Below are 288,358 nucleotides of genomic sequence, written 5' to 3'. Positions count from 1 at the left end.
TGCGCTGTTTACTGCACCTTTGATTCAGAGCAGTAAAGCATCTAGACGCCATAGGACGTGATCAAAGCTACATGCCATAAATGGCACAGAAATGCAGATGAAGAACTGCCGCAGGATACCTTACCTGGCTTCCTTTTTCGACTTCGTTTTCGGCGATGGCCCCTCCGTATCGCTGGACAGTTGTGCTTGAGGCTGTTTCACATGGTTTTATATTCACCCATACTGCTCACGATACTACACCACATCACATAGTAATGCTATTACATAGCCGCAGACAAACCACTGGACGGTCGCATAAACGCTGGTAACATCTTGCTACGATGTCAAACCAACAAGCGCGTGCAACTTGTTCGTTGTACGAGAGTTGTCCATGCCAACGGAAAATTGAAACTGCGTTTAAGGTTTCTGCCGATGTGGCCGCCTCGCAGTGACTTAGAAACAGGTCATAGTTACGGTATTAATATCAATATTTTAGAGTTGTTGCTTGCGCCACTGTATCACTGTACCAGAGTAGCTGCCGTCCAGCCATATCATGGCATGTTGTACCGTAATATATAGGAACACGTTTACGGACAACCTAACCCTACGCAATCCATAAAGTCACCTGAAATCTGAAACAGTACACGAGAGCAAGAAAAAGTGTCTCAAATGTGCCACTTCCTAGTGTAAAGCGAAAACTACGCACTAATATAGCTTGCATAAGCTAACGAGAGATGGCACCGTGTGCCGCGGAATGCCTTTCATACTACGTGTATATAAATTTATTGTTTACTTTTGTTATTATTCTTATAATTATTTATTATTTTATTTATTTGATTTATTAAGCTAGGACGCCAATAAGGGGTCCACCCGGTACAAAGGCTGATTAGCCACATATCAGGAAGTCTCACCCATTTTGATTTATTAGCAGCCCTTGAAGCCCTCATTACGTCTGTCATGTCACCCCTGGTGGATTATGCACACAGTCCAGGCTCTTTACTACTTAGCTTCCAGTTGATGATACGGGCAGAAATAGCGATGCTGGAGCCTTGTGGAATCCCTTCTTGAGAAAACTTTCCGTAACTTATTAAGCAGATTGATATCATATTGCTATCTCTGTATGTTGATCTCTTATCTGTACGTATTTTGCGGTGTAAGCCACCGTCTCTAACCTCTATATGTCTCTAATCTATCACTACATCTGCACTTGTCTAGATATATTTATATATTAATTCTAGGTCTGTTAAGAACGCAAGAAGAAAGAAACATACGTACCATTGTGCTTGTGGTTGCAAATGTATGTCAAGGCGAAAGAAAATTGATGTGCGCAAGAAAGAGCAGACGACATAGAGATTTACCAAGGAGAATGTTCACAACACTTTTATTTATCTTTCAAGCAGTGTGCGATTCGAACTTAGCCATGAAAGCATTGAAAGCGTCTACATCAGTCTACGCAATACTTAGAAATCTTTAAATTGCCGAATTTAACCATAGCATCCTTGAGGAAATGGAGGCGATTAACAAACAGCCTCAGCTGAGGAACAGTCCGATGTACAAACAGCTGACACAACGAGCTACACTAAGAAAAGATCCACGCTGCCCCACCTTGAAAAACATGCTGACCAGAGGTCTGACAATGTGTGGCGTCTGTGATATCAATAAATTCTGTAAGGTTCCACGGTCCAATGACGTTGCCTTTAGCAGCTCATGTATTTAACAGTAACAATTTGTGTAGATGTGAAGAGAAAATACACAGCGCGGACAGCATGGCACTTCAAAGCGGATCCTTAGGCACATCCATAGAAGACTCGTACACTGGATAAATTACGAGCACGGTTGCTTGCACCGCGACCAGTTTTATTGTGAATGTGAAAAATGATTGACGGGGGTTAGTGACGCGCAAGGGCCAGAGATGGACAAAGAGCGCCATAGAAGCGATAATAAGTTGTCAATGGCAGGATGAATTGCTAGTGGTAGATGTAGCAGGGCTGTATAATGGCCTAAAACTTGTCGCTAAAAGCACGTAGTGTAATAACATTACAATCACGGCAATGACTGACGTCAGTGTTATGAACGAAATGGGAGTAAAGCACACAAATGGGTACAACCCCGAGTGTCAAAAATGGGTGTATTTGCCATGCCCAGAAAGTTCGTTGGCGAGGGTAAACACCCACCCCTTTCCCACTTATCCACATTGTGCACTTTTGTGATGGCGTCTAGAAGTTCTGAATTTGGCATGAGCGTCATGAAAACAAACAGAGACCACGTACGAAGCCCTCACTTCCAACAAGATTGCATGAAAGAAACATGCCCGATATCAAGCCAAGGGATACTACAAACGAGCACTTCGACCTTTCCCATCACAAGATGATTATACAACAAATCCGATCAATGGGTGAAACAAACACTCCAAGGTCAGCCCACCGGTCAGAGCCAAATAAACAAGTTCTTTAACAGATTCCAAAAGCGGATGTCAATCAAAATAAACTATCACTCCGGACGTCATACCACCGCGATCGCCAGCCCAGAAATCGCGATCGCCAGCACAGCGGGAGCTTCACGACGAGAGACTTCCCGTCCTGTCACTTATATCATCAACGTGTTTGCGGACAGAATTAGAAATTATGTGTGTGCGAGAACTTGTATGAAACCCTTGTTTATGACAAGAAAACGGTTTAAGAATTTCTTTAAGTGAGTGAAAGAACCGCACTAAAGTAAACTCTTCAGCAAACCCAAATAGGTGCTTCGAACGCTTCTACACAATGACATTTCAAAAGAAATCATTCAATGGTTGATATAACCACCCCAAGTTCAAACCTCGGGCAAAAAAGCCAAACGTTCTCATACCGATACTGCACGACGAATCATGTGCAAATCAGTTCAGCGAATGAAACGCAGCGAATGAAACGAATGAAACGGGAATAAGCCAAATGGGCTTCTACCGATACGAGAGAACGAATCGTAAGCAAATCAGTTCAGTGAACGAAAAGTCCCGAGTTCAAACCTCGGGAATAAGCCAAATGGGCTTCTACCGATACAAGAGAACGAATCGTAAGCAAATCAGTTCAGTGAACGAAAAGTCCCGAGTTCAAACCTCGGGAATAAGCCAAATGGGCTTCTACCGATACGAGAGAACGAATCGTAAGCAAATCAGTTCAGTGAACGAAAATTCCCGAGTTCAAACCTCGGGAATAAGCCAAATGGGCTTCTACCGATACAAGAGAACGAATCGTAAGCAAATCAGTTCAGTGAACGAAAAGTCCCGAGTTCAAACCTCGGGAATAAGCCAAATGGGCTTCTACCGATACGAGAGAACGAATCGTAAGCAAATCAGTTCAGTGAAAGAAAAGCCCCGAGTTCAAACCTCGGGAATAAGCCAAATGGGCTTCTACCGATACGAGAGAACGAATCGTAAGCAAATCAGTTCAGTGAACGAAAAGCCCCGAGTTCAAACCTCGGGAATAAGCCAAATGGGCTTCTACCGATACAAGAAAACGAATCGTAAGCAAATCAGTTCAGTGAACGAAAAGTCCCGAGTTCAAACCTCGGGAATAAGCCAAATGGGCTTCTACCGATACGAGAGAACGAATCGTAAGCAAATCAGTTCAGTGAAAGAAAAGCCCCGAGTTCAAACCTCGGGAATAAGCCAAATGGGCTTCTACCGATACAAGAGAACGAATCGTAAGCAAATCAGTTCAGTGAACGAAAAGTCCCGAGTTCAAACCTCGGGAATAAGCCAAATGGGCTTCTACCGATACGAGAGAACGAATCGTAAGCAAATCAGTTCAGTGAACGAAAAGTCCCGAGTTCAAACCTCGGGAATAAGCCAAGTGGGCTTCTACCGATACGAGAGAACGAATCGTGTGCAAATCAGTTCAGTGAACGAAAAGCCCCGAGTTCAAACCTCGGGAATAAGCCAAATGGGCTTCTACCGATACGAGAGAACGAATCGTAAGCAAATCAGTTCAGTGAACGAAAAGTCCCGAGTTCAAACCTCGGGAATAAGCCAAATGGGCTTCTACCGATACGAGAGAACGAATCGTAAGCAAATCAGTTCAGTGAACGAAAAGCCCCGAGTTCAAACCTCGGGAATAAGCCAAATGGGCTTCTACCGATACGAGAGAACGAATCGTAAGCAAATCAGTTCAGTGAACGAAAAGTCCCGAGTTCAAACCTCGGGAATAAGCCAAATGGGCTTCTACCGATACGAGAGAACGAATCGTAAGCAAATCAGTTCAGTGAACGAAAAGTCCCGAGTTCAAACCTCGGGAATAAGCCAAATGGGCTTCTACCGATACGAGAGAACGAATCGTAAGCAAATCAGTTCAGTGAACGAAAAGTCCCGAGTTCAAACCTCGGGAATAAGCCAAATGGGCTTCTACCGATACGAGAGAACGAATCGTAAGCAAATCAGTTCAGTGAACGAAAAGTCCCGAGTTCAAACCTCGGGAATAAGCCAAATGGGCTTCTACCGATACGAGAGAACGAATCGTAAGCAAATCAGTTCAGTGAACGAAAAGTCCCGAGTTCAAACCTCGGGAATAAGCCAAATGGGCTTCTACCGATACGAGAGAACGAATCGTAAGCAAATCAGTTCAGTGAACGAAAAGTCCCGAGTTCAAACCACGGGAATAAGCCAAATGGGCTTCTACCGATACGAGAGAACGAATCGTAAGCAAATCAGTTCAGTGAACGAAAAGTCCCGAGTTCAAACCTCGGGAATAAGCCAAATGCGCTTCTACCGATACGAGAGAACGAATCGTAAACAAATCAGTTCAGTGAACGAAAAGTCCCGAGTTCAAACCTCGGGAATAAGCCAAATGGGCTTCTACCGATACGAGAGAACGAATCGTAAGCAAATCAGTTCAGTGAACGAAAAGTCCCGAGTTCAAACCTCGGGAATAAGCCAAATGGGCTTCTACCGATACGAGAGAACGAATCGTAAGCAAATCAGTTCAGTGAACGAAAAGCCCCGAGTTCAAACCTCGGGAATAAGCCAAATGGGCTTCTACCGATACGAGAGAACGAATCGTAAGCAAATCAGTTCAGTGAACGAAAAGTCCCGAGTTCAAACCACGGGAATAAGCCAAATGGGCTTCTACCGATACGAGAGAACGAATCGTAAGCAAATCAGTTCAGTGAACGAAAAGTCCCGAGTTCAAACCTCGGGAATAAGCCAAATGGGCTTCTACCGATACGAGAGAACGAATCGTAAGCAAATCAGTTCAGTGAACGAAAAGTCCCGAGTTCAAACCTCGGGAATAAGCCAAATGGGCTTCTACCGATACGAGAGAACGAATCGTAAGCAAATCAGTTCAGTGAACGAAAAGTCCCGAGTTCAAACCACGGGAATAAGCCAAATGGGCTTCTACCGATACGAGAGAACGAATCGTAAACAAATCAGTTCAGTGAACGAAAAGTCCCGAGTTCAAACCTCGGGAATAAGCCAAATGGGCTTCTACCGATACGAGAGAACGAATCGTAAGCAAATCAGTTCAGTGAACGAAAAGTCCCTGAGTTCAAACCACGGGAATAAGCCAAATGGGCTTCTACCGATACGAGAGAACGAATCGTAAGCAAATCAGTTCAGTGAACGAAAAGTCCCGAGTTCAAACCTCGGGAATAAGCCAAATGGGCTTCTACCGATACGAGAGAACGAATCGTAAACAAATCAGTTCAGTGAACGAAAAGTCCCGAGTTCAAACCTCGGGAATAAGCCAAATGGGCTTCTACCGATACGAGAGAACGAATCGTAAGCAAATCAGTTCAGTGAACGAAAAGTCCCGAGTTCAAACCACGGGAATAAGCCAAATGGGCTTCTACCGATACGAGAGAACGAATCGTAAACAAATCAGTTCAGTGAACGAAAAGTCCCGAGTTCAACCTCGGGAATAAGCCAAATGGGCTTCTACCGATACGAGAGAACGAATCGTAAGCAAATCAGCTCAGTGAACGAAAAGTCCCGAGTTCAAACCTCGGGAATAAGCCAAATGGGCTTCTACCGATACGAGAGAACGAATCGTAAGCAAATCAGTTCAGTGAACGAAAAGTCCCGAGTTCAAACCTCGGGAATAAGCCAAATGGGCTTCTACCGATACGAGAGAACGAATCGTAAGCAAATCAGTTCAGTGAACGAAAAGTCCCGAGTTCAAACCTCGGGAATAAGCCAAATGGGCTTCTACCGATACGAGAGAATGAATCGTAAGCAAATCAGTTCAGTGAACGAAAAGTCCCGAGTTCAAACCTCGGGAATAAGCCAAATGGGCTTCTACCGATACGAGAGAACGAATCGTAAGCAAATCAGTTCAGTGGACTTTTCAAACCTCGGGAATAAGCCAAATGGGCTTCTACCGATACGAGAGAACGAATCGTAAGCAAATCAGTTCAGTGAACGAAAAGCCCCGAGTTCAAACCTCGGGAATAAGCCAAATGGGCTTCTACCGATACGAGAGAACGAATCGTAAGCAAATCAGTTCAGTGAACGAAAAGCCCCGAGTTCAAACCTCGAGAATAAGCCAAATGGGCTTCTACCGATACGAGAGAACGAATCGTAAGCAAATCAGTTCAGTGAACGAAAAGCCCCGAGTTCAAACCTCGGGAATAAGCCAAATGGGCTTCTACCGATACGAGAGAACGAATCGTAAGCAAATCAGTTCAGTGAACGAAAAGCCCCGAGTTCAAACCTCGGGAATAAGCCAAATGGGCTTCTACCGATAGGAGAGAACGAATCGTAAGCAAATCAGTTCAGTGAACGAAAAGCCCCGAGTTCAAACCTCGGGAATAAGCCAAATGGGCTTCTACCGATACGAGAGAACGAATCGTAAGCAAATCAGTTCAGTGAACGAAAAGTCCCGAGTTCAAACCTCGGGAATAAGCCAAATGGGCTTCTACCGATAGGAGAGAACGAATCGTAAGCAAATCAGTTCAGTGAACGAAAAGTCCCGAGTTCAAACCTCGGGAATAAGCCAAATGGGCTTCTACCGATACGAGAGAACGAATCGTAAGCAAATCAGTTCAGTGAATGAAACGCCGCGAATTCAAACCTCGGGAATAAACCAAATGGGCTTCTAGCGATACGGCACGGCAGTTCAATGAATGAAATGCCCCGAGTTGAAAGCTCGGGCACAAAGACAAAGTAGCTTTACCGATACGACGAATTCTGCGCAAAGTAATTAATACCCCGAGTTCAAACCACCGTAGAAAGCCAAACTGGCTTCTACAGACACATGAATTATGTGCAGATCAATTCAATGAATGAAGAGCCCCGAGATCAACCTTCGGGACAAAGCCAAGCGGGCTTCCACTGATGAAAATCGATGAAACAGTTTTGAACAAATCAGTTCAATGAATAAGACACCTCGACATCAACCTTAGGGCGGCCAAGTAAGTGCAACTGTATGGACGATAGCGAACAGTCACGTGGGCGCTGCATCCACAACCAGTACGCCCTACTGCAAAAGCTTGAATAGTTCTCAAAGATACTCCACAATTTGCCATTGAACCATGAATGGGTTATGGTCGTTACCAGGGACACTGAGTAGGAAAATCACAATGTGGGATGAACTGCAGTGGAACGCAAGTTCGACCTATTCACAACCCAACAAAACGACCAGAAATGAGCAGCGAACTTAAGTGGATGTGAGCAAATCAAAGTACTGCTTCCAACAGGCGCTAGCACCATTATTGTAATGCTACAAAAGCGCCCAATGCAAATAAATGTCCTTACCCTCACCGCCGAACATTAACAGATCATCTCATGAATGACAGGTGCTTGACAGGAGCCCGTAACTCGACTATTTTTTTTTTTTCACTCTTCGGTTTCGTATTTTGCAACTGCTAGATGCGTCTGTGGGCTGGGCAAAACGCAACTCTCAACATAAGGCAGCTTGCTACACGAAACTATTGACATATCCTTTCCTGCATGGGCTACAGCAGAAAAAAGTGCACCACAACATCCGGTACATAATGGAGCAACGACGACTACAGTCTTTCTGGAGAACACCCACACGCAGCGAAGACAGCGCAGGCCACCAACAAAGTCTTAGAAACGTACGAAGACATGCTGATCCTGAATCCACGGCAAAACGATCAGGCTGGATGTAGTCGCTCTTGGGGAGACGCCACGGACGTTGCTGATGTCAAGACCGGGCTGGTCCACTGTCCCGTAGTGTGCCACAAGCAAGGACACAGGTTGGGAGCCTGAAACGACATACGAGACGCACGTTCGTATAATTCTCGTAATCCGCAGACACATAGCCGCACTATCATTTCTACGTAAAGATGAATAGAAATTAAGAGGGTATGTCGCTGAGACAATGTTTGTGCGAGTGGAAGTGTCTTCGTCAAGGCAGCAAATAGACGAAGGCAAATTCGCGTGCTGAAACGTAGGCAGCAGCGACATTCCCCAAGTTGCCAGTTCCGCTTATAATATACGGATTTGGGTTTTAGATTTTACAGTCACTGGTCGCCTTTATTAAGGAGGAGAGGGGTTATTCGCGCTTTTTATGTTTTAGTGGTCCCTACCAAACGTTTTAAATGTTGCATCTGTAGGCATACACGCACGAACGTACACAAAAGATGGTTTAATGACTTCGAAAAGAACTTTCGGTGTCCCAGGCAATACTGCTCACGACTGTAAATAAAGTTCATACATACAGTAGATAGTACAGCAGAGATTTAATTCCATTAGCAAAACGAAGGCAAGCAATAAACGATATACGGATTAAAATTAGGCCGAATGACTAAGCAGCAGGACTGAGCGATGCTGAATTCTGTTGAAAAGAGTTCGCAAAAAAAAAAAGAATTGAACAAATTTGTGCATACGAACAGAGGTTTAACCCTCGGACCATGTTTTGACGGAACGACCTAGTTGAGTCTAAGGATACAATCCTCCGGACGAATGCCGAACGTTTAACAATAAACGAAGGGCATGAATTTTACCCTGGTAGCCTCGCAACTATCCAAAAAACGTTCAAGATTAGCCAATGAGAGCATAGGTAGGGGAATCTAAGCATTTACAATAGATATTTAAAAACGGAGATGATAGTCTTCGCACTTGAATTTCATCGACATCGGCTGCTGTGTGCAGACTCCAAGGCGAGGAGTAGGGCAAAGTTACGAGGCTCGCGTCTCAAGGTCGGGGGACGATAAAAATAATGAAGGCTTCTCCCACCTTTAACAAAGGTAGCAGCAATGTCCCGTCCACATGGATGACGCCATCCGCGAAGCAGTGCAAAGGTGGCAAAAGTTCGGCCATGAGACGAGTGATGCCTAGGAGACCGTCACGGGTAGCAATGGAAGACAGACGCGGGAAAGCTGCAAATATAAACGACGGCATCGTTAAGCGCATGCAAACGTAGCCACAGTAATAGTTATGGGAATGTGACACCTACCAACACAATTTCAATAGCAGCAGCAGTGAGCAATCTCCCTGGACGACGCCATCAGCGAATCAGTGCAACGGTAGCAATAAGTTCGGCCATGCGACGAGATATGCGCAGAGGACCTCAGGAACGTGTGCATATAACCAGTCTGCAGGAGCCAGCTCCATGTCGTTGTCACGGGTAGCAATGGAAGTCAGACACGGGGAGGCTGCAACGATAACCGGTTGAATTGTTAAGCACAGGTAAACACAGCCGCAGTAAGAGTTATGTGAATGTGACACCTACCAAGAGAACTCCAATAGTAGCAGCAATGTGCAGTCTCCCTGGACGATGCCATCAGTGAAGCAGAGCAAGGTAGGCGATAAGTTTGGTCATGCGACGAGTGATGCCTAAGGGGACCTCAGCAACACGTGCATTAGAACCAGTCTGCAGGGGCCAGTTCCATGTCCTTGTCACGGGTAGCGATGGAAGACAGACGCGGGAAAGCTGCAAGAACAAACGACGGAATTGTTAAGCAGATGTAAACGCAGCCGCAGTAAGAGTTATGTGAACGACACCTACCAGCAGAACTGCAAGAGTAGCAGCAATATGCCCGCTGCCCGGATGACGCCATTAGCGAGGCAGAGCAAAAGTGGCAAAAAGCTCAGTCTTGCGACGAATGGTGCCCAAGGGGACCTCAGGAACGCAGGCATTAGAACCGATCTGCAGGAGCCAGCTCCATTTCTTATATCAGGTAGCAATGGTAGACAGACTCGGCAAAGCTGCAATGAGTAGTGCATGGCGCTTATTGCAGCCCCTCGTGCAGACAGGAGAATCGGTGATTGAATATGGGAGTGATGCCGACACAGCCACAGGAGGAGTAGTGTTCAACGCAATCTCCACCATGGAGTAGGGCTGGACAGTCTTCGATGCACAGCTCCTTCAGGAACGGGCCATCTGCAGGCGTTTGCGTATCTGAAGACGTGCAAAAGCAGCTTGTTAAACAATAGAAATTAAAAGACGCATCCGCTCACCACGTACTGAGTAGTTAGTGTGCTGCACTCCACACATGGACTCGCAGAAGGTCGGCGGGACCCTTAAAAGGAACGCCTGGAAATAGAACTCAAAACTGCATAGTAAGCGTAGCACCCTGAATCAAAAGGTCCGCGATAAACACAGCAACCACGAACAGCAGAATAATTGCGATGAAATCGTGCTTTAGGGCGAACACTGCATTTTCCAGCACGGATAAATCAAACGCTGGCGAGGTTATTCCGGATGCCGTTTGCTTCCGCGAAAGCACATTTCGCTCGAGCGCACTACCTGGCGCGGGCTACTCGACACGAAATAGTGGTCGCTTCGCAAAGTCATTCGGAACGGGTTCAATGTCCCTGACGAAATCGAAAGAGGACTCCTGTCATATCCTGCCTACCGTATTCGCTAAGGCTGAAGCTATATGCGGTACGCCCCCCACCCGTACCCCGTCCTCTTAGATTCCGTCACGGAGAAGAACCGATATAGCTGCAACAGCCGGACACCGAAACTGGTGGCTCTGATTAGACACAAGTAACTCCATCCTCGCCAGCCTGGAATGCCACTGTCATCTCACGTGCAATGTTGCGACGAAACTCGCCAAAATGATGGATTCACGAGTTTGTACTCTGATGATTGCAGCGGGGAGACGTCGATGTATGGCAGCCCGCAGGGACAATGCACCTGAAACGTTAAAAAAAGCTCTTTAGAAGTACGAACGCAGGAACCACTGGTGTACTCACCGTGACGAGGTTCGCACGCGTACGAGGGCCGTGTTCGAAGAACTCGACCAAAGCGGGCGGCGCGTCCAACGAAGTGAGCGAGGTGCGTACCACAGTAGCGGGCAAACAGACTGCCCACACACACACATGAAAGGCAACAAGGTTGACGACCACTCACATTGGCTGCAGGCGGAAGCGCTGACCTGCAACCTGAAGTTCCGCAGCACTAACAAAGCTATCGAGCTAACGAGGCAATTCCGAATGCCGTTTGCTTCCCCGAAACCACATTTCGCTTAACAGAAAACCACATCTCGCTACTACTCGTATCGCGCGCGAACTCACGAAATAGTGGCCGAGGTCGCAACGTCATCCGAAGCGGGCAAATGTCCCTGACGAAATCGAAAGAGGACGGCTATCAAGCTATCCTGCCTAGTGTTAGCTACCTGCCTAACCGTGAGCTATACCTAAAGCTATATGCGTCGCCATAGCAGCGACGCGGTCCGCCCTCTCCAATTCCGTCACGGCGAACACCCGATATGTGGCCGCAGCAAGCCCAGAAAAAAAAAGTCCGGCTTAATTTTACAACGCAACTAACCTTGCACAATTTTTTCGAGCGTAACCATGACGCCTGGCGAGTGCCAATTCGAGATACTCAACTGACAGTTACACTAAGCTGCGTACCACCCTCGCGAGCTCGGAGACTCCCTATCTTACTTGTTGACCGATGACCAAGCACTCCGTGAAGAGGGGTGGCTGCGCTGGTCCTCGGAGGTCCGCGATGAATTGGAGTCCTTTGTCCAGGCGACGCCGACGGTTGGTGAACGCGCACAACGAAAAACGAGTCCACGGCAGGCATGACTTGCAACTTGTAAGTTCGAGCTCTCCGGCTTCACCGGAGAGCCATTAACGTTAGGCCTAAGGTAACGTCATTGAACGTGCCAAGGTTTGGAGGAATTTGCCGAGCGTCGCATGTATTCCTGGAGCTCGCATGGACGGCAAAATTGTCGAGCAGGAGGAACTTCAGGGCAGAAATAAAATGTCCGTGGCGAGTCGGTAGCCACTCTAGCACATGTCGAGCAGCCTCTGGTACCAACCGGAACAGACTGTCCGCGGCGGTTTCAGAAGGCCTGCCAGGCACGAAAGTTTCTCGAAATGTTCCTCACATTTTGAACGTCCGGAGGTTGAAACCAGTTCTTGTAGAGTCCGTGTAGAAGACGCACGTCAACAGCGTAGCCTGTCAGTACGCGAGTACGACAGCAATGCGATGCAGAGCTGAGCAGACAGACACGGCAACCACCAACGTCGAGAGAAGAAAGTAAAATGGCGGTCCTAGAACACGGAAACACGCTCCCTGACCACGGCGATCTCGATCCCATGCTACATGGCGCATGCGTCGATGTGCCCGGAAAATTTTCTTCATTCGCGCATTGGGCAGTCTTGCCTTACGTCACTGGGTCGCACGCCACCGCGATGGTGTTATCACCGCGATCAGCGCGACTGGCGATGTAGAGAAGAAAATCTAAAGAAAAAAAAAAAAGACGCGTCATCATGCTGCTGCCGAACATGGAAAAGCTTGCCGCGTCTTTTTCGGCAGCAACTGCGTAGTTAGCGCTGGCGCCTTAGTTTTAGAGGTTTAAAACGCGAATGTTCACAAAAATGATACATTAACGCATGATTTAGAAGTACAATCCATACGTTGCCCATTACTATGAGCACTTACGCGCAAAAAGTGTGCTTCTGGTATCCGTGAAAGAAAATACATTGTGGAATGTATTGCTGCAAGACCGCCTTCGCACTCGCGATGGCACTCCGGCCACGAGTGTTGCCGCACGTTCCGAGTTAATTAAATTATTAATCTTTTACGTACGATGATCCGCTTATGAGGCACGCCGGCAGTGGCTGGGTCCGGATATATTTTGTGCGCGTATTCGAAGAAAGGAGCAACGCTAGTAAACGAGACGAATGCAGGAGGACAAATAGAGGCACTGCAAGGAGAACAACTAAGTTTTATTAAGTTTTCAGATGAATGCTTACTACGGAACAATCTGTAAAAAAGTAATAATAAATACGGACTGCTTAACGACGCTTACAGACCAGAACCTATCCGAACCCGGTGATCTCACACCTCATTTACCCAGACTTATGCAAGACAGATAAATGCAAGAACTGTGGTTCTTGAGCCACTTCGAAGCACATACTATGGGAATGTCGAGGATAACGAACAATACTGGGGACGCAACCTTTAGCGATCGCCTCCGCGCGCGATGGGAGACTGTGTTGCACAGCTCTGCCCTTGAGGATCAACTTCGGACTGTCCAGCGGGCCGAGGAAGCCGCCAGGACTCAAGAACTCCTGGCGGTCACCTTGGCGGGACCTTTTGCCCATCCCACAACCTCGCAGGACCTTCCATTAGAGTTATTTGTATGTTTATGTATGCTTATCTCGTAGACTCGGGTGCGATTCCCGGCCAAGGCGGCTGCATTTCATTTCGATGGCGGCGAAATGCAAGCACACCCATGCACTTTTATTTAGTTGCCCGCTAAGGTGGTCAGAATCAATTCATAGTGCTCCACTATGTCGATCCTCAAAAACACATCGTTGTTTCGATACGCGAAAGCCTTGAATTACAAATAAGAGGTAGGGATACGCGATATCAAATGGTGTCCTGTGGCGTGTTGCATACTTACGAGATATCTTCTTTTTTTTTTTGTAACGATAGTGACTGCACGCTGATACAATTAGCTCCTTCTTTCGTAATACCGAAATGCTTCGAGGACCTCACGCTGGTGTTGTTCTACGTGTCAGCCTAACGCTGTGCAATCAGCAAGCAAGGGTCCGCAGTTCCGCTTCTTGCATTGTGCAGTCCTTCCAGTTCAGTAGTTTACCGGGACTAGTTCCACGCGCTACTGAAGTACATCGGCACTTTAGGTTAATCTTCTCGCCCATTAATACGTATGCGAACACATCGTGGTAATAATAATATCTCAGTTTTCATTTGCCACTACCACGACATGATTACGAGGGACGCCGCAGTGGAGGGCCGCGGAAATTTTGGCTATCTGGTGTTCTTTAACATGCACTGACATCGCACATTAACGGTCATCTAGCATTTCGCCTCCACCGAAATGCGACCGACGCGGCCGGGATCGAACCAGCGACCATCGGGTGAACATCCACGCACCGTAACCACTATACCACCGAGACGGACAAACACGTCGCTGGCGTCAACATGGCTTACCGCGTGGCTGACGAGGATTTGCCGTCCATTATGTGCATCTGCACTACGCATGCCGTGACATTTTCGCAGCTTGCGTGAATTGCAACTTTCGCGATCGTACTGCAATATCGTGGATTTGCTGGCGATGTAATACAACGGAGTGCAGAAGTGGTATAAAATATTTTATTGGCTATGACACCCAAGTCCAGTGGGTGGGACCCTCAGTCCAGGAGCCCACTGGCGATTGCGGCACGCCGAGCTTGGTTGAGTAGGGCCCATTGGTCATTCCACACTCTGCGCAGAGGGAATAAACAATGAAGATTATAGTTAATGGAGGCTCGCTGTATGTTGGAGCGTGTTAACTGGTATTCAAACTTCGGAAACACATTGTGTCAGCGGGGAAGTTTCAAAGGGAGCGTAGACAACAAGGATGGATTGCTGGTCTGCTTGGAAATTCATGAAAATTACAAAGACATGTAAGTGTTGTCAGGCGGCGATCGTGTTGTCGCCTATTTGTCTTTTGATTATAGATTACACGAGCCAACGTTACCGTAGTGTTTCTTTCGAGTACCGCATTACGCGCGTGGCATGCAGTGCGTGTGACATATTCAAACGAGAACGCAGGGGAAGGCCTACCTCATGTAGAAATGACGGTACCGACTTGGGAAACGATATCATCAAAGAGCAGACACCTATATTAAAACTGTGGGCCTCATCCGTTCTTAGACTCGAATTTATTCTAGACCTCCACTCACTCAATCAATCAATCAATCAATCAATCAATCAATCAATCAATCAATCAATCAATCAATCGGTCGGTCGGTCGGTCAGTCGGTCCCTTACCACAGAACCGCGGCTATTCTAAACACATGCAGTCGATCGGTCGGTCGGTGGGTCTCGGTTAACCACCGGACATAGTGTATTATTATTATCGAATGGAGTATAGAAGCATATTTAAAGCATACGCGCGTATCTTCAGAACTTCTCACGAAGCAAAGCAGCATCTGCGCGCCCTCGTAACGACCGCAATACATGCAGCCGCGGGACCGCTGAACTTTGAAGGGAGAAAGCGCCTCTGTTTAGCGGCTATACAAGAGGTCGATACGGCCGTTCACCGGTGAAGCTTGAGCGGCAACCGTGTGAGCGTAGAGCATCAGTGGTTGCTCCGGACCGCGGAACAGAGAAGCCCTGAAAAGCCTCGGCGTAGCTAACTCCTGTGGTAACGTCACCCTGGCATGCGGCCCCGGAGTTTCCCACGAAACTGTTGAAATGTTAGCGTGCCATGATAAACAGCGCCAAACACTCGCCACTGTCTTGGAGTGGCCCGAGTCCGCCGCGGTGGAACAGTATTCGCAATGCCCACGAACTATAGGTGGCGCGCCGTGCTTTCAAGATGGCGCCAGGAGGAGGGTCAACCCGTTTGTTAGCATGGGAACAGATAGGACGCAGGGGCGTAGCCAGAAATTTTTTTCGGGGGGGGGGGGGGGTTCAACCATACTTTATGTATGTTCGTGCGTGCGTTTGTATGTGTGCGTGCCTATATACGCAAGCAAAACTGAAAAATTTCGCGGGGGGGTTTGAACCCCCCCAACGTACCTTGGCTACGCCCCTGATAGGACGTGCGGACGTACGGCCGTGCCACTTTCACCGGATGAAGTCATGAGCTGCGCTTGAAATGGATATGAGACCAAAATACTTTCCCAAACCAGGGAAAGTTAAGTACACGCCACCTAATTATTTGCTGCGGTGTGAAAGGTTATATTTCAGCTCCGTTACCGTGCATAACGATGCTTTGCGAAATCCTGTGCGTGCTACATAAAACTGCATGAACTAGAATTGACGTATAAGCTGAACGGCACTCCGAGGTAGTACGTGCCGAGCCTGCCTGACAGATTTGCTTTCGCCAGCGAGTAGCTCCGTCGCTGCAGCACGGGACCACACGTTTAACGTGGTGATGGTTTGCAAACATAATACGCCGTCGTCATTACTTGCGCAGTCGGGAACGCGGAGTTACGTCTACAACGGAACACGAGCATTTATCATCCCATTCATTAGCGCTTGTGTCACACCCATGCTGAGACTCTAGCCGTGTGCAATTCACTTCACTCGCACGTTGCAGGTTCTATCAGCACGATCGAAACATGAATATCGAAAAGAATGCACACGTATGGTTTTTGCAACGTCGAAGTTAGCCGAGAGGCTTGGATTGTGGCCGTGACTGTGCACGTTCCATCGCTCTAACCATTTCGCTTCGCTAGTCGAGCTCGAGCGTGTTGGCGGCAAGCGGCGCTCCATAATATCCACAATAATTGTGATACATGCAACGCACAAGAGGAACTATGCTTTTATTTTGACCTCGCTCAAGGATATTATACATTATATACAATCAAAGTGACTTACGAGCGTGAAAGAACGTTAACGCACGAGGGGACGTGCAGTGCAACTCGCTCCTCGTGAGTTAGCAGCTGATCGTTCATCGTCGCTATCACTCTCGGTGCTTTCACAGTCTTCTACGTCCAGTGAAAAGTCCTCGTCGTCAAGATGGTTTCTTTCAACATCACTGCTGAAAGCAATCTGAAGAATTTCCTCCGCCGAACGACTTCGACCACTTCGCGTCACCACGTTTACAATGTCTGGGCGCGAAGAACACTCTGCTCTCAGACCGGTCAACAAGCAAATCGCTTGCAGTGTGCTGCCACCTATCAACAAACGTACAAAAACAAGCGGCGCAGCGGTGGCCATGAAACCCAACACACTGGCGAAGGACGGCGTGGAAAGCGTTCGCTCCACGAAGGGCGTCGAGCAGACGCGTCCTCGAATGATTGAAACGTCGCTCGCACGATTCGTAACAGCGCTTTGCTGACAAAGGATAGAGGCCCTATTTTAATGTATCCCCAACTTGAGATCGCTCAGTTATACAAGAGCACATCGCGAGCCCGCGCAACCTCCCGCGTACAGTGTTATGGGACTCATGCACTACAAGAAACACTGACCAATGCTATATGCAAGTAAAACAGGGTGAGCTTCAACTGAATATGTCAGACGATAACATTTAACTAACCTACGTGGCTACTGAAAGCCTCGCGAAGCTGATAGTATGTGTACGCTCTGGGCTAGCATTGAAAGCGCGAGTTTCTACGTATTTTCACGAAAACTTCGCGTCTCGCAAGAACGAATCAGATTTCTCGTGTCACGGAGGGCCCGGTTTGTTCACTGATGCAGGGAACATGCAAAGTCGTAGTGTTCCTTTCTTGCCAACGCGTTAACACTGAGGCTAGCACAGCCGAACAAGGGAGCGACTGCGTAGTGCTGCCATTTTGTCGTCTACTAACCCTCCTCGAGAGGACGCTCCTGAATTCCGCTTGGCGGCGCGACAGTCTATGGGCATTGCGAATATAGTTAGGGGGCTGGGCTGCTAACCCGAAGATCGCGGGTTCGATCCCGGTCACGGCGGTCACATTTCGATGGAGGCGAAATGCTAGAGGCCCGTGTACTTAGATTTAGGTGCACGTTAAAGAACCCCAGGTGCTCTAAATTTCCGGAGCCCTCACAACAGCGTGCCTCATAATCATCTCGAGGTTTATTATTATTATTATTATTATTATTATTATTATTATTATTATTATTATTATTATTATTATTATTATTATTATTATTATTATTATTATTATTATTATTATTAGTGATTATTACTATTGCGTTGACATGGCGAGAGGCCTTTTACGGAAGAAGGGATCCTACTAGCCTGGCATCACAGCTCATCAGCCCAGAAAGCCACACGAACCCTTCTGGAACGCGTAAAAGTGATTGCCTTATGTTTTCGTCTGTACCTACGCTGCACTATGCATGTGGAATGTGAATTGTCGGAACTCAAGCTTTCTCTCTCTCTCTCACTTTTCTACTGATTCATTGCCCTCCTCCCCTGCATACGGTAGGAAACTGAAATACGTCTGCCTGACCTCCCTGCATTTCCTTCATTTGCCCTGCCTTCAATTTCTCTGGTGCGTGGATGTACACATGGCGCAATCACTGACAAAAAAGAATCACGAACGAGTGACACTGGGCGTATTTTATATTACGCAACGTATACTTCTTCTGGCCACGGGCTGAAACTGCGATTTCACGGCCTCTCTTTTCTTTTCTCGGAAAGGAATGCCTTTCGGGTTCGAGATATGCCAATTATGCGCCGACGTCGTTCTTCGAAGAACTTCAAATAACGCCATGCGGGAACGAAAACAACAACAACAACAACAACAATGACGGCAACAATGAAAAAACAAAAAGAAAACAGTTGGCGATCCGTTTCGTTTCACTAAGTAGCTGGCAATGCGTATACAGATAGCCAATGGTTACAATGAATCGTAACGGCAGTTTGGCAATATTAGTGGGCACGCCGGCGCGCTGGCATTTGCTTTCACGCTTTGGCACAGAAATGTCGCGCAGCTGCGAAACATTTCCGGGATAATTAGTTGCTAGCCGCTATTAATTGCGGCTAATCTTGAGCGCGATATCAGTATTACGAGTACATTAGCCATGTAGCAGGCGTACGAGTCATTGCGTATGCATATAGAATAACACTAAGTACGGGCATAAAATGGCTCGCTTCCTGGTGTTTACGTACGAAAGACATGTACTAAAAATAATAGTAAATAGAAAACAAAGAAAAGAAGTGAGGAGGTAAAGGGAATACACTCAGATGTCAAGATAGGGAGAGTATGCGGCGCTATGCTTACGTTATATGTATATTGTGCGGAGACCAACCAGTTCGATTGGGAGGCCCGAGAACCGCTGCGGCGGCCATGTGGTAGAACGTCCGCCTCCAATGCGGTTGGTATTGGGTTGGATTCCCAGGGCTCCCTTCCCCGTCTTCCACATTTCATTTCCTAACACCCCCTGCCCCCCCCCCCCCCCGCACCGCTGCACTCCTGCCCCCCCCCCCCCCTTTAACTTCACCGTGCTCCTTTGTGGGCTGTAAAATCAGCGGCATTCGTAACCTCCAACCATTACATAGGCACTGTAGTCATGTGTGGATTCCCGCACAGGGGAGATAGAAAAGGGTGGGGGTGAGGCTGGGGGGAAGGGGGGTGTAGCGAACGTAGCTGTATAACGCGTCTGCTTTCTAATCCACATAGTTCCAGTAAAGTTCATGGCAGCGCCAGCAGGGACCGAACCTCCTTAGCGGCGGTCCCTACCGGCTGTATGTTGTCTTTTCGTCCACACTAATACATTTATATCATCTGCGCTACAGTTAAACGACTACAAATAATGTCCTTACGATGGTCTAGAGGTTATGGCGCTCAACTGCTAATCCGTAGGTCGCGGGATCGAATCCCGGCCGTGGCGGCTGCATTTTCGATGGAGGCTAAAATGTTTGGGGCAGGTGTACTTAGATTTAGGTGCACGTTAAAGAAACCCCAGATGATCGAAATTGCCGGAGCCCTCCACTACGGCGTCTCTTATAATCATATCGTGGTTTTGGGACGTTAAACCCCATGTATTATTATTATTATTATTATTATTATTATTATTATTATTATTATTATTATTATTATTATGACACCTTCCTTTGATTTACTGGTTAGTTAAATCTAGTAGTGTTTAGGTGCTAACGGTGTCTCCTGTGGCGAATCACCATGGTGGCTCGGTGGCTCACTCGCTATTTTACGTGAAAGCCGCACAACAACAAGCATTGGGATTTAAAAATAGACAGCTCTCGCGGCTGTGAAAGTGATCTTCAAGAATGCTCCCAATGATCAGCGGGGCGAAGTGATCCTCCGGCACCGCTGCCGAAGAGGGCAGGGAAGGGATCTGGCTTGCCAAGGCTACACGGGGCGAGTGGCAAGGGTTTGAAGCTCGCCACCTCGCATCATGGTTTTGCACCACTACAAGTTCTTGTTTTTCTCAGCTCGTAATGAACCGATATGAAAAAAAAGAAATTCGGCAGGTCCCATGTACCGTGGGAGTCGATGTTATGCGAAGCATGCGGCGGGAAGGTGACTGTGGCGTAATTTTTTTTTTTTACTGAGCGAAACGTTACAAAATGACGCTAAAGGTTTCTATAAATCTTATACACACACATATATGTTGAAGAGCCGCATATGTGTTATACAACCAGTTTACAGTTGGGTAACGCTGCCGACGGCAACGTGGGTATTACCAACACCAGAAGCCGCAAGCTGAAGTGCTTATACTTGTCCCTTATGATGAAGAACGCACGCACGTTTCACGAAACCATGTGCATGTGTGGAAGAGGTTCTTGACAGTTCTTGAACAAGGTCATCATCATCGTGATCAGTGAGCACCAGCAGCTGGTCATGACTTGTTATCGGATGTGGTCCTGATCGCGGTGACGAGGGGTCCATGTGTAGTGAAGTATGAGGTATGGTGCAGCTGTTGGAAATCGTGGATGCCTCGGTCATTTCGTCGACAAATTGTCTGTCGATAGAGCCCGCGGCATGTCGGAATCTGAAGTCACCGTTCTCGTTGGTGAGGTATGGGCCGTCCAGGCTGATAGGCCTGGATAGTGCTACGTAAACCAACATCGGTGGATAGCGCTTGTCGTATTCGTAGACTACCTGGACGTATGAGGCCTACGTAGCCTAGTCTACAAAGCGGCTGTCAATCAATCTGTCATCATCCTCGGTCAGCATGAAGCCATCGCCCAGCCTCGTAAGAAATGAAGAGGACACTGCGTCGTTCTGGCTGACTAAGTGCACTTTACGATGCGATGATGTGAGTATCATACGTAACATTCGTAAATATATTCCTCCAGGGTAGAGTAATGCTTTAATATAGCTTGCCATATCTAGGAATACAAATTGAATGTATATTAGGCTGCTATAAAAGCGGAGCCAACACCGGAGACGTTAATCTGATATGACGCCTGTATCGTATAGGAGTACATATGTAGTGTTTATTCAGCACCAGACAGCCAGCACCAGAAGCACAATTGACCTTGCACTGGCATTACGCCTGCGCAGGCCGTTTTTCCAAACCAGTTTATAGATCTGGTGTGGCTCTGCGGTAGAATACCTGATTGCCACGCGGAATGCTTGGGTTCGATTCCTGCTGGGATCCTAATCTTCATTCTTTCCATTCTTCGGGTCAACACTGCCGATGTCGGTTTTTCTTAACGCTCTCGCATTTAAGTTATCAATGTCTGTTCTCTACGTTCCTGGGTAAATCTAAATTGTTAATTACCCGTGGCACATACCCGTACACCGTGGCCTGTGATAAACGGGTATGTGCCACACGTGTCTAGACGAAAGGGTTTGACGACGTGCGCGACGTGACTTTTGCGTTATTCATGTCATATTCGTCAAATCCTCTTACCCTCCCATGCCAATTTTGGTCTACGCAAAGTTAATGAGGCGATCATGATAGTACCCAGACGTAGGCGGCTGAATAGATAGATAGATAGACAGATAGATACGTAGGTAGAAACGCTCAAAGTGCCAAAGGTTCGTTAAGAAATGCTTCGCATTTAAAATTCTTGCGGCATAATGCTATTCGTTCGGCCCACAACAACTTCCAGCTTCTAACTAAAATTTTCTATGTGGCCTGGTGACGGGGCCCTTTACAAACAATTGTTATAGCGCGAACTCAGGACAAGGACAATAGGACACGGAAGTTCGCGCTATAACAATCGTTGTGACCTACCAACTAGCCCAAGCCGCCACCCTTTAAAAAAATCACAGCATATCCACGCAGTGAATGATGATGAAGGAGCTTGCTCCAGAGGTTAAATCCGGTAAACCGTGAATCCTCTGTACATCTTCTCAAGCACCATTATATAAAGAAGTGACACGAGAGTTGTTGTGGTGTGATTGTATTTACACAATATATACACAATGTTTATACTTTACATATCGATGCACTATATACACAAATTTACATATTGATGCAGTATATACATTTTGTTCAAGAGCTTCAGATTGGTCGAGATTGTGGTGAGGTTGTTGTCAAACCACAAGCGGTCGCATAACTTGCAGCTGTGACCGAAACTGCCGTCTAGGAAATCGCGCTTAAAGCGAGAATCGGCGCCACCAACCTCAAGTAGCGACCGCTTCAGGCGCTTGGCCGCTGCATCACACGCCCCTGCCGATTCGAGGCCCGCTTGTCGACGCTTCCGCGCTGCTTCTGCTTCGCGGGCTCTCAGCTCGGGGTCCGCTTGTCTTTGCGCCCTCTTCGCTGCGGCCTCGCCGGCCCGTGCCATCTCCGGGTCCGCTTGTCGACGAGCCCGTTTAGCTTCGGCATCGCGAGCCCTCGCTGCTGCCGCCACCTCGGTGCTGGTAGTGGCTTGTGCTTGCTGTCGGCGCTGGCGTCTCTCTTTGGCCTCGCGAGCTCTCACCGCAAGGTCTTTACGGCGAGCCCGCGCTGCTGCTACATTGCGAACCCTCCGCGCTGCTGCCTTGGCTTCTTCGGGTTCATGATGAGTAGGGCTAGCAAAGTGCACTGACAGAGGCGTAGCCAGAAATTTTTTTCGGGGGGGGGGGGGGGTTCAACCATACTTTATGCATGTTCGTGCGTGCGTTTGTATGTGTGCGTGTATATATACGCAAGCAAAATTGAAAAATTTCGGGGGGGGGGGGTCTGAACCCCCCCAACCCCCCCCCCCCTTGGCTACGCCCCTGTGCACTGAGTGATGTCCGGCGAAAGAGAAAGGAAGCGCGCCAAGAGCAAGCGCTATCTAAGGCGCGTGCTCTGCCGAGAGCACGCGCCGAGGGTCGCGCACGAATCAAAGGCGCTTGTGCCGAGCGGAGCACACGACCTTGAATAAACGGAGAGCACAGCTGCGTACACGGCAGCAGGGACGAGAAGCAAACCCACAAGAAAGGGAGCATATGTTCATCGGAGAACACTGCGGTTCCATTGCTGCCGATGGAGCCAAATCCAAAAGGCCACATCTACCTTAAGGCATCCTGAAAAGCCCCCGTGCCAGATCTGGTTTTATTTCAGAATTGGGGTGCCTATCCAAAATATGTTTACCCGTGTCGTGCACATATAAAACCTACTGCAAAAAAACAAAGTTTTCATTTTATCTTTTAAGCAAGTGACAAGCTAAAGAAAATGTTTGGTATGATGCCTTTTAAATGTCTGCTACGAATTCGTCCCTGAACAAGGGGCAGGGTCTACCAAAAGAAGCGCCGATAGTCAAACCAATGAATGAATAATTGAAAAAAAATTACACCATCTCCCACTAAAGGGAACCATGTGGGGATGCGAAGCAGCGGGGAGATGGTTCGCTTGAGCGGGAGATAGTGTAATTTTAGGGGCGAAGCTCCTTAAAGCGGCACCCGTTCGTCCCTCGTAGTGCGTAACCAGTCGTAACGCTAGTACCAGATCTTGACCTCCTAGGTGGTGCGGGTGGGAGATTTTTCCTGAGCGTTGTTGAACAATAAAAAATTCGCAGCGTGCGCGTTTACTAAAAGCCGAATTCTTCTGTCTCTCATTCCCCATTAGCAGCCATTGGCATGTTCCAGTAGGAAACGTTAGTAGAAGTAGAAGTGTAAGTGTTAGCTAAAAGCCGACTTCTTCTGTCTCTCATTCCCATTAGCAGCCATTGTTTACCTCCAAGGTAGTGCCTGGTGAGATTTCTCCTGTGCGTGATTAAACAATAAAAATTTTGTTCAAAACGCCGTTGATTGATGAAATAAACCAACGAAAGACGCTAGATGTTTCTAAAGCAAAACGAAAAGACGCCAGCTGCTTAATGAAAGACGCCAGATGTTTTCTAAAGCAATGGTTTTCTAAACAATGAAAATTCACAGTGTACATGTAAAATTAAAGTGAGCTGCAAGTCGTCATAACTCTCATCGAACCTTTAGTATAAACGCGCCCGATCTCACGTCGGTGATGATGTACTGGGCAAAATTCACGGGAGATTCACGGTTTACCGATGAACCTCTGCAGCTTCGCCCACTCATCATCATTCACTCCGTGGTTATGCTGTGATTTTTTTAGGAGCTGGCACGCCAGGTTCTTAAGCTGGGGCGAAGTCCCGCGCCGTAAGCTGCATCCATCCATTCAAAGCGTCGTGGAACGCGAAGAGGAACGCTACGCGCGTCGTGTCTTCCCTCTGGCCTGGCCGTTAATTCTCACAGGGCGAGCGGGGAACGCGGTCGAGAGGCGTGCGAGAGGGAGGGTAGTAGGAGAGGAGAGAGAGGGGGAGGGGACTCGCATGCGCTGGCGCTCATCGCGGCGTGGCGCAGGAGAGAATGAGGCGCGTGAGAGGGGGGAGCGTAGGAGAGAAGGGGAGGGGGAGGAGGTTTTGCATGCGCAGTAAGGGTGGTCACGCCGCTTACCACCGGATTGAACTCCGCCATAAGCTGCTTCGCATCTAAAAATTGGGGCAGCTACGTACAGACAGGAAAGGCGGGAGCTGGTGGCGTTCCCCTCCTCCTCAACCGTACTTCCCTTTCCCACCCCTTGCTATACTCACTTACGGCCTGCTCTTCGGGTCTAGTTCCCACCTTTCACCACCGCTAGTTGTGGCGCTGCGGCCCAACCCTCGCCAGTTGAGCTACAGCACGGCCGGGGTAGAGGAAAGGCGCGCGCTCACTTGCCGCTCTTCTAACCCTGCCCTGGCTACAGGTGATACTTCTCCGTGCTAATTTACATGGGCGTCTTCAAACATAAGAGATTCCTTCCCCCTTCTGAATTTCCTGCCTAATAGGGTCCAGCAGCGTAACATTATATTCGTGAAGCGCCGAATCATAAACGTTTGAAAAAGACATTTTAACGCGAGGCACACGAAGAAAAAATATGCGAATTTATTGTTTCGAATAGCTTTTATTGAATAATACATGCTGCACTTCAAACATTCACTTTATCAAATTTCAGTACGAAGGTAAAAAAATAAAAACACAATAGGCATTACTACGTAAACAAGCAACTCGCAGAAGGATCTTTTTTTCTTTTTTGCTTTCTCGTCGAGAAAGGAAAGTGTTCATTTGGTCACAATCTGATTAATTTTCTGGACGGTTTGTGTGCATAATTGGAGGGCTTCTCTTGTGAGTCGGTGATTTTCTTCGTGTGGTTGATGAGAAGTATTCTCATGAATTTTTCGGCAATTAGAGCTGCGGACCGTTTTGCGTGGCTGTCGTCAACACACTCTGGACAGTTTAGTACTGGCGCGCGTTCGAGCCGACGCTCGACGAGTAGCTAAAGAACTTCCAGCGTATTCGTTCTTGGCAGATGCGTTGCCACGCGGTCAAACAAATTAATTAAATTGTTCAAAAGAGCAAGAAACTCTGGCCTTGGATAGCATAGCCCGCTCTTGTCTTGGCCTTGCAACAGTACGTACAAAGGATTGTCTTTGTTGCATGTTGTGACTAGGATTTCACAGGATCCGCAACCAAAATCTGTTATTAACTTGGCAATGTAGCCGCTATGACAAACCCGAGTAAGTCACCGACCTTGGTGTAGGGGCATGACATTGCGTTAGGTCTTCCAGCTCGTCGTGAAACTTTTCAGACAGTGTGGCTGCCACTTGCTCAGCATCAACATCGGGCGTTTCGGCTTCTTTTGGGCATAATGACTTAGCCTTCACAATCCGATCAAGGGCAGCCGTAACGGCTCTGGCGTCCAATTGGTCATTGCCGCCACACATTTGTCGAATTCGCCCAAACAGTGCCTCAATCGGATCGCTATTTAGTTTCTTAGTCAGCACGTAACTGACGCCTTCTTGAAGCAAGAAGCGTGTAGTTTCCACAGTGGATTGCGTGGTGAATAGCAACGCTTGAAAGGTCTCTTCTGTGAGAGCGCCGTTGCCTGAGGCGAGTGAACACGACTGTACATTCTTTATGTACACAGTGAACTTGTTTTCAAGCCACAGCAAACGATGATCGCGTGGACTGCAAATCGGCGCCTTGTAACCACTTCCAGCACAGGAAGTATCATGAATATCAAACCATTCCTTTATGGTTTCCATGAAACGAATGGTAGCATCCGTGTCTTTGAAATCATGCAGGTCCCTGTCTCCACGGTAATTCTCCTGCAGATGTTGTACCGCCGCACACACCTGTGGCGAAAACACTTGGACAGCACGCAGCACATTTTGCTTTTCAAGATTCGTCGGATACACATGTTTCCGTGTTAGGTTGCGAGCAAGTTTCACAGTCATCGACTTCTGATACTCGTACAATTTCTGTACATATGTACCACTTATAACGTCGCAGCCATCCGTGAGCTGCCTTTCGAGGAACTGGCTTCGGATATTTTTGATCACATGGCACGGGTCAAAGCTAAGGAAGATTACCCGGTCAGGGTCATGCGGGTGCGTGATAACCGTGCGCAAGGAGCCATTGCCCATGTGTTTGAACATCGTGGTGTTTGCCGAGTAGTTGTCGGTTACAATACGAACGATGTTGAAACCACACGACTCGACTGCGGCGATCACTTCTTTTGTCCATTCGAAAAGGTCTTTCCCACTCAGCTGCTTGGTGAAATAATATGAGCAAGGTATCTTATATTGACTGTTTGTGCCACACAGAACAAAGCACAAAACCCTGTTTGCCAAAATACCCTGCGTGTTCGACGCGCTGCTGTCGGGTCTGTCCTTAAAACCAAATACGGCATCTCCTTTTCTGTCATAGATGCATTTTGGCTTAATGCTTGCTTCATCAACAATTAATGATGCCATATGCTGCCTGCTGCTCAGAAGTGACGCTTCGTGAACCAGTCTTGTTCGCATTGCAGCACTCATTCCAGAGGAGGTTGGGCTGGGGCCCATGTATTTTTGGAGGGTGCATTTTGCTGGTAAGTTTAGGAGCCCTGACGTTCGAGCATGGTCGTATCCCTTCGGCGAGATAAATCTCCATATCACACATTCTCGAATTACTTCTTCAGGGTACGTCAGATGCTGCATGCTTCCCGTATCGTTCAATTTGGTGAATTGCCTTTTTGTGTCCATTCTGCGAGTCCGCCTCGATTTTTCTCACCGAAGCAAGATGTTTGCTTTCGCGATAGAATGCACTGTGCTGCTCTTCCTTGACGAGTTTTTCTAGTAAGTTCTGACCCTTGGAACGGTGGTATGACACTTGAGAGCGAAGCCTCGAGATAGTGGAGAGGTACCGGCTTGCACATTGGTGATCGTTGTTCGTGGTTTGCGTGTTCATGCTTTTGGTGTCTTCGTGGCATTCGACAGACACATTGTCTTCCACAGGCAGCGATTCAAGCGGCTGGGCTTTCCGCTTGATTTGCTATGGAGGAGGTACAACAGCCCGAGGAGCAGGTTCCTTGCGAGGCTTTTTTGCAGGAGGCATCATGTACGCCGGATAGCCTTGGAAAACTGTGGGCACAGCGCCAGGCAAAAGTTTCTTTATGCGGCACCCGGAAGCGTAGTCAGTCGGAAGGAAGTGCTGGCTACACACGACCGTTGACGGCGACTTATCGTTGATAGTTAAATCCTTCCTAGCAATGTTCCTTTGCCATTTGGCGCACAAATCTCCGTCACTCGGAAATTGGTGAAATGAAACACCTGGGCTTTTCCCAGGGCGCGAGCGGCAAAAGGGCACGCAGCAGTACACCATTTCGATGCCGGCCAGTCCACGTGTACCAGTTTAACCCGATGCACCCTGAAAATATTATAACGACGCAATCAGAAATCGATTGAGAAAATTATGCAACTGAAGCGCACAAGTATACTTACTTGGTGAAATATAGCAGCGAATGTATTCATTGGTATCGGTGATATTCCACGGCAGATCCAAAACACGTACGGCAAGCGTGGTCGGTTCACTCGGCCAGAGGCGAGACGTCGACTGAGAAAGAGGAGGGTTGGGAGAGTAGAGGGTTGGTTCGAAGCGCCCCCACTCGGCGACAGCTGCAACGAGCTGTGAAGAATTTGCCCTATTGTTCCCTCCTTGGGTGCGCAGGCCGTAAGGAAGTGCACGCGTGCCCCACTGTAGTCCGGCCGTGCTATACTATACTATATATGGTTGTGCTAGTCGGTATCGTGTTACATTAGTTCTGCTTATCGATCGGAATGGATTGCCCGATGAAGTCCAAATCGGCCAAGTAGTGCTAATCTGATTTCCTCGGTTAGTCATCGATCAGTAGTGATTGACTATCAATTGGCTATCGATCGGTATTACACGAGTATCCAAGCTCAAACGAGCATACCGTGTATGTCGTGGTATTTTCAATGAATATCGGGTATTGATTGGTCATCGAACAGTATTGATTGATTATCAATTGGATATCGATCGGCATTACACGAGTATCTAAGCTCAAACGAGCATATCCATGCGTGTCCCGTCAATTTCTTTGAATTATTGGGTATTGATTGGCTATCGAACAGCGTTGATTGACTATCGATTGGCTATGGATCTGTACATGTAAATCCAATCTCAAGCGAAGTCATGCATTTCGTGACATTTTGCGAAATATTAGATATTTATTGGTTATCTATCAGTATCGATTGCGTGTCGATTGGCCATCGATCGATGTTGAACGTTTATCCAAGCTTAAAGGGTCCTTCCAACACTATTCAACCCCCCATTTTTTACTTGCGGGTTGCGTAGACTGATGGCTGGGGATAATTTTAGCATAAGTTTAAGCACCGATATCAAATTATTTAGTATTTTAATCACGCGTTGAAGTCGCTACATCGCTGCTGACCGCATCAGCGCGTAGTGGCGCTTGCCAGAACTATTGCGGGCGGAAATGACGAAGATGGGCGCTGGCCTATGATTGGATAAATGTAACGTTAGAAGTAATAACGGCGTTGCATCAAAGTTGAGATTACTATTGTGTTTCGTTTTTCTTTTCTCTGCTTTTTCAATGAACTCCAAATAGCCGCCGTCGCAACAAAAAATATCACTACAACCACAAAGTACGACAGAGGCGCCGGTTGCCATTTCGCCTCTGGTTGCTCTGGCTTTATTTTTATTTTTTTTTTGCCTGCGCCGGTCGGATGTCCATATGAAACGCTTGCCCCTCTTCCTTCTTTTTGCGTCTGTACGTTTGCGAGCTGCCTCTTTCCGCATGTGCGGTAGGCTCATGATTGTTGTTGAAACGGTGCAAGTAATCCTCTTCGTTGAATTGTTGTCGCTGCACACTTGTAACTCGTCGGGCTGCTCACCGAACAACCCGCGTAGGGGCGACCGTGTTTAACCGCCCATGCCGCTCCACAAATTCCCTTCTCAAAATGAGAAGAGGGAATGACATGGAATGTCGTTGTAAGGAACAGCAGACAAAGCCTCCCCAGCCTCGCTACGAAGCAGTCGCGCCCACTCAAGTTCTGACAAGCCAGGAGGAACCACGTTTGTTACTATGGCAACGACGTCAACAATACGTTGGAAAGGAGAAGCAACAATGGTGTGCGAGCTTCCCCTACGTAAGAGCTTTCAGCCCATTTCATTGGAGCGCCATCCGACGTCACAGCAGAGAGTGAAATGTGGTCACCTGACCCCGCGAAAATCGAGTTGAGGGCAGGCATTTTTTTTTCTTGTATTTTGAATTTTCTAAATTTAATAACTCAGTACTGCGTGCCGCTATCGCTGCCGTTCTTGCTGCACTAGTTCGTCCGTACTTCAGTCTACGCAATCCACGAGTAAAAAATGGGGGGTTGAAGAGTGTTAGAGGGCCCCTTTAAGTGAGCATAGGCATGCGTTTCGCGGCATTTTCATAAGTAATCGTGTATTCATTTGTTATCGAGCAGTATTGACTGGCTCGCTTTTACATATCGATCGGTATTAAACGTGCGTCCAAGCTCGAGCGAGCATAGCCACGCGTTTCCCGCGCTTTTGGCACGACGACACAAGCAGGTATGGGTTGCCATGGCGACGCGAATTGACGTCATCGCTCGGCGAGGTTTTTCAAGTCCACGGATCACACCTTACGCCCGGTTTTGAATAAAGGTCCACGCAGGATCTCCTTTGGGAGTTTCGCAAACAGGTCACAGGTTCTTGGAGTTTTCGAAGTGATGCGTAAGCGTATAGCTTTGTTCTTGTTGTAGATTTTTAGGGGCGAACCTCCTTAGGGTGTGCGTCGTTCCCTCCTCGGTAGTAGTAGTATGTATGCAGCCAGCTCTAGTTTAATGAATTGCTCACTAGATAGCGTTTCGTGTATTTCTTAGAGCTTTAGTTTAATGAATTGCTCACTAGATGGCGTTAAACTCTCACCCCGCCCGCCGGAGGCCACTACTCTCCCTCAGGCACTGGCCCTGGCGGACAGGAATGCAAAAACCGTTGCCACCACAAAGACAAGGCTTCAACAGTGGTGGAAGTGGTGCCAGAAGTGAACTCTTTCGTGCCTTCGTTCTTTTTTTTCTTTCTTTTTGTCGTTCTTTTTCTTTCCTTTTTTTTTTCTTCATACCCAGGCTAGAACACACCATATGTGTCCACCCGCTACAAAGGGCAAAGCCACAAATCATCATCATCATCATCATCATCATCATCAGAGTTGCTGTTTAAAGATGACAGATGGCGCTTGTATAATGCGAATGGCGCATGTCATTGGATGCCTGCGATCGTAAAAGGCGCTCGCTCTTGGCGCGCTTTCTCTTTCACCCGGGAGCTGACACTTTCCCTGCATTTCACCGATCACAAAGCGGTGATAATGAAGGGACCACGTAAACCAACAGTACAATAAAAGTTTGATGTTTAATATATACACGGTGTTTCACACTCTTTATATGATGTACTGGGCGAAATTCACGGAAGAGTTTCACGGTTTACCGATGATTCTCTCCGGAGCTTCGTCCCACTCATCATCATTCACCCCGTGGATATGCTGTGATTTTTATTGTATGTTGCAGCTTTCCCTAGAACGTTGTCTTCGGGCGGCATCGGCATGGCGTCTTCCACCGTCTTCCTAGCGTTCGCCAGCGTCTGGAACGGCCCCTGCACCCGCATCGCGCCACCGCCGTGACTTTGACATGAAATGTTCGCTATGCATAAGTCTTCCTTACCTTTAAAATCCTCCATGTCGGCTTTACATCTTGTCCTCGAGAGCGCTGTTATTTCACTGCCACGAAATCTAACCAAGCCTTCAAATGAAGTGCTGTTCTCTTTATTACATATATCTCTATAAACCGCCATCATTACGCGCGTGACGACGCCGTCGTACCCTCTTTGGTGCCCTTTCATTTACACCAATACTCTAAACGTCTTTCGCTTATCTCGATCTCCGACCACTTGACAATGGCATCAGCTTTAAGCCACAAAGCATCCGAATTGAAGCTACACAAACATTTACGCTCCGGGATGGGTATTCCGTTCTTGGTATTCCATTACAATGCCACCCCCGGATTTCCTTTTTTCTTAAAGCCAAGCTGTCTTAGTCTACCCTGTGACGTCGTCGTCGTCGTAGTAGTAGTAGTAGTAGTAGTAGTAGTAGTAGTAGTAGTAGTAGTAGTAGTAGTAGTAGTAGTAGTAGTAGTAGTAGTAGGCGTCACGCAGGTCACATGACAAGAGGGGGAGGGAATAAAGACAAATGAAACGATGATGATGATGCTAACTGATAATAATGACGATGACGATTATGCACGTGATCTCGCTAGCCAATCGCATACACTCGCGTACTTAAGCTTCGCTGTCCTATACGGTTCTCACGACGGGGAAATGGCTGTGTTTTTTTTTTTTTTCGCAGCAGAGACGTGCCTTATCGCGCTGCGAATATTTTTTCCAGCAGTATGTTTTCATATTCAGGCGGTCAGTTTGCGCGCCTCTCGTTTGCATATATCTCGTTCCCGCTCACGCAGGCTAGCCGTTGCATCTACAGCGTCCTGCTGCAGCTGCTGATGTGGTCCTTCCACGTGGTGCCCAAGGCGGTCACCGGACTGCTGCCGCTGGTGGACGGACCACTGCTGGGCATCATGACCACCGGCAGCATCGCGCCCGAGTACCTGTCGGTTCGTATCCATGCGTGAAGTAACGTGACGATACAATTGGTGGAGCGGGATATGTTGTCCCAAACCTGAAGCATGCAGCCGCCCTTTTACTCGACTAATCGAATAAGATTAACATCTTAGGAAACTGTGTTTGTAATTGTATTCGCCTCTCAAATTTTCACTTGGTTCCCGCTCGCAGGGTCTCTGTGGTATGCACGGCCGAGAAATACACGAAACTTCGTGTATATATTAGTGCCTCATTTCCGTCCATGATCAGCGACAAGTCTGTCTATATACGTGAGCATGGCCAGAGCTAATCGCGTTCCGATAATTTTGTGAGAAGACTCTGGCCCAACGTTTCGAGGCCAATGCGGCCTCTTCATCAGGAAGTTACTGTCCGGTAGTCAACAAAGCTGGCGTCTTTTTAAGCAATTGTATGCTTTCCTCGGTCTCTCTTTTCGCTGCCGCTGTCAATGCGTTGCCTTCTCCACTGATTTTGAAGGTCGTGTACGTCGTTTCAACGTACGTGCGTCGTTTCAACGCAGAACGAAGTGCTCTCGCAGTTTACAGTGAGAAGCTGGACCATCGCATAAACTTCGACGGCGCCCGGGTCATTGAAACAGGTGTTAGTCGCACAAAAAGGTTACAGTTACAATCAGTAAAGGAAGATAACTTTGAGGGCTCGTTTCTTTGTTTGACACAACCTAATGAAAACCAGCAGATAATCAAGCCAAAGAAGGTATAGGGGATGTTAATTGTACTGTTTTAAGTGTACTGTAGTAATTGTGATCCAGGTGTGAAGAAAGTAAAGTGGACGGAAAGACAACATGCCGCCGGCGGGGACCAAACCTGCAACCTTCGGATGACGCGCCCGATGCTTTTAGCGTTTGAGCTACGGCGGTGGTCGTAGCTACGGCGGCCCGACCGCCGCTGTAGCTCAATTGGTAAAATCATGTGTGTAATCCGAAGGTTGCAAGTTCGGTCCCTGCCGGCGGCATGTTATCTTTTCGTCCACTTTACTTTCTTCATAAGAAAGAGGGGAGGAGTGCACGCAACTGTCTCTCAGTGAGGACACCTTAACCGAAACACTCGCGGGGGATGGGAATGAAGGAGAGAGCGTGGGCGTAGTATAAAGGAAGAAAAAAAAGAGAGAAAAGGCAAAAAAGGAAACAGTAAAATAAAAAAAAATAGGAGAAAGGTTGTAACTCGCGAAGAGGCTGGAGATGCGCTAGTTCACCGTGTCGAGCGGCTAGAAAAGACGCACGATCAGGTTCGCGTCCTCCAGGAAGGAGACTAGGGCTGTAAGGGCAGCACGGCGGCGATCCTCGTGGCCGGTGGGATACAGGAAGTCCTGCAGGGTCGCACAGGGCAGTCCGACGAGGCGGTACTCCGTGACGAGCCGCTTCCGTTCGTCATCAAGTGCAGGACACTCACAGAACAGATGGTTCACTGTTTCCACCGCACCGCAATCGACGCAGTTCGGTGCAGCCGCGCGGAGACGACGTTCCGCGGGCCACACAGAACCGGTCCTCAGAGCGAGGAGGAGGGCGCGATCGCGGCGGGTGAAACCAGATGCAGGAAGAGGGGGCGGGCGGTGTCCAGCGGCGATCAGCGCGTCAAGATGCTCGCGCGCTAACTCTCGACGAAAGTTGATGCGCGCAGAGTCAAAGGACGTGGCGTAATCCGTCAGCGGGGTCGCGGCGCAGTGCAAAGTATTGACAGCGGCGGCGGGAAGGACACAACCGCTAAAAAAAAATTGGCCGTGTATCTGCGTGCTTCGCTGCAAATGTCGTCTAAAGACGATAGAAGAGGCGCTGCGTAAGATATGGACGCCATCTGGCAATACGTCGGGAAACAAATGTGCTGTGTTGCGGGCTGGTAGTCCCGGCGCAGCAGCAGGCGAAGAACGGCGGTGACCAACGCGACCGGCGGGGACGCCAGCCAGCCCGAACACGCGGTTTGGCGCGAAGCGCCGAAACAGAAGAAACGTCCGCACTCAACGAGTACTCTCCACACACTCTTTTATTTACACGTCGCCTGGGTAAAACAGGAATGCCAGAGCGGCGCCCCATGGCATTCGTACAGTCAACCGAAAACGAAACACAACAATGAGCTCGTGCAGAGGGCACGGAGGAAGACAAGTTTCAGCGCAGTCGCATTTTCAGCGCAGCTTAAGAAACAAGGGTCTCTAGAATTACGTATCTATGTATTTTCTATTAAATGAACACACCACCTAATACTTACCTAGTGATGTTGCGCCTGAGATATGCGTAATGTTTGCTTTTTGATCAACAATGTACACAAGTATGAACCTAGTCAGCCGTTCAAGATGGCTGGCCCTTAGGCAAGTGGTTCAACTTTGGCCGGGTTACGGAATCGAGTGACGTGCCGACAAACAGAAAGACAGACCAAAATTTCTGCGTTTAAGTTCCCCAAGGAAGACTATCGTTTTTAAAAAAAAATCACAGCATATCCACGGAGTGAATGATGATGAATGGGCGAAGCTGCGGAGGTTCATCGGTAAACCGTGAATCTTCCGTGAATTCTGCCCAGTGCATCATCACCGACGTGAGATCGGGCGCGTTTATACTAAAGGTTCGATGAGTTATGACGACTTGCAGCTCACTTTAATTTTACATGTACGCTGTGAATTTTCATTGTTTAGAAAACCATCGCTTTAGAAAACATCTGGCGTCTTTCGTTAAGCAGCTGGCGACTTTTCGTTTTGCTTTAGAAACATCTGGCGTCCTTTCGTTTTGCTTTTAGAAAACATCTGGCGTCTTTCGGTGGTTTATTTCATCAATCAACGGCGTTTTGAACAAAATTTTTATTGTTTAATCACGCACAGGAGAAATCTCACCAGGCACTACCTTGGAGGTAAACAATGGCTGCTAATGGGAATGAGACACAGAAGAAGTCGGCTTTTAGCTAACACTTACACTTCTACTTCTACTAACGTTTCCTACTGGAACATGCCAATGGCTGCTAATGGGGAATGAGAGACAGAAGAATTAGGCTTTTAGTTAACGCGCACGCTGCGAATTTTTTATTGTTCAACAACGCACAGGAAAAATCTCCCACCGGCGCAACCTTGGAGGTCAATATCTGGTACTAGCGTTACGACTGGTTACGCACTACGACTACGACAACTACGAGGGACGAACGGGTGCCGCTTTAAGGAGCTTCGCCCCCAAAAACGCTAGCTTTGGTATTTGCCGGACAGACTAGCTTTGGTACCCGCTGATGAAGAGGCCGAATTGGCCCCGAAACGCAAGGCCAGTTTTTCGATTAAACGCTAACAAACTAAACTTGGCGAGAGCGCCTTTTTTATCTTCACTTGTTATAATTTTACACAGCCAGACAGAGTTCCTTTCAGACGTGTGACTAGAAAAATTATTACATCATAACGTTTACCTCCCAAACGCGAGCTCTCTCCCTTACACTCGCATTTTTGTCAGAAGAAAACCGCCTTGCATTGTGTCACTGGTTTGATCTTGAAAACCTGAACTTCTTAGAATGTTTTGCTTCATATCTTGTATCAGTTCTGCAGCCACATACAGTCATTCAGAGAAAAACAATGAACTTTTATTCTTGGAAAGCACATAAGCTTAGAGTGGACGGCAGCTGGCACTCATCTCTTGTACAGCAAAGGTCAGGCGCACAACGATACTGTAGGTGGAGTTTGTGCACAAGTTCCACCAACAAAATGCAGTCTACTGTATTAAAGATTCACAGCTGCTACTATTATAGCACCGGTCGCGCAACCATTTGCGACTGGCGACCAAAAAGCGACTCAAGGCGACCGACGTTCGCACCTGCTTGCGACCGCCACGCAGAATTCACGTCTTCTAGCATATAGCTCGCATTGCCATTGCCACGTACAACAAGGTGACGTCCTGTTCCTGCGCATGTGATTGGTTCATAGGTTTGCGAGTGCTGTCGCGCGACTGAAAAAAAATCACAGCATATCCACGGGGTGAATGATGATGAGTGGGGCGAAGCTACGGAGGGAATCATCTGTAAACCGTGAAACTCTTCCGTGAAATGCGCCCAGTACATAATATAAAGAGTGTGAAACATCGTGTATATATTAAACATCAAACTTTTATTGTACTGTTGGTTTACGTGGTCCCTTCATTATCACTTGTGATCGGTGAAATGCAAGGAAGAAGTCCGCTCCCGAGCGAAAGAGCGCCAAGAGCGACCGCATTCCCCGCTCGCCCTGTGCGAATTAAAGGCAAGGCTAGAGGGAAGACAGGACGCGCGTTCCACGACGCGAGGTCGGTAGCATGCCCAAAGAAAGCCAACGGAACGCGATCGTGCAAGTGCTCCGGCTTCGCATCGCCTCATGGTTCCATTTAGCGTCCCAAAACCAAATATATTGCTCAAGGTGTGCCTTGCGTTTTTCGTAGAAATAATTTCTTTATCATGTACATTAAGACGAAAAGTTGAAAGCTCACTAGAGTGTATCGCCCGCAAAGTATGTCTTTTAGTGTGATTTAACTTTCGTACGGCAGGGTCCTCGCGCCGGTGCCGGTCCACCTCGCCCGTTGACGATCGGGCGAGGTGGCTACATACAACTACTAATACTACACTTTAAGAAAAACATCTGGCGTTCTTTCGTTCTGCTTTTACAAAACATCTGGCGTCTTTCGTTGGTTTATTTCATCAATCAACGGCGTTTTGAACAAAATTTTTATTGTTTAATCACGCACAGGAGAAATCTCACCAGGCACTACCTTGGAGGTAAACAATGGCTGCTAATGGGAATGAGAGACAGAAGAAGTCGGCTTTTAGCTAACACTTACACTTCTACTTCTACTAACGTTTCCTACTGGAACATGCCAATGGCTGCTAATGGGGAATGAGAGACAGAAGAATTCGGCTTTTAGTTAACGCGCACGCTGCGAATTTTTTATTGTTCAACAACGCACAGGAGAAATCTCCCACCGGCACCACCTTGGAGGTCAAAGCGTAAGACTTGTTACGCACTACTACGATGACGACGACTACGAGGGACGAACGGGTGCCGCCTTAAGGAGCTTCGCCCCTAAAAAATGAGCAGCGAGCGACTGAGCCAAAGCACTCATTTGGCGACCAGTCGCTTTGCGACTGACTTGGTCGCGCGACCGGTGCTTGCCGCAGGTGTGAACGGAGCCTCTAGGCTGTCACCGGGTATACATTGTACTGCATGAAAATAGCGCACGCTATTTTAGCATTACTTCCTAGATGCTTTGTGGACAAGATGTCTCACAGGCCATGTGCCTTACACTGCTTTCTAATAACCCCGGAAGGAACCCGTGCTCAGCCTGGCACTGACGCTGATGCTTCTGTCGGCCGTGGAGCAAGGAACGGACCTCGTTCCCAGACTGAGCTTGACACTGTGCGCCCGCTTCGGACTCCGGCGCCGGGCGCCCTTCGCGTTCGTCTGCTGCCTGGCATTCCTGGGCGCCACGATAGCTTCGGGCGCCGCGTTGGCCCTACCGCTCATGTGGATCACCGACCGGGTCCTGGAGTTTCTGCACGTCGAGCAGCTGGACCGACCATTTCTTCTACAGGTGAGGAACATTTACGATGACTTCCGACGACGACGCTTATAGTCGATTACAAGCGAGCAATAAGTAGAAGCTCCGCCCCTACAAGCGCACCTGTCATTCATCTGTGCGAGAGAGTCGTTCTTGGTGGTTTTCGTTCCAACTATATGTACCTTTAGGTGGTAGCATGTGTACCTTTAAGTGGCCTGTCGTCCATCCATGGATCTCATGTGGCGTGATCACGCTCACAGTAAAGCGCTCAATGCAGGCCCATGACAAGGCTAGCAGTGCTAAAACCTGGTTAAAATGAACGAACAAGGTCTAAAATAATATAATTAAAAGAAAAAGTCTAGCCAGCTCCACTTCGCAAACACTGTCAAAACAGCCAAGCTTATGCCTGTCATTCATCAGGCTATATCGTACCTCGATGTTTTTCAAGTCTTCCCTTCGCTGGCGCTTAGCTTCGGCCTCCCTTGCTCGAACATCGCGGTTGGCTCGGTGACGACATGCCCGTTCTCGTGCCAGCTCTCGCTGACGCTCACGTCGGGTGGCTTCTCCATCGGGAGAACGAGAAACGTTCGCCATTCTGAAAGCGCAAACTCCATGAACACTGACACTGACACACTATATTACACTCCACTGTGTCTCAGCGTCACCCCATCTTGGCGCGTTTCTCGAAGGTACACCCCTCGACATCCTCCGCCCTCGCATCTCGCACGGGCTCGCCTCTCGCAGCGCGGCGCAGCCCTCCCCTTCCTAGCGAGCCTGACTCTCGCCACACTGCAAGGCCACGTGATCACTTCCACGCCGACCCCGGACATCAACTAAGAACAGCTTCGCTGTTAAAACCAAGAATTAATCACAATAATTAACTTAAAATCGGTAAAAACGTTTCGGAAACATTCGGCTGACTCCGGCGCCGCGCATAAGAGGGCGTCACCGTCTCGCAGAGCGCACGTATTCTCCTCTCACCGTCTTCAACTGCGCTACGTCTGAAGGGGGAAACAATCTGACGGAAATCGCTGCGGACAACACGTATCTCAACTGCCGGTACAAGCAGGAAGTCGATAAAGCGCAGCAAAAAGTAGCGCACATGTCGCACACCGAGTTTGCGAATCTCCCTAATAAGATTCTGCTCGTCCCGGGGAAAGCCTACATGCTTACGTCAAACATTGGCGTCATCGACTCTTTGGTAAATCGAACAGTGGGAACTCTAAGAACGGGAGTCGCTGGGTGCCCGTGCTACGCACTTCCTCAGGTTTCGCAGTAGTGGAGCTGCTATACGTTTTTTTTCGCTACTAATGTAAATACTACGCATATTATGAATTAAGAGTTCTTCGTCCCTTGTTAAAATCTTACGTTTGGATGAGCAGTGATGTCAGAATCTTTGCTGAAATTTGCCAGGAAGCTCAAGTTTTTGACCGAAAGGTAGTGACAAAAACACGCACCTTTATGGGAAAGGGCGGTACCTAAAACATGAGAGGTGCGTGACGTCATGTAATGAATCTTTATGCAAATTTTCTCTAGGTGGGAGAGCGACGGCTGTGGGCGGAGTTTGCACATATTATTAGGTTGTAACCGACTATAGACCATTTCGCTGTTTACAAACAAAGCTGCTGGACGACTTCCGGTTTTGTGCGCCGGAGTAGCCGAGTAGCGTTGGCGAGGAACAAAAGCCTTAGCGAGTAACCGGCACATTTTCAACACTTTTCTCCCTGTGTCTGGCCAAATATTTTATAAAATATTTTACTGAGCTGCACACACAACATTATAAGAGTTAGTCCTTCACTTTCAGCGCCTTCTTTTTACCTGAAAGCGGAAAAAGAGTCTTTCCTTACTCTGGCACAACTTCAAAAGCATGCTTTCTGCTTCGGTGTTAGAGAGTGATAATTGAAGTGACCGGAAGTTCCTTGGGTGCAACACCTGCTGCGGCTATGGCAATCTTGAAACCGACCGAAAAGGCGAATAATGACGCGCGAGTTTTGCCGTATTAGGGGCGAAGTTCCTTAAGGCGGCACCCGTTCGTCCCTCGTAGTCGTAGTCGTAGTCGTAGTAGTCGTAGTGCGTAACCAGTCTTACGCTTTGACCTCCAAGGTGGTGCCGGTGGGAGATTTTTCTTGTGCGTTGTTGAACAATAAAAAATTCGCAGCGTTAGCTAAAAGCCGACTTCTTCTGTCTCTCATTCCCATTAGCAGCCATTCTTTACCTCCAAGGTGGTGCCTGGTGAAATTTCTCCTGAGCGTGATTAAACAATAAAAATTTTGTTCAAAACGCCGTTGATTGATGAAATAAACCAACGAAAGACGCCAGATGTTTTGTAAAAGCAAAACGAAAGAACGCCAGATGTTTCTAAAGCAAAACGAAAAGACGCCAGCTGCTTAACGAAAGACGCCAGATGTTTTCTAAAGCAATGGTTTTCTAAACAATGAAAATTCACAGCGTACATGTAAAATTAAAGTGAGCTGCAAGTCGTCATAACTCATCGAACCTTTAGTATAAACGCGCCCGATCTCACGTCGGTGATGATGTACTGGGCAGAATTCACGGAAGATTCACGGTTTACCGATGAACCTCCGCATCTTCGCCCACTCATCATCATTCACTCCGTGGATATGCTGTGATTTTTCGGGTGGCTATTCGCTAGGGTTATCCGCAGGCGTAAAATGCACTTCCGACATCAGCAACTGCTGTGTGGGCAAGGTACCACACTTTACGCTTCCCTCGTACTCGTTCGGGCAAGCGGTCTTGTGGCTGCTACGAAGAAAGAACGTAGAAAACTCGATGGTTGCTTTGAAGTTGAATGTTTTAAGAGAAGATAGCCAACACAAGCTGACACTGCGGGCTGAATCCGCTTTGTTCCCATCCCCAATCGGCTGAGGAAGACGTATTTTAGAGACGTCAACAGGAGGTTTAATAATAGCCCTCCTTACATAATTGACCTTTTGTTGTCTTTTTTCTGTGACAATGTCTGTGCCCTGTAGTCTTTCGGAGCATTTACGGCAACTGGGTGATAGCGTTTCCCGTCGTGGATTTCATTTGCAAACCGTCTCTCTGCTTCATTTTAAGTGGTAAATTTGACATAAGTCCCCACCCATTACAAGCGTAATCTAACTATTTCGTACGTGCTACATAAGCGTCGTTTTCGTGTCAGAAATATCAACTGGAGATAAAACGGCCTGCAACATTTTTTTTTCTTTTCCTTTCTGCCCAGACGCCCAGTTCCGACCGAAGGACATCAAAACGGTCTTTGGACAGCTTGACCTCGCGTAATGTCCGCGACGCCGAGACTCTCCTCACGCAGCTCGCCACGGTATGAACGGGTGTTATTATTTACGAACTGCTAATTTAGGGTTACTACCACACTCACGATGCAACCATGTGGTGGCAACGGCTTTGTAGCGAAGGTTTTCACAGTGCTGCGGCGGAAACCGTTGGTGCTCAGTATCAGATGCCAACCACAGGACAGCCAGCAAGAAAGTCGGCGTCTGATCGACCGTATGTGACATAGACGAATGGAGGCTGGATGCCACTGACTCTAGAGCAGGCGCTGAACGCAGGAACATGCGGGTTGCAAAAACTTGACGAAGCTCTAATTTAGTGAAGTCTGTGAAAATAATAGTGTAAAGCGTAGAAACTACGTCAGATATAGCAAAGTGCGTGTGGCTTTCGGCTTACGTTTAATGCAGGGGCAAAGAAGACCACTGCAACTTCTGGAAGGATGTCTCAGAGTATGTATGAAGTCGCAGTTTTATGCGTGAGGTGACACAAAATGGAATGCATCTACTAAGATCGCTGCTGTTGGCGATGGTGATGTACTTGTTTATTTAGCCCGTAGTGACGCCTGTATAGACGTAGGCTTACGGCTTTGCGGGGTTCAGGTACATCAGAGAACGAGAACACGTATCGTCATGAGCAATTGATCTGGCTGTTGACGCATCGAAATGTATGCTGTTGGGGTTTATCACTGCATCAGTATGGATGTTCCTGGCGTTTCGAGCCAATCCGAGAGACCACAGCAGCCTTATAATACTTATTAGCTTAACTCAGCCTCTAAACGAAAGAACTTGATTACCTGTTTTATGTACAGATATCTCCGGGATAGTGTTTCTTTACGGGCCTGTTTTTAGATGCGAAGCAGCTCTTTGACTAGCCTGTGTAACACTGTCCCTCCGTCCGCACAAACGCGAGGCAACGCGCTTCCCTCGGCGCAGGTGTTGGAGCGGTGCCAAGTAGGTCACGCCGCAGCTGGGCGTTGACGTCACGCTCCCCTCGCACGCTTCCCTCGCAGGTGCGCGCGTACGTCACTCTCTCCCTCACCCGCCGGAGCTCCCGCGGCTGCCGGCCCCAACGCCCGCTCGCCTCCCGTGTCTGCGTTTCAAACAAACGTTTACACCAGTAAACGCTACACCGAGTTTCGCTTCAAACGAATCTTCCAGCGATCACCGCAGCACCCGCGTTAGCGCCGTTCAACCCGTGACGCCACCCGTGCTCAACGCTGCTGCTTCGCATCCCATCAGGGTTCCCTTCGGGGAGATGGTCCAATTTTTTTCCCATTTGTTCAGTTTGCTTATGTGCCTGTACTTATGTGTGTTTTCCGAAATAAACTTTCAGCTGCAAATTAGGGATTTGTCTGTATTCCCTCGCTTGTCCTTCGTTCATTTCTCGCGCTGTCAATATCGTGAGCCTTATTATACGATCTGACCTGACAAGAAGGATGTCGTTGTTCAGAGCGAATCTAGCACAACAGCAGCGCTGCCGGCCAATATAGATTTACTAAATGAATTTTGATGTTTTAAGCCGATCAGGCAAAGAAATGAGTCTTATGGGCCAATCAGAGATACGATAGCTATTGGTGTTTTGTTCCAAAAAGGGAGGCTATACCAGTCCTTATTCAGAGCTCGGCGAATTCGACAATATAGGTGAAATTATAGTATTCAGAACAGCATAAGCACCGTGTGATGATAAGGAAGAAGGAGGCGAGTGGGGAGCAGCAAAGACGTCATGCTCTTTCTTTCTTGGTTTGTTTTTTCTGAATTAACGTCACATCCTTTTGATCCTCTGTTTTAAAACAGGAAATCGCCGCGTTTTCCTTTCTTATTTTTTCTAGTAATTATGTGTTCGCTGTGCTGTCTGTATTCTAATTGGGTCTCCTCGGCGCCCTGCGTAGTTCGCACTTCTAAAATGTTTCTGTGCTTAGGTCATGACGAGGATGGAGCAGCGTATACCGCCACCACGCCGACGCAAAAGCAGCCTTGCCGCACCAGCTGCGGCCAAAGTCAGCGCGGTTCGCCCGGATGTGCCCACCTCGTCTCGGACCGGCAACCGCGATAGCAAGCCTCCGAAGTCCAGCAGCAACGCTGACACTGCAGCTGGCGGATACGTACGCGCGTTCTGTGATCTTAATGATAAAAAATTGGGGTAACCAAGGTTGTAACGTAAAGTTAAAAGTGAGCTAGCCCACTTTGGTAATGCGCCTTAAATAGGCTGGCAGAAATTTCAATACTTGGGTTCGTCAAGGGGGACCTTGTGATGACGCACCCTTAGTTTTAAGATGTCAGACATCGGAAGGGACGTATGCTATCCTATTGAAATGTGGACCAGCTGATTTGGAACACCGCAGCTATTGATTCCTTCAAATTTTGCCACTGTGTTTTCATGTGCCAGCAGTTATCTTGACTGTTCAGTGAGATAACGTTAAAGAAACGATAATTAGTTCCACTGGAAGCTAACTGTAGAAACCTACGGTCCTTATTCCGTGAGGATACAAAGGAGGCACTCAAAAATCTCGTTGAATGAAACGGCTTTCACAATGCTAACGATTGAACTTAAGTGGTCTGCGTAAAATTCCGAACACATTGGTTTGTCGCTTGAACTTTATTCAACTTGCTTTGACAGCGTAGCTGCTTAAGCTGTCAGTAACCTGCGCTCCGTCATAAAAAAGTTATCATCATGAACCGGCACGCGCTCTCTTCACTCTCTTTAGAGGGAAGCTGTTTGAGCTATCGATAACTTGTGCTCCGTCGTGCAAAACTCCTGGTGTGGGTAGACGCCCCAAGAATTGGGCAAGCCCCACCACCTTGTACAGCAGGTGCGAGTGTCAAACGAAAACTAACACGTGAAAAGGAGAGAGAAACAAAGAGATAGAAAGAAAGGAAGAAAAAATAAAGAGAAGTAAATGGAATAAAGACGCGAAAAGGTAAAAAGACAGAAAAGAAACAAACAAAGAGAGAAAGAACCAGAGAGCTAGAAAGAGATAGAAAGAAAGAGGAAGCGATAAGTAGAGAGAGAGAGAGAAATATAGAAAGAGGGAGAATGAAATAGATAGAGTGAGAAAGAAAGAAATATAAAGAAACAGATACAAAAAAGAGATACAAGAAACAGAGAGAAAGAAAGAGAAGGAGGAAGAAAGAGTGAAATAGAAAAAGGAAGGCCGCCAGCTCCGCTCCTCCTTGAGGCTTGGCCCCACTAGTGCGAAGTTGGCATAATTTTTTTTTTTTTTTTGCAATTTATGCAATGCTGATACGATAGCTTTCTACATGGTGCGCCTGCAGATCCTGAAGAAAGTGACGGTGCCCGTAGTGCTCAACCTAAGCGACTATTCGCCCCAAGGGTTGACCTCATGGGCAGCGACGCTGATGGGTAACACGGGCAAGCCAGCAGAGCATAGCGCTGCCACCTCCTCACCACAGGAACAAGACGACACCATGGCCTCCATACGCCGCACCGGCGGCGCGCCGATCGGCGGGTCAATTAAAGCACTTCAGTGAGCTTCATTTCGGCATTACTGTGAGCGTTGCGAGGACCGCTTTTCTGCCGAAGCATTGCCACTCAACGTCAGGGTGAACGCTTAGCACGTGAGCTGTAGACTTCGAGTGAAGAAATGAGTATGAGTTAGTGGGGAATTCATGAATTACTCTGTCGGGGAGTCGGTGAAAACTCTTGCTTAGCGAGTGAAACCTTATATTTTCGTCAGCGATCCGTTATGAGTGAGTGAGTGAGTGAGTGAGTGAGTGAGTGAGTGAGTGAGTGAGTGAGTGAGTGAGTGAGTGAGTGAGTGAGTGAGTGAGTGAGTGAGTGAGTGAGTGAGTGAGTGAGTGAGTGAGTGAGTGAGTGAGTGAGTGAGTGAGTGAGTGAGTGAGTGAGTGAGTGAGTGAGTGAGTGAGTGACGGGAGGGAGCGTAACACCACTGCTGTTTTAGAATACCCAAAGTCCTGCACCATTCTCATTGCTATTGACTATTACTGAATGCCATATCGATGCGTGCCCGAGAGTTCCAGTATAACTAATTGCTCAGATCTAACTGGCGCATATTATGCTCACTAGCTGGGTTCTCGATGGCCATAGTTTAACTGAACAAATAGACGGTGATTAGAACATTTTTCCTCGTACCACACTTTGGCCGCTACTGGCCCCTTTCGTTTTCTTTTTTTAGCTATTTCAGTGAGCTTCTCTTGTCTTATGAATAAAGAAAGGCTCGAAAATAACCCAGAACCACCAATCCTGTAACTGCGACATTCATTCAGGGGTTTAGTTATATCTTAGTTCAGGTTAAGGCGAAGTAGTGGAGATGAGAAGCTGGGTCGTTGGCAGTGCACAGTTGAAACTAACAGGTATTCTATCAGGCTAACCTTGTGCTGTGCCAAGGAGAAAAGAAATATAACTACACGTTAAATTCATAATAGGACACGATCCCGGCGTCAAATGGTTCCGTGTCATTTGGAAATTGTCTTCGTTGTTCGACCGAGCAGGGTAGGGGTGGTCGCGCAGACCTTCTGTTGAGGCCTTTTTCTCGTGTGCAGCTTGTGTTATCACGTTTCTTCGTCCCGTCGGTTTGCGCGCTGTATTTTAACACGAAAGTGTTTTATGCCGGGGTCCACCACGGCTTCACTGACGCATTTCCGTCACGGATATGACGATGAAAATATAAAGACTAGCATATGGCAAAGAAAAAACGGAAAGAAAGAGTTCCATCACCTGGAATCGAACTCGCGACCTTTCGATCCCCAGCGCGCAGCGCGAAACGACTCCGCCACAAACGGCACGTTTTTCGTCATAATAACGGCGTGCTATTTATATACACCATTTGCCAGTGTCGGTACTCAGAGATCAGGGTACATCAGCGTGTTTTCGTTATCACGAGCGAGATGGCGCGAAGGGCTCGAAGAGCGCGCTTTAAATATCGTCAACCCCCGCGTTGAGATGAGCGTGTGCCTCTACAGGGCGTGGTCGCTCCTGCGCGCGCGCTTATCTTGTACGTCTTGCGCTCTCACCGCAAGTTTGCGTTCAAGTTACAGAGAGCACGAAGGTCATTTCGCTCACCGCAGCGGCCGCTTTTGCGAAAGGAGCGCGCTGCTCACAAACAAATAAGTTACAACTGTGACAGTTCGCGCCCATCCTGTGTATACTTGTGCGTTCGTTTCGTGCGTCCTCCTTTGTATTTGACCAGCGCGCTTTAACTGTCGAACTGTGACAGTTGTTAGTTCGCGCTCATCCTGTGTATGTTCGTTCCGTGCGTCCTTTCTGCTTGAGCAACGCGTTGGAAGTTTCGAGCTGCTTTCCGTTCTTCGCGTGACATTAAACTTGTCGCTATAGCATTCATTCCTTCGCCCTCGGGGCGAAGAAAAGCACAACAAACGCTCAACTACGTCTGTGAAGACACGATTTACTTTCGTGTTATACCGATTCCTATGATAGAGGGATCAACCATGTTTTTTTTTCTTTCTATAATGCATTACCGACTCGTCCAACTTGCAGTCTTGAGTTTCTTTTCCATTGTACATTCAGGAGGATAACAATACCGATGTGACCACAACTCTGCCAATTTTCTTTTTTTTTTTAATTTAAGGTTTAGCTTGATTGTCATGCCGTGCCTTGTCTTCATGGCGTTTTCTACTAGTGCTTGCTAGACACAATGAAAATTTCGCGTGAATTCAGCGACTTCTACAGTCTGACTGTTTACCGAAGAACCTTCTCTTATACCAGAGGAGTGCCGTGTCCAGCCGAGAATACCGTGACGGCTGGAAGACCCATAAAGGACCAGAGCGGGCGCGGTTCGGCACCGAGGCGCCCTTCCCTGACTTCGTCCTGCAAGGGTCTGCAGCAGCGGCAAACCAATAGACGCCGCTCGATCGTCGACTTCAAGAAGACCGACGTCGTCGTTGCGAGCCACTCCGCGTAAGCGAAACGGGATTCTATAGGTGGCCCTGTTTTTAGCCTTGTACTTGAACACATTGTATGTGACGGCGCAGCCCCCCCCCCCCCATCCCTTCCAATTCTCAGTATGCATCGGAAGGCAATTCGAAATGTCTTTTTACAAAAATTGCCAAAATTAAAGTATGGATTCCTAACGGCAATAAAACAATCTGCTTAATTTATACACTAAAACGTAAGGCTTTTCTTATGCCCACTATTGAACGAAACACAAGACCAAGTAATGGAACGAAAAAAAACAGCGCGTGAAGACAGGGATGGACGGGGACACACATACAGCGCTTGTGTGTGTCGCCCTCTGTCTCTCTCTTCTCGCGCTGTTTTTCGTCTCAATGCGCATCAAGATCAACTAGCCCACCAACCAGCATTAACAAGCAATGGAGCGGCACACCAACCACTCCTAATCTGTGTTTCGTTCAGTTGCGCTATACTTAGTTCCAGGCCAAATTCAAAACAGATTTCTACGTCCAAATGTGCGCTTCGATATTGAGCTACTGTATCTTAAGAACCATGTCCACCTGAAGTGAATTTGCATGAAGAGGCCGATGCCCTGGTCCACTTGAATACATCTGGACATCCAACTTTTCTCTAGAGCTTTAACTCTAGAGAAAATACTTTAACAAAAACGATCAAAAGACGTGCAAGGATGCAGTAAATTAACTCATATGAAAATTCGTGAACCCAGGGTATCGCTGGAGCCGACGTTTCGACAAGCGGACTTGTCTTCTTCAAGGCTTCCTTGAAGCCTTAAAGAAGACAAGTCCTTTTGTCGAAACGTCAGCTCCAGCGATACCCCGGGTTCACGAATTTTTCATCTCTTCAAGCTTCGGCCATCTTCACCCGAACTCCTGCCTTTTTTTTTGGGCTATCTCATATGGTTACGTAACAATCCTGTTGTTGAGAGCCTTTGTAGCTCTGTTTGAGCGCGTGATCCCGAAGCTCGAACTCATTGTGTGCGCTCGGTTGCCGTCCTTGTTCGGTTAACGCGTCTGTCTAAGATAATTGTTCCCACACGCGACACGCGGGGGCTACACGTAGGAGCGATGCGACACCCCAGAACGCCACCATCGCGGCCATCACCGACGCTGGCTCTCCCAATCGAGAGCCTGGGACTCTCGCCACGGTGAACACGTTCGCGCCTCCCGTGCGCAAGCCTCCTTGGGCGCAGCGCCTGATGATCGAAGCGGAGATAGGTTCCTCCAGGGGGCGCAAGAGCAGCAGCCTCGACTCGCTCTGCTCCTCACTGGCGCACGCCTCCAGCATTGGTGAGTCCGCGCCATATAATTATTAATTGTTGGGGTTCTACGTCCCAAAACCACGCTATTAATATGAGAGACGCCACCAGTGGTTCTTAAACGTGCACCTAGATCTAAGCGCATGGGCGTCTAGCATTTTGCCTCCGTGGAAATGCGGCCGCCGTGGCCAAGATTCGATCCCTCGACCTTCGGGTCAGCAGTCGAGCACCATAACCACTAGAGAACCACGGCGGGTATCGTCAATTTCAGAGGGTGTTGAGAGATTGCAGCAAGACAGCAGACGTGGTCTCGGACACTTTCTACATATCCAGGCATCGCGCCAGCGAAACTAGATCTCCGTAATGACCACAGTGATCAGTCGACAGAACGACTCATGAAACAGACCGGCTGCGTCATTGCACATAATAAGCATCATGTTTAGACGACACCTAAACCATGGTAGAAGCACTGACATAGCGTACGTACGCTTCCCTCTTCTGTGTGCAGGTCAGTACAAAGCAATGCTGGACATTCAGCGTCGCAAAGAAGCGATAGGCAGGTAAGAGTATCGAGGAAGCATCTAGCATGTGTACGGCGAACGAGTGTTGACGCATAACAGTTATGTTGTCAAACGGTTGTGCTGTCATCGTCTCCGTCATTGTCACACTTCAGTCGTGTTGCTAATGCCCATTCGATTTCTACATTCTAAAAAAGTTATTCGCTTAGGTGAATGAAGAAATAAATAAAGCGAAAAAGATGATGATGTTCGGCATTATGATGATGTTCGAGATGATGACAACAATAAATGGTGTTAGTGATGATGATTATGGGGAGGGGATAGGGATGCCTGAAATGAGACTACGCTGTCTCATTCTACCCTCACATACACTCGCGCGCTTACATCTTCCGATGGTTTTCACGGCGTGGAACTGGTTGAATATTTTAATTCTTGCTTTTGCAGGAAGCACGTGGCGATCCGAAGCGCGTTTCTCCTGTCCGTCGCCATAGTGACAGCCTTGGGCAACATCGTCAATGTCGCTCGTCTTCCCTCGCGGAAGATGTTGGCCATACTGCCGACCAGGTGATTTACGTAAAGACCATGGTAAAATGTTCCTCGCTCGCGCTCGCAATGCAGTTCTTTATTCGAGAAGTCGCCGTCACGAACGGTGACGTCGCAACAAGCTTCACTACCGATTATCACTTCCTCGGCTGAGCGACAGCAGCGACATATCTTCCCCAGCGACCTTCGTACGAAACCGTACGGTTCTGCGCTCGTCCGTACGGTTTCGTACGAAGGTCGCTGGGGAAGATATGTCGCTGCTGTCGCTCAGCCGAGGAAGTGATAATCGGTAGTGAAGCTTGTTGTGACGTCACGGTTCGTGACGGCGACTTCTCGAATAAAGAACTGCATTGCGTTCCAGAAAAAGAATGCGGAATCAACACAGCAAGATCCAAGTGCTGCTTCTGCGCTGAAACGGCTGAAATACGAGACAATGCTTTACGATATCTGTTAAATGGGCACTAAAGTGAAACAATGAATTTTTGCTCTGAGAATCCTAATGTCATTAATTTCACCATCATTTGTCTCTTATTAGAAGAGAAAATCAAGGTCAAAGGTTCATTTTTAAATTTCGCGCCGAAAGCACCGACGTGATGTCACTTTAAAATGCATTTTTCTTATTTTTGTGTCATGGGCCCAACGAAATTTCCTGAAACTTGGTATGTTAAGTCTATGGCCCCCTCACAGGACAATGTGCTTCATTTTTAACGATTGAGGAACTACGTAGGATCTAGAAGACGCCGTCGAAACCTGAGGTCGCTACGTTTGGTGCGGGAATTTCAAGGTGGCGTGACCTCCCGTATTTTCTTTGTGGGCGTTTTCTCGCTTGCCAAGCGTCTTCTCCCGGCAAGCTTCGTGATGCTGGAATTGTGAAAGAATGATTTACAAATATAAGAAAAATCGTTTTTCTCTTTCGTCTCCCTTTATATTCAAGGAGAGAATGAGGAGGAATAAACTTCTATCGTTCGAATCGGTATAGTCCCGCTTCTACCCTATAGGTGGGAGGTCTCCTCAATCCAGGAACCCTCTGGCCTTCGCTGCCTCCTTGGCCCTGGCGACAAGCCGTCGTTGTTGGTCCAGGTTCTCTGAGGCGAGCTTGACCTCCCACGTTTCGAGGCCTTCGCTTTCTTGTCTGGCGCTACAGGCATTCGGCGAAGGTGATGTATGTCTGTTTATATTGCACGGGCACGCGAGGATCAGGTGGGCCAAGGTGTCAGGTACTCCGCAAATTGGACACAGATATTCGTGTAACGTTGGGTAGAGTCTCTGCATTAGTACACCGTGGATTTAGGTGTTGCTCTGTAGTCCTCTCACTATGGTGCTGAGGCTCTTTGCTGAGCTTTGGATGTGGTGGCGGGTATTTTCTGCGTTCCAGCATTTGATGTTGAAGTATCGAAGAGTAGGTGATGGGTACGAACTCAGCCTCCGCGGACGCAGGCCTGGCGTCTGGAGAGTGGGAGGAGATAGCCCGGTAGGCGTGATTGCGGGCCGCAGCGTGTGCCGCCTCGTCCCCCCCCCTCCCCCCAGCCCCTCGTGCCTGCAGGAACCCATGTCACACATGTGTACGGCGTCGGAGTGCTTCGGCGCTTCAATATTTGAGTGTTTGGGCAGACACACGACCTTTGGTATAGTTTCGCATGAGCGCTTGTCAACCTGTAAAGACGACAGCTGCGTCCAAGCACGTGGTGGCTGCTAGCGCGATTGCTGCCACTTCTGCTGTTTTTTGGGTTTCTGGCGCGCACTTCTTCTGAAGCTCTCGAAGGAGGTTCTCCTCTGATCCGGCGTAGTTGTGTACGAGGCTGCAGAGGTTCTGTCGCTACTGAGACCTTGTAGGGATGTTGTCGAGGAGAGCGCGAAGCAGAAAAAAAAAAAGACTTGATTAACTTCTAACCGACGTAATGTCAAGTGTAAACCGACGCTCTGGTATTGGAGCGAGATCGGGAGTAATATCAGTATTCTTTTTTTATTTGTTCACCAACGTAATTACTCCCGAATAGATGTAAACAAAAAGATTGCTTACCGGTCTGTACACTCTAAGAAAAAAGAAAGAGTATGTGTACTCTTTTTGGTGGTTCCGGGCTTGCCACGTATATGACTCTCTTTGAAGAGACACGTTAACTCTCTTTTGGGTGTAAAAGTGAAATATTAATTTCTTTTTCTCTTTCCGGTCCCACGACTCTGCGACTAAAGTACGATCTCCTAACTCAGTTCACTTGTCTCTTTAAAGAGAGGTATTACATGACAAGTCAGGAGTCGCGAAACAGAGTCAAAGCACTCTTTTTTTTTTTCTTAGAGTGTAAGCTGCAATAAAGTCGCTCTTCGGTGCACTTTGATATGTACAACGAACTTGCCCAAGCATGTAAGTGACTTTCACACTCCTTCGCCACCTGCGTCATAGCAGCACGGACGAAACGTTGCTGTCGGCTGGTTCAGTGGGAACGCTACAGTGGATGCTCGTCGCCGTTCCCGGCTCCCTGGCAGCTTTTCTCATCTGCTGCTGCTACTTCTACGCCTGGAACCTGTCGCAGTAGTAAGACACTCGAACAGCTTCCTGCGAGTGATTAACTGCGCAGTGCGGACGTCTGGGAGTAGTGTCGCAATACTTGTAAGCGTTGTACTACTACGACGACAGTGATTAGATTAGGTTATGTTACGTTAGGTTAGAGTAGATTATGTGAGGTCAGATTAGGTTAGGTTAGGTCAACTTAGGTCAGGTTGAGTGAGATTACGTTAATGGCCTCGATATGTATCATTCGAAAGTTGAAACATGTACAACGCTGCGTATATACCACTGATTCTTACGGTTTCAAATTTTGCTCTAAACCTTCTTCACTGTGTATAGGCGTTCGCTTTGTCAAGAAAAAAAAAACTGAACCCACAGGAGAGAACTGTGAATGAAAGTTGTGATTCTGGGCGTGTTTGTACGTCATGATCACGTGCAATGCAGAGCTTGCATGGTATAAGGCCTCTTAGTCGAATTTCTGTACTGTCTTCCTCGTGTAATGTGACAGCAGCAACAGCAAAGATGATGAAACCTACAGGACGACATAATAGTTACAAGCTGCGAAGCATGGCCATCCGCGAGAGGCTGTGCTCGAGACTACGCTTTTCAAACAGACGGTGATTTGGAGGACACCGTTAAGTATAAGAATCAGTGCTCTATGATTGATAACAAAAGGGGACCGAAAAGCTGCAGTTTATGGCATAGGGCCGCCATTATGGTCGGGGCGTAAGTTGCATGGCGTTGTTTTGCCGATTGATGTTGTGAAGATGAACCGCTGATACAGTCGCTGTCATATAAACAACCCTTACGCGTGCAGCGAGCCCAACGATCCGGAGGAGAACGGTGTCGTGCAGATGGCGGCCAGGACACGACTGAAACTTCTGAACACGCCTATGTAAGTTTCCACGGTCAAAGCGTGGCCTCCACGATCAGCCCCGGCAGCGCGCTGCCGGAGCTAATCGCGGAGGCCATGGTCAACGTCAACGATTGCTGCTTTTGGAAAAACTTCCGGTGCGCTTTTATTCTGGAATGCGAGTGTATACGGGCTGAGTGACGAGTGATTGCGCGTCGTTTCACGGGCAACAGCACTTCGGGCATTTTCTAGGCGTTAGATAACTCTAGCTGCTTCGCAAGAACGGTCAGACAGACGAGAGAAAATGCGGGACTACACTACAAGCAGGGATTCAACGGAGTACTTTATATGATGATGATGATGGATAGATTTTGCACTACGGAACCATGGGATGTGTGGATAGGACGATAAAAATAACTCACCGTCGTTATTTTCAAGTCGCGCCGTTCTCCGGCGCATAATGAAGATGGTGACTCATCAACGCCCCGCCGTCTGGCCATGCAAATAAGGAAGCGTCCCAACGAGTTTTCGATCAGGAACGCGGGCTCTAGGTTATTCATTTGTTTTCATACTTGGAAGGGTAGCGATAGTAGACACGGACTAGAGGAAGACACACGGACACACAGACGGAAGCGCTCAGACACACAGACGGAAGCGATGTGTCAGCACACCGTCGATAGTGTTGTCAGAAAAAGAAATTATGTTCCTCAATTCGTCACTGCGCTGAAATTGTCACGTGGCCATAAAAGCGATGTATATATGTAGGGCGGATTTTCAATAAAAAACCAGTTGCTAGAGCGCTTCCGTCTGTGTGTCCGTGTGTCTTCCTCTAGTCCGTGTCTACTAGCGCTACCCTTCCAAGTATGAATTTCCAACTCGCCCAAGAAACAGCACTCCTAAGTTATTCATTTGGTTTGTGCAAAACACAGTAAAGCTTACGGTGGCTGTATTCATTAAATAGCTTTCTTGTTCTCCCTTTTTTTTACAGACCTGGGAAAATCAGGCAACAGCGATGGTGAGCGAATGTACCGCCTTACATATCTTGTTTCTTGGCCACGGTGTTAGAATACCTAACCTAACCTATTCTAACACCGTGTTCTTGGCTAAAGCATACGTATACATGCTGCGGGGAATGCGCTATACAGGCATAACCCGAAACTGATGAACAACAAGCAGTAAATTTTTTTTTCGCTCTTATATCTAAGCCTCGAAAGTTCTATGGCGACAACTGTAGGTGTTACAACCGTAAATCGTTTGTCAAGTTTTCCCGGATGTCAAACTATGGTCAAAGACACTTGTCCAGAGCGCACACCCCACGTGACGGCATATAGCTGAATTCTATTTTTTTTTTCTGTGCAGGAGGCAGAAGCATTACGTCAGCTGCGCTGCATCAACGTACCTTATGCTCTTCGTCGTATCTGTGCTGTCCGACTTTCTCGCCGTGTGAGTAACAGCGTTTCAGAAGCACACTGGTGAGGGACCACACACCGAAGCCTGCAAGCGCACACGACGCGATTTACGGCACACCTGTTGTCACAACTGCCGTTTCTCGTCCGGCTACGTTGCCTCACCAATGAAATCCTACACTCTAAGAAACAAAGTCCTTCGACTCTTTTGTGAGCCCTCACTTACCTATGTGTGGCTCTCTGATATACAGAGACGCGTGAACTCTTAGATCATTATACTTTCGTCGGAGAGTCGTGGGACCACAAAGACAGTTAACGTGCCTCTTTAAAGATAGTCATATACGCGGCAAGCCAGCACTCACCGAAAGGAGTCACACATACTCTTTGTTTTCTTAGAGCAGGGGTCTCAAACACGCGGCCCGCGGCTGCACGCGGAATAAAGATTTGTGACTTCGCTAAATAGTACTCGCATTATTTTCTCGCCTATTGCAACTACTAGTGCTTTGTTCGGGTAAGCTACAGAAACGGAGCTGGCCTCAAGCATTTCTTGTCCGTGAGGCACCCCATGCGGTCAATATGAGTCCTGACGTCAAATAAATCTCCTTCAGGAATGACCCATATATACGATATAGGAAAGGCGTTCTTTGAAATGGCAAGGTCAGATGACATTTAGTTCAAAATACCCCCCCCCCCCGCTCCCTCCATCTTCGCTGTCCCGGCCCTTGCGCCGAATGAATTTCGTTCATGCGGCCCGCTGGCTGATGTGAATTTGAGACCCGGCCCTGTCTTAGAGTGATAGCAGAAGTAGTCTAAGGCGTTAGTGTTCTATACCAGTCTGTAATAGCGTTTCCGAAACCTAAACCGCAATCAGTGTTTGTACCGGTGTTGTCTCTCGCCGTTCACGTGAACTGAAGCGCAACGGAGTAATAAATTTCAGTTGGAAGTCAGCGCTAGTCCTCGTCGGTTACTCGTCCTTGTGTGCTTCACGCGCTGTTCACGTCGCTTACGTTATTGCTGCTTAGAGCATCCCAAGAAGCACGCTGAGTAAGGCCGACATGGGGGGCCCAAGGCAGACTAGACGCTTCAGGCGCCCGACAAGGGCGCCCAGCTGCGTATGAAGAATTTGAGGCTCTGTTTACACCTGATACCGTATTTTGTCGCGTACAACCTGCCCCTGCATATAACTTCACAACCCCAACTACAAACCGCGGGAAAAAAAAAAGATTGTGTATTGCCATGGAGGCATCTTCTTTACATTATCGCGAGGTAGTGACGTGAAGCTTACTTGCGAACCAAAATTCGCACCGCAAATACAATAATTTCACTAAAAGTTGTATATTGAATTATCCGATATATCAAAATCATTCCCGCTTTTTTTTTTCTTGCGAGTTCGATATATGCAGATTCGACTGTACTGGGACAGCTGCGTGCAGCTCTCCCGTTTAGTAGAGTAGAAAATATCCTAAGTTGCTTACAGTTTTTCTTAACACGCCCTGCATGGCTAAGGAGAATCCACATCTAGACGGTTTCTTCGGGTAAGCTGCGTACAAATCTACACAAGTACACTACGTATTTCACTCCAAACCGCTCACTTTTTGTTCTGAACACATCGCTCTCGCAGCCAGCTCAGTTTCCTGGCCGTGCTGAACCTGGTGGCGGCGTCGCTCTATCAGCTGACGTCACGCCCGCCCAGAGGCCTCGCGCCTGACGGAAGGTTTGTGGCCCCGCCTTGGGACGTAGTGCTCATCGCCGGCGGTGCACAGGCCGTCTCCCGGTTCACCGCGGTACGTATAATATATCCCGTGGGTAGACCCCTTGATGCCTAAACACCATTTCTTGTTCCCACGTGCGTGGTAAGGATGAGGCGAACCGGACAAGTCCGCCATGCAGAGTAGGCACTTCTTCACCTTACGCGCCATAAAGCATTGTAACAGCGTCACCTATAAGAAAATTGCCCTTAGGTCCTTCCGAAGATACATCACAGCGAAAGCCCTTTCACCTTCCACGCACCATCGTTGAACCCTTCCTCGAATGTTTTCCTTGACCTTTATTGAGCCCTTACTTCAATCTTCCTTCTCCTCTTCCTTGAATCTTGCACCATCACACGTGCGTCGCTTGAAGGTTCACAGTGCTTCATGGTCGACAGTTTTTAAGCGGATCATTACTGTTATCGATTTGTCTCACGGCGCGAGCCGCGTTTGACGTGCTGTCCCGCTTAGAGTTTACGAAGAACAAAAAGTTTGTGATGATTATGATGAGGATGCAAGGGTGTTTTATGAAGTTTGACGAGCTATGGCCAGTTATGGCCAAAGCGCGCCAAGACGCGGTGTAATGTGAACGCAATGGTATCGTATATGACAATGGGTAAGTTCATGCTGTTTAGGTGCATAAAACAATGAGCGCTATAAGTGTTTAAAAATAACCGACATGAAATCGTGAAAGTTACTTTAACGTAACTTCTCGGCGTGCTAATACACTCAGAGATTGCCGCCACGATGACGTTAGTGCGAAGTTTGCATCCATAAAGAGCGTGCGTGCCGGGCGGGCGCAGGAGTGTGACGTGCTTGCCGCCCTGGTGCGGAGCGTGAGCGAGCACTTCTGTCAGCAGCGGTCGCCCCTGATGAATCAGGCTCTGTTCTGCTTGGCCATCTGCCTGCTCGCCGAGGTCAGCACGGCGGACGTGATCGCCGAAGCTCTTCTTCCTCTGGCTCCCACCGTCGTGAGAGACACCGCTTTCTCTTCGTCAGTATGGTGATAGGCGACGTCGCGCATGATTATACAAGCTCATGTTCTCTCGATAGACTGTACCGATGTTTCGCAGTGTTAGCCTTAGTGAATCCTTGAGATGCAACGCATCTTGGAAACGACACCCGCTTTGTGGAACTATCTCAGCTGCCCTCCTCTAGCGAGGCCAAACTCCATAAAATGAACTTCCAAAAGTACGGCCGAGATAACTTTGTGCCCATTAAGTTTCTTCTGAGTGGACAGGTTCTACTGTCCACTGCAACGACTGCTGTTTAGTCCTGTCTTAGTATACTGTGTCACCGATACAAAAGGAGCCGTCGAAACCAGCCCTATATCTAGAAACACCAAGAACGACGGTCGGTCGATCCGGCAACGCCAGGTTTAAAAAAGTGTCACCCCGAGCCACTGTCTTGTGATAGACGGCGCAAACCCATTCCTGAGCGTATAAATATTCGTAAAAGCTGCATTATTTCGCTGTATCTGGCTCAATAGAAGCATTGTTTTAGCATGTCACTAAAAGCATCGACGGCTGGAACTATACCAACAGGACGACGCTGAAAGTGAGGTTGAAATTCTTATCTACAGACAGGGCATGTTCTATAGAAAGTGCTAGTCGAGAACATGTTCGCGTTGCCCGTGCTTCTTCCACTATGACAATATTTACCGCCAATATCGCGCTCTTGACGAAGTGCACCCGTACCGCTGCATTGCCAAACCAACTGAATCCACAACACGCAGGCGTCAAGCACGGGCAAGAAGGCGCAGTTCTTCGCATTGCCCTTCGCGTTGTGCGCCTCGACCAATCTGGTGCTCCCCATGTCGCTGCCCATCGTCTTCGTGCACGGCTTCAAGAAACTCGATCTTACGCAACTGGTACGGCCGAGTCGCTCGGTTGAAGTGTGATTGGTTTCTGGCTTACACTCAGTTAAAGACAAGCACCGTAGCATCGCCATACAGCACCACCACAGCATCACCGTAGCACCACCATAGCATTGGTGAGACTGCGGTAATAATATGGTTGGTTTGGCGTATGGGGTTCAAAGGAGCCCTGAAACTTAGTGAAAGAACACGTTCGACTAACAGCAAACACTCTGTGAACAGTTCAGCGAAATTTTGTCGTCGTGCGCGTCACGTGCAGTTTACAAGCGGAGCGCGAAGTCGCCGGTATCTCAAGTGCCCTCTCTTTGTACAGAGGCCCCGTCCTCACTCAACTCGGTGGGCGGGGCGCCAGGTGTATGTCGTCAAACAGCAGATTGCTGCTATTGGCTAATAGCTGACATAAATCATGAGCGATGTTTGGATCAGATGTGCTTATTGCCACAGGGTGTCGCCACGTGCCGGCGCCGCGCTCTATATAGTGTGCTAAAATTACACAGTAGCTACACTAGCCCACAAAGAAATCACAACGGGAAAGAACGACCGTATTTCATGACGCGCGCTGACGTAGCTTCTCTCCCCCGGGTCATCCCTCCCTGTGTAGCCTCCAGCGCGCTCGTCGGGCCAGCAGAGGAAGTAGAGCACTGCACGGGCCGTGATTTTCGGCCCGGGCCCGGCCCGGGCCCGGACCTCGTTCAAGTTTACCCGCCCGAGCCCGGCCCGGTGATTCAATACGCGACCCGAGCCCGGCCCGAACCCGAGAAAAAATTTCGCCTACCCGGCCCGGCCCGGCCCGACGGCAGATCAGGCCCGACAGAGGCCCGAGAGCCAATAATATAGGTGGTGTTGCCAGAACGTAGAATCTACAGCAAGGTGTTTTAAGTAGCAAATATCTACTCTTTGTTGGCGAATATTTCGCTAACAATTCTACTTTAACCTACGGTAATTTCGTGTAAAAAGGCGCTCACGGTGGAAAGAGTTGAGTGGAAATACTGGGTACAATGAACGTTTGTTCGGCAATGGTATACTATAACTTTTTTTTTCTTGCTAATGCAATACGGATCACCAAGAGCGTTTTGTAGCAGATATTGTAGCACGGAAAGTGATTTGCAGCATGAGTTCAGTTTCAATAAGAATTGCAATAAAAAGAGAGGAGACAGAGAACACAACACCTTATTGCGCTCTTTACTGAAACATAAAACATGCTCTAACGACAAAGCCAATCGAGCACCCTTTCGGATATGTAACACCTGTCTTCAGCATGGCAGCACCTTGCCACAGCAAGATGGAGGAAGAAAGCCAAGTTTATTACCTTGCTGTATGTACACTAATCTAGATAAAAAGAACAAACCATGTGCACCACGTGTACTTTTAGAAATACGTATAGGCAGCCGAAAAGACGAAAAAATATTTGTGGTAGCATTCTTTTCATATATCATATATATTTCATATATCACCAGGGCTATATAGAGTCCACAAGTCTTTTGTGGCATATTTTATAGTTTATTTCTTCACGTGTTATTGTTCAAAAAATCAAACTATCTAGAGATTCCGGCTTTAAGCACGCCGTCCACCGTTGTATCACATATCCTGTCGCGCTAAAGTTTCTTGCACTGCATGCGCTAGCCGCAGGGGTGCACATCTGCCTTGCGAAATGTGAAGGCGTCGGCAGTCGTTCTTAACTTCCACCACTGGAGCAAATTTAGGATGTCTTTGTGGACATCTGCAGAATGAATGTAGCTGTGCAGCTTATCCCTTCATTTCTATCGTTCCCGAACGTCGTCACACTCTTCAGTATCACTTATAAAACTCCTCTTTGAGCGCCTCTGCTTGCAGTTTTCAGCAGTGTATGTTATGCACGGCTTGCCCTGCGCTCTTCTTTTCTTCCGTATCATAATACTCTATGCCTTCCTAAGATGTTGTACTGGTAGAAGGTGACCACTACACTACGCGGGTAGGACTGGCAAGAGGTGGACGAAGCTATTTCGATCTACGTATTTTTGGTGTTCGTTACAGTCTGGTAATGAAGGCGCGAGTAAGCTTCTCGACGCTTACTCATTGGATGCCTATGGTTCGAGGTGAAGGGACATCACCCGGCACGGAATTCGTAATTGTCTTTTTTCAAGCCTGATATTTCGTCAAGCGAATATATTGCGCCTCACGCCTTATGCTGTTTGAACCTATGCCATTCCTGCACATTCCAACACCGGTGTTGTGGCAGTGTCATATAGTTCTCACGCTATACCTGTATAGCGCAGGGGACCCAAATACGCGGCCCGTGGGCCTCTCCCTAAAGGCCCGCGGCCCGCACATGACTGTCTTCGTCCGAATTTTTTATTTTCTTTATAAGTATGTACTTAATTAAGCTACACAGCCATGAGAAGTCTGAAGCTTTTTTGTTGTGAGGCAACCCCTGCGGCCACCATGTGTTGATACCTAACCGTGAAACAAAACTCTATATTTCAAAATCGGCGTCCTGATTTTAGTCATGTTGAACATAGGTATTGATATGTTGTTGGAATTCTGCCGCCAAATACCCTTCAGAAACGACCTATATGTGACATATGGGAAAGCTCTTCTTTTAAATGGCAACGTTAGCTGACATTTGGTACGACCTAGCTCCTCTAACGTCCCCCCCCCCTCCCCCGCGCTTTTAAGCTGCGTTACTGTCCTGGCCCTTGCCGGAGTAAATTTTAGTGAATGCGGCCCATTAGCTGAGGTGGGTTTGAGACACCTGATATAGCGAAAAAAGGCGAAAGTTCAAATATTAACTAAATTGGGCACACCAAGCAGGCTGTGCACGTCCATATCGCGTCACATGACCACTCAGGGCCGTGACGAAGCCGCGGAAAAAGAATGTCTATGTATAGGAATTCTATGTAACGAGATTGTGTGCAGTCCTTTCGTTTTAGTGGAGGGCTGGAAGCTTCAAAAATGTTTCCTCGCTATAGAGCTGTATAATCGCTTTTGCGATAAGTTACAGGTGTATATTTATTATATCACATTTATTACTGTGATTACAGAATAACATTTGGGATATAAAATCATAACGAATGCAAATAAAGCACGGAATAACGACATGTTAATTATATAACGCCTGGTATATCTTCTTTTAACTCGCCCGTTTAAGATAAATAAAGTAGCCCCATATGCAAGCAGCAAAATAAGTTCAGTACTTGTCTCTAATTAAATTTTTCTAAGCAGCTTGCCCCACATAAAAAAGCGTTTTTTTTTTCGAGAGAAAATGTGAAACATATATGTACGTATGCACAACGTATGTGGAACAAACATGAAGGGGCACTAGAAAGAAAAAACAATTTCTCTGTTATCAGTAAATTACTCTTTAGCAATTCCTAAATCACCACGATTCGCCGGGACAAGAGTCTTGGTAAGTGAGAAAACGCGCAAAAAGGTAAATGCGGGTGGCGACGCCCGCTTTAAGTTCGCGTAGCAGACATCGTGACATCTTATATTCTGACGGCGTCTAACGGGGTCTACGTAGTTCCTAATCACTAAAAATGAAGTACGTTGACCTCTGAGGGGGCCATAGACTTAACATACCAAGTCTCAGCAAATTTTATAGAGCCAATGTCCCCAAATACGACAAATACAGTTTGAAATCCGTGGCGTCAGGCTCGGGTATTTCGGCGCGAAATTTAAAAAAATAGAATTTTGACCTTGATTTTTTCGTCTGATAATAAAATTACCATGGTGAAATGTATGACATTCGAGTTCTTAGACGTCACTTTATCAGTCTAAACCGATTCAGTGCTTCACTATAGTGTTCATTTAAGAACCCAGCAAAGTCCAAGCCCGGCCCGACCCGAGCCCGCGACCTCAAACCCGGGCCCGGCCCTAAGCCCGGAGCTTCAGGCCCGAGCCCGGCCCGGGCCCGCCGGGAGAACTACTTTACCCGGCCCGGCCCGGCCCACGGGCCGGGCCGGGCCCGGGTTTTCGGGTAGGCCCGAGCCCGTGCAGTGCTCTAAGAGGAAGTGCTGAAGTGCTGAAGTAACCGTGAGGAAGTGCTGAAGTAACCGCTGAGCCGCCGCTGCGTCTGCGGTAATAACGTAACTACTGACGCACAACTCACGACCAAATATGGGGATTAGATATAGACTGTCGTCTTTGCATTCTCGCGAGATTGCCCATGAGATAAGTGCACTAATACAAAAGTTCGTATGAATGACCATGGCGTTAATTCGGGCTATAGTTGGCCAGCCAGTCAGGAAACTGCAACAGCGGTAAACCAGATGCAACGACATACAAAGTAAGCGGTGTAGTTGCCTTGTCTGTCGCTGTTTTTAACGCTACTGAAACTGCTACTGCATGAGTGACATAAATGTAGGTTCCACAATGCTATAACAATGTTGGCATTGACGTATTCATTCAATAACTAACGTTGTGAAACCTACGGTATGCCGAGTCCGATTTGATTCTGATGTGTGATATTGACAAAGCGATATATTAGGCTCGAGTCTCCAAGAAACGCTGCCCTTTGGCACCACTGGAAGGCTCAGCGTCAACCAAAACGGTTTTGCATTGTACACCATCAGACAACTGAATTTCGCTATCGCACTTCTTCTCTATAGCCAAAAAGATAATAATGATAATAAAGAGAGAACGAGTCTATATGCATCTTCGCTCTCATTTTGCAGCTAATGGTGGGCATGACGATCAAGGTGGTGCTGATAGCCAGCGTCCTGCTGTTCACGAGCACCACGGGTCCGCTGCTTCCCGCGTTGGCCAATGCGGTCGATGTGCACACACTTACGTCGAAGTCGACCACCGCTATGCCGGCTGTCAATTACTCGTTTCTTTCCTACTGATATTTTTGTCTTCATCATGCAATAATATGCGCACCTCCCCTATTCTGGAGAAACTTTATGTATAATCGCTGAGCACACCATTGCTCAACTGTATGTTCAATTAAATGTTGCGAAATAATCGCGAGCTGACCATTTCGAACTTGTAGCACTTCATCAGCAGACACGCATATCGCGAACCACTGACATTCAAACGGATCTCTGCTGCTTCGTGACTCAGCGCTCGACCGACCCGCCGAGCCGACACTCCAGAAGCTCGAGACCTGGCGCATGCACCCTCCGGTTTCGTATACCAAGAAATCGTATAGCATTACAAGTTATAATTACGGATGGGTTTCGATGCCGCCATATTGGGGCTGTTAACCTAGCCGTTTTGTATAGTTAAATAACTAAATGAACTGTGCTACGGTAGACGCATACGCATGAAAACGGTTGAGTTGGTGCATTCGACGCTTCATGACCTTGTAGATTCACGTCGTGAGATACAAAAATAAGCCCAATGTGGCGGCGCCCGTGTGTCTTACGTAATGTCGTCTATAAACCGCAGAACGTACTCTCTCGCACACAAGTCACTACCCAGAGTACAGGGGCGTTTATTCCGAGCTCTAGTGGTCGGTACTTGCCCCACCTAAATAAAAATCACCTCGCATCGCAGCCCGTACACCTAACACTCCCCGCAATGAAACTTCTGCGGAGAAACTGGGTCACTTCAACCTGCGGTAATAGGGGGCTGACAGCCGGTTAACAACCCCTCCCTCTCAAGCACTCAGCACACCAACGAGCCTTGGAGGACAGCCTTGGCCAAATCCGACGTCGGTGGTCAGTTGCGGCTGTTCGCAACGACTCGTTGCGAATAAGCACCTGGAATAAGTAGGTCTCTATTCCAAGCTTCTATTGCAAAATAATCGTTTATTCTCCCTTTTCTCGTTCTCTCGCGAAAACACCTAACCGCTCGGTGAACTCGCCTGCAATTCCAAACAAGTTTTTTTTTCTTTAAAAAAAATTAGGGCAGCATTGCACTGTGGTGGTGTGAGGATTGAGGAAGCAGCGGAACTGGTGGAATTGCCCTCCTCCTTTCCCGCCTCCTCACCCTCACTTTCCTTTCCCACTCCTTGCTATACTATACTATACCATACTATACTATGCTATACTATAATATACTATACTATACCATACTATACCATATTAATGAGAACTAACAGACAATAATGCCAAGGAAAGTATAGGAGATGTTATGTGTAATAATTGGAATATAAATTTGAAGAAAGTAAAGTGGACGAAAAGATAACTTGCCGCCGGCAGGGACCATCTTATTTCCTTCATTCATAGCAAGGGTCTCGTTCTGGCAGACATGATGCCTTCAGGTAGTATGCGCGGGATTATTGGTCAGCTGCCAGCTCGTGAAAAGATCACGTGCTACGTGACGCCAAAAAAAAAAGGCAGAAAAAGAGTGTTCCACACTCGCCGCCATGGCTGCGATCGGCGCTGACTAACAATCCTAGGTTCAAATGGACATATATACCCCATAAAGTGGACGGGGGGATGACCGCCGCCGTAGCTCAGTGGTAGAGCATCGGACGCGTTATTCGAAGGTCGCAGGTTCGGTCTTGGTGTCATACTAACGAAAATTTTGGAAGCGATCACTTCATGCTCGAGATCGTGATAAAAGAGCCCACGAGGCAACGTACACGGCCGGCTAAGGTGATAGACTGGGACCTTTGTCGCGCACACAGGAAGGAGCAGGACGCGCCTCCCACCATTACGAACATCAACGCATGGACAACCGAAATTGTCAAACAAGTGGCGGACGCCACGCAAACGGTCGACGTGGAAGACACAGTCCCTTACTGCGACCGTTACTACGCCCATCTCTGGAAGCGCAAGAAGTCGCTCGAGGCCCTGCTGTCCACTCGAAAATGGGACCGCGATATCCGCCGTCGGCTGGCACGCGCCCACACAAACATAGAGAACTATGCAATCGAACTCACCCGGCAGAGCTGGTACAACATTTGTTGCCAAATGAACAAGACCCTTAACACTCGAAATACGTGGAGCCTACTCAGACATCTGCTGGAACCAGCTGGAGGAAAGCTCCAAGCACGCCAACAGCTAGAGCGAATCTTCCACTTGTATCCTGGCACGCCAGATGAGCTCAAACAAGAGCTAATTGACACCTACATTCGGCCCGAGCCGGCAACCAGCCTCCCCTTTTATCAGGGTTCGGACAATCCTACCTTAGACGCTCCGATCACTTTAGCTGAAGTCCGAGCAGAACTTAATCGCCTTAAGACCAACTCAGCAGCAGGCCCCGACCGCATTTCTAACACAATGCTTAGGAATCTAGACGACGCCTCTATTCATGCCCTCACCGACTACCTTCAAGAATGCTGGGCCAGCGGTACCATTCCGAAAGAATGGAAGTGCGCCGATCTAGTCTTTATTTCTAAGCCGGGAAAACCACCCACCCTGGCCAACCTCCGCCACATTTCTATCACTTCCTGTGTGGGGAAGTTGATGGAACGCGTGATCCAGACTAGACTCCTTCGCTACCTCGAAGACAACCACCTCCTACCAGACACGATGTTCGGCTTTCGCCCTCATCTAGCAGCGCCGGACGTTATGCTTCTTCTTCATCACCAGGTCGTCATGCAACGCACCCTTGACACAAAAGTCATTGTTGGTCTCGATGTTGCCAAGGCTTTCGACAACGTCCTCCACGAAGCGATTCTTCGACAACTACAGACCCTTGGCGTCGGACATCGTACGTATGCATACGTGCGAGACTTTCTCACCGACCGAAAAATAAAACTGGGCGTCGGCACGGCAAATTCCTGCATCGTCTCTCCTGGCAACCGCGGCACACCACAAGGCTCCGTTCTGTCACCGCTGCTTTTTAACGTCGCACTGATAGGACTACCTAAGCTTCTGGCTGACATCCCCAACTTACACCACAGCCTGTATGCTGACGATCTGACTCTTTGGATCACGCAGGGCAGCGACGGCCAGATCGAAGAGGCTTTCCAGACCGCCATCGATCGTGTCGGTGGGTACCTCGATACAGTTGGCCTTAGCTGTTCGGCGACTAAGTCAGAGTACATCATCATCCCGTCCCCAGGACGACGTGCACCAAAGGTACTTCCTGAGATGAACCTCCAGGTCCAAGGTAACCCCATCCCTCGAACGGATCACATCAGGATTCTAGGCCTGCACTTACAGGCAAACGGCAGCAATACTATTTCGCTCCAACGCATCGACCAGTCGGTTGTACAGATCGGACGCCTTCTCAAGCGAGTCTCCAACAAACACCGAGGTATGCGAGAGTCCAACCTCCTGCGCCTCGTCCAAGCCTTCATCTGCTCCCGCATCACCTACTCTGCACCTTACCTACGTCTCACCCGCGCCGAAAGCGAACGGCTAGAGACGACACTTCGTAAAGCATACAAAACGGCCCTGAGTCTTCCCATGTCCACAGCCACTCACAAGCTTATGGCTCTCGGCATCACCAACACAGTGAGCGAGCTTATTGAAGCTACCCTCACCGCCCAATATGAGCGGCTGTCACTCACACACGCCGGCCGAGCGATACTGCAGCAAATTGGGATCTCACCAACGAGGGCGGCCCCCAACTATGCAGACCTCACACCAGAATATCGTCGAAGTCTCTGCATCCCTCCCATTCCCAAGCGGATGCATCCGGAACACCACGCCGAGAGACGGGCCGACCGGGCACGTCAGTTCGAGAAGCGCTTCAGCGGACGTCCGGACGTCACGTATACGGACGCCTCTTACCACCCCTCGAAGCCAGCGATGGTGGCAGTGGCCCTCGCCCCCTACCGTAGCTGGCACACAGCATGCAGCATTCGCAAAACAGAAACGGTCACCGCAGCAGAAGAGGTTGCCATCGCGCTTGCGCTAGCTGACCCTACTACCAAAGTTGTCATCAGTGACTCTCAACAAGCCATACGCAACTACGATGCCGGCCGCATCTGCCGCCAGGCATTACACATTATAATTTCTGCTCCCCCCTCTTCTACATCCCGTTTACTCCTTTGGGCTCCAGCCCACGAGTCGTTGAGCGGAAACGCCCAGGTGCACACACTCGCCCGAGATCTTAGCTGCCGAGCCGAGTGTAGGGTTCACCGCGCCGCTTCCCCTGATACAACTATGCCGCGTGACTCACTACTCACCACTTATACGGACATCCTCCAGTATTACCGACTCGGAAGATGCGTATACCCCCCTGCACACCACGATCTAACAAGACGTGAGGCCGTCCAATGGCGCAAACTACAGACAGGCAGCTTCCCACACCCCCTCTTATACAGCAGAATCTTTCCGGAACGGATAGCGCCAAGGTGCAAACATTGCTCATATCCGGCGACACTCACACATATGGTGTGGACGTGCACGCACTACAACACAGACAACACAAACACTCCAGAGTCGTGGGAGTCCCTCTTGCGTACCTCCGAGCCAGAAGACCAACGCCGGCTCATCCAGCGCGCGGTGGAGGCTGCGGTATCCCAAGGGATCCCCGCCGACCTCCTCTGAAATAGCGCAACCAGTCTTCGTACTGGTCCCCTCTTTATTATTTTTTTTGTTTGTTCTGGGAGCAATAAAGATACCACCACCACCACCAGGTTCGGTCCCTGCCGGCGGCAAGTTATCTTTTCGTCTACTTTACTTTCTTCACATTTATATTCCAATTATTACACATAACATCTCCTATACTTTCCTTGGCATTATTGTGTGTTAGTTCTCATTAATATTGTGTCTAACAAAGAAAAACGAGCCCTTAAAAGCCATCTTATTTCCTTCATACTATACCATACCATACTATACTATACTATACTAGACTATACTATACTATACTATGCTATGCTGTACCCTCTCACATTCTCCTTTCCCTCCTCCTCGCCATCACTTCCCTTTCCCACCCCTTGCTGTACAATACTGTACACGGCTATGCTTGCTCTTTCCCTTTTCTATCTCTTATGTGTCTGTCTATATCTTTGTTTCTCTATCTCTTCTCTTCCCTTTCTTTCGCCAAGCATCGTACGTAAGGCTAGGGTAAGCGCGAGGAAGCATTTTCTAGTATTCGAGTTATTCATCAATTATTCATTGGCTATCGATTCGTTATCTCAACGTATCGTTCATGCGTTTCTTTGGTCAGGCTAAGCTCATCCAAGCATTACCTGTAATGTATATATTGTTTATTGATCGATTGATCGATTGATTAGGTATTGAATGGCTATCGATTGCTAAGCACATACAAGCGTATTTTAGAATTTATCGGTTATTGATCGATTATCAATTAGCTAATGATTATTTATCAATTGGCTATCACTAGGCATCGATGGCTATGATACGGGCTGCTTGGCACATATCCGCTTTCAGTGGCACATACCCGCAGAGTTTTTGCGAACGCCACTCGCCACTGTGGTCTAGCGGTTAAGGTGCTCGACTGCTGACCCGAACGAAGGCCGCGGGAGCGAGTCCCGGCCGCGGCGGCCGCATTTTCGATGAACGCGAAAATGCTTGAGGCCCGTGTACGCAGATGTAGGTGCACGTTGAAGAACACCAGGTGGCCTAACTTCCGGAGCCCTCCACTACGGTGTCCCTCAATCATATCTTGGCTTGGGGACGTTAAACCCCAACAATTATATTATTTTGCGAACTCTGCTCGCAGAACGAAAAAATTGAACAACTCCGCTGTCAGCTATGCCATTTCTGCATCGATTTTCAACAATTTTTACTTAAGGCAGCTAACTACTGGGTACACGGCGAGTGGCCTCCATGACCACGCCGAAACGACAGCGGTCTTTTGGACGTTATACGTTACGTGCATATACTTCCCCGGTTAATTATGTTGAGGGGAACAGGTTCACAGAATTTAAGGTTAGGCACGTAAGGCTAAAAATAATTTTTACAGGGTATACAGCTCCTCCACCACAGATATTAATATATAGATATTATACAGCTCCAGTCCACCACAGGTATTAAAGTTCTGGACAAGCCTACGCACAGAATGTTAAATTACAGCAGAACACGCATCATAGCGAATTTATATAAACTTAGCCACGGTGCGATTATAAAAAAATAATGAAAAGGCCGAATCCCTTCGGGATACTGAATACGCCAGCATGTCAGAAGTACAGTATTTACAAAGTACGGTATGGACAAATCCATCGATCGACCAAGCCACGGCCACGCGCAGCAAAGGAAGCGATAACACGTGCGGGGCGCAACACGCAGTACTTACAAAAGTTCTGGGCAAGCCTGGGCACAACATGTCGGCTCGTCAAGCCAAATTTATCACTGCAGAACACGCACGTTGTGAGGCGCAACGAATTCATATCGAATGCATATATAAACTAAAAGCTATGGCGCGAGTATCATATCTATATATATGAAAGGCCAAGGCCCTTCGGTATAACACACACACCAGTATGTCAATAGCCGGATATTAGACTAGGGCTACTTGGTGCTCAACGTGGTTAACCAGCAGTCTACGTGTCACCTTTTCTTGCCCCCTTTGGTTTTTCACAACGCAAGCTGCCCTCGTGCTAGGACGGATCCTCGGACGACGTCTGAACAGCGTTTGTCGAACGGTTACGAAAAAATCGTACGTCAACCCCCCTGCCCCCCCCACCCCCCTACCCGACCTAAAATAACGTAAAGCAGAGACTTCTGAATGTAGTAATAGCGCGAGCGTATTATAGTACAAAGGTAAGAAAAAAAACGCACGAATAAAAAATAGTGGGTCGCAGCAAAAAAGAAAAAAAGGCAAGTTAAATGAAATGGCACATAGCCCACACGCAGAAAGGACGACTTCAAGCAGCCCATCGCGGTCAGTGGCGTGTGGGACCACCGTCCCTCGAGCCTTCGGATCCGCCAGCGATGGACTTCTTGCGCGGCTCCTTGCTGCCGCCTCTGGCGCCGCCAGCCATGGACGTCTTGCGCAACGTCTTCTCACCCGTGGCGCCCTCCGCTAGCGACTTTTCCAGCGCCCTGGACGACGACCCGATCGCGCCACTGGATCCCGAAGCGACCAAGCGCGCGGGTCTATGCACTTCGGACGCGTCCGATCGCACCTTGTCCGGGGCCAACGAGGATTTCCTTGTGGTGTTGCCGCCAACCCCATCCCTAGCTTGGACGGGTACGGCAAGCGAAGACCTCCGGTTGTCCTTGGAAACCCCCAAGGTGGTGTTAGGGGCCTCTTTCTCGGTGACGGTGACGTCGGTGGTGAAGGGGCGCAGATTGCCGGCGTGTTTCGCCCCGGCCGTGTTATCGCTTCCCGTGCTGCCCGTCCCCATGGCATGGTCGATCGGCGGATTCCGTAGCTGCGACGTCGGCGGGCGCTTGACGAAACATTGGAACACGTCGAAGCGATCGGACAGCAGGCCGCGACGGAAGAGCGTGGTGGCCGCGAACGAGCCAATGAGGAGCGTGCACAGCCCGAGAGCCATGCACAGCAGGCGAAACGGGAACCGCTGGCCCTTCTCGGGGTCGTACAGGGGCAGGCGCACCACGACGGGCACGTTCATGGACGGCTCGCCGCACAGGCACCGGAAGACGCCGCCCACGACGAAAGCTGCGCGGAAGCGAGGCCCGTGATGGCATGGACTACAACACGCGTTCTTTTTGCCCTCACTCCCACAGCCCCTTCGAGCATGTCCCAAGATGTCGTTTCGTATAGTTTCGGTAGATTTCATGCTGAGACACCGATCGCATAACTACACTCTTAATCATGTCCTGCTTTGAGTTCTAGATATAGACAGAAAGCTAGACCATTTTCGTCTGGTTTCCTGGCTATGCAGCCAACACTTTACCCGGGATCCGATTAAGAGTGTACCACCGACTTCGAAATCCGGACGATATTGGCGGACTGTGATGTACTGACAGCACAATGCTGACACGGTGATTCGTTATTGTGCAGGTATGTTATAAATGACAACGCACATTGTATCCGTTCAAATAACCGTTTCTTGCTGCTGCTCTATGGCCCACAAACCGTTGTATCCCTATATGTTTCCATTTAGGCTCAGCTTGTGTACTGTGTGAGTTGCCTGTGCTTGAGTGGAGACCACAGGTCGGCAAAATATGTGGGGCTCAGTCAGACACACTCACGAAATATATTTTGTCCTTAGAGCTCACTCGGATTCAGACTCGCCAAATTTTCCTCAACCGGACTCACTCGGAGTCAGACTCACTGAAATTTTTCTCAGCTGGACTCACTCGGACTCAAACTCACCAAAATAATACTCACTCGGACTCACTCACATTCAGACTCACGACTCTATCTGAGTCTGAGTGAGTCTGAGTTAGTCAACTCATGAGTCCGTTAGCGTACAATTGGCTTTTTCGGCCATGGTGTCAATGCTCTTTAACACCAATATCTTGCATAATTCGTGCTCTACTTAGCGCCTTTTGATCTCGTACCTTCAAATACGAGTTATTAGTGGTTGCAATCCAGTAAGGACATTTTTATTGAAAGAGGTGCCTCACGCGAGATATTTTTATCAAGAACTACCTGTGAAAGAGTTCGCGGAGGGGGGGGGGGTCAATCTGCTCCCCCCCACTCTCCTTAACTCACGCCGATAAATATTGAGCTGGCGTATGAACGCTAGTGCTTTGAAGTATGTGTGAGTCGACGAGAGTATAACCGTGAGCCGACATAAGGCTGATAGTAATGCTGAAGTTGTGTACATAGAACCATAGGTCGGCACAAAGGTGTGGAGCTCCCTCAGACTCACTCAAGAGATATATTTTGCGCTTAGCGCTCACTCGGACTCAGACTCACCAAAATTTGCCTCAACTGGACTCACTGGTATTCAGAATCACTGATTTTTCTCAACCAGACTCACTTGGACTCAAGCTCACCAAATATTACTCACCCGTACTCGCTCAGAATCAGACTCACGGCTCCATCTGAGTCTTGAGTGAGTCTGAGTGAGTCGACTCACGAGTGAGTTTGCCGACCTATGATGGAGACGCTGAGCTAAACCCTGCGCCAAGGGGTAGAAAGGGTACTTCTACTAGTAATTCCGCCACTGGCTCTGTATAGAGTATCTATGCTGTTACCGAGCGGTGATGTGTGCGGTGCCGATAGTGTTGTGGCATCCATCAATAGTGAACATTCCGCTTCTGCCATGTTTTCCAGTCTGCTCGCTGGACAAAATAAAATAGCACAGGTTATTGCCGAACATCGTTCTTCAGTGAATTCGCGCTTCGAGGCTGTTGAGTCGCGTCTTAATGTTCTGGAGTCGTCCAGAGCCGCGTCTAGCGCACCTAAAAAAAATGGTTGACGATTTAAAAAGCTCAGTTTGTTCTCTTAATAAGAAAGTGATTACGCTCACGGCTCAGAACGATGACCTAGAAAATAGACTGCGCCGTAATAAATTGATTTTTCACGGAATTTCAGAATCTCCAGATGATGATAGGGCATTGACCAACGTCGTTTCAAAATTTTTTCACGGAAACGCTGAGCATGGCTAGCTCACAAATCGAAAGGTGCCATAGGTTAGATAGACGTGACACAGGCCGCACCCGCCCTATAATTTTGAAACCGATGGATTTTCGTGAGAAAGCTCATATTAAAAACGCATCTAAGCTGAAGGGCTCCGATGAACGCATATCTGAAGACTATTCGGACAACGTACGTTTTACCAGAAGAAAGCTATGGGAGGCAACCAGAACCAATCGCAACAGCGGCTCTTCCGTGCGCATAGTTTACGACCACGTGTTTATTAATAACATACGCTACAACTGGGACTTAGTATTTCTGACGATTAGTATTTCTGAAGATGTCGATATTTTAACTAAATTTTTCAGTGATCTTGTTACAATGTGCCTCACGCGTTTTGTGCCGTTAAAAACAAAAAAGACGAATTCATAACTGCCTTGGATCACACAGGAAATTTTGCACCTGTCGCGACGACTTGGGAGTTTGCGGCGTGCTAAACGCAATGGTGATGCTGTTGTTGCTGCACAATTATTGCTCTAAAGTAGGAACTTCGAAGCAAAACTAATGCTGCTCGTGATTTTTGCTTTCAAGGTACACTTCCGGGTTTGCTCAGAAATATTCCACGTAAATTTTGGCGGTCTGTCCTACCAATGAAATCAACCACTGAAACATTTGAAATAAATGACACAGTTACAGGTGATACTGCTCTGATTTCAAATGCCTTTATTGATTACTTTAAATGTTTTTAAACTTGATAACTTCGTTGTTCCTCCTTTAAGAGCACAGACTCGTAGTTCTATTGACGACATTGTTGTTTCAAACCAGGGTGTGCTGAATCTCCTTTTAAAACTCGATCCGAAGAAGAAATGTAGTCCTGATAATATAGACAATGCATTCCTCATTAGATACTCCTTATGAAGTAGTCCATATTTAACCATTATCTTTCAGAACTCCCTCTCGACTTCTGTTGTCCCTATAGCATGGAAATCGGCTAAAATTCTTCCGTTATTCAAATCTGGGAACAAGCAGTCCTTATTGAACTACAGACCCATCTCTATCACACCCTATTTTTGTAAAATACTCGAACACGAAATTTTCGAACATATAGAATTTTTAGACTGCAATAACGTTTTATCTGGTGCCCAGCATGGTTTTCGATGCTGGTTTCGTACCATAACCCAGCTCAATGAATTCACTCATGGCATCATCCAGGCCCTTGATGCAGGTGATGAAATTGACGCGATATTCATAGATTTTTCCAAAGCTTTCGACACTGTGTCACATTACAAACTCTTAAAAAAGCTCACTGTTATTCTTAAAAGCGAAACATTAGTAAAGTGGATTTCTTCATTCCTATCCAATAGGTCTCAGTGCGAACTCTTCAGCTCTTCTCATTTCTCCACTTCCACTGTAACGTGTGGCGTCCCCCAAGGTTCAATATTAGGCCCACTCCTCTTTCTAAATTTCATTAATGATCTGCCAAGTAATATTCCTGTTAAAATCCACATGTATGCTGACGATTGTGTTTTGTATCATACGATTAAAGGTCCTCATGATCAGATCATCTTTAACGATTCATTTCCATCATTTCAATCATGGTGTGTGACACTTGGCAAATGCAAATCAACTTCCGGAAAACGGTACCCGTGTCATTCACCAAGCGTTCTTCCGCCTCTCCGTTTACCTATTCGTTCAATGGTTGCCCTCTCGGAAATGTTTCACAATACAAATATCTAGGTCTCCTTTTCACTCAGGATTTATCTTGGTCTCATCACATCGGACTCGTGTGCAACCGTGCTCTTAGAAAGTTTGGCTGCCTGCAACGCACATTACGTTCAGCACCTCTCAGCATTCGACTCCTCACTTATAAAACTCTGGTTCGTCCAATAGTGGGATATGGATCTGTTGTGTGGAACCCAAACAAAATTTCTGATATCAACAAAATAGAATCTGTAGAGAAGAAAGCTGTACGCTTCATTTATCGTCGCTTTGACAGGTATTTTTCACCTAGTTCCCATCTTCCTATTCTTCAGCTTACCAGTCTCTCTCCTCGTCGTCACGTTGAATGTTTGAAGTTTCTTTATACCTTAATTAACTCCCCACGATTCCCTCTACTCAGCAAATACATCGCACCCGCTAGACCAATAACCACCCGAAATTACCATGAGTTGAACATGTCTACTTTTATCCATCGTGCGGTGGCATTTAAATATAGTTTTTTTTTGCTTATTCTATTGAATTGTGGAATGCTCTGCCTGGTTATGTTCAATGTTCATCACTCGAAGACTTCTTGTTGTATATTACTAATCACTGATGTTCAGCGCACTTTGTTGTGCTCTTTTATGTATTGTATTCGCCCATTCCTGCGATAGGTCTTCGGGGCTGCAGTATGCTGAAATAAATAAATAAATAAATAAATAAATAAATAAATAAATAATAAATAAATTAATAAATAAATAAATACTTGGGTGAATCGTGCGGTTTGCAGGAGACTTTCCGCAGGGTCATACGACAGATGTCACGTGAAGATTCGTTTCCAGCACTCGTTAGCCTCGGCCCCCGGCTATTGTTGGTTTGTGTCGGCTGAATGAAGGCTATTGTCGGATATGTAGTGCCGGCTAATGACGGTTAAACGATGGCTTATGCCGGTGAGGTAGAGAGGCGGGTGAGTTGTAATTGATGCATATTGTAAAAAAAGTCAGCGGAAACAAGACGGAACACAAGAAAGCAAGGACACAGTACGAGCGCTGTCCTGTGCTTGTACTGTCTTTCCTTTCTTGTGTTCCGTGTTGTTTGCCCTGACTTGTCCGCGCTGACGTCTAAATGTCGTGTACAATAGCTTTGCTCTGTGGTTGCTCACTGTCTCCGAAAGAACTCGTTCCGGAATTATGTCCGATACCCGAACGAATCATACGTCAGATAACCTGCCGGCGGCAAGTTATCTTTTCGTCCACTTTACTTTCTTCACATTTATATCCCAATTACTAGAAATAACATCCCCTGATGTACTTTCCTTGGTATTATTGTCTGTTACGTCACATTAATATTGCGTCCAACAAAGAAAAACGAGCCCTTATAAAGTCACCTTCTTTCCTTTACCAATATATTGTAATACCCTAAGACAAATCCGATGTTTGTCAATTATCGCAATATTGTTTGCCTCCAGCTAGAACTGTGCAGCGCCAGAACGCTTCAAGTGCGCCACCAGTGTGATGGAGGAACCCTGTAAGCTGTGCAGCTTGTTGCTTAGTTACGCTTGGTATGCACTCTTAGGTATGCACTCTTTCACTGTGCAGCCGAAGAGGCCAAATAATATAGCTCACCCAAGACTGAGCCGTACGCGTTGGTCTCCTTGAAGTAAAACACGCACAGGAGTTGCGGGAAGAGTAGAACGTAGACGATGTCCGAGCACAGCGTCCACAGGTCGAACACGGAATTCACCGAGAGTGCCATGTAGACGGACAGCGAGCCCAAGGTGCAGATCATGATGCGCAGCGTGATCACAACCTCCAATTCCGAGGCCTGGGCGCGAGCATCGAAAGGTCAAACATGGTGAAACGATGCAACCTTTCCTCCCCCTCCCCCCCGCTTTCCTCCCACTGGAGAACCCTGTGGACGCCTATCGAAGAAGGTATTGGGGTACTGTATAGGGGACTGATGTGTTCGGACATAGTGAAATTCTTGGCTCTTCAAGGGACAACCAAGAGAAAAGCGATTTTCCTCGTATTAGTAACTCACTCTTTCTCGACACCAAAAACCCTACGCTTTCTGCGTGAAGACGCTTGGTCAGCGACAACGCGAAAAAAGAAAGTGCGGGTGGCGTCGCCACCTTGAAGTCCTCGCACCAGTCGCCGTGACGTCATAGATTGTGACGGCGTCCGCTAGGGCCTAGGTATGGTTCCCAATCGGTAAAAATGAAGTACAATGTCTTCTGAGGAAACCACAGACTTAACATCCCATGCTTAGAGAAATTTTGTTGGAACAATGTGGCCAAAATACGAAATCCCTGACGTCGCCACCAGATATTTCGTTGGGACATTTAAAGGTGAAACTTTTGACATTGGATACCTCGTGTGCTAATAAAGCTATGGTGGTGAAATTAATGACACTAGAGTTTCCAGATTATAAGTTTTCAGTCTAAACTAAGTTATTGTTTAGTGTCCCTTTAACGCCTCCGGTGGGCACGACCCCTGACTAAGCCTATCGCGTTTGCTCACAGCAGGCCGTAGAAGCACTTGGTAGACGTTCCTGGTGATCATTGTTGAGGCGCTGAGCATGGAGGAGTCGGCCGACGACATGACGGCGGCCGCGATGCTGACTAGGCCGAAAATGGCGGTTATGCCCGAAGTCAGGTACAGGATTGTGAAAGGCAGCACTCGCGGACTGTCCTCCTCGTTCAGCTGGTACGAATACGGGTAGCCAGCAATCGTAAAGTCTGAAAAGCGCGTGACAATACGTAAGGGGACATTAAAGAGAGAGAGAGCAAACGGATTTTTTTTTTTCATATTATAGTCGGTTGCAACCTAAAGATAGGTGTAGGCTCCGCCCACAGCCGTCGTTTTCCCACCGAGAAAAAAATTTGCATTTGCATTTAAAGAAAGGCTCGTTCACAGAGAGATAGAGACATCCAGCGGGCGTGCTATTCCCTTGCTCTTTAGCGGTACATGTTACCATGGCGACGAATCATGCAGCCTAACGCTGTGGCAATGCGGCCGCGGCGACCATCGTTTGTTTCCATGGAAACTTCTTGATGCTTATCGGTGCGGCCCCAACATCGCGCCTGCGCGCACGCACACGAGATCAAGAGTTATGTAGCTTGAATCGTAGATGTCAATCAATCAATCAATCAATCAATCAATCAATCAATCAATCAATCAATCAATCAATCAATCAATCAATCAATCAATCAATCAATCAATCGATTGATTGACGTCTAAAGAATACAACAAAAAATTTGTTATAAAAACAAAAAAAAAAGATTTTGTATTTCGGGACAGATCGAAGATCATTTATTTATTTATTTATTTATTTATTTATTTATTTATTTATTTATTTATTTATTTATTTATTTATTTATTTTCCGCGGCAGCAAGCGCACCGCTTGTCTACGCCGTCTTAGTTGTGGCATATGACAAATAACGCCGGTAATATGAACGTTTACTCTTGGCTTAAATATTGCGCCGATACTCGTGATTCGAAACGCGTTCTCATTTGTCATCCCGTTAAGAAACCGGGGGGCACGGACACGCATGTGATCAGACGAGCATTCGGGTGAGAAGGAAAACGGGTGTCGCACTCGTATGTTTGGCGGTAACTCCGATGATGACGGGCGGCACAGCGAGGAATATGCATCCAATGGCCGCCATGAACGAAAGGATCTTGGCCTCCGTCACGGTTTGGCAGGAAAGCACGCGCTGGAAGTAGACCTGCGTGGAAAGAACAAGCCCGTGAGCCGTTATCGGCTAAACAGATAAGGACACAAACTACAGATTCCTTTATCAGAACACTTCGAATCTCAGCTTCACTTTCTTATCAATACGTTTACCATAAGTTGAGCTCCCGCAAGGTTTATTTTGACTCAGGAAGCCCTAAAAGCCCAAGCGATTCATTCACCAACAAAATTCGTTACGTCTAAAGAATACAACAAGGAATTTGTTATAAAAACAAATATAAGAGTTTTGTATTTGGAGATGCACTCCAACAGTATAATGTCAGATGTTTGTCCCGCGATGATACAATATTGTTTTGACGTTAGGAACGTTCCGCCATTTGGAAAAAAAAGTCGAAGTGGTGAAAATAGATTACGCCACAGGCGACCTGTTTGTGCTGTCAACACAAAGATTGACAGTTATTTCATAACAAGAACAGATCAGATTGATGAGAGCGCTCTTTCTGCAGATGCAGAGGATCTAGCGTTTATCCATTATTTCCTGACAAGTTTATTTTATTGCGGCACGAAATGTATACGTAACACGCTGCCCTATACCTGCCACGGGATTCCTCCAAGCGCCGTCATGAGGAAAAAGTCCAGGAGCACAGTGATCTTATCGCTGGAGATGGTGCCGATCCAGTCAGTGTACTGGGCATCCAGGGTGCCCACCGCCCTGTGGGACACGCACGAAGGCACGCACGCCCACTGCGCGCGCAGCATGCAAAAGAGGAGACGATGAATACGCCTGATCTCCGCGTAACACATCATGCGGTGCTCGGCTCCGGGCGTGCAGCACGTTGTGCCTACACTAGAACAGAAAGCTGTGCTTCAGTGAATGCAAACAACGTTTTGGCGGATGCTAGCCGAGTCGAAGGGGGAGAGAGTCTCTTTGGACAGTAGCTCTCCCCTCCTGGTGGCATGGTAACAAGACAGTTCAATTTCTTCTAACTTCTTCTAAGTGACGAACAGCTCGAGAATTCCTTTCGTAAAACGCTCCATAACGGCGCCTTGCATCTTCCACTGTGCAACCAAAGCTTGCAGTTTTTGTCTGGTGATGCGCCAAAATATTAATGGCCGACCAAATCTCGATGCATGGTATACTCTCTCAGGAGAATTTCAACAAACCGGGATACGGTTTACGAGTAGTCAAGATCGGCATAACATTTTTATACGTGATCTTTGTTTTTCTCTGTAGTATATAAATATATACTATAGAGAAAAACAAGGGTATAGCTAATCAGACATGGTTCATCATTTCACCTTTTCTCCCCAATATTTCTCTAGAGCATGAGATACAGGACACATTATGAAAAACAATATAAATAACGGGGTTTTACGTGCCATAACTGCGATATGATTATGAGGCACGCCTTAGTGGAGGGCTACGGAAATTTCGATAATCTGGTCTTCTTTAACGTTCACTGACATCGCACATACAAGGGCCTCTAGCGTTTCGCCTCCATCGGCCGGGATCTAAACCGCGACTTTTGAGTCAGCTGCCAAGCATCGTAACCACTGTACCACCGTAGCGGACTATGAAAAACAAGGCGACATACGGCCGTAGATAACGACTATGTTTTACGCCTGAAGGCTATCTTTCGGTCTCCTCTTGAAATTCGTCCCGACTAGTCTTCATGCTGCAGCACTCAAATATGCGGCCACGCTTTTCCTACGCAGTCTGTTGTTTGCGGGTTGGTCTCACTAGCAGCTGCTCCCCATGCTCACCAGAAGTACAGCGGTGGTGACGACCTGCAAGGCATCCGTGTACGTGACCGAGAAGAGGCCGCCCAGCGAGGTGTACAAGAAAATTATCGAACCGGAGATGATGATGAAGTACGAAGCGTCAACCCTTATTATCACGCTCGCCGTGTCACCTGCACGCAAGACGTATATGCATGAACCGATGTATATACGAGCCTGATTCCCTTGCGTCTCTCTGTTCGTATGTGCCTTTTAGTATATATATAAAAGACGCCAAGACAAAAGAGTAGCAAACAGCCACGCTGTAGCTGGTCTTGCAAAGCTGAAGTGGGCAAGAAGACACACACACAGACAGAAATGAAAACGCAGGTCTTCGTTTACGGCCTTCGTGTGCCCTTTCGTAGCGTCAATACTCTTCACAAGAGCAAGACAATCCAAGCATCATATCTAACTGATTGATATTAGTACACCTTCGTGAGTGCCAAGGAAGACTAGAAATAACAGTAACAAGAGAGTGTTCGTTCAGCACCTCTTGCACGCTTAACATGGTTACAAGCCTCATGGGCTTGTATGGCAGCGCTTGCACTAGAGAACTATGGTTGGCTGATGTGCTGGCGCAAATAGCGGCACTCTCCACTGCACCAGGGTTGTGACAACGTGTGTTTGCTGGAACGATGTTTTGGTTGAGCCTGCTGTTTCATAGGCGGTTGTCTGAAGTGTGTTGCATAAACGGCAATTGTACTTCCACGTATTGAGTTCGCCATCTGAGAAGATCGAACGCAGTGTCTTAACCACCTCTTATAGCCGGTGATACTCCAGTAATCAGAATTCTCCACCGTGCAATGCCGCAGCCACTAAAACACTACGCGGCGAATGCGTACTGCACTTGCCCAGAGCCGCTAGAATGGCAGCCGTCCAGAAGATCTCGCCCAGGACGGCCGGCACGCAGAACAGCAGTCCCGACCAGCGGCCATAGTGCGACTGGAACGGGTCCAGCATCGTCACCGAATTTGTCAGCCGCATCTTGGTCGCGAAAAAGGCTCCGCCTGCACGCACAGACGAGACGACGGAGTCTCTAGAACCGCGAACACGCTTCGCGCCCATGGTGTGCCAATTACCTTACGACCCTGGCACGACGGAATTACAGAACTACAAGCTCGTAGAACAGATTCCTCATGTCCCGGATATGTATATGTATATATATAAAAAGACATAAAGAAAAATAAAGTAGAAGAAAAAAATTCTGAAGCATCCAACCGGGGTTTCGAACCATCGACCCCTCACTCCCCAGCCCGCTGCATTAGACAACTCAACCATGCCCCATGCATGCGCCGGCGAAATAACGGCGAGCTATTTATATGCACCATTTACCGCTGGTGGTAAGCAAATCTCGGAGGAGACTGAGCGTGTTTTCTATCACGCAACGCTCCTAATTTTCTTTCAGTTTGAATACTGCTCTTGAGACGCGCACGACAATGTGGCCCTTTTCTGTACCCACTCGTGATGTGGAAGGAAAAAAAAGACAAACAACACCGGGCACATCTTACATCAGACGCCCCCGAGTGGCAGGAGACGCAGGGGGTCACTCCACGCGCCGCAATTTAAAAGAAAAAGAAATATCTAAGAGCATCTGATTCTCCATTGTCGACACTTCCAGCGCGTTGCTCAAGCACAAAGATGTAACAACTGCGACAGTTGTTAGTTCACGCTTGCCCTGTGCATGCCTGTGCGTTCCTTTTGGGTGTCGTTTTTTGTGCTTCAGCGGCGCGTTTCAAGTATCGAGCTGTTTCTCGTTCATCGTGCGACATTCCAATTTCTTGCTACCGCATTCATTGCTTCGCCCTTGCGGCGAAACTGGCTTTTTGCCATCAATAAGAACATTGCAATGCCGCGCGGTGTGACCTGTTCGTTTAAGTAGGACGATCATCTTGGACTTACCGAGAACCAAGCTCATCGCGTAGCCAATCGGAGCGTGGCAGTTGATAATGCCGTAGTTGTAGACTGCCTCGGCGGTGCCATTCAGATAGCCGCCTCCAACCCAAGTTGCTGAAAGATCAAGAAGTATATTGCAACGTTCGGATTAGTCTTCCAACCACAGAAACAACTTTAACAATTTCATATGCGCAAGTGTACAGAGCCCCCTCCCACTCTCCTCCCCGTTTCCGAAATCGACGATATTAGGGAGTTTTCGAATAGGGGCCCCATAAGTTTGGGGCTCCAAAGCCTTTTGCTTGTGCTCGCTTTGGGTCAAGCAGGAGCTAAGAGTTTTCGAATAGGGTTTGCGGTGCTTTGGACACTCCCCCAAATCTGGGACACTAGTCTTGGCCAAAAGCCGTCGCTTCAATGGGCCGTCATGCAGGCACGTAGCCAGGATTTTTTATCGGGGGGGGGGGGGGGGCCAAGGCCTAATTATTCGAAAGAAAGTCTTTTCATGGTAAAAAGAGAAAAAGTTGCCCGGGAATATAAAAGGCTGGACGAATTTCGGGAAAAAAATGTTGCCCGCCCCCCCCCCCCCCCGCCCCCTTGCCTACGTGCCTGCCGTCATGTTTGTTTGACGCAAAGCTTTAGGGGCAGGTTTTGGGGCTCCAGCTAAATTTGAGAAATAGCGTCCCCAACGCAAAACCCAAACGCTGTTTGGGTCTCGCGCACGCGCAGTGGCCTCGACGCTATTTCTTTGCGGCCTCAAAACGATCGGGGCCCCTATTCGAAAATTCCCGATTAAGTCGGAGGCCACGACAAAAGGGAGCGCCAGAAGAAGAGGGGTGCCTATGCTGAGCGGGGGAGCACACGCCATAAGGGGGAGGAGGAGGGGTAGGGAAGAATCAACGTGATAGAAGAATCATACGTCATATAAAGAAATGCAGCAGAAGCTCCCCCACTGGAAAATTAGCACACAGTACGTAAGCACTATTTGGAATTCCATTATTTAACAAACATGTTGCAACAGTGACTATTCATTAGTGATTACCCGCAGAAATTAGCCGTGATTAGGCGTAATTTAGCCAATACCCGATGTTGTGGTGTTGCAGCAACTGTACTCTGCAGCTTCTTGCGGCACTACGACATCGCTAGTTTGCTACCCTTGTGTAGGGTAGCGAAATTGGTTCGGTTCCTGTTAAGCCCTCTATCTCTCTCCACATTAGACAACATGCGTTCGCGCGTTTCCTTTCTTTCACTGCTTTAACTCCGCCCCCCTCTCTCGCATGGGACGGTTGAGGTGTCCCCCTCGACGGGACACAGTTACTATCCCGTGCGTTTCTCTTCCTCTCTATGAAATAAATCTTCCTGCGGACCGTAGCTTGTTGCCTTACGGCCGCATGGTTTTCGAGAGAAGTAGCCATACAATGCTAACGCATAACGGTGAGATCTCGTTTACCCACCGGTCATTGAAGCGATGCCGAGGAACAAGGGCAAATCCCGGTTGGCGACGAACAGCCTGAGCTGAAAGTCATCATCGTTCTTGCGCTTGGTAGATACGTGGAAGCCGTGCGGGCCGATCGCGGAGGTGTGTGCCGCGAGCACCTTGCGACCTCCCCAGACGCCGACGATCATGACTGCGAAATAGTACATGATTATGAACAACAGCGCCGTTATGTTCACCGCCGCCATCGCGTCTCTCCTGGCCTGAGTACGGCCGATCGGGACCGCCACGCGCCACGGGCTGCACGCGAAAGCTCGCGAAGCGACGATGCTGATGATCGTGATGCTCATCCTTGCTTGCAGATTCCATATTTTAAGCTAACCTAACCTAACCCTAACCTAACCCAAAACAGATCTATAGCTGAAGGTAAGGACTGCGCAGCGTGCGATGGAACTGGAAAGGATTGGCGCGAAGTTAGACGTTAGAAAACAACAGATAATAATAATAATAATAATAATAATAATAATAATAATAATAATAATAATAATAATAATAATAATAATAATAATAATAATAATAATAATAATAATAATAATAATCATACTTGCTGGGGTTTTAAGTCCCATACCACAATATTATTACGAGAGAAGCCGTAGTGAGGGCTCCTGAAATTTCGATCACCTGGGGTTCTTTAACGTGCGCCTAAATCTAAGCACACGGGCCTTTATCATTTTGCTTCCATCGAAATGCGGCCGCCGCGGCCGGGATTCGAACCTGAGACCTTCGGGTCAGAAGTCGAGTAGAAGACACCAAATTGGAGCAGAAGAAAAACAGGGGTAAATCATTTTTAAAATTTTACTAATATACACTAAGACGGTTTGATAATTTGAGGACGTATTTCCATCAAATTTTAAACTCCTGCCCTCTAAATATTTGACTGGCATCTTAGAAGAGTGCCCCTTACAATTAAGAATACAATTATGTAATCGCCACTGATGCATCTATGAGTGATGAGAAAACAGGTGTGGAAATTTATGTACAGTCATTATCTTGGTCATATTCATTACGCCTCTAATATTATACACCCGTACTTGAAGCGGAAATAATTGCAATTGTTTTAGCCCTTCGAAAACTTTCAGTAAATCACTCGGCAGCTGTTAATTCCCCATCCTTATGTTCATCATTCACTTCATCTTCAGATAGTGTTCAGAAACAATCAGAAGCACTGCCTACATATACGATCTTTGGCGTATTAAGAATGGGCAGAGTCTAAGGGCAGAGTCGAATACATACAGGGCGGCCACACGGGTCATCGTGAATGGAGTCCGTACAGATAGTTTTTATGCACTTACGTAAACATGACTATGAGACATGTTCATTGACAACACAATACTGTGAAGAGGATAAACATTATAACCATTATAAACAGCTCATTGAACTTGCGTCCTTAAAAAATATGGCAGATCCCACGCACTGTGGGAATCGATGTAATGCGAAGCAGCCGGCGGAGAGCTGCTACATCGCCTTGTTTGTCTTTGAGACAAGTGAAGTCATTCATGCCATGGCATCTAGTTCACTATATATCGCATGTTTGACATGCATGCATGCATATACAATCCGGTATATGCCATGCTACTGAAACGTATATTCTGGCATATACAATGCATAACCTGTCATTTATGTTCATGACGCACTAGTGTCATACCACACCAGTTTTGGTATATATCCAGTTAACAAAACGGCCGGAAGCACCCTATGACAGTGTCATGTAAATCATGTCGTACATGACGTGCATGTCGTGATATTCATGTCACCATACAGTCCCGTCGCGCCATACAAATTTTGGTGTATATCAAGAGAGCGAAATGGCTCCCGAGGGCACTATGAGCGTAGCATGTAAATCATGTCGTACATGACTTGCATTCATGATTTTCAAGTTTCCACCTCTCATTTACGTTCATCATGCAGTCGCGTTGCGCAATACCAGTTTTGATGCATATCACGCGAGTGAAACGGCTGCGATCGGACAATGAGCGTGGCATGTAAGCCATGTCGTACATGACTTGCATGTCACGATTTTCACGTTGCCACCTCTGATTAACGTTCATCATACAGTCTCGTCACGCCATACCGATCTCGGCGTATATCAAGCGAGCGAAATGGCCGCGAGGGCAGCATGAGCGTGGCATGTAAATCATGTCGTACACGACTAGCATATCATGATTTTCACGTTACCACCTCTGATTTACGTTCATCATACAGTCTCGTCGCGCAATAGCGCAATACCAATTTTGGTGCATACCAAGCCAGCGAAATGGCCGCCAGGGTACCATGAGCGTGGCATGTAAATCATGTCGTACATGACTTGCATATCATGATTTTCATGTTACGATGTGTCAGTTACGTTCGTCATACAGAAATGTCTCACCATACCAGTTTTGGTAGGTGTCCATTCATTTAAACGGCCACGAGCGCCTCGAGACCATGTAATGTAAATCATGCTGTACATGGCATGGTTTTCATGATTTGCACATTAGGACCTGTCAATTGTGTTCGTCATACACTATTGTCACGCCATACTAATTTTGGTATACATCAAATTAACGAAACGGCCGCAAGAGCCCCAAGACCGTGGCATGTAAATCATGCTGTTTATGACATGCATATTATGATTTTCATGTTATGACCTGTCATTTATGTTCTAATACGGTCATGTTATGTCATACCAATTTTGATATGCATCACATTAACGAAAAGGCCAGGAGAGCTCAAAGTCGTGGGCGGCTAGATAGATAGATAGATAGATAGATAGATAGATAGATAGATAGATAGATAGATAGATAGATAGATAGATAGATAGATAGATAGATAGATAGATAGATAGATAGATAGATAGATAGATAGATAGATAGATAGATAGATAGATAGATAGATAGATAGATAGATAGATAGATAGATAGATAGATAGATAGATAGATAGATAGATAGATAGATAGAGAAGTCGCAGAAGTTCGCCAAGAAATGCTTCGCATTTAAAAATCACGTAACGCTCACTACCCGTCTTTTACTGCGCCGTTATGTCTTAATGTTTACCTTTACATTAACCTCCGGCTTCTTCCGTAGTGGTCAATAAAGTTTCCGTTCTTCTTCTTCTTCCGTAGTGGTTACGGAGCCAATCCCCCGTAATGGGTAGCAGCCAAGAATCAAGATACGAGCAAGCGATTAAGGCGACAGCTCGGCTCGGCGATGGCGCCACAGGGAAGGAGATGAACGAAAGGTCATCGTCATCATTTTCACCTTCATTCGAAACTGGACGGAAGTGATCGCAGCACGCGCAGGAGCAAGCAGCCATGCCGACAGGCAGCGTCTCGCCAAGCTTTTATGAGTGGACATTGCCCGTTCCCCGTGATCGGTGGGACCCCCAGAACCCGAAGTTGGAGCTAGCGGCGAGGCCTTACGTCCACGTTGAGAATGTCTTACGCTACACATTTCGTGACAAGGTGAGGCAGTTGGCGAAGAAACGTGGGCTGTATAGCTGATCATTCGAACGCGCGTGCATCATGGCAGCGCGGAAGATAAAAGCAAGAGACGCATATCGTCAGGGCAGCGTATGTCTTCTATGTACAGTCGCGTTCAATATGACTTGCAACACGGGAACGCGTGGCCTTACGAGTTCAAAGACTGGCGCATGGTGGAAGCCGCGATCTATATAGTTCCCTGCGAGTGTCTTACTTTCCTGGCCCCATCTAACTCGCTGCCGTCATCGTCTTCTTTCCCCTTGCCTTGCTATTCAGTCGATTGCTCTAACTGACCACCGATTGTCTGTACTACGCATACGTGGCCGGACCACGTCAATCCATTTTTTTTTTTCGCTTAATGTCAACTGGAATATCGCTTAATCCCTGTTTGTTCTCCGACCCAATGTGTTGCCTTCCGATGCTACGCCTCTCATTCTCCGTTCCAATGCGCGTGGCGCGGTCATAGGCACCCGTCACTGACCAGAGGGCGCGATTGAGCTCTTATCGAACGCCTAAGTGTTGAGGGCACCAGCCGGCAGGGATACCAAGGAAAATGAAACGCTCGCTGGACACATCGACACGCTCAAGTGTCTCCCTTTTGGGCGCCTCTTTTAACGAACGCTTCCTACGTGCGTTCGTAATCGTCTCAGGGATGTTGCCACCGCCTTCAATGCAGCACAAACGCGTTTAGAACGCGCTCTTTACAGGCTGTGCCAAGGCAGCACAAACGTTACAAACGCGTTTCAAGCGCACTGCATTGAGGCGGTGGCAAGTCACGTTCAATTCAAGGAGCGTTTCTGAACATGGAGGATGCGGAGGATAGACACTCGATTTTGCTGCGTCTACTCGCTAGGCTCTGTTTTCTGGCGCTACTATCGTATCTCGGAAACTGCATTGCCGGGTTCCTATTATGCGCGGCGCGGTCATGGCTTCCACCAGCCCTTATTTCCATAACTAAACGCTGTTCTCTCACTTGAGTATGATCCCAAATAAGAAAATATCATTTAGTCGTTGAAATAAAAGCAAGATGAAGCAATGCGCAATCTGTGAACTCGTGAGGCCAGGCGCTCCCGTGTTGCAAGTCATATTGTCTGCTGTTTTGCTGCGTCTCTAAAGCCCTTGGTGGCTGCCGACGTTTTCTTAAGGCAAAAGTTATAGCGTACTCAATAATATATTATTCTAGTACACTATAGCAAAAGTCTTAGATGTCTCATCAAGCGCCAAAGTTGACCGTCGGCATCAACGCGAGGGATCCAAAAAATCATCATCGCGTGATGCCGTCACAGATGCCAAAATTCGCGATTTCACCGTCACGTCGCTATGGCTTCACATAACACAACGTCACATGCTGACGTCATCACACAATCACACAACATCGTTGCTTGATCAAAAGGTGGGCCAATCCCGGAGGCAGTTAAAAATCACGTTAGGTGGAGAAAGCTTTCGGAGGGGGCCGGAGCAGGACCAGTACATCGACTGAGAAGAAAAAAAAAGAGGTGGTTTTCGCCTTTGAGTCGTCTTAGGCAACTGCATGAGGGACCCTTGTGAGTTTTTCTACGGCATTCACGCATAAGGTGTAGGTTGCGCATAACAGTCGTTCAGTTCTGCTATCCCATTAAAAGACCTCTGTTGTTGAAACCATATATTCCCCACCGTGCAGGGATTCCTACTTCAGGCGTTCACCCACCAGTCGTATCCGGAGACATCTCGCATCGTCCCGGGCTACATGCGGCCTATGGACTTCCTGGGCGACGCCTTGCTGAAGGAAATGCTGACCGTCCAGCTGTACGGGACAATCTCTCCGCTCACACCGAAGGCGCTGCACGAGACCCGCAAACGGCTCGAGTGCAACCGCTTCTTTGGTTACGTGGTGGTCAGCAACGGGATGCACAGGCTGATCCGGTCGCATTCCCCCGAGCTCAGCGAACGCATCGTTCAGTACGTCAAAAAACTGGGGAATGGGGTGAGTTAGACCGTCCGCACTATAAAAACAAAACGCGTGTTTTGGTCTTTTTTTATCCCACGGCTATAAACAGCAATGACGGCGACGAATGGCAAGATGTGATTAAAATCTTAAACCGAGAAAGTATAAAAGTGGAGCTAGAAACGAATATGCTGAAGGCAGAGGTAATGTTTAATAGCCCGGCGAAAGAAAAAGATTTCACGACTGGCAACCCACCTTTGAAGTTTGTGCACGTATACGCAAAGGGCAACTACTAATAGGGCGGCCTACTCATGAAAAGAAAGTAATCGAAAACTAAGGATTGGCTGGAGCGTATGCAGCAGGCGTTCGCAAATCGTGGCAGGCGACTCTCCCTAAAGAGAACAGTACACAATCGTCGCAAACTGGCACTTACTATAACACATGGAGCTGAAACTCGGAGGATAACGAAGACACTCAAGCAAAAGTTAATGACCGCGCCACGCGCATTGGAACGGAGAATGAGAGGCGTAGCATCGGAAGGCAACACATTGGGTCGGAGAACAAACAGGGATTAGGCGATATTCCAGTTGACATTAAGCGAAAAAAAATGGATTGACGTGGTCCGGCCACGTATGCGTAGTACAGACAATCGGTGGTCAGTTAGAGCAATCGACTGAATAGCAAGGCAAGGGGAAAGAAGCCGATGACGGCAGCGAGTTAGATGGGGCCAGGAAAGTAAGACACTCGCAGGGAACTATATAGATCGCGCAAGATAAAGTCAATTGGAGATCAATGAGAGGCCTTCGTCCTGCAGTGAACTGCGAGAGTGACGTTGACGATGGAAGATGATGACAGTGGTAGTCGTCACTTGGCTTGCTAACGTACAGTAGCATAGCTGTCCATGTGTATTCACGTGTACCCTAATTTTGTATAACTGTCCCCCTGCTCTAAGGAGTATCCGGGATTCAGGATTCCTGCTCCTCCAAAGCCCTTGGCAGACATCTTCGAGGCCCTGGCCTCAGCAGTCTACTTGGACTCGGACCAGAGCAAGTCAACCGTGTTTCGTTCTTTCTTTCCGCTGCTGCGATCCCAGTTCAACGCTGAGCTAGAGAAAACTGCTGCCGTAGCCGAGAGGAATGACAGTTCACACATCAACGACAGCGAATCGTCCGAAGATTAAAGCGGACGTCCATAGGGCCCGCGCACATTGTGGACGAGACAGCGGCAGACTGAATTCGCATTTTTGTTATGTCCGGATTATCTTATGTATATTTCCTGTGAAAATAAAGAGAAAAAATTTATCATTTGTGAGCATATATTTCGTTCAGTAAAGAAAAAAATAACAGCATATCCACGAAGCGAATGATGGCGAGTGGGCGAAGCTCCGGGGGATCATTAACCGTGAATCCCCCCGTACTTTTGCCCACTCGATCACGCAAAGATGTGACAACACGTGTGTACAGTATATACAAAGTTGTTTATTATTCACACTGCGTGTATGGTGTTGAGATGTGGGCGGCGTTTTCCTTTCATTATGACCGCCTTATGACCGGTGAAATGTAAAGCCAAAGGTTCTTGTATGGGATCCAACCTGAAATTTGAGAAGACGAGGTCAATGCAAGTCCCTCTGATCGAACCTGAAGGAAGTGCGGAGCTGGGCAGCCTTCTTTGTTTCTCTTCCGTTTTCTCTTTCTTTCCTCCTCTCTTTTTCCCTTTTCGTTTTTTTTTCTCTTTACTTATCTTTATTTCTATTTTTGTTCCTATTTTTTTAATTCTCTCTATTTCTCGTTTGCTTCCTCTTTTTCAATTTTATATGTGATTTCATATGTGGCTACGATCATCATCAAGGCGCTCGAAGAACAAGAGGAAGAAGACTTCTCTTTGGCGCGAGTGCGAGCGCTTCCAGTACTAGCGTGGCCACAACGGCGCGACAACGGAGAAGGATCGACCCTAAGGAGCTTCGACCCTAAAACTTCGACCCTAGCTTGCACTAAGCCGCGCAAGGCTTCACACAGCGAAACTGGACAATTCTAAAGACTAATCTGGTTGCTTCTAAATTTTAAAGGAGTACTGACATGAATTTTAAAATTTTTCGGGTTGTGGCTCTAAATGAAAGCACGGGTGTCGAGAACCCTAAAAAGAGTGTCGTGGTGCCTGGGGATGCATTGCATATATTTTTAATACCGCTTCTTTCAACCAGCCGTTTCGGTTTCGAGAGGGCGGCTTCATAGTGACGTGTCAAGTCTGCCCGTGACGTCACGGGCAGACTGCAACCCACGAAATATGCACCTGCTGTCCTTTGCTGTCAGTCGAACGTGGTTCATGATGAGTGAACTGTCGTCCAGTGCCTCCGGCAGCGATTTCTGTGATTTAGGCTGCATGCAGAACCCAGACTTCGCAAATCAAGTGAGCTGACTTGAAACGTCATAGGGCTCTCCATGCGGTGAAGCTGCCTTGCAGATGCTGGGGGATGAAAACTTTAAAATCAAGCTTAAATATTTATACGTGTTTCCCGGATGCGGTGTGGGGAAAGCGTTAACACTACATGCCAAGGAAACCAAAAAACGTCCGTTTTGCTGCACTTCAAAATCGTGTCAGTACTCCTTTAGACAGGTGATGAGGGTTCTTTATAGGTTGCTTCTCGGTCGTTACGAGACATTAGCTAGGTGATGCTAGTTTTTTTTTTTTTCTACGTTGATTCTCAGCGCAGAGAGGCTCGAATTGAACCACAGACAGTCACAGAAACGACACGGATTTGTCGTGTCTGTGAATTATGTCCCGAAATGTGTCGATATTGTATTTGTATATATGCACGCACATATACAAACACACGCACAATCATACATGAAGTATGGCTATACTTTATGTATGACACTAACAATAACGCCTTGGCGCTATTGTCTGTTAGTTCTCATAATATTGTGTACACCATCTCCCGCTAAAGGAAACCATGTGTGGATGCGAAGCAGTGCCGCTCGACGTTGACGCTTCGATTCGGCTTCGCGTTGCCGCGCCGCCTTGAGATCCGCCGTTCGATGTTTTGATTCGGCTTCCCGAGCCCGGAGTTCAGGGTCCGCTTGCCGCCGTTCACGTTTCCTTACGGCTTCGCGAGCCCGAAGTTCGGAATCGCCACGTCACCGCTCCCGTTTCGCGGCAGCGGCCCGAGCTCTCATCGCGGCGCTGCACAGGAGAGAGAATGAGGTGCGCGCTCTCCGTCGTTTTCACAGTTTTCATACCGCGGAACTACCGTGGCGCCCCCAGCGGAGTATGCAGGGCCCGTATTCTCAAACTATCGCAAAAGGCGATAGTATCGCGTTTGGTGACGTAGAATTTGATGCGTTCAATAAGTAAAAAAAAACTTGCCTGTGACGTCATTGTTGCAACTGGCCGTTGGTAGTACGAATGTCTCACAACACGGGAGTGAGCGCACTGTACGAGCGCAGAGCAACCCGAGTACGGCGTTTTCGAGCGTGTGCTGCTGCTTCTACGCAGTAGCCAGGCTTGGCCGGCTTGGCTGTGGCTACTTGAAGTGTAAGACGTGTTGAAAGTGCTTTCAACGTTTTTTTGTTCAATTATTTAATGCACAGTATAATATTTAAAGAATGCAACTTTGCGTAAAACGTATTTTCGTTGAGCGTTTAACACGGCGTACTCGGAGAGTTCAGCTGTAGCGTGCCGCCGCAGCGACATCGTCTCAAGATCTCAACATGTTACCGGCTCGCGATAAGCCACGCCAGCAACGCACGGTTCATGCTCCTGGGACGTTCAAACCACGAAAAAACACGCGCTGGCAAAGAACGAGTGCTGATAACACCCGAAGGTAATGCGCGATGAAAGCTTCAGCGTAAAAAATGCTGCGTATATCCACCGAGGATTGAATACTAGAAGCTACCGCCTACGTCACTGAAATGCTAGACTTCACCACGAACCGACGGTTAACGGTGCCTTCGCTTATTGCAAATATGTCGCGAGCACCGTCGAGCACCATGACGCAAAATTGACGTCGGCGGAATTACCAGATGGCGCCCTAACTTTTCCGGTTTGCTCAATAGCCAATCAGCGCGCACCAAAGGCGATACTTTTGCGATTGTCGCCTTTTGGGAATACGGGTCCAGCTGTCACACCACTTGTCGTGCGCGCCGCTCCGTAGAGTAGATGATTCCTAGAGGAGAGAGGGGGGAGTGTAGGACAGGAGAGAAGGGGGGAGGGGACGCGCATGCGCAGTGGGGGGTGGACGCCGCGGGAAGAAGGGAGGGACAAAGCCCCGCCATAAGCTGCTTCGCATCTAAAATGAGCCCATTCGGCGATTTGTAGCGCATTGGCGATGCCATCAAACTACGTTTTTTGCGCGACGCCATGCTTCGAAAAAAGACGGGACGGTGCCTCATCGCCGCTAAAAACAAACACAAACTTGCTCCAAAAATGGACAACTATGTCCATCTAGCGGAAAATATATCAAGCAAACAGCAAACATTATATAATGTGCTGCTATCTGTGAGGCATTGTGAGAAACATGTCTCGACTACAGGAGAGCGCAGCTGGTTTGTTCAATTAAAACTAGATGGCGCCACTGCACCGTGGCCGTCCCCCTGCCGTGGCCGTCTCCATGGCCATCCCCTTGCCGTGGCCTTTGGCAGCGCTGCTCAATGTCTCCATCCGCGTCGCGTCGTCTGCTCGGCGCTCCCATAGCGTCTGTGCGCACGCGAGTAAAAGCGTGCAGACGGCAGCGCCGGAAAAGTAAACATGGCGGCACCTGTGGATGTAGTTTCCTTCCTCTCGAATTTATGACGTCGTCGTGATAAGGGACATAACTTTTCCCTTTAACAAAGCCCACGGCATCATTAATGATCATCATCAACAACTAATATCCTCTAGCGGGCCCGGGCCGGGCCTGGTCATGAACACGCGCGTCCAGGATAAGTTTAGTAATGAACGCCTGGGCCCGGGCCGTACTCGGGCTGGGTTCGGTCATGTACGCCCGGGCCCGGCCTGGGCCCGCGCAGTGCTCTAGTACAAAGGCATGCTCGTTGCCGCCGATGTGACGATCTTCTCATTTTCACCACAATCAGAAAAATTTTTCCGAGCGGTAGACTGTCCCTTTAATGAATATGCGTCCACGCCTACGTTAAATGGGCGCTCGACAGTAGATGGTAGCAGCAGTCCGCCGCTGTGACAAAAGAACATCGGGGCGAGCTCGCGGGGAAAGTGGCGCCTATGAGACGAAGGAGAGTTATGTGAAACTGTAATCGTGACGCCTCACGTTACCGAAAATTAACGTAAGTACGTTACCCGTTACAGTTGAATAGTAACGAGTACGTTACTAAGTTACCGAAAAAAGTAACGTGTTACCGGTAACGCCGTTACATGTAAGACTTTGTAAATTGACATTTGAAAGTTGATTCCCATTTTAATGAAACTGATTGCGGATGTATTTCTGACCTAAAAATTACAAATATCGTATTCTTCAATTTTTCAGTTTTCATTCGAGCCTAATAAAATTGATCGTCGGTACATATTTGATTAAAAAGGTAAGCCAAAAAGGTAAGGTGATCGGGTCAATTTGTAGGATTGATCACCCTTCTTACGAAGAGTCCATTGTGGCTCTGAGACTTTCAAATAGCGGAGGCTGGTAATTTTCGCGGAGTTATGAAATATGACAAATTGCACCGGCTAAAATGGAACTGAAATGCCGAAGAGCGCGCCTGCCATACTAATTCCGAGACGTCCCGAATGAACGACCGTAGTAAAATCAACCATCGATTTACTTTGCTTCACGACTGTGCGGGCTGCGCTTCCCATTGTAGCACGCTAGGCGCACGTACGCTAACGAATGTAGAGCACCACTGCAATCGTTGTCAGAGACAGCGACGTCATTCTTGTCGTCTGCTAGGGTATGGCAGTTGCGCTCAGAGGCATTTCGGTTTCACCGGTGAAACTGTTCGAATTCCCTTACTCTGCGAAGACTACCATGCAGGGGCCGCTTTTAAGAGCGTAGCTGTTTAAACTCGAGGGTCGCTACGAGGTGTTGACAAAAACTACCATCATCATTAACGGCCTGCCACAGCTACGCCTAGAGCGTGCGACACTCGGTTGCGCCGCTCTCCTCTTCGTCTGCTTCGCTCCCCGAACACGTGCACCCGGCGCGCTCTCTCCCGCTGCGCCGATTTGTCCGACGTGGGCTGCAATAACTCGGATGGACGAAAGAACGAGTACAGAGAGCGAGAGAAGGAAGGAGATAGAAAGAAAGAAAAGTAAACAAAAAGAAGGGAAGAAAGAGGAAAAAAAAACGATAAGACAAAGAAAGAGACAGAAGACAGATAGAAACACACAAAAAAGAGAAAAAAAAACAGAAAGCAAGACAGAAAGAGGAAGAAAGAGAGAGGGAAAGAAAGGGAAGAAAGCGAAAAAAGATAGAAAGAGCGAGAAAGAAATCGATAAAGAAAGAAATAGAGACAAGAAAGGAATACAACAAACAGAGAGGAAGACAGAGAAAAAAAGAGGAACAAGGAAGGCCACCCAGCTCTGCTCTTCCTTCAGGCTTGGCACCACTAGTTTGAAGCTGCCATGATTTTTTTTTTCTTTTTTGAAATCTCAAAGCAGCAATGGGCTATCCACAGGAAAAGCTTCAATTCTCCCACTGGACCGGACCAACTGTCTCCTCTAATTAGAATGTAAATTACATCAACTTTTTTGTAATTAGCAGTGTAGTTATGTCTCCACATATCTTAAGATGTCTGCCACCACAGAATAAGTAATTATGAAGGCAGTAAGCAGATATGTATTCATTTATTTAAAAGCACCTTAGAGGCCCCTGGGGAGCACTGAGTAAGGGGGCATCATAGAACAAATGATACACATATTTAGCTTACTGTTAAGGATTTGCGGACTACATTCCTTGAAACACCCAGCATATACACATACGCATTGTGAAAACTGTGTTTGGGGGGGAGGGGAGTGAATAGATAATGAATCAAAAGCCCTCTCTAGAACACGTAAAGCCAACATGGAGCATTGCACATATCAGGAAATTCTGGGTTTTGTGAAAATTTAATGCAAAACCCGAGTCTCTATGATTGCAGGATGGGCCTTTCATGGGCCTTAGATGACTGGGGGGGTGCAGGGGCGTTCCCCTTCCCCCTTGCCGCCCTGCGCACATGCCTCTGTGTACAGATGAACATAAGACACATGAACACAATTTTTTATTGTAGCAGCGTAATCATTAGATCATACGCTCAGTTGAAGGAAAGGGCCACCTATTAACAATTCGAACCTGCTAGGTTTCATCAATGCCTGGAACATCCGTGTCATCATCATCAAAAGAATCAGGCACCTCGGGCACATCAGTGGTCTCCTGTGACAGGACTTGGATGATGGCAGCAAGAAGCCGTCGCTGGTTGGACGACATGGTCCCGGCCTTCAGCCCAGGCGCAGTGATTTTCTTTTCGAGGATGCGATCAAACTCCTGCCGCAAGTCCTATATGCATAATGTTTGCAGAAATATAAAAAAGAGACAGAAAATTACTTCCAGCAAAGGCTCCTACAAATCTTTAACTGAAATGTCTCTTTTTTTTATTGCGATAGCAATTATATGGACAGTCTCGGCTGGATTTTGCCGCCGCCGCCGTCATGCACCGCATATGTATAAGTATGTATATATATATAAAAGCCCCAAAGAAAAATAATTCAGAAAAATGCTTCCGAAGCGCGGAATCGAACCAGGGACCTCTTGCTCCACAGCGAGTGGCGCTATCCACTACGCCACGAAACGCAGATCCTCCACGTAGCTAACGGCGAGCGTTATATACACACCCTTTACCGCTGGACGGACTCAGAGACGGCAGGCGATAATAAGCGTTTCTTCATTACCAGCGAGATCGCGCGAGGAGCGCGACAGGCACATTTAAAAGTCGTCGGCGAGCTCGCTCACTTCTTATATTTGCACAGCGAGAACCTTGCCCTTCCGCTGTCTGCTCGCGCGGTTTTCTCGTGGTGAGGGGAAGAGGAATGTTTCAAGCTTTCACCGTGATGTCCGCGCTCATGTTACGGAGCGTACGAAAGTCACTCGAGCTGAGGGACGGCGCTAAACGAACAAACAGAAGATGAGCGCGAACTATCAAGTGTCACAGCTCGACACTTGAAGCACGCTAGTTTCCTTCGCTGCTTCGGCCGCCTCTGCAACAGGAGCGCTGTTCAAAGCTGAGAGTATCCATTGGCGAGCCTCACTTCGTATAGCATTCATTTCTTGCTATCGCATTCATTGCTTCGCCCTTGCGGCGAAACTGTGACTTTTTTCATTTCCTGCACATTAACCTACCTTTCTTGGGGATGACTAGGAAATCAACAAAAATACATTACAAGAACTGAAATTTGGCCGAGTTTGTAAGAATTCATAATGAACAAGTAGAGCAAAACACAGGAACACAAGAATGAACAGGAATATTGGGCGAGCACGAACAACAAACTAAAGTTTATTCTCAGAAATCCACACCTATTTAACAATCAACGATGATCGAAAAAGTACGACATCACACATGACCACCTCACCCCTCCCTCAAAACGATAAAATACAACACGCAAGAACACCTTAGTTGGCCCCTTAAACCAAAATTAACAAGAAAATGCGACGCAGTTAATAACTTCAAACTTTAGTTTGAAGTTATTGCTTGTCTTGTTTTCCTGCTCCTTATTGTGTCCCTGCCTTTTGCACTACTTGTTCAATAAGAAATATCTTTTCCATTATTCAACTTAAGCTAATCACTGAAAAGTGTCAGAAAACTGCCAGAGATCCAGGATTCAATGTACCTGAACTGTGATACTCGTATATAGCAAACCACCGACTGATCCGATCAAGCGTGACCCACCCAGGCGCTCATCTGTTGATGTCGATTGATGTTGAACAGAAACTGTAGTTACCACCAAATCAACGCTCAATGATTCAAAGAATAAGTTTTAGACGTATCATCGTGCCTATTTCTGGTTTTATTGATGTAAAAAAGATCTGATGAATTTCAGACGTTTAGTATAAACCTTGAATTGCACATACTTTTTTTAAACCTGTTCGATGCCATACAGCATAATATACCTCTGTGAAATTAGTATAAGCATGCAGCCTGTTTCACGCAGACACTGTAAAATCGATTGACAGAAAGTTGCCCATTAGCCATCATTCATAGATATGAGGTTAATCGCTTTTCACGCTTACACTCCTGACTACTTATCTCAACGTTTTGCCAAAGGACCACAGAAATCCCATAAACACGAAATAAACAGACCTGCTAGCCCCAAGACTATTTTCACTTTCATGACTCTTGTTAAAGTAATGGTCGTGCCACACGATCCACAAGAATCCACATTAAGCATATCTCGTAACGAAACTGTTGTCAAAATAAAAATTGCAACAACTTTTCAATAACAATGGATTGTACTGCAACTTCACCAGTCTTCGGTTCATCGCAAAGCACACACCTGGACTAGCTTTGCAAGATTATAGTCGCAATGAATGGTGATCCAATCATCAAGAGTGATGGTGTCGCCACTGTGCCTGAAAAAGCCTCCAAAGAGCAGCAGTGGAATGGGATAGACTGGAGTGATGTCGTGCAGGTACGTCTGGAAAAAGAAAAACATGGACGAAAATTTACGATGTGCCCACACAATCTGCAAGTTTGTCGACTTAACACTCTAATTTCAATGGCCTACAAAAGAACAAGACGTATAGCAGCATTAAAAAACAAAACAAACCATTTTGTAGAGCACAGAATACTCTATCAATAACACAGAGAGCACTGCCAATGCATTTTCTTTCACACACAAACTTTTCCCTTAAAAAAAAAAAGCCAGGACTTCAGGGCCAACCCAATATGCTTGACATCCTCAGTCTGTAGGTGAACTTTCGCAAATTGCCATAGAAGTGCTGAGAAAAGCACTATTACACTATTACATTCTTACTACAGTACTCGTAGCATTTATGCAAATACACAAGGTTCGCAACTATCGAGGGGTGTGCAAATAGTGAATCTTAGAACCGAATCAAATAGCGATAATACCGAATCAATATGAATCGAATACTATTAGAATATGTTTTTAATAGTAAGCCAAGCATTTTTAAAGCAGCCCTAGAATGGTAATGTAACCAATTTTGAAACAGCCCAAGAATTCCACTACATTTCGCTTGAAACAAATATTCACAAGCTTTAACAAAGGAACATTGCTATTACTTTTAACTGATAAAAAAAAACCACAACTATGTAAACTGAGGCAAGCTCATATAAAGCAGCAACTAGTGCCTTAGAAATATTTTGTAAATGCAGGTTGAAATACAGCACTAACTACAATATTCAAGGTGGCACTTTGTTAACAGCTTTTAAATCAAATTTAAATAAAATATTAGACAATATCCATGAGTCAACATCATCATGAAGGTAATGATGAAGATAGTGAATGGATGACTCTGTCGCTTCGGCAACACAGGAGTTTTAAAAGCGCCTTCATCCTGTAATCAATAAAGCGTCAATAGTCCCGTAAAACCTTGGGCTGCATGCATCTTGATCATTTGATGATTAAAACAAGCAATGTTACCCATCCATGTTCCAACGTTTCGTTCCTTTGAGGTCTTTTCATCGGTGCTTGTTACTCGAAAAATATTCGGTATTTTTAATATACACTATTCGATTTGGTATTCGAAATTTTCGAATATTTGTGCACCCCTAAACTATCCCAAGACTTTGGCATCAAAAAATTACATACAGAGCCATAACTGTGCTGCACATTTTTTGTCCTGTTTGTGCAACAAAAGTGATAGTGATGATAAGCAGTGTTTTCTCAGGTGTGAAAATTAGCAACATATCAAACACTTTCATACACACCTGTTATTTTAAATATACAGGGCGTCCCAGCTATCACGCAGCACGATTGAAAAACGGAGGAACGTCGTTACGCGAAGCACACCTAGTGCATATTGTTCCCAGTATACTGTAGTAGCCACTACTAAGTTTGTCATTAACGAAGCTTAGTCAATTAGTCCTAATTATGTTTCTAACTCGACAGGTACTCACCTAATCATTAAAATGTCAATGAGGCATATGTAGACATGCTAAAATGACATCTAACTGCACTATTTTCAGCAATGTACTAATTACGTGCTCATTGTTTCTGGCTGATAAAGAAAGCCTGCATGAAAATAACATGTGACCACGCTCCCACCCGCAAGAGGTGGGAGCGTAGTCCCGACTTGCTACCTCACAGTGAGCCTGTTGGCGCTGCTTCCTGATGCGCGCTGCAGTCAAGTTACGTGTCAATTTTCAGATTTCGCGGGCTTTGTTTGTTAGCCAAAAAAAGCAAACATGCAATTAGTACGTTGTTGAAAATAGTGCAGTTAGATGTCATATTGAACATGCCTACATAGACAGTTTAATGATTAGGAGAGTATTTGTCGAGTTAGAAACATAATTAGGACTACTCAACTAAACCTTATTAACGAAAAAATCTGTAGTGGCTACTACAGTATACTGGGAACAATATGCACTAGAGATGCTTCGCGCAATGACGTTCCTCTTTCTTAAATCCTGCTGCATGATAGCTGGGACACCCTATGCCGTTGCTGCTTTTGCTACATGTGCACTAAGGTCAAATGAGAAAACACATAACGTGCCATAGAAAGCCAAATTTTGAAAACATGTGTCACTGTGAATGCATGTGCTCTTTCAATGGGCACACATGAGCACAAAGTGCTTTAGAAAACCCAAATCTGATCCATCACAGCTAGTACGGCTACCTGAGGCAAATTAATGGTATATATTGTTGGTATGTTAGCGGCAGGGTTGCCAATGGTGGCTACTTTTCGCCAAATTGGCGAATTTGAGAGGCCCGTGGCGACCTAAAATTATGAATGGCGACATGGCGAATTTTTGGCGATTTTCGGCTTATGCATCATAAGCTCAGTGTCTTCCCAACGAATGAGCGGCAGCATTCTCTGTATTTTTCTCTGTTTTAGACAACAAGTAGAATTCGCACATAACGTGACATTCGGTATGTCCGTCCTGTAACTCGTGCTCGTGTGTGTATCTCCTCAATTCATCTAGATGCAGGAAGTACTGGAGCGTCCCTTAGCGACATTCTAGCAAAATGTAAGTCAGCGGATTGTTTTGCGTGCCGCGAGGCGGTGGTGTTTGACTATACGTTTATGGCTTCAGGTGATTTAGGCTTCCCTAAAGTTCCGTTTCTGAAGGGGCTAGACGACGGGTTGGCCGCGTGTTCGGACCATTTGTTCCGCCAAAGCTCCAATTGTTCTGAATAGCTTGGCGACTTATTCACTGTTGCAGTACCCCCTAATTCAGCTCGTAAAAACTGTTTTGGAATAGCGAAGAGAGGCGGATACGCGTCTGTTTGTGCAATAAAAATTATATTCAGCAATTTTCCACTGCTCTCGGTGAGCATGTCCAACGAAAACAATTGCTATATAACATTTTACATTGTCTACCAGTTCATTTACAACGCATCGATTGACGCGTGTAGATATAAGTGACTATAAGAAAGAGTCGGTGGCGTCCGGTATCATATTAGTTCACACTGAAAAGGTATGACCGGTTCCTATAAAACGTCTGTCATGTTACCTTCAATAAACCTTTCAATCCTTTTAATTCGTATAAGGGTATACGTAAAAGCTGTCTACAAACAACGCATTCACGGTTTGCGGCCAAGGTTTACCACAATTTTACCTTTGAAACGAGCGGACAGGGAAGGAAGGTTTCATTCATTCACCCTTGCGCCGCAACGCACATCTTGTGGCTAGTCGGAGAACCAGGAGAACCAGCACCAAGCGCTCCCATGGTGAAGCGGGCGATGCGACCAGCATTGAGAAACGTCAATATAATTTAAAGGTTTTTGATGGTACGGGGCTATACATAAGTGTAAATTTTTATTACAAGTATGCCGCACATATCTAGAATGGCGATTTTTTTGGCGAAATTTGTAAAAAGATGGCGACTTTTGGCGACTTTTTGCTCGTGGTTTGGCGACATTTACTCGAAAGTCAGTGGCAACCCTGGTTAGCGGTGGCATTTTAAGACGAGGGCACACACTACCATGCAACAGTTACAGGGTACTTACCCTTGTAGATCGGATTTTGGTGTAGTACACAAACCACTGAGTGTCAAAGCCCGCTGCGCCAACGTTTACAGACTTTGGGTGTAGTGATGTCTTTGCATCGGTCTTTGTGGAGCACCTCATGAGTCTGTAAAAGCAAAAAGTGTAACACTCAAATTTTGCAGGGTATTAAACAAAAGCGTAAAATTCTGTTCAGACAAACTTGGCAGGTACTCAGGCCACAGAGAAAGCCAAGAAAATTTCGACAAGTGGATACACATCACAAAGGATTAGTCCTTTCTTTTATGCAAAACAATTTATGTGGTCAGAGAAAAGAAAAGAATGAAAGGGAACTGTGTTGGTTTATCTGTATCGTAATAATAGTATTCACACAGTGCCGGCGGTTTCACCCTGCATAAATAACTCGAAAAGAAAGAATACACTGGCTGCTTGCTTGAGCATTACATGCTCAAGCAAGCAGCTTGAGCATTACATACTATCACCATTCTCACATACCCAACCATAGGTATCTAACAGATAAGTATTTACACGTTTAATAACCTTACAGTGAGCGAAAAAGTCAAGAAAACAAAATTTTCAAAAGCTTTACTCACCTTTTACTTCTGGCAAAAATGCCTTTAGCAACATTTGGGTACAGGCCAGCACAGATGACAGCTTGCAAGACTTTCAAGTTGTCTGCACAAAAACCGACACATTCAGGTCATGCCCAGATTTCATGTGGACAGTACAACAAAACTCAGCGATTACTTTAATCCTTAAACAACTTTTTATTTAGAAAGGTAGTATGACTGAACTATTTCAAACCATGAAGATTTATACACAGAACCCATGTGATATACAGGTTGTCTGAACAGGCAGTTGAGCCTAAGAACTACCGCTTCAAATGACAAGCTTGCAGCAGTGCAATAAACAGCTACAGCTCTGCCAATGAAGGTACACAAGGTACACCACAAGTGCCATATAGACTCATGCGTAGGGGGCCTCGTTTTTTTTTTTCTCGAGATTTGATGCGTTGCAGCTGTTGCATAGGACCACGCCATTCAGTCTGATTTTCCCAACCGTGTGTATGAAGTGCATCGTAATCACAAACTCTTGAATAACGTCACAAATTCTCAGAATAACCCACACAATGCAATTGTAAACCGTTCTCAAAAGCAACAAGGAGACCTGAATGTCAGTACTTTGGATAAGGCACACCACTGTTGCTGAAACCACTAAAGATGCAAGTTTGACTAAGTAAGGAAAACCCGAGATCACAGTCCATGGAACGAATGCCTTGCTTTGATCTATGTCCATGTTGATTCACTTTAGGCAGACTCTAAAATCATTGTCCTTAGTCATGTCTTTGTTTGGTAAGGCAAACGACCCTGTCCTACCACAGAGTGCAGATAGCTCTTAAGGGGAGACGTGGGTCTTGAAAAGTGTGTTTTTAATAATTGGGTGAACAGAATGAAATTTAATACATTTATTCAGTTTTTTCTGCAGATTCCAAATCTGTGAGTAGATTTTTCATAGCTGCATTAGAACAAAAGATATGCTGTTTCTACAACGTTTTCTAGCACATTTCTTACGGGGATTTTAGGCAACTTCTTTTCGTCAAACACAAAAGCAAAGTATGTGGCAAGAATGCCAGAAAGCTGATCTAGCCGATGATGCTATTTATTTTCTTATAATATTGCGTACCAAATGATAACTCTCAATAATCATAAAGTGTATGAAGCAAAAATTTTTCGCTCATATTTGCCTGCAATTATTTTGCATTCGAAGTTTGATGAAAACAATAAAATTAGCATCATCGGCTAGACGAGCTCTCTGGCAGTCTTGCCACATACTTGTTCTTGTGTTTGACAAAGCAAAGTTGCCAAAAAGTACCGTAAGAAATATGCTCTCAGAAATCTCATATTTTTTGTTCTAATGCAGATAATAAAAATCTACTTGAAGATTTGGAATCTGCAGAAAAATCTGAATAAGTGTACTAACTTTCATTCAGCTAACCTAAGTAATAAAAAAACTTTTTTCAAGACCCACGTCTCCCCTTAACAGATATTATCATAGATCTTTATCAACATTGCAAAAGGTAGCAAGTGTTCTTAGAGTGTTCATTCAATATGCAGTAGACTCCCAGTAAACGGAAATATCTTTTAAATGGCATTGCTGCTTAAATGGAACAACTTCCTTTAGTATGATTGGTTTCATACATCATTTCTGCAACTCTGTTTATCTACTCTGTTTATCTATCAGTAAATGGAACTCCTGTTAAATGGAACACATTTCCCTGGTCCCTTCAGGTTCCGTTTAACGAGAGTCGACTGTATTTTCTAAATTTTGCCATTGGTGGTCAAGCATAGTGAACCTTTTAAATGACACCTTCAATACTTTCAGTTTTGAGGAGGTTATTCAACCCCATTTACGCTCAAACCGAAAAAGCAGAGTGGTTCAGTGGGTTATCATACCAGAATTTTGGTTGAACTCTCGGGCTTTGATGTTCTTTGAGTTGATGAAGTTCAGCTCCTGCAGGTACTCGGCAAACTGTTGTCGCATGTTCGAAAGCATCTGAAAAAGAAGATGCTCATGAGGATGCATTAATTTTAAACGCTTCATCGAAATGAAAGAGAAATACCAGCACAAAACAATGTTACAAGGAAAAAAAAAGAACATTGTGGTGATTAGTCTAACAAAGACCTCGATCTCATTTGCACATGATGAATATGCTGCAACACCAACTATCACACAAATGCGTCCAACAAACCCAATGTTGGCATTTTCCTGCTGAGAAACAAGATCGCTCATCCCAGACGTATCGCAGTGATAGTCCTTCATGTTTGTCGCTGCTTTGCATATAACTTCATTTGGTTTACAATTTCCCTAATATACACGAAACAGATGTAGAGGTGACGGCTCAAGCATCATTTTGCTTAGATCACAAAGTACCCCGGCGCGACCAAATTTGACATTTACTCTCTAGTCACAGAGTTTCTTATTCTTTGCAAAAAAAAAGCTGCCTTAATGCTGAGTGTGGTTCCGAGACACTTCCTCGAAGCTGGACAGTGAAGTTCTGCCTCCCATGAGCTCTTACTTCATTGTGAACACATTTGTACAGCTTTTTGCAGTGTTGCGGTATACATACATATACTGCAATATTTAAAATGAATAAAACGCACAATACTTACCTTGAGTGTGTTCCACGAAAGGAAATTTGCATAGCAGAAATCATTGCCATTGCGATGCTTCACTGCTTCTTCCCACTGCTGCAAAGAGAAAAGAAAGCAAGAAGATAATAATGTTAGCAGTTTGGACATTCACAGAGAAGCCATTGTGCTGTGCCATGCACATGTGCTTTTCTGCACACAATAACAAGTACTACAGACATAACAGAGGTATTGCAAGCAAGGTACTCACAGAAAAAACGTTGACGAGCATTATGTGGTCACTCTTGCTGTCTCCAGCGAACTGCTTCTTTACTTTATCCACAAGCTTCTCTTTTCCCTGTTGAGGAGACAAAAATTTTAATCCAGATATGTTGTGTTAAAGCTCAGGTGTCACGAAAGTTAACACTTGAACCTGTAAGGAATACCTACCTTGGTGACAACAATACGGTCCAAATGGATTAACCTGCATTAGTCCGTTTGTATTGTATTGTACGTCATTTGTCAATTGATGTACCAGCTGCTCATAGCTAGTCACACATGTTTACAGTTCGGCCGGACAGCAGGTTTTACAGCAGAGCTGTTATGGTCGAGCTTTCCCGTGTGTCGTAGATAGAAAATTATCATCATCATGAACCGGCACGAGCTCTATCTATGCCCAAACATTCTGTACGGATAATTAACGAGAAGCTGAAACGTGTGGCCCCACTGTTTATCACTGGTTTAATCCTGACGGTTCATTTAAGTCTCGCTCAACTATTGGTTATGTCTGTATAGAAATCTTAATCGGTGTTTGCCGCCAGTGTGTTGCCTTGTTAATTTTTAGTGGACCAGTGCGGCGAGTAGTGAGATTTGCTCAATTTCTGCAGCACATACGCGCTATAGGAGTTTTACAGCAGAGCTGTAATGGTTGAGGTTTGCTGCGCGTCGTAGATAGAAAATTATCAGTATCATGAACCAGCAAGCTCTATCACCGCCCAAGCATTCTGTATAGATTGTGAACAAGCAAAGCTGAAACGTGCACACCAGCTCTGCTGTGACTCAGTCTAGCACGACTTCGTGCAAGCTGCGCTAATTTTTTTTCCTAAGGGGACAGGGTACGACTTCGAGATGGTGATTCTGACTGCATGGATGCTTACAATCAATAACAACACAGTAGACTCTCAGTAAACGGAAATCTCTAAAACGGAACTGCTGCTTAAACAGAACGACTGCCTCTAATGTGATTAGTTTCATACTTGTATTCTGCACCCCTGCTCCTCTCTCAATAATCGGAACTCCTGTTATACGGAACACGCTTTGCTGGTCCCTTCAAGCTCCGTCTAAAAAGAGCTTACTGTAATAATGACAGTAATTTCGTTTGTGTCCCAGTCGGCATTTAATGACATATGTCTTTTCCAAACAAGGGCCACTGACATTCAAGCATGCCGCTTTGATTCTGTGTCAGCACCAACACAAATAATTTCTTGAGGTGTATGGAGACAGAAATATGCCACTCTGTGTCAGTTTCAGCGATGAAAAAAAAAAAAATCATAGTGTATGCAGCCTGCATCTGCATGTGTTGAAATAGTGAAGCGCCAGTACTTAATATGGCCAACATCAGGCGCGACTAATAAAACAAAATGATGTGAACAAAAAGCAAAAATGAAATTTTTGCCTCGCAGGTTGGCGGGGATAGGCAAGTCTGACATCTGCGCAAGCTTTTCTCGTGGCAAGTTTCTTTTATGTTCTGGCAGGCTCTGTTCAATGAACATAAACCCTTTCCTGTCACTCCAGAGCAGAAGAGCACTAACAGATAGGAAGGAAGACTTCACAAGTTTGTCCTGTGTCGTACACTGATGCTGCACGCAGAACTCTCAAGTTGAGGTGTGGGTTAGTACATCCTGACGTCCCCACTAGATCTGCACAGGTTCACAGGTTCGGTACATTCAACAGGTGCCTACTGCATTCTTGACTTGGTTAGTAGTGGTGCAGAGGTCACTAAACATTGGAGCCAGGAAAAGCATGCCCTAGCTGTACATTTCAGAGCAATCACTTGACACATTGCAAAAATCTGCAAGTTGGCTTTTGTGCAAGAATATTTTCCACACGGAAACTCTCGTCCACAGACTGCTTTCCAGCGAAGGTGCGCAAGCACCATAAAGGCTTTTCAAAAATTAGTGCGGGAATGTCACGCCTTATCGCAAGCTCTACAGTGTACAGGGAGAAAAGGAGAAACATTAAAACTGTTCGGGTTTTACAACCCTAAACCAGGATATGATCATGAGAAACACATTAGGGGAGGGCTCCGGAAATCTAAGTAGATGGGCGTCTAGCGTATTGCCTCCATCGAAATGCAGCCACTGCAGCTAGGATTCGATCCTGCCATTTTTGGGTCAGCAGAGAAGGGACAAACAAAAGAAAGGAAAGGCAAGGATGAGTGCTGAATGGAGAAAAACAGTTTGCTCTTCTAGTCTGTGTGGTCGAGGTTGTTTGTTTGGAGAACATACTTGCTCACGCATGCACATTAACTATTTTGCAAATTGTCATTTGGAGGAGTAAGTGTTTTTTCAGTCACACTCAAAGCCCGAAAGTGAGACTGCACAATGTGTCTCTTAATGCTGTGAGCTGTACTTGGTATAAACCAAGCTAAAGTGTGTCCAGCACTGAATTTCGACCGTACAAATGCAAGCTTATTTCACTGGGGGCAAAAAAACTATGCCAGTCACCAGTCTTCTCGGCTAAGTGCACTTCAGCTGCTTCGTAAGACAAGGAGCACTTTCAACTCACCAGTGGCACCATAAAGGCATCCTTAAAGCTCAAACTTGCGGCCACCGTGAGGATGGGGTCGAGGCAAGAGAAGATGGACGCCATGATGATCATCTTGCCCGTCTGAGGATCCAAGGGCAGCTTGGCCAAGTGGTAGCCCAGAGGAGTCAGAGTTTCATCTTCATTCAAGGCTTTCTGCATAAGCATCAACATGAGTGTGAGTTATTACCATTCATTCAATGTGGAATGAACTTTGAAAAATGACTACTGCAATGGCTAACTATGAACATCTAACTTCTCTCGCTCCCTGCAACATGAAAAGGTGGGAACAAGTTCATGGATTATGGATTCTGCAAATTTTGTCGGTGTCTAGGTGTACAGCCGGAAACACATTCTCCCACTCATTCTCTTGCACACAGTGCTTTGGGCTACATCTGTGCTGAGTTATTTTTTGTTGTTGTTGCAAATATTGTCCATGAAACGTTGCCCCCACTGTAGTATACAGGCAGACCAGAATGAAATACAAGATGTGATGAAGCAAAGGTTCGAATCAGTATTCACCTTCGATGTTTGATATCTTAAAATTGTGACCTACTGTCTTCGTACAACCAGATAAACAGAACCTCACATGAAAACACCACATCTTTAAATTTACTTCCTCAGTTAAGGAAGTGCGTTACATCATTTGCCCTAACTTAACTTTTCAAGGTTCATATTTCTCAACTGCTGACTATGCTGATTCTCTCATACTACACTAAAAGAATACATACTTTAATATAGTAGAAATGTTATTAAATACTAATGGAGAGATAATACCCAAGGTAAACAGGCATATGTAAAAAACTAAGTAAGTAATTAATTAAGAAATGTGTACTTGCCAGTGTAATCAAAAACTGAAGAGAAAGATGCAGTGCCTCAGAAGAAGGAGGATTTATTGCCTTTTGGAGAAAAGCTTCTGCACTTCCGAGCTTCAGTATCTGAAATAAATAAATAAATAAATAAATAAATAAATAAATGCAAGAATAGGGACACAAAAATCATGTGGCATGCTGAAAACGTATAGAACTGACTGTGCGGAAATTTTTTTAAAACCCAAAAATTTTAAATGACTGATGTATTCGAGAAATTTTCTATAACACCCATTTCTGGCTTTTTTCTTTGCCAGCGAGATCCTGGATTGAGGGTCTCCCCAGCAACCCAAGTGTGCAAATAAAGTGCATTTCTCTGTCTCTCTTTCCATATATTAAAGAAGGGCTATATTAACGAAGTAAGATGCGCAAGTTAAATTGATGTTAAGTCTACTACTCAATTGTGTATTCACCAAAGAGGCTAGAGTCACTATGTATGATTGAAACCCGCTGTGTGATTTGCACAACAAAATGAAAATTTTGCAGTTACTTGGCAGGATGAGACATCATGTATAAGTCCGCTATGTTATTAAACAGTCAGAACATTCAAGAGATAGGGTATATGGAGTGATGCAAAGGCGACTAACTTTTGAACAGATTGCCGAGGAAGGCGCGAGTTGTGCGGCAAAGCCGGCACGTCAGGGGCAACAAGTCCAAGCATAGCCTCCGCGATCGGTACCAAAATGATCGATGTGCGTAGCTTTTGCTTTAAAATAGGTAATGTTCCATAGAATGGCCTGAAACTACTATAAAAACTAAAGAAGGCAGAACAACTTTATTTTGATCCGAGATCAGGGTTAAAGAGGGAAAGACGTTCGATAACTGTCACGATGATGACAATGATGATGATAGGCGGCTCTCACTAGCGCCCCCAAGGGAGCGAAACCGAACAGCATTCCAAAATGGCTCCTCCGGCGAAAGGCGAGCTCACCGATGCCGAGAAAGACCTCTACAAAGCGATCCAGGCCGGCGATGTCGCCGAGGCGCGAACGCTCGTGAACCGCGTGCGTATCGACTGCCTCGACGAGCACGGGATGACGCCGCTACAACACGCCGCGTACCGCGGCAACCACGACCTCTGCAAGCTGTTCCTCGAGTGCGGCGCCGACGTCAACTCGCACTACCACGACTCCGGCTACACGGCGCTCATGTTCGCGGGCCTGGCCGGACGCGCCGACGTCGTAAGCCTTCTGCTCGAGCACGGCGCCTCCACGACCGCCGTCAACTCTCTCGGCCGGACGGCGGCGCAGATGGCGGCGTTCGTGAGTAACCACGACGTGGTGGCCATCATCAACAACTTCTTGCCCCGCGAGGAACTGGAATACTACGCACGGCCCCAGGGACTCGAGAAGGAGCCCAAGTTGCCGGCGTCGCTGGTAGCGCCCCTGTACCAGCTCATCGTACGCACCAACATCCACCCCGTGCGAGTCGCGCTCTACCTGCAACAAAAGCGCGAGCTGCTCGATGAGTCGTCCAAGGTGGAGCGCGTACTGAACCTGCTCTGCGAGAAGCAGATGAAGGCCACCAGCGCGGAGCCCAACGAAATGCTGGCGCTCAAGTTTCACCACCTGGCCTTCCTCATCAGGACGTGTTCCAAGTTCGTACGCGACCGCGCCGCGACGGCTGGCGGCAGCAACGCCGAAGGCGACAAGTCCAACAAGAAGGCGTCGTCGTCGGGCCTTCTCGAGCCTCTCATCAAGACGTGGTTGCGCGGGCGGGACGAAGATGACTTCCCCGTGGTTCTCGAAAAGCTGTTGCGCCAGTCCGTGCGCGAATTTCCCTACCACGAGTGTTCCATTCTCCAGCAGCTGGTGCACACGCTCTCCGGTGTCGAGGTGAAACAAGTCTTCTAGTTTTATTCGAAGCGCCCACGCGGTGTTGCTAGTCTGTCGGTTGTTATCGCCGTTGTACCTTAAGAGTTGTTGCCGGCCAGTTAGTTTCGCTACGAGTTCTGCAAGTCAACAATGCGCCGCTGTTAACCGTTGTCGACTCGCATAAGTCGGGAAGTGCTGCGCCTGCTGCTTTTTCTTTCACGTGCAGCTACCACGGCTCGCTTTGGGCAGCGTTCATGCCTTTGTGGTTGGCAGGTTTGAAACTTTCAGCTTCAGTTGTCCCTATATGGGGGCTCCTTCCTTTACTTTCCCCTTTTTGCTGCGTTGTCGTAGTGCAAGTCAGTAGTGCATTAAAAGCCTTAAGGATATGTGTCAAATGAACGGCTAGTTGGTTCATGATCATTGTGGCAGAACAGTGCAAAAAACTGGACGAAGAGCACGCAAGGCACGGCGCTGACTATCAAGTGGTATCTGAAAGGCAGAGAAACTAATTGATAACGCTGTGTCCTGTGTGCTCTTCGTCACATTTTCTGCGCTGTTCTGCCACAAAGTGTCAAAGAAAGTTCCTATAAAGAAGGAACTTTCATACACTCCCAATTAGATTTAATCGCTTGGCAACCACATGCCCTGTGCTAACAATTAATACAATCTTCCCCTCCTGCACAGGTTGGCAATGAGCCAAGTGCCATCTCCATTTTGGCCGAGGCGGTGCGCGGCCAGAAGGGTTTCGACCAGGGAGCCTCGTGCACGGCCTGCGGCGAGCCCCAAGCTGACAAGCGCTGCTCCGCCTGCAAGTCCGTGCAGTACTGTGGAGCACCCTGCCAGAAATTGCACTGGTTCACACACAAGCGTCACTGTGCTCGTCTCGCCGAGGAATACAAGAAGGCTCTTGCCGAGAAAGAGGCCCAAGAAGAGAAAGAGTCGACGACGACGGAGCAGACTACCGAGGAATCGTCCAATGGCCGCCCCGACGAGTCCAACGACACCCAGTCAACCAGTGAATGTACGAGTGCCACGCCCATAGAGACTGCTTGAGAGAGACCAACTGTGTTTGTTGAATGAGAGATTGTTGGACGCTCCCACTGTTTTTTTCCAGCAAAGGATCGGGAGAAAGCTTGGTATGGTGATGTGCACTGGCTGCAAGTTGCAGAGGCTTGAAATAACCCCTTGCAATGCATTTGACTGTAGAAGGCCGAACAGTGTCCCCTTTTCAGCCCTTGCACAAAATGTTGTAGTGCTTAATTTTAAGTGTTCGTCTGGGCAGCTGTCTTTTATTTGCAGGTGCCTCCTACAAAACCTTGCCGCCGCGAATGTTGCGATTTCTTAAATATATTCAAGCCAGCACTACGAGCCAATTATGTTTTACAGTTTTGGAGAAGCGGGATTGATGCCACAACGTTTTACGTGGAATTATACTGGATGCCCAATGTAGCTAGTTTATGAACAGGAATTTTGAACCTGTTAAAACCTCTGGATCCTGTTTTTCCATGCCACTATTTCAAATCCACCCTGCTTATATTGAAAACTTCTTGATCACTGCTTTCAAAGGCCCAGAACACGGAAAAACTCGGTGAGGTACACAACATCCATTAAAACCATGCATGGTAGCAGGCAGCCGAGTGTTCATTTCTACAAAGGCCAGTGTTTCTAGTCAGATGATGTGAAGCTTTCTGTAATCATTTCCCAAACCACTACAGTTGTTAAGGTCCACAATTTCAGAGTGTCATTTTAATTTGTTAGTGATCTACTACTAGTTTGTGTTCTCCTCTGTGTGTACCAAGGTCCTGGGCTAAAGAGAAAAGAGCGTTTTTCGCACTTGCCTGGGCATTATTTAATGAAGCCTCAACTACTCAGCACCGCGATGCTGAATAAGTGTCTACCTAAATAAATGTATATGACTGTTGCTTGAATAGTCTCCTTTAGATGTCAGCGGTTTGTTGTCACTCAATGTGATATCGCAAATGAGTTTCGAACTTTGGTAAACATTAATGTCATGGTCATGTTTGCTTGAATCAGCCCGCCTATGCTGCAGTATAATTTTTACATCTCAGTACAACATAGTCAAGAACATATCTTATAAGTTCACTTTGGAAGGATCATAATGCAAGAGCTGGCAACAAAGAGTACGAAAAGAATTGAAAATTCACAAGTTCCTTCTCCCCTGCATGCACCAAACAGCCATGTTATGGAAAGTTATGAATGCCTTCATGCAAAATATGAACAGAAAGTAACATATTGATTCCAAACTTGAGATACTGTGGCACATTTTCACAGTGCATCCAGTATTTTAACTACTGGCGAATATCATTGCAGAAACACTGTAGAGGAAGCAAATTTCCTCCCCCACTTATTTTCATTCGTAATGGCTTGTTTGACAGAAATGTTGATAATCTGACATACCTCCTATGCAAAGAGGTTATGTTCTTTTCTCAATACTGTAACAGGTAGCATGAAACATGACGACAAAAATTACTTGGATTTCATAACATTGCTAGGGATTTTTCAGAATAAGTGTGCGAGTTTTTATGCCACTTGAGGATGGCGCATGGAGGCAGTGTTCTTAAAAGAACTTATCGATGCATATTTTCAAACTTCTACAGACTCTACCATAAAATCGCGAGCAAGCGCCCCCCTCCCTTTTTCGGGAGATTTGAAATACGCACCAACGACCGATCAAGCGCCCCCCCTGCCCTCTCGACATTTTCGCTGTTTAATTCACTCTTTTTATTTGCCTGACGAGGGCAAATAATGACAGTGAATGCATGCGTATTCAATGAAGCATTCAATTGGAAGCACGTGCGGCTCTTTTGCTCCCATCTTGAATTTTGATCTGAGACTGAGGAAAAGTCCCCCCACGGTATCTTGTCTGATTATCTCTCACCGTAGGGGGAGCGCTTGCTCGGGATTTTACGGTACCACTTGCTTCTCACATGTAAAAGACTCACGTTTAGCTAGCACATATAACAGTTTGAAAACACCCGTAGATGTATTGTAAAGGAACTGAAAAGAGTGCTGCTTGTGGTTCTTCGGTCTGCTCTAGGCTGCGGCAGCCTCACTAATCGCAGCGATAGAGTACATTACGATGTGCTTGTGACAGCACGAGTCGGTCGTGACTCGCTTTGAGGAAGTTAGTGCCGTCGTTGACGATCCTCATGCCCTCCCTAATGCGGTTCTAATGTCCTTACCTTGATCTTCAGAATGAGTGTTTCCAGCCTGGTCCGGAGCATCTCTGGCAGCTGGTAGGCCTCCAGCTGAGACTCTCTCCAGGTAGTGTACAGCCGGTAGCACACGCCGGGCTGCACTCTGGTAACAGGAAATGAACCAAATGTTGGCTTCAGTTTGTTCGAGATATAGAGTTAAAGTAAAACCAAAAATGCACCAATATTCAAGTGCCACGAAAATTCCATTGTTATAACCAGGTTGTATGGGAAATAAAGGGGTGGGAAGGTGAGGAGTCTTTAGACAGGAGGGTTCTTCAAAAACGCCTATTTTCGCAAACTTTCCACGATGTGTCCACTCGTCCTTTAAACGTAAAATGTTGCACAGAGGCTCCTCTGTATCTATACTAAAAAATACGCATTTTATGCAATTTAATATAGTGTTACATTTGGCCTTTCAGTATCAGGTGCACATATGGTTCTGCTTCTCTTTTCTCTTAAATTTTAGAATCCTGTATGTCAGTTTGACATCATGGACTTCAAAGCAACCTTTTCTTCGGGCTGTTACAACTTGGCAAGAGTCACTGAAGCTTGCCAAGTTCAGTCTCTGGCTCTTTTACAGACAATGCAATCCATCTTCACCAATAAGATGTTAATTAACTCAAGCACATGCAGTCGAAGTCCATGATGTAATAGCGAGCTGGTGTGGGCAGCCCTAGGTGACACCGCCACCTCACTTTTGCATTTGCATGTTTGAAGGGTTACCTATACTCTTCAAATGCTTCAGGAGCAGCTTTCTTGTGCGGTAGGACAATTTACTGGTAAAGCTCAAATAATTTTTCATCTTGTGTGTGCTGAACATCTTCCATTTCCACCGCTTTATTTGCATGTGAACTGAAGAGGCCACACAGGCCTTAGGATATTCTTATAATGTTACAAGGGTGTGTTGACAACACAGTTAGGACAACGTTTGAGCAAAACCTCTCAAGAAACGCAAAATTTCACCACCTGTGCCATCTGAGAATGATTTTAGCTTCAACACCAAAGGCTTTAAAAAAAATAAAGCAACAGTGCTAGGAGACAGACACTTCAACGTGCACTACCAATAGCTTCGTTCCATACCTCCCTGCTCGTCCTTTGCGCTGTTGAGCATTCGCCCTTGACACCCACTCGGCATTCAGGGTAGCAAGATTTTTGTCCACATCGAAGTTGGTCATCTTGATTTTTCCGCAGTCGATCACGTACACAACATCATTGATGGTGATGCTGGAAGAGAAGAGCCCACAACATGGCCAATTACACACATACACATGTCATCTCTGATGCTTACGATAAAGTTCTCTCGAGGATCAGGAGAAAAAGCAAGGATATAACAGGAAGTACTAACACAGTAACTTTTATTTTGATCTATTAATATCGCTACTTTTCGCACTCAATGGAAATTTGGGACATCAGAACCAAATAAAAAGATCACTGCCAAGCCTCAGAGTGCCCGAAACCATTAGTGCGTAATAGCCATGCAACGAGCACATTAACATGTGTGATACAATTTACTACTTATGCAAAGTGGCGAATTCGGAAAGTTGATGTGGATTCGGCATTGGGAAATTCATCAAGGTACAAAAATGACAGAATACTACAGATTTCCTTAGGCCTCTTCTGCACAACTAGCAGGCAAATTGAAATAAATGAAGCTTTTTTTTTTTGTCAGCTCAATTTGCACCATAAAACTGCTAAGTGTATTACTATCAATACTAAGGTTCAGCAGTATAGTTTGAAACAGATAATGTTGGATTTCTTGATAAATCCACTGATTGTGACAACAAATTTGAGCATGTGCACGCACTAACACTGTACTAATGTAAATAATGTTAATTTTTCTTAAAAACGTTGATAATAAAAGCTAGATATGCTAAGAAGAAAATAATACAGACCTTGTTTCGGCTATGTTGGTAGCCAGAACAATTTTACGCACTCCAGCTGGAGGCCTCTCAAACACTTGTCTCTGGTTGACAGTTGGCATCATGGAGTGCAAGGGAATTATCAGTGAACCTGACAGAACGGAGACACATTAGATTACTGGCACGAAAATGGCAACAAGAGTGACAGTTGAGGGGGGCAGGGGTTAAAGCACAGCGCAAATCCTAACACTAGTACCTATGTACAGAGGAGTCCACTGTTAAAGAGAACACTTGCGTGCAAGGCGTGTCCAGATTCGGCTCTCCTGCAAAAGCACAGTCGCTTAGATTTGCTTAAGACTGCTGGCGGCTGACAGTTATGACTCCTTTTAAGAAATTAGTGCCGTGCACAAACAATCATTCCACGACTACTTGCTGTTAGGAGGCCAACAATATGAAAGGTGCTCATTAGAGTGTTCCCTTTAACAGTGGACCATAGTGTACATAGACAACACAAAGGACGTAGCCACTTACTTTTCAGATTTCGGTCAGCTGTCAGAAGTTTGTTCAAGTCGTTGATTTGCTCCCATCCCGGTAGGAAGACTAGTATCGCTCCTTCCTAAACAAGAAATGTGTAAAACTCATCATGACTGTTACAAACATCCTCACACAGCACTGCGACACGAAAATCTTGAGAAGGATGGGAATTTGGCCTTATTTCTGCCTGAATACTACTTCTGAAGTTTTGTCCAAGCAGCATCCCTCTCATTCACGTGCGTGTGCCAGATGAATTCATCTAGCAAGCTGACAGCCCTTCTAACCATTATACTGCCTGCAGGGTTACATTAGTAGCGAAGGCAATTCCATCACTGCATGACATCATGTGAAGCTTAAAGCAAATTTTTTCTTAAATATAGAAATTAAAATCTGGTGTTTTATGTGCCAAAACCAGGGCACGATTATGAGCAAAGTCATAGGGGGGGAACACCATATTAATTTTCCCCACCTGGGGCTCTTTCAACAACCGCCTAAATCTAAGTGGACGAATGATATTCCATGTGTCCACCATGGCCAAGAATCAAAACCACGTCCTCAAGCGTAGGAGTTCAGCACCTTCGCCAATAAACTGCCACAGTGAGTAGATTATTTCATCATCGGGTGAATATAGCTAAGTTGTTGCCTAACGACGCTCACCACAGTAAGCGACACCAATGTATAGCATAGAAAAAAAATAAAATTTGAGGCATGCAAAAGAGGAACTACAGAAAATCCTCAAAATGCAAAATTTCAGTATGCTTACAGGTTTCTTGGCACAGATCTCTGAAATCAATGCATGTACCAGGTCCATGTCTATACGCATCTCATTCCATTCTGATAAGGTGCCCAAGGTTTTGTTTGAATACCTGAGCAGAAAAAAAAGGAGGGGCAAGACAATGACAAAGTGCAAAGGTATCAGTCCTGTGAGAAACAAAGTCTATGAAGCATCGTCTACAAAGTTTTCATAGATCCATTAGTCCAAGGTGGCTTTGAGAACGTATTGCGGGGTCATACTGATTATATGTGGCATCAGTGATTGGTTATGAATTGGCAGAATGACAGCACCTTTATTTCTACATTGAAAATCCTCGTATAGCTTTAGCGTAACTCAGCAAGGAACGAGAAAAGACAAGCAGCAGGATGAGCGCTCATCCTGTCTACTGTCTTTTTTTGTTCCTTGCTAATGTTGCTTTCCTTCATGCTCACTACTGAGTTGCGCTAAAGCTATACAAGAACATGATGCACCAACTCACCCGATCAGCAGTGTACTTGCCAACTACATCTGAAAATTATTTTTGTATGCTTGTATAGAATTGTTTTGTCGGCATGTGTCATATACTCAACGGAAACCTATGTTACACAATGAGAAATCGTTGAACAGGGAATGTTGCTGGAGCCGACGTTTCAACAAGTGGACTTGTCCTCATCAAGGCAGCAACTTTATTCGTCAAGGCTTTTACAAGTTAGAAACCCACTTCACAGGTGTCGGAGTGTGTCCCACGCTAAAATTTATGCAATGTTCTTTCTTAATTGGCCGCACTAATCTATAATTTACTCAGGACAGTGATAATAATAATAATAGTCACTGGGGTATTACATGGCAGAACCACGATATGATCATGAGCCATGCCGTAGCGGAGGGCTCTGGAAATTTCGGCTACTACCTGAAGATTTTAATGTATGCCTAAATCTAAGTACACAGGCCTCTAGCATTTTCGATGGAGGCAATATTGCGACCATCACAGCTGGGATTTGACCCGTGTCTTTCAGATCAGTAGCCGAGCACTGCAACTACCACACTACTGCAGTGGCTATATCAAGGATAGTGATGCAAACTTGTTATTCTGTAAAAGTCACAAGTAATTGACAGAGTAAAGATGCAACTAGAAACAGAAGTTTACCACCCATTTCTGTTACTGCGTCACTGAAACATCTAGGGCACAAGACTTTCTTCAGGGAACTCTATCTGCCATGGCATCTCTAGGTATCAAAACCACGGACAAGACAGGGTGCAAAGACAAGTGTTGCCTTTGCGTGTTTGTGCATGGCTTTCTTTCTATGCAAGAGAGCCCCGTAAATGTTCAAACCGCAGCAAAAAATAAAAAAGGAAATAAAAAACAAGTAAATAAATGTAAACACCAGGCACAAGCTACCCTGTCCAAAGAATCCACCTACTTTCCTTCGAGGCTCCTAATAAATGGCATGACATCTTCAATTGAGTCCTCAAACTTTCTTCTGTCTTTCCTTCGAACAGCACTAGTGCCATCAAACAAGCTGTTCCCTCGGTACCTGTCAAAGTGACAAGAGACATACTTGAGTACACTATGTCACTAACATAGTCATAAAACATTTCTCTCTGTTGTGTCAGAAATTACTATGTAACTGCGATATAAGAAAATACAATATCACATAGCGCGATTTATAGCGCAACTGACACACAACGAAGGGGCGTGGGCATTGATTTCATGCATGGTTTTGCTTAAAGGAGCACCGACACAAAAATTTTGCATCTTGTTTTTTCTGTTGCAATAGGTAGCTAACGACCTGCTTATCACGGCTGGAAAGCTCGTTTGTTCAAGCCCACGACAGTTAATTATTTGGAGGCAGTTTTATAGCGCCCAGTTGCAGTTTCGGTTTCAGAGAGCGCTGAGTGAGGCGGGACCCAGAGTGGTTTTCGTGTAAACATAGCTGGCTAGGCTACGTGAGCACACAAAACCGCATGCACATGGGCACTGCGTTGACAACTCTTTTCAACGAAGGCTTCCTGGGTGCTGCTATATTCCCCTCTGAGGAGTAGTAAGTATGCATGACCCCCTAAAAATGCACTGCCTAGGCAAAGACACCAGCCTTTGCACTCCTGTCCAATCTCCTTTGAAAAGGTCTGCTAGGAGAGAGCGCTTCCAAGGATCGCGGCAGCCAACATAAACTCCTGACGCAGCGGGGGGGAGGGGGGCTAGTTGTTTACGCGAAAATCAAAGGTGCATTTCGCGTGCAGTGGTGCGACACACACTTTAAAGTTGATTTTAAATATGTTCTAGGCTAAATTATCCGTTGATATTTCATAGATGATTTAAATGTGAACATATTCGACAGAGATCTGTCTGGCTAGGTGAAAATTCATACGAAAAAATAATAAACTCTCCAGCCACTTATAGTCCAAAGTTGCTAAAGTTGAAATTTAAACAACAATAACCGACCCGACGTTTCGGGACCGATTCGGTCCCTTCCTCAGGGGTGACTGTTCGGCCCGCTCCGAAGCTAACGATTTTCTTTGGTGGTGTCCTCCTCTCCATTGCCCTTCTTCCCGCCGTTCTTGTTGCTGCAGTGGTTTCTCCACTGGTTCTGTAGACCGTGCGCATACACACTCTGTAAGGTTCCAGTTGAGCGGTTAACATTTCCAGGTGTTGTTTGGGTATGCCAGGACTCTAAGAACTGTCTTTTTGTGTGGCTGCCTTCCATGTCGATGACCCGGGCGTCGTCAAAATTGATGCGATGGTCCATCTTTTCGCTGTGTTCTGCGAGAGCGTTTCGCGCAGCATTGAAAGCTACGCACGTCGTTTCGATGTTGCCATATCCTTTCGGGGAAGTTTTTTGTCTCACCGATGTAAGTGGCGTTGCAGTCCATGCATGGAACCCTGTAGACCAACCCGGGGAATCTTTCTTTTGGCAATCGGTCTTTTGGCCGTGGCAAGAGTCGCCCGATTGTTGACACTGGTTTGCGCGCTACCTGGATGCCCTCCCTCCCCAGCACCCTGGACAGTTGCTCGCTGATTCCCGGAACGTATGGGACCGAGATGCGGTAGGAACGTTTGGGGGAGGCCTCATTGTTAGTGTCACTTTTGCAGAAGAATGCAGGTGGGGGGTGCTTTCCCGGCGTCGCTGGCGTACTCGGCGAATAAAGCTCTTCGGGTATCCATTGTCCAGGAGGTCGGTGGTGATCGCTTTTTCTTCTTTTCTCCATATTTCTTTGGAGCTGCAGATGGCCCCTGCACGATTCAGGAGTGTGTTGACCACTGATGTTTTGTGGGCGGTCGGGTGGTTAGAACTGAACTGCAGATATCGTCCGGTGTGTGTAGGTTTCCGGTACACCGAGAAGCTCAAACGTCCTTTCAGCCCTGCTTTTTGCCGTTTCACTAGCACATCCAGAAAAAGGAAGAACGTTGTTCTTTTCATGTTCCACGGTGAAATGAATCGCCGGTTCCATCGAATTTAGGTGTGCCAGCAAACTGTCGACGTGTTAGACTCCTTTATTCTGCAAAAGACGTCATCCACATATCTCAAAAATATTTTTGGTGGTTCAGCGAACGTTTCGATGTGTTCCATCATCAAGTTTGCCGCTGTGGCTGAAATGGCGGCTCCTATGGCGGTTCCACTTGTTTGTTGGTAGAATTCACCTCCGACAGAAAAATATGTTGCGTTGAGGCAGAACTCCATCAGACGGCACAGTTCGTCCGTGCTGAGGTTCGTCCTTTCGTTGAGGTTCTCACATCCCTCTCCAGGGCGGCTCGGGCAGCTGAGACCGCGAGGGGTACGGGCACACTCGTGAACAGCGAAACTACATCGAATGACACGAGGCTCTCGTCACTGCTGATTGTCACCTCCGACATCCGCTGAACAAAATGGATGGCGTTCCTTACATGTGTGCCTGTCTTCCCCGCTAGTGGTGACAGGATCCTGTGTAGATGTTCGGACAGCATGCGAAGTGGGGATGCAGATGCCGCTGTGTTAGCTATAGTTGTTTAAATTTTAACTTAGCAACTTTTGGCTATAAGTGGCTGGAGAGTTTATTATTTTTTCAGAGATGATGCGTGTGTGTCCACACTAATCTATCCCACAAGTTATCTCGCCTTCAAAATTTTGTGTCAGTACTCCTTTAAGTCACATTTGAAGTTCTCCGATGCAGATGCCGCCGTGTCAGTGGCAGCATGGGCGATTTGCCGAATATCAATGTTTTTAATCTTGAATAAATGTGCCATGCAGTTTTCAGCTGAAGACAGCAGAGATGTGTGCACTGGGGCACACATGTGAAGGTAAACTTCTCTACAGCACCACACTCCCTGCTACCTGGCAGTCTGCCCACTTTCAGTTGCACTTGCACATTCCATGACGAATTCCTCCAGCAATTTACATTATTTTCTGCTGCGTCCATTAACCCTTTGCGGTCCGCTGTCGGGCGCCGCCCAACAAGGGTGTTCATGGCTTAAATTTCGCTGTTTTCTCACTGCGAGTCACGTGCATTTTTTGTATAGATGAAGTGCCATCTCTTGAGGAATACGTGAGCTTTGTTTGTTGAGGTTTACTTTGTTTTACACAAGGATGCAGCACTATGTTCAGCACGGAGCCCAGAGCGTACCCACTCTCGCGCGGTTTGCTGAGAAGCATGGCCACGTTTTCACTGCGTTCGTTTTACGGTGGTGCTTTTAGCGAAAGCGAGAATGACTTTAGTGAGGAAGAGAATTACATGCCTCCACCGGACAGTGATGACAGTGATTCGACAGAAGTGAGTGACGAAGACGACGACGGCGGTGGAGACAACACCTCTGTTGACACACAGGGGAACAGTAACAACCCTGACCTGCACCCAGGAGAATGCTTTGAGCAGTATCATACGCTGCCCAAATATCGCTAAAGGAGTTGCCTGCAGAATGCAGGAGCAAAAGTAAATATCCTGTGAGCTTTTCTTCCATAGTTTGTGTTTCTCTTCACGGCGCCAGACACTGGCAAAATAGTTTCGGACCGGTAGAGCCGGAAAGGGGGTATAAGTTTTGGACCGTAAAGGGTTAAACTCATCCAATGGCTTCCTAAAGGCTGACAGTGATAGTCACTGCAATTGTGAAATACAGTCGTGAAATAACCATACCCAGTGTGTTCAAGAATATCTTCGAGGTAGATGACGTCCACAGGAAAAGCGATGCCTGGTATTTCTAACCGTGGGCAGTTACCTGGAGTACAAGAATACGTCAGCTGCAAACTTAGCGACACAAGAACACACCATGACAGAAAGATTGTTAACAATGCAAATTAATGTGTCTGCTTAGGCTTGTCGCACAGTGAAATGCATTCCTTCAGGGAAAACATCATTTTGGTAGAGATGCTTAAACTTTCCTTTAGAACAATACTCTCAGGTGGACAAGCAATATTACACCTTACAATGTATGCACTTTGCTCTGAAAGAGTGAATTTCAATGCAACATGCGGAGTAGTCGTAACTTTACGTTTGCCGGAAATTAATAAACTTGTTACAAACAAGAAAGCGTCATGTAGAAATGAGAGGAGGTGATAGAAGTGCTAGCTTGCTTCTAAACTGACAAGCATCAAAGGAACACAAAAAAGAAAAAGAAAAATGGTTTCACTTGTATTTTAGTAAGTTAAACTTCCACAATACAAGAAACCTGTCTTGCTGTGAAAAGACCCCTGATAAGACAGAAAAGGAATAGACGGGTGCCAACGCTGCATTGAAGTTCTCACATCAGCTTGCTACAATGTCATAGATTCTGACAGCTTTCACTAGGGCCTATATGATTACTTATTGATAAAAATTTATTGCATTGTGTTGCAAGGGAGTCAAAGACGTAACATGACAAGTTTTCAGAAGTTTATTGAGTTATCTATTTTTAAAACATGAACAGTGACCTTTATTTTCGCATGTAAAAAGAAACCTTTGATCCTGAAATTAATGGCAATAAAGATTTCAAACAACAATTTATCAGTCTCAGCAGATTTGGAGTTCCACATCCTGAAATTAATAAATATATATAGTAGCCGACTTATTCTTTCTGAAATTTATATTGTAATGTTTAACTCGTGCCATGTTCATACTAGCTACCAGATTTTGTTACATGGATATGCACTGCACTACCTGACATATTTGACTGCTTCCATAACTCGCTTTGAGCTCTGCAGTCTCAAATGTAAAATTATTAGGCTTATGCGAATAGTAGAGCTGTGCGAATAGCAAAATTTTGGGTGCGAAGCGTATTCGAATATTGAAGTGTGAGTGCGAATCGAATTGAATAATTTCGAATAATTTTCGAATATTTCTCAAACATTTTTCGAATAATTCGAAGTGAAATGAAAGAAAAAGTTGCAGAGAATTCCTAAGTATGTTCTTGTGAGATAGCAACATGAAAGTGTTTCTTTTTGCTAGGTTGATGAAGCGCTGGTGGGGTCGTATTTCATAGTTGTCTTTCTTATCAAGAATGAGGCAATGTAGAGGCCGAATTGTATTTATGTACATGATTTGGTGCAACCAAATTGTTGCCGACAACACTTTTCACGTGATAGGCAAAGATGCCATTTTCTCAGCCTCTCCTCCTCTTTCAACTTCTGTGGAAGCCCAACTGATGTGGTGGACAAGGGTGTGCTCCCTTCAAGTCCGGAGTTCCAAGTCTGCCTCGTAGACGTCGATATATGAGAACGTCTGAAATTTTGGATGCTAAAAAGCTTCGGCGTCCGATTTTTCGGACTTCCTGCCCAAATTTCAGGCCCAAAACAGCATTAATTGAGCCCCCAACTGTGCCACATCTTTCATCTCCATGTCGGAACCAGCGTTTTCTTGAGTTAGTACATTTGCAACCGTAGCAGAGCTTAAAAGGCAGCTTTGCCGCAATACCGGGGTGTGATGAGGTGAAGCATATTGAAAATCTAGGGACCACTTTCAATCGGACGTTGACTGTGTATTGGCTAAGTTCGACCGTAGCAGAGTTTGAAAGGCAGCTTTGCCGCTATACCTGGGTGTGATGAGGTGAAGCATATTGAAAATCTGAAGGGGGCACTTTCAGTCAGACGTTGACTGTGTCTTGACAAAGTTCGACCGTAACGGAGCTTGAAAGGAAGCTTTGCCGCAATACGAGAGTGTAATGAGGTGAAGCATATTGAAAATCTGAAGGGGGCACTTTCAGTCGGACGTTGACTGTATTTGTTTTTGGGAAGTTCAAATAGTTCGAATAGTAAAAATCCAGTGCGAATCGAATCGAATAGCAAACACTATTCGAAAAATATTCGAAATTTCGAATATTCGCACACCCCTAGCGAATAGTAAATTTTAGGTTCGAAGCGAATTCGAAGCGAATAGTGATTTTGGTCGAATAATTTCGAATCGAATTCGAATAGTATATATCAGATATTATAAAAAAAAACGAGCATATTTGTCATGATCCGACCAACCTGCACAACGTTTTTTTAATAATGTAACAAGGCATGTGCAAATGTCATTCTTTTTGGTTCAAAAGAAGTGGAAGCAACTTTGAATAGTAGCAGGATTTGGCTTTTGGTAGAATGCAAGTGATAACCTATAAAATATGTTACGTTTTAAGATTTACTACACTTGGAGCAGATAAGCCGTTAGAACAAGTTTTTAAACTTAAAAAATGAGGAATTGATGTGAGGGTAATGTTCATTTAACCTTGAAGTGGGGCTTCGCGGCAGTGCGGATTTTCCCTGGAAAAGTGTATTCACGGTATAGCACCCCTCTACTGCAGTGAAACCACCTTTACAGGAGATTGCAAACGTACAGTGCGGATTTTTCCTGAAAAGGTGTATTCACGGTAAAGCACCGCTCCACTGCAGTGAAACCACCTTTACAGAGGGGTAGCAACCGGACTAATACACACCTATTCGTTCATTTCGAATACTTCGAAATTTTCAGTGACTTAAATTCGAATCGAAGCGAATTCGAATACTGTATTATTCGTTCGAATATTCAAAGTGCTCGAATATTTGCACAAGCCTAAAAATTATCATGTAGTGCATGACATTTTTTATGAATAATGTTAAGTGATTCTGTTCTGGAACTTTAGAGTACCTTTAAAGGCCAACTCCGGCGATTTTTCGAGGTCGATGGATCTCAATGAAATTCGCTGGGTACTTTCCTTTGCACGTTTCCGTCATTTATGCCAAATTACAGGCTTGAGACATGCGCAGATTGTTTTCAAATGAATTTTAAAGATTGTCAGCAAACGCCCTCCTGGCTTCCCAATTTATTGGCAACATTGCGTCTGTGACGTCAGTATTGGGAAGGCGGCGGAAGTGACGCAGCCGAGGGCACCGCTAACTTCGGCGCTTCGGCCGCTACAGCGAGCGTCTGCTGTGCACAAGGCGACAGACAGCGTTGGTTTGGTTGGCGCTTCGCTGGTCTCCCGGCTGTCACAGTTTTCATACTCGGCGCCGGCGTGACCGGCATGCCTTGCACGACTTCCGGTTCGTTCGTAACAACGTATACGTCATACGTAGACAGCACACTCGGTTGGGTTTCGGTTTCTGTGTTGCGCTTTTTTGCTTATTTAAAATTATTCTCCAATTTGCCGAGTATTTCTGCTATCGGGCCCGTAACAGGAGCGTCTCAGGAACATGAAAGCACCATTACTTTGACATGGCCAAAAAATCGCCGGAGTTGGCCTTTAAGGTCGCAAGGTATTCTCTTATAGTATCTGTATACCAAAGGAACACTCGCCCTTCTTACCATATTTACTCGAATCTAAGATGTTTTTTTTCAAAAAAACGATGTGCGAAAGTGAAAGTGGGGGGGGGGTTGGCTTAGATTCGAGTACCATAATTCGACCGCAGCCACCACCTACCTAAAGGCTTGGCCGCGCTAGCGGCATGGCAGCTCAACATGCGCCAATCTCAGGCTACCGTATGCAGACGGCTCTGCATGCACGTCCGAGGCTCATTTTCGAGACATCCTACGATAGCTGCATGGTGACGAGGTCGCTCAGGCTCAGCGGCAGAGCAGTTGTCCCAACAGCTACTCAGGCCAACTGCGTCGTCTGCTCTGTACTGGCCATTGTTACGAAATCTCGCAGTCCCACGTTCATGCAACGAGGGTCGTCGAGCCAGCGAGATTTCACGCCGGCAAAGGCGGGCAAAGGTGGATCGGGTCACGTGATTACGCTGCCGGCGAATGCCACGCACTTTGACACCCTCTCTCCTCCTGTCACGTGACGCAGAGGTGGCAGAGGCGTGAGCAGCGCGAGCGCGGAGTTGGTCAGTTTTCTGGAAGCGATCGTGCAATGTAGTCGTGACTTAAACACGTGCTCGTGAAATGCCTGCACCAACTGTGCTTCAAAAGCGATGGCCTGCATTACACCTGCATTTGAGGTAAGTTTTTTTTCTGGCCTTGCGAATTTCAGGGGTCGGCCTGCAATCGAGGGCGGTCTAGATTCGAGTAAATACGGTATTTTCTATGCTGACACTTCAAATCCTCCAATTCAGACTCATCTCGGCAGGCACAGAGGAAAGAACCGAGCTGCTGAATTACTCACCAAAATATTCAGAGAATAGATCTGCGTTGATTGTGGCGCTCATGAGAATCACGCGCAGGTCAGGCCTCACGGCGAGCAAGTCTTTGAGGATGATGCTGAGAAAGTCAGTCTGCAGGTCTCGTTCGTGAACTTCGTCGAGTATCACATGAGACGCTGCCAGAATGTACCTGGGAAGGAGTTTCACGCGATAAACACCACAATGCCGCAAACGGCCCGCAATATTTGGCAACAAACACACTCACGGGTCGCTCTGAAGCTGCTGCAAGAGGATTCCTGTGGTGCAGAAGAGGATGGAGCCACGATCTCGAGGTGCTCTGCTGAATGAGAAAGAGAAAAGCATACAAGACATTAGAAAATGCTAAGTAAACACTTAAGCTCCTAGTTCTAGAAACAATTTACAGGACTAAGAATTTTATCCATTCCCTGATGGGCATGGCGTGGCAGTGCTCAATACAGACACCAGAACTGATAGCAAAATGTGAGTGCATCATTTTTACAATCTCCTACACAGTGCATATAGTGCCAAATTGATTCCACACAGCTTGCATTTCTGAACGGCACACTGTCGGAAAGTAAGCACAATTCAGTAATCTTACTTTCCTGAAATCAGCTGTCCAACGTCAAATGTGTTGGCACATCATAAAACGTAAGATTAACCACACCGCTGCAGAGATTCGCTTATATAGTTACCATTCCAGTCGTATCTGATAGCCAGCCGATTCACCGCACCGCTCTGCTCGCTCGGCTGCCACCCGCTCTGCCACCTGGAATGCAAGGTCCATAGCATTTGCAAGACAGTCAACAAATCACAAAATGTATTGAAATTATGCTTAAGTCACCACATTTTCATCAAAATCACTAGAAACAAATTGCCTGAACCCCTTTAATACCCCTGTACACTTGCCACATTGTTGTAAAGTGAACCCATGTAAACATTGCATATGCCCTACGATAAGCCTAAGAGCAGTTATTTTTCTTGCCACAATCACTTGAGATGCACAAAGCTACTGTATGAGATATTTCAAAGCATAATAATAAGAACCCGACAACTGGTGAAAATATTGTTATAATTGCCAACCACAGTCGCTAACGAAAAACATGGTGACACTGCTTGCTTTTCCACTATAGCCCTGTCCCCAAATTAGTGGCAACTACATCCAATGATTATTTACCAATAGCTAGGTAAACAAACTCACCCAAGAATCTAAATTTTTGTAGTCAAGCCTTACATGAAGAAAACAAGAGGTCTTTCACTTTTGTTTTCAAGTTGCCCTTTCTTGCTTCAACTGTGGTCAACGTTACATTACTTCTGGCAGTGGTACTCTCGATTGGATGCCTTCGTGTACATTCACTGTTGCGAGACATAACATCCAATGCAATGCATCAACGCAGAGATGGACACTTCGTAGACTACTTTACAGCAATATCCTCTAACATGACGAATGGAGAATAGAGCCACAGGGGAGTTTTAAATCTACGACATTGATGGGCTCAATTTTGCATTTTTCCTACAAAAATAATCATGACAGTCCTTTCCCAGGGGCAAATATTACGCTAAATTGAAACAACTGATGCGTAAGCATCTGTGTAAACAAATTCTTCATCTCTGCATTGTGGTAGCCAGCCTGTAATCACACTATGCTACAACAGTTAATTAGGGCTGATTGTTATTTTAAAGGGGTCATGAACCACCCCTCGAGCTTGGTGAGAAAACACATCCTGCGCATAGCAGGCACTGCTGTGAACAGCTCAGCCATATCTTGCAGTCATGCGCGACAAGGAGAGTTTACAAGTGGAGCACAAGGTTGCCACTTTCTAAGGCGCCCATTTCATACAAAGGCCTGTGCTCACTCTCTTTGGAGCTGCCGATAACTGCTGTTTCAAGTCGAACAGCAGATAGCATGCTATTGGCCAATAGCCGACATCAATCAAGAGCAGCGTTTGGATTGGACGCACTTGCCATAGGGTGGCATATTGTGCCGGCACCGTACTCCATAGTCTACTAACATTACACAGTAGCCACGCTCACACACAGGAATCACAATGAGAGAGAGTGATCCCGTTTCATCACACGCACTGATGTAGCTTCTTTCCCCCGTGCCATCCCTCCCTGCTTAGCTTCCAGCGTACTCGTTGGGAAGAAGGTGCGAAAGTGCATGACAAACTCCTGTAACTCTGCTCGTTCGTGGTGGACTTGAGAAATTTTTGCGGCAATCAATTCATGAGGCAATAAACTCCGATACTGACATCATTTGATGATTACTTGTGAAAGTGGTTGCTAAAAGCATCACACCAGCTGCATCCTTACAAGATGCGGCAGTCAGACAACAGTAGGTAAAACATAAAGTTTCGGCGACGTGACCCCTCGCAACCGGCCACAAAATATACACTCAGTCTGAGCGCAGGCTTGAATACCAGGACGAGTGTAACAGGCTACTCACAGAGATTGCGCTGATACGGCGCGGTTGAGTGCAGATGATTTTACAGAGTGACCCCAAGCCTTTCTCAATGTACGAGTCCAGAATAAACTGTGGGACCTTGGCAGAGAAAAGCAAAAGAAGATAGAGTTCAAAACAAACTTCATAGTTTTGTACAGTGAATAAACCAGCAAAGTAAAAAAGAGAGAAGCATTGAAAAACATGGCATGCTTTTCTGTAATGTTTTAGCTGCTGCACATGGTTAACGCAACAGCAAATCACAAAGTTAAATATCGGCCTGTGCCAATATAACTTTCTGGTTCGAAGCAAAGTTGAAGCGAAGAGCAATTAGTATAGAACAATTTCAGAGTGAATGCTTCGTATAAGGGGATTTGAATAAAACCCTGGTGCAAGTGCAGGATGCTTAAAGTCTAACAAATAAAGGTGGGTTATTTACTCGCTAAAATGAAAACAGCTTATTCTATGGAGTCAGTTCATTTTCAATGCTCTGTTATTCAGCTATTTTCATGCAAAAATGCAAGTACAACATTTCTTACAACTGTCGCTAGAGAAGAAATTAGCTTGTGCACTGTTCCTTACTTTTTTGCTTCAGTTCATGCAATAAATTTGACTTCAACTGATCACTCGGCTGTCACGTCTCATCCCAATGGTATAAGTGTAGCTAAATTGTGCAATACAAGAAGTTTAGGCAATGTTGCACTATGCTTTCAGTATACATGCAAGCTAAGCTTGTTCCTTTCTGTAAGTGCACACACGAAGGCCTGCTTGCCACTTTTGTAGTCCCAAGGCCGTGCAGGTGATTTTGGGTTGGATAACTGATTAGTGGCAAACAGCCAACGGCTACCTACCATCTGCTGTCACCAATCTACCTTGGCTGTTGGGCCTAACCAGTGCTGGTTCACTGTGTGTCTGGCATGCAGTTACAGTTTACTGCCATTTCGATGCAAATCTATTCTCAGCGGCTGCGCAGCTCTTAGGAAGAGCTATAATACCTCACCAGCAGAAGCGTACAAGCTAGCCGAATGGCACTATCTTCGCGGCCACTATATTTCTAACAATATCATGTGGATATATCCAAAAAATCAGGCCAGGCACAGTGTTTGAAACAACTGTATGCAGTTAATTTCCATAGGTTATAAGAAGAAATATTTTTCACGCTCTGTTGCAGTTGGAGGGGTGGGTCATTTGAGAGTAAAATACGTGAGGTAAAATGCGGCAAGTTTTAAAGATACCATAGTTTGCACATATAACCCGCTGTTTAAACTTAAGAAATAAATTTAAATCAAGGTGTGGGTATTATGCAAACTTACCCTTCAGGTGTGGCTTTCCGGAAAGTCACGCTGCTGTGAAACAACCTTTTCAGGTGGATTACAGCTAGTTCAGTCCGACTACTTTTCAAATTTCGACTTGCTTCAACAGCCAAAGAGAATATCGAATATCATCGGACATTCCATCGAATAGTTGCCTAAGCCTAAAATTCCACACACTACTCCCAATCAAAGATGTTCCTGCGTATAGTACATGCAAAGTATTTCCAGGCCTTCATGCATACGGCAGTCGCAAAGTGCAAGAAAGAGGCCCGCAAGGAAAGCTTCACATTACCAACTTACCTGAGTAGTTTTTCCGGATCCAGTTTCACCGCTGATGACCACGACCCGATTTCTCTCAATTACTTCAATTATTTCCTAACAGACAACGAAAAAAAGAAAAGGAAGGAAGAACAAAGTTTTATCACTATTATAACTGTGCAACACACATAGCTACATAAGTGCTTCAGTGCTCACAACACTCTTTGTTGAGCTCACAGAGGCAATAAGCTCAGCATCCCCCCCTCCCCCCCCCACCTTTTACGTATCAGCTGGCCCTCTGTACAGCAAAACAAAGGCTTTATGCAGTGCCCGGGGGTAGAGACAGTGAAGAGACTGGAAACACTAGCAGATAGTCAATTACAGGTTTGAACTCCTTATGTCAATGTGCTTAGTGCTTTTATGATTTCGCAACAGCCCCTAGAAAGCTAGGCACACAGCAATGGACAGCAATGCATCAGATAACATAAACATGAGCATATTTCCTAAACACAGAGAGCAGCAAACGTGATCTGTGTTTTTCTGCTTGCATGTGGCTTTAGGGAACAAGAGAGAAAGCCAAGTGACCAAAACTTCCAGGCTTTTTAATCACCTAAACAACAGCAAAAAAAGCAAAAAAAAAATGTAGATTCAGAATTCATACCTCTCTCATTGTGTAGGCAGGCAGTTGCTTCCTGAAGTCAAGCATGCTTTGGTATTCCCGCGACTGCACCTTTGCTTGCATGCCTTGGCGAAGCCTTTCATCCAGGGCAGTGTCACGCTCTATTTTCAGTTTGACAACATCGTCCTTTGGATCAAAGGATGACGAGGCGTTTGACAGGTAGTCCACCGCCACTGTGTTGATCGACTCAAGTCGCTCATGGCTTGGGCCTTCTTCCAGGTTAATGCAGCGAATGAGGTGCTGTAGCTCTTGCTGACTTTGATAATCAATTGACACGGCAACCTTCTGAAATGTTTAAAAAACAGTTGCGCTTAAGGCACATGTTCCTTCCAAGCCGCATTCTTCATTTGACTAGGCAATTCACACTCGTTGTCAGGGACTCACTGTCATGAACAAGATTTGAAGCCCAATTTGAATAACAACTAGAATAACTTGAAAACGGTGAAGAAGAAAGAAAGTTTAGCCTTAGCAGCCTCAACATGCAGCCTGAAATGGAGTGATGCAGTTCACGTGTGTGACATTCAGCAGCAATGTTGCGAGGCGCTTCCACATTATGGAGATGCCCACTACTTCAGCTCATTACTTTAAAGACCCTTAACAAGAGGGTTATCACACAGGAAGTAAGCACATACTAGAAGAATTTTTAAGCGTCCAAATAGAGTAGATTCTCAGTAAATGGAAATCTTTTAAACAAAACTGCTGCTTAAACGGAACAAGCGTTTCTGACAAGATTGGTTTTGTACTTGTATTCTGAACCCCTGTTCATCTCTCAGTAAATGGAACTCCTGTTAAACGATACATATTTTACTGGTCCCTTCATGTCATAGGTAGGCGAACTCACTCAGACTCAGATCGGGCCGCGAGTCTGAGTCTGAGTGAGTCCGGGTGAGTAATATTTTGGCAAGATTGAGTTCGAGTGAGTTCGGTTGAGGAAAATATTGGTGAGTCTGAGTCCGAGTAAGCCCTAAGCACAAAATATATTTCTTGAGTGAGTCTGAGTGAGCTCCACCTTTTGTTGCCGACTTATGGTCCTATCTGCTCATCTTCAGCATTACTATCTGCCTTATAACAGCTTACGTTTATACTCAAGTCTATTCACACATATCTCAGCACACTAGCATTCATGTGCCACTTCAATATTTATTGATCAGAGGCGTGAGTTAGGGGAAGGGGTGCCATGACCTCCCCCTACAAACTCTTTCATGGGAAGTTCTTGATAAAAATATCTCCTGTGAGTCGTGTATTTCATAAAAAATGTCCTTACTGGATCAATATAAGATATATGATGATAACTCTTATTTGAAGGTACAAGATCAAAAGGTACATCGTAGAGCACTGATTATGTGAGATATTGTTGCAAAAGAGCATATACATCATGATCGAAAAAGCTAATTTTATGCCAACGGACTCATGAGTCGACTCACTCAGGCTCACTCAGACTGAGATGGAGCCGTGAGTATGAGTCTGAGTGAGTCCGGCTGAATAATATGTTGGTGAGTTTGAGTGAGTCCAGCTGAAAAAAAAGTTTAGCAAGTCTGAGTCCAAGTGAGTCCGGTTGAGGAAAATTTTGGTGAGTCTGAGTCCGAGTGAGCCCTCAGAGCAAAATATATTTCTTGAGTGAGTCCGAGTGAGCTCCAATTGTTTTGCCGACCTATGCTTCAGGTTCCGTTTAACGAAGGTCTACTGTATTAGCTCATGATTTCAGATGGATGAAATGTAAGACATAAAACAGCCCCTAAAATTAAAACTAATCTTTCACCATGTACAGAAGACCAGAAGTGTTCAACTACGTACTAAACAGTTGAATAAAAACTTGGCGGACGCTTAAGCTTCGCCCTTAAGAGTGTAACACAATTGCGTTATCGAGCGTCATTCGCAGCACCATCTTATCCACTTGCCATGCTCTGCTTTTTGGTCGACACTTCAACAGTGTGGTGACGGAAGGAACGTCTGTGGCGCGACATTGGCCACTGTGAACTCTCCGACAATGCCTACAGCAAGCACACTGCGAAGCGCCCACTACACCGTAATTCATCATTTTGCGAAAAAGCGTAGTGCCCACTACGCTGTAATTCATCATAATTATGTTAAGTAGCGAAGTACCCACTATGCATCTGTAAGGCAATACATACGCACCTACCATAAAATGCCGAGCAAGCGCCCCCTCCTTCCCTGCGGCCCCTTTCTTTTTCCAGGCGACCATCGCTTGTGTAAAAAGAACCACAAGAATGAGTACACTGAATGTGTATCTAATGTTGTTTATGAAATTCCGTTGTCATGTGGCCGGTCATATATTGGTCAAACCTTGTCGCTGCTTCAATGGTTTGGCAGTGACGAGGGGGCATAAAAACAGTAAATAAATAAAGCATTTCATTAGAAACATGGATGGGCAATTTTTATTTTTAGCGGCTTTCCCGCTGCCATCTTGAATTTCAGTCTGGGACCGAGCAAGCGCCCCCCCCCTCCAAATCTCGTCGGATTATCTGTTATCGTAGGGTGGGGGGGGGGGCGCTTGCTCGGCATTTTACGGTATGCAGCTGCATAGTGCTGTAGCTGCTGCTGCTGATGAATTACCTATTTGCAATCATATCTGCCAAAATTTGTAATCCTGCTTATTGTAACTGCGCAAAAAACGGACGGAAACACGAAGGGCGAGAAAAAACAAACAAGCGCAGACTATCAACTAAAAGTTTTATTGCAAGAACGAGGCAATATAAAGGGCAGGAAAAAGCGAGAGAGGGCAAAAAAAGGAGGAGACAAAAGGCACGAGGGACCAAATCAAAAAACTTTGGCCACATCAGGCATGGCACACCCGTCATACAAAACCGAGATCGCAAATCAGCAAAATGTTCGGCAAGATACATGTAATGTTAGTCATGTCAATAATTATGTATCCTGTATCACTGGTGTTGTTTATTCCATACCCTTGTCATGCAAACGTGTTTACGTGGGACAAACAGGTCGCTGCCTTAATGTTAGACTTCGAGAAGATTTTAATTCTCTGAAAGGCCACTCCGGTCTTCATCTAGCAGCCCACTGTAAGAATGTGGCTGCACTCCGCTCTTTGGCGATACCTCTGTGTTGTTCCGGCATAAGAACCAAAGAGCGCGAGAACTAATTGAGGCTGCGCATATTCAAAAGTATTCTGAGTCCTGCGTCAGTGTTCCCTCTGTCGCCATACATGATAAAGAGTTAAGTTATCTTGGTTTTGTATGACGGGTGTGCCATGCCTGATGTGGCCAAAGTTTTTTTATTTGGTCCCTCGTGCCTTTTGTCTCCTCCTTTTTTTGCCCTCTCTCGCTTTTTCCTGCCCTTTATATTGCCTCGTTCTTGCAATAAAACTTCAGTTGATAGTCTGCGCTTGTTTGTCCTTTTCTCGCCCTTCGTGTTTCCATCCGTTTTTTGCGCAGTTACAATAAGCATGGATCATTACCAACTAGCCCAACTTACCACTCTTCTGAATTGCAATCCTGTACTGCAATGATCTCACTACACAGGTAGCAAATATGGCCCAGTGATCATTCCTGCAACTTGGCTAAAAATAGAATTGAAGGAATACTAAACGAATGCTTGAGCAATTATGCTGTGTCAGTCTACAGTCGCTAATGCAAAAGGAAAAATGAATTTGGGTGCATCAATTCAACACAGCAGATGATGATTGATGCAGTAGTAGTAAGAGACTTTGGTTTATTTGGACCACCTTGGGTTCTTTAGTGTGCCGTTGCGACATTAGCCCAGATATTTAAAAACAAAGCCTTGGACATCACTTTCTGTTTTGCTAAGAATGTATGATTGCAATATCAAGTGACAGTTGAGTTCTCAAAGCAGAATTAATCAGACCAACATGATTTAGCTTTTTTCTTTAGTGTCCCTTCAACATTCACAGTACATGAGCGTTTCTGCATTCCAGCCCCTCAGAATTTCAGCTGGGTATTGAACCCACAACCAAGTGCTCGGTAGCCTGATGCCACAACCACTGATGGCATGTGAATTAATGCAAAGCAAGATCCGCATGGTGATGCATGAAACAATGCAGTGAGAAAGTTAACGTGTGCCAAAGTGAATTGTTTTAAATTTCCGCACAAAATGACATTTTTCGTTCTAATGTGTGTTCTGTATTTCTTGCCCCACGGCCCTTTTCTCAACTGTTTCCGTATTTTCCTGGCAGGCCCACATCGTACGGTAAAGGTTTGCCCTCTCCACGCAACATCCGCAATTTATGCTGAAGGAGCTCGGGTCTATTGCATGTGGAGAGTGTAAAGATTGTTGGCAGTGATCAGGAATTAAAAGTGCGCTGTCCACTCTGGTTGAAATGCTTTGCAATCATTATACGAATGTGAATCAACATGCACGTTAGCAGGTAACCAAATCACTCACGTACGAGAGCAACAAATTGTAGGCGACGAGGAAGCACACAACGTTGAACTGGCACCAGCACATGCAATCGCAGCTAATCCACTCGAGTGAAAACTAAGCCACGCACAATTATTATGAATTTTCTCTGACATAACACATTTTGGTAATGCTTCTTATTCTTATTTGTCACAGATCAGCTTTGAATGAGAAAGAAGCGTGAGAAACCAAACCTGTAGAGCCAAAATGTCTAACTTACCTGGTGAGTAGCTGCCCATGCTTTGCGGGCGCGTCCTCTGCGAGCAAAGTAAAGGCCAATTTCCTTTCCTCTCAGGCCTTCGGGAATGTGGGAGGGTCGCTTGCCCCTGCCTGGTCCACCTAAGCCAAAAGAGGCGAGAGAATTCAAGTTAGCATACTGCAGCAGCAGATCCGCTGTACCCTGACCTGTGCAAACTTGATTTTAGTTTTATTTTAATCCTGGAGTTTTCCATCCCGAAAGAAAGATACGATTATGAAGCACCCTTTAGTGTGAAGCTCCAAAAGTAATTTTGATCCCCTGGGGTTCTTTAACGTACACCCAAGTCCCTATTTTGCCCTAAATAGTGAAAAAGATTCTGTTACTGTTTTGTATTCGTTTTGTTGTAATTCATCTTACTATAGTAATCTCGAAGCATCTTATATTATTCATATTTTGTTTTGTTTTTTTATGTCTGTCATTCACATTAATTGCAAAACAGTTTTCTGTGTCACTTTTTTGTATTAATCATGTGATACTGAAACTGCCAACATGCTCACACCTAAGGGTCCGCAGTATGTCATAAATAAATAGTAAAGTAAACAAAATGTACATGGGTGCTTTTGCATTTCGCCTCGCTCAAAACGCAGCCACTGTGGCTGGTAATGGGATTCGTGCCCTCATATTTGGCAGGTGCCAACATTACTGCACCGGCATGTTCCAACATGAGAAAGGCTCACCTCTGTTTGATCCTGACCCTCTGCCCGATCCCCTGCCATGCCGTCCTCCACGCCTCTCATGAAATGACATATTTACAGGCGCTGTAAAAGAGACAGGGGTGGAGCTTGGTTGAGTACTGTAATTAAGCACATCGTTCAACACACGGTACACTTGCACCAGAGAAGTAAATAGGCAACTGAGTTACGAAGAAACAGCCCTGGTAGCAGGAGACTGTGTGAAGTTATTAGATATGAACAAAAATAATTGAAGTTGCACATGGTAGAAGGGTGGATCGAGAGGTCCTATTAAGAACATATTTTGGCACATAAAACATTTGCACCAAAGACATAAGTGAGCAAGTAATTTATCAATAGCCCTAGTAGCAGGAGAAGTTTTTATTAGACAAATACTAGTGAATGTCTAGTCTACCAATAACCACATTGTGAATATCTATCAAGAGTTTCAAAGTGCTTCTCAGCCACGAAAGTTCCCGCATTCAGATTACAGCCGTATAGCGGCGAATTTGTAGAAGCGTGAGAGATTTTACGAGAGAGCTCATTTGCTAAGTGCCGTATTACACAGCTGCCCTGAGCAGTTAACTATTCACCGCAATTGTTTGCCGAATTATGGTCTGATGAGCGCAGTGACGGAATTCCCAAGCAGCAAACGACAGTAAAGTTTCATTATTGGCTACCAAGACTTACGCTGCACTCTCAGCTTGCTAACAATTGCGCCTATTTGCGTAAACAACTAACAGTTCCGTACCCATTGCATACCGACGAATCTTTGGGCAGCTTTGGGGAATGTTTTTATTCGCCGAGGTACCGAAGGCAACGTTCGGTAGCGGCTTCGCACAGGTTTCCTCCTTCGGTACAAAAGGTGGTAGCCTTCAGCCTACCTGAGAGCGTAACGGATGTGAGATTTTCACCGTAACAATCTTGAAGATTGGTCCATCGTTTCAACGAGAAAGAAATGCCCAATTTGTGTTCATGTATGAATGAACGCCGACTCCAAAACGAAAACGGCGCAAGAGAACTGGCCTGAGCTTGGCTAGAAGTGGCTCTGCAGCAGGAAAAAAAAAAACCATAGCCATTCAAATGTGTAACTAATAGTCAGAGATAACACTAGGTGATCAGCATATCATCAGCAATAACAAAAGAAGTTAAACATTTTGGGAGTACCTGACAACACAATCAAGCGTTTGTGCCAACAACGCGAAGATTTCTCTAAAGTTAGCGACTTCAAAATACTACAACAATGACACTGTGTGGCTGTTTTTGGCGCTCTATTTTTTTTTTTTTACTTTAATTGGTGTTTACGTCTAGCGTCTAGCACGTTCGGTCTGCGGAAGAACTGATTGATTCAAGAAATGAACACGGCTGCGTTTTTGATTAGCCGGGGATTCCACAAAACGTAAACCTCTTTGTTATACAGCTATTGTGACACCCGCAAATACCGATATTTGTGCGCATTTTGAAGCGTTCTGCTGTTGTAAAAAGAAATGATCAGCTGATGGTTTCGATCATGAGCGGCCACTCGGGGCGACTGTGTTTCTGTGTGTAATTGCACGTTTTCAATCGTCCTATTGTTCCTCGCTTATTATTCTTAAATATGCTCACTCAGAAAAAAAATGACGCAGTCAACTGAGTCGAAATATCCACGAGTAACGTACAAAAGTGTGAAAGCTGGCATTCGGTCGATGCGGTGAAGAATCAAAGACGCGTTTGACAGAAAGAGCGCTAAAAATTACAGGGCGCAAGAAAAAGAAAAGATGTGCACTGCCGTCAATAGGTATATTTTATTTCTGCGTCTTGTGTTTCCTTGTTCTGCAATCGCGCACGCGATGCAATTTCGGTCGTGGTCGAGCACGATAACGATCAAGTTTCTTGATCGCCGTCGGCAAATTCAGTCGCTATCGGAAGTGCCCATGTGACAACAGCAAAATATGCCTTGTCCCGATCATCCCGTCACTTCTTGATCCAGAAATGCTTTCTTTACAAATAAAGTAGGAAAAAATATGGCTGTACATTCGAAGCTCTGTTCCATTTACGAAAAGCTTAAAATATTTTAATTAGATTTTTATGTTTCGGTCTCCGTATGTATTTCACGAGGATGACAGTGTATTTATAGTTTGAAGTTAATACACCGAAAATCACCAAATAACGTCAATCAGCTTTTGTTATTATGAAAACTAAGAAGTGCGCTTCGTTGTACGAGTTTAGAACGTTAAAACGAGCGATCTGATAACGTTGTGCCATTGTAATGTAAATATTAAAAATTTTTAATTAAAGATGGGCAGTTATCAGCACCAGTTTTTGGCTTGAAATGAGTGTCGTGAGAGAATTCATTCTTTTGACTTATTTCCTTAATTTTTTGTCAATCACAATTATGCTAAAGCAGTTAAATAATTGTCAATTTTCGTTAAATTAAAATTTTTTACGATCTGCTAGAGTACCAACTGAAAAAGGTCTCTCTTCTCTTCATTTTTCCCCACTATATCAAAAACCCCTGAGCTGAAATACTTTGTTAAAGCGTAAAAGTATTCATATTGTGAAAGTCCCATCAACAGACCACTGTTTTTGTTTCTATTTCAGTTTAATACATGTACCGATTCATGCAGTGTGTACCCCCTTTTTGGCGTGTGTATTCCCAGGGACCACAAAATGTTTCATTCTCACTGCACGTTAGTGCATAATCTGTGAACTCGTCATTATTTGACAATCTCAAATTGGTTGTTGCTCAGAAAAACTATGAATCAAGGAAAGGAATGATCTTGAAAGAGCAGCATATGCAATCCTGATGCATAAACATGACCGGTGTTGAAGAAACATCTGCATCTCAGACGGATGCGTCGAATGCGGCCAGTGGAAGTAGGAGCACATCTGACAGCCTATCCAGGTATGCATACTGGCATTAGAACGTTGAATGCTTTCTTTTTTTTTTTCATTTTTTATTCAAATTTATTAATTAGAGCAGAGGAATCTAAATTGAGGTACAGCTACCTGTCTTGTAATGCGCAATGTAAAACATTGTGCAAAACATAGGAGGTACATCGTGCTTGTGTTGTATGTGTGCATAGTGATTTTGTTTTTTTTTTTCTTATTTGTTTGTTAATTTCATGTTAGTTCAGTTAGTTTCATGACGCTGGGATAGCTGGCTCTAACGCCACCTACCTTCCAATGTTTTACACGTTATCTTTCGAGCAACTGTTCACGTATTTTCTCATTATTTTGCTATCTTGATGGGATGCTTTGAACAAGTGTCTTAATTTGCAAGAACTTTCTCTTTATTCAGCTAATACGAAATACATTTGAAAAATATGGACAATAACAAGGTATGGACAATAGCAAGTGTTAGGGAATATCACATTCACCGAAAAAAGGTTGCCAACACCAATCAAGAAGAGGTTGTACCTCTTTTTTGTTGTTACATTCCATGATAATGAGATCCAGTTTGACATTCATAGTACTACAAGGATTGAACACTGAAATATTTATTTTCGTTTTCTTCCAAAAAGGTTGAACCATATGTTCATGACCAACGTAATGTGAAATATGACATGCTAGAAAAATACTGTTGGTATTATATGGTGGAAAAAGTAGCAACGGGATATAGAGTGAAAGATGGTCAGGCTCTTAAATTTCCTCTGTCTTGAAAGAGGTTGATTATGTCTTCATTGTTTCAGTTCAGATACATTCTCATAACATGACGACCCGGCGCCAAGGCTTTTTGCTGTGACATTCTGCTGCCGCCTGCGTGGTCGCAGGTTCAATACATAGCCACCATGCCCATATTTTGGAGAGACATATTGAAAGAATGCCAATGTACTTAAATTTTGGTGCACGTTAAAGAACCTCAGGTAGTCAAAATTAATCTGAACCCCTTCACCATGATGTCTTTCACAGCTCCATTGTCGCTTTCATACATTAAACAAACCCCGTTGATCAAACAAACAAATAATGTGAAAATGACGATACAATAATGTTGGGCTGAGAACGAGAACTGTATGATATGTGGCATGTAGTATATGTTGTCGAATTCGAATCTTTGTCAGAAGGATGTCGTTCACAAGTGTTGCGAATTCTTGCATCACTAATGTGCAGTGAACTCGTTACATGAACGTCAATGCAATATTGCTTTCTTTTTACTTTTCTCTTTCCCCTTTGACTTGCATTGTAGAAGCACTGCCTTCAAGGAAGAACAGCAGAATGTATACAACGAAGTCCAAGGGACGGAGCTTTTTGACACGTATGACGACTTTGAGTCCTCTGACCCCGAAGACATCCAAGCGACGATTTCACGAGAGTCTCCTTCCCCCTGCTCAAAAGGAAGGAAACGATGCTCAGGTCAGCTTGATGCATCATTAACGAACATGTTCATTTTTCCTAGTGCCCAGTGGTAAAGATGACTTAACGATTGGCAATCGTGTCTGAGAATGGTTAGTAGCAAGGCAACATTTTGAGCGGCCAAACTTGAGTGTGGCATGCCTAAGGACTATATACCTGTTAAATAATGGAAAACAGTTGCACAGACTCTTTGTTGCAGTATTACTACCTGCATACCACACGTCTGCACAGGTTTATTTTCTATCCGTTTTCGTTAATTTCTTCACTACGTATGCTTTATAGCAAAATCACCAGATTCGAAGACAAGAAGTTGGTATCATTGCATCCTTACTGGACCATACATAAACGAGGATGAAGAAAAAGTACAAAAGATCAAGGCTGTTTACTGGCTGGGCTATCACTTGCACACCCGACATGCTCTTTTCTTTATCTCTCTTTATTTTTTTTCATTGTAATTGCGCTATAGTGATAGCATACTGATAACAAATGCCTAGTGTTTCCCTGCACTGGATATCTGACCTAAAGGGGAGTTTTCTTTCGTGAAGTCAATGTACAGTAGAACCCCACTCATACGTTTTTGAAGGGACCGTAAGAAATAAACGTAAGAGACGGGAAACGTAAGAGCCGAAAAACAGGAAAAACGACAAAATATTTAGTGGTACAGAATTTTATTTCACTGCTTACGAGCAGCACGAAAATTGGCGCGCTCAGCCGCGATCTAGTCGATGGATAGAAACGCGGAGCTGGGGACGGCCTCATCCACAGAAATGTAATCAACGTATCTGATTTTTTTTAACACCAACAGCTGTAGGCATGAAAGAACTAAGCACACGCAATCACGACCAGCGCGGCGAGTCGAACCCGCGAACCGCGCGCACGACCATGCGAGCTCCAACCAGCTCGAACTCCTCCCGTCCTCCGACAAATAACGATGATGATGAATGTACGCCAACGCGATGGCAGAGAAGGTAAATGCCAATCTCGAAGGCCTTGCTTTCGCAAAGCATTTACGTCATAGACGCCATGTTTGTGCAAAACAATCTCAAGGGCTATGCTTTTGTCAATAGTAATGCCAATCTCGAAGGCCTTGCTGCGGGCGGAGCAATTACGTCATAGACGCCATCTTTGCAATATAATCTCGAAGGCCATGCTTTGTTTGCATCAATTGAAAGATCCTGTTGCTTGCGCCTCTCATGCGGCTATATTACGGTCAACCAGGCCAGCTGCGTGAAATGCACCATGGCTGCTCTCTTCGGTAGTCGCGTGGTCGCTCCGAGCGCACTTCGCTACGTATCATACGGGAACGGTCCCGACAGTTAGAGACGTACAGCGGGGTTCCCAATACATTGTATTCTATGGGAGCTATGCCGGGACCGGCGGAACGTGTAACAGCCGGGAAAACGCAGCAGTGAGGAACGTAACAGCGGGGTTCTACTGTATTAGTGGAGATGTACTAGTTCTGCCGTCAATTCCTTCATATGTCATTATCTGCTCGTGCTGCAACAACTGGAATAATTATTGATCCAAGGATGTCATGACATGTTAATTATGAAAACATCAAGGCTGCCTTTGGTTCTTTAGTGCTGCTTCTGGTGCTTCACCAGCCATTCCTACTTTCCAGCTAAGCACAGAAAGAGCAGGAGTCGTCACAAGAAACGACTTGTTTCAAGAACAGTGGAGTCCTGCAGCGAACCATCTTCACCACGTACGTCGTTCATCCGTAATGTTTTCCTATTCACATTAGTCCTAAGAGACAACCTGACCAGTGTTTACAAGAGTGCTTGACCTGTTGTTGTCCCTTGCACTTTCATAATAATAATAATAATAATAATAATAATAATAATAATAATAATAATAATAATAATAATAATAATATAATAATAATAATAATGCTTTTTATTTCTTCGAATAAAGCAGTACATGTGGCTAGGCCTGCCAAAGCCAATTGGTGGCTTGAGTGGCAGAGCCTGGCAGACAGCGAAACAAACTGAACGCGTTACAAGGTTGTATAACATGGCATAAAAGCGATGATAGGGCAAAAAACAACGTGCACATTAGAAGCAACAGGGCATACATGCGATAGTTATTAGCAATATATAACAATTACAGAAATTGAGAGTGAACAAAAAACAGAAATACAGCGAACGTTTCTTAAACCACACTAGATGATTGTTCAGTAGCATGCTTGCAAATGAGTACATATGAAATAACACCAGACATGACGTGCATTACAGTTATCGACAGATACGCCGTAGCAGTTTCTTTAATTTGTATTTTGTTTTATGCGAAAAATGCTGGGGTGTAGCACATTGAAATAAGTTGGAACATAATGGGCTCGTATTCTAGTTCCATACCTTGTTGAACACCGCGGTCTCCAGTAACAGACTTTGGGAAATGCTATATGTAAATGTGAGGTATTCACGTAATAAGTAGAGCTGTGCGAATAGCAAAATTTTGGATGCGAAGCGAATTCGAATATTGAAGTGTGAGTGCGAATCGAATCGAATATTTTTCTAATATTCTCAGAATATTTCTAGAATATTTTTCTAATACTTCGAAGCGAAATTGCAGAAAAAAATGTTGGAGAGGATTCCTAAGCATGTTCTATGAGGTAGCATCATGAAAGTGTTTCTTTTCGCTAGGTTGATGAAGCACTGGCGGGGTGGTGTTTCATAGTTGTCTTATCAAGAATGAGGCAATGTAGAGGCCGACTTATATTTATGTACATGATTTGGTTCAACCAAAGTGTTGCCAACAACACTTTACATGTGATAGGCAAGGATGCCATTTCCTCAGCCCCTCCTCCGCTTTCAACTTCTGTGGAAGCCCAACTGATGTGGCAGACAAGGGTGTGCTCCCTTCAAGTCCGGAGTTCCAAATCTGCCTCGTAGACGTCGACATATAAGAACATCTGAAATTTTGGACGCTAAAAAGCTTCGGCTTCCGATTTTTCGGACTTCCTACCCAAGTTTGAGGTCCAAAACAGCATTAACTGAGCCCCCACCTCTGCCACATCTTTCATCTCCATGTTGGAACCAGCGTTTTCTTGAGTTAATAAATTTGCGACCGTAGCAGAGCTTGAAAGGCAGCTTTGCCGCAATGCCGGGGTGTAATGAGGTGAAGCATATTGAAAATCGAGGGACCACTTACAATTGAACGTTGACTGTGTCTTGGCAAAGTTCGACCGTAACGGAACTTGAAAGGCAGCTTTGCCGCAATACGAGAGTGTAATGAGGTGAAGATTATTGAAAATGTGAAGGGGCCACTTTCAATCGGACGTTGACTGTATTTGTTTTTGGGAAGTTCGAATAGTAAAATTCCAGTGCGAATCGAATCGAATACTAAACCCTATTCGAAAAATATTCGAAATTTCGAATATTCGCACACCCTTAGTAATAAGATGATTGATGATCTTTCTGTGATCATTAAAAATTGGGCAGTCAGAAGTCCCGTGTCTCATGCGGTCATTTGACACTAACGAAGGAAATCAAATGTATAAGAAATAAAGCAGTATTACATGTAGCCATAGTTTTAGTTGGAAAATTGAAATGTAGGCAGTGCCTGTTATTATGGAAGTAGTGCTTTCTGTAGTATAAAGTATCTTGAACATAAAATTTTAAAGGTGTGAGATCGTCCAACAGTGCCATTGTTAGGCTTTGATGTTTATTAAATGCCTAAATTTTTTCGCCGTTCGATTATATCCTGCATTGTGTGAAGCTATTCAATTGCTAATGTTTAAAGAGTACATTGTTTCGTTGAGAAAATTTAACACCAGATAGTCAAAATTTTCGGAGCCCTCGACTTTGGTGTATCTCGTGGTCATATCATGGTTTTGGGACATAAGCCCCAACAATTATGATTGGTATTAAGATATTAGTGTTCAACGCCTCTCTAAAGCCATCATTGAGAGCGACAAAAAAGACATTTAAATAAGTAAATAAAATGCAACTCTTTCGGTGCTTCCAGGGGGATGCCTAGATTAAGTGTGTTATGTTACTCCTCGGTTGTAACAGCATGCTGTTGTCGGTGGCTTTTCGGTGGGCAGGTGTCCCCCTTGCATATATGTGATCATAATCCAACGACTGAGCTCCGTAGTTCAGGAAGGCAAATGTTTCGCTGTGCGGAGAGCCCAGAACACATCCACAGCGGGTGGGTGTGCTGCGACCAACTCATCTGCGTTGCACCATTTCATTTGGAGTTACTTAGTGCTCAGTTTCGTTATAAAATACAGCTAGCATACCACATCGGGACCTCTGGAGTTCATTACAAATTAACATCAGATTCATGTGGTCATGTGCTCATTTCACAGAAAGAAAAGGTAGTACTTCTAATAACTACCAGCCTTCTTACCATATTGCACACAACTTGCTTGCTTCATAGAGCAGCCAATAATGTTAATAGCTGTGAGCCTTCCGGGCAGTACTAGCACTGCCTGTAATTTTACTTAGGTAATTAAGTTTTTACTGTACTGATTATAATCCTGCTCGACTTGCCGTTTCTTCCTTTCTGCAGCTTATGTGCGTCCACTCATCACAGCATCAATGCCGACTGTGCCCGCCAGCTCTCCATCCGAGCAGTGGCTTTTGCATTACAAGAGGCTCAAGAAGGCAAAGTTCAAATGCACGCTGCTACTGGGCCACAATGACACTGTGCGCTCAGTCGCCGTCGACCAGAATCTCGTTCGTGTCTGCAAGGTTAGTCTCTCAGACGTCTCTTATAGCTATGGTCGGATACAACTTTAGAAGTCTGTGGAATTTCCTCCTCAAAGGCTGGACGCCCACAAGCTTGCACTGGTGGGTGTGCACCGTAGACTGACGTCATGAGCCTGGACAGCCGGCGACCTCGTCTACGGACAATATTGCCAACTGCATGAGCAGGACTATTTCTGTGGTCGTGGAGGCGATCAGCTGCCACGCTTTGGTCGTCTGGGTGGGGCCTTTCCGGACTTATTAGGTTGTATCTGACTATAGGCAAACCTTTTGCGCTTCCAAAACAGTAATAAGAATATGGCAAATACTTCTGGTCAAGCCTGCAAGATGGAGGAACAGGTAATGGGGATAATGGAGAAGAGGTAATGGAAATGGAGGAAAAGTAAGATGGAGGAAGGTTCGTGAAAGGGAAATATTATCCATTTATTTGTAGCATGAAGCTACAAAGGGAATCCATATGGATTTCTCATAAAGAAAGCTTCTCAGCTGTCAAAGAAATATTCCATCCTGGTCTGGGATTTGAACCCGGGACCAACGCCGTTTCGGCGCGGTCACCCTACCATCTGAGCTAACCAGGAGGCTAGCAGACCATAGTGTGAGGGCAAATTGAATGATCACTTGTAGCAGCCTTTTTCAGATCTTCCTGTTATTTAAAGCATTTTATTCAACAAATTCTGCTTTTATTTTTAAAAATTCCATAACTGCATGTGTGAATCTGAAGATGACTCCATACGCATGGAGCTTTCAGTTGTAAAGTTTTGGTAACAGCACACCTCTGTCCAGCTACAACTACAGTCTCTGTTAACGTAGGACATCGCTGAAACAGTGAAAACGGGTGGTGTGAGTCTGTAGAACAGAGTAAGAAGTCGTTGAACAGGCAATGTTGCTGCCCTAACAAAGGCAAGTCATCTTGTTGAAATGTTGGTTCCAGCGGCATTCCCTGTTCAACTAGATCACTTTGTTCTGCAACGTCACACAACCTGATCTCCATTATTTCATTCTCTCGTTGCGTGTCCTTGCCATTGAAACCCGAGAACTCACCTCAGACATTTCTTTCAGCGACGACACCACGCTAAGAGTGTGGAGCGTGCAAGCCGGCAGAGAACTCTGCAGTCTGCGTGGACACACAGCATCTGTCAATGCCGTCCTCCTCCTGTCCTCTGAACAGACAGAGTCGCTGTGCTACCGAATGGGACGTCCACCAACATATCGGCTGGCTGTTAGTGGTTCCTCCGACGCCTGCCTCAATATGTGGCTTGCTCTTGAAGGTACGTTTTCTTGAGCTGGCTCATGAATTTGCAACGTGAAACAGGGTGGTCATTAACTTTTGCTTGATTGGAAGTTATGAACAGGTGTTTGAAAAAAAATAAGGCGTCTTGTTCTGAAGCCAGCATTTCCATGTTCTAGAAGCGTAGACATTTGGGCGAGTTGGTAGATCGCTTCTTGTCAATTCAAGTGACATGCAGTTGGCACTGTACTTTTCTATTTATATGTTTTTGCTCTGATGTACGTGTTCGAGTCAAAATTACGGTGACATGACGCGAACTGTAGGCATTGGAAACGAAAGTATATGCATTACTTAGCCCTAAATTTTTGCGTTTTCAATTGGCGAAGTACTATACTAGCACACTTGCATGCTTTCGAACACATTTTTAGCAGCTGCAAATGCTATTCACAGTGGTTCTGGCACTACATAAATGCATCATTCTTGCAGGGAAGCTGCTCAAATCGATGTACACCTACAATGCCATTACAGCTCTTGCAGTAATCACCGACGACTGCCACATTGTAGTCGGCACAGGTTTGTCAAACACTGCCGCGAATGCTTTTTTTTTTCCCAAGAAGCATGTTCATTTCAGTGTTCATTTTCAGCTCATTCAATCTTCAATTCGGTCCATCTGAATCCTCATTTTCTTTTGCAGAAGGCGGCAAGCTGGAAGTGTGGGACATGGCAAAAGGGGCTCCTCTTAGTTCTGTCATAGGTCATGACGGTGTAATTGTGTCCATACAGGTACGTAATTAATGCGAACAAAAATTTTCGTTGTTCAAAATGCCACAGCTCTAATTGGAGCAATTGGCTGCATTTCAAAATAAGTCTCGCAGACTTTTATGCCGGAAAAAAAATTGTGCTACTCCCTGTATCTTGGCTGGCTATCTTGCCTGTTCTTGTGGTGCAAGTGGGATGAGGCTACCATCGACATTTGTGCTGGGATAATGTAACGATTCTATTGCAGTTTTTTTTTTCCTTTTCTCACTTTGTCCTTGGTCACAGTTCCGCCTTCACAAATGACAAAGCCAGAGCAGCCCTACGTTTGAGCTAATCTGTGGCTAGTGCAAAGACTGAGTGAGCCAAGATGGCTGGGAGGTTCGTGCGCACTGTCCTCCTGCGTGCCTAGTGTTGGAGGTTGTGTAAACACACATTTTGTAGATGCATTAACCCCTTAAGTGCTTTATTTTTTTGAAAATTTCCCAACCAAAAGTGCCTATTTTTTTTATTGATGATTTCAAATCTGATTGTACTAAAAAGCAGCTTGTCGATGTTGAAAAAATTATTTATACCACATACTTAGTCAAATCAAAACACGGAATAACGCAAGGGGGCCTGTTGCAGCTCGTGCACCAAGATCGAGTATCCTTGCTCATTTTTTCCCCGTTTTCTCCTCGCTTCCGAGAGAAAACGAAGCACATTTGAAGAAACTGCTGAATATATTCCATAATGTCATCTGGCAATGACAGGTTGAAAGTCTTGCCTGGAATCGCCAAGAATGGAAAGCGAGGAGGCTTCCCAGGAGGATTGTCCAGATCAAGCAGGATCCACTGGCAAGCACTCGCGATGTTCGCTTCCGAGCTCTTTTCATCATCACCGGAGGAGATGCTCAATTCATTGCCTTCGCTGTCTCCACTTCCGGACGCAAGATAAACATCTGTATCCGAATGATCATCACTCGAAGAAGATGAGAAAAATGAAAAGCCTCTTTTTCGTGTTGACGAGCCAGTTATTATGGGTGACCACCACCGCAAGCCATCTTTTCATACAAAAACCGCGCTCTTTCCGCTGGAGAAAAATAAATTGCCAAGTAAATGCTGTCATCTGGTGGATTACATGCAATCTAAGCTGTAGAAGAGCGCCTCTTGTCTAGAACGCTAGAGGGGAGTACCTATTCCGTTAGGACGAGCTCTGCTCGTCCAAAGCAGTTTGGGGACAGTTTGGGCAGGACGAGCTCTGCTCGTCCAAAGCAGTTAAGGGGTTAAAGAAAGAAGCAGCACGCAGCATTCACTTCCATCTGCCTGCGCTTTTCATCACAACAGTGTTGTGGCAGCGGTAGCTTACGGTCCTCAATTAAGATACATTCGTGTCTGCCTGCGCATGCGTGGCACCATACTTGTTAGTTTAGTTTTTCAATGAATGTTGAGATTGAAATTCGTACAGCTGATAAAAGTGAGAAGCTTACTTTGTGTGATTGCCTAGTACGTTGCTGCTGTTATCAGAGCTTCGCTTTTTAGGCAAAACGGCTACTTTTTGTCATTTAATGCAAGAAATCTTACTTGAATAAAAGGATACCATTAACAAGGATCACCCACAACGTTTTAACATCAAAAAAACTTGGTGAAAGTGCAAGCAATAGAGCAGCTACCGCCATCTAAGTGTCTTGTGAAAGGAGAAGCAGCGTTTGACAGCCGATTTGTTACGAGCCACTCGAGATGTGGCAAAAATACCCATGACAAAGATGATGAAGTGCGCTTGTCATAGCCGAAAAAGTGGAGACCAATCATCAGACCCCTAAAGATTATGTGTTGCTAGATATACATCTTTTGAACTTGCTACTCAGAGTGCTGTTGTGCTATAATGTGAAACGAAGGGAATGGCAAGAGAACGATTCAGAATGATAGTTCTCTGGAATTGCACAACCCGTCACTCGTCCATTTTTGGCTTTGGGCGAAATTGCGGACATCGTCCTTTTTATTCACTTCTCTCTTCACTTGCCAGGTCGACTGGACGGACACCGTTTTCTCGGCCTCCTCCGACGGAAGCCTGAAGGTGTGGCAGTGGCTGTCGAACGAGCTGTGCGCAGTACAAGTGCATGATGCCGTCGCAGCTGAAAGCTGCCACGTACACTGTGTGGCAGTGGATGGCTCCAAGATATTTATGGGCAGGGACAGTGCCAACGTTAAAGTCATAGACTGGGCCACAGGTGAGTTTTCGAGAGTTGATGCTATAGTAAGGCACAGACATGCCCCACAATGCTTTGTATGCATCGTGCAATACAGCACCGCATTTTGTGACAGCGTGATGTTTTGTTCGTTAGTAAATGCATTATAAAAGGAAAACATTTTGTTCCAATGAGAGTATCTATGTTTCAATGATCCCTCGGCATAAACTATTAGCGGTGTTTATTTTTGTGCATTAAAAGTAACCGTATGCATGGTCACAAGACGTCACCTTCGCTCATGTCCTTCCTGGATACATGTTATGTTATAGCACACCAGCGCTCCTCCACTATGCTAGTTTTTTTTTTGTCTGTCCATGTAATGTTTGATTCATCTTTAAGAAATTATTTTTGTTATAACACAATCCCACAGATTTTGAAAGGTGACTTCACTATCAGGTTGCACCATTCTGTGCAATGAGTTGGCAGGACCGTGGTGAATAAATCTGGACGTCCTCATACTCACAGTACATCTAGTCATTTCCGAATGTATATTATTAAATTAATCAAGGAAGGAGCTACATGCACTTCTGTGCTACCTTCGCCAGTTGTTTTCCTGTTCATCGAGCAAGAGTGGACTTACTGATGGCCTTCATCTCTTGCCGACTAGGCTGCTCAATGCTGGCCTTCAGTTGAATGTCTCTATTTGGTCTGAACGCTTTGTTTCAAGGCTTCTTTGAGGCCAGGTAGGTTTCAGGAGATAACACAAGAAAGATGTCCTATTGACTTTGCCTTGTGCTTAGCTCGGTGTGTGCATTAAGAAATAAACTAGTGACCATTTTTTATACGGTAATACGGCGTAACATCCAAGGCATGGATTGAGAAAACTATCACAGCGCAAGAATACCAGGGGTGGTAATTGGGTGCGGCAACTTGGACTTTTGCGAGAAATATTGTCAGAAAGCCTCCACTTGGATTTCTCGCTGCCAGCAATACAGCCTTGAGATGCAAACTTTTGTCACCTATTCACTTTGGTCACTTTTGTCACCAATATCGCTATGCTGTTAACTATAGCATAGCGATATTTTAGTGAAGCAATTAAATGAGGATCAAAGCATTGGACGTACTATGCACATGGACAGACTAAGCTTAGAGAATAGTGATTGATGTGATTTGTGAAAGATCTACTATTTGCTGGTTTATTTTGTCACTAAGTAAATATAGTGATGTGCCAATTTTTTCTTTCTTCTTCAACAGGGAGGGTTGACTACCTGAAAAACCACCCTCATGACCATGGGTTTGCAAAAGCAGTTTATGTCAAGGACAGCCTTCTCCTGTCAACATCGTATGACAGGTATACTGGAAACAGCACAGTGAACAGTAAGCAAACCTTGTTTCTCACTGTTAAGACATGGCAAGGAAAGTTCTGTCTTTTATGTTACATGATTAGTATGGCATGCTAAAATTAGCCACATTGTTGTGCCTTATACACATGAAAAACTGGCGATGCTCCCATTTCCTTGAGATGATTAGTGACGTTAGTGCAATTAACTGTCTTTCTTACAATGGGGATAGTATAACTTGTGGCATTCTTAATGTTGTGATTATGATGATGATTACTACCATATTCCCATGCCATATCCTCATCACACCATCCATCAATCACAAGACCTTGTGGGCACATCCACATACACATGAAGTGCCAATCTCACTGCACCCTAGTTGAAATACTGTAGCAACCGCCACTACACCTAGTATCTCAACTGCAACTTCGTTGCAACGACCTTTCCATGAAGCAGCCTTGATCAACATTAGAGGTGTTTATCTATAATGGATGCGATGCTATCGTTTCAATATAGTAGTATTGGGTACAGACCATTGTGTCAGGTCGGCGCATCCATTCTTGGGGATGGAACAGTAATAGGTGTATACCAGTACGGTGATCCCTTGTTATAACGAAATCGCTTTATTCAAAATTTGTTCCAGTCCCAACCCAAACGCATGTATATAAAGCTGCATTACTCGAAGCGCACGAAAAGTTTGACCCGCTTAGAACGAAGTGGCAAGCGGAGGCATCCCTTTTACGCATGCAATGTCAAATTAATGACACCGGCAAACTAGACTCATGCAGGCACAGAACAGGCCACAAAAGTACCAAACCCACGACCGATGACCGCCTAGTAACGGGTACCAAGCGAGTGCCGAGTGCTCTCAGCTGTCTACAGACTGTGGAGCGAACAGGAGCTGTCGAATTCCATGGTGCAGTGTGTCCAAACTGTTAACCTCGGTCGTAATTGCATCGATGGTGTCCCTTGTGATAGAATCTACACAAAAATAGTTTTTCTGGTGCTTTGCGACGCCAGAAAATCCTTGGATGCCGAAAAGTGGCCAAAAGACTGCGGGCTGACTTGCGCCGTAGCATTCCATGGGGTGCGCTGTGTGATTGGGCCACGTGATTGTGTTATTCAGTGTTTGTTTTTTTTTTGCCCCTGAATAAAGTTTTGCTTCCGTGAATATATTGTGTTTTGACTTCCTAGCAGTTGTAGTGCAATTAAAGCTCGACTGCTTTAGCTTTTCTTGAGTGGTCGCTTGTATCGAAATACCGTTTATAACGATTTTTTTTCACCATCCCGCTGACTTCGTTATAACGAGGGATTACTGTACATCCACAGTGCCGAAGTTGTCTGTCTGGGCATGTAACCCAGTGGCCCAAGCTGGTATACAACTTGCATTACTATGTATGTGAGAGGTTCCCAAAAAGTGCTCATTGCATTCAAAGGTCAGATTAGCAGCAGTCATGTCGATGGAAGCGATGTTGTACTGTAACCACAGGTCAGTAACGTTACTTATGCGTTGTCTCAAACTTACTCAGATATAGACAGACCCATGAGTCGAGTCAGTGGCTGAACCGGACTCAGAGAGTCCTAGTCCAAGTAAGCCCAGTTGAGTATATTTCTTGAGAGTATGAATCCAAGTAAGTAAGGCTGAGCGGGATTTTGGTGCGTCTGAGTAAGTCTGGCTTAGCAGAATTTCGTCGAGTCTGAATGAAAGTGAGGCAGACTTAGTAGAAGTGAGGTGAGCACAAGTCCAAATGAGCTTTCATGAAATTATAAATGTTGTCTATATATATATATATGTGTGTGTGTGTGTGTGTGTGTGTGTGTGTGTGTGTGTGTGCGCGCGTGTGCGTGTGCGTGCGTGCGTGTGTGTGTGTGTGTGTGTGTGTGTGTGTGTGTGTGTGTGTGTGTGTGTGTGTGTGTGTGTGTTGACGTTAACTGATGCACATTTCCTTTGCGATCTAGTGCGGACCCTTCCTGGCGGTGCCTATGTTGGCACGCTGAAGTGTAGCGGGCAGGGCAAAGTCATCGCCCTAGCATTTGACATCGTGGAGAGGAAAATTCTGAGAATCGTGACGGGAGGCACAGCGCTTGCTGTCTGGGACTGGGCACCTCACGAAAATAATGGGCAAGTACAGTTATTTGTTTCCCATGAAGCAAACCCTATACAGTTCTTTCATATGGGAAATAAAACTTGCATTGTCAAGACTGGTTAAGCCCCCACCGGGTGTGCCAAAGATGCTGAGACATGTTTGCTTTGCAGTAATGCCTTACGAAAGTAGGGGAATTGTCCGAGGGGCTCATTTTCTATGTTATACACGACTAATGAAACTGACAGAGAATTAAGCCAAGGAAAGCATAGCGGACATAATTTGTTATTTATGAACTGTAGAGTAATGTCTATAATACAGAAAATGAGCCCCTTGGACAATTCCCCTTCTTTTGTACTTTCATAGTGTGGGCTTCGTTCCAGCAGACGTGATACCTTAGGTAGCATGCAAGGGTTTATTGGTCAGCCGCCACCTCGTGCGGAGATCACGTGCCCCGTGATGCCCTCTGGCAAAAAAGAGTGTTCCACACTCAGCGCCTGGGATACGAAAGGCGCTGGCTTACACTCCCAGGTATTAAGCACACATAAATACCCTACAAAAAAAATTACTAGGGGTGTGCGAATATTCGAAATTTCGAATATTTTTCGAATAGTGTTTGCTATTCGATTCGATTCGCACTGAAATTTTACTATTCGAACTATTCGAACTTCCCAAAGATTTAAATGCAGTCAACATCCGGTTGAAAGTGACCCCTTCAGATTTTCAATATGCTTCACCTCATTACACTCTCGTATTGCGGCAAAGCTGCCTTTCAAGCTCCTTTACGGTCGAACTTAGGCAAGAGACAGTCAACATCCAATTGAAAGTGGTCCCTAGAGTTTCAATATGCTTCACCTCCTCACACCCCCGTATTGCGGCAAAGCTGCCTTTCAAGCTCCGTTACGGTCGAACTTAGGCAAGAGACAGTCAACGTCTGATTGAAAGTGGTCCCTAGATTTTCAATATGCTTCACCTCCTCACACCCCCGTATTGCGGCAAAGCTGCCTTTCAAGGTCCGTTACGGTCGAACTTAGCCAAGAGACAGTCAACGTCCGTTTGGAAGTGGTCCCTAGATTTTCAATATGCTTCACCTCATCACGCCCCCGTATTGCGGCAAAGCTGCCTTTCAAGCTCCGCTTGAAAGGCAGCTCGTTCCAATATGGAGATGAAAGATGTGGCAGAGTTGGGGGCTCAATTAATGCTGTTTTGGACCTGAAATTTGGGCAGGAAGTCCGAAAAATCGGACGCCGAAGCTTTTTAGCATCCAAAATTTCAGATGTTCTTATATATCGACGTCTACGAGGCAGATTTGGAACTCCGGACTTGAAGGGAGCACACCTTTGTCCGCCACATCAGTTGGCCTTCCACAGCAGTTGAAAGAGAAGGAGAGGCTGAGGAAATGGCGTCTCTGCCTATCACGTATAAAGTGTTGTTGGGAACACTTTGGTTGCACCAAATCATGTACATAAATACAATTCGGCCTCTACATTGCCTCATTCTTGATAAGAAAGACAACTATGAAATATGACCCCACCAGCGCTTCATCAACCTAGCGAAAAGAAACACTTTCATGTTGCGATCTCATAAGAACGTACTTAGGGATTCTCTGCAACTTTTTCTGTAATTTCACTTCGAATTATTCGAAAAATGTTTGATAAATATACGAAAATTATTCGAAATTATTCGATTCGATTCGCACTCAATCTTTATTATTCGAATTCGCTTCGCACCCAAAATTTTGCTATTCGCACAGCTCTAAAAATTACACATCATCTCCCCCTATGGGCATCCATGGTGGCATGCGAAAGCGTCGCGGGGGGTGTGCACCGAGTTTCCGTTTCTCTTATGTGACTTATGAGATGGTGGTTGTCGAGGTGTTTGAATTACCGCTTGCCAACTCTGACGTTTATGTTCGGCTTCCCGAGCCTTCTTCTGCTCCGCGGCGGTGGCGCTGCCGCTGCAACTAGCGCCGACGTTGATGTTGTTCATGGCGTTTCACACACCGTTGCACAGAGAGAGAATGACGGAAGCACAGCAAACGTGCGCTTTCGCAGCCCTTGCAGCTTCGAGATTCGCTTGCCGGCGTTGCCATTTACGTTCAGCTTCGCAAGCGTCCATAGCGCCGTTGCGAAGGATAGTGCAACGCTTGCCGGCGTTGCCGTTTACGTTCAGCTTCGCGAGTGTCCATAGCGCTGTTGCGAAGGAGAGTGCAACGCTTGCCAGCATTGCCGTTTACGTTCAGCTTCGCGAGTGTCCATAGCGCTGTTGCGAAGGAGAGTGCAACGCTTGCCAGCATTGCCGTTTACGTTCAGCTTCGCGAGCGTCCATAGCGCTGTTGCGAAGGATAGTGCAACACTTGCCGGCGTTGCCGTTTACGTTCAGCTTCGCGAGTGTCCATAGCGCTGTTGCGAAGGAGAGTGCAACGCTTGCCAGCATTGCCGTTTACGTTCAGCTTCGCGAGCGTCCATAGCGCTGTTGCGAAGGAGAGTGCAACGCTTGCCAGCATTGCCGTTTACGTTCAGCTTCGCGAGCGTCCATAGCGCTGTTGCGAAGGAGAGTGCAACGCTTGCCGGCGTTGCCGTTTACGTTCAGCTTCGTGAGCGTCCATAGCACCGTTGCAAAAGAGAGTGTAACGGGAGCGAGCGCACGCCGCATTATATTGGAGCGCACAGCTGTGGCGGAGAGAGAGAAACGGGAGAGGAGAAACGAAGCGAAGGCAGCGCTCACGCCACCTCCTCATGCTCACGCAAGGAGAGGGGGGAGAGTTGGTGCATGCGCAGTATGGGAGCAGATGCCGCAGAACGGACACTGCCCCGAGCATAAGATGCTTTCGCATCTAAAAGTGGACGAGGGAGCGCCGTCCGTTGTAGTGCAAATGATAGAGCATCGGCGCGTAATTCGAAGGCTGTGGGTTCAGATTCCACTGAAGGAAAGGGTGATTTTTCATCCACTTTAAATTCTTTCAAATTAAGCGAGAATCATTAGACTAAATTTAAGAAAACCACAAATACTGTCCCTCTAGGCTTTCCTTGGCTTAATTCTCTGTCGATTTCATTAGTTGTGTATTACCAGTATGCCTTATCACACTGAGGCAGTGCCATACATCATAATAAACTTTCTATGATGTGATAAATACTGCTATACATTTTACCGTTACAAATTACAAGTAAAAAAGATGTCACTAATTAATTGGACTATGTGGCCCACAACAACGTGCACTCCTGTGGGGTAGCATTGCTGAAAGTCATTAGGGGTGTGCGAATAGTGAAATTTAATCTCGAATCGAATAGTGCCGAATAATGGCCAAAATATTGAATATCGAATCAAATATCGAATAGTATGTTTACACGAAATGTGTATCGCCAATTACAGCAAGACAAAGGAAAAATAAGGGACGCTACGACATGCTGATTTCATTACGCAATTGTTTGGGAGTGGCTTTTGTTTCAGCTTTTATGGCTGTGCTGGCATGTTGATAGAAGAGCCGCCATTCCAGTCAGCAGCATCACTCCTCACCTCCTAACAGAGGGGGGTACGGTAGCTAGTTTTCTTTCCCCATGGTTGAGCAATAAGGCTCATCTGACAATGGTAATGTTGTGCTTCATCGCCATGAGTGCTCCGGGCTCAAAAGTCTTCGGGCGCCCGTTCACAGCAGTTTTTTAACTGCACGGCGGAACGATGGGAGTTTCTGAACTAGTTGTGCGGTGCGGCAGTGGCGACTGCCAGAGTGTGAAAAAATTTTTACATGCAAAGTCAATCCCCGAGGGTTTTGCAGGCCAAATTCAGGTCATTTCACGGCGTTTGCGGCATATGCGACCGAACTATGCAAGAAGTCCGTGCCTTTGTTTCAGGAGCGAGGTTGTGAAGGACTTGACCGTTTTCTCATTCATTTTTCTTCTACGTACGGAAATGAGATAATCTCCTTTAAGATCAACATGCGCTCGCTTTTGAACCAGGATGTCAGTGAAAGTTTAACGAGCGGCGACGTTAGCATTAGTTTTAGCCGCCCTGCCCTAACCAAGTTGCGCCATTGGCCTTCGTCGCGTTTTAGATATACGTCCTGACGAATTATTCGAATCTTCGAATACTAGCCATTTGAATCGAATTATTCAATTAGGAACTATTCGATTCGAATTCGAAACTCGAATATTCACACACCCTTAAAAGTCATCGTTGACATACAAAGTCAACAGTTTCGCTCATCAACCCTTGAGGCTGGATTACAATCTGTGCTATAGTTAAGGAAGCATTTTAGTCCCTTATCTGTCCATGCGACTTGTTTGTGCAGTATTGCTACTAACATATAAATGCTCTTGCATCTTAATTAACTACTTCATCGTAAAATTACACTCTTGCTGTCTGAAGAAGCCCTTTTAGATACTAGCTTTTACCACTAAAACAACAATGCACTGTGACGATGGGAACAGCAGTCTTGTTAGCAACATGTTCATTTAGTCCCACCCAATCGCATTGCTGTGGACACGAAAAAAAATGAACAAACATGCTATCATTTCCACTAGGTTTTGCGTGTTGTTGAACGCACACGCTACACAAATGTTGACTAACAATTTTTTTTTTCCGTTTCGCAGCGAATTTCCCGTACTGTTCCTCGAGGCATTGGCAGAGCATCCTCAGGAGGATGAAAATGAGTCGAACAAAAGCAGCCACAGCCCAGAAAGACAACTGATGCTGTATCAAGAGAACACTCAGGCTGCTGATGCAAGCTGGTGTAACATAATGTGATCCTTTTTTTTCCATTTCGGTCTCAAAAGAGGTACAGTACTCGCATATTGAAATGCAACGTCGTTTTTCTTTGTAGTATAACAACTGCTATGAGCAATTGCTCGCGATAACCGCGTTACGTTGCTGCGAACCCGGCTGCGAATGTAGGCTCTGATGTAAGTGTTCAAGTCAAAGTTACACCAATATGACACGAACTGTAGATGCTGCAAATGAAACTATGTGTGTTACGTAGCCCTAAATTTTCATGTTTCAATCCGCAAGTACTGTACATGTTGTGAAGTAGCCGCATTGTTATTTGTGTGCTAATGGCCTAGAGCTAACCTAGGTAGTTGCGTGCGCTATACCGCTCAGCAGCTTCAGCAGTGTGTTCATCTATGTCGTAAGTGAGCCGCAAGTCTTCAGCACGACTCCTTTAGCTCAATTCCTGCCAGATCAAAGATCTGCATTTTTTTTTAGTCGTGCGTCTACCCAGTGATCAATGAACTAACCTTGTCCATAAGCATTTTTACACTGTTTTTACCTTGCGCTTTCACTCAGCCACATGTATGATAGTATTTTTGGACAATAAACACAATTACACCAGTGTCTCGTTTCAGTGTCTCGTTTTTATTCAGTGATCCTGCATACCCGCTGTTGGGTATTGGCCAAGTGTCGGGTGGTATTAGAATGAAGTCAATGTAATGCCGAGGTCAGCAGGAAATTCAAAGAAAACAAAAAATGACCTACTTATAATTTATCACAAAACTTAGCCTGAAGCAATTAAAGATTCACCGTTGTCCGAGCTAACATACCCATGGCAGGGTTCCATAGAAGAGGATCCCGAAGAAAGAATGTCAAGAACGTAAAGATTTATGCTAGTCATCCTGAGCTGTGTTGATAAAATTTTTCTTAAAGATTACGTGCAATGACAGAATAAGAGAAAGTGACCGGTGGTCTAATCTACTCTACATACATAACGTGCGCAGCAAAGTGCACATCAGGACAGCCCTGTGATGACGAATGAAGGCAGGTATCCATTAATGTAATCAGGTGAAGTTCCATTGTTCTGGCTTGGAAGGAACTCTCCAGTGTCTCTCAATTCTAAAATTTCTTTTTCACATTTCACTGGTCTTATGCATTTAACATACAGCCATATTAACCCTTTAATAGGTGAATTTTTTCTCAAGACATTGTTGTGAGCTTTCTATCATTTTCATCTTTGCTTACAGAATTTAAACAGTCAGTAGGCGAGTGCTACAAGTGCAGCCTTTCGCCCTGCAAGAGCATGTCACACACACAGGCTTAATACATGCTACTGCCCTCTCAAACTGGACATGTCGCCACGAAATAAGGCAGCATGGAACAGGATTTTTATTTTACAGTTTATACAGTGTTTTCAAGAAAGCCTTTGGTGGTCTTCTCTTGGCCATTTCTCCATCCTGTAATGGTAATTAAAAAAAGGAGCAATGACCCTGAGAACAACAAAGAAAACTGCCCCAACTAGTTGCAACTATGGGAAGACGATAAAATCTATATCTATATACGCACAAATATTTGCCAAAGAACAAAAGATTTCATGTCTTTTGCATCCTAACAAAGCATATTATCAATGAAACCTACAAGTGAACGTGAAAGCACGAAAATAGACCGTTTAACAAGAAAGCTCACCTGTTTCAACTCAAGCAGGTCAGTCTTTAAAGCCCAGGCGTTTTCTCAGCCACTCTCATCTTCTACTCTGATGTGGTAACCTAACATAGGTGATTAACAAGTTCGTTAAAATCTCATCCTCCTCACAGTTGTGATACTAAGTTCTACAGAATGCAATCTGCTCTCTTGTCAACTTACTACAGACAAACTTTTGTATAGTATATCGAATTATTGTCTGCATCAGTCTGTCGTAACTACCCCTTAGAAATTCTATGCAAAAGCACATATATCACTGTATACTATGAGTATATTTAAAATGTTCACAGCTACTTTAGACATACGGAGCACTGCTTCGTGCTGCACTCCACAAGTCACTAAATACTAGGGATGTGCAAATAGTAAATTTTAGGTTCAAAGCGAATAGTGATTTTGCTGAATAATTTCAAATAGAATAGTTTGAACAGTATATATCACATATTATAAGGAAAAATGAGCATATCTGTCATAACCCAACTGACCTGCACAATATTTTTTAAAAAATTGGAACAAGGCATGTGCAAATGTCATTCTTCTTGGTTCGAAGTGAAGCGGAAGCAACTACAAATAGTAGCAGGATTCGAATTTCAGCAGGATGCAAGTGATCACCAGTAAAATACATTACGTTTTAAAATTTACTATACTTAGAGCATATAAGCCTGTATAACAAGCTCTTAAACTTAAAAAATGATTAGTACTCGGTGTGAGGGTAATATGTTCATTTAACCCTGAAGCGGGGCTTCGCGGCAGTGCAGATTTTTCTGGATAGGTGTTTTCACGGCATAGCACTGCTATGCTGCAGTGAAACCACCTTTACGAGGGGGGGGGTGGTAACATGCAGTCTAATATACGCCTATTTGTTCATTTCGAATAACTTAAGTTTGTGTCGAAGCAAATTCGAATTTTCGCACATGTCTATTAAATACTAATGTGAAGTAATGAGCTTTGCAATACATGGAGTTTCATGGAACTTGGCTGGAGTGCCCCTTATTATAAATTGTAAAAAAATATTGAATGAATGAGGTGTGAAATAATAAGCTACTGTGTACAGGTACGGCTTTACAGGACTAAAGTCTTTCCCTGATGTCTCCCAATATTTTACCAAGGCCTAACATCAGCCAGAACAATTTTATGCTTGCAAATTACGTGCTGATTTTATCATCCCCTGGAAGACAAGCTCTTCCTCTGGCACCCCGTAGTTAAATGACACTAGCAAATTTTATATTGCTGAATTGTAAAAGTTCTGGTGTTCAAAAACTGTGGCAAGTGTTACACAAAATGGTCGGATGAAATGTCGGAAAGAAGTAACACAAGAGGACAAAACACACTGCCATCTATGTAGTCCTTTCTTGCATACTGTCTCAGTGCTGTCTTGTAGGAAAACAAACAAGAGAACAAGACAGGCTATAAACTTAAGGGGAGACGTGGGTCTTGAAAAAAGTTTTTTTATTAGTTAGGTTAACTGAATGAAATTTAGTACTCTTATTCAGTTTTTTCCGCAGATTCCAAATCTTCAAGTAGATTTTTATTATCTGCATTAGAACAAAAGATAAGCAATTTCTGAGAGAATATTTCTTACGGTACTTTTTGGCAACTTTGCTATGTCAAACACCAAAACAAAGTATGTGGCAAGATTGCCAGAGAGCTCGTCTAGCCGATGATGCTAATTTTATTGTTTTCATCAAACTTTGAATGCAAAATAAATGCATGCAAATATGAGTGAAAATTTTTTGCTTCATACGCTTTATGATTATCCAAAATTATCATTTGGTAAACAACATTATAAGAAAATAAATAGCATCATCGGCTAGATCAGCTTTCTGGCAATCTTGCCATATACTTTGCTTTTGTGTTTGACGAAAAGAAGTTGCCAAAAATCCCCGCAAGAAATGTGCTAGAAAACATTGTACAAATAGCATATCTTTTGTTCTAATGCAGCTATTAAAAATCTACTCACAGATTTGGAATCTGCAGAAAAAACTGAATAAGTGTATTAAATTTCATTCTGTTTCCCCAACTATTAAAAACACACTTTTCAAGACCCACGTCTCCCCTTAAGCTATAAACTTGAAAAAGGATCCCTACTCCTGTTTTAGGCATTGCAAACGGAAATGAGTGGTGGTCAGATCATGCACCAAAAATTGTCTGCAAACTATTGGACGGCTGTACAGTGCGAAAACAACGGAAATGAGTGGTGGTCAGATCATGCACCAAAAATTGTCTGCAAACTATTGGACGGCTGTACAGTGCGAAAACAACGGCAGTTTCACACACACGTCACCACACCTATGTCAACGTAGCCCTGCCTCCAGATATAAAACCAGGCGGGGCTTTTGTTTGAGCTACTTGGTCTTACAAGCTGTTGACATACAGGCACAAAAAAGAAAAAAGACAAAGAAAGGCTGGTGTTTGTCCTGTTTTGCAGTTTTTGTCTGTTGCTGTTGTTTTTTTTTGGCACCTAGATGTCTTGTTTTGCATCAAGGTCACACACAAACAACCTCTAGGCTAGGTGCACTCCCTGATATATCATTAGTTATTGGTTAATAACCTCAGTAAATGGTCCAATGTAGAGCATGCTGTACCAACACTGGAAGTGCACCAAGCAAGAAAAAAAAAAAGAAATGGAGATGAAGCTCGTCAAGTAAACACGATGCAGTGCCTTGGCCATGGTACGAAAAGGTAAGAAGGAGAAGTCATTACCAGATGTGAGACAAAGCATAAGATACGTTGGTAGAAAAGTTGCCACTCAGCAGCACAGCAATGCCTCATTTCAATTTCTTTCATCTCTTCTAACAAATGAACTAGCAAAAGAACTGACAACTGGATGAGTTGGTACCGAATCATTTGTCTAGTGTTGCGCATCCAGTACGAATAATGAACTAATTAAACGAAATGCTTTCTGTAAGAACCTCTACCAATAGCACTAACTTTCCATGTACACATAAGCAAAATCTGCAATGTATGGTAGCTACAAGACGTACCCTTTGCTCTTGGATCCCTTCTTGCCTGGCTTGTCCATGTGGCTGTCGTCTCGGCCATCGGCACCCATCTGGTCATCCACATCTTGCGATTGCACCTTTAGATTCTTCTTTATGTTTGCCACCTGAACAAAGGGCACTCAAAATGATGTCAAGCTGACTTCGTGCAGCACGACGCTGTCAGACATAGCCCAACATTTTGTTTTCAACTTGTGAAATATCATTCGGCCTGCCTCTGACATCCCTTTTGTAATCACATCTACAACTTGCGCAGTTTTCAGCCTTCCAGGTCAAAATTTGCGCCGGGGATTAGGTGAGCTTCGTATTTACTAATTTAGGAAAACCTTCTGAGTAGACCACTTTGGAATAGGTTTTAGAACCATTGTTCTCCCCAATTCTCATTACCATACTTTTATCTGTACAAGTGCAGCATTTTACACTCTTGCGACAATGTAATTTTAGGCCTCTATACAGCCTAATTAATTACATTTTCATTGTATAGTATCACTGTTCAAAGTCATCCTAAAACTCATTGACATGGAACTCCTTGGCCAAACATGGGCCTTGCGCCATTAAAAGCCACACATCATCATCTGGGAAGACACAGTTGTTGCACTCCTCTTGTATGCATTGCATTGTGCAGATTCAGGTGCCCTCCCAGCTGTTTTCATACCTAATCCTGAAAATCTTTACCAATTAGTAGTGTGAAAATATTTTATGGTAATATTGTAGTTTTACCTTCCTTGACTATACAGAAGACTCTCGTTAAACAAAACCTGAAGGGACCAGGAAAATGTGTTCCATTTAACAGGAGTTCCGTTTACTGAGAGATGAACAAGAGTTCAGAATCCAAGTTCAAAACCAACCATATCAGAGGCAGTTGTTCCGTAATAATAATAATAATATCTGGGGTTTAACGTCCCAAAACCATGATATGATTATGAGAGACGCCGTAGTGGAGGGCTCCGGAAATTTCGACCACCTGGGGTTCTTTAACGTGCCTATAAATCTAAGTACACAGGCCTCAAACATTTTCGCCTCCATCGAAAGTGCAGCTGCCACGGCCGGGATTCGATCCCACAACCTTCGGGTCAGCAGTCGAGCGCCATAACCACCAGAACACTGTGGCGGGGCGGCAGTTGTTCCATTTAAGCAGCAGTTCTGTTTACTGAGAGTCTATTGTATAAAATTACTAGCTGGCCTGTACATATTTTACCTGTGATCCCTTTTTGCTCAATGCTTCCCTTTACAAGGTACTGCGTAATGTGCCTAGTACACTACATACCTGTAAGGTCTGGTAATGGCTGTTGATATACTAAATACATAAATAACAGCCCAAAGGTATGCACAGCAGAGTATTAAGTTATGTGTATCGATAAGAGTGCGAGCAACTAACCATGACAGTAAGTGATGAGATACATAGCCCAATAATTTTCAATTTCTGCAGGGAACTGCTTCTAGTAACATTAGACATGCACAGCAAGAGATACAGGATTTTTCTGAAGGGAGATTCAGCTTATGGGAATTTTGACGTGTAAAGCTGAGTATGGGGGCGTCAGCACCCGCACTCGGCTTCAGGAATCAAGAAATTCAGGAATTAATGAGGGGGAGGGGGGGGGGAGATCAGTATATCCAGACACCCCAATGAATCCGTCCTTTATCACAGCTACAAAAGGCGACAGTGGCAATGGAATACAAGGTAAGCATAAGATGCACAGAATAAGTCACCTCATTTTCAATGTGCTGCTTCAGTTTCATGTGCGAGTCCTTCATGGCATTAGCACGGGCAATCTGGCACTCAATGCTGTTCAATACAGTCTCGCAGCTTGTGCACCTAAAGGGGCAGAGAAGCGGAAATGTCAGGTAATGCGGCATCAAGTGCACCCACTTCTTCATTTGCGATTCCGTTCTGGCTAATAAGCTACCATGATAACTGCAGCCATTACAAACAGGTCAGACTAAATACAATAGAATAGTCTTGTTGTCAACTACTTCAAGTGTCTTTCAGTGCAAAAAAAAAAAGTAAGTGCTGAAAAGCCAGAAAATGCATAAAAAGTAAATACAGGTGGCAACACTGCCTTGAGGTTCCTGCACCAACTGACCATGACACAGCAGATTTCAACAGCATCTGCTAGGGCTCACATAGTTCTTAACCAGTAAAAATGCATTCAGCTGTGTTCTAAGGGAGCCAGAGACCTAATGTAGCAATGTTCTGGCAAATTTTATTGAGCCCACATGGTCAATATCAGAAATAATTTATTTTGAAATTCGTCACCTCACAGGTGACAAGGTTTTGGTTCAATACAATAAGGTTCTGGTGCAATTCAAAAAGAAATGTCAACCTTTGTTCTCTCTTCCAGTAATGAGCTTATGACGGCAAAATTGACAACAATATAATTCTGAAAGAATAATTTACAAGTCTACAAAAGGAGGGGAGGGAATTTTAAGGGCTCGTTTTTTTTTGTTAGATAGTACAACATTAATGATAACCAACATACAATCAAGTCAAGGAAAGTATAGGGGATGTTATTTGTAGTAATCTGGCAGACTTCATGCCTTCGGGTAGTATGCGAGGGATTACTGGTCAGCAGCCAGCTCGTCAAAAAGATCACATGTTACGTGACGCCAGCAGGCAGAAAAAGAGTGTTCCACACTTGACGTCATGGTTACGAGCGGCACTGATTAGCACTCCCAGGTTTAAATGCACAGATATACCAGATAAAGTGGACGAGAGGATGAACGCCACCGTAGTTCAATTGGTAGAGCATCAGACGTGTTATTCGAAGGTCTGGTTCGGTCCCTGCCGGCGGCAAGTTATCTTTTCGTCCACTTTTCGTCTCATTTATATCGCAATTACTACAAATAATAACCCCTATACTTTCCTTGGCTTGATTGTCTGTTAGTTCTCATTAATGTTGTGTCTTTCAAGTCTACAACGATTTAGTATTTCACTTTTAGGTTAGGCTAGGTTGGGTTACAGGTTGGGCTCCTTTAAGATTGACCCAATGTGATCATGCATGGCTACGCTTTTGAAATGCCTGGCCTTTCCTTAAACCATTGATAACCACACAATTTAGAAGTTGATTTTCAGCATCGCAGAGGTTGTCCGCAGTGTCTCATTAAAAAGCAGATTCAGTGATTACACAATTCAGTGCGGTCCACAAATGTTCAACGCATACGAACACAGCTCCAGTTGCGTCGTTGCACTGCCAGCTGCCGCAGGCATTAATTATTAATATATATTAACAGGAGTGCATTTCATGAGCAAAGAAAATGCATCATGCCTTACCATTCCTGCAGCACTCGGATGATGGTGTTGACGTCCTCTGGACGGATGTCCCTGCCTATGGTGTAGTCCACTTCCAGCTGATTGTTCTTCTGGTCCAGTTTCCCTCGCACCACATCGGCATAGATAACGTCAATGATCAGATCTTCCAACTCCCGCAAGTTCTTCATGTCGAGTTCTTTTAGCAATGTGGAATACGGGATGCACTAGAGATGGTGGAACAAAAGCACAACAGCATTTTTATTCTTTTTTACCACACTGGGCAACATCTCATTCATGCGCTTCTCAACAGTTAAAGCCAAGATCTTTGGATAAATGAAGAAAGAACCATGAGTACCATTTATAACAGCGCAGCACATGACAATAAAAATGCCTTACAGAATACTGCACCATACAACGTGGAGATTAGGCTTTAGGTTACACTAAGGCGTTTTACATTTCACAGTAATGCACAGGCTACGAGAAAAACTGTTGCAAGGAACTTTGGGTTAATTTTATACACAAAGCACTCTTGCTATCTGCCCCTGTCTGAATGCTACATACAGCTACCGCAGCCCAGATTGAACCCGAAACCTCAAACTTGGACGCAATACACTGTGCCGACTTTGGTAAGCAAAGCAAACTTTACGATTTTCACTAGTAAAGCAAAAATCTAAGCAAATCACACAATACACCCACAAAACCCGAGTATTCAGCCCTTCATTCAAAACAAATGTATGCTGCCCTGCACTAACTGTACATTTTTTTTTTTGCTAACCGCGGATTTAATGTTTATTTAAATGAACATATGAGTTAGAGCTGTACATCATGACATTCAGCTGTTGAATGTGATTTCATCACGAGGGCCACACCTTACACCTTTCAGCTCATGAAAGCAAAAGCTATAGACTAGGACAATGGATTCATTGCCATCAGCCCAGCCAATTTTTTCAAGAAAAACTTGTAACAGTTTAATAATTGTTGATTCACTATCTGAATGCACTTGGTTGCTAAGTTGTCACAGTGGTAGTACTGCAGAGGAAGAGCGGTTCTGGTTGGCTTTAAATACTGCTCCAATAAAAAAAAAATCTCTCACGGCAATAAGCCAGCTTTTAAAGATGGCAGGATTAGTATATGCATCAAGACAATAATACCACCAGTGAGATGTTTTACTTATCTCTATTTCTGCTTGAATGTCAGAAGAGCATAGATATGAGAAAACTGAAAACACACTGCACAGTTTTAAGTCTTATAACCATCATAAGTACTGCACAAAACAACAGGACAGACTCCATGTCACAGATAAGGCTTTAGAAGTAAGCCCCTGTCATCATATAAAATGGTTAATGAAATCTTTTTCTCCAATTTTTTTGCAGGTGATCTCCAATCTTTTGCAGCTGAGCAAACAATAATTCTCAGCAAACATTACTCAAGCTGTGACCAACTACCCAATCTCTTCAAACAAATTAGCACTTCATGGTGCACGTGCACTGAAAGGATAAAAAAAAATTGTGTTACCTTTGTTTTTGTTGCTAGAGACACTATGGTGAGGTGCCTTAATTTTGTAATCATAGCCGGCGTTAATGGTGGAAACTGAGATTTGTTCTCTGTAAGGAAAAAAATAAACAGGATTTATTTTCATGAGGGCCCCCAGAAAAGAAAACCAGTACAGCAACAGAGGACAAAGTGGGAAAAGGATGAGTCACAAATAACCCAAGCTGGTATTAGGGCTTTGGATTAAGGGGTCGCTTTTTATTCACTTGTAATGAGTCTGCAAAGCATCACTTTGAACGAAGTTGGCAAAAAAATGAACCAATTAAAAAGAAATAGTGGCAACCACTCACCATGGTATGTTGCATAGGTCCCAAATGCAAACAAGTTGAGGAGGTTTAAGTAACTGCTGTGGGGACCATTTGCCAGCTAGAAAGAAAAAAATAATAATGGGAGAAAATGTAGTTTAACAGGGCTCAAGGGCATGCACAAAAAGACTTGCAGTTGCTCTGATATAATGTAAACTGCTGCCTACAGTCAAGTGATATCGAAGCTTCATTGCAGCATCTTGCAATTGAAACTTCTTTGCATCATTAAACATGGTTAATTCTTGCAAACAGCCGATGCAAAAACTCGCAATGCCAAGGTGACTAACTATTATACGCAACAAATTGTTTCAAGTACTATTACAAACACACTTCTCTGTGTATACTGCAAATCCAGCATTTAAGGTCAGATTGGTACTAGTTCAACAAAAAGCTTTATAGCTAGTATTACACTGCTAAGTATTACACCGCTTCCTCCACACTGACGTCCACACACATTCCTGAGATGCAAAACAAGCGCAATGTGGACATTTATAACAGCGCAGCACATGAAAACTGCGGAGCACTACAGAGCCTCCAACGGTATAAAGGCTGCTATTTGACAACTCAGCAATCCTTTGTTTTCTTTTTTTTTACTTTTTGCAGCCTAGTGTACGCAAGCCAGGCCCTATTATTGTTTTGATCAATTGTATTTATCTACAGAGTGCGGGTGACAGGGCAGTGCACAACTGTGATAGAATAACTCAATCAAAATGGGTCATTAACATAATTACAGGGTCTGCCATGAGATGATTATGAGGCACATCATAGTAGGAGACCCCGCATTAATTTTGACCACCTGGGGTTCTTCAATGTCTGCCTAAATCAAAGTACACAGGCGTTCTTGCATTTCAATCCCACTGAAATGTGGCTGCTGTGGCCAGGAATTGGGACTGCGCCCTCGTGCTTAGCAGCAGAACACTATGGCCACTAAGCTACCGTGGTAATTTGCCAGTAGGAAATATTTCTTAGTGCTCCTTTGAGTAGCAAACCAGTTTAACCTCAATATCTTTTTTTTAATGTTTATTCTCCTCTTCCATCACACTGCTTTCTTAAAGATGAAACTTGTTCGACTGTAGCTTTGTTTTCCAGGGAACTGGTTCACAGCTCACCTCCTGAATGTTTGGCATGTCGAGTAGCTCTCCAAAGACATGAACGCCAGGGGCTTCTGTGACCTGCTTGATGAGTTCGGCGGCTGCGGCGCCTTTCGCTGTCTTGGCCAAGAGAAGGTACTGTTCCAGCTGAGATGACTGCATCACTGTGGTGGTGGCGGCGGTGTTGTTGTCAGCCATGGCTGCCAGACCACACTATGCTGCACATTTCAATCAACGAAACAGATGCTCGACACTCACACAAAAACGCAACCTTGCAATGCGCAAATCACTCAATCGATAACAGCATCAAACTGAAGAAACTGGTTGATGTTCATTGTAAAAAGCAGTGCTAAAAGAATGAAAAGACAAGGAAGAGAAGTAGACAGGACACACATGTATCTAACTAACGACAGATATATTGCAATCTGAAAAAATTTATACAAACACTTTGTGCACGCACACTCACAGCAATGTTTTTTACCACATCCTTTCCAAGAGGTTCATTTTGCAATCGTACAGATTGATAGATATATTGGAAATTGAACATTCGTTTTCCTTTCTGTGCAAATCCAGGATGACTTCATTTTTTATCCAGCAACTAAAATGACTGCAATATTTTCACTAAAATGGTTCAGAACCACATGACCGACAAAATGCTTACAGGCGTAATGAAGGCATGCCTTTTAAATTGCTGTGTGGGCATAACCTATCATAAACACATGTGCCAGTCTGTCCAATGACCACTTTTGAACATAAGAACGCTGTAAACCATGCCACAAACTAAGCTCAGCAACAGGTTCGTTTGATGTTTACGGCCAGCGTTCCTCTCGTGCAGGCGTGCTACGACAACAGAGTCCAGTGGTAAGCAGGTTCCACTGTACAAGAGCAACGCAATGAAAGACAAGGCGTCAGTCTACGCACTGCCAGTAGCCTGCTCCACTTGTGAGCCGCCGTATTTCGAATCAGAATCAGTAATTAAGACACTCCAGTAAAACTCTTGCATCTAGACAGCACTATACCGTGCACAGCACACACACACACACGCACACACACAGAAAACCACTAATCCCGCTCTGTGAAACTCCAAGCCCGTCCTGTCAGATGACTGTAGTAGCCGTCAAAATTACGCGGATCGGATTATGGCCTAATCCGATCGACTTAATGAAATGAAGAGTAATTAACGGTCACAATTTCGCGGTAAGTAGCAAGGTGACTACACTGACGCAGCAATAATAAAATCTGAATTCGTCGGAGCATGCCACAGACCAACTCTGCGATACGACTTCAAAAGGACGCCCTCATAAAGAATCTAGAATCGGAATACGTATTACACAGAACCAGGCTGCTTTAAAACAGGTCTAACGCTGTATTCGCGAGGAGAGCAAGCTGTCAAAACGAAAATAATAGCTTAATAACGGCAATTTTGAGACTGTGTCTGACTGTGTGGCGAGTACTCGCCAAAGGAAGCGACGGCTTCACAGTGTGCCGCCGGCATACAGATTAGAAAAGCGTTTACGAACAGAACATCATACTTACGATAAATATGCTTATATTAATAAACGTTGAAGCTGCAAAAGACAGCTTTAGAAGCGCACTACACGCTCTTCTACTAGTCGGCTTCTAGTCTATTCAACCCAGAAATACAGTACAAACGGAATCAGCCAGCAAGGGGCAAACAGAGGCAGTGTCGCACAACGTGAATGAAACACTCTGATAACGTCATTTGCCCACAATTTGCTTGACTTAAAATTTCATAAAAATGAAGTATTAGTGTAAAGTATTTAAAAGCGAAAAAATTGAAGCTTTAAAACGCGGTATTGCTACGAAACTGCGTCAGTGTTTCTGAATGCGGCGGCGTTTTCTTTCCGTAGCTATGGAAACCAGTAATGGCAGCATCAGCATCTATCGGGCGATGCTCGTCTCGCAGGTAATCGGTTAAATTGTTATAATTAACAGCACCGTACGAGTTGAGCGTGTTCTAAAATTGTCGCAGTGACTCGCGTCATGTCCCATTACCTCCTAGTTCACGCGATGCGACTGACCAGGATAGTCGTTTGATATGAATCTGAGGACGAAGCGCAGGATAACTCTCTGTACAGCATGTTGCTTTTTTGTCGTCACCGGAATAGAACACGGTGAGTCGTCGTTGTGTGGGCGTGCCTTCTCAACTTATTGCTTTCTCGACAGAGTTTGACACAGTGACGTTTCTGTCGTTCTTTCGCAGCCGTGATTTTGCCGTCGTTATGGATGTATCTCAAGGGTCGCTTCCAGTCGCCCGACTATGCGATCGCCGTGGTGATTTCAGCGTGCTGCGTTACAGCGCTGTTCGTGAGCCCCTTCGTCGGTGTGTGGGCCGACGGGACACGCAACGTACGTTCAGTTTTACTGGCTGTCAATTTAGGACAGTTCGTGGGCAGCCTGCTATACTTCGCTGGCATCTCTCACTGGCTTCTCCTCGTTGCCCGGCTGCTATCAGGTGAGGATAAGCCCGGATACTCGATCGGTTATCGACGCTTGCATCCCCGAGAGCGCGCCGGTTCATTGTGGAGCATAAACAAAGTGACACCACAGAGCCCGCGAGGGGTTTAGCGCTGAAATGAATCATGCGCCGAGTTTAAGAAGCGCGACGAAAACTTCGTGTTGCGATGCACGTTAACCGATGCACCGCGTGACGACACGGAAAACGGCGCCAAGTTAGCGCGTGTCTTTATTTAGAAACACGGCGCGAAACTGCTTTGCGGAAGCTGTCGCTAAGTGGCTCGGTTTAAAACCGTTTTGTCGATCTTTAGAAACTCGTTCGATGTGATTTCCTCGATCGTTTTATCGGTGCGTATGCGCTTGAAACGATCAACAGTTAAAGCTTGCGTGCAGCAAGCTTTGTTCGCGTAAAGATTATTATTCATTGCTGTGGTGCGAGAAGGCGCTTTCCGGATTGTTCCAAGATGAGCGCACCGTTCCGATTGTTCTGTTTGTCCGCGCATATTATCTGAAATACAATCTGCTCTACACAACGGCGCCGAGTGCGCTCCATTGTTTGCCTTTGCAGACGTAGGAGGACTTTTGTTTCAGCTGGGTTTCTTCTTTTATATATTACGTTCTATCCGTTGTGCGGGCGCGCGTGCCACAAATCGGACTAGATTTGTGTTTGTGATGTTTAACGTTTAACGGAGGCTTGTTTTAACTGCGGAGTTTATAAAGACAGGACCATTTAACTGAGAGACCGGCGAACTGCGACGTGTTGTAATATAAACAGTTTCTGGCATTTTCCAAATATTCTCAAGAAAGCCTCCTGTAGCTAAACTTTCCCAAATCTCTCTGAAGTGCTAATATAAATTTGATGTCATGCCACTGAATATGTATTATGGCATACTCAAATGCGCCAATATCTTTTCTTTAGACCACTGCCCTTTTTAATGGTGGTTCATTCAGTCACACCATTTGTATGATTCAGTCTAGTAATGGAAAATTGAATTTTCTGTTTGAAGTTTTCGAATATTTGCGCATCCCTGGTTGGTTTATAATATAGGTTACTGTTTGAGCAGAATGAGGGTAATGCTTCCTTCACAAGGCCACGCTACATCTCCTGTAATTGTGAATAATGCTCTGAACTCCGACTGTATGATCAATCTGCATTCTGTGAAGTGTACAGCAACGTAGAGGAGCTGCCACATTTCGCTAGTGAGATATATAGATATGTGGAGCACCTCTCGAAGCGACAAAAGTGCTGGTAAATCAGATCAACTTCTTAGCAATGCTCAGTGTATGATACGAAATAAACCCTTAGCTGTAGTAGTTGAAAACATTTAATTGAATGCATCAGCAACTTCATAGTATGGACTTGATAACAACTCACCTCAGATCATAGGAGCTGATGAACCAAATACTGATTGCATCTTCCTATGTTCACGTGGGTGAATACATCTGCAAGTGGCACTGCATTCTTCATCATGGGCTTAGCCAGAAATTATTTTCAGGGGGTGGGGGGTCCAACCATACTTTATATATGCATGTGCGTATGTTTGTGTGTACATGTATACATACACATGCGAAATTGAAAAATTACAGGGGGGTGAACCCCCCCCCCCCCCCCCCCCCGTCCATGCTAGTGTTCTTCATAACTCATTGCTGAAATATTGAATGAAAGAAGTAATGATTTATTATTTATTTATTTTTTTAAATATAAGAATTCATTTCTAGTGCACCATAATTTTACTTTCTCTCTCGTTAAAGGTCTGGGCGCAGGAACGGCTGCAGTCATACTAGCTGATGCAGCCCGCTCCACAGCCGAGAAAGATCGCACTGCCACTTTTGCACTGCTGGCAGGCTTCCGTGAACTCGGCATTATTGTTGGGTCATCCCTGCACGTCTTCTTTCAAAATGAGAATCTCAGCGTTGGAGTGGTTCCACTCGATTGCTATTCCATCCCTGCGGTATGTGTGCTAAGTAGTACTTTTTTTTTTACTTTTATTGTGACAAGGGCAACAACTCAGTGGTTTCTGTTAAGATTTGAACAGTCAATACAGCAAATGCAGAGAATTTGTTATGGTGAATGGCTGGCTAAGCATTTATTACACCATTATTATTGCCTTCAGGATCAGTTAACTGTACTTCAAGCATGCAAGTACACTGAGCTGATTACCTTAACATATAGCTATCAGAAACTGCAATGGTGTAATTGAAAACCTTTCAAGTTTTTACATATGTGCAACAGTAAGTCTTGTTAGCAACACACAAGGGACCTATCTGAATGTTTACGTGCATGTACAGCACTTCCTTGAACATAATTTTGATCATAAAGAAACAAGAATATAATGTTTATTGAGTTTTCTACTGAGGCATATTAAAATAATTCAATTGCAGAATTTGCCTAGGAAAAATGACGGCTGATAATGTGAGACATTTTCAGCAACCAAAGTGTTTTTTTAAGAAGGAAATTAAACTTGAATATTTCAGACATGATTATGTGTCTGCCTCCTTCAGGATTCATTCTCCAAAATGTTGAAGGCATCTCCTGAAGAGCCACAGTGACACCATGTTTGACACAGTTTTGCTAACATAACAAGAAAGTTACTACATTTAGTGAGCTCTTTGTCACCTTAACGACAGCTTTGTCTTTAAAAAGTCTTAGTAACATTTCTTTCGTGATGCAACTAGCTAGCTAGCAGGCTGTCCCACCAAGTTCCTCAAGGGATATTGACCGAGTTCATCATCTCACCCCCGTTTTATTCACGAAGGCTATATGTAACTCTACTCGTTGTTCTGTCCATAACAACATTCTAAAGAGCTTATCTCATATCCTCGCTAAGGAAGACACCTAGAAACAGTTGAGCCATAGAAAAGACAAAATTTTGACCAAGTCGTCATCACATATGGTACATTCAACTGGTTGAACTCAAGTGCTTGGTTCTCTCACCTTAGTGTTGGAAGCACGACTGAGATCCATCTCATTCATTGAGATCATGCGACTATTCCATCGTGCAGCTAAACATTCGGTTGGGGAAACCTTTTTCTGACTCCAGTCTTGAGAACACTTCGAAATGCTGTAAACTCATTCGGAGGGTGGTAGAAATCATTCGAATGTACCACTAGTGATTCTTGCACTGGAGGTGAAGTATTTTGGGCCACAACCTATTGATTTCGCCTCCCAAAAGAAGTTTCCAATGCTGCTTTGAGATGACCTCATCTGCAATGTCTTTCCAGCTAATGATGGCCTTCCTCTGGCTACTGGTGGAGGCCATCTTCTACCTGGCATACTTCAACATGGCCCAGCTCAGCCATCAGCAGAAGCTTGAAGACACCCTACAATGCAGTTATTTGGAAGCGAGCATGGGTAACGTCTCGGAGTGCCTCCCACCGCCCAGTCCATACCCTCAGCACCGCGAGCTTCCACCCGAGTTGGATCACGCCGACAGCATCAGCTACTCTGCAGGAGTGCTGTCATCGCATCACCACCACCAGCACCGAATGATTCAGGCAGGGTTGCTTTATTTATTCAGAACAGCACGAAAACTTTTGTTTCCGAGATATCGTGCTCTTCCTTCTTTGCGGCATCTCTCATAATCATATCGTGGTTTTGGGACATAAAACCCTGACAGTTATTATTATACTTTTTCGCATTTTAAGTTTTCCTTTTTAATATGAAACCTTCAACTTGTCTTTGGTCATTGTAAAGTAACCCGTTTCGATTTGTTTTAGGGCAAAGAGCGAGTATTTCCCAATCAACTTCCATTAATGCAGTCTTAGTGGGACTATAGAACCAATTCGATTCGATCGTCTAAATGTTCAGATTGATTAAGTACAGCTAAAGGAAATAAGCACTTCTGTGCCTTTTTAACCAGGTCAAATTGAAGAGCCAGCCACCAAATTGTGAAGTGGCACACTGTATTGTGAAAAGGCGGCCATAGTATTTGTGAGAATGTGACTGTTGCCACTTTTTTATATTAATTTCATTTGTTTGTTTACATTTATGTAATTATGCATTCAATTACACTGTGGTGAAGCTCCACTTCGAAAGTGCATCATGCAGGACGTAGATAGCGCAAGTTGTTTCGTCAGTGGTTATGAGGTTTCCCATAACTTCTAAATGTCAAGACGAATAGGGTTGAAGAAGTGCTAGAGAAACTTATTTAATTTTCTTCATCTCTCTACATTTCAGGCTCCTCTGATGTGCTCGCTGAACAACGACCTTGCCAAGATGCATCGCAGCCCGCTTAATTTGTCCCTGGACGAAGGAGACCTCTTCAGCGATGCCATGATCGAGACTGCCGAGAGGTTCATACTGAGCTCAGAGTCTGCCAACCCTGGTGCCACTATTAGGAGTGTCCTCGGTGCCCCTTCCAGCGTCAGTGACATCGAGCAGTCTGCAACCCACTCGCTCTCCGACAATGCCAGGGCCGAATCTATTGTGCCAGAGACGCAGGTTTTGCGTAGGTACTGCTCAGGTGTGTGCCCAAATACTTCATTCCTTCCTTTAGCTCCCAAGTGATAACTGTTTTAAAATTCAATCATTAATTTCAAAATAATTGTATCACATTAACTGAAACTCATGGGGTTGCTAGTTCTCTGTATAACTTATGCAGGGTTTAATAAAATGGGAAAAACTCGTTACATTTAATCATAGCATCGATAACATGAGTACCCCTAAGCATTGACTTTGGCATACTGCATGCAAAATAGCTGCTACGAAAAGGCAACAGTTGTTCTTTGAACGTCAGCACTCAATCTCCTAGAGGTAACTTTTAAAACCTACATTATGCTTTAATATGTGTCATCCCTTCTTTCATTTTCCTAGGACATGAAACGTGTTTAGAGTGCCTACTTTGTTGTTAACTTCATTGTTTCCTTCTTTCCCAGAGTATATCAGAGAAGATACAGTTGTGTTATTGGCTATAACCTTTCTGGTCACCTACAGTCAAACAGCTCTCCAGGTGAGCTATGCAACCCTCACATTGCAGCCTTGTGATTTACAACTATATTTCCATGTTCTAATGTGTCATCATCAGTTCCATGCTTTTGCTTGTGCAATTGGTATGCGGTCCACATACTGTGGTTTAACGAAATGTGGACTATGCGGCAGTGCTTTTTACGATAGTCGGCTCTTTTGGTCTGAAGTTTGTTATCTCAAATCTCTCAAAAATTTCAGGCTGCTCTCTATCCTCTGGCAAACGAGAACTACCGCTATGGAGAGATGAAAAGCATTGCTATATACCTCGTGTGCGGTGTTGAGGTAAGCAGGCTGTTCATATTGCATCATGTCAATAGTTAGCATTAGTTGAGTGTCTGTCATAAAGCTCATGACTGCAAAAAAATAGAAGTGTCAAACGTGGCTCTCCAAATATTCTTAGCCAATGCTCACATTGCTTACTGATAGATACTAATCCCCAGGAAAAGAGCTGCATGTTGTCGCTCGCCTGATTTATTTATTTATTTATTTATTTATTTTATTTACAGCATACTGCGGTCGAAAGACCAAGCAGGGGGGCATAACAAAAAGTGATTCACAATGTAACTTCAATAAAAAAAAAAGTTCAAGTAATAACCATGTTAACGCAGTAGAACACAGGACAAAAACTGAACAAAGCAAAATGGGAGCAAAAAAATGCAAAACGCAACTAGAGAATGCAAATCAAATACAACGTCAGACAGTCTGAGATTTTGAGTTTCACGGTTAAGAACAGAAAGATACATAGTTATCAAAGTCAGGATTTTGATTATCACAGAATGCTGCAAAAGGTAACGCGTTCCAATCATTGATGGTCCGAGGAAAGAACGAGTTCATGAAAAGATTAGTACGTGCGAAGTAAGGTTCAAGAGTGTAACTATTTGTTTGTCGAGTTTGTCTTGAAATTCGATTTCTTACATAAGTTTCTGGACTAATGTTAAATTTACGAAAATAAAGTGAGTGTAGAAATTTCAGCCGGGCAACTGCTCTTCGGTGTTGTAAAGTAGGGATGTTATTAATGGCCATGATCATTGTTGGTGAGTCATTTCTGTGGTAGGCATTAAAGATAAAACGAACCGCCTTTCGCTGCACCATCTCAAGCTTCTTAATATCTTTCTTTAGGTGTGGGTCCCAAACGACACTAGCATAGTCTAACTTTGGTCTTATAAAAGCATTGTAGGCCAACAGTTTGATTTCTGATGGTGCTGTTTTTAATTTATGCCTCAAAAAACCGAGCTTTCTAGAAGCAGATGAGCATGTTTTATTAATGTGACTTGACCATGTTAGGCGGCTGGTAATTGTGACGCCTAAATATTTATATTCGTCAACCTCAGTCAAAGGACAATTGTTAAGATAATACATATAATTAAAACGGTGTTTCTTATTTGTTATATGCATGACAACTGATTTATCACTATTTAATTTCATTGACCAATCTTCACACCACTTAGAAATGGCACACAGGTTGGATTGCAGGCATTCCTGATCATTCGGAGCAGTAATTGTTTTAAAAAGTATGCAGTCATCTGCAAAAAGCTTTATGTGTACTTGTGATGTGTCTATTGATTTAACAATGTCATTTATATACACTAAAAAGAGAATAGGTCCCAGAACACTGCCTTGAGGAACTCCGGAGGATACTGGTAGAATACCAGACATGCAGTCATTTACTTTAACATATTGCTTGCGATTTTGAAGGTAAGAACGGATCCAATCAATTAGGTTAACAGGTAGGCCTAGAATATGTAATTTAGAAATGAGTTTGCTGTGCGTGACAAGATCGAAGGCTTTACTGAAATCTAGAAAAATAGCATCAATTTGATTTCCCGTATCAAGCGACGACGCGAACTCATGGATTGTTGCCACTAGTTGCGTTGTGGTCGATAATTTTTTTCTAAATCCGTGCTGTAATGGCGATAGCAGGCCGTTTTCTTCAAGAAATGTGGTGATGTAATGTGTGACTATGTGTTCTAATAGCTTACATGACGTACACGTTAAGGAAATAGGCCTGTAGTTTGCAATGTTTAGGCGATCCCCTTTCTTAAATACCGGTACTACACGTGCCGTGCGCCAATCCTCAGGAATGAAGGAATTTTCGAAGGAGAGACGAAAAACGTTTGTTAAAATGTGTGCAACGGGTTCGGCATACCTGCGCAAGAATGTGTTAGGGATATTATCGGGACCAGCTGAAGATTTAGTCTTTAGGTTAAGCAGCAAAGAAAATATACCCTCATAAGTTATGAACTCCGAAGACATTGCTGGAAGAAGGTTTTCATGTGGTGATTCATGCTGGGGAGCAGAAAATACGGAGCAGAAATATCTGTTAAACTGATCAGCGACAATCGACACATCATTTACGATGGAACCGTCAACGGTTATTCGACTGGGCGTAGCATCCGTTTGTTCCAAGTATCGCCAGAATTTTTCGGGGCTTTTTGTCAAAAATTCAGGTAATGAATGCGTGAAATACCTAATTTTTGCATCGGAGAGTTTGGAAGCAAGGCTGACTTTTAATTGAGATATGACACTAACCGGTTTTTTATGTTTTTTTGCTCGTTTTAGCCTACGGTGTAAATGAATGATTTCTCTTGTCATCCACGGGTTGTTTTTGTTAGTGCGAACATATTTGGAAGGGACAAACCTTTCAATGCAATAATGAATAGTGTCTTTCAGAGCATCCCAGAGGGCCGCGACGCAGCCCGGCATGTTATCACAAAAATCCCACAAGCAGTCAAGTATTGCATGGTCATCGGCTTTAGCGAAATCCTTTATTAATTTCTTTCCTTGTTTTTTGTGTGACTTCGTATCACCAAGCGGAAAGGAAAGGTACACCGCCTTATGGTCCGAGACATATATAAGTGCTTGCCCGATATATAAGTACTTGCCCGACTAAACATACGTTTTACTTTGATGCGATAGAAGTTGTAAAAAGAGGTGTAGGGTGCCTCAGACAGGCTGGCCGACATTTCTATAAGTGGGCCCATCTTTGTCAAAGGCGCGTTGTCATCTCTGGCATTTTAGTTTTCAGGATTAGTGGTTGACGTCACGTCACAGGGGCTCGCTGTCGGTATTTGTCATCTGCAAATGACTTCGGTATTGTGTATGAGTTTACTTGCTGCATTCAAAAGTCCCGCACCGTGACTTGTCAGATTCGACTGTGGCTTTATGGCATTGAGTATTTGCCACTCGCCAGAATGCGAGACGTGGATTGTCGCAAGTGCCAAATTTGCAAGGCTTTGGCACTTTTTTTTTACAGGTTCTCTTGGTGTTTGCTGGTATACGCATCCTGAGCAGACAGCTCTCGGACAGGCTGCTGCTCCTAGTTGGCCTAGTCTTCACGTGTGTGGGGACTTTCCTTTGGCTTGGCTTCAGTTTTGTTGCGAGCCCAGGTTAGTCATGTGATGTGCGCAAAGTGCAGAAGAATGCAGCTGTATGGCTTAACAGGCTACCAAGGAGAAACTAAAAAACAATTTTAGACAGTAAAACCGCTCTTTGAAAACTCTATTTGCACTTGGAAGAACTGACCAAATCCTTGCGACATTGCTGATGAAAAAGTGTCTTACGGCAGTTGTCTACACAGCCTCCTATCAAAGCCTGTTATATAATCTGTGTCTTGAATGTCACATACTCACATTGTCATACACTGTTATATTTAGTAAGCCACAATGATTTTCAGGTGCCTCCAAAATGCACATTGGTCTTTTGAACCCCTGCATTCATCTACTATGTGTGCATGGATATGTGTATGTGTATATATACATGCCTTTGTAAACTTCTTAAACAAATAACTAAAAATTTACCTGATTGTTCTGTTCACAGGAAAGTTTAACTCACTGCCTCTGTTTGTGCTGGGAACTGCCGTCGACTTGTTCGGAATGCCTATGCTGACAGTCTGTACAAGTTCTTTGATATCCAAGGTCACCAGCAGCAAGCATCAAGGTTAGTGTGCTGCCTACGTCTTACCCCATCACACAGTTACCTTTCCTTTGTACTTTAAGAGATGTTTTTCAGTAGTGGTACTAGTATTGCTATAAGCTTTTGTGCATATAGTACAGTACATGCAAAAGGTTCACGGTCATGGCCCATCATAGGTGCCCTTGTCCGCCGTGCCAAGTCACGACGTTCGCTACATACCGTCTTCCTACTCTTCCTTTGCAGCTGTTATGCAATCACTGTACATGGGCGTAATGCAACTGGGCTGTACATTGGGACCACTGTGGACGGGAGGTTCCTTGCAGCACAAGAGCCTGCTCTTTGGTGTGCCATGTGGCTTATCGGTCCTGTTCACGGTACGTGCACGTGAGGTCATTACAGTTTTACACCCAAACCTCATTACAGTCGACGTCCGATTTCCCGGACCCTCAAGGGACCGCGAAAACGTCCGGAAAATCGGGCAGTCCGGAAAAACGAATGCACGTGAAAACGCACCTTTTTGGTACGTATTTTTCGCTGAAGGAGAGGGTCAAGGCCGGAGTACAAGATTCCCATTTCAATTCAGCCAATGCATCGTTTAGGTAGCTCTGAAAAGAGCCGTCTGTAAAAAAAAAAAAATACGACGTGGCCGGCGCTACCGCATAGGTCAGCACTTGGGCGCAAAGAAGTCGCTTATTTTCTTTTGCACGGTCCGCTTGCCCGCGATCATGTCTGCCTCAATTTCAGTCAACGTCATGTTGCCGCTGTACACCGATGACAGTGTCATCAGTGCTCGCGTCAACTCCGAGCTCGTTGGCTGTGTAGGAGCTGGCTCTTCGTTCTTGGTGTCGGAGTCGTCGGAATCCTCCGTAACTTGACGAATGATTTCGTCATCGGTCAACTCCGCACATAGCTCGAGGTCTTTGTCAGCATCGGTGAAGCCTTCAAAGGTTATCCCGGCTAGAATCGACCCGCCGACAGCGCGCAGATCGTCGAAGGCAATGTCCGCGGATGGCAGTTCGTCACGCACGCTGTCCACTTGGGGCGAGACGGCTGTCTCGGCGTCGAGTGCGCGGGCGAAGACGAAGGAGCAGTCGGTGCCATCGCTGTAAACGGCGAATCTGCTTGACGAAAAGCGCAGCACGAAACAGCTAGGAATTCGGTGGATGCTGAAGGTCGGAAAACGTGATCACTGAAGATAGCACGCAGCAGCAAACGATCAACCGCAGACACGACCGCAGAGCTGGCAGAGCTGACAAAACAACACGTGAACGAACACAGTGAGGTTTGGCTTGGCTACTGTAGGCTTGGCTAAGCTACGGCTGGCAACGGATTGACACGTGCGGCTTCGAGGTTACGGCGGCCGCGGCGCGGTGCGGCGGTGCGGCGGTGCTGCTGGCAACACCTGCGATGCGAGTATGGTGGTTCGAGGATATGAAAAATATCAAAATGGCGGCGTCGGTGGTGACTTTGGGTCGGCGGTTAACAGTAAAAAGTCCGGGAAACCGGATGGCGAAGGCTATAAGCGTCCGGAATTTCGGACTTTTTAATACATTGACTCTATGGGGAACTTGACGGTGCCACAGATGAGTCCGGGAAATCAGGCATGTCCGGAATTCCGGGCGTCCGGGAAATCGGACGTCGACTGTATAACAAAGTCACACCTGCCACGAAATAACTTCGTTATATCCAAAAATGCGTTATAAACGTTTATTTGTAACACTGTAGCTATGACGACTATTCTTCATTTACTTCATTATAACTGATAATTCATTATATCCGTGTTCATTATAACGAGGTTTGAGTGTATCAGTCTGCAAGGCTGATGAGACTTCAGATTTTGCGAAACACTGCAGCAAGATGTTCATGTTTTTCTCGCATGTGCTATTAAATTCAAGGTCGCACAAAGATGAATAAGTATGATGTAGCACTCAAAACGGGCTGTGCTTTGGAGTTCTGTGAACCTGAACACTCCTTTTTGAAAGTTTCGACACCCCTCACCCTACTTCACGCACCCACTCGGTCTTGTCTCTCACTGGGCTGAAAGGAAGTGAGCTAGGTACATAGATGCTGCCAAGGAAAGCAATTGCTCGCCTAATGAAGACAAGCCCTTTCGCTGAAATGTTGGCTCCAGCCAGAAACATTCCTTGCCTCAAGTTTTCATCTGTCCATGTATAGTACTTCACTCTTGCGAAAATCAACCACAGCTCTGTTAAGAGGGTGTCCTATAGCTGTTTTCACATAACGCTGTGCCAGAAGTGCAGCCTGCATTGCAGTCTCACCATGATTATACCGTAATAATTGTTCCTTGCACATACCTCACCTGAATAGACAACTAACTTCCTTGCACAGCATTTTAATCAGTAATCAGTCACTTTCTGTTTCCGACATTGCGTTTTACTGGCTCCATGTTGTAATTCGGTTAGAAGTCTATACGACAGTGGCAGTGAAAGCCAACAGCGTAATCACTGGCGACAAAGAACAGCTAGCAAACAGGCTCGTTGTACTTCAGATGAAGATTGTGATAACTCGTTTATACACCTTCACTCTATCTCTTGCTTAGTTTAGTATGTACATCAGCAAAGTATTTTTTTAATGCATATAGCATTCCTTTAGTCATCATCGGTGGTCTCACTGATCTAACCATGAGTGATATCAGCACAGTGCTGATATCACTCACGGAAAAACAAATAAAAATGTTCGAACAGCTATACTAGAACTTTGAGCCTCTGGTACAGAAGCGTGATGCTCTTGACCACTAAGCCGTAAGCACATGTCACATCAGGTGGAATAGAGCACCTCTGAGAATTCTCACATGCAAGTAAATGCGTTCAGATGCATGGTGCATTTTCCACATCGCTGATGGTTTCTCGAAGAATTTTCTTTGTGCAAGCCTGCACGTTGAACTTCACAACGTTAACGGACTCAAGTTGCCATTCAATTGAAAGTTTGTGCAGATACTTTTAGAAACACTTCATCAACAACACATTTGGAGGTGTCGTTGTGTTGCACACATGTATGTGTCTCTAATGTGCTGGAATGCTATGTGTATGATTCGACTGTGACAAATAATTGTAGTATAGATGGCGTGTGCTGTAATTTTTTTGCACATGCCCATCGCTTCGCCACATTCAAACTAAAAACTGCTGTTTCTGTCTCTAGATGCTGTTCCTCGCTTCGTTTCCGCAACTCGGTCAGCAGCAGACGACGAACGAGAATGGCGAGGAAGCAGAAGAGGTAGACAACAGTTCGTCAAAAACTGGACTAACTTGTGCCAGCGACGCACACTAACACTCGCACGTTTTTATTTATTTATGTGTGCTGCTCGTGTTGCAATCAACTCACATGCTTTTCATGGCCTGACTATGTCAACCTGTGTGTGCCAACTGCCATCCCCCATCTTTTTTTCTGTTTGTGTTTTGCAGGACAATGAACAGATACCTCTTTTGAGGCAAAGACGCTAAGAGCACTATTTTCCAAGCACGGTTTTTAATTCACATGGTCGTCACAATGTGTCTATATATATATATACTATATATACATATATTTTTTCTAAATAAATTTATACATTTATTCACCCTGGAGCATGTCTGACCTTTTTGTTTGTTTGGTAGTGTTAGTGCAGAGTTAGATATATAGGCTAGCGCCCTGCTGCTTTCTACAAATCCCAATACTAGTGAACTGTGTGTAAAGCCTTGGATGCATCAATTGAATGACAATAACACCGCTGTGTTTGGTGCTCAAAATAATGTGCATTAGTATCTCATGTTGCAAGTATAGTCGTAAAGGTTGTCACTTTGCTGATATAGAGACAATCTTTGTTTTGTTTACTGCCTTCTAAAAAAGAGAGGCAGCATCACACTCTGCAGTCCCCCCTCTGAGAGCATGCAGTATCTGTAACACAGCCCACCAAATAATGTCATGCATGTATATATTTGTTCTAAATTTTAGCTTATTGCTCTTGCCACGTGCAGTCTTTTGCCACTGGTATTCGATGGCGAGGATGCTTGGTTGTGTGAATAATATGAAAGTACTGTCAGGATGCGTTCCTACCCAAATACTTACCTTTCACCGTTTCTTATTTTCTCCGTTTCTGACTCACAGCTTGGTGTAAGTGCATCGGTGTTGTGCTGATAATAATTACAGCACTGACTGATGAAACAGCAAGTGTTTGTGAACTCACGCCAAATAAAATGCCACGAGCTTCTGTGGTAAAGACAGAGTAAACTTACGACTTTGGGGCTTGATGTTAAATTTACACAGGCTGTAATAAGTTGCGAGTCTGGCATACAGCTATAAGGTGCCTCGATGACATCGTAATGACAGTTCTTGATGACAACAGTCCTCAATGACATCACGATGGCGCAATGACACCTCAAGCCTCCTGCTGCAAGTATTACGATATCGGACTGCTAGATTCTTTTTGTACGATGAAATCACAACTGTAGTGTTTTCTCATGCCAACCACGAAAATTGAGACGGCCGGCCCATGTAGGAAAGATAACAAAAATAACTGCACCTGCACAGTCAGCCTTGAGCTTTATTTGAAAAACTCAAGAAGGGAGAAACGGCTGCCGTCAATGCAACAAATCACAGTGTTCATCATTGTTTTCTTCAGTCAGCGCAACCAACAGACAATAACATCTTGAGAGTGACAGACAAAAAATCCAGAGTCGGGGAGGGGGGAGGACAGTATCCTTCACATGTATAGCAGATTGTTGTCATTGTTCCTTTTAACCATGCATAACAATTGTCCCTTTCTGACAACTACACAATGCAAGTCACAGCTGTTTGCATTCAACGCAGATTACAGATGTTTCCATGCTGAATTAACATAGAGCGCTAAAGCACTCTTCCTTGTTTTCAGCCAACCCCGCCTTTTTGCCTTCGAATGTGCTTTGTCTCAAAAAAGTCACGTGATTGACAGAACACAGTGACTTGATTCTGAAGCGAGTGTACACACAATTTATGCACAGTGGATGTCACTGTACGCAACGCACTGTCGCTGTGCTCGGGTACAAAAGGCAGAAAAGTGTTGCAAGACAGTGGACACGACAAGGGGCAATCGTGTTATCGGAAATTATAGAAATGAGAACAGCAGAGCACTCGTTTTTTGCACAGTCTAACAAAAAGCAGCGGGCGTAGCGTTTCATGGCCAACTCTAATGTGCGACTAGCAATGCTTACGACGGACCAGAGCTGATCGTGAATCCTAACGCTCGTTACTCTTTCGCTAGGTTGTGCAAGAAACAAAAAACAAATGCACTGCTGTTGGCATTTTGATTGGCGCTGATAGTACGCTCGATCGGCTAGGTGTTCACATTTCAACTAGTGCCAACATTACATACACAGCACAGACTCGCAGACATCAGTATAATGTGTACTCCTGATCCCTTCCGTGTCCACTGTTTTGACATACACTAAACAGTCATGACAGCAAGCCCAAGCTTGTACACTTTTTTCAAATTGCAGCCGTGAGCAAAAAGCTAATATAGCTAAAGAGTTTCACACTCTGCCTTGGTTGGCGTGAACCTAGACAGCATCTTGTTTTCATTTTGAGAAGGTCTTAAGACATACACGTCAGCATTTAATTCTCTCATGGCAGTCTGTGCCTGCGAGTCATGCTAAGTTTCTCTTTCTGCTCATTTTAATGCTAATATAAAAAACGGGGCCTACATAAGTGATCAATGTAAAGTGCTGTTCTTTGTATTCACTCTTAGATAGCTTATATTGATGCCTGCAGGTGTTTGTTTAGTATGTCCTTACGCTTTCTCGCTATGAAAACAAATCAGGAGGCCACAGATTCAAGCAACGCTCTTGTAGAAACAAGTTGACAGCTGTTCTTTACACAGACAGAGTCGTACACACAAGGAAAACGAGGTGCTCTAAAAAAAGTAAGATCGTATCGTACCAGTGCGTGTGAGTTCACAAAAGAACACCATCGCAAACAGTGTCAACAAATAAAACAATTCGGAACGAGAGAAAGCTTAGAGTGATTGGCAAAGGGTCATTTGTTTAGTCTACTGCATAAAAGAACACACACTGCCAAGCCACTAATTAGCGGTTTATTTACCCATGTCGCCTGTATTTTTAAAATCTTTCGTCATTCACACGAGCTCTTGGAGGCAACATTCAGAGAAAGAGCTCCGGTATTTTAGAACATCCCACATCCCACCATATTTCTGTGACACTGCACCTTGCGGCTCATTGTATTTTCTTTTGGTGGCCTGAACAGCACGTCATAAGCTTATACAGTGTAGGATAGAACTGCTGCCACATGATGTTCTCATAAGAAGAAAAAAAAAGAATATCTGCGTTACCCTTCGAAAAGACAACTGGCAATAAAATTGTGCACACAAGTTAAATCTAGCATTACAAGTATAAAATTAAAAATGACTAGCTGCACTGTACGGGCATGTTCACTGTAGCGATCACGGAAACGACCGTCGCCTCCAGCTAAGTTGAACATTAAGACTTTTGTTTTTCAAAAAGCTGACAACTTTCCGCTGGAAACCCTTTCCGCTACAGGAACTGGGCTGTTGTGCCTGTACAAGTTTAAAAAAACATAATGTAAGTGCTCAAACCTGTCCGTTTTCATTCGGCTTGTAACCAAAACCCTTGATAGCTATGGCGATGAAAAAAAAATTGAGCGATAAAGAAGTACATCTCAGAAATACGTGAAAAGTTTACATTTTGGTTTCCTTTTCAAAGCGCAACGCTCATATTCGCCGCAAGTTCACTTAGCACTATCTTATCAGTGTGTTCATCAAGTTGCATGGTACAATCGGGCAACTTCCTCTTTTGTTTTACTTGTTTAGGCCTTTTGTTTGTATTCTTGATAAACAATCTCTCGGGACTTACTATTGCTTCCAGATGCCTTACGTGTGTTGCCTGCTATCACCAATGCCATGCGTCACACCGAGGAATGGAATGTTTGCTTAAGCTCGCTTGTGGGCAGCACGTGTCAAACCAAGTGGCTTCCTGAAGCTTTGTGATCGGGAACCGCGAAACAGGAGACCAGGGCATTCGATCTGTTATTCGCTTAGAGATATCCGGCTCCTATCGCGCTTTTGATCTCGTTATTACCTTAGTGCCGCCAACACAGTAGAAGTGCTAGATTTACTGTGCACCTATCGCAGGAATAAATGCACCATCCATAAGAAGGCCAGCCACTATACCTCGCATTAAGACTACACCTGCATTTCAGCTCCTCATACTAGTATCATTAAGGCAGCTGTGAACATGCTAACCGTGCAAGTGGGAGAATTGTAAAGGAGTATAAATTGCCTTTCACTTTCTCTCAGCTCCCCCTATGTAAAAAAATGAAGCAGAGTTATTTCCTGTATAAGGTGTGGTGTAGTAACTCATATTATGCAATCAGTTGCTTGGGCTACTTATTAAAGATACATATGTGCAACGGAAATGAGAACACTTTTGCCTGGATTTCTACAGTTACAGTAGTATTTTCTAAGATAAAATCTGTTTTAAACTTTATCATGCTTGCTTGCCCCGTAAAACCACTAAGAAGTAACACATTCGCGGCACCAGTTACAGCCGTCATCAAAAGAAATTAGGGCACCGCACACATTACTGCAGCTGATCCTTGGGAGTGCCTGGTCATGGTTCTGCTGTGTCTGCACCATTCAAAAGTACGAGATAGGGGCACAAACTCCTTCTTACACCAGATGTTTTACAGCCACGAGACAAAACACACCCAGGGCTATGCAGCACTCACGATTTTGGTGGCTCCGTTTCTTATGACAAAAGCTGCACTTGTCTCTGATGGTGCAAATACGTAGTGCACTTTCTTGAACTGTGCAGATGAGGCAGCATGTGTGTACACAGTGACACGTGTTTGTGCACTGTCATCTTAACGGAGCAGCAGTCTAGTAACCAAGAGTTTGTAACAAAGTCCACTTCACATTTTTAAGTTACAGTGTAAAAAAACGAAGCATAGGTGACTGTTCGTAATGCCTAGGCAAAGAAAAGGGCCCATTCTGTACACTCGGTTCAGCGCTTGGTGCGGAGCTTGAAATATGTGCCTGTGGTGTAAGTTAACAGGAAGTTTGCACTCACGATGAAACGATAATTTTAAAACGACTCGCCGCACATGGACTTCAGCCTGCCGTCTTGCGAAGTCGTCATGCTCATCACAAGCAGTGTGCACTGCTGAAAGTGCTCCTCAGTAAACAGCAAGCTTTCAAATACGAAATGGTAGGCTTGCTGTAGTTTGTGTCAAACAGCAAATCAGGCACTAAAGTCTTCTCTATCAATATTACTAGGCCTCCACTGCTGTGCTCTGCCTCCTTACGGATCTATTGTTGCAGTCAACTCATCACCTAAACAGCACTGTGAAACCAAGCTCTAATGTTGAGGCATTCACAAACTTTCTTAGCTATTTGCGGTGCTTAATGCAAAGTAAGCAATATATGTATACAGTCTCTCATAATAGCATGGAAAATGCACCCCCCTTGAGATTATTCCTCTGCATACAGATGTACTGCACAACACTAGCAACTGCATACTTACAACATAAAGATGTAGGCCTCCGTGATAATTTGTTATTTTGATTGTTGAGGATGATTTCAATTTTGCTGGTCATTGAAATTTTCTCCTCCGTGCACTTCTCTCTCATTTTTTATTCCCCTCTGTTTCATGACCGCTTTGAGAAGAAATAAAATAGTGCTCTGTGCCTTTTCATTTCATCATGCCGGGAAGTAGCAGCCACGGCAGTAAGGCATCCCATGGTTTGCGGTAATTTCGACTTCTACTGAGAGCCATGTGCTGTACCACAAGTTAAACTAAAGCACTGCCCTTCCCTTGGCAATGTAATCCTACCCTTCATTACTTACAACAATCATAAGGCTATAAGAATCGGATACTTGTGAGACATCCACACATTCACCCAACAGAGACTTAAAAAATTTAAGCAGTATGTCTGCATTACAGCTGCATCTAGAAGTAAGTTGGTTGCTCAGCTGAAGCTAAGCTGGAAGTCGGTATCGTGCTACGTTTTCTTATTCCCTTTAGTTTGAAAGCCTCGAGGAGAGAAACAAAGAAACCCTGAATGGGATCAGCACACACAAGTTTTGCAACAAGACTGTGCTCTCCACACGAGGGGCGACAAGATAGTGCGCATATAACGGTGACAGCAGTGGCACGGAAACCACTGCTTAAGCAATAGCGCGTGAGAAACAACCTGTAGAACACCGAGGGCCAAAGTGTCGCATGCTATAGTTGTGTCGTAGTACACGGGTAATGAAAGTACATTGTATATACACTTAACACATTTACATACGGACACAAAAAAATAGGTTATGTACACTAAAGAGGAGAGTGATCCACGCCGGAGCGAACAGCAATAGGAAGCAAGCTGCACAGTGTGGCCGGCGGGGGATAGTGGGGAGAGAGAAAAAAAATTGGTGCTCTCCGAAGCGCGAAAGCCATTTCGAAAGCACAACCCTCCATCAACCTCCCTTCTTACACACACCTTCGAGCGAAACAGCGTTTCAATCGTACGGGCGTTCCGCACACCCCGAACTGTCTACCTGCCAGGCGTAAGTGTTGTTCCAGCAAGAGACAAACCTTGACCGACAACGCAAGCCAAGCGGACTCGCATCAACACCCGTACAAGCGAGACGCTGTCACAAAAACACCGCTCTTGCATACTTGTTTTGCAGTGCCCCGCGCACTCATTCGTATTCATTAAAGACACAAAGAGACAAAGAAAGTAGGATCACGCGAACTACACATACAATCAGTTGTGCACAGGGCAATGAACGTCAGAAGAGTCGCACGTAAAGGATACAGGAGAAAAAGTGCCGTCGTATTATATACAGAAAGCTCCGAAGCTAATAATCATCACAGCGTGCCTTTCTTGTTGTATCTTGTTTTTTTTTTTTTTCCTTCGTAAGTTGATTTCGTGTGTATAGAAAACTCCTCGCACCCGACAGTCCTTGCCCCCAGTCACAACTACATACACTAAAGTTATGCCGAGCATCCATCGCGATAATCAGCGGCCATCTCAATCTCTACAATAAAAACACTTCAATAAGTGAACAACTCATGTAAATAAACTTCACAAGGGCTATGTGCCTTTTCAAACAGGGTAAAATATCCATTTTATACATTCATATAAATAGCAGACCTATGTGATATGGAAAACAGAGGTTCCTATAAATATACATATGTATATATGTATGCGTGTGCATGCGTAAAGTATACAGGAATGAAGGCGTTTGTTTTACGTAAAAAAAAACAAATGCAACAAAAAAACTCTTTACATACTTGTTGCATGTAGCAGAGCACTACGAGGTCAACCACAGTGAACGTCAGTGAGTCGTGTGCGTGGTAAAAGCAAGCACAGATTTTGTCACTATGTGTTAACATGAAAACAAGACCCAAACACAACTGGATCAGGGTTCAAGAGCACTAAGCAATCATTTGATGCTCAATAAAAAGCACATAATTTCTCGTCTCACAGTGCATCAGCTCATTGGTGAACATTCTTGAACCACGTAAAATTCATTAAAATGTGCTAAGTAAAAGCTAACTACCGTGAAACTAATTCTCTCATTCATGTGAAGAACGTGACGCGCAGAAAGGCCAGCGACACACTTTTCCCTGGAGTTCACATTGGCACCCTCGTGTCACGCACAACCTTTCCAAAGCCATTTTCCTCCCACATTTGGTATAGGGGTATCACCAAAATTAAAAGACCATTCCTAATATTTAAAAATATAACAATAATAAAAGTATGAAACAAAGAGAAAACAGAGCAGGAATGGGCATAGTGCTCTGAGCCGTATGCACTGAAAATTACAGGAAAAGCAAGATGGGCATCGCACATGCTTCAAACAACTAAGGTGTTCCACTCTTTTCAGCTCCCCCGATTATTGCAAGCTGTCATGTGAGCTCGTACCGAGCGAAACCACCTCTTTTAGTAGCAAGGACAGGGCAGCAGGTGCCGCTTCGATCACTTACAGGCCGAGGTCTACATTCTGTTTTCGTGCCAATTTTGATCTGAAGGAGAAAAAGAGGAAAGGGAAAGGAGAAACAAAACATAAGGTGAGACTTTAAAGGCTCCTTTTTTTTAAGTCTCGCTTGTAGCTTTCCAATCAAGACCACAGTCTAACCTGACTTCCTCCCATACCCTCTGCAATTACACACACATACACGTAGGCAGCAGTCCAATGAAAGCAATGTGCAAAGCTTCAAAATATGCCAGATTATGGATGAAGTAAGTGGGTGATTGTTCATTTTAGTGGACAGAAAACGCTTCGTGTCGTAACCTTCAGAAGCGAGCGGCGTACAGTAGCATTTCCGCAAGTGTTTACAACGCTACTATCTAGAAACATAATCTGGTCAGCACTTTAGGCTTGCGTAGACTCTAGACACACAGTTAGTGAGTAATTCTTTAAGCGCAAGTGATACCTGGTAGAAGGCAGTTGGCCAACAACGTGCGCTAAACCACTGAGGCTATGGTCGACAGCCACAGCTTGTAGAGGTAGGGCATGGAATTTCGAATAGTCGAGCTTTCAACTGCCTCTTCATTGGTCAAATAGCTCGGGAAGTTATCCAACATCATTTGACGAGGTTTTTTTTTTTTTTGCTTTGTGTACATACACAATCCAATGCAATAAAAAAAAAACAATTTTTCTTTATTGCTATCACTACTTGATGTTGGTGCCCACTCACAGTGCTGAAATGTGCAAGAGTACGTATTCTTTCAAGCGGTTCATAAAAGAAACACTCCTAGTACTCACAGCAGGACAAGGAACAATAAATGCAACACAACACATTCAACATACAATGCACTGACTGCCCTCAGAGCTACAAGCTACAACTTGAAAACTTTAGAAGTGAGTTCAGTGTACCGTAACTCGTACACATTTCCCAGAAACGGCTCATACAAAGCGTAGCTTCGCGAACCAGCATATTTGTGCTTTATAAAACAGAATTATACTGCTCCTCCTTCTGAAGACCGGAATATGTGGTCTGCAGGCTCCGGTGGTTTCGACGTAGTACGAGAACCACGTCGTTTCGTTTTTTTTTTCTTCAAGTGAGACATCCTCCCGAGCAGTTCACATTAACCGCTTACACGCAGCAATCGGTTCTTACAACTCACGAGCTGCTGCTTACGCACGACGTCCAGTTTGGGTGCGTGGGAAGCGGTGCGTACCTGATCTGCCCAGCTAGTAGGGGGTTAATGGCGTACAGCCACTCGTGAATCTCCTTCTCTCCCAGCGTCTGGAGCAAGAATCCACGACTCTTGGTCACCACGGAAAATGTGTTGGGAACCTGCGATTGGAGAAAAAGCATGTGGAAGTTTTGAAGGAGAACTGGCATAAAAGTTTTACATCCTGTTTTTTACTGCGGACATATCTACTAGCGCGAAAAACACACAAAGGACGAGGTAAAGACGGCAGACAGGACGCAGCGCTAATTAGCACTGCGTCCTGTCTGCCGTCTTTAGCTCGTCCTTTGTGTTTTTCGCGCTAGTAGATATGTCCGCAGTTAATACGCACCAACTAGCCCAACTCGCTTCTCTAATACCGTTTTTTATGTTGCAAAAAAGTAGCTAACGACACACTTATCACGGCTGGAAACCACGTTTGCTCAAGCGCACGATGGTTAATTACACGGAGACGTGTTTATAGCGCCCAGTCACAGTTTCAGTCTCGGAGGTCGTCAAAAGAGGCAGGACCCCAGCGGGGTTTGTTGGTAAACACAGCAGGCCTCGTGAGCGCACAAAATGGCAGTGCGCTTGCCAATTCTCCAAAAATGCTCTAACAATCACGAGAACTTGTGCGAACATGGACAGGAAAAGTAATGTCTGTTTAAACAGAATCTACTGTCGTATCCTGGAACACCATTGCTATGGAAAACCTGTAATGTATAAATAAAAACCCTCTGTCGTGTACCTTCAACATTGCCTGCTGCTCCTCATTGTATTCTACTTGTGCCGTGGCCAGGTTGATCAGCTCCCTCTCGATATAATCCTTTTCGTCGCGGTAGATGAAGACATATGGGCGACGGATAACCTGGGAAAAAAAAAGGGCACATAATAAGCTCATTAAAGAGGTTCAACAGCCAGAAAAGTAGCATTTTCGACCACAGCTTCCTCACAGGGATTGCTTCACAGCATACGACAGCACTAAGTAAACAACATTTGTAAAAAACCGCCATGAAACGACGCGACTGAGTTAAGGTAAAAGAAATGAACATGTAAGAAAGAAAAGTAAGCAAATATGGTATTAACAACTTTATTACTGAATAATAGTAATTCGCATTTAGTTTACTTGACATCAGTGAAAATGTGTCACTGTGCACTAGTTCAAGATTGCAAGGGCCTAACAGGACTAGAGCAATTTATTGTAGTGTGTGCACTGTTAGTACTTTGTATCAAGGCATACATTTTAGTAATGCGTTTATATGTGGTGTCCTGTATACACTTTCCCAGAAATGTTTTGAAATTATATTAACTTCATGTAAATGAACATCAGCTGGACAAGAGGGGGCTTATTTAGGAAAGGAGTATAAGGAGCCTACTTGAGAAAGTAGTATGGTCCACGGATCGAACCCGGGACCAACGCCTTTCTGGGGTGGGTAGAGCGACTGCCCTGAAAATGCGTTGGTCCCGGGTTTGATCCCCAGATGAGGACGAATTTTTCGGCAACTAAGAAACTTTCTTTCTGAGAAATCCTCATAGATTTCCTTGCGACTTCATGCTACAAACCGGTAGTTTACAATTTCCTTTTGTTAACACTTCCCCCACCTTGCGGGATTCCACAGAACTGATTTGCAGGGTGCTTATTTCTTCGTTTGTTTCTTGACGGTAACAGCTCAGTGGTGAAGGCTTACCAGCCATCGCTTGACCCAGTTTCCGGTGCGGTCATCGAGGAGATTGAGGTAGCCCTTGCGCGACACAATGGGGCTGGGGCGCACTTCTTCCACCTCCGCCACGAAGCACGGGTTTCCCCCAGCAAAGATTGGGGGGTGCGAGGCGGGCTTGAGACCTGCGGGGGGCGCCAGGCTGCTCGGCAGTCCTCGTGCTTCCATTGACTCCGACATCGACGTGCACGACTTCTCTGGTGAAAGCAAGCTGCAAACACAAACAGTAGATGCTGTCACAGTTTGCTGAAGTTTGCTTCCTCGTGCTGCGCCTTTTACTAATGTATGGCACAGTGGTTAACAGCTAGTGACGTGTAAGCCAGATTTGATGTCATGAGGCTTCATGACATGTTAAAAGACAGGGAGGGAAAACACGGACACAAGAGAGAAGTCAAGACGCTACAAACGCCGGCGTTTGTGGTGTTTTGACTTCTCTCTTGTGTCCATGTTTTCACGCCTTGTTTTTTAACATGAATACATGCCAACTGGCTCAGCTCTCTGTTATTGTAAGCTTCGTGACACCTCATAATCGAGCACATAGGTGAAACACAAACTTCTGGTTTATTTATGTTGATATTTCGCTGGATACCACTTCAACAGAAAAGCTGGCTTATCAATTTGCGTTATAACCCTATTTTGGATGGAAAGTCCACAGAACAAATCCATTCTACTAGACTCGACACGAAAAAACTCTGTGTTACAGGGTCGACTTCAATAACTAAAATTTGTGATTAACTGAGACCTATCATCAAGTCCTGCTTTTGCTAGTGATATTTTTCAAGCGTATTTTACACTGCCAAATCCAGCAGGGACTACCTCTGTGCCGGTGTCCTAGAATGTAAGTTATCTGAGCATGAGCAGACTTAATGCATTAATGTAAGCTGAACACAGTTTTCTTCAACTAAAGTAACAAGGAAGGGCTAACTACACAAAATTAAGACCTGTTTAAGTCCTCCACACTCAATGGCACATCTTTTATATGCAGGGTCAGCGGAGAGAAGAGGTCAAGCAAGAAACAAATGAACAGCACCAGGACTGCTCTCTCATAAATGGTGAGCAAACTTAACCAGCTGGAAATTCACTAAGTTCACTGACATAAATCTGTCTTCATAATATGCCAGATTAAGAAAAGAGAAGTCGCACAAGCCTACAACTAACCAAGCCTGAGCTAAAAAAAAATGATACGAGACTACAGCTAACAAAGTCTGAGATAATGTGTATGTGCTGCACACTGCTTAATATTCTTTTATGCATGTGTCTTCAAAAAGACGTAACTAGGTTGTTAGCTTTGCCGAAAACACTAATACATAACTGAGAAAAGAAAACGGCAGATACTATCGTATATATCAGGCTCACCTTTATGCATTACAAATGGCCTGCATTCAATCCCAATTCAGCTGCTGTATTTGTAAGTTATAACCGAATATAATTTGGGTGTTCCCATCAACAGTGGACTGGCCTGTACATGGTCACCTGACCTTGCCGGCCATTACTGTCCAGCGGTTGGCCTTCTCTAGTGATATTTTGTAAGTTATTAATAATATAACCATGACAGCAGAGGTTCAGTCATTCTTTGTGTGACTTACTCTTGCGAAGAGCTTGATGTCATGCTGGAACTGAGTGATGACGCATCTCCCTCTTCAACAGGTGTCATTGCCGTGTTCTGCTGCTTCCATTCAAGTGACGGAGCAAACAAGGAAACGAGAAGATGATGTTAGTTTTTTTGTAGTGCGACAAAAAAGCAGAGTAGTATATTTTGAGAACCTTAAAGGAATAAAAGGCAGCAAAATTTCGACAAACAAATGTGGCCCTTACTTAGCACTGTGTCACCTGTCTCTGTCACTTGCCGTCAGGCAATAATGTCATCTTCCATGCAGTGCACCATTTTTTCATTAGTTATATGGGCTTGTGACCATTGGGTTTTTGTATGTTGTCTGTCATGGCCCTATGACCATGACAGACAACACACAAAAGACATTAAAAAACATATATATTGAGTAACTGCAATGACAGCACACGAAATCATTGAACAAGGTGTGTCAATGGAGCCAACATTTTGACGAGAGGATTTGTCGAAACGTTGGTTCCAGTGACATTTCCTGTTTGACGATTCGTCACATCAAGCCTGCATCGTCCCGTCAACTTGTTTGGATTACGATTACACCAGCAATTCTAAACTGCATCGCAGGCTGCTCAGCCACCACTGTAGCCCAAGTCAGCGAAGCAACCCCGTTCTAGGAATGTACTGTAGACTCTCAGTAAACGGATAGTATCTCTTAAACGAAACTGCTGCTTAAATGGAACAACTTCGTCTAATATGATTGGTTTCGTACTTGAAATCTGCACCCCTGTTCATCTCTTGGTAAAAGGAACTCCTGTTAAACGGAAGACATTTTCTTGATCCCTACAAGTTCCATTTAACGAGAGTCTATTGTACTAATAATTTTAACCAAAAAGCAATGGCACAAAGCACAAAATGTTTTTGACAAGTAAGATGGCTCGAACTTTGCAAGGCTGGACCCAGCAACATTTAGCCATCCAACAAAAACTCAACACGCATCCTCTAGGCCATCAATACCTTGGCAGCGCCTGGGCCAGTAGGCGGCGGTTTACTGGGAATGTGGCTCAAGATGAGGCCGATGGTGCGAGTGGTCAGCTCCCGCTCCCGAGGCGTCATCTCCCAGGGTGCGTACACGCTCTCGTCCACCGCTGTACTGCGGGTCGGAGTCACGGCAGCCGAGGAAGCCACGGTGGGCGACGGCAGCTGCGAGGCAGCGGGGATGGCTGCGGCGGCTGCTTGCTGAGTAGAGTTGGGGCCTCGAGCGGCGGCCCGGGCCACTAGGTTGCATGCCTCTTTCTCCCACTTGCAGATGTCCTGGTGCTGGGGCGGACCGCCAGAGTCCAGGCCCAGCTTCTCTCGAAGAAGCAGGAGGTGTCGCACTTTCTCCACCTGCGAACGTTAGGTGTGGCAGTGTTTGACTGTTTCGTCAGAAGTGCCGAGTATTGGGCACGTCAGTGAGGCGCTCCACTTGTAAACGCGATGGGTAGGGCACTTAACCACACTGTGACCAAACAGTGAGAGAGAGAGAGAAAGGTGTATTACAAAAGAGGAGCTGAGAAGTTAGCCTGAACAAATGTCTTCTAGCCAGTTACAACTGGCATAAGAGGAACGGTTAAGAACGATAACAGTAAAGATGATAGAAAGAAAAAAGTAGACATGCGGTGAACAAAAAGGACTGCACAACCAATTCACTTTGTCTAGAGAGAACTGCAAATGCCTCAGGCACTCAATGCACAGTGTATCTTGACCACACACGTAACAAAAGATTTTCAGAAAGTGGGTAGTTGCTAATGAGCGCCATAGATCCAGTCATTGTATCTCTCGCGTGCAAAGTTGGTACACAGAGAGAATGTGGCCTATAGTCTCTGTCATGGCGCACTTCTCAGGATATGGACTGTCTGCATGGCCATTAGGGACCAAAAGAGCTAAGCCGGTACTATTTGAAAAGCCACTTCACAGTAGCATGCAATACATCTTTGCCAGAGGGTGTTCCATTGCTACTGCTGACTGCACTTGCATCCGTATTGAAGCAACTAGATAACATCTTGTAAAACAGCACAGAGTGAAAACAAAGCTGTAAGGCAGACATAAATACATATCAGCATTTGATGCCATGATGCACCTTTCAGCTTACAAGCACTTGTTGTTGCCACGTGCTTGTGTTTTTCGTGTGCGTGCAGTTAGATGTGTGACACAGGGGAGGTGCCATACGAGATGACATGAAGTGGCTGGAGCATGCAAAAAACCCGCAGAGTGCATTATTGCAAGTAAAATTTTTCATAACTATGTATGCCGATGGTGCATATGACACCCAGGAGGCCTCACACAATACTTTCCACAAACCCATGCAAACTGTTACTCACCATCCCAAGGCAAAACGTAACTACATAAACAGAGAAAGAACACAAACAGGAAAAGTGTGCCGATTTTTTAGGAGTTAGAAACTGAGCCAGAAATGAAGCACAAAGAAATGATGTGTTTAACAGTGATGCACATATGCTGCAAGGAGCATACATATAGATTTCATTGGCATAGCCCACCTCTTCGAGGCGTGTCAGCTTTTCCAGTTCCCACTGGTGGTCAAATATGAGTGAGTCCCCTCGTGGCTGCCAGCCATGCAGGTTCTCTTCTCCGCGCACGTACGTTGATGACGTGTCCAGCACCCGGCGCTGCCGACGCTGCACCCCTGTGGGCCACAGTAAGTAATGTTTCATCACCAACTGCTACAAATCAGACACTCGTGTCGTGTTCACCGACTTGCAAGCTCAGCTGTGCCGGGGTTTACGAACACAGCCAGTGAATACTTTGCTTGTATCCACAGCGCATTAAAGTTCACCAACTGCTTTTGTGGACAAACCAATGAGCGAAACTCGCACGTCTTGTTCCCAACTAAATCAGTGTCCACTGCTGATTATGGCTATATGACTTATGTTAGGCATGTCAGCAACCTTATTTAGTTCTGACGACTTCAGTTAAAGATTGCTGCTGGTGGCAGTGGTTCAAAGTCGCTACATGCAGGAATCTTTTGCTCTGCCACGCATATGTTCGCAATTTTTTAGCAGCTCAGTACATTGTACCTGAATAATGTGCAAGCACTGGTATGTGAACACTACACTAGTAGGTATTTCTTTAAAAATTGTTGCAGAAGAAGAATGCAATATACTACTTATTTTAAATACATGCAGAGTAGCATCTACTATTTTCCTACATATGATTAATTGCACTTATATGCAAGATGGACTGAGTCATCATTAGAAACACCTGCACAGAGATTATATGCAGGAAACAGTGCTACAAGATGGGACAAAATGAAAGAACACAGACCACTGCGCTGTTCTTCCGTTTCATCCCGTCTTATAGTGCTGTTTCCTGCACATAATCCTGAACCAACTCGCCCAAATGCGTACCCTTCTGCGCAAAGATGATGATAGGCAGATTGCAGAGAGTTAGTTCAACCGAGCTGTACAGGCACATCAATGAATAGTTGCTGTGTCCCTTTGCAATTAAGTAGGCAGTATCGCCATCTTCCATGCAGCGATCCTTAGCGCAACTAAGAGAACAAGAAAGTGCCTCCTACCCGGGCTACCTGAATCTGCCGCTCTCTTGAGGATCATCTCGTAGATGCCGGTCACATGATTGGCATCAGCATTTTTGTAGGCACCAGTGAACAGGTGGCGCAGGGATCTTGCGTTCGGAGACAACCTACATTCGTGTACAAGTAAAAAGACAGTCAATGCACAGGACACCATATTTTCAGTGAAATGTGCCATGCTTTGGTGTACTGAAACATTCATTTGAAAATTCGTACACATCGTACCAACAACAAATAATGCATCAAATGCTATGTAAAACACCCAGATGCTAAAGCTGGCAGTGTAATAACAAAATCACAGATGCTATGCTTCTTTTGTGTTTTTTTAATAGTTACCAAGACACTCCAAGATCACAGGATAGTGAATGTATCCTATCATGTATGCAACTCTTGACAGGGCTACAGAATGGATGTTGACAAGAAATATTCTTTTCAACCCTAGCAGTGACAAATGAATCAACCCACATATCTTTTCCTGTATTACTGACCTTGGTGCCAGTCTCGCATCTCGTCCATAGATGATGAGACACAGGTCCTTTGTTACAATTGCAGGCTGTGCAGAGTTTTCCAGCTGTGAACGAGACGATACGGTTGAAGCACAGAAAAATGGATCTCTTTGCAACGTGCGTGTATTTGCACAGTTGTAGCAATTATTGCACCTGATGCTATTCTCCCACTGTGTTTACATCACTTTTTGAGGTGCCTTTGATATAGGTATATACTACCTACCGTGGAAGTACAGTCGCGCTCAATATGACTTGCAACGCGGGAGCGCGTGGCCTCACGAGTTTAAAGATAGCGCACGGCTTCAACTTGCTTCGTTTCTGTAACTAGATATTATTTTCTTATTTGAGAACACCCCCCCAGTGAGAGAACAGCGTTTAGTTGTAGACATAAGGGCTAGTGGAAGGAATGCGAAATCTTAAACTCGTGGGGTCACGCACTCCCGTGTTGCAAGTCATATTGAGCGCGACTGTACATGTCTCGAGTACTTGATTTGCAATACGCAAACAGACCCCTCTACCACCTCAGCCAAACTACAAGCCCCTGTCGTGAGATCTGTGGCTCTGTAGAATCTATCAGACCCAATCTACTATATTTTACCACATACAATGATGGAAGTGCCTTTGCAAAGGCTTTGCAAAGGCTCTTTTACATTATGGCACATGTCAAGTCCATGGCACTTCCAAGCGATGCAAAGTTTAGCACATAATGTCTTGTTTGATTATATACCAAAAGTCAGCAGACGATATTAAGTTACGTTATTTTTTTTTTATTTGTCACTTTGTTCAATCACCTTTCTTATAGGACCTTTCTATCTCCTTGCCCCCTCCTTTGCATGGTATCATGCAGGCAAGTATTTCTTCACATAGAAACCATCGTAAGCAGTGCAACAATATCTATAGACAGGACACACAGCAAGAAACAGACGAGCACAGGCATCTGTTCCCTGTTGTGTGTCCTGTCTAGTTACGCTACTTACGATGGTTTCTACGTCAAAACACTAACTTGCCCAACAGTCAACTCTTTTTAAGTACTTCTTCACCTGCAAACCTATATGCTATTAATGCTCATTCTCAGCAGAGAAAACCAACCTCTCTGCCCTCCTTCTGCGCTAGATAAAACTAAATGTGCGTAGATTGCATGTTGCTACAATGATAAGTAGAAAGCCCGGTGCTTACCTCCAAATAAGCAGAGATGGTCATGTAGACTCGTTCTCCGTAAGGAGTGACTCTGTTCAGCAGAGGCGAGCTGTGCAAGGAGGAGTCCCATGCAGCCTCGAAGTGGTAGAATGTCCTGCAGGATGACAAATGCACATGCACACTTGGGAGTGTCAGAGAAGAAGAACACTGGCAGCTAACGTGGCACACATCTCTATGATGCTTAAGGAACTGGCACCAGTTCAAAGCCATAAAAGTTCAGAACTAGCTAGACAATGCTCAGTACGGCTGCTAATAAAACACTCCCAGCTGGCACAGCTCTTAATTAAAACAACACCGTACCTGTCATCACCGACCATCTCCAAGTAGCTTCCAGGGAAGATGCCCAGAGACAGCACCGAGGTGTCGTTGTCCTCTTCCTCGCACTCTGGTGTGCTTCTGACACGACCTGTAATATTGCGATGGTGTTACGTAAACTTTATGTACTTTAATTCCTTTCAATTTAGGTCAAAATCATTACAGCACAGTTAAAAAACAACGAACAACAATGTCCCTTATGCTTCCTTGGCTTAACTGTCTGTTGGTTTCATTAGTGTTGTTGTCAAATAGACCTTACCGGTAATGTCAAGACGCCAGTTCTAAAAAAGTCCCTAAATACAACTTTACAACACTTACTTCTCAAATCAGATTAGAACTTACATATTATCAGCGTTTTCTCATATAAACATTATAACACTTGATGAGATCTTTACTGCAGGTATGACAGTTCAACTAAGTACGAAAGAAGGGGGAATGGATCAAGGGCTTGTTTCTTTGTTAGACACAACTAAGTCTAATAAGCTCCCAGTGCCAACTAAACACTGAGTTTTATTGTCAGGTTATGAGTGTTTCCTCGCTGTGAGATTTGTCAGACGTAGCATCAGAATTTGGGTTTGTAGCAGCAAAATGTGAAAAGGCATGCCTCTTTGTAATTACAAAGTGATAAGATGTGCTTGTGACATGCACGAATATGAGTATGCTACACGAGATGCCTACCAACAACAACCTCTCGGACATCCTTCCAGCAGACGTTGGGCGTTTGCTCGTGGACCAGCGTCAGGCGTATGCGCCTCTGAATCCCCTGGTGGAGAGAGAACGTCCCTCTACAAGGAGCATCATCGCTGTGGTCGACCACGGCCGGGGTGTACCTAATATGGAAAAATGCACAAAACGCAGAGTCAGATGTCATGCACAGGGATATCACATAGACACACACAAATGAAATACACAGTGGCTCATGCAGACATACATAGTACAGCAGCTTAAACACACACACACACACAGGCACGCACACGCACACACACACACACACACACGCAAGAGCATTCCACTGAGAGTCTTCCAATCCCCTATTTCCCCGTCGCAATACTAGGTAGCAAACTGGATACTACCGTCTGGTTAAATGAAAAAGATGTAGGTCTTGCTCCCTCCTGCAGCAAGTCATCTTTACACTCACTTTCATTTTATTTTGCCTCATTATTTCTACATTTCTGCTAAATGGTGACAGTCAACTTCCCCTATGCTTTCTTTGACTTCAGGGTTGGTTACTTTGCATGGTTGTGATTAACAAAAAAGATATTCAAGCTTCTATTCTTCTTGCTGGTTAGGTAAAAGTATAGCAGTGACCATGTCAATTAATGTAAAGATAAAACAGCACATTGAAATCAACAAAAAGAAAACAGTGTTACCACTCTAAAGGGTCCTTGAGGATCCCACACTTTGCGATGTACTGTACTGCTAAATCAGGCTCTACAATGCTAAATATCCGTTACTTCAAGTTGTGGGATCTCTTCAAAAGGCTCCCACCAGATCCCCAAAACACTGTCTGCCATCTGACATGTTACTTTCAACCACTATGTAGAAAGTATACAGTGCCACTCACTCGCCATTAGGTGTCAGTTCGCAAATTTCGAACCATACCAGGACGTCATGTTTCGCATATATGTGCGTTGTGCTGAAAAAAAAAAAGATGGATGTCATGAGAGATTGTGATCAGTTGATAATTTTAAGGCACATACATTGGGAAACCATATCACAGTGACGAGACTCTCACCTTGGGCACTGAAGTATGTCGAACTTTGGTGACCGAACAGGCTGAGAAATAGGCAGTGTCCTTGGGAACATCCGTCGGGGTGGCTGACGTACGCTGCTGCTGCAAACAATGGTTTCCGTTCTGTACTTGCCAACAGGTTAAGCAGCAAAGCATGCGTAACATAATGTAAAGAAACAAAAAAATCAAGAAACCCTCAATTCGTTCCTTGATAGGCATGATGCTTTTCTAGCAACTCTTTTATAGATGTAGCTCATGGACTCTTAAAAGCAGCAGCTGGAGTGTTTTCCTAGTTATGTGTTCTAGGTAACTTTGCCAACTAGAACATTTAACGACATTTCTGATGGACGATGACGTGAAACAGGCAGTGCACTGAATGCTGCCACTCTTCCTGCACTAGCTGTACAGTTTAGTCAGAACAAAAACAGACAACCTATTATAACAACTGTAGACAACCAACCTACAAAAAAAATGTCGTCCCACCTCAGGCATAGCCATGTAGTAGACACATAAAGACCCATAAAGAAAGCCACTGCATGGTAACCTCAGACCTTAATGCCAATGGCTGCCTTTTCAGTGCTTATTCTCCCTGCTAAGAAACATTGGTCTATTTTCAGGGATGGCAGATAATGAAAGCTGCCTAGTCTGGCACGATCACACTAGCCCTAGTTTACTCTTTGTATTCTTGTCACAGCAAATAGTGACTGCCTGACTGAGTGCCCAGTTGCAAGCTGCAAGCGGACCTTAGAAGAGAAGCACGTGGCTTGAGAGCTGCTCGGTAGCAGTTTGACCACCCCTACTGTATATGTTATCAGTCCACAAAAGCATGCACAGCAGATTTGCCACAACAAAAAAGCCTTCCATCGAAGAAATGAAAGCTGAATGCCTACTGTTGTTGGCAGGCATCTCTGGAATCTCTGTGCAAGGGGTGCTGCTGATAGTGCCCGAACACCTCGAAGACAATAGGCCGACTCCGCAGGTAGTTCACAAATGACTGGGTCACCGTCACTGTGATCTGCACATGGAGCAAAACGGACCAGCGATCACCAGTTAATAGTGGAACAGACAGTGTATGTGTACAACAGTAATATAACAAGTAATATAACCTCGTGTTTCAGTGCAACTCTGGAATTGAATCACGATGCTCTGCATTTTTTAAGTTGCTCTGCACCAAAAGTGGCATCCAAGGACAACACTGAAATGAATTTTTGGCAATTATTCTTGCACGCACATGCTAAATGGCACCACTAGTCAATCACAACAATCGAAGGAAAAGTTGATGCCAGAAAAAATGCTAAACACCTTTTTTACTGAGAATTACCTCTCTGAGATCTCCTCTCTAATCTAAACAATAAATTTAGAAGTAATTCATATGTCGTCATTACGGTTCACACCCAGCCAAGCACATCTAGAGGTGCGTTTTGTTGCCACAAGTCCAGCAAGGTCCACCTTTTTGCAGCCTCAGAAGACGTAACAATGAACTAGGTTTCAACATTAACAATACACCATATTAACATAGTTTTATCGCTTCAAGAAGCCACTACAGTGAAACATTAAGTCAGGTTAGACTGATAAATGATTGTTTGGAAACCATATTGTTGTTAATTATGTCATCATAGATTCATTACTAGAAGACACAATAATGGTCAAAGTTTCATTATTGAATTTCATGTAGAACTGTGGCACCTGAACTGCAGCATAAAGTCACAGATTTTGAAGTCTTTGTTTGTAGAGTAACCTCAGTATCTCCATGAAACCTTCTAACACTTCTTATATTAAGTCCCTGGATCCCTTAGAATACAGTATAATTCATTTTTCAGCTAAAAAACGTCATGTAGGGCTTAGCAGACAGTGCCAAAATCTGACGTCACGACAAGCTGGTGCGCGAATCTCGAAGTGGTATGTCCCTCTGTATTTTCTTTTTTTTCGTGATTTTCTCGCTTACTAAGTGCCTCCTCGGGCAAGATTGGTGCTTTACAGATTGTGAAAGGCTAAGTTACTACTATTACGGTAAAAAAATCATTTTTCTCTTCAGTGTCCCTTAACAACTTCACATGGGCATAAGTAAATGGCACCTACATTCTGAACATGGAAGAAGCCAGGAGGAGGTCCCTTCACTGTATTCTTGAGGGGCTCCGTAGAAAATGCCTCATCGTGACGGTGCAGGAAACTGGAAAGAGAATGACCTTATATGAAGAGTAGTACTGATATGTTGTACGACATAAATTACAATAACGCTATGGCAAGCTGTAGGACTGGTTATGTTTTCAGGAACAGCCGAGATTTTGTTTGGTTCCAAGAAAACAAACGTTATACTCGGTAATTGGCATAATGCTCTCCACCATCACTGTCAACTCTACAGCATTTGATATGCTGCCATAATGTCATTGCAAAAACAGTACGTAGCAAGGTATTCAAATATATTGCACAAAGAAAGGTTTACAGTTTTATGGGCAGTATAAATTGCAGTAGACATTGCATCTTAACTAGATGCATGTACCACCACAGGCACACTTTCAAATGTGGAAAGCATTCGCTCGATGAGTGTGAGCACTCCCAATCGCAATGCTGGTGTGATTAGGAGCATTAGCAGTGGACTTGTCCCAAATTGAACATTACATGCTGCCTCTATGTTTACTATTTTACTGTACCACATCCTCAAAACTCAGTAGATCTCGTGGCCTCCAATGCTGGCTGTATAGATAGATACAGTTCGTCAAATCACCTGCCTTCTCGCCGTCGTACTGCCACGCATACTTAGTTCTTTATTTGATGTGATCGGGTTTCACCCACAAAAACTGTTATCATTGTTATCACAGTTAAATTGTTATTGCAGTTATCATTGTACAGCGAGTGTTGCTTGTACCTTGAGTCTTTCTTTTACTAGGCATAATATCACCCAATAAGGAATCACATCCAGTACCGGTTGCTCTAGCTTCTTCACAGTCACTACCACAAGACAATATGTTAACCTTTGCACTGGAAGCTGGTCATGTGACCTCATAATACATTACATGGTGATGTAGCGTGTTAAGCAACATGACCACACCACTCAAAACAGCAGTGGTGGCTGTATAATAGCTGTCGCACTAAACTGCAAAGAGCTTGAAAACGCGTGTTGCGTACTTGAACTGGGAGAAGATGTCGGCGTATTCCTTCGAGATACCAATGGCCTGCAGCACAGTGACCCTGAAGGTGAACTCTTTGCCAATCTGCAGATGCTCGGGCAGCTTCTCTTCCTCCTGGCTCAGGGGAAGGATGTTGTTGTTCTCGCCATCCTGCTTGTAAGCCTCGAGCCGGCTGCATTCCTCTGTGTAGAAGAACCACACAGCGACGGGCGTGAGCATTTCGATAACGAGATTACAGTCCCGTGACAGCTTCCCTCAGTACAAACATACGTAATTCTTCGAACTACAGTGACATCTATGACACTGCATCATGCTAAACATGAAATAGCTGTTGTACCGCTATGTAAACTCTGTAGGCAGCATGTGAAGGTTTATTGGTCAGGTGCCAGCTTGTAAGGTTCACATACCATGTGACACCATCTAGCAAAAAGAATGTTCATTCACCGCCATGGCTACAGGTGGCACCGGCTAGCACTGCCAGGTTTAGACATACATAAATAGCTACTCCATAAAGAGGAACGGGAAACGGCCGCCATTGTAGCACCACTGGTAGTGCACTGTACATGTAATGCAAGGGTTGCCGATTTGTATCCTATCTGCAGCAAGTTTTCTTGTTTTTCTTTGTCCCTTTTCACTTCTCTTTGAGCCATAATTACTACCCTTTAATTAAAAACTACAAATAACACCCCCTATGGTCATTATAAGAATGTATGAAGAATGTTAAAGGGGGCCTGCAACACTTTTTCAAGTAATCATCGAATGGCTTCATTAAAAGAGCTCATTGCCTCATGAATTGCCGCAAAAATTTTTAGAATCCATCAAGCACAGTTACAGGGATTTGTCGCACGTTTCAGACGCTTTCTCTCTCCTTTCGTACCAACTAGCGTGCCGAAAGCTACACAGGGGGAGGATGACAAAGGGGCAAGATGTGTCCTTTCGCCAGCGCACGTCATGATCTTGAGCACTTTTTCTTTTTTTTCTTCGAATGCACAGCTTACTTTCAATGTGATTGCACACCTGCGAGTACGTCACGGCATTCCACGGCAGCTGCGATAACAATGCAGCTCACGATACTCAAATCAGCCAATGGCCATGGACTTTGGGTTTATGGTGCGATCATTTGGGTTTATGGCATAATTTGTCGAGAGAAGAGGAAACGCTTTCTAGCTGACTTTGAGAATTAACTGGAAATTCCAGGCTGCATGCTGCACTATAACGTTTGGCTTATGTGTTCTCAGGAGCCTCCTCTACCGATTGGCAGTGTTTTCTGACCACGCTAAAAAGTGTTGCAGGGCCCTTTAACTGTTGCAGAAGAGAACTATGCAAAAATAGAAACAAAATGCTGAAATACGCACAACACTAGCAAGACAACTTTATAGAGCAGATATCTTACATCTCAATATGAAACATACGAGAGCTGAAAGATTAATGAGAAAATGTTGCTTAAGGCATGAAAGGGAGATAGGGAGAGAAAGATAATACCTTGCTGCAGTGGACTCTGTTGTTGTTGCTCCTCCCCTTCCACTATGCGTTCCTCGCAGCAAGGTGCTTTTTCAAGGCAAGGTGATCCACTTTCTATGCAGTGATCCTGTATAGTGATGAAAAACACAGTGATGACAAAACACTCCAGCCTGTCTTGTCTATGCACACCCTAGTGCTTCAGTGAAGAGCACTTCGTCATCAAATTCAACTGAACTGAACTTTAAACTGTGGCAACTATAACTAAGCAACGAGGTTCCTTGCTTTTCAGGGTCACTTACCTTCTTTGTAGTGTCAAAAAGTTCATCATTGAAGCTGATTCTTGCTGACTGGCGTACTCCTGTGCTGCAGTCCGTACTCTCCTCATCATCTGAAAACAGGAGGAAAAAAAAACAATTATGGCAACATGAAAGAGGCTGAGTCATTCAGACATTCCTCATTCATTCTCTCACAAAATTTATTTCCAAAACTTTCATGCCAACACTGTTTACCTTATGCACATCTACATAAAACTCTGAAGTATCGCTTTGCTACCTTATGCAAGAATTTCTAAAATGCTAGTTAATCTAGTAAAGTTGCAAAATATCTGCATTCAGCATTTTGCATGCTTGTCGGTGTAGCACTAAACTGCAAGAAGAAATGTTTTGCAAGAATAAAATGAAACTTTTGTGAATAAAACACGACCTTATAAAGCAGCATTCAATATTGTTTACTGGCCTTTATCATAGCTAATAACTTACGCACCAAGCTAAAGCAGAACAACATAACCCGGCACCAATGGACTACAGAGTTTAGGACACCCCCTAATGAACATTTAGCATTTTAAACTTTTCCTTTGTGTGTTGTAAACGCTTCATTTTTCTTTTGGTTACTCCAGCCTTTACACTCAGGCAACAAAACGCAAGCAGTCACCCTTCCTGTTGAAACTTTCAGATGTGTTAGAAGCATAGTGGGCGTGCCCAAAGCTACAAGCACACTACGTTATTTAGACATGACAGTTTCTCACCTATGACAGCTTGTACAGCGACTCGTAGGTAGCCCTTCACGTCGCCTTTCTCGTTGACAATGGCCACCTTTTGTACCAGTGGCACAGGGTATAAGAGGTTGCTGAGGTACACAAAGGCCCTGCGTGAAAGAACAGTCAAGCGTTGTTTTTAATACGATTTGTCTTTGTTGTTCATTGCGTAACATGACCATAAATATTAATGGGTTTTGAAGGTACTGGTTAGTTAAGGTTAAGAGCAGCCACACCCAGTGTGGCCACCATGTGCTAAATACATCTGCATGACTTATGGCATCGCCAACAAACTGCACTGGTGTGCACCGGCGTGCCCTGGTGCACCGTTTTGTCCAATCATCGTATTGCCTGGGCACCCCAGTGTACACCCATGTGGTTTGTCCAAGATACCAAAAACCTAAAGGTGAGATAAGGAGCACGAACTAATGCAAGGTACTGCTCAAACTTTATCATAATTCCACGTGATTAGAATGTTTTTGTATCGTACTACCCACCGCCGTGTTCTGCCTATTCTGCTAGACCACCAGATCTCTTACTATGGCCTTGAAAACAAACCCAGAAATTTCAAGAAATGTTTCTTCGTGGAAATAAAAGCATTCAGTCATTTTATCATGTAACTGACCAACAAAACAAACGTCTTTCCAATAATACAGTGAAGATAACTAAGGCAAGGTAGACGTACGCCGGAAAAACGCAAACAGCTAGATGCATTTTACAGCATAGACGTTTTGTTTTAACCACTAGAACAACACAAACTTTACAGTAGTTTGTAGTAACTTTTTGGAAGAACTAGTACATATACTAGTTATACTAGTAGTTGACAGAGGGAGTGCGTACTGACGCATGTGGAAGTATTAAAATATGCAGACATTCACACTGACGCTTTTGCATTGGGTGAACATTAAAAGGACGTACCTGCCGATGAGCCTGAACCATGGGAATCGGTCATAGAATGGATCGCCACCCGTAATGCTGCTTTCGACATTGTAGTCGGGAGATGTCGGGGACAGTTCGGCCTCATTGTGGTACATCTCGCGCATCAGCTCCAGGCGTTGCCTGTAAATTAGGAGAGTAGTTTTTACCATTGAACTTTTAACATAAAGAAAAACAATGTGTCTGCTGCGTTCACAACACCGTGTTCAGCTTCACAGTCACTATGGCAGTAACCAGTAGGATGTCCATGACGGACTCATGACTCGTGCAAATTTTGGCAAAGGATAGCTATATTACAAATTTTGTTTGTTTCCAAAGGCTCCAATGCCAATTGCTTATGTGCTGCAGTTTTCTGTGAGCTACGTGGTATGTGTTTTTATAACATTATGCAAGGACAAGAAAATTAAAGGCAAGTTCTTTAATGCTCAGATTCCGCTTTGCTTCGATTTGCAGTGCAAATTCTGTTTTCTTCGTAACTCCTAGGATCCTATACAGTTTGCAGCATAAAAATTCTAGTTTCTTCTTCTTTTCTTCAAGCCAAACAAACTACATACTTTAGCAGAAACTGTCATCCTTTCTACACCTTACAAGCCTAACAGTGATGACAGTGCACAAGTATTTTCATAATATAACTCTGCCTTTAAGGGGCCATGCAACACGCTACATGAGATATGACAAATTCTTCTTTTGCTACAGCAAAGATCATGCCCAGCAAAAGCATCTCGAATGTACCTCATATAAAAGGAGCTATTAGTAATAAAACAGAGATGCTGTGATCGCCCCTTGCTTTACAACCCCTTTTCTTGATTTCTACTGGACTGAAGGAAGTTCTGCCACTGAACAACGTGTTTCGTGCTTGGCACATTATTCCTGTGAACTCTCATGCTGGTATGACCTCGAGAACACATAAAGCAACTGTTGGTTGCAAGAAGAGGCTACAGTACTCGTTCACTGGTACCATTATTTGCTGACAGAGGGTGCCAATACAATACCAGCCATGAAACTTATTCACAATCGCTTTTGCTGGAAGCGTTACTTGGTAAACACTTCTAAATATATACCTAAATGATTTACATTGCAATAAGAAACATTTAGGAATGTAGACAAGAAATGATGGGGTCTAAAGGAAATTGAAAGGTGCAGCTGCATTTTTTAACAGTACTGCTCGGTCTCCCTGCTATGAGCGGATTACTAATATTTGGCTCTGACGTTCAGAACTGCGTAGTTAAGTGCTTCAGCTGATTTATTTACGTGCTCAAAGAGTATTGCAGGGCCCCTATAAGGAACAATGATAATACGGTAAGAACAACATATACGAGAACGCTCTGAAGTGCATGAAAAGATAAGAGTGTACTCGGGCAGCATAAACATGATTTGAGGTAGTTGGGAATCCGCATGCGATTATTACCAAGAGTAACCTAACGGCAGTAGTGATGCGGAATCGAAAGAGAGCTTACATCACAGGGAAGATGAACTAACAAAGGCAGGACATACAGGAAATAATGTTCATGCTCAAGTACGTTCAGTGCATTAATTGTGGCTCAGAGCTAGCCACAGCTAGCAACATATGTTGCAAATCTGCAAACAATGCTGTCAGCAGGCCACTGTCAACCAATATGCAAATCAGCATTCCAGCAACCAGGAACATACATACACACAAGAATCGCTTACGAGCGATGAGTAGGACTGACACAGAGAAGTGCGAAGAATGAGCGACACTTCAGGAAATGGTGAAATTATCATGAGAACCATTTATCAGGTAAAATGAAACATGCTCAACCGTAGTCTCCTTCACAATAGGTGTAGCGTTTATGTGGATAGAAGATGAATGGAACGGCATTCCTTTAGTTTTTTTTTCAGACTTGCTTTTTTTTCTGCACTAAAAGTCATTTTTTTTCATGGAATACCAACTCACTTGAAGACACACCATAATAAGTGAAATGAATTCCTAACAAGAGTCGCAGCATTGTGACCTGTGTGATTACTGAACATCATAAAATATAGGAAGATACTCATGTATAATATGAAATTACGTGCAGTTAATGTTTACCCCTGCTTTTGATTGTGAAAGTTAATTGAGGTTTTATGGCACAAAAGCAGCTGAGGCTATACTATGCCAGTCACAAGTTGTTAAGTACTGAACACTTAAAGTTACACAATTTTAGAGTTTACTTAAAAAGCCACTTTCTTAAAAAAAAAACTGATTGTGAAAGTTACTCTAGCACAGTGACCTTAAGACCCAGCACTCATGCATGAAATTTATTACTTGGCAATCCACACTAAATACCCAGCAAGTGGCTTTAAGTGACTCTGCGAGAACTGGTTGGAAGCGCATCAAGTGCTAAAAATATGGAATGAATGTGGCGGTTAAAAGCAGCATTGGCAGCAGTGAGACAAATATGTTAGACAACTAGAATACTTGAAGACAGAAACATAGCTTTGCATTAAAGCAAGCAGCAGTTTTGTAACGTACAGTGTTTAAAATGACAAAGTGTTTGATGGGAAAGCATTCAGTCAGGTGAAAGCGGTATGAGCCAAAGTTCCACAAACTACAGAATCAAATTATGTTGAGTTTGTGCTGGGCTTCACGACTAACTTGAAGCCTCAAGCATATGTTTTTGGTCACAGACTAAACCTGCTGTCCAAATAGCAACATTGGATCACTTGTCACCAGTGTATAGCTGTTACCGTATGTAAAGCTCAGTATAACAAACATTGATATCATGAATGATCGGTTATAAAGAAGTTACACTTATAATTAATTTTCTGATATAATGGAGCCCCTTTCGCATCAGATGCAATTTTGTTGTAATGAAGCTTGAGGTTAGCCTTGAGCAAAGGAACGCAGTATGCAATGTTACCACAATTTTTCAAAATAAATTATGCATGCACACAAAAATAGAATAGGGCAGTTCTCGTAGTTCTAGTGCATTTAGTGTAGCACTCAGGTATAATATGTGTGTGTGTATGTGCGTGCATCAGGTACAGCTGTGAAGATACACTTATTGTATACTGTACACTGTACTGTACTGTCCTGAACAGATATTTATAGCGTTGAATGCTTTACCTAGAGGACCATACAACCTCCAAAGTTAAAATACTCTCATAACTATGTCTCATTTCTTGAGAGACTGGGAGTGAAAAAGGCGATGGTGTATAACTTTAAAGAGATTAATGTTTAGTGTGCCCAGCAGTAATGTAAAACCTACTGCCATTAATTTTTTTCGCCATTTCTTCACCACTACGAAAGTCATTTTGCATTGATAACATAAGGGCTAACAAAGCACTTCCATTATTAATAACACTAATAAAAATAGTAATGCGAAACTCTATATAGATGATTATAATACCCCCTGGCTGCTTGGTTCCCAATTTCTCTTTACTCTAGATTCGCTGCAGATGAATTGTACTGACAGCGAGACAAATGATGATGATGCTGTCCAAGTTGTCCTTATTTTCGGGTCTGTTAGTGGAGCAAGACCTTAGACCCAACGATGAGCAGCCCTATACAGCATGTGCGGCTCAACGTGTCGATCAAGCGCATTTCAACACACAAAGCACTTGGCTAATTAAGCGACACCTCAAGCTGAAGCATCAGCACGGCCGGCACGTGGCGAAGCCCACAAGAAGCGGAACAATCAACGAGCTGTGGCTAGCAGTACAATGCGCATTCCCGTTGCCGACGGCAGGAGCGACGCCGATAGCCCGATTCAAACAAGCAGAGAGTACAAAAGCATTGTGCAGAGAATGGGGAGAGTTTTGCATAGGCAGACGAAGAGAACAACAGAAGAGGAGCCAAACGAGAGGTCAATGCAAAAACGGTGGGAACGTTGACCGCAACAGTTATGCGAGGGAAGAAAGGAGGGAGGGGGGCCAATGCAGTGAAAAACGCATGGCAGCAGCAGCAGCAGCGTAGTGCATGTTATGACCTTGTCTTGGAAGGGATGAGACTGGACAGGCCCAGGGCAGCTGACGTGCTCAAGCACTGCAGCGGGTCTTCCCGAGATTCGGGGCTCCCGGGGGACCAGGTGTCCTCATTGTACACATTGCGCATTAGCTCCAGGCGACGTCTACAGGTTGGGGGTGGGGCAAGGCGGGAGAGGGGGGCATCGAGGTGCGCCAGTCAGTTGCCGCGCCAGACAGTGCTCTCAAATGTTACTGCCACCCCGCTACACTAACGTTTTAGTGCCCGAGGTTTGGCTAGTCAAGCGACTTTCCAGTTTTTGGTACACCCACAGCACGTGGCTCTGACCGTTTTCTTTCTGAACTAAGTGACAGCTGTCAACTCGGCAAAAGAGCATAGAGAAACCTGCGAAGATTTCTTTGTAACAGTGAAACCATTGCACACATGATGTAATGTTCTCTCCTTGAAGCATTGCGGGGTCAGTAATACGTTCGTAAACCTTTGGAAGCAGCACAATTATAAAAGCGATCGACACAAGTGACCAGCCTTAATGCACTTCCTAGACACAGGTTGGCTTACAGGTGGCATTTGAATTGGTACAGTACCAATTGGCATTTGACTATCTGGTTCAGCATAGGCATTACATAACAGCGTATACAAGTGGGTAACACATACATGGAGCTTGTTAACAGGCTTAAGTTTTGATAAACTGCCCCTAACTTTACCAGACATGAGTATCAGTATTCCGAGAGCTCCAACAGCCTGTAGCTGTGATGTACATAAATATATAAGAACATGTGTCACCTGTTATACATGGCATATAAATACCTGAACTTCTTGTGCTCAGCATCGTAAGTAGACTTCTCCTAGCATTATTATGGCATAGCATGCGGCACTAGGCAGTGAAGCATACTGCTAAGAAGAGCTGTGGCTGAACCCCAACTGCAGACAGAGAACCTTGAAGGCCACTTAGCATTGGTTGTTCTTATTATTCAAACATGTGCATAGTAGCATGTGTGCAAGCCGGACCTGTGCAGCCATTATGAAATGGTGTTTCAAATAAAAATTGATTCAGCCAATGAGATTACTGTTCAAAGGTGTGTTGCGCACTATGTCGCCACCTGGGGCCACCAGTCTGACAAAAGTTACCACTGGCCCATTCCCACAATCATATACATAGCTTGCAAACCCCGTGCAAAGAAGTATATATAGAAAAACTTGCAAATTCAACATCACATGTTTCAAGAGACGGGACCTGAGCTACAGTGCTACAAGCCCATTCACAATAAATTTAAGAGCATACTAACACAATGTAAAACAGAACACCACAAACGTTGCAGTAGGTTTGTCTACAATTGAGGTGCAAGCCATTGAAGTGCAAGCTAGATCATAAGATCACATGCAATATCTTATAGTTGTTCTACAGCCAACATGCATAATTCTATCTGTGAAAATGCACCCATAAGAAGAACATTTTTATACATAAATAAAATATAAAAAAGTTCCACTGAGCTGTAGTAAGAAGTTAAAGAGCATCTTACCACACTATGAAAAATCAGCAGCACATATTACAAATAATGATGACACGCAAATATTTATTCAGCCCAGGCCCATAGCCAGGGGGGGGACCCTAGGGGCCCGGGACCCCCCCGATATTTTGGTGAAGTACGTGTTTTTACCATAAATAAATTATGAAAATAGGTGTGTTTCTCAAATAGTCAAGAGAGAGAGAGAGAGAGAAATAACTTTATTTATCCCATCTTAAGGGAAAGGGGCTGCGAGATGAAGGCGAGGGATCCAGGTTTTCAGCAAGTGCCCCCCCCCCCCCCCCGAAAAGAATTCCTGGCTACGGGCCTGATTCAGCCTATTTAACAAAACAAGACCACAGCCTGTAAGGTGCCATTTTCACATGACACACAAGTCACGATTTTTCTGGTACTTGATGACAATGCATTTTGACAGCATTCGCAAAACTAAATCATATGCCAGGCACATGGTGTACTGCAAATAAATATGTATTAAGATGACAGCGCTAAAAGGCGACCCCTTACTACTACTCTACTACAAGTGGACGGCAGACATTCATTTGGCTCGTATGAATCATGCCGGCATTGCACCACCCAAGCAGTTCAACACTTTTGAGTTCTTTTTTTCTTCCCAAATGGCACAGTTGTAAATTTTGATCAATGCCAGGTCACCACATGGGTACCTGGTACTTGCTCTAATTATTACTTTTTGTTTTATGCTGAAACCATCACGATCTCCACATGTGGCCAATCAATCATTATGAAGCGAGTAGAAGACATGGTATATCATATGGGACCAAACTATCTTGTGTACTATATAAACTTCATCAGTGCTTTAACGTTGGTTGCATATTAAAAAAAATATTGTGAGAACAAGTTTGGAGATTTGACACGTTTTTCCTCACAGTTACACGTTTGCATGGTGCACTAGGAAATTTGAGTTATCTTTCATTTTATCGATTTTTCCATTTTGGGACATTCAGTTGTTTCTTATCGTCCTGAACAATGCCCTTTCATGTATGTGTCAATTAAGTGCTACATTTTGATCTAGAAATCTTTGATGTTAATGAGCGAGTGAGAACCATAGGCGTTACCCGCACATCCCTGGTTAGGCTGGAGGAACAGCATAACCAGGACAAGTGCGCCTACTGAAGTATTGTCATTTTACAGTCAAACATGCATGCCCAAAAACAAGTGCTGCTTACAGCCTGATGTGATAACCAGGGCCCTAAAGTGTCAGTGACATTGTCTAAAGTGCAAGCTAGTATGGTTAAGACAGTAATGAAGGAGCAATACATCCAATAATAATTTCAGGCGATATGCAGAATTTTCAAAATATACGTGATTTTTTTTTTTACCGCAAGCTATGGATCTTCAGATTCAAGACATGAAGATGCAAGAGAAAAGCAGAAAAAACAAGCCTGGCAGCACTTGCCACCATTATGTTTCTGTCAGGGCACTCAAATCATATATCCAGCCAGCATGCAGCAAATTGGAAACCTAGGCTTACGCACGAACTCAGAGTGTGTCTTGTAAAAGCTCATTGCAGGAAACGAATAACATGCAAGGTACTCTGACTTGGTTGTCTAGTTTGGCCACTTCGAAACAAAGACACACAAAATTTGCATTTTCAGCAAATTATGTGCCAGTGTGGTGCCCTCCGCCTTGGCCCTTACAGCTTCAGCATGATTTGCCACAGGTACAGCACACACACAAAAAAAAACATGCGCTATCGACCCAGAGCACAGCTTCCAGTGAGGTCTTTGCAAACCGTTCATGTTGGTGACCCTGACCATGGTGAAATGGTAACACAAGATCACTGCCATGTAATGGGTGCCTTAACAATGGAGGTAGCACCAACCTGAGTTTGGTAAGCGTCCAGTGGTGGGTGGCTCCGTTCTTGGTGTCCTGCACTTCGACGGCAACCAGGGTTCGAGGGAAGGGCCGCTCCTGGTCTGAAAACTCGTCCGCTTCATCCCGAGGAATCAGGTCTGGTGGAAGCGGCGAGTACAGCGTGTCTGTGACAAGGACAAACTGGAACTGCACCTGCAGACGGGAGTTTAGACAGAGGGCTTGTGTAAGTACTATCAAAATGTTCATAACACGAGTATCACTGATTATGTACTATGCCCATAATGTGCTACACACTGTCACATGAGTCAGCTGCACAGGCATGTTGAAACGAGCTCACTAAAGGAAGACGGAAGAGAAAATTGATTTAAGCTGTATTAAAAAGGTGGCCTGCCACGACATCAATAAAGTAAGTGTACGCCAAGAAAGGCTAAAAAATATGGGTGGTGATGCCACCATGTAATTCTCGCATTAGTCACTGTGACATTATGCATTTTGATGGCATCTCCTCTACTGCAGTTAACTTTTTATCGGTACAAACAGACAACATTGTATTCTAAGAAAAAAGTAGGGGTGTGCGAATATTCGAAATTTCGAATATTTTTCGAATAGTGTTTGCTATTCGATTCGATTCGCACTGAAATTTTACTATTCGAACTATTCGAACTTCCCAAAGACAAATGCAGTCAACGTCCGAATGAAAGTGACCCCTTCAGATTTTCAATATGCTTCACCTCATAACACTCTCGTATTGCGGCAAAGCTGCCTTTCAATCTCCGTTACGGTCGAACTTAGGCAAGAGACAACGTCCGATTGGAAGTGGTCCCTAGATTTTCAATATGCTTCACCTCCTCACACCCCCGTATTGCGGCAAAGCTGCCTGCCTTTCAAGCTCCGTTACGGTCGAACTTAGCCAAGAGACAGTCGACGTCAGTTTGGAAGTGGTCCCTATATTTTCAATATGCTTCACCTCATCACACCCTCGTATTGCGGCAAAGCTGCCTTTCAAGCTCCGCTACGGTCGCAAATGTATCAACTCAAGAAAACGCTGGTTCCAATATGGAGATGAAAGATGTGGCAGAGTTGGGGGCTCAATTAATGCTGTTTTGGACCTGAAATTTGGGCAGGAAGTCCGAAAAATTGGACGCCGAAGCTTTTTAGCATCCAAAATTTCAGATGTTCTTATATATCGACGTCTACGAGGCAGATTTGGAACTCCGGACTTGAAGAGAGCACACCCTTGTCTGCCACATCAGTTGGCCTTCCACAGAAGTTGAAAGAGGAGGAGAGGCTGAGGAAATGGCATCTCTGCCTATCACGTGTAAAGTGTTGTCGGCAACACTTTGGTTGCACCAAATCATGTACATAAATACAATTCGGCCTCTACATTGCCTCATTCTTGATAAGAAAGGCAACTATGAAACATGACCCCACCAGCGCTTCATCAACCTAGTGAAAAGAAACACTTTCAAGTTGCTATCTCACAAGAACATACTTAGGGATTTTCTGCAACTTTTCCTGTAATTTCACTTCGAATTATTCGAAAAATGTTTGAGAAATATTCGAAAATTATTCGAAATTATTCAATTCGATTCGCACTCAATCTTTATTATTCAAATTCGCTTCGCACCCAAAATTTTGCTATTCGCACAGCTCTAGAAAAAAGCATAAAACTGCAACTAGCAAACTTCAAAGGTTTTACTGTTCCACAATGGCCAAGTACGAGAAAACGCTTTGGGATCTGTCACGTCACACTGACATACAAGCACTGGGTTTCGGCATGAACTTAGCGCGACTGAAATTTTCCCTTCCTTTTCGCTTAATGATCCACCCATCACCACGAAATTAACGAAGGTGGACGCTTAACTAAAATAACACTTTATCGATACATATAAATGGCCATTGTGTTTTGCCTCGAGGTCCCCTTGGAAGAAGAGAAAGTTGCTTTTAATTATTGACAATAATCACCTTCTTCTTCAATTCCACACTGATGGCATTGGCTTCCTTGAGGAAGATTGCGTTGCCCCAGAGATCGTCCCTGAGAGATGTGAACTGGTGGTACTTCCATTTTTGAAAGGCCCACGCGGCGACTTGGTATTCCCGGTCACTCCAAGGCTGGTCAACTGCGTAAGTTTTGTCAAAAACAGTGACGCTTGTGTTACATAAATTGAGAGGAAGCTCACACAAGATGTACTAATTTTGCATCCCAGCACAATGAGGCATCACAAAAGTGAAACCAGCTAGTCTCACTTTTTGCTATTCAGTGGGCTGTGCTCGCCCAATAAGTGTGGCAGCTATGGTAGAAAGCAAAACTTGGGCAAGGCAACACTGCAAGATAACTTCCCTGCCTGACTTTTCTGTCAACGTGGTGCAAACTAATGCACTTGCAATACTGACAAAAAGATATTGCTGCTCATGTCTGCATACTACAAATAAAGAGGCTGGAGTTAAACAAACAGGGGCACTATGCACAGGTCACGCACAGACAGCAATAGCCCTATGCAGAAGCAGCAGGTAGAGTGTATGAAGAGTTTACAGATACCATTTAACAAGTACTCATAAGCCTTCACGAGGACGAGCTGACAAGATACCAGTTGGCTTGACATGTGTATGTAACATGCAGATATATATCGCAATATCACATAGAAGACAGACAAGAAAAGAGAAGAGTGCAGAAGTCAATGCTGTCATCAGTCTTACTGCCCCATTCTTTGTCATCATCTGTGAGTGCTATATATCTCTGCATACAATTGAAAGAATTATGTCTGCCGCAGCCAGCAACTTGAGGACTTGAAAGTCTCTGTCTACATGTTACAATCATGGCCAAAACATATATATACGCTAAGTGCAATTACAGTGCTTCACAAAAAAAAGTGTTCATGCTCATTTTCCTTACAATATTTCACACCACCAGATTTTGTTCAGCAGTCAGTGCTGCCCACTTTGTTATGCGGCACAAATGTGCATCAGGTAGTGCATGTACAAAATGTAGCTCATTAGCCATTACAAAAGCAGCGACGAAATATGGTGACTGTTGCAACTTATGTAAGCGACACATTTTGTAAAAAACGTTTGCTTGCAGGGATACCTTGATGAGCTTAGATGATGCTTAACATTTAAATATGCTCATAAACCAGACACTCTTCCAGTTTGCTACTGAAAGGCATAATGAAGCAAAATAACTCACAGACAGCGTCGTCTTCAGCAGTGGTTGCTTCGTCTGCAGTGCAGGCACTGTACATGCTGGAAATCATCGACTGCTCCTCTACCTGTCGCTGCAGACTCTCGATGCGAGCCTCATATGTCTGAAATTCATTTCGAAAGAAAAGGATTATGAGGCAGTAATGCCATTAAAGTCACATCATGCCAGTATTGAAAAATGCCCTTATGCTATCAGTGTTGCAATGAGCACCTGGCTTGTGTAAAATGAACCTAAAGTTAGATAGACAGCAGTTTAGATAAATGGCAAGACAGCAAGATAGCACACAATTCTGAAGAAAGTTAGAAAAAGATTATAAGTAATGTATGAGTATTAACATTCGTAGAGGCATTTCCGAAACCTTTAGCTGTTAAATAACTATTTTTATCGATATCACAATTGGCAAATAAACCTACTGCATATGCTATAGCTTTCTTCATTGCTATGACATTAAAGAATATACATGCACGATTCAGTGACGTGTAGCGTGTAAAGGAAACCTTAAATATGAGGGTACTAAGAAACTTGAGGTGTTGGGCTCTTGATGGCAATAACCTTGCCCATTTGCCACGAGAATTATGTAGTAAAACTTCCTCCTGCCATGATGGTAACAAGATGATCGTGATCAAAATCATCTACATAGCCTCACCTTTCTCTCTTGTTCAAACTGCTGATCAGCCTCTTCTTTTTCCTTCTTGTACTGCTCTTCTAAAGCTAAAAGCCTGAAATAGCGCAAGTGTGTGTGAGACGTTCAGACAAAAATGTGAGCGGCTATGACACCTATGGCAAAAGGCAAGAAAAAAAAAAGAACATCACATACTTCTTCTCCATCTCTTGCTTCAGATCAATGCCCTGCTTTTCCAGCAGCTCCAGTTGTGCAAAGGACCAATCGACCGGCTCTCCACCTGGCCACAACAAAGCACGAGCGTCGTTAGGTTTGTTAATTTCGCAGCACTCTACCTGAGTCAAAGAAAAGCTCAATTACTAATACCAGCACAATGGTTAATGCAGCAAATCTTACTTAACTTTATGCAATGATAATGCCACATGTCACAACGCTGTCAAATATGCTTACCCCATCCAGAGCAAAACGGCTTACAGAGTTGGTGTGAATTGTTTTCCTACTAAACTTAAAAGCTTATACCGGTTATAATGCTAAGACCTTCACTTCTTCATAAAATGCATAACAAAACAGTGCTGTTAAATATAACACAAATAGTTTTTAAAAATGAGTGTAACTTCTTACACCTCCATGCATATGCATGTCAGATAAGTTGAAGAAGTGGAAAAACATGCAGTCAACCATTTCAACTAGGGACATGCTTGCATTTAGTAACAAGAACTGATAAGGTAACAGTGATTACCATTAGAGTAAACAGAGTCATCCATCTTCTTGCCTAAGGTCAACATCTCTAGGCGGTCACTCTCGTCTGGTTGGGACTCTGCAACAGAACCACGAATAATGAACACATCTGACTGCATGACATGGAACACTCTTCTGCCCGAAGATGATAGTCCTATTAGCAGCAAAATGTCCACTCAATGAACAACAAGCAGTGCACCAACACTGGGAGAGATTTAAAAACGAGTATCATGAAGATGCTATGGTGTGAATAAAGCTTAGACCCACTCATAGATCTAAACCATTTTTATTTACCCACATATGATACTTCATTTTGTAGAGGAACAGAATAATTCGCTAAATTAAAATAACAGAATATCGAAAAGAGAACAACTTACTTTCTGGCATCTCAACCGGTGACTTCCGCTCCCTGCTTTCTCGTGCTGCAAGAGCAGTGGAATAGAAATACAACAAATATAACTTTCGCGCGTGACATAGAAAGATGTCTATAGGATAGGATGACTCATTGAGAGGGATACCTTGCTCAGGATGCTGAAACCGGAACACATGAGACTTCCCCAAGATTACTCGAGAACCAGTCTTGAGTCGAATGGAGTCGACAATCTCCCGCCCATTGACATAGACGAGGGCTCCTTGGCATGGGTACAGAGTGACTGTGCCTGCATGGACGCGTAGATGCACTAAGTGGTGCTGTTCTGGTGCTCTTAGGCGTCCTTGATACGAGCCACCGACATATAGACAAGATATGATTGAGTGCTAGTTCTATGCTATAAGCATATAAAGCTCGTCTCTGAAGGATATGAACACTGCTCACCTAGAGAAGAGAGTTGTCGGTTCACTTATCATTCTAAGGATCTCCAACTAGATGTACTATAGTTGGTGCTAGTAAAAAGCTAACCGTGCCACACAACAAGCGTGCACATAGTAGACAAAAGCAGTCATAATGAAAGTCGTACTGGGCAGGTTACAAGGGCACAGAGTAGGTTTGCGCAAGAACTACGAAAAATAATAGTATTTCTGTTGAAATACCTTCATTGTTTTCAAACCAGCAGTGCTCATTCAAGATCTGAGAGCCACTAAGTCTGATATCCTGAGCGACATTCGCATCTGGCCTTCCCACTCTGCAAAAAAAAGAAAGGGGAGTAGAAGAAACATTTACAATTATAACTTCCACTTAACAAGCAAAATAATCTTAAGTACAATTATGCTGCGCACTGCATGCTTTAACACTAGCACAACTTCACTGTACGCTTGAATGGGTGAACACATGCTCTGCTGAAGGCTGAAACACACCCATACAAATTTGCTAACAGCAGCGATGATATTACAGCTCTCTAAAGAATTCATTCAATGAAGTTTGAAAGTTTGAAGCACTGAGAGCGTGTGACAATTCATTCTCTAGGGTTGTGCTGACCATATCACCATGCTCTCAAAAGTCTGCACATCTATGCAGTTCTTATGAAACCAGTCTCAAATGTGAAGGTATACGCTCCATAAAAAGGCTGTTCTTTTATGCAACTGCTCCCATGTGCACCACATATTCAGGCACGATGGTCCTGGGGTTATGCACGACAGTCAATACACTACAAAAACCGTTGTCTTGTACTCCTACCATTTTCTGTAGTAATATAAAGAAAAGTCTATTTCAAACTAGACAAATCAGATGTTAGCATAAATCCTTACATTCTACACAGCCACACTTTAGGGAAACACTATAGTCAGGGAGAATCAGGGAGAATAGTCAGGGTGGGGATAAAGGCTGGGGTTCACAGTCAACACGGGCACTACATGCTTTGTAATGCTTGACGTCATACCAGTGGTTTTCAGGCTATGTGTATAAACATGCTTCAAGTGCAGTCACAAGACAATTTCACAGTAGTATGAACCACTGCTCACCTTGTTATGCCATCTTTTATGTAATACAAGAGGCATTCAGACATCAGTGGATCTTCATTAAGATTCACTAAGTGAGGAGTCTGTGGAAAAAATTATTAGATGCAGTTATTAATGCAAAAGCAACCACAATTAAGTTTTTAGATGACCGGGTCAATAATTTGCAACACAAAAGTTATTACAACAGCACAAGAATGTGCACAGCCCCACACTCCACACATGTTAAATGTAATAATTGTCAAGTTAAATTCATGTACTATGTACAAAATCAAATAGGATATGTCAGGCAATCTAAGCAATGTAGCATCTCACAAACATGTGAACCATATGGGAGTAGTTAGTTGCAAGGTTCCACACATGCACGAAAGAAACCATCACACTCGACAACATAAAGAGCACAAATACATGTGCGTGCAATTTCACTTTTAACACTGCTATCAGGATGAACCAAGCAGCCCAGCAACAAATTCTGATGGCTATCATGCTCAATTTTACAATGTGTTGCTGTTTAATGTCTCTTATGTGGTATGATAAAGGATTTGTACTAAGACAAAGAGTTTCAAGCAAGTCTTACCTTCTTAGGGGAGAAGACACCTACAGTGTCACCATCTTCGCGGAGAGCTACACCCATTTCAGCTAGAACGGCTTCCCTGTGAATGGACAAAAAAAGGAACACACTCTAGGATGAATTTGCCCACTTAGATGAGAGAGATTACTAAGAGAAGAAGTGACATAAGGCTTTCTGTTCCAAAAGAAAACTTCGATCAGTTGCTATATAATGTCGCCAGTGAAGTGACTGCACAAGTCGTAAGCCAAAAAGGTCACAAGAAGAAACATTCTAGATCTAGTTGGTTGCTTCCCAACACACTTTACACTAAAAGTAAGTACATGGCAATAAAGAGATCAGCATCCCCACGTCTCTTCATTATCTACATGCACCCTTCCTACAGCATGTATACATTTGATGAGTCTTCTAATCTCACGTGATTTCTGCACTGTACGCATGCTAATGACAAGACAAGCCAATACGACAGCTCACCTCTGTAGCCGTATGGCCTCCGTCTTCTTCAGCTTTTCTTCCCAGGTCTCATTGAGCTCAGCAATGAGCTTCTCGGATTCCTGCAGCTGTTCTATCGCATTCTCCGAGGCCGCAGAGACGGAGAGGTGCGGTTTCCGCTTCCCAGTCTCCACATTCATGTTGTCGTCAGCTGCCATGTCACATCAAAACTCAGTTAGATAATGCACGTTACAGGCTACCGCATTTTAGCCTACAAAGCTTAAATAACATGACCCGATCAAGTGCCATCAAAATCCGTGACGTCATTGCAAGCTAGTGCAGAAACTTCACGGCAGTGTCGCCACAGGTCTTTCATTTTTGCACCTTTTACTGTTTGCTATAAGTATCCACGCACCAACCTTGTCCTTATCTGTTGGTTTCCTAACTGTCTACATGCCCTTAACACACGTACAACAAGGGCACAGAAATAATAAAGAGTTAAACATAAGTGTAAGGTCGGATAGCAAATAAGGGTCTAATTTGTTTATGAAGTATGTTAAGGACACAAAAATGGCAGTTGTAGGGCTGGTTTACAAATGCAACAGAACAAGTGGCATAAGTTGATGCTGCTACATCATTCCATTGTTCAGCAATCAGTGCAACAAGTAAGGTTTAAGTAACAATGAAAGCATTACATGGCTGCAACCAAGCACAACAAGAAGGAAGCTCACCGTCAACGTCGATCCCTTCAGCCAGGAGCAGGTTTTTAAGACGAGAAATCTCATCCTTGAGCTCCCTGATGAGTCGAGCATTGGCATCCTCATTGATGACAGCCTTGCAGACTATCTGTTTCGCTCTGTCAGCATACCTGCATTGTGCATGCATCAACAAAGAAGTTGCTTCACATGAACCACCTCCATAGGACATATGTACAAATGACCCTTGTATGAATGATCGACGTACGAATGACCTACATACAAATGACCTATGTACAAATGACTTACAACAAACGATAAAGTGGTCATCGCAACCACTCATCACCACAATGTAAGCAAAATTTCCATCCCCGAGAAAAATCTGCTTCCCTGCACTGTGACAAGACCGAGTTCTCGAATAAGTGTGCATGCAAAATAAAATAGAATAGAAACAACAGATAAATAAACAACATCCATCTGTGAACATTTTAAAGTGTATTGTGTTCCGATTCAGTTATATTTGTATCTTTTAATATTTGCTCTCCTTCATTTGCTTCGTGTTTATTTTGTATTTTTTACTCGCTTTACTAGCACGGGAAGTCCCACTAGCAGGGGGCATAGTCAGGGGGTGGGTTGGGGGGGTTCAAACACCTCCCCCCACCCAAAATTTTCAATCTTACTTGCGTATATATATGTGCACACACATACAAATGCACGCACGCACATACATAAAGTATGGCTGATTCGCCGCCAAAAAAAAATTTCTGGCTACGCCCCTGCCCACTAGTGATGACTGACATCCTTGGGACCTCCAGTATTATACAACTATGAGCTAGTTTTCATATTATCTACAATAGCTAGCAGTTTTAGTTTGGTATCTGAACATGGAATGAAGCTTCGCATTCCTTCATAAACACCACTGCACACAAAATTTTTTTACCAGGCATTCCATGACAGCAGTAGAAATAGAATTTGTTCAAAGAATTCTTCAGTTTAAATCTTTTAAGGTAAGTTGGCACACACGTCATACAAAATGCGAATAGCACTTATTGTTTTTCCCCACTGTTTCTTTCCATTTTCTGATAGCTTCACCCATGATCTTGTGATTTTTTGTTATCTATTTTAAGATATCCAGGACAACTCTGGGCATTCCTTATCTTCTATGTTGCCAGACACCCTAACATGCAACAGAACAGCAAATGGAGCTCACTATGTGAAGCAGCACACGTTAGGTATCCTTTAAGCATCAAACAGTATAAAGGGGTTTTAAGAGTGAGTACTTGGGAGTCATGATGTAGCTAAGGGTTCCAGTTCATAAGATGATGTTTAAAAGCTGCTGATGAAGGTGACCAGCACAGAGCTGTGTTCTGCATGCTAGTTGGGCATTGCATTGCAAAGCTTACCTCAATGTGCTTAGTGTCTCCTCGTAGTTGATATCGGCTGGGCTGATGGCTGCAATCATGGCTGTTTTTGAGTTGCCACCTGAAGCACAAAATTCATGTGGTCAATTAATTCACTTTCGACCGTTAATGAGGGGCACTAAAAAGTGCACCTATTCACAGTCTTATCAACATACCTAGATTTTCCCTTAGAAGCCAGGTCAAAACTGAATCCCGGTAGGGAATGAAGTCTCCCTTGCGTTTTTTCTTGGTCGCCTGTGAGTAAATGAAGTGCTAGTCATTTAGTAAAGAATTTGAAAATTTTTCACAGTCATGTCATTCTGTCAGCCTGAATTGATCAAACTGCACATTTTAGATGTGCCATGTGTGATGTAAGAAGTACAATGCATCTAGTATGATGCAACATAAAAATCCAAGAGAAAAGGGAGATCAGAATCGTTGCAAAACTACTCACCGCCTGGTTCACATCAGACGCATGCGGAAAGAAATGATGTGGAAGAATGTTAAAGCATTCTAAAAACGTGGAAAACACTGACAGAGGGACCTCAATTCTGAGAATATAAAGAGTAGAACAGCATTAAAAAAAACAGCCGCCTTCTAAATCTGACCTGTGTATCCGTGCATTACAAATTTTAAGTAAACAATTGAATTGCAAATAATAATAATCAAATTGGTGACAAATAAATTATAATTTATTGATATTATTAAGAGGGGAGAAAGGTATGCAATATCATGGTTCACATTAGCGATTCCCCAACATGGTTATCAGTGATTCCGTAAATGGTTGGTAGAGAAATGACAATGGTAGCGTAAAATCATTTCACGAAGTCGATACAAGCACCTAATTTCTCAATTTTCAGACAGCAACAACCACCAGACCCTTAGTGGTCATACTCATAGAAAGTGCCTGTAAGGTAAGCGAATAATACCAATGGATGGATGTATGCAAAGCTTTACTGAAAGTCCTCAGGTGCACGACTCAGCGCGCAGCAGGCCGATGCCAAATGAGATGCTGTGAAAGAAATTGAAAGCAAGAAAAACAGTCAAATAACTTACCACTTCAGCGAGTGCTGAGATGACCTTGCCCAGAGTGGTAAGCGACTTATTGATATTTGCGCCTTCCTTCAGCCGAGTGCCTTGAGCTCCTGTGGAATCAGCCCGCTCGCTTCCTGCCAGATCCACCAGGCTAATCTTGCTCACCTGAGGTACGAAAATACAACAGATGCAGTGAACGACAATGCCATAACAATATTATGCAGTCACGCAATTTATGACAAAGTCCTAAAACCACATTTGTACAAGTGCGTGCCATTGTACCCGGGTTTTGGAAGATCACTGGCCAAATCAGGGACATTACATCATTCAGTGCACATATAATAATTGTCTCCATGCATGTTTCTTTTGTGACTTAGTGATACATACAGACACTGAAACAATGATGTACACTTTACATTTCTGCAATGGCAAGGTGTTCACTTTCTTCTACCATGAATTCCCTCGCCACGTAACCTTTCACCAAACCCTTGGCTGCTAAAAATTATGTCAGAAATAGCAAGTTTGTGAGAAAAAAAATGTTTGCAGTAACCTTTACATAAACTTTTATGCATATTCAACAAACTACAAAGTCTGATTGGGAATATTCCTCCAATCAGAACACTGCTGCATGCAAGCTACACAATTCTGAACTTACCCTTTCTGTGGCGAAGCCCTGTATCCTTGTCAGTCTTCCTTTGGGTAAAGATGATGGTGAACACAGCATGCGAGCGGCTGCTGGTCTCATTCATGTTGGTGGCTGCTACAGTCCTGCATTCGGTGATGGTGAAGACACCTTTAAGTATATGAAGCAACTCACACAGTGGGATCTGGTTGACTATGAAATTGAATAGTTTTACCAAAGTTACGCGAAAAAGCTCTGCACTGGCATTGACTTCCTTGCGCTATTTCTTAGTTTGCTGAAACCTAAGAACATGGACATTTATGAATTCTGTCTTTGTGAACGGAGTCATCCTGCAACCTTGTGCTGAGAAAAATGATGTCACATTTTCTTAACACACCTCATAGGCAGTTCATACATATAAAGCTATATCTAACTTTAGTCAAGTTTCAGAACTGTATAGTAAAAAAAAAATTTATTTTTCTTGATGGATTCCTACAAACTCTATTTTATGCTGATAGTGTTCCAACAGAGGGTGCATGCGACCCACTTTGTCAGCCTCAACCACAAAGACAATGAACATCCCATTGTGACGTAGTAAACAAATTCCAGCAGTCCCATCCCTCCAGGAGCCCCAAAGCATTTACATTGTCTTGCATTACTGTGACTTTGATTCTGCACTATTAGGGCAAAAATAGCCACGCATCTGGTGTCATCCAAAGCTTGTCATTTAGTATTTGGTAAGGTATGTCAAGATTGGAATGATTTTTTTACTGAAAGAAAAATTTCATGATTTCGAACCTAGAAATAGCATAGAAGACAATGTGCATGTTTACCTGGCCTTGTTGCCCTCGTCCATGAGCGAATGGATGTCGTGGTAGGAGGTGACGGCCAACTTGGACAAGTCCTCCACGTAGGGACCGAGCAGGGGGTGCTCACGAACTCGGAGGTTGTTCTTGTTCTTTGGGTTCAGCAAGTCCCGCACTCGCTCGCAGTAGATTTCCATGTAGCTCACCTGTCAAAAGTCCACGTAAAGTTAGCACCGGCGTGAAGTGACATTGGGTCTCTTCCAGTGTCTCACAGTCAAACAGGAGAAAGGAGAAAGTTTTAAAGCCTTTGGTGATAAAATCAATCTAGTGGATATAAGAGCATCAGTTCACCTGAGAGAAAAGACTCTTCAAGCCTGAAGCTATTCTACCTCACAATGTCCCATGAAAGATGCCTACTGCACGGAATACTAATTCCATGTCAAAGGTGGCTGCTGCGTGTAATATTAATTCTATGTCACCACTGCAACCAAAATAGATATCCAGTCCCACACTCTAAGACCGAGCATTTACATTCATCACAAAACCGATTCCATGTAACAGCTTAGCAATAACATTCACGTGAAGTAGCAAAGATCCCAGGTTTGAAAGTGAATGCACCCCCATAAATAATAAAGAAAAGGACACTGCAGCATACTTGTTTGAGATGGATACGCACAAGCTAAATTTCATGCCTTTGACCACTCTAGCACTAATATTCCATTTGCGAGGTCATTCCAATAGAAGACTTAGCTCCTAATAATCTAGAAGTTTCAAAGAGATAAGTACATAGCTTACAAGTCCAAGCATTCTTATTATTATGTTGCATGCTACTCAAATTGATGATGCCTAAAACCTTAAAAAAAAAGATACAAAGCACAATGGTGTTGGTAAACATTGGCATTGTGATAACCTTTTCTCTGCGTTAATTTTTTCCTCCACCAAACTACATAGGCCTAAAACTTTACTAGCAAGTTGGTGCACGGACGCATTTAGGAGGAGAATGAGTGTAGAGTATGCTAAGAAATTATCTGGGCTATTAAGAAGAAAAAAAGTTGCCTTTGTCAAAAAGTTTGTGTGCTCTAATTTTAAGAAGTGCCTCTACTGCGTTAGTTTACATATCGAAGGGAACTCTGCAGAACAATAGAGCACCATTTAAAAATGAAAAGAATGAAAGCTGACAAAAAAAAAAAAGAAACCAAGCGAATGAAGAGAAAGAATGCTCAAAGGGAGCAACAATAAGTTGGGGCACAAAGGAGCCAAGGCAGCGTTCCTTTGACACTCGGCGGGAGACCAGACGCCAAGCGGCAAATGACACTTCCGCGACGGGCACTCGGCCAAGACACCAGTTGGGCACAAAGCCAGGACGGCGGCCAAAACAGTGTAGAGGTTGAGGAAAGGGGCGGAGCAGAACCACTTATTCGCCTCTGCTTCCCATTGTTTCCTGCTCTCCTTTCCTATCCTCACTTCCCACACCCGCTGAACGTTTCGACCACTTATTTCATCATTTGAGTGCTGCGCTTGCAAAATGGAGCTTGAAAATTAACCAACAACAGTGCTGGTGCTTCGGTTTATTTTGGTTGGTTTGAGTCTCTCACGCATGCATGAAAATTAGGCGAGGGAGAGGAGACGGTAGTTGCGAACTTATATAAATGTTTCTCTTCTCACTAAAACATAGAATCCTATACGACTAAGTAGCACAGTTTTGCATAGTGCTAAATGAGAAGAATGCGAAGTGGGCTCTGAAAAGTATTACTTTCTGGCCTAAAATCAGCAGAGCAAGACATTAAGAAAAGAAAGAGGGGGGGGGGGAATCATCTTCCGGAGCATTGGAGCCCACCCAAGTACCAAACCAAAGCAATGTGGGTTAGTTTCTTGATACCCATTTCACATCTTTTTTGTAAAAAGCAAATTTTACCATTTAGTGGCCACAAGTGTGATGTACCCCTAATGCCAGCTATGTCATGTAGCCCACTTGGCTCCCGAATATATAGAGGCCCTTTAATAGGTCTCCCACATGACTTACACTACTAAAAATTAGCCCTTCCCATACAATTCCTCTTCCTTGACACACTATGTATTCTAGTATACTGAAGACAATTCAGTCAATCAAATGTCCCTTTAAAAAGCACCCTTTAATCGCTATGAAAGATGTCCCTTTAAAAAGCACCTTTTCATCGCAATGAAAGATTAAGGCGCATAGTTGTGACCACGGTCGATTATAAATCCAAAGACTACACGAATGCCCTTGGATTTTAAATTAAGATCTCTCAATCATTTCATATAGCAGCAAGGTAGGAAGACATAACACGGATAACTTCTGTTTCAGTAAATTGCTTTGCAGAGTGATGCGTGCCATGAATATACCACTATATAATAGACAATAAAAAGTGAACACCCGCATACTCGCCAACTTATAACTGCTATGATTTTCAACCTATAGAGGCAATACAAATGACATCCATTTGTATGTACACATTGCAATGGCTTGGTTGTGCTAAAACTCTCTTTACCCTACCAGTGTCCCTGAGGCTAGCAGTAAGATCTGCGAAAATATCAAGCGTCCTTCCAAGAATCTAGAAATGCTTGTTTACTTGTGAAGTACTTAGCCCACTTCACTTTAAAGGGACACTAAAGAGAAACAATGAATTGGTTTAGATTGATAAAGTGTGCTTGGAAAACTCTTGTGTAGTTCAAAGTTTCATTTTTAAATTTCACGCCGAACTTAGTAATTCGTCACGTAAAAGGTTTCAAAGAGCACTTAACGTATTTTGGCGCCGCTGGCTCGACAAAATTTCCACAAACACGTTATGTCAAGTCTCTGGTGCCCTCAGAGGACAATGTACTTCGATTTAACCGATTAGGAACTACGTAGGCCCAAGCAGGCGCCATCAAAAATATGTGACGTCACGGCAAATGGTGCGAGAATTCCAAGGTGGCGTCGCCACCTGTATTTTCTTTTTGCACGTTTTCTCGCTTATTAAGCATCTTCTCACAGCAAGCGTGGTGTTTTTGGTATCGTGCAAGATACCAAAATCAACAACTGAAATTTTACTTAATGCATAAAAAGCAGTGCCACGGTTTGTGTTAGGTTCAAGAAATTATAATGCTTTATTCTAAATTATAAGGCACCTAACTCAGCATATCGAAAACACATATGCATGCATACTATTTATATATATATACATATATATAGACACACATGTTGGTGTAAAAGCACAGAAAACTGGGAGAGTTTGTGGGAATTCATTATGGAAAGTTTTCAGTGTGCACACTTCCCTTGTGCCTTTTTTGTGTGCGCGCTGAAAACTCTCCATGATGAACACACGTGCTGGGCTTTGTGGGGCTGTTAGGGCACTAAAATCCATCCTTTGCTTCTTTACAAGTTCCCCGTTACTAATACGTACAATCACTGGATATTACAGTAAAACCTCTATATAATCAACACAGATACAATGAAGTAAAAAAAGAATAGTATTGCCATAGGTACACTTATGAGTATACATTTATTACAAATTTTTTAATATAACGATGTCACTTTCATGTCTGTTGCTGCTTCATTATAATTAAGTCTAAGTGCATTACATCTACAATAAGGACGATGCTGCTTAAAGCACCGCAGGCAACACCTGTGGTCATGAGTAGAGGGAGTCGTTCCCTTGTTCTCACCTCGACAGAGTAGAGCATGTCCTCGGACACGTCCTCCTTGATCTTGCGGAAGAGGTCCTTGCAGATGTGCGGGATGATGCCCTCCTGCCCTTCCTCCTGCCGCCCCATCATGGTGTAGCTCTTCCCTGCACCCGTCTGCCCGTAGGCAAAGATGCACACGTTGTACCTGTCCAAAGAAGAAAAGCGTGTCTCCGTTAAGTTTTCAGGCATACCTTGCGGTGTTAGATGCAGGTAAGGAAAAATTGATACGACATGAAATACTGCAAGAAACGTGACAGGTAAGGCAGCCACATTAGCATTTTTATGCAAATGCATGCATGCTACAAGCTTGTAAAAAAGTGAATATGAATAATTTTTTTCATAGAGAACGTCCCATGAACGAACGTTTCAGTGAGCAGACTTGTTTTTATAAGGGCAGCAACCAACAGCAACTGTTGCTGCCCTGGTGAAGACAAGTCCATTTGTCGAAGCTTTGGCTCCAGCAATATTCCCTGTTCAACAATTTTTCTTCACTTCAAGCCTTTGTCTTTCCCTGAATTTTTGTCTAGCTTGTAGCCAGTAAATTGTTCTTCAAACAGCCGGTACGAGATTTTTTTTTACCTTAGTCATCCCAAAAACAATGTCTGGATGTAAATGTTCCGAATGAAGAAACATTCCATACATGGAGTATATCTGTATTATGTGGTAGAAAATTGTCACGCAAAATGAGTGTGTTCAAACGATTGTGCCGAATAAGTGATGGCTGAATTCCACCGCACGAAATTAGAAAACCACCGCACGCATTTAGCCACATGAAAGCTTATGTTTCGAGTGGTCGCACAGGGAAAGCTATGGTGAGTGGCAAGCTAGTTAAAAGTTCATTTTAAGGGTTTCAACAGTGCAAATGAAAAAAAGAAGGACATGTGTAATGCCAATCTCTCCTCCCTTTTTTTTAAATCTTAGCCTAGTTTTGTTCATGCTTTGGGACTAAGAAGAGCATCTTTAAAAACTGCTTGTGAATATTTCCCTTACCCTTCAAAGGCATGCAAGAGCATTTCTTCTCCAATGTCATCGTAGACTTTGTCTTGAGAAGCGAAATACACATCCGTGGGCTGTAAACAAAAATGTCAGAGTGTCAAATCTGGGTCACAAATATCTTTTTCTTACGTGACTAGTGCACTCGACAACAACCTAGAGTGCAGTTATCTGTAAAATGTGGTAACTACATTTCTGTCTTTCATTTTATTCATTTGCGTCTACTTCTTATGGGCAATAATTAAGTTCATCATGCTGTTCATGGCAGATGTGAGACAGACAAGAGCGAATGGGAAATAGAATGCGATATTTTACCAACAGACCCTCATGGTTCTGGTAAAGTTGTGCTGTGCCCCACGATAATCATATTTTGAAACTCCACATGTAAAATAGCACAAAACAGAATACAATTCCTCTGTCATCTATAAAATGCTCTAACAAGCTAAATAAGTAGGAGACATTTTTTTTTAGTCACCGCCATATGAAGAATTTCCTTTCAGCTTATCATATTTACAATTAAATTAAAAAGTACAAAGTGTCTCCTATGCCTTACTTGGCTTCATCATCTGTTAGCTTCATGTGTCTGTGTAATACACTCAATAAACTCTGCAAAATTTTAACTTCTAACTTGCTGCGATGGCATCATTAGTATAGATATGTACGCAAGACTTGAGCATGTGTTTCTTGACAAATATCTAAAAAACATGCCTTCACGTTTCCTAAACAGTTTAAATGTTCAGTTTTCGAGCATGCAGCTCCCTCTACAGAGCACAAAATAAAGCCAGTTAGTAAACTCACATCATGGGACCAATACGAATAGTCATAGTTGAAACTTTTTGCGGCTTCCTTGCAACCAGGTGGTGCTTTGGGATTTGTGATTGCTGCAAAACATAGCCCAGTCCTCAATATCATGCAGTAGTAGGTCAAATGAACTTGTCACAAACAGTAATAAAGAGTGCTACCTCATGAGCCGAGAAAATTGTTGGAACATACAGCACAGAACAAGCACTGAAAAGCACTACATCTATTCAGATACCATGCAACAATCACCGAGTCAATGAACACAAAGAATATTGCATAAAGAACAGTATTAGTGCTGCACATACATAATGAATGCTTGCTACCATACAGCTACTTAAAAGAGAAAGTATTTCAGTGTAGTCGGAAACAGTAACTCACACTTTACAAGAGCAATTTTGTTGTTTCATAACAAAAGAAATGTACTGATATGAGAGGATCTACAAGGACAGCAATGTTCAACCAGAACCTATGCTTGTTGCCTGGCCTTTCTTTAAGAAGCTAACTACTCTAAGGATGGTGTCACACTTCATACCACTCAGGAAAAGAATAGCACATTTTCAATGGCTGAATAATAGACAAGCAACAGCTGCTCCTTGGATATATACTCTGATATAGTATCCTAACAACTGTCATTGTTTTGTAGAGATGAATCCACTGAAACAAAAAAGTTATTGACAATGTTCGCCAACACATCACACACCCTTCCAAGCAGGTTTGAGGCTGCTTGATAGTGACAGCAAAGCGTACGCACCTGTCGTGTTTCCGCTCATAGAAATGATGCACTTGCAGTCCCTGCTCGTCTCGCGGTTGTTGAAGGGCCGCACCCTCACTGCTACTTTCACAGACGACATGGCCACCTCCTCTCAAGATCAACAGGGGGCGAGGAGGTGGGCACAGATGGCTGGGAGATCGGCCTGCACGTGAGAAATGGCAAAATGAGTAAATAATTGAGGATGGTCAGTGAACCAACAGAGTTCAACATCCCAAAACAATGTAGAAGCTATATGTGAAACAGCTGCGGAGGGCTCAAGACTGGGTAACCTTCAGGGGCATTGTCAGAAATTTTTTTCAGGGTGGAGGGGGGGATTGGTTCAACCACTTTGTATGTATGTATGTTTGTGCATGTGTTCGTACGTGTGCATGTATAAACACTCATGCAAAATTTAGTAATTTGGGGGGAGGGGTCTACTTACTCTCTTCCCTACCCTGGCTACGCCAATGGTAACTTTGCATAGTGTTTTTCGTCAGAAATCCAAATTTTCATGTTACTGCATTGCCACCTTGGCTGGGTGCCAAACCTATTAAATAGATGTGCGAGATATGACTGTAAATGTTCTCTCTGAGGCCTGCTAACATAGAAGTTATAACTTTCATTTTTCTTTTTCTTTGAATTGTGGGAATGATGTTGGTGTCATGGTAATCGTTCAAAGCACATAACACATAATTTTTTTGGTTTGTTAGTCTTTTAGAAGCGTAATGTTCATGCTTTTTGGCTTCCACTAGTGACTATGTGGTGTTCCATTATAGGCCAGTAATGTCACACGAGCAAAAGAGATTACACGTACAATAAGAACAAAAATTAATGAGATGTTGATATTCAGGTATAATTACAGAGTGAAAAATCGCAGACCTACACAGTCTCACTGCATGCGCCTTGCAATTAAGTCCTGACCTACGTGTTCACGTACAATGCCGGTGAGTCATCAAAGTAAGCGCTGCATGCCTTGCGTATACTGCTGCATCCATTTCTGCACATTTATCGCTTAAAGCCACACGAAATCCCGAGGACAAGAAAAAAAGGTAGAATAAATTACCCATACCTTTAAATAAAGTATACAGATTATAAGTAAATGAGAAACGGATGTAAATACGCTGACGACATATATATGCACAAGTAGGATTTAACTTGTCAGAGGTGTGAGAACCCTAACAGGCATATATAATAAGCGTCACACATATGATGTGGAAGACGCGAGTTTGTCTCCGAATTGTGGCAAGTATTTTTATACACTTTCACTTTCTTTCTCGTTATTATTTACACACTTCAAATCAAACCATACACATAGACACAGTTAGTTTCCTCTATGACCTCCTTGTCTGTGTGATTCATCGGTTGTAAATAACAATTTCCACTTCTTTTTTTTATTTTGTACGTACACAGCATTGCGCTTTACTTACTCTAATCTAACACATCACCAAGCCAAAACCACGTGGAACAACACCTGTCATCAAATTCATGTCATCTATGACTACAAAATACACATAAGCGGAGTGTGAAAAGAATAAAGAAATCTGAGGGGCTAGATTTTTTTGTCGCACATGCCGTATTTTCTCGCGCATAACCCCCACAAATATTTTTTTAAATTTAAATCGAGACGAACAACACAAAACTCTGGTCTGCAAAGGTGGCTTCACGGCAGTCCTTCACAGCTATGCAAAAAAGTTAGCTTCGCGGCAATACGTTGGTATCACTTTAGAACGTTTTCCACAAATCGTTGTTGAGAAGGCGGGTTATAGGCGAGAAAACGCGGTAGTCGTACAAAGAAAACGACATTGAAGCTAAGAAATGCACAGGGAAGGTTGATTGTTAAGTTTATACAAAATCGGAATGATAAGGTAAATGGAAATGAATTGTATGCAAAAATATAACTTGGACGTATAATTTAGCACTCTTGATGCCACGAGGTAACGTAAGAATTTTATTGGTTAACTGCCTGATACTTAGCTCATTTACTACGCGACGCCTGTGGTTGAAAACTGACGTTACGCATTCGCTGCCACGGCCATGAGCAGTGTACTGCTCAACACTCCCAGGGCTGATCTCGTACGCATGCTCAATTGCCCGAGAAAGAAGATGCAAGTTATAGTGTGAACACTACATTATCTCATTCGGTAGAGCACCGCATGAATAATGGGGGATATGTAGGTTTGGTTCCCACTCTTTTCAAAATTACCCTTCAACTCACGTTCGTTTTCTTTAACCGCATTATTGCTACTTTTCAATTAAACATGACATTTAACTTTCCCTATGCCTTCTCGTTGTCATCTATACTGCATACATTATCAGAGCATCTGGGAGATGAAGACAAAATTAAAATTTAAATGTTTTCACTGAATTCTAGGGCTACAGTTGTGAAAAAGAATTAACCTTTGCCTTTCAAAATTACAGCAATAAGGAGGGCCCCTAACTGCCAAACAGCTGTTAAGTCATTTTAAATAACCATAATTGGCTTTCATTTAATTAATTATTTTTATTCATTTAGTCTCATTCCCATAGGGAAGAAATAGGGTATTTAAATATGAGAGCAAGAATTCATCCGAGGTGTTAAACCTGGAGACAGCATGATAAATTTCTGGCCAGCGGTACATCGGAAGTGACTTCTAAGGAATGCTACAGTGGCTTAATTACTATTTGGTAAAACACTATAAAAAAAGCTAATGCAACATCGTCCAAACTGTGATGTAAGACGAAGATACCACAAAGTGAACACGTAGAAGACCTCAGAGATATCGCACTGAGTGATGTGCATACATACTGTGACATAAACATATGCATTAATGCTTGTCAAGGGCACGAAGAATGAAATGTTCTAAATAGATCTTGTCCGAAACACTCCGAAAGAAAGCATGAGAATCAAAAGAGATCCAGCCAGCTGTCATCCACATACAAGTTTCACGGCCTTGACATGTAATCCGCATGTGAGGTGAGCAAATACAACACGATCGGATCGACACCCTCGAAAGAACATAAAAATTCAGAGCGTTACGCTACAAGACATCGTCTCATTCGTAAAATAAGATGAAATCGAGGCAAAACGGAGAAAAAGAAGCCACCCCAATAACAACCGTATGGCAAAAAGAAGCAAACGCCTCCCACCTACTACACAAACGGTGCAGCGAAAATGCGGGTTTTCTTTAAGCCTAAACTTTCGTTCGCTCCTTCACTCGTACTGCTAGAAGACGTTCGCTAGCGATACGGCGACACTGAGACGACCAAATCGAGTCGATTGCGCAAGCCGACTCGGTCACTCGCCGTCGCGTGAGTCATGCGGCGCGACGAAACAGTTAATGCATCCCCTTCCCCTGAGAAGCCATTTTTTCTGCATAGCGTACGAGCGCCGCAGTGAAGGCCGCCATCTTTGAAACAAACGAAACAACAAAAAAAGGAGAGAGCGAATCGAGCGTGGGTAGGTAGGCGGCTGGGATGGCGATAAAAGAGCTCCCGAAAGCTCCGATTCTGTTTGGCAAAGAACAGCAATGTCCGATAATCCGCTCGATCCAGGCCCACCTTACCCTACAGCAAGCGACAACACAGTCATAAACAGGCGAACCTAACTTGGGGGACGGTGAAATTAACACACACATTTCAGAGACGGGCGGGCGGGACTACAAATTCAAGGACAGCGTCGCAGACGGGAAGCTTACATGCGGGCAAAAGCGGCGTTACGCGACGGCTGGCGAAAGAAAGGCGCCTGCCCACGTAACGTCAGTCTGACTCTGCCTGGAAACATCAGTTAGTTGCGTAAGCAAGGTCAATCTCTACAGAGAAGCAAAAATACGACGATGCCGGTAAGCAGGGTGAGGCGGCGACGCGCGTTCGGCAGTCCGAAAGATCCATATGTTTTCGCATCACATCGCGGTGACTACCAGAGAAAACGGGCGCAATATACTTCCCGAATTAAATATACCCGGTTTCCCACACGAAATTAAATTCGGTCAACTTTCGTTGAATCACGTACTCCTAACGCAAGGAGGCGTCATCATCGACTAACCACGGTCTCGCCTGTACAGTGATCTTCGCAAAGTATTATAAAAAATTCTATAAGAGACAGCGCGGCAGATGTTTCCTTCCTTTCTCCCTATCGGCGCGTGAATCATAAATGACCATCGACCACGGGTCATCAAAAAATGATTCATCACACCTATAGTGCATGGCTCCGTGTACACACGTCAATTAGACTAATTACGACTACCCTTGGGAGAGCGTAGGTGTACTATAGGTTTCGACGGGATGTGTGGGAGATACCCCTTCCATTCTGAACGGAACTGCCGAAGAGTCGTATTTTCATCGTTTTACCCTTGCTTCAAAGAGTACGAGCTAGGATTCGGGCCACGAAAGGCTGGGGTGTTAAAAATACGGGAGAGCTGCTTACGCTAGGCCTAAACCCGGAGCGCCGACTACGGGCGAACGCTTCTATCGATAGGCACAGTAGATGATAGGCACGACTCACACAACACCGAGGGCTTCCGAAACATACTGGAACGCGGTTCGGATTTCCCAGGTAATTCGCGATGTAACAGAAAGTAATAACTCCAGAACCAGGGGCTAGGAAATCAGGGACAGGTGTAGCAAAAAAACTGAAGGAAGCAAATCGGCCGAAATAAACGGGACTGTACGTAGAGGATCCAACACAGACCTGTGTTCGTAGGCGACGGTGTGTCAGGGGCGGTTCAGTGTGGAAGACATGGTGGCAACGACGGCATCCTTTCGGTGCACGAGCGTGGACGATCGAAATTCGACTACGGGGTGGGGACGACGGACGTAGCGGTGCAGCAGACGACGAGGGGTCAAATCCGAATCATCCTTTTCTTTTTTGTCCTTTCGGTGGTGCTGGGACAGGCGGCGGCGGCGAGTGCTCGCGAAGGCGCGACTCTCGGCCACAGATGGCGGCGGCCGGGGAGTCAACAGCGCCGGCCCCGAGCGTTCCCCAATATGTCTGGCCTCCCTCTCTCCCTCCTACGATCCCTTACTCCCCAAAGAGGGAGCGCGCGCGCCTTTTCTTCTCTCCCTTCTTCCCTAAAAGGGAGGACGCTTCTGCGCACGGGCTCAGAACGTGGGGAAGACGTTCTACGCGAGCGACGAAGAGGCTGTACTGCGCTTTTGGGTGAAATCGCAACACGACGCTTGCGGTTCTCACGAGAAAGCCCGATAACTGCCGATGCGATGACCTCGCTTTAAATCGGCTGAATGCTTGGCGTGTGGTGGTTTGTGTTCGTTTCTCAGAATCAGAATCAGAATTTTATTATTAAAAGTTGAGCGAAGTTACAAGCGTTTGGTATACAGGAGGAGGTCCCACAGTCAAGAGACTGTATCGGGACCTCCTGTACAAAATGAAATAAGGTAATATGCACATCACAGTGCAAACAGTAGCGAGATCAATCATTTAAGCAAAAAAAACACGGCATTCACAGAAAAATTATACATGTCATTACATAAACTAATACGCTTTTAAAATATCACAGCAAAACAAAAATGATGAGACAAAAGGAAAAGAAAAAAGAAACAATAAAATAGTCAGATAATCTATGTCCAAAATACACTGAACAACAAGCACACGTACCTTAAATGAAAGACACAGTTACTCTATCGTTACTCAGAATGAAGTAAGTGCATTTTTAGTTCTTTCTTAAAATGATGTAATGGTCTTGTGGTTTTCATGATAAGCGGAAGAATGTTCCAAAAAGAAATAGAGGTGAATGCTACAGTTTGCTTCCCATAATTAGTCCGAATTTTGGGTAAAAGAAAATTGTTGTTCATCGCGAATCGAGTAGTGCTGTAGATCATGAGATTAGATGATGGAAAAATGGCTGGCGGAAGTTCATTATTTATAAACCTGTAGAAAAAAATACCTAAGTTGTATTTAGTGAGTCCAGTGATGGTGAGAATGTTATTCTCGCGTAGTAGTGATTTGGCATTACAGAGGCGTGGGCTGCATGTAATTATTCTTATAGCATGATTCTGGACAACCTGGAGGGACGCAATATGAGTATTGTAAGTATTTCCCCAGCATGTTATACCATAGGTGAAATGAGAATGGACGAAGGAATGGTAGATAGACAGTAATGTGGTGCGTGAGAAGTAAGGGCGCGTTTAATTAGGACGCGTATACCATATGCAATTTTCTTTTTATGCCAGCAATATGACTATGATGTTTTAAGTTATTATCCAGAAGAATTCCTAGAAAAGAGGAACTTGAGCTATGCGAGAGGGAGTGGGGACCAAAACTGATATGTGGTATTGATGATACGTTTCGCTGATGTGAACTAAATACAACAAATTTGGTTTTAGTAGCATTAATAGATAACATGTTGGTATTACACCAATTTAAAATATTATTTAAATCAGCATTCAAAATATTTACGAGAGATGAGATATCTTTATGAGAGGTTAATATAGTGGTATCGTCGGCATACAAAATGCACTGGGATGAAGAAGACAATTAGGTAAATCATTAATATAAATAAAAAACAAAAGTGGCCCCAGAATAGAGCCTTGGGGCACACCGATGTTGGTAGTTCGCTGTCGAGAATAAACGTCTGATATAGAAACAACTTGAACTCTGTTATATAAGTAGCTTTTTATTAGTGAAAGAGCGGGGCCAGAGATGCCAATTGACTCAAGTTTAGTGAACAGAATATTATGATTTATACTGTCAAAGGCTTTTGTTAGATCGATGAATACTGAGGCAACTAGGAATCCTTCGTCGATTAACTTTTTTAGCTGGTCAGTAAGATGAATAAGCGCCATCTCAGTTGAGTGTCCATGGCGGAACCCAAACTGACAAGAAGAGAGGATGTTAAATTTAGAGAGATATTTTGTTAACCGTGTTTCAATTAGTTTCTCAATAACTTTTCCAAAGAACGGCAAAATACAAATGGGTCGGTAGTTATGTAATAATGATCTGTCACCTTTTTTTAGAACAGGTATCACTTTGCCACGCTTAAGTTCACAAGGAAATATACCATTTTTAAATAATAAATTAACAATAAATGAAAATATATCAGCTATTAGGTGCACAATTGATTTAATGTTCGCAGGATGGATCTCATCTATTCCAGCACTTGTCAATTTTAAATTACGTATTACACGTAATTTAGAGTAGTGAAAATGGTCTGTTTTCGTCCGTTTCTTGTATGGCATATGCCTGTGCTGTTTCTTCTACGCTAGCCTTCTTCATGTCTTATTTTTCAGCAGCAAGTGGGAGTGTTGTCCTAAAAAAAAGGGGGATACTGCCGACATTTTGACATTTACTATACTTTTTTAAAGCATGTGTGTCAGTCCATATTGGTGGTATATACTACTAATGTATATGTATGCACGACGTATAAAGCCTGCGGAGAGGCGCGATCCATATGTCATCACGAGTGCGACGTCATTTACTCATTTTATTAATGGCTACACGAAAGCAGTCACGCGAAGAGAAAGCACACGCCACTTCCCGTTGATCAAGAACATACCTGGTGATAACCGAGCTACAACCACCTGCTATGTGTGAAGGGTCGATATCAGATACAAAACAACCTATTTTCCGGCTAGCTCTTAAGAACAGAACAGGATTTCAACTATACTGAAGTTGAGAAACAAGGCGTAAACAGTTTTAGTTTCGTGAGAACAATAGGACTAGAAGCTGCTTTATCTGACACGTCACATAAAGTAAGTTATCAACAAACGAGTTTTGTCTCCATACATGTTAAAACGGCATCGTCAAAAGAAAATTCGTGAATACGCGCAGAAGAAAGATACCGGAATGACATTCCACCACTGACGTTTTTCAAAGCGACGAAGTGGCTAGCCGAACGAAATTTCTCGAAATCCTAGCACCAACTCAGTGAAACGCGAAATAAAAAAGGAAAACACAAACGTGCAATACGGCAGGCCGTCCGCTCCGTTCCGCGCTGCTCAACGCTCGGGCGGAGCATCGAGGATACACAATAGGAGCGAGAAGGACGGTCGGGAGAAAGGACGAGAGGGGGGGAGGGGCAATGCGTGACGTCATCTGAAGCCTGACGTCACCGGAAGACGTCGGCGACCGGAAGACGGCGCTGGAGCGTCCAATGAGACTGGCGCAGACGGATCAATAAACGTCGCGGGCGGTGTTCGCCGTCTAGTAATACCCGCCTTTGATTCGGATAGAGCAGCGACGAGATGCCACGCTGGACATACATATTAAATAAGAGAGCGAGAGAAGGACCGTTGTTTCCAAGCCATCTACGCTAGTTCCCTCGACGAGGCCATGACAGTGGGACATATGAGAGTCATCGGCATTACGCGATGCTACCAAAGGGCTTATCGGCTTATACGAGATTAAGCTAGGCAGATTTACTCGATTAAGTCGGTGTTTGTATACATACTTTACGTATCTTCAAAAAGACGCAGTTACATGTTCATCTCAACGGAGATGGTAAAATTACTAGTAAAAAGTAACTACATTACATTGCTAACTACTTTGTCTACAAATTTTTTAATATATTTGAATCACATTACAAATTATATTAGGCGACAAGTAACGACATTACATTACGATTACTTATAAGAAGTAATGAAATTATTGTTATTATTATTATTATTATTATTATTATTATTATTATTATTATTATTATTATTATTATTATTATTATTATTATTATTATTATTATATTATTGCATACACAAATACACAAGGACACAAAGGAAATTGAGAGAGTGGGCCGACAGCTGCCACCTAGAGGGGCACAACGCCTGCCTACTCTTTCGGGAGGAGGGAAGAGATAGAGGAAAGATAGGAAAGTCCAGAAAAAGACGAACATTTGACAAAGATAAAAAACACTAGAAAAAAAAAACATCTATAAACGGGTGATCAGATCCGTTGAACAAACGTTCGTCATTCATGCATAACTCCTGTACGCTTTATTTACAGCACATATACATTGAAATCACAAAGATCTTTGTACAACTTCTCACGCTCGATGTTCGGCACTAAGGTTATGTTGTCTCTGTTATTTTTCTTTCCCTTTTCTGGTCAATTTTTTAATGCCATATGGGAAGAGGGTATATGCTATATTTTGGTCGAAAGTAATTGGGACAATAATAAGTAATTTTCTTGAAATTAGTCGCTTGAAGTAACTCATTACGTTACTAAATTATAAGCTCAAAAATCAATTCATTACATTAGTCACTACAGCAAAAAGTAATTTCATTACTGTAATGTCATTACTGTCAAGCCTGGATTTCAACGCCAGGCTCACAAACAAATATATGGCGCATTTTGAAGGAGAGGCAGTAGAGCATCTTTCGCGGCGATACGAGATACCGTTTACAGCTCACCAGTTTATATAAGACAACAGATCAGTAATGTTCGACAAGCACGCACGCGCATTTCTGGAGCGCTCATAAGATACCAGATAGGCGTTACGTGACAGTAAGGGATAGTGAATTCAGCTTATCTGTTAACGGGTTTAACGGTTCAGATAACTTTATACTCCTTGGGCAGGCAAGGGTATACGTAACACCTTCGTACGATTGGATGCGATCGGCGTTACGTATGTATAGAGGTATCAGTTGCTGAGTCAGCTTATCGGTTTACCGGGCAAACGATCTCTCTGATGCGTCGCTTAGTGCGTGCCTGAAACGGAAACAAGAGAAAGAAAAGCGCACAACTGACGTAACGCCACCCGTGCGAGAAGATGCGAAGCTTACAGGCTTAACCGGAGGCTGAAGGGGTATTATGAGAAGAAAGGTGTTGATCTTATCTATTTGACTGAAAGGATAAGAAACCCTATAGGGAAGCCTATTCTAGAGAAGGAGATCTACAAGTCGGTTCAAGAGTGTCCGTTAAGACTCCTCACCGTTTTCGCAAGCGTTGTCGCTTTCGGGGATATGAACTTGAGAAAAGGTGGAACGGAAAATACCGTTATCACGCGCCCGTATATTACGTAACTACCGCTACGTTGCATAACGTGTTGTTTGCTTATACAATAGCGAGGTGTCTACACCATCAGGAGCGGAGTGTGACTTACCTATCGGTTTTATATGGAAGTGCCGCGCTATCTTTTGCACCACGTGTGTTCGCTGTCCGATTAAAGTTTGCTGGCGAACGAAGTTCTCGGAATTTACATCTATTAAAAAAAAAGACAAAGGAGGAAGCCTACGGAACGAGTATTACGTGTTCGAGACGCTAACCACTCTTCGCGCGAGCGCTGACAATAAAAGCCTATCAAATGCAGCTGCACCCGAACAATCTTGTTCGTTTTTTTATCTTTTTTTCAGACATTGAAAATTCAAATAATGCTTCACTGCACATGACTACCTTCCGTGACTGTGCAGCATATTCTGCGCTTCCAGTCCATGCATGCGTAGCATTTTCTATGCACCTTTTTTTCCCTTTATTATTATTTTTTTCAGCAAAATGAATTAACATTTCGGCCGTTTGTCCCAAACGCTTCCCGGTTGCCTTGTTTGTGCATGTACTTCGTTTTATGTACTGGTCTTCCCGTTTATAAATATACGGTGAACGAAATTCCCAAGCAGGCATCCTTACCAGCGACATTTTATATCCATAAGACCGTAGATCATTAAGCGCTGTACGTATAGATTCCAATACATACTACAACGCAGGCGCTGCTCATCCCGTCTCCGAACGTAATTGGACAGTGATTAATGCAGTATTATCCCGCATGCTCATAAACAACAATAAACACAACTTTTTTTTTTGTTTAGGTATATGGGTCAGATAGAAGCTTAGTAGGTCTTGTACCTCTTTTACATTCAGCTGTAAAACGTTTTCTCTGAAATTTTACCTCTGTTATAGTGTGCGATTGCGCTGGTTACTCGTGCATGTAGTGCGCGTGCGCACATGTGAGTGGATCATTCAATGTGTCACCGGGGAAGCATGCTGGCCGTAGATGACCGGGCAAACAACTACATGTTAAAGCCGTTTAAGAAAGACTCTTTCCTATACAAGCTTCAACAAGCAGGGTTCAGAAGAGACGACAAAGTACGAACCCTTTATGCGACGGAACAGCTTCACAAAGACACGGGAATACGTCGAATGGCGGCACGATACCAGCCCGGCAAACAAAGAAACACTACTGATTAAAATAGAAGCTTGAGCGAGTTGGTAGGGACTCATACTTGTAAATGTGTGCGTTTCACGATGTTTGGACGATAGGCGAAATGAGTAGACGAGCCTGTCCCGTCTGATCCTTTTGTTTATCGTGTCGAAACACCATGAAGCGCACGCATTTACAAGTACGAAAGAAGCACTACGTTCTGGCACACTCCAAAACGAGTACATAATGCAAGTATCTCCGCGTCAAAGGCATATCCATAGTTAAACGCCCCATCGCACTTCGAACAGTACCTCTCTTGCGCCCAAACCATCATTCATCTTATCACCGATTCCAATCAATCTATCAAACTTTCGCGTAAACGGGGATACTTTAAAAAATCATAGAGAGAGAGATAAACAACAATAAATGCCGAAGCCTAGCGACCTACTTTTCTGAATTCCCCGCGGCGCTCTAGATGTAAACTACGCCATTTCCCCATTATTTATGGCCGCTGCGTTATCGGTAGCCTCTGGCTGTGGAAACAAGACAAAGTTTTCCAGAGGCCCGTTCGAGTCCTTCCCTTACGCACCAACACCCAGCATACAAAGACACGCACGTTGCGACCAAAGTAGAGAGAACTGCTTTCCCGCTGCCTCTCGCGTACTGTACAGCTTCGGTCGTTGATACAAAGATGAAATATATACACCCCGGAGAACTGTACACGGTCCAAGTATAAACGAATAATGAAGAGCGAGGAATGGGAATGAAGCGAAGCAAGAAGGCGACGGGGTCGCCCCGAAGGAACTGGGTCAGCAATTTCCCGGCGGCCCGGTTTCGTCCGGCTTCGACATCCTGCGGCGAAGCCACAGGCAGTACAGCGAAATGCCGGCGTTCCCTTCTCCCTCTTTCTCTCTCTCTCTCTCCCTTATATGCAGCCTCGTTTTCTTTTTTCTGTGGTTTACTTATACTGTCCTCGGTTCTCCAATAACTAGCAGGGGGGTTCTGGCACATTTTCTGGGCGTTCCTCCCTCAATCTTTCTGTAAAGGGCCTTCGTCTTGGCGCAGCGCACCAGTCCGGGAGCGCAAAGCGAGGGTCTCTCCCACCCATTCCTTTTCTTATTCCAAAAGGGCTAGGCACACTCATTACTATTTCGTTCAACGTTCAAACTACTACGTTCGCCTAAGCCTAACTACGTCAGGTCACGCAGTACCATCGGAAATTTATGCGTCGCGCAGTGCTGCCCTGTCGCGCATGGTAAATACTCCCTTCCGCGATTCCTTTCTGAAGTTCCTAATACCCCGCTAGGTGGCTCGGAGACTGCGTTTTCTTTTTTAGTTCTCGCTTTTTATTTCGAGGTCTCAGGTTCGATTCCCTGCAGCAGTGTCTGTGTTTCGATGTGATCGCAATGCAAACGCACGTTCTTGGGTGGCTTACTTTTGGTGCGCGTTAGAAAGAAAAAAAAAATGTTCGGGCTACTCAAAATTACATCAACGAGCCTCTACTACGGCTTTTTTCAAAGCTTGTGCAATTTTTGGTATATTAAAATCAATCAATCAATCATGCAATCAAGCAACCAATCAATCAATCAATCAATCAATCAATCAATCAATCAATCAATCAATCAATCAATCAATCAATCAATCAATCAATCAATCATACAAGCAAGCAAGCAAGCAAGCACTCTGAAACGAGGTATACATGAACTTCAATTGTATCTTTTTGTATTGAGCGCAAAAACGCTAGTAGAAGACCACAAGAAAAGCTTTCAGTTCGGCTTTCGTCGCTATACAAGACTACTGCAGAAGCCTTACTGTGATGAGCATTAAGATTTCATTATGGTTAAAGCAGCGCAAACAACATGGACGAAGGCAGGAGGCACAACGAGCCCTTCTGTCTTCGTCCGTGTTGTTTGCGCTGCTTTAACCATAATGGAACCTTACCAACTAGCCCAGTTGTCGACCTTGCTAGATCATTAGATGACACAGCATTACCGTGGCAGAGGCCAAGAGGAATGAACAAGGTTAGAAAAAGAACTAAGTAACAAATGACATTCAATTACATCAGAATGCTGATTATACAACAGTGGAACCAGGATGACACAAGAGGACAGCCACCCTCCCAGCTTTAAAAAAATAGAGAGAGACAGAGAAAAAGAGATATATGCTCAGGCTTCCAACACAACGCGGAGTTACGCCCATAAACTAATGGATGTCGCTGTAATGTAATGAGGAGGAGATAATGAACTCGGAGAGGCTGTGAAAACAGTGAGTCCCACAGGGTCAACGTACATTTACGAGCCATCGAGCGAGCTCCCAGCCGCAGCCTCTGTCCCTGAGGTCGATGGGTCTGCATGACAAACTAACAACGCCGCGCGAGCTTTGCGTTGCATTTGCGCTCTCTTTTCACGTCCCATTTTGCACACTGCCCCGAGCGGCCAAGCCAACCGGAATGATATCTCGCTAACGTGTACGCTTTTCCACAAACCATTTCTTTCGCTGTCTCTTTCATAAACGAACTAAAAGAAACGCCACAATCGCAGTTATTATTTATGTTTTGCCGCGAAGTCGCCATCTTTCTTTTAACTACTATTATTTCTCCGCGCCCCGCACTTTAGGCTTCGAAGATGGGGCGCAACTTTCCGGACAGTAATGCATTCAGTTTCGTAAGGCACTTTCGCCGCGAGGAAATGATCGAACGGTGAGCTGGAAACATAAATCCCAAACGGCAATGGGAAAGTTACGCAACAAGCCGGGCAGTCTGTTGTTGCCCAATAAAGGTCGCCGGTAATTAGGGGGCTTCAACGTAACGCGGAAAAAAAAGGGGGGGACCTATTAGGCAACGGCACGAAGCGACACAATATACTCCTTTCCCCTACTTGCCCCAGCCTACATAAAAGGAAGAAGAAAATACGAAACAAAATCAAGTGGGCGGAACGTTCCGCTGAAACATAGCTCCGTCTATGCGAGCTATAGCCACAATATAGACTCCAATTGCCTCGTGGGTCGCGACTACGACCGGATAAAAATAAAAGCGTCAATAAAATGGAGAGCTGGCTTGTAATGAGAAAGAGGCTACTGGCGCCCGAGACCGGCTTCAGCGAGTCTCAGCATCCCCCGCTTGCGACACGCGCGCATGTCCCGGAGTCTGCCCCTGGCAAGCGGCTTTTCCCACATCGCCAGTCTCAGGCAGGCGATGCACGCTTTACAGGAGCTCAATGCCGCACAACGACCGCGGAACGGCGGGACGTTGATATTGAGAGGAGCGTCGCCACCCGAAAAGCCGATGGGATTTATGCGCCGAAAAGGAAACAAGGTTACGAATCAAGGGCGATTACTTCCAGCTGCGTTCAGGCTTCGACAACATAACAACCGGCAACAGTGTGTCTCGGCCACGAACGACAGTGCAAATGTGTATAAATAAAGGAGACGACGCCCCCAATTACGTTAAAGATGCTGAGCACAGCTTTTACGTCTTTTGAGAGCGAGTCTTAAAGTCACTTACGGCGCTTGGCGCACTCGCAGTACAGTGTCAAGCGTACTGTGTACCGAAGCCTAACGGCGTGTCTGGTTAAGCGCTCTTAAGTGCGCCTTTTACCCTTATTAAAGCATTTTGCCCTTAACAAAGTTTCTTCTTCTGCTTCTATTAAGTGCGCACGACATCCGCCAGTCGCGATGACGCAGCATCGAACTTTAGTCTTGCGTGCAGCGGCGTATTAGTTCCAGTTATTAGCCCGCCATCCAGGCCTGCTATCCAAGTCAACGCAAAAGAAAGTGGGTAAGAGGCTAGAGTTGCGCCCGCGCTGCTGCGACTGGTAGTTACAGACAGTGAACACGAACGAAGACTTAGTTTGCTTCTTTGAGCCGAAGTGTTATACACAACATTGGATATATTCAACGTTCGACGCTTCTTTTCTTTCTGTCTGCGCCGTACAATAATAAGAACTTTTTCGCAGTGCAGTGGCGAGCTCCCACGCACGCGAAGAAACTGGCCAGAAGTTAATTTAGAAGAGCATTCTAGCGTTGACTTTTGGGAGCTTGTTCGTAAGCTGGAACAGTGCCATTTGCAAACAAGAAGTGCGTTCTTCGCAAACACTAATAAAAGCTGCGCCTAAAGCAATTCCCACAGCGCGCGCGATCCGAATATTTCTTCTACACGTCTTGTTTCATTGTTACAAATGTCAGAAAATAAAGAAGTGAATGAATCATAATAAGCTCTGCGTGAACGTCGTGATTATACCCCTTCCAGTTATTTCCAGCGAGAGTTATTGAGTGTACTGCACCAGTAATTGAATGAAAGAACGAATTTCAATGCTGTCTTCACAGGGAAGCTCATCCCCTCATACAATTCTTTACCATAGTTACTCGTGGCATCAAATTCGTTAGTTATTTAACTATTTACCATTCTGCACGAGCCTCAATACCTAAATCCATTTCCTAGAGCCGGGCCTGTCGAAGACAGTGTTGAGCTAATAAAGAGAACTTTAATTATTCGTGAGTTCCTTTCCCCCCTTTCAGTTTCCTATATAACAATATATGAACGGTGGATTTGTTTAACTATTTACAGCATTAAAAATGTTACCAGGTATATGTCCAACCACGGCTCGCAACACAATTCGGAAAACATTTATGTCTAATATCAAAGTGTGTTGAATGAATGAATGAATGAATGAATATCCCATTCAGGCTTTAGGAATTCCGTGACGCGAGAACCACCGCTCCCTCGAGTAGATTACTGCTGATCGGTGCGACGTTTAGCACTTTCCAGGGTGCATACAGTGAAACAATCGATTTGCGGGTATCACGCGAGGAATCCGGGAGGGGTTGAAACTGCCCATTCGGCGTTCGCCGGCGATAAGCGCACAGACTTGAGCGCGAAGAGGGAATCAGCCAATACGAAATGTGTGCCTTAAAACCGGGCGCCGGGCGGGAAATAGGAGTCTGTGGGAAACTGAAGGCTTGAGGGACACCGCACCGCGGGGCCGGCGTCGCGGAGCAGCAGCTGTCCTTGCCCTGGCTTCACTGGCAGCACGTAACCTTGGCCCCGATTTCGGCGCCGACTGGGTGTCGAAGGCAATTAAGATACCGCTGCATGCGAGGCTGGCCGTCCCGCCGCGAATGAACAAGATATACTGCTTCCCAGATAAGAACGCGAGAAGGGAAAGGCTACGGTATAAATTATAATCGATTTATGTTCCCGACTTTCTTCACTCACAGCTTCAGCCACTCTTAGTCTGATTCAGCCATGCTTTATCTCTCTTGTGAAGGCGAACAGAGGCAAAAAGAGAGATTAACCAGACCAGTGCGAGTATAAACTCTTTCTTTTGTTATAAATATTCTCGGCAGATGCGAAATTTATGCAAATTCGAAGCGGCCATATACGCGGCGCGTGAGAGAGGCAAATTCATAAACGTTACTCTTGCTGCACGTCGTCGATAATTTCTCTTTATGAAATGTAGAGGATCGCGGAACGTCGCTGAAGCGTTCCTTTTTTTATCTGTACAGGCCTCCAAACTTTTCTCGGTAAGTATTCTGTTTAGACACGTTACTTATCGCTACACTCGCGTGGTATTATTAAATTATAGTTTTGACTATATATTCATCTCATAATATGGATACAAATTACAGGGGAGCAGTGCATGAAACCACTCACTTTCCTTTAGAGCCACCCCTACAAACCGTCTTCAAGTAACAGCCCAGGCTAAATGGGTCAATAAATTCCTTCCCTCCCCCCCTCCCCCCTTCTTTGCCTGGCCTTAGCGTTCCTTGACTTAAATAAAATATACTCCACCGTACCTTGTTGACGTTTCCCTGGGACTTAATCCCATAACGTGACGCTCGGTTTGGAATAAAGCACAAACAACGTACGGGACAGAAACGCGAACGCTTTCGAACGTATTGTATAGCATTCGCATGCAGGATGAGACATCGACGCACGAACTAATGCTGAAGGTGCATGAGGAATAACCCTACGGGATGAAACACGAATCACGCCAGCTCTGGCGCGCAAAATTGTTCCGCGTTACATTCTTCCCAGGTAGTGCACTGAGTGTGAACTACACTGGGCGAGTCACGCTAGCAGAAGCACGTCGGGTACATCGAAGGTAGCGACAGTGCGGACAACTGCATCTCTCAACCACTGAGCTCTCAGAGGAAAGAAACTTGCGAATTCGCCGGCGCACGATGTCACATACCACGAATGCAGTCACGCGTGAGGCGGTTTGGAAAATGTTTGACAAAGGTTCACAGTTGATTGTTCCTTGCGCTTTACACAACACACATACTATACAGAAACTATGCTATACTATACCACATGTACTATACTAAATATACTATACTATACTATACTATACTATACTATACTATACTATACTATACTATACTATACTATACTATACTATACTATACTATACTATACTATACTATACTATACTATACTATACTATACTAGAACAAGAGAAACCTTGCCGATGAAAGAAAAAGAACAGAAGCCACGTTTACATGAATGACATAGAAGCGCGTCGAATAGCATATGCACCCGTTGTACAGTCAGCGTCAAAACTTTAGAGACCACACGACATAAGAAAAAAGCTCAGTATTCCCGTTGCTTCGGCAGGCAGCTTTTGAATTTAGATTTCCAGCCTGTTCTAAAACGCGCTAACCACATGTACTGTGCAGTTCGACCGAATACAACCACAAATTGCTGGGAAATTCAAAATTTTTCTCAGACCTCGTGGTCTCTAAACTTTTGACGCCGATTGCACGACTTTCTACCTCAATATGACGACGACAGCGTTCACATGCACGGCGCGGGAACACTCGAACTATATCCTCTACTGTCTCATCAGTGCGATTCGCAATATGCTGCGCCGTTCACGTGGATGCCACGAACGCTGCGCAATTCGTTGCGCTCAACAAATTCGTCAGCATCAGCCTGACTATGTACACTGCAGGGCAAATGCCTCTCCCAAGTTTCGCCAATCAACCCGGTCCCGTGCTTGCTGCTGCCACGTTATAACCGCAAACTTCTTGATCTCATCTGCCCATCCAACTCGATGCCTCTCCCTCGCGCGCTTGCCTTCTCTTGGAATCCAGTGTTAACGAGCAGCGGTTACCTTGCCTTCGAGCTAAACAACTTAAACTCGTGTAACGCCTGCTAAGGGCGAGGCAACCGCAGCAGTGCACCGCGGCTTGAGAAAGCTATAAAGAACAAAGCGGTACGGCCTTCGCGAAATTTGACATTGAACGCTACACACATCCCGCACATTTCCACGGACGCATTGTGCAAGGATTATTATAACGCGGCCAAATCGAATCGCACGGAACAATAGCGCCATGGACGGCTCACGACGCGTTGTGTACTGAGGCGGGGTCATAAAAAAGAGAACTGTTGTTTACGGCGAGGTGGTTTCGTGTTTTCCTATATACGCGCGTGGGCAGATCAAAGGAAAGATTCCACGTCGTGACAAACTCGATCGCGCAGCGCTCTGCCTAAAAAAAAAAAAGAACGTTTCTTTTGCCGGCATCGCCTGGTTTTATGTTTTTATTTTTTTTTTTTCACGTTTTGGTGTGCGTGTTTTTTTTTTTTTTTTTTTTTTTTGCGGGCGCCTCTCGTATCGCGACTCTTTTGACCGCGAAAACAAATCTTTCCACGTAACGTTCTCCTCTTTCTTTTACGCAGTTTCCTGAAAGACAGCTTTTGTCCGAAAAATCTAGATAAGGCTAAAGGTCAGAGATGAATTTGAACGAGGACAAAAGGGTCGTTGCGGGACACAGTTGTTGAGAGGGGGATACAAATAGAGGAGGGGGAGGGGACGGAGTGGACCAGATGCGGGTTTCTCATAGTTTCCGGTAGCAAGGTGGAGTTGGAAAGAGGGGCCTCAAGGATTAGAGAGATAGAGCAAGAGAGAACAAAAATTTAAAAAACTAAATAACGGGAATGGCGTTCCAATCAGAGGCGATCACTCAGGGCGGAGAATCGCAAGAAGCGCGTGCACTGGTCAATAGTAAATAAGAACGGACGGTCGGTGAGAGGCTCCTAGTACATTGTTCTCGTAAGCTGCCCCCCAAAAATACTTTCCGCGTCAGCTACGTTTTATACAAAAACAGTAAAAAAAAAGATCATGAAAGCGTTCTGTGTGGTACAGAATGAGCCAAGGGTTGAGCATGGACTAGAAGAGATACTTGGACTAGTCGGTGGTAATTCATTATGCAAGAACAACAGCGCTAAAAAAGACAAGGACCAAGTTAAACAGGACACAGGCGTGACACAGGATAGCCTGTGCTTTTTCTATAGACTAAGACGATGGCTCATGGCTCACTTATTTGGTCTTCCTTTACTTTCGTTAATATATTCTCGCCAGGTTCATGTTCATTTGATTATAACATACAGATTCCCAACTAGTGATTAATTTATTTTGTATGTTATATATAATATGTACCTTAGTGGTATGATTACCCGATCCTCATCCAGATCTTCCCGCAGGCTGTGTACAATATGTGTGCGTATGTGTGTCATTGATACATAAAGTTCTACATTTACATACACAGCTAAGCCAGTTGAGATGTGCAAACAAAAAAAAAAGAAAAAAAAACGAAATGTGCCAAGAGTCGTTAGCCACGCCGCGTGACGGAAGCGCAAATTGGAGACGCGCTCGCGAAATGTGCCACGTTCATTCATCACTTCGAGCCGGGGAAATTGGGAACGGTTTTTATCGATTCGTCGTAGCGCAGCGAACGAGCAGGACCCCGCGAAAAGCAGTGGGCTGATGGATCGGCGCAGCCTTTCCACGCCTGGAAAAATAGAAACTGAAATGAAGAAAAAGCGAAAGAGAGAGAGAGAGAGAGAGTGAAAACCACCGAGTATTTAGAATAGCAAGCAACGGAAATGTCACGCGAAGACGCGCGAAGCGCGGCAAAAAAAAAAAAACGCAATTTTCGGTTCGCCTTTTCGCTTCGCGTCGAAGGAGTGTATAGTAGACAGCGACCCATGGTATAGGCAGGCGAAATCGATTTGGTAACGTGCACGATGCTGGCATGCGAGGCACCTAACGTAGGACGCAAATTAAACGCGAGGCCGCGAACTTCGACATTTCAGAGAATAAAGATTTCGCCATCGAATTCTGCAGCGTGGCACGCGACGGCTCGATTACGCTACTGCAGTATATATGACAATGGCCAAAATCACTGCCCACGTCTCGGCAGCAGTCACGTGTCACGGGAAATTCTACGGTGTTTACTGCACCCGTGACGTAATTAATCGCGGTAAATAAGTGGCAGGCTACATGTTTTCTCGCGCTTTCGTTGCTCGTACATAATTGTAGGGGTTTAACGGCCTAAAGCCACGATACGATTATGAGGGACGCCGTAGTGGAGGCCTCTGGAAATGTTGACCATCTGGGGTTCTTTAACGTCTCTTTTCCGTATTAAATCTGCATTTCAGTTAAAACGAGAAATCGGTTATTCCTATGCTTTCCTTGGCTTCGCTGTTCACAAGCCTTATATTATGGGTCACATGGGTTTCTACAGGGCCGTCCGCACAACTAGTATGCACAATAAAAAGTAATAATATTAATATCTGGGGTTTAACGCCCCAAAACCACCATATGATCATGAGAGACGCCGTAGTGGAGGGCTCCGGAAATTTCGACCCCCTGGGGTTCTTTAACGTGCACCTAAATCTAAGTACACGGGCCTCAAACATCTTCGCCTCCATCGAAAATGCAGCCGCCGCGGCCGGGAGTCGGGTCAACAGTCCAGCGCCATAACCACTAGACCACCGTGGCGGGGCGCACACAATAAAAAGTGTATATAACGTGCGTTATTTCTTTCGGTAATGTTATACTAGTTGTGCAGACGACCCTGTAGCACAATGTGCCAACGATACCGTAATCCGCTGTCCGGCGTACACACTTCCCATTGGGCCCGCCAAGCAAGCTCACATTGTAGAGCGAGTTCATTACTCGTAGCCTTGACATCAAGGCTACAAGACTCTCGCGTGCTCACGAGCTGTTGACAATCATCTCGCATTATGCCACCGTCCGTGACGAGTGTCAGCTGCGTGGGCGACCACGTGTTTTGCGGCAAAGTGGCAACACAAAGAAATGCAGGGTGCGTTCGGAGGGCCAAATTCAAAAATTATTTTCTTTCTTAAAACAGGAAATGGTTTGACTAGACTTTGTCCATTACTTATCAATGAAGTCTTTTATCACACGTCGCATCGAGAGGATTTTTACTTGGACCGCATCAGTACAAAAAATACGGTCAAATATGCGACAAATCGCATATTTTCCCTTCACAATTTTTTTTCGGGAAGATGTGAAGCCCATTTCACACCTAACATATATATATATATATATATATATATATATATATATATATATATATATATATATATATATATATATATATATATATATATATATATATATATATATATATATATATATATATATATATATATATATATATATATATATATATATCTGCGTGCGCCACATTCATTCGCCGAACGTGAGAGCGTCCCCAACTTGCCAAGAGACGTTTCTCCACACGACACCAAGCTCTCTGACACGTCTCAGAGCATTCTAATCGAGGACCTGCCCACGCAGCACAAGTCTCCTGAAACGGCTGCTGACGAGGATGTCCCGAGTGCACCGAACGTGGCTTCAAGAATTGCAACCTTGAGAACTTCAGGGAGCTCCAGAGTAATAACGCTACAAGAGCACAAGCCATGTCGAAGGTCAGCGCGGGAACATGATCCCACGTTGCCACAGATGTTTAGTAGAATGGCGCAGCCTACAACGCAAGCCGAACCTTGCACCTGAAGCCACCTGTCATCGCGCGTCGTCGGTAGCGCGGACGCGCTACCTAGGAACGCCGTCCTAGGAACGCCGTCCACGCTTCCTCGGTCATGGACACCATGGCCCGACCGCTGCTACAGCTACCCATCAAACCATCCCAGGACGGCGTCCAGGCCTCCTCGGTGGCTCAAGGGCACGCTTACCCCGGCGCCGCCAAGACAGTGCACGGCCTACCGTTGCCCGGGAATGCCGCTCACGCTTCCCGTGGCGACACCCTCTCATTCAGGGCTCCATCGGCACCTGAGCCGCGTTGGGATGCGGTACGAGCTCCTTCGGACCAGCAGTCCGCCGTCGTGGGCTCAACCACCACCGCCTACTGGTCCGACATTACGGGCTCCGCACGCGAACCATCGGAGAGCGCCACGCACCTGCGGCGTACCATTGCGCGACTTCGCGTCACGGCCAACGCCTTGACAGCGTCAAGCTCTGCGCTGTTTCCTCCAATAATTCCCGCACTGACAGCCATCAACACCATGTTGGACGTAGCCACCTCGCTAGACCTCGAGGCCAGCTCGCCTGAGCAACGTAGAGAGCTCCAGTCTACCCTCAGCCAGGTCTCTATTCAACTTGGTGACTTCGCATACACAATCTACCGTTTCGCGCCTGCCGTATCACTATCCCAGGCTACCTTCGTGCTACCAGAGTTCCGCGGCTTCCAGGACGACGCCGAAAAATGGGTGGCGACCGTCAACGCCTTGGGAGCTCGCGAAGCTTGGACGGAGGCGCAGAAATGGTCCTTGGCGGTAGGCCGCCTTCGAGAAGGTGCCGCGGCGTGGCACAGGTACGAGGGCGTGAGGCAGCAGTCCTGGGCAGGATGGAGTGCAGCCCTGATTGCCGCTTTCGGCCTGATGCCCGATACCTTCGGTGAGCCCAAGACCTCCACTGAGGACGGAGTTCTGGAGGGCCACAACCTTGAGGCTGCAATGTTGCCTTGCAGTCCATCGACGGCGTGCATCGTAGATTTTGACGCTTACCGGAGCAGCCCTGCTCCTCCTCTGCAGGTCAAGGACGCAGCCTCGATATCCGACGCCAGAACATCCCCGCCAATGGCAGAAAGCGTTTCGCATCCCTATCGATCAGAAAGGCTACCCCCATGCTCGCCATCACCTGAGTACTTGGAGGCACCGGCCCGCGTCGTTCTGAACGTGCCACCACCTGATGAGACATACCTGTCCGCAGATTCCGCCAACATCCTCTCTGACCAGACGGAAGCGGATCTGCGTGCGCCACATTCATTCGCCGAACGTGAGAGCGTCCCCAACTTGCCAAGAGACGTTTCTCCACACGACACCAAGCTCTCTGACACGTCTCAGAGCATTCTAATCGAGGACCTGCCCACGCAGCACAAGTCTCCTGAAACGGCGGCTGACGAGGATGTCCCGAGTGCACCGAACGTGGCTTCAAGAATTGCAAGCTTGAGAACTTCAGGGAGCTCCAGAGTAATAACGCTACAAGAGCACAAGCCATGTCGAAGGTCAGCGCGGGAACATGATCCCACGTTGCCACAGATGTTTAGTAGAACAACCAGACGCCCCTCGACCAGCTGCAAAATGCGCAGACGGCCGTATTTGTTGCAGAAAGTTGCGTTACTGTATCCACCATTTCCTGCCCTGTTTTCCAAAATGTGGAGAGACAAGTGTGAGCGTTTCGAGATCAACCGGCGACCATGCCGATACAGTCAGGGCCGCCCGCCAGAACCGTCGTCAACAAGTGTTCAGAAGACGTCGCACTATGGGCGAAATCGTCCACCGCGGCACAGCCAGTGTCGCCCACCAGAGAAACTTCTAGCAGACCACCAAACCATGCTGAAGCGGGGTCGGGGCCGACCACCACGAAACAGCCAGTGTCGCCCACCGGACACACTCCTGGCGGATCTTCTGACCGAGTGGCCGCGGGGTCTGTTCCGACCAGCGCGATTCAGCCAGCCCCGTCCACCTGAAATGTTGTCGACATCTCCGCGCGCTTTGCAGTCATGGCCGAATGTGATGACGAAGATTGACACCGGGGCTCTGGCGCGCGCGGACAGCTAGGAGATAGAGGCAGAGGAAGAAGAGGTTCTATTTCTATTTCTATTAAGTTCAGTTCCTATGAAGACTGACGTTCATCTGTATGTATATGCAGATGACATCGCGTTTTTCTCTTCTGCGTGTGATATTCAGTCATTGCATGCTACACTACAATCATATTTAGGAACTTTAGAGTTATGGTTTGAACAGATACGAATGACACTAAACGTCAGTAAATGCTCCGTTATTGTTTTTCCTTTGAATGCTCCAATTAGCATTTCACTACAGTACCGTCAAGAAATAATTCCCCAAAAAGACTGCGTTAAGTATTTGGGGGTGTTTTATGACGAAAAACTAACTTGGCTACATCACATTGAGCATATTAAATCGAAGGCAACTCGCAATATTGGAATGCTTCGTAAACTTGGTCGTCACCCCACTGGGTTACGCAGGGACAATCTCCTTATGATTTACCGTATGTATGTTCGCCCGATTCTAGAATTTGGTTGCGTGTTATTCTCTGGGGGGCCAGCATACAAAATTAATCCCCTGGTTCTTTTAGAGCGCGAGGCTCTTCGTAGTTGTCTAGGGGTTCCGAAATTTACAGCGAACAGTGTACTATATCAAGAAGCCCGAGTACCTACTCTGACTTGCAGATTCCGCATTCTTACGGTCAACACGTATTTAAAAATTTACGCATCTTCTCTAAGACGTTTACAGTTTGTATTCATTTCTGAATCGAGATCATTTTTTAATGAGCCATGGTCTCGGATACATAAGCCGCAAGTTCTGTTTGTGCAGGAGCAGCTAGATCCTTTACAGGTGAATATACGCAACATTGTTTCAAACGATTACTCATTGGCTAAGACAAAAATTGAATTCGATGATATATTCCCATCCAATTCTAAATTTCTTCCCTCTAGATATCTGAAAGGCTTGCTAGAAGACCATTTAGGTCAGTTGGGAATTTTTAACGTAATTGCTACTGATGCATCCATGCGTGAAGAGAAAGCGGGAGTAGGTATTTTCTCAGAGGCTTTATCTTGGTCATTCTCACTGCGACTCCCGGATTATACTCCAATATTTGAAGCAGAGCTCTTAGCAATTCTTTTAGCCCTTCGCAAGCTTTCAGCAAATGAGTCGTCAGCTGTAATAGTCACTGATTCGAAATCTGTCTGTAGTGCTCTCACTTCAGCTTCTCCTCCCGAGTCCTCCTCCTCAAATGTGTTCAGGTCATTAATTCCTAAAAACTTAAGCACAGTGCGGTTGGTATGGGTGCCAGGCCACCGTGGCATATTTTTAAACGAGATGGCGGATGTTCTCGCGCGGTGGTCCCTAGATGGTCCTGCAATGTACATTGTACCAGATACAGACTTTATTACTGCATCTAGATTCCGAAAATACGCATTACATCAGGATTCCATGAAAGCAAGATTACCACAGCAAGAATATGGTCACCTTTCTTTTCCTTGGAACAATAAATGGTGTCCCTCTCGTAAATTGGAGGTGTCCCTTTCTAAACTTCGATGCCGTATTCCTCCTCTAAATTTTTATTTACACAGGGCTGGTCTGGTTCCGTCCCCTCTTTGCTTTTTATGTCAAGAGCCTGAAAACATTGATCACTTTTTAATACATTGTCGTCGTTTCTCTAGTCACAGGAAAAAACATTTCGAATATTTATTCAGAAATTTGAACATTCCTCTAGATTCTGCAAATATTCTTTCCCTTGGGGCGTCTTCTCTGGGCCACAGCAACAGGAACGTTTGCATAGCTGTCTGCGAATTTCTTCGAGACACAAGAAGAGTTCCTTATTAAGTTATTTCCTATTGCAATTTGGTATTTTATAATTCTTTTCTCTAATTGATTATTTTCGATATTACGGTTCTTTTCTCATTCTATTGGCACATAACCCAAATATTCTTATTTTATTTTCAATACTCGCTTGTAGTCCAATTAATTCAATTACTTTTGCCTAAATTTTAAATTTCCATGTAATGTTTACCGCCGGTTTCATGGCCAATCCCCCTTTGTGGGTAAGAGCCACTAGAGGAGGATCAAGCAAGCAAGCTGGCCCAGGAACGGGTGCTGTCTCTGTGTCTCGTTCATTACAATATATATATATATATATATATATATATATATATATATATATATATATATATATATATATATATATATATATATATATATATATATATGTGAGAGAAAAAATCGTCGAGCCCATCGATTTCGCTTATTCACCTAGCTCGTTTAGTATAGGCATGAGAAGTTCTCGGTGTCTACTAACAACCAACACACTGCAGTAAGTGTTTCGAATACTTGTTTTTTTTTTATTATTCACGTTAACTTTATCCGGTAACGTCTGTGCATGCATTATCTATACCGACAAACAATGGAAGACGGGAAGAAGAAAAAAAAAACTACGTAAAAGAACCTCTGGAAGCGCTCGAGCATGCGTCACAGCGCCGCTCCCCTTTTGTTTGCGCTCACAACCGTCATCATTATCCGGTGGATAAATGACCGTCTACGCAAACACGCCGGCTCGTTTATACGGCGTGCGTCGCGTGGAATCCATTTGCCCGTCCCGTTAACTGTTATACGGGGCGCTCCTAGCCTGTATTTCGAAATCAACGTATATACTCTGATATACCATAGCCATGCAGCAACGCGATCGAGAAATCTGTAAAGGCCTACGCGTCCACATAGACGGCAAAAACAGTGCGAGGCGGCCCATGCAGCCGGCCATATACTATAACAGCGAAGCCGTATACGGCTAGGAGGCGGGAAAATGCGACGGTCAGTGAGTCCGTGAGTGCGCGGAAACTAAAATGAAGAAGCAATGCTATAGCGTACGTTACCTCGAAGGGTCTCCACGCTTGCACTACAGTTTCTCTTCAGGCTTATTATTCTGGTGAGACAGGAAAGGGCCCACCGAACTAGATATCTGTTGCAATAAGACTTTCTTGCGGGCTAGTTAGTTCATAGCGAACTGGTGACGTTGCAAGCAAGATCGTCTTATTGCAACGGATTTCTAGTTCTGCAGGCCCTTTCCTATATGTCACCAAGATAAGCCCCAGGCAGCCATCACATGTGTTAACCTCGTTGAGCAATTATCTTCAGGTTTTGTCAACTTACGTAGCTAGAGACGATACACGCCGCAGCATGGATCGATACTCATGAAGTCATTCAGGTGATCTTAATATCCTTCAAGTTATAACGTCACCAAACGCGAAGTTTGAAGCACGCATCTCTCAAATGTGGCGATAGAGAAATCAAAAGCTACAACAAAAGACACTTGGATAAATCTCAACTCGCGATCTCAACTGGGGCCGCACGTTTTGGCTTTGCTGGTTACACGGAGTGCTTGGCCGATTATTTTTATGTGGACGCGGCAGTCGCGTCCCCGCCTGACGTGCCGAGGTCTCTCGCGTCATTCGAGATTTCTCGAGAAAGCGCACGCTTTTACTAAAACAGAAGCTATAGACTACTTTGCGGTTGCGTTTCGGTGGCGCCATATTGGGCTTTTAACCTTGCCGCTTCGTATCTTTACAACTAAACGAACAGTGACACGGTGGATGTATAGACATGAAAACGGTTGGGTTGGTGCATTCGACGTTCTCCTGACATTACAAATTGACATCACGCGTGATACAAAAGTAAGAAAACGTTTGTTTAACAGCACAAGGTGAAGGCGCCCATATGTCTAAGGTGAAATCGTTTGTGGCCCTGCCTCTTTTTTTTTTCTCTCTCTCTCTCGACAGCAGTACAAAAAAAAAAAAAACTGCCACGTGACAATACGCCTCGTTTTGCACTGGCCATTACGTTTTGCGGTTGCCGCAACAGCTGGTTCTAGGACGTATTTGAAGTGAGGGCTGCCCGTTTGCGCGTTTTTCGCAAACTGCCGCTCGCGACATGCGGCGCGCGTTCACACGAAAGTGTGGACACACGACTTAATTATAACTACCCGCTATCTAAAATATTTGCTCACGCGCATACTCGCACGAAAAACGATATAGCCATTGTCTCCTGGCTCTGGGATATGTGTGCGATTCCTTGACCGCGTGTCTGCGTTATAGACCCATTTCGCTTTTTTTTTTGTCGATAACGCTCATAACTGGGAGTCCGCTACCTTTGTTGCGAATCTTACCGCGTTCTGTCTCCTGCGGCGTTTTATGTTTTGCAATACGCCAGGAAGAGTTATGTCTACGCTTCACTGGCCTTCGCACGTCTTGAAATCGGTATAATGTAAGTTGGCGATGACATGCACTACGATTTCATTACGAATCTGCCACGAGTCACAAAGCGACGGCGCATTTTCGATGAAACGGGTTCCGTGGGACCGTCATTTTTGTTTCGATGAAGCGGCGATCGATGAAGCTGCGTTCGATGAAAAGGTGTTCTATGAACCATCCCAGTCGCAGCGGACGAATACAGGGGGCAGCCCAATCGCAATGCTCACAGGTAATGACCATAAGGCTACAGATAGCTGGCATGACGTCATTGAAACCGCCATGTTGGTGTGTACATGAACGATGGGAAGCTCGTGACGTCCCGTAATTGTTATCAGTACATCACATACACAGAGCCTGCCGCTTTTCGGGCACCGAGACCAATAAAGTTTCCGCTGCGTCTTTATCACGTTGATCAGGAGTGAATATGCTGCATTGATGTCATCCAAGTCGTCATGTTCTAGTATACCAGCGCGTTAAGAGGCTGCGTCCGTGACGTCAGGTGCAAGCTATCAATACTTATCGTCCGCCTCGGTGGCACAGTGGTTACGGTGCTCGACTGCTGACCCGAAGGTCGCGGGCTCGATCCCGGCCGCGGCGGTCGCGTTTCGATGGAGGCGGAATGCTAAAGGCCCGTGCACTGTGCGACGTCAGTGCACGTTAAAGAACAACAGGTGGTCGGAATTTCCGGAGCCCTCCACTACGGCGTGCCTCGTAATCATATCGCGGTTTTGGGACGTAAAACGTCAGAAACTATCATATTATCAATACTTCTTATGAATTTCCTCGACGCGTGCCGCAGCAGGGGTATACCGCTCGGAGCCGCGGGGCGGACCAAAAGCCACGAACTGCGACACAGCTGCTCCGAATCTATAATTACACTCTTTTCACGACGCATGCGCGCCAAAGCCGAGTGCCGCACGTCATGATCGATCACGGGTCAGTGTCAACGCACGGAGTGGATTGAAATGGGAAGGGAAAGAAGAAAAACGACCTCTTCTCCTCTTGCTTCGGAAACGGCTGTACTCCGCAAACACGGGCCGCTGATAAACAAACCGTTCCTGGCTAAACAAGGATCGCCAAGGAGGAAGGACCAGGAGTTTAATGCTCCGACGCAAAACACAAAGACACGCGCAAGCACACACGTCAAAGAGACGTTACAGTGTCGTAAAGGCTGTAAACTTTCACAACGAAAAAGAAAACGAATGAAGAAACAAAAAACCGACGGACAAGTGCAATACGACAACATAACTTGCGTGCGTTGACACTCAGTACTATCGTACTATTCTCGCTGAGAGCGATGCTTCTATTTTGCAATGGCGCTCTCCAAGCGGACACAATAGCGCGCAGGCGAGTGTACATGACGGCTGCTGCTGAACACTCCGAGCGAGAGGGGCCTTCTTCCTCTCCGCCTTTCTTTAACGACGTTGGCGCTGCGAGATCTTGTCTTGTCGTAACGAAAACGTGTGCACACGTACACTATAAACATGCGAAAGCATTGAAAGCACAAAATAGCGCGAAACCTAGGAGACAGCAAAGAGGACAGCGCAACGCAAGCGCTACAACCCGAGCGTGTATAGCATGTACCAACTCTCTCTTTTTCTCTTTCTCGCACGCACACACACACACACACACACACACGCACACACACACACACACACACACACGCACGCACGCACGCACGCACGCACACACACACACACACACACACACACACACACACACACACACAAACGCGCGCGCGCCGGACATAAAGTGTTGCGCTAGTTTCGAACTCAAAGATACGTCACTGTAAAAGGGCCTCAGTGTCGTAGCCAGAGGGGGGAGCCTCAACCCCCCCCCCCCCCCCCGCAATTTATACATCTTGTATGTGCACATATATACACGCGCACATAAAAACCCACGCACGAACATACATAATGTGGATATGACACTCCCCCTCCCCTAAATCAATTTCTCAAACATCACTAGTAGACTGTAAAGGACCTCTGTGGCGTAGCCAAAGGGGCGGAAGGTAAACACCTCCTCCTCCCCCCCCCAGAAATTCTTAGATTTTGTACGTAATAAGTGCACGCACACATACAGACAAACGCACGAACATGCATACATAAAGTGGGTAGGACACCCCCCCCCCCCCCTCCCTCTACCCCGAGCCATTTCCTTATTGTCCACGCAAACAAAGGAGTGCAAGCGAACCTATAGAGCCAAGGTGCTCACTGACACAAATAAAATTCAATTAAGGCGACGCTGCTCCTCGCGTTGAAGCAAGGAGCCCAGCACGCGCGCACACAAACGCCTCCGCATCACTTTGTGACCCGGGATTGGCTATGGAGCGAAGAAAACATCGAAGAAGCTGAAATCACCGAGGTACGCAGCGTCACCGAAACGAAGCCAAGCTAGAGAGCTTGGCAAATAGCGACGTCCATGGAGGTGACAGCAACAACAATATTGAGGAAGCGCGCGAGGCCGGTATACACAGACGCGGGAAAAGACAACACGGCGCGGCTGTGTAAACAGCGTCGATTCACTGAACGGAGCGCGGGGCGCCAACACCCACGTATACAAGACGCGCATACACTGAAGAGACACTGAAGTGTTTGCGCAGCATGAATGGGGAAGGACGACGGTGCCCTGCGAGACAACAGAGTCGGCTCTCTTTTCCCACCTGCGAAGCAATCCTCCCCTTCCTGCATCCTCGACACTAAAAAAAAATTATTTCTCTCTCTCCTGCTATCCCTCCCCGCCCTGCAGGACACCACACTGTACAGCCTAGCCTCTATAAGTGAACGCCACCTCCCCTTTCTTACCGTCCATTAATCCTTCCATCCTCTTTCCATTATTCCTTCCATCCTTCCACCCTCTCTCCCAATAGATAGCGCGACTTGGAACGCATCAAATTAGCAAAAAAGAAAAAGAAAAGCTTACCCCAGTTCCACCCAGTGTGAAGTCTACAGAAACATCGTAGCTGCGGTTCTACTGCGTTTCTCTTGTGATTATCTGTGATGTTTTATGATTTTGTGCGGGTGTCTGTGACATACTTTATTCGTAGAGTAGGGATGCACGGAAAAGAACGTGTGGCAGCCCCTGCCACACCCGTCCCTCCTACAGTGACTTTAGGCGCTATTCACGCTCGAGCCGCGCTTCCCAGTTTCACTGTGAAACTACCCCTTCGTCAGCGACCGAGGCAGTTGCGCCATCTATGGGTGTATCTGGGAACCGGAGCGTGACCGGCCCGGACACTCATCTGTCGTCCGGCCCAGCCCTAGAACAGTTCCGCTGTTGAAAGACGTCGGACGAGACATATAGGACACAGCGCTGAACTGCAGTTGAAGTTCAGCGTTGTGTCCTGTATGTTTCTTTGTTTCGTCGGACGTCTTTCTTTCTTGCGTTAGTTAGATATGTTTCAAGTCTAAAATTTGTATCAACTAATCCAAGTTGATTCACTGTAGCACAGTTATCGTGAACCGATGCTTTATAGCGCTGCAATATGATGTGTCGGCTCTTCCCTACCTCCTGCTCTCTACTTTTCCCCCCTCTCTTCTTCCACCGCTCATTTTCCCACAGACGCCGAGCCGTGCGCTGTCTCTTTCTTCAAGTGCAGCGAAAGTAGCGCAGTTGTTTTTTATCGCCTCCGCTTTCTCCCCTCAACTCCGAATGGATGGATGCTGTGAGCATCACCTTCACAACGGGCGGTAACCTGAGCGCCGCCAAGCTCGACAAAAAAGAAAAAAAAGAAAAAAAATTGTTTGTTTTAAGTCAGCCTAACGCCTTGGGTAACCCAATGAAAACGATCGTCATATAGAAAAAAAAAACAAATTCACAGCCCAACCCTCTGCCCCTTACGGAAGATTGACCTTATTTATCCCACTACTTAGTTTTGTTCCTTATCCCTAATTTTCCGCCACCATTCAGTACATTAACCGTCTCTTATTTCTGTCGCGAATGTGTTTACCTTTCTATTGTTGTCCCTAAAACTCAAGGCTTCATGTAGACTAGTGCCTAAACATACACCCGGGTGAATATCTCCACATTCAAAATAAACGTGCTCTGTCGTTTCCTTAGCTTCGCCACAGCACGTACACACAACCTAACCTAACCTAACCTAACCTAACCTAACTTAACCTAATCCAACCCATCACCTGTGCCAGCGCCTCCCTGGAGGCGTTGCTTGTGCAAACAACGGTAATGCGCAGGCACTGACGCTCTTTACCACGCGGCGCCGTTTGCTCTGCGACAAACGCACGCACGCTCTCACGTCAGATGCGGCGCTCTGCGTCTTGTACAGGATGACGCCGTGACGTCTTGTCTGGCTTATTTCGCGCCATTTCACGGCGTTTCTCGCGAGTGCCGTCCATGGGACAGCGTACCGTACTAGCCACGGCGATCCCGTTAATCACGTTCGCCGCAGGGGGAATCGTATACCGCACACGAGAATAACAATGTCACCGTCGCTGAGCCAATAACCGGCGTCCGTTCCATGCAGGCACAGGGTCGTCGGCTGTGTATCCCAGATAACACGATGGAAAATGCCGCGGTAGCGGGCGTAAAAGGATGCGGACGTAAAAGGATGCGGACGCCATCAAGGATGTGTCGTATTACATATACGCACGCGAAAATGATTGGCACTTAGGAAAAAAATAGTATAAGCGCGGGTGTTTTCCAGGCGAGTAAACACGGGAGGAGGAGGAGGAGGAGAAGTGTTCAGGAGCAACTTATAGCCTGGCGAGAACTGCTGGAAATCACTTTCTGCCCGGGATTCGCGCGGACATCAAATGTGCGATGTACACAGCCAGGAGATGCCACAACACGTATAAGCAATAATAGCGACGAGAAGGACGATTTTGAACCGGGCCTCAAAAAGCAACGCTTTATCCGAGAGTTTCCTTTGGGAGCCATATACATTAACTCCACGCTATCCTCTATCCACCTAACAAGCGCCACCTTACGGAGTCCTATAGAGCAGCACGCTCTCTCGGATCTAGGCTCGCTCGCTTGTTTAGCAATGCACACACAAGAAGTCAAAATGAACCTAACAACAGCGGTATTCAAAAAGAAACTCGATCCACATAATGTACCGAAAAAAGAATGTGTTAGCCGTACACACCTACGAAACATTCACAGAAAGAACGAAATACACAATGCGCAGGGAGTTTTTTTTTTTTTGTTCACAAGTTCACAATATACCCAGTCTCTATAGGAGTGATGTGCGAAATAAAATAACCGGAACCGCACTAAACTATAAATCCCTCGTTATTCAACCAGAACGCCCAAAAATAGTGAAGCCAGACGAACGAAAACACCGCGTCTCCACGCCTCTCACATCCACGAAGTGACGCGCGCACCACCGTTCCTCACGTATACGTCGGCCCTTTTACCTCAATCCATCCGTCTCCTTCCACCCTGTCTGTACAAAATCTCGGTCCATATGTTACGCCGGACAAAACATCCTTCGAAACGAAGTACGCTTATCATTACTTTTTTCCTGGAAATGAAGCAGTATTGAGAAAGAGCGCTCGTGCGCACACGCACTGCGAGCGATATTAAAGGAAAAGCGCAGAATGGGGATGTCAGCCTTTAAGCCCTTTTTCTGCGCAGGGTACTGCGCAGAAAAAAGGCGCAATGCGCCTCCGTCGGCGCGTGCCCTTTCCGGGACGCCCACGCGCTGTTCGCGCCCCGGCCGAAAAGCGCAGAGCTAACAATGCCTTGCATGCGCCGCTTTTTTTTATTTTTGATTGTTTCCTTTACTTTTTCCTTTATCTTCGTTTATAAACGGTCTGCCAGCGCATCTGTCATGACAGGGCTTTATACCTCGCCTAGCTGAATACCGCGCATCGCTGAGGAAACTGGTTCTATATACAAAAGCACGAAGCCTTCTGCGCACTGAGGTCAATAAATCAATCACTCGGTCAATCAAGTTTAGTGTAGTTACATTACTCGCACTTTCCGTGTAACACGCGCAGCGGGCCCCCGCCTATTTGTACACCGCCATCAAGATTGCATCAGTCAATCAGTCAATAAAACGGTCAATCCGCTGGATGGTCAAACCAAAAGTATAAATGGAGGTATTGGTGCCCATCTCGTACCAACACAATGAATGAATGAATGAATGAATGAATGAATGAATGAATGAATGAATGAATGAATGAATGAATGAATGAATGAATGAATGAATGGTGACCTTGCTGTGTCGTTGTTCAGCAAGCTTTAAAGGAAAAGTTTTTGCTTACCTGTGTTACAGTTTTTGCTTCAGTTCATTCGAAGACTAAATGTGTCAAAGAAAGAAATAAAGAGAAAAGAAAGAAAGAAACCATCGTTGCGTGATCGCCATCGTGGAAACGAGAAGCTGTCAAAACCGTGGACGCGTTTCTCCGACGCCTCATGGCAAGTAAAAGATCCGAACGAACGAGGCAAACAACACAGCCAAGAATTTTATTGAGCGATATGCTGACGCTATTCAAGGGGTATGTGCAAGATCATTCTTCCAACTTCGCTAGGATAACAGGGTGGTTATCGGATCCATGATTGATCAAATGTAGACGGGGAAAAAAAGCTAAACGGTAGCGTGAGATACGGGCCAAATATGACAAAATTTCAAGCAGCAGCAGTTGACTATATGGTTACCACGCAATATTCCATCAACGTAGAATCAACAGAAAACCGTGATTTGAAAGAGGAAAAGCTAAACCACTTTCGCAGGCACGCCCACTCTGGCGTATAACGATGACATCGACCTAACTATAAGCGACCACATACGTATGCATGCGAGACGCGTCTCAGGCGAAGAACGTTTGGTATTCAGCGCCCACTGATTCTCCGGATAAATGTCAGCCGTAGCTGAACTCGGGCTCGACAGGCTCGCGCTGTAAAGTCAAATGGATTGCTTCTGTACGGGAGTCGTGTTCTCTGCAACCGGATAAGCTACAGCCATAGCTGTCCGCATCATAGCAATCTAACTAAATCAAGCAACGCTCTCGGTAAAGTAAAGTTATTCTGGCTGCTGCTGTTACCGACGTCTTCCCTCTTTTGCGCATTAAAGTAATGCCTCGCAAGAAAGTTATTATAAGACGGGGCATTATCGCGGTCGTCATGCAAGAAACTGCAGCGTGCCCTGAATCAAGTTTCGGGTGCATTAATTGTTATGTCCTTATTGAACACTTCACAGCGCGAGGCTTTTCATTAAAATGGCCGTAGCAGGCCCGCGCGCAAGATGGTTACAGCAGTTAACTCTCGACGTATGTGAAAGGACCGACGTACTTTTCGGAGAAGAGAAAGTGACCCACATTATAAAATAAAAAAGCCTTCATGTATACTCCCTCCTGTAAATGTCGCAACGCTTGCCAGAAGCGCATTACGCAAAGCGCGTCCGTGAAAAAATGATTTCGTCCGGATTAATTCTCAGGTTTAATCAAGTGCACACAGCGAATGCTATATACTATGGGTGTTTCAGCTAACTTGCGCCTAGGATTCAAAAAACAAACATATGCGCTAAGCGTGTCGGATTGGCACAGTATTGTTCTGGGCCGTATGCAGCGCGTCAGGATTTTTTTTTTTTTAATTCGCCAAGTTGGGTAAATAACTAAGATTGCTTCGTTAACTTTCTAATTAGCAACTCTAGCGAAAAAAAAAAATCTTCAATAGAAAAGTTGTAGCACTTGTTGTGAAACGTCGAAATATTAAATCCATGCTAACATAACTGCCGATCCGAGAAGCAGGGTAATTAACAGAGATTTCCTAATTAATGTTTAAAATCGTAACTCTGACGAGAAATCTTCGATAGAAAAGTTGCAACGCTTGTTCAGCAACGTCCGATTATTTCGTCTATGCTAAGCTAACTGCTCTGTTTAATTTTTTCCCCCAGCTTTTCTTTAGAGTGCGCGAAATTTAAAAATATACTTGGTTCAAGTTAGCTGAGACATCCTGTATATCTGCATATTTAAATGGATGCATGACTAGGAAAGACGATCAGTAGCAGGTTTCAGAATTCATGGAATGGGGATTGAAACGGTTTTGATGACCGTGCACAAACCAATCGCTCGGCGATTGGTTTGTGCACGGCGATTGTGCACGGCGATTGGTAAGTACACTTACTAACGATAATCTCCATGCAGCCAAACAATGGCAGCCAACCAAAGCCAGCCAACCAATGATAAACAGCGTGCCTTTTGTCATTGGTTGGCTGCCGTCGCTAACGATATGTTCAGCGTCGCTATTGGCTGAAAACTTTACCTCGCGAACAAGTGTAGCGCGAGAGCATTTTTGTGAAAACAGACACTGCGGAGTCCAGTCATATTTGTTTACGCTATATTTTTATCGTTCTCGATGCTCATATGCGTCTTCCATGTTTCTGATGATCGTTATTCTCCTGCGGACAACATACGTAGCTCGAAAATAAAGAACAATATCGCAGTTCGGCAACGTTCGCCTAATCATAGATGAAAAGCGGGCGAATCTGATACATTATACTCATCCCAACGAGTATAATGTATCAGACTCTTTCTGACGTGTCTTTTCTGACGTGAAAGAGACGTGTACTCTTTCTAATTTTAGAGAAGGACTTCTGCAGAACTGGCGTAAGGAGCGAGAGATTTTTTGATAACCTGAAATTAAATGAATGAAAGTTCGGTGATGACTGCTACAGACCAACAGCTGCAGGTCGTGGAATTGAGATATATCTTCTCTTTCTCTCTTTCTTTTTTCTCTCTTTCTTTTTTCTTTCTTTCTCTATGCTTCTCTCTTTACTTCTCTCTCTTTCTTCCTTTCTCTCTCTTTCTCTTTCTTCTTTCCTTTCTTTCCGACTTTGAACCGCTGCCTAGCCTAACGGAAGGATTTCTGCGCTTCGCAAGAGAGGACTTCCCAGTCTGTCAAGAGGGCAAGCTATCCCCTTAGCGCATATACGTCAGACCAGGATTCCCTAACGACGCGTAACGACGACGCCATTACGCAATTACGCAACGCGAAAACGACCCCAACGCCTTCTTTACCAGCCCGCCTCTTCCCTATTTGTCGGGAGCGTCACTTCCCGCGCGTGCGTGACGCCGCGCGGCGTTCAGTCTCCGTATAGATCCGTGCCGCTCACTCCCGACGCCCTAGGCCATGCCGTTCCCCGTTTTGTTGTTTTTCCGCCGCGCAAATGTAAACGCCCCGCCCTCATGCACGCAAGCGCTCCGTTTATGACGCGTTTAAGTCCGAAGTCTCCGCGAAGGACGCCTCTAGATCCAAGGCCGAGACCTTGAGCATCGTGCACTGTGGGGAAGCGGTCGCGAAGGACGAACACCGCATAGATGCGTTTATAGGAGCAGCAGGTGGTCGCGGGTCCTTGATGCTTGTTGTTGTCGACAGCATTAACTGTGTAGCTGAGGCTGTCGCCACCGTTAATAAAAGGGAAGCGGGTGAGAGAATACAGGTATCTGATTTGCGAAAGATGCTTTAGACTATAGCACAGTGCAACGTTGGGCGAGTTGGTGCATTGTGGCGCGCAAACAGAAGAAGGAAAAACGAGAGAATACAGGATAGGGTGCCCTATCCTGTCGTCTCTCACTTTTCCTTCTTCTGTTTGCGCGCCACAAGTAAGTCTCGTTAAGCTATGTTTTGACAATGTTTGCTCTTGGGGGGGGGGGGGGGGGGGATGGTGAGGGAGGCGGCCACCCTCACATGCCACCGCCCCCTCCCCTCCCCCGACCTTTGGTCCCGTGCCGGGTCATAGCGACCAGCCGTGTCAATTGAGCCAAGTAGTCAAAAGGCAGTGAGGTGTAGAGGGTAAAGGTATAAAGATGTCATGTACAAGGAGAGAGTGAATGAGTATTGCACAAACGATACACAATATTCGTGGTTATGTCAAACAGTCGACATCGTATAGCTCACGTGCATTCTAGTACGTCCTGCAGTGCGTGATTGTTAGGGTATACATACACGACCAACACTGCTGCGGTTCCTGCAGTGTCTTGAAACATGGCTGATACAAGCGTGGATTTGTCACACAAGTGGGGATTTGTCACACAAGTGGGGATAGTGCTCTCACGCGAAAATGAATTCACAAACCGTTAGGACACACACCGGGGGTATTAGTGCGATTTCAGAGACCACATAAAAGGCGCGGGCCAACTTGTCGATCTTATAACAACGCAGCACTACATGCGGACGGCCGTGAATGGATTTGCGGAGAGCGCACTAATGGTCGCGCGGCTGGCAACCATCTGAAATGCACGTCGAACGACCAGGGAGGTCGACTGAGTTATAAGGGCTAAAGGTCGATGACGTTGATAAGGACGACTACACGGGTTCGATAAAGCGCCAGGGTTGTCCTGACGATGATTCGAGAAACAGTTCGAACAGGAATGATACGACCGGCGGCAGGACAACAGAGAAACGATCAACTGTCCGACGTTAGCTAAATAAAAAGCAAGAAAAGACAAGGAGGGAGTAAGCTTCAGACGCAACATTTAGCCGTCATGCGCCTTTGCGTATGAGGTTCCGCACGCCTGAAAAAAAGAAGAAAGAAAAGACAAACACGAGCATTCGCCTCGCGACAAGAAAAAAATATGTTAAAAATGCAAACGTGGGAGCGGACCGCTGCGCACTTTCTTTTTCTCTCTCTCTCCGTTGTACAATGCTTTAGTCTTAATTACCACGTTTATTAACCACACAATCGTCAAATACTCGGCGCAATCCTCAAGTATTCGCGACGTTCTTACCCCTCTCCCTTTCCCTTTTCACTAAGATTTTCGCTAATACACTCTGCGCCTGCTCGCTAAAGCACGTGTGCAGCACCAGGATTGGCTCTAACTTGCTCTTACGAACAAGTGTACATAGCGTAAGAGCGCCTTTGCTACCGTGGCGGAGGCTCCGTAATTTAGAGTCGTAGCTAACGCAGCCAACACACGCGCAAATGCGGCAATACGGTCGCACGCTTCGCATTTCGCATGCAAGCCGCATCGAAAAGGGTGCGTGAAGGAGAAGCTCTCCTCGTAGGGGGCAGGAAGGCTGCTGCGGATCTCTATGAGGGAGGGGGCTACCGGCCACCACGCATAGCAGCAGCGGCGTTGTATATGACCTTCCTCTCTTATACAACACCCCCCCCCCCTCAACTTCGCATCTCTCCAAACTCGAGGCATACATTTCACGGCGCGGAACGCACGCACACGCGAAGCAGGCACATCGCGATGGCCAAAGGCGGAGGGAAAGGAGCGAGACAGGAGTTCTGGAAAAGAAGTTCGTGGAGAGCGTGTTTTATGCGAACGCTGCATACGGACGCGGCGACGGCGCCACGCTGCTTTGCTCTCACTATGGAGGCAATGTTGAAGCTTCGTTCTTTTGTTTGTTTGTTTGTTTGTTTGTTTGTTTGTTTGTTTGTTTGTTTGTTTGTTTGTTTGTTTGTTTGTTTGTTTGTTTCGTTCTGCACGCGCCGGAAGTCGAGCTCCCGCCAACGACTCTCGGTGCGGGCAATTTACTGCTTATAGCGTCAGCGGGGAATAAAAGAAAAGAGTGGTTACGAAAGGCTGCAGTAAAAGTCGACTGGCGCGCCACTCCGAGCGAGTGAAGTAGTGAACGCATTTTTGTAGCTCGAGGATGCGTGGCGTATGTAGTATACCGCCGGGGTTGTAGTTCTGGTACGCGTTTTTTCGTAATGGAACACCGGATAGAAGAATGAATTTGCTCGTATAAGTAAATTACCCTTTCACTTGACCAAAAATACCACTCTCGTAGCGAGAAGACGCTCGGTAAGCCAGAAAGAGCAGAAAAAAGGAAATACAGGTAGCGACGCCACCTTCAAGCTCCCGCACCGACGCGCCGTGACGTCATAAATTTTGACAGCATCGTCTACTATAGGGCCTATATATTTTTTATAGAAAAAGATGAATTGCATTGTGTTGTAAGGTAACCAGATACTTAACGTAGCAAGTTTCAGGATATCTTATTGAGCCAATGTGGCCGAAAATAAAAACGAAAGAAAGACTGAAATCTTTGACGTCACACTAACATTCAGGTGCTACGAATTCGGCGCGAAATTCAAACCCAAAACTTCGGCCCGTAAGTTCTATTTCTAATAATTAACTTACGACAACGAAATTAACAAGAAAATTAACAAACGAAAGAATAAGTTGCTGAGTACTTCAGTGTTCATTTAACAGAAGCAAAGTCGGAGCAGCGCCGCACTCCCACGCGTGTACGGACCGGCCGATCGACAGACAGATCAATTAGTCAATCAATCATTCAATCAATCAAAGCTACACGTTGCCGAAGATTCAAATTACTTCGAAATGCTACAGTGCCACTCCCGGCTTCATCACATACAGCGCGGGCCTAAGAAACTACAGCAGATAAAACTCAAGTTGCTTTACGTCACAGTCTGAGAAGCCCCTTCCTTTCTTGAAAGGCCCCTTTCAACCCGGCCCTTACAGAAATGTCGTACGATATTAAATCGTATCGCTATAGACATTCAATAGAAAGCCACAGAAAGTCAACAGAAGTACACCACCTTTCGCATGATTACTCCCCAGCAGTTTGCTACTGCTATCATAAACACTATGATTTCTGTAGGAGAGTAGCCAAAATACTTCCCCTGTAACGTAGTACCAACGATTTGCGTACGGATGGTCATGTTGAAATGACCCGTTTCACACATCTGCTTCCACAAAAAAAAAATAAAGCGTGACATAACATCCCCTCCCCCACCTCTCTCCCTTACTTCATAATTCTTTTTTTTTTTTTCCTGTTCAGTCGCTGCACTGCGGTAATCTCTCACCTGTGAACTTTAGCACAAGTTTTTTTATTCCACGCCTATACACACAATGACGGCTGCACGCATGAGCGCGCGTTAGCTGTCGCCACTCCGTCCCCAAACTTTTCCGTGTTATGATGACCTTTACAACGCAACTATAATCGAGTCTTCCGCGCGACACGTCATCAAGGGGCGGCGCTCATGCTTACGTAACACCCAAATAAGTTTCTCCAGCTCCCCCGCGCAAGTGTACGCGATTGCGCAAACTCGGGCGTCAGCCATCATCACCGTCATCGCATATCTCGTTTTCCTCGGAAAAGCGCGCACTGGATCTGCTCGCGGTGCACTGGCAGTGGCTTCATTACATTACGGGGACTGCAGCGTCAGAAAGAAAGACGGGAAGGTGAGAGAGAGAGAGTTAATGATTAAGGGAAAGGAGGAGCGGTATATGGGCCGGAGAAAACGAAGACGCATGAAATAAATAACGCGGGCGGAAACAAGAGACCGCATGTGATGTATGTTGGGTAGATACGCCTAATTAGGATCAAATGAAATTACAAACCGATCAACGAAACAGGCCCCGCCGCGGCCGGGAAAATGGCCATATCCAACAAACAATGTACTATGCATAAAGAGATAGATAGACAAAGGGGGAGAGATTAAGAGAAAGTATGCGTGTTATTTCAGTGATATACGGCGCAGAAGAGCATGGAAAAGAAAGAAAGAAAGAAAGAAAGAAAGAAAGAAAGAAAGAAAGAAAGAAAGAAAGAAAGAAAGAAAGAAAGAAAGAAAGAAAGAAAGAAAGAAAGAAAGAAAGAAAGAAAGAAAGAAAAAAAAAACCAGAACGAGCGGGAAAAAAGGACATCCCATTTCCAAGACGAACAGTGCGCAAAGCGATGAAGCGGGAGCGAGCTGCCTTCGTGCGCTCGTGGACGGGTCCTTCATTACGCGAACTGCACACACATGCCCCTATATAAGCTACAGCCGTTTCGGCCTGCTTCTAATTAACCTTCACCTTCTAGCAGCGAGCACACTGCTGAAATTTCTTTCTCTCTCTCTCTCTCTCTAAACAAGTACGCATATACAGGGCGCATGCGCGCATGCTCTCTTACTCTCTTTCGCTTGGTGCCCGACCCTTCTTCGCCCGCTGGACGAAGACGGAATGAACTGGGTCTATCACGGCGCCGCGCGCGCATATACGCAGACACAAATACTGCGCGTTGCTGCACAGGCTATCGGAACGCTGTAGCGTGATATCGTTACTGGATCAGGGCGGATTAGGTCTTCCGGGAGGCTGCGAGGAGGGATGCGGGCGGATTAAGAAAGGGATAAACGTATCCCACAACGTCCGCGCGAGGTGATTCGGCGGGCACGGTAGTGAGGACGGGACGGAGAGAGAAAGTGCGCGTACCTTGTAAACCCGGATGTGTGTTTTTCGGCGAACTGTATTGCCCGAAGCGTGCGAGCTTGCGGTCGCTTGAAATTGGGTCTCGTCGATCGGCTCAGTGGGATTTAAAAATTGGGCACGCGGTTTCCCCCATGTTTGCAAAGGGCTTTACGCGTGCAACGACGGATGAGATATTTGTACTCGCGAACAATTTGAGCTGTGACGTGCAGTTCGATCAAATTGTCGAAGAATACTGTCGATGCAAAGTGATTATAATCATTACTATCATTCTCACCCTATCCTTATGTCCACTTCAGGACGACGGCCTTTCGCCGATTATCTCCAATTTACCCCACCTTGCGCGAGTTTATTCAATTTTATCCCAGCAAAATTCTTAATTTCGTCACTCCATCTAACTCGCCGCCTCCTTCGACTACGTTTCCCATCCCTTGGAAACCATTCCGTTGCTCTAACTGACCACCAGCTGTCTGTGCTACGTGTTGCGTGGCCGGCTTAGACCCACTTCTTTCATTTAATATAAAATAGAATATCAGTCATATGCCTGTTTGTTGCCATTCTACTGTCTTCCGATTTCTCAGTGTCACACTTACCGCATTCCGTTCCATACACGTATACCCACAAGTCGGCAAACTCACTCATGAATCGACTCACTCTCAGACTCAGATCGGGCCGTGAGCCGTGAGTCTGAGTGAGTCCGGGTGAGTAATATTTTGGTGAGATTGAGTCCGAGTGAGTCCGGTAGCAGAAAATTTTAGTGAGTCTGAGTCCGAGTGAGTCCAGTCGAGGACAATATTGGTGAGTCTGAGTCCGAGTGAGCCCAAAGCACAATATATATTTCTTGAGTGAGTCCGAGTGAGCTCCACCTTTTGTTGCCGACTTATGGTCCTATCTACTCATCTTCAGCACTACTATTAGCCTTATATTGGCTTACGTTTGTACTCAAGTCTACACACATATCTCAGAACACTAGAATTCATGCGCCACCTCAATGTTTATTGACCAGAGGCGTGAGTTAGGGAAAGGGATGCCATGACCTCCCTCCACAAACCCTTTCATGGGAAGGTCTTCATAAAATATGTCGTGTGAGTCGCGTATTTCATAAAAATGTACTTACTGGATCGATATGTGATAATAATGATATATGATATATGATGACTCGTATTTGAATGTACAAGATCAAAAGGCGTACCATAGAGCATTGATTGTGTGATATATTGGCGTTAAAGAGGATTGACACCATCATCGAAAAAGCTAATTTTACGCCAACGGACTCATGAGTCGACTCACTCAGGCTCAGGTGAAGCCGCCTGAGTCTGAGTCTGAGTGAGTCCGGCTGGGAAAAGGTTTAGTGAGTCCGAGTCCGAGTGAGTGCGGTTGAGGAAAATTTTGGTGAGTCTGAGTCCCAATGAGCCCTCAGAGCAAAATATATATATTTCTTGAGTGAGTCAGAGTGAGCTCCAATTTTTTTTTGCCGACATATGCGTATACCAAAGACGAGTATAGATATAGACTCGTGCCTACCGTGACCAAAATGTTGAACTGGCACGTGCCACCCAAAGAGTGAATCTTGAAAAATTGACAAAAGATGAGTTTTGTGTGTGTGTGTGTGTGTGTGTGTGTGTGTGTGTGTGTGTGTGTGTGTGTGTGTGTGTGTGTGTGTGTGTGTGTGTGTGTGTGTGTGTGTGTGTGTGTGTGTGTGCGCGCGCGTGTGTGTGTGTGTGTGTGTGTGAGAGAGAGAGAGAGAGAGACTGGGGTAAGGGGGAAGGAGGCATACTGCACGTGTACACAAGGCCGCTATACACCAGAGCACGCCTGTCTCGCACCCAGGCTGCTGGCGAGCCGAGCGGATACTCTCGCACCCAGACGCCGGGCTGACCGGGCTGCCGAGGCGCGCGCCGGCTGCACTAAGTAAACAGGGCAAGCTGCAGTTCTGAAGCTTTAAAGTGCAAAAAAGTACCCGTTCACGCCGCTTCAGCGTATAAGAGCTCGTCTGGGCACTACTGCGTCGTCTTTGGATGCCAAAACAAGCAGCGCAACAAGAGGATAATAGCGTTGTCTGCGACGATTATACGACGCGCCACGGAAATAGTGCCGGTGCGGTATTTTCAGCTTCGCCGCGAGTGGATAACTGTGATTCAAGCAAAAAAACTAGGAGCCGAGTGAAAATGCTCGAGTAAGTACACTAAATGCGTGTATTCTGCAGTGTGGTGCCCACCTATTTCGTTTTGCGAACCTAATTTGCGTGACACGCAGCTGGGTTGAAGGCAGGCGCGAGCTTTGTGTGGGGGTGCACTTCATACCTTCGAGCGTTTCCTTTGACGAAAATGTAGTGCAAGGTAGTGCTTTCAAGCACAAGAAATCAGCATGCTTTGCCACTTTCAACGTAGTATTAAGCTTTAGTGCTTTTGATGGCATCCACGCCTTCGAGATTTCGTCTTCGAAAGGTAATAATGGCACGGTGCTCCTCAACAGCTGGCCAGAATTTCGTGCTTTCACTGCAGTGTTCGATGTCCCCAAATTTATTTGGACACGACGCATCCAGCTGCACATAATACATATATTGGCACGTAAGTAAAGAGTACTCGCGCCAGTGTCCTTTACGTCGCAGACGTAGCTAACCGGCTTAACTAATAGTAGCACAGTTTCGCTTGTAAAACACCATCGTTACAAGAATAAAATCGCGCAGATAGCTTCCAAAAGGGATCGATGAACGTCACTGCAGGTGATACTCTCTGATAGCACGCTTTTGTGAGCAAGACGCATTATTGTAAGAGCGCTCGTGAAACAAAAATTACGTTCCGCGAAGCTACCCGTAAAGCGTACTCTAATTATTACGCGATGAATGTTGAAATGATGAGCTTTCACAAAACTTTGTGCACAACTTGTAATATGGGGCAACAAAACATCGTTTCACTCTTTCGCGAGCTGCACTGCGATTACGATTCACGCGTACTACAGCGAGAACGTTTTTTTACAAATGTAACAGCGTACGTATCCGACGAGGTTGCTTCCGCAGCCCACTCAGCACGTACTGTATACATTGTGGACTTGCATGAGCAAGATGTTCTTGATGTTCCAATAAAATCAGCGAAAATGTCCAGGCCAGAAAAGACGCGAAACACGCTCTCCGACGGGCTGAGTTTCGGGAGTTTCACGTTTGCTCTGTGCGGCGTCTGCTAGCGTGGCAGCCCGCGCACGTTGTTTCCTCGCGTGTGCGATAGATGGCGCGACGCGCGATGCAAATATGGCGATGCGCATGGAATTCGCTGTGTTCTGGTCTATAAATAGGGAAAATAACATCGAGCTACAGCGTACGTCCTATAGTATGTGTCAGTAAAATCAGCATATGAACCAATTTCTCGTTTTTATTATTATTATTATTCATATAAGTAGTAGTAGTAGTAGCAGTACCTGCGCAATTGTAAGTGAATTAGGTGATGTTCGTCGTTGTGCCTTCCGTCTTGCCCTTATTCTTACGACGCGTATTCCGCTATGAATATATATATCAGGAATAGACAAAAATAAAGCGCTAAAGCTGCGCTTCCGGCGACCTTCCTCCTGTTGCTATTAAAGCCCCTTAGTTGCTATCGCTACAGCTGCCGCCTAGCTTCTTATCTCCACTCAGCCGACGCGCACCAGGGCGAGCGAGGAGCTGTCCGTCGTGTATAGTCTATCGAACCGAGACGCGCGCGTCCATCGGGGACGCTTTTGCGCAACGAGCTATATATGGGGGGAGTGCTGCGCACGAGCGCACTATACGACAGCAATAGCAGCCAAGCAGCAGCAGCAGCAGCAGCAGCAGCATCGTGGATATGCATGCCCACTGACTCCGCTGCCGCTTCGAAGCATGAGCAAGAACGGTCCTTGGAGGGCCGGCCCGGTCGCGGCCGAGCAATAAAATAAACAAGACGACGTCGGGCTCTCCCTCTCTGCGGGTTTTCGGTTCCGGCGATGCGCTCAAAAGAAGAGCGAACACACCGGCGGTGGGACTGAACAGCGTGCTATACAGAGAAAACGCTCCCACGTTTCCGTTCGCTATTGGCATCGACAACGCCTTCGGCGATCGTCTCTCCATGGAATGTACGCGGTGGATGTACTCCGGGGTTTTCTTCGCGAGTGTGTGCGTGCGTGTGTGTGCGTGCGTACGCGCGTGCTTGCTTGCTTGCTTGCTTGCTTGCTTGCTTGCTTGCTTGCTTGCTTGCTTGCTTGTGTACCTATACACAACGCATAAAGACAAACAAACGCCGAGATGCCCAACAGAATACCGGTTAGAGAACCTCTTTTGGTTTCAGTTTACTATATTGGCCTATATAGATGAAGATTTCGCGCACATCTTGTCCCTATACAGCCGGACGACATCCGTATTGGTTTGTCTGCTTTTTTTTTTTTTTTCTGCGGTGCCGCACACACGAAACGAGGAAAAGAAAGCTGCGGGAAGAATCGCATATACCAGAGGAGTTGGAAATGGAATGCATTCATGCCTGTGATGGAAGCAACCGTTTTCTCTTTCCTTTTCGATTCGACAGGGCGCTTGAGTACATCGTTTTGCTTTCCATTTTCGTCTTCTTTCTCTCCACCTTTAGTACTTCTCTCATTGCGCGTCAGCGCAGTCTACGCATCGACGAAGGCGATATCGACAGAACGCAGCAGAGGAACGTCGTCACGCACCAACAGATTCGTGCCACAGAAGGAATTTTTTTTTTTTTTTTTTTCCGAAGCGAACGGCTGTCGATCGACCGAGCGCACGGCACGCAGATCGCTTCAAAAGCGAGCATCGTGCCGCCTCCTCTTCCTTCATTCAAGCAGAGTGCGTGCGATTGTTGCTGCGGCCGCTGCTTTGCAGCTTAACAGGATGGCGAGTTTGGCTGGTTGTGTCAATATTCATAATGGACAGATATTGAAGCTCACATGCACACTGAAAAAAAAAAAGTGGAGGCTACAATAATCCTTCACTTAGGTGTCTGGTATTGACACTCGCACTTCGCGTGCCTTTGTGTATTCCCTGGGTTAAGTTTGTGTTTCGTCGCATTACCGAAGCGGATCTCGGAGGCATAAGAGCGTGGTTGAGATCTGCTCCGCCAGGTGGCGCAACGATCCTTGCTGTTCACAAGAACAACCGTCTGCTCTTTCATTGAACTCACTCAATTAATTTTCATTCATTATCCTGACAGCTAATTGGCCTTCATCTAAAGTAAACTTATGCTCCGATAGCTTATGTATACAATATAACAACTTGAACCAGAACCATCGATTTGGTACCAGTTTTATTATTTAGGAGACTTTTTTCTGAATATTCGGAAAACCGAAAGTAAGTGCTCGACCGGAAGTGCTTGGAAGAGAAACAACAGCGCCACTCGTGGCTCGTGCCACCAAGAAACAAAGGTTCAGTAAAGCAGACAGGACAGTGCTTGACTCACCGCTGACAACTTCGGCAGTTTATAGTTTTAACTACGCCTTTCTTTTACACCGGAGCTGTTATGCTTTTCGTTATGCCATAACGCGTTCGCGTAAACTATTATCATCATGAATGGCCTCTACCTAAAACTTCCTAGAGCGTGGACCGCAATAACTCGGCTAGCGCGCGCTCTCTTGGTCCTCTTCTTCATTTTCTGCTTCGCTCCCCGAACATGTGCGCCCGGCGCGCGCTCTACCGCTGCGCCGATTTGTCCGGCGTGCGATGCAATAACTTGGATGGGCGAGAGAACGAGTACAGAGTGAGAGAGAGAAAATTTCTTGGCGAAAAAAGATTTCTTGACGAGGCGGGATTCGAACCCGCGTACCCACGATCCTACGGCGAGCATCATAACCACTCGGCTCTCCAGGCACGCTCCTTGTATAGTACAGTATAGCAAAGGGGTGGGAAAGGGAAGTGAGTGTGGGGATAAGGGAAAGGAGGAGGAGAGAGCAAAGATAGCTTGGAAAGAAGGAGAAAAAAAGCTGAGAGAAAGAGAGGGATAAACAGAAATAGAGAGAATCAAAGAGAGAGAAAGATACAGGCATAAAGAGAAAGGGATAGAAAGAAAGAGGAAGCGAGAAATAGACACGTAGAGAACAGAAAGATAAAGAAAGATAGAAAGGGCGAGAAAGAGAAAGTAATATACATATAAAGAAATAGACAGATTCAAAAAAGACATAAAAAAGAATAGAGAGAAGTGAGAAAATGAAAGAAATATATTAAGAAAGAGAGAAAAATAAAGAGAAACAAAGAAGGCTGCCCAGCTCCGCACTTCCTTCAGGCTTGGCACCACTAGTGCACATCTGCCTTTATTATTTCTTTTTTCTTCGCAACGCATACCTTTTATCACAAGCGGCTCTGCTACGTGCGCGCGTAAAAATCGTGTTGCAACATATATGTAGTCATTGCCTTCAATAAAAACCCCGAGACGCCAGCTCCCCTCCGCCCGCCCCTCCGGCTTCGCCAATGGACCCATCCACTTGACGTTTCGCCATGTCTCGCTTCTTGAGCCGAGATCCACACGCATTATTTGCCGTTCATACTACACCCATTACGCCGCTGTCTTTCGTTCATCGCAGCACGGTCATTTTTTGGGTCTTTACGTCCAGTGCTTGTACGACCATCTCTCTCGTATAGCTCCTACAGGACGCTGCTGCGTGCCTCGTCTATCGGCCGCCTCGTCGAACTGCCTCGCAATGACATTCGCGGGGCTGCAGCGGCCTTCTTTGGACGGCGCGTTGGCGAACAGCTCGGGCGACCCAGATTTCGCCTTAAGGAAGAAGCGCCGCGGGCAGGAGACGCCGCGCGGCTTTCAAAGAGACTTCCCCGGAGTGATTTCGCTCCGCGGAGTCACGCCACGGAGCGGCGAACGCGTTCCTATGTGCACTCGTATATGGCCTCCGAAGTCATCGACGGGCTCAAGGCCTTCGAGATCATCGGCGTCAGTCTGGCCCGAAGTTCGAACATCTGCATGCGCCAGCACATACATAGACAGTCGCTGAGCAAGGCCGGCATTACGGAAGAAGCTGTAGCAGCCGAACAGCTAGCTGCTTCGTTTCGCGCGATGCGAATCGTTTTTCCTGCTTTTTTTTTTTTCAATTTTATTTCTAGAGTATTTGTCCACTTCCTCGGTAGAAGGCGATTCTCGGCCAGACACGCACCCTTTCCGTGCATGCGTCACCGACGTTAAGTTCAACAGCAACAGCATTGCGCAAGCAGTGTACGTTATACACGAAGGTGTTTCCTTATGCGCATAAGCAGCTGCCCATCTAACGCACTTCGATATTACAGTGCAGCACTTCTTCTCCGTTTTACAGAGTCAGTGAACTGCATCCCCGTTTTTCTTCTGCAAAAAGAAAAAGAACAGCTCGATAAAAAAAAAAAGAAATGTTGTTGCTTTTGTTTTGTTTGTTGCCTTCTTTTGGCGCGCAGCGTTATATAAGAGCGTCGACAGAGGCGCAGGAATCGTGACATGGGTGCAAGTCTGCAGCACGCAGGAGGGGAGGAAACGAAGAGGCAAGGAACAACAAATGACAGGAAGAAAAGTTATCAGTAACAGAAACAAAGAGATGGCAAAAGGTTGCAGGGGTAGAGAGGTGAAAGAGAAAGAAGGCCAAAACGGTGCCGTAGATTTATTGTTCTGTACTTGCGTTTTCTTTTGGGCTGTTACTATGGAGGAAGAAGGGGTGAGTACGATGTGAAATAAGCGTTGAAAGAAACGGACAGAGAAGGTGGATAGAAGTGTGTGTGTGTGTGTGGGGGGGGGGGGGGGGGGACACTAAAATTGAGTATAAAATACGCATCAACGAACACGTTGGAGTCTATAGAGAAGGAGTCTATAGCGTAAACCTCATTGCAGCGTTCGTTCGGACGACCACGGAGGAGAAGGCGAGATGAGGCTGCGATGAGTATTTCGATCACGCGCGAGCGTTTTGCGCGCCACAAATGCAATTCAAGGCTGCCAAACTGCGAAACATATTGCGAAAGTAAAAGAAATTAAATAATAGACACAGTTCTGGAAGCGAATGGCCGCGCTGCCCGTTTCAACCTTTAAAAATGATGAAAAAGAACAAGAAAAAAAAATAAAACGCGCAGCCTGCAGTCAGCGTTCTCTGGTCGTTTGGTCGATGGAGGTGGCAGACGTTCGCACGCCCGCTCCAAAGTTCCTATATTTTCTGCCTGTTTTTCTTTTTTGATGAAAATTCACGTAGGGATATTATATCTAGGCATTATAAGTAGCCTAAAAGTCCCCAGAATAAAGTACCTAGAAATATCCTGCCTTCTCTCTCTCTTATTCCTCTGCTTCCTTTCCTTGTGACGCTGAGACATGCTGTCTAGCAGGACGCACAATTAGTCACCTTCTTTTCCTGCAACAATAACCAGTACTCCACGCTGCAAAAACGAATTGAATTGCATTGGCAGAAGGAGACTGCCGAATGTTTCACGAATAATCGCCATTCTTACACCGTGCACATAATGCATATACTGCGAGAGAGAAGGGAGATTCGTATAAGAAGAGATGAGGAGGGTGTCGAGAGACCGGCATACAAGATCTCACTGGCATGAAGCGAAACGACACAACAGGAAAACGAATTCTTGCTTCACGTTAGCGCGCTCGTGCACCGTGCGTCACGGTTCTTTCACGCGTTTGCGCCTCACACGCATCATTCCGTCCACTCACTTTGATCGCGCTAGTTTTTACCCACTTCCCGAACCCGCCATTCTGGCTGTGCACGACCAAACCACGCCATACACCTTCGAGTAATAATAATATTAATTGTTGGGGTCCAACGTCCCAAAAAACACGATATGATTATGAGGGACGCCGTAGTGGAGGACTCCAGAAACTTCGACCACCCGGGGTTCTTTAACGTGCATCTAAATCTAAGTACACGGGCCTCAAGCATTTTCGCCTCCATCGAAAATGCGGCCGCCGCGGCCGGGATTCGGACCCGCGACCTTCGGGTCAGCAGTCGTAACCGCTATACCAGCGTGGCGGGTATACACCTTCGAGTGACGGCTATCTCGAAACATGGAGGTTAAATTCAGGTAATACCAATCTTGTATGACGAGCATCGAAGCCCAAATGTTCATGCCTCGTAGAAATCGCATCCTCAGCCTTCGTAACCACTGAACTGTACGTGCATCGGGGTTCAACAAACATTCATGTGTTTTCCCCAGGTTTGCTTGCTCACTTAGTGCGCGCACATGTGGGCATAATAACGGGCATGACGCGCGCTTGCACAGCTGGAGCATCCCAACGCAGAAGCACATGCATTATTCAATACCACGTGTTGTATTGTTGCTGCGTGATGTCGACGCGCGTGAAACCAGTGCGCGAGAGGCAGGGCCTCCGGGATTTCGGCTTACGACATCTATTTCGGAGGCTATGCGGAATCTCAAACAAAATCTCGAGGATATACGTTTGCGCCAGACGACGGCGGCGGGAGGCAAGACGACACGCCAGCGTATGTTGTATAATAATAATCATAAAAAGGAATGTGAGCGCGCGCCTCCGAGATCCGTAAGCTCCGTCGTGCGGAGAGCAGCAGCAATAACGCCATTTTGGCAAACATGGTCTTATTTTTTGGGATCGTCCTTGGAGCGAAAAGTTTGCAGAAACTGCGCACTGAACAGAATTTCTTTTAAAAGTCATAACAAAATGTGTGCAAATACGCAGCAGAAATGCAAAATTTCAGCAAGGTGGCAGTGCATGCCGTTGTATACCGCCTCCGGCGAAAGCAAAAAAACGGAACGCGTTTGTAATATGTGTGTAGAACGGATATCTGCTGGCACGTGCAGCGCATGCTAAGAAAGTGGACTCCGAGCCCTGAATTGATAACCGTAGATGTGCGTGCGTGCGTGCGAGGCTTTCGTACTGCTTCGATATGAAGAGATGATGATGAAGATGACTTGTTCTAAAAATAGCCCATACCCACTGCAGCGGATATGTCAGGAATTGCGCGTCATGACGAGAAGAAATGGGCAAGTCGAGGTAATAAAGAAAAAAATAAAAATAATTAAAAAAAACTACATATAATGCAGTTATCAGCCATGCAAAAAGAGGAAAAGGGCTCTCCTTGCGTCATAAAACGCCGCATAACATCATCGAAAAGAGTGGACTGAACTGGATTGGAAAAAACTTTATTTTTGTCCCGCAGGACCCGTCGAAAAGAAGAACGAAAAAAAAAAGAAAAGTAAGGAATAAGGCCAAAGCCAGAAACGCGTGTGAAGAAAGGCGTCTTAAATATTTCGAACTCAATTTTTTCAGAATTAGTTCGTTTCAGTTTTACACCTTTACGAATGCAAAATAAATCGCCACGCACACAACTTTAAAATATTGACCCATTAAAAAGAAAACTTTATTGTTTGACAGAGGTAATCGTGGACAGTTCAGCGAACGTTCGAATGTAGGCACATAGCTTAACGAAAGAATTGTGGCGCAAACGAAGAACAAAGGGGGAGGGGGGGAGGGAACGAGAATACGAAAGGACACAAGGCGCCAGGCCCCATACTGTCTTGGTTCTTTTTTTTTTCTTAGTTATCAGTCTGCGTCACAATTCTTCCGCTAAGCTATGCACCAGATTGCCTCGTAATACTTTGCTAATATACAGTACGTAGCAAATAGCACAGGTACTCCATGGGAGTGGAACATCACTGCATACATTAATCCAGTCCAAGATTGTGAAACAGAATGTCTTAAAGACGTTTGCGTAGAAAAGAATATCGCCGCCAGGATACAAAAGAATGATCGTACAAGTGCACGGTCGCGTATGCTTCCTGGCGCTCTCCTTGTCTTTTTTCCTATTCATTTTGCTGTCCTTTTTCTTCTGTATGTACACTACAGGCACTGCTACATCAAGTCCTTATAATACTTGCCAGGGCACAAGGGCTGTGCAAACAGCTCAGTACGGAAAACCGTGTAGCCTGACAAACTCCATCTGATCCCAATATACAGCGAGCGAGCACTGAGCAAACAATGCGTGTATATAGTATATATGCGTACACGGAAACGAACACAGTATACAAGGCGGCTCGGACGAATCCGGTCAGAACAATGGAAGACTCTTTTCCTCCCTCCTTTTGTTTGACTTTCGTCTAGCAGTCTAGAAGAAGGTACCAGATCGGTGTTTGCGGGGCCATGCGACAAAGAGCCGGCAGCGATCGTCTATTCCACTGTATATCGAGTGTATTATATACGCCTCCCCGCGTGGTATCAAAACCGATAAAGCGGACGCATCCGGCTGTACGTACACATAAGGGGCAATGTCTCGGGTTACACCGATAAATGCAATCCGAGCACCCCTCGTGCACAGCGAATCGGTAAACAGTACAAGAGGTTCGAGTGTGTTGTGTTTAAAGGGACACGTCCCTCTTCAATTGCTCTGCTGCTATCTCCGTGTCCAACTGTGGGAGTAGTCAAACGAAATGTTAGAAGTCGCCGGTATCACCGCAAAAGGCACAGAGCGAGGAATCGCGTCGCCCTGCTTTGAAAAAGTGACACGGTTCTTTATGCATTTGCCTAGCTAAGATGATTTGAAGGCGAAAGCCATCTTCTTCTTTCAAGTGCGCCGCACGTTAGGGGCCCGGTTTGCCGTCCGTCCATCGTCTCATGTCGCATGGTCACACAGTGGTGAATACAAATCTAAAACTAGGCTATAACAATGCTCAAAACCAGTGCAAAATAAACTAACAAGGCCTAAAATAATATACACTACAGAAATAACAAAGAATTAACCGCAATATTTTCCAAAAACGCTTCTGAAACATCCGGCTCATACCCGCGCCGCGCGAGAGAGGGCGCCACCGCCTCGGCAAGCGCGCGTTTGACGAGGCAGTAGCAAGCGCCAAGGCAATCGCTGGATTGCCCGTGTTTCACGGTGGAGCTGCGTTAAGAGCAGGAGGTAGAACTACACCAAGACCTACACAAGAACGACATTAGCGCAGGTATTTTTTTTCTATTATTATTTCTTCTCAGTCGAGTGTATTAATTCTCCCCCGCCCCCCTCCGGAAGCTTTCTGTACCCAATGGGGTTTGGCACTGCCTCCGGGATCGGAGTCCTTGGAAGCTTTTTGCACCTCACGTGGTTTTGCAGTGCCTCTGGGATCGACCCACCTTTGAGGAAGTGACAATGTCACGTGATGGACCTGCGAAGTCACTTTTTCGATCAGCTTACAGCGCAAAAAAAAAAAAAAAAAGACGAGGACACAGACCAAGAATGCGACGACATGAGCGCTGACTCTCAACTAAGGTTTATTGGAAGGAAGGGCACGAATAAATACATACAGAGG

The 288,358-nt window shown here is 45.1% G+C and overlaps 11 protein-coding genes across 30 annotated transcripts in view; 6 read left to right on the top strand and 5 right to left on the bottom strand.

Moving 5' to 3' along the window:
- The window catches only part of LOC119389978 (uncharacterized), a 137,028-nt gene extending 74,396 nt beyond the window's left edge, over nt 1–62,632 (top strand). For 4 of the 13 annotated variants that reach the window (XM_049414606.1, XM_049414608.1, XM_049414610.1 and 1 more), the window contains 9 exons: nt 32,020–32,169; nt 37,443–37,706; nt 40,894–40,992; nt 49,089–49,208; nt 51,586–51,717; nt 52,508–52,585; nt 53,532–53,558; nt 53,903–53,986; nt 62,226–62,632. In XM_049414606.1, coding sequence (XP_049270563.1) covers nt 32,020–32,169; nt 37,443–37,706; nt 40,894–40,992; nt 49,089–49,208; nt 51,586–51,717; nt 52,508–52,585; nt 53,532–53,558; nt 53,903–53,986; nt 62,226–62,396 — 1,125 coding nt within the window. In that variant the 3' untranslated portion in view covers nt 62,397–62,632. Of the gene's footprint in view, nt 1–32,019; nt 32,170–37,442; nt 37,707–40,893; nt 40,993–42,879; nt 43,063–46,664; nt 46,857–47,930; nt 48,158–48,634; nt 48,687–49,088; nt 49,209–51,585; nt 51,718–52,507; nt 52,586–53,531; nt 53,559–53,902; nt 54,128–62,225 lie in introns of those variants that run through there. The other 9 variants (XM_037657466.2, XM_037657464.2, XM_037657463.2 and 6 more) reach the window with 9 other exon arrangements.
- A 2,266-nt stretch (nt 62,633–64,898) lies between these two features.
- LOC119388768 (uncharacterized) lies at nt 64,899–66,977 on the top strand. Its single transcript, XM_037656180.2, has one exon. It carries the CDS (start codon nt 64,908–64,910, stop codon nt 66,942–66,944), a length of 2,037 nt encoding a protein of 678 aa, XP_037512108.2. The 5' UTR covers nt 64,899–64,907; the 3' UTR covers nt 66,945–66,977.
- A 2,267-nt stretch (nt 66,978–69,244) lies between these two features.
- LOC119391194 (high-affinity choline transporter 1) lies at nt 69,245–76,584 on the bottom strand. The gene is made up of 4 exons (XM_049415189.1): nt 76,557–76,584; nt 76,077–76,294; nt 75,183–75,381; nt 69,245–69,987 (listed from the first exon to the last, which is right to left on the bottom strand). The coding sequence occupies exons 1-4, from the start codon at nt 76,582–76,584 to the stop codon at nt 69,245–69,247; spliced, it is 1,188 nt and encodes a 395-aa protein (XP_049271146.1).
- Nucleotides 76,585–77,007: 423 nt separating this feature from the next.
- Nucleotides 77,008–82,626, bottom strand: LOC119388767 (high-affinity choline transporter 1). Its single transcript, XM_049415188.1, has 6 exons — nt 82,372–82,626; nt 80,930–81,037; nt 79,873–80,037; nt 79,016–79,164; nt 77,846–77,995; nt 77,008–77,285 (listed from the first exon to the last, which is right to left on the bottom strand). The coding sequence occupies exons 1-6, from the start codon at nt 82,598–82,600 to the stop codon at nt 77,115–77,117; spliced, it is 972 nt and encodes a 323-aa protein (XP_049271145.1). The 5' UTR covers nt 82,601–82,626; the 3' UTR covers nt 77,008–77,114.
- A 4,819-nt stretch (nt 82,627–87,445) lies between these two features.
- LOC119388766 (uncharacterized) lies at nt 87,446–89,064 on the top strand. Its single transcript, XM_037656178.2, has 2 exons — nt 87,446–87,833; nt 88,747–89,064. The coding sequence occupies exons 1-2, from the start codon at nt 87,597–87,599 to the stop codon at nt 88,972–88,974; spliced, it is 465 nt and encodes a 154-aa protein (XP_037512106.2). The 5' UTR covers nt 87,446–87,596; the 3' UTR covers nt 88,975–89,064.
- Nucleotides 89,065–95,008: 5,944 nt separating this feature from the next.
- LOC119389976 (ATP-dependent DNA/RNA helicase DHX36) lies at nt 95,009–136,408 on the bottom strand. 2 transcript variants are annotated; one of them, XM_049414605.1, is made up of 25 exons: nt 136,276–136,408; nt 135,398–135,478; nt 134,682–134,800; nt 130,052–130,354; nt 129,433–129,507; nt 127,826–127,921; nt 126,075–126,148; nt 125,627–125,701; nt 125,385–125,551; nt 120,983–121,064; nt 117,298–117,411; nt 115,886–115,988; nt 115,120–115,204; nt 114,622–114,739; nt 113,810–113,953; nt 112,715–112,832; nt 107,664–107,766; nt 106,811–106,980; nt 104,295–104,381; nt 104,066–104,143; nt 103,349–103,448; nt 101,489–101,570; nt 100,899–101,022; nt 97,260–97,400; nt 95,009–95,268 (listed from the first exon to the last, which is right to left on the bottom strand). In XM_049414605.1, exons 2-25 carry the CDS (start codon nt 135,465–135,467, stop codon nt 95,068–95,070), a joined length of 2,829 nt encoding a protein of 942 aa, XP_049270562.1. In that variant the 5' UTR covers nt 135,468–135,478; nt 136,276–136,408; the 3' UTR covers nt 95,009–95,067. The 2 variants fall into 2 exon arrangements, with proteins under 2 accessions (XP_049270562.1, XP_049270561.1); XM_049414604.1 differs by having other exon boundaries at nt 136,143–136,404.
- Nucleotides 108,574–111,439, top strand: LOC119389977 (ankyrin repeat and MYND domain-containing protein 2). The gene is made up of 2 exons (XM_037657460.2): nt 108,574–109,532; nt 110,196–111,439. Exons 1-2 carry the CDS (start codon nt 108,600–108,602, stop codon nt 110,562–110,564), a joined length of 1,302 nt encoding a protein of 433 aa, XP_037513388.1. The 5' UTR covers nt 108,574–108,599; the 3' UTR covers nt 110,565–111,439.
- Nucleotides 136,409–138,117: 1,709 nt separating the features above from the next.
- Nucleotides 138,118–157,357, top strand: LOC119389974 (uncharacterized). Its single transcript, XM_049414603.1, has 11 exons — nt 138,118–138,275; nt 139,557–139,723; nt 141,345–141,428; nt 144,236–144,406; nt 145,479–145,700; nt 146,147–146,233; nt 146,355–146,443; nt 148,421–148,625; nt 149,838–149,960; nt 151,883–152,045; nt 156,597–157,357. Exons 1-11 carry the CDS (start codon nt 138,187–138,189, stop codon nt 156,748–156,750), a joined length of 1,554 nt encoding a protein of 517 aa, XP_049270560.1. The 5' UTR covers nt 138,118–138,186; the 3' UTR covers nt 156,751–157,357.
- A 720-nt stretch (nt 157,358–158,077) lies between these two features.
- Nucleotides 158,078–169,293, bottom strand: LOC119389975 (COP9 signalosome complex subunit 7b). Of its 2 annotated transcripts, XR_005183194.2 has the most exons (9): nt 169,142–169,293; nt 167,624–167,823; nt 166,500–166,575; nt 166,174–166,262; nt 164,680–164,882; nt 163,119–163,224; nt 161,394–161,515; nt 158,398–158,477; nt 158,078–158,168 (listed from the first exon to the last, which is right to left on the bottom strand). XR_005183194.2 is itself a non-coding variant. In XM_037657456.2 (8 exons), exons 2-8 carry the CDS (start codon nt 167,801–167,803, stop codon nt 158,126–158,128), a joined length of 819 nt encoding a protein of 272 aa, XP_037513384.1. In that variant the 5' UTR covers nt 167,804–167,823; nt 169,142–169,293; the 3' UTR covers nt 158,078–158,125. The 2 variants fall into 2 exon arrangements, 1 of the variants encoding a protein (XP_037513384.1); XM_037657456.2 differs by lacking the exon at nt 158,398–158,477.
- A 179-nt stretch (nt 169,294–169,472) lies between these two features.
- LOC119389972 (uncharacterized) lies at nt 169,473–194,672 on the top strand. 3 transcript variants are annotated; one of them, XM_037657447.2, is made up of 14 exons: nt 169,473–169,740; nt 169,830–170,081; nt 171,836–172,035; nt 173,306–173,578; nt 174,261–174,546; nt 174,959–175,032; nt 175,248–175,331; nt 178,303–178,435; nt 178,866–178,985; nt 179,205–179,335; nt 182,121–182,195; nt 193,836–193,902; nt 194,301–194,376; nt 194,498–194,660. In XM_037657447.2, the coding sequence occupies exons 1-14, from the start codon at nt 169,665–169,667 to the stop codon at nt 194,532–194,534; spliced, it is 1,884 nt and encodes a 627-aa protein (XP_037513375.1). In that variant the 5' UTR covers nt 169,473–169,664; the 3' UTR covers nt 194,535–194,660. The 3 variants fall into 3 exon arrangements, with proteins under 3 accessions (XP_037513375.1, XP_037513377.1, XP_037513378.1); XM_037657449.2 differs by lacking the exon at nt 194,301–194,376 and having other exon boundaries at nt 194,498–194,672; XM_037657450.2 differs by lacking the exons at nt 193,836–193,902; nt 194,301–194,376; nt 194,498–194,660 and adding an exon at nt 182,384–182,537.
- On the bottom strand, nt 183,475–238,749 carry LOC119389973 (kinesin-like protein unc-104). Of its 4 annotated transcripts, none has more exons than XM_049414600.1 (45): nt 238,501–238,749; nt 233,835–233,997; nt 233,081–233,163; nt 232,280–232,359; nt 231,269–231,434; nt 227,630–227,808; nt 226,826–226,942; nt 226,196–226,334; nt 225,316–225,394; nt 225,143–225,221; nt 223,776–223,912; nt 223,087–223,255; nt 222,622–222,697; nt 222,051–222,130; nt 221,184–221,275; nt 220,673–220,813; nt 220,532–220,576; nt 220,156–220,233; nt 219,612–219,696; nt 219,441–219,513; nt 218,780–218,897; nt 217,561–217,715; nt 215,603–215,787; nt 212,241–212,381; nt 208,294–208,434; nt 207,367–207,485; nt 206,642–206,730; nt 206,364–206,469; nt 204,880–205,063; nt 203,833–203,923; nt 202,644–202,768; nt 201,757–201,852; nt 201,586–201,657; nt 200,700–200,851; nt 200,007–200,112; nt 199,686–199,800; nt 198,492–198,574; nt 197,989–198,113; nt 196,952–197,097; nt 195,429–195,800; nt 194,437–194,516; nt 192,821–193,061; nt 191,881–192,000; nt 191,139–191,257; nt 183,475–189,979 (listed from the first exon to the last, which is right to left on the bottom strand). In XM_049414600.1, exons 2-45 carry the CDS (start codon nt 233,932–233,934, stop codon nt 189,937–189,939), a joined length of 5,322 nt encoding a protein of 1,773 aa, XP_049270557.1. In that variant the 5' UTR covers nt 233,935–233,997; nt 238,501–238,749; the 3' UTR covers nt 183,475–189,936. The 4 variants fall into 4 exon arrangements, with proteins under 4 accessions (XP_049270557.1, XP_049270556.1, XP_049270558.1 ...); XM_049414599.1 differs by having other exon boundaries at nt 201,757–201,855; nt 238,501–238,748; XM_049414601.1 differs by lacking the exon at nt 212,241–212,381 and having other exon boundaries at nt 201,757–201,855; nt 238,501–238,748.
- Nucleotides 238,750–288,358: the final 49,609 nt, after the last annotated feature.

This window comes from Rhipicephalus sanguineus, chromosome 4 (genome assembly GCF_013339695.2).
Source record: "Rhipicephalus sanguineus isolate Rsan-2018 chromosome 4, BIME_Rsan_1.4, whole genome shotgun sequence".
NCBI lineage: Eukaryota > Metazoa > Arthropoda > Arachnida > Ixodida > Ixodidae > Rhipicephalus > Rhipicephalus sanguineus.
Note: the sequence above shows the minus strand (reverse complement) of the source record. Positions and strands in the feature narration are given on the sequence as shown.

What these genes read in the sequence shown, in the direction of transcription:
- LOC119388768 (XM_037656180.2), top strand. Translation starts at nt 64,908, where the DNA reads ATGGAACGCGTGATCCAGACTAGACTCCTTCGCTACCTCGAAGACAAC.
- LOC119391194 (XM_049415189.1), bottom strand. Translation starts at nt 76,584, where the DNA reads ATGGTCGCCGCGGCCGCATTGCCACAGC. An exon ending in AAGTGCTTCTACGGCCTGCT is followed by an intron (nt 75,382 to 76,076) that starts GTGAGCAAACGC and finishes GCTCGCGCCCAG; the next exon opens with GCCTCGGAATTGGAGGTTGT. An exon ending in CGCGTACGGCTCAGTCTTGG is followed by an intron (nt 69,988 to 75,182) that starts GTGAGCTATATT and finishes GCTTCCGCGCAG; the next exon opens with CTTTCGTCGTGGGCGGCGTC.
- LOC119388767 (XM_049415188.1), bottom strand. Translation starts at nt 82,600, where the DNA reads ATGGCGGCGGTGAACATAACGGCGCTGTTGTTCATAATCATGTACTAT. An exon ending in TCACCACCGCTGTACTTCTG is followed by an intron (nt 77,996 to 79,015) that starts GTGAGCATGGGG and finishes CTGCGCGCGCAG; the next exon opens with TGGGCGTGCGTGCCTTCGTG. An exon ending in TTGGAGGAATCCCGTGGCAG is followed by an intron (nt 77,286 to 77,845) that starts GTATAGGGCAGC and finishes CTTTCCACGCAG; the next exon opens with GTCTACTTCCAGCGCGTGCT.
- LOC119388766 (XM_037656178.2), top strand. Translation starts at nt 87,597, where the DNA reads ATGCGGCCTATGGACTTCCTGGGCGACGCCTTGCTGAAGGAAATGCTG. An exon ending in TCAAAAAACTGGGGAATGGG is followed by an intron (nt 87,834 to 88,746) that starts GTGAGTTAGACC and finishes CCCTGCTCTAAG; the next exon opens with GAGTATCCGGGATTCAGGAT.
- LOC119389977 (XM_037657460.2), top strand. Translation starts at nt 108,600, where the DNA reads ATGGCTCCTCCGGCGAAAGGCGAGCTCACCGATGCCGAGAAAGACCTC. An exon ending in ACACGCTCTCCGGTGTCGAG is followed by an intron (nt 109,533 to 110,195) that starts GTGAAACAAGTC and finishes CCTCCTGCACAG; the next exon opens with GTTGGCAATGAGCCAAGTGC.
- LOC119389976 (XM_049414604.1), bottom strand. An exon ending in ATGCCTTTATGGTGCCACTG is followed by an intron (nt 104,382 to 106,810) that starts GTGAGTTGAAAG and finishes TCTCCTCAACAG; the next exon opens with GGAAAAGAGAAGCTTGTGGA. An exon ending in CCAAAATCCGATCTACAAGG is followed by an intron (nt 97,401 to 100,898) that starts GTAAGTACCCTG and finishes TTCTTTTTCCAG; the next exon opens with ACGTACCTGCACGACATCAC.
- LOC119389974 (XM_049414603.1), top strand. Translation starts at nt 138,187, where the DNA reads ATGACCGGTGTTGAAGAAACATCTGCATCTCAGACGGATGCGTCGAAT. An exon ending in AGGAAGGAAACGATGCTCAG is followed by an intron (nt 139,724 to 141,344) that starts GTCAGCTTGATG and finishes CCTACTTTCCAG; the next exon opens with CTAAGCACAGAAAGAGCAGG. An exon ending in TGGAAACAGCACAGTGAACA is followed by an intron (nt 149,961 to 151,882) that starts GTAAGCAAACCT and finishes TTTGCGATCTAG; the next exon opens with TGCGGACCCTTCCTGGCGGT.
- LOC119389975 (XM_037657456.2), bottom strand. Translation starts at nt 167,803, where the DNA reads ATGGCTGACAACAACACCGCCGCCACCACCACAGTGATGCAGTCATCT. An exon ending in AGCAGCACATTGAAAATGAG is followed by an intron (nt 161,516 to 163,118) that starts GTGACTTATTCT and finishes CCCTTTGTTCAG; the next exon opens with GTGGCAAACATAAAGAAGAA. An exon ending in AAGGGATCCAAGAGCAAAGG is followed by an intron (nt 158,169 to 161,393) that starts GTACGTCTTGTA and finishes TTACCATTACAG; the next exon opens with GATGGAGAAATGGCCAAGAG.
- LOC119389972 (XM_037657447.2), top strand. Translation starts at nt 169,665, where the DNA reads ATGAATCTGAGGACGAAGCGCAGGATAACTCTCTGTACAGCATGTTGC. An exon ending in GCTTATCGGTCCTGTTCACG is followed by an intron (nt 179,336 to 182,120) that starts GTACGTGCACGT and finishes TTCTGTCTCTAG; the next exon opens with ATGCTGTTCCTCGCTTCGTT. An exon ending in ATGGCGAGGAAGCAGAAGAG is followed by an intron (nt 182,196 to 193,835) that starts GTAGACAACAGT and finishes TTTTATATGCAG; the next exon opens with GGTCAGCGGAGAGAAGAGGT.
- LOC119389973 (XM_049414599.1), bottom strand. Translation starts at nt 233,934, where the DNA reads ATGTCGTCTGTGAAAGTAGCAGTGAGGGTGCGGCCCTTCAACAACCGC. An exon ending in GCTTCTAAGGGAAAATCTAG is followed by an intron (nt 225,222 to 225,315) that starts GTATGTTGATAA and finishes TTTGTGCTTCAG; the next exon opens with GTGGCAACTCAAAAACAGCC. An exon ending in TGAAGGGATCGACGTTGACG is followed by an intron (nt 223,256 to 223,775) that starts GTGAGCTTCCTT and finishes GTGACATGGCAG; the next exon opens with CTGACGACAACATGAATGTG.